At 43.7% G+C, this 243,793-nt stretch overlaps 3 protein-coding genes and 1 long non-coding RNA gene across 4 annotated transcripts; 2 read left to right on the top strand and 2 right to left on the bottom strand.

Annotated features, from left to right (window-relative positions):
- Nucleotides 1–24,330: 24,330 nt before the first annotated feature.
- On the bottom strand, nucleotides 24,331–37,775 carry LOC115074056. Its single transcript, XR_003852177.1, has 2 exons — nucleotides 37,679–37,775; nucleotides 24,331–24,849 (listed from the first exon to the last, which is right to left on the bottom strand). It is a non-coding gene; the product is annotated as an uncharacterized LOC115074056 (long non-coding RNA).
- On the top strand, nucleotides 37,159–97,059 carry JAM3 (junctional adhesion molecule 3). The gene is made up of 9 exons (XM_029573152.1): nucleotides 37,159–37,213; nucleotides 73,239–73,304; nucleotides 74,312–74,425; nucleotides 81,650–81,802; nucleotides 83,984–84,186; nucleotides 84,633–84,732; nucleotides 85,022–85,151; nucleotides 91,086–91,140; nucleotides 91,553–97,059. The coding sequence occupies exons 1-9, from the start codon at nucleotides 37,174–37,176 to the stop codon at nucleotides 91,586–91,588; spliced, it is 897 nt and encodes a 298-aa protein (XP_029429012.1). The 5' UTR covers nucleotides 37,159–37,173; the 3' UTR covers nucleotides 91,589–97,059.
- A 7,579-nt stretch (nucleotides 97,060–104,638) lies between these two features.
- Nucleotides 104,639–216,676, bottom strand: NCAPD3 (non-SMC condensin II complex subunit D3). The gene is made up of 35 exons (XM_029573252.1): nucleotides 216,373–216,676; nucleotides 212,895–213,049; nucleotides 211,792–211,954; nucleotides 208,635–208,819; nucleotides 203,083–203,250; nucleotides 201,832–201,890; nucleotides 201,556–201,643; nucleotides 197,175–197,302; nucleotides 191,479–191,551; nucleotides 188,066–188,191; nucleotides 187,599–187,851; nucleotides 187,149–187,205; nucleotides 180,029–180,115; nucleotides 174,862–174,935; nucleotides 170,574–170,708; nucleotides 164,587–164,804; nucleotides 157,638–157,829; nucleotides 151,438–151,535; nucleotides 151,228–151,343; nucleotides 140,773–140,880; nucleotides 140,327–140,441; nucleotides 140,119–140,226; nucleotides 139,717–139,955; nucleotides 132,265–132,344; nucleotides 126,731–126,868; nucleotides 126,413–126,546; nucleotides 120,339–120,538; nucleotides 114,338–114,448; nucleotides 113,983–114,165; nucleotides 108,812–108,996; nucleotides 108,512–108,648; nucleotides 108,332–108,412; nucleotides 106,640–106,714; nucleotides 106,500–106,554; nucleotides 104,639–104,851 (listed from the first exon to the last, which is right to left on the bottom strand). Exons 1-35 carry the CDS (start codon nucleotides 216,455–216,457, stop codon nucleotides 104,743–104,745), a joined length of 4,518 nt encoding a protein of 1,505 aa, XP_029429112.1. The 5' UTR covers nucleotides 216,458–216,676; the 3' UTR covers nucleotides 104,639–104,742.
- Nucleotides 216,677–226,263: 9,587 nt separating this feature from the next.
- Nucleotides 226,264–240,829, top strand: VPS26B (VPS26, retromer complex component B). Its single transcript, XM_029573253.1, has 6 exons — nucleotides 226,264–226,678; nucleotides 228,066–228,222; nucleotides 235,527–235,691; nucleotides 235,916–236,091; nucleotides 236,931–237,073; nucleotides 239,244–240,829. Exons 1-6 carry the CDS (start codon nucleotides 226,456–226,458, stop codon nucleotides 239,385–239,387), a joined length of 1,008 nt encoding a protein of 335 aa, XP_029429113.1. The 5' UTR covers nucleotides 226,264–226,455; the 3' UTR covers nucleotides 239,388–240,829.
- Nucleotides 240,830–243,793: the final 2,964 nt, after the last annotated feature.

The raw sequence follows: 243,793 nt of genomic DNA, 5'->3' as shown, positions 1-243,793 counted from the left end.
GAGGTTTATGAGAAATTGCAAGTCTGTGAGACTAGGCATCCAAATGGCAGATGGCATTTAATGTGAACAAGTGCAAAATGATGCACATAGGGAATAGCAACCCAAATTATAGCTACAGGATGCAAGGTTCCACATTTGAAGTCACCACCCAGGAAAAGGATCTAGGCATCATCGTGGATAATATGTTGACATCCTCTGCTCAGTGTGGGGCAGCGACTGAGAAAGCAAACAGAATGCTAGGAATTATTAGGAAAGGAAATGGAGAATAAAAGAATATCATAATGCTACTGTACATAGAAGGGACATTAAAATGATAAAGGAGATGGAACAATTCTCCTATTAGGAAAGGCTTTTCAGCTTGGAGAAGAGACAGCTGAGGGGAGATTTGATAGAGATCTATAAAATAATGAGTAGAGTAGAACAGGTAAATGCAAATCAGTCGTTTACTTTTTTAAAAAGTACAAAACCTAGGACAAATGCAATAAAGTTACTAGGTAAATACATTTAAAACAAATAGGAGAGAATATTTTTTTACTCACCACATAATTAAACTCTGGGATTCATTGCCAGAGGATGGGGTAAAAGCTGTTAGTGTAGCTAGGGTTTAAAAAAGGTTTAGACAAGTTCCTGGAAGAAGTCCATAAACCACTATAAAGGTGGACTTGGGAAAATTCACTGCTTATCCCTAGGATAAGCAGCATGGAATCTATCTTTTGGGATCCTGCCAGGTTGGAAACAGGCGACTGGGCTTGATGAACCTTTAGTCTGTCACAGTATGTTCTTATGTTCTAATATGAATTACCAACTCAAACAATTGTTCACTATCTGTCTGTGCAGAGAATGGTTCTCCAGTCTTTTGAGTATGCTCTTGTTGACTCATATGCAGTTAGTCCAATCAATGCCTCAGATATTCAAGAGAAGGGTTAATTTATATAATCTGGGAAATTATTAATACTCTTAACAGATCAGTTAGTAGGCAAATCCACCTAGGTAGATGCAGGAGTGGTTAGGATCAATGGGTAATAGTGGAACGTTGTTAACAGTAAACAAAGAAATATGTGGAATACGCATTGGATTGAGGATGAAGTTGTTAAAGTTTCCAGCAAGATACTTAATCTTTGAGTTCATGGGAATGTTTGTTTTTTTTAATTCATCTAGTCCCAGCACAGCAGGCTCAGCAAATTTCCTTTGTAATACCTAACTCATATTAACCTACTGAAGCAGGACTGGATTTAAGGTAAAAGGCACCCTAGGCAAAAATTGATGATGGCTCCCCCTCCTCACCCCAACTGAAACACAGCATTATCACATGGGAACTTCAAAATGATAGTATATTGCAGATCTCTCTCTCTCTCTCTCACACACACACACACAGGTTCTCTAGCTCTCTCACACACACACACACACTCTCTAGCTCTCATGCGCACACACACACACACACACACACTCTCTAGCTCTCATGCGCACACACACACACACACACTCTAGCTCTCATGCACACACACATCAAACAGAATTAAGAGATCATAAAGTATAAATAGAAATGTATAGACAAAAACTGAACCGAACACAAGTCAAATTCTGTATGCAGTGCAACAACAGAAAAACAGAAACATCACCATTCCTCTTAAAACAAACAACAAAATGAAGAAATATAAAACCCACTGTACTAATAAAAAGAATAAACATTTCAAAATATCTGAATGAATAGAATATCCAATAATGAATAACTCATAGTACAATTTAAAAAAATGTACCAAATACCAATAAACTATTTCAAAACAGCAGACACATCAAACAACATCCAATAATTAAAAGTAATAGGGATAAAATAAATCTTCCGCTTTCCAGTCATCTTGAGATTTTCCTGGATTAGTGATGGAAGGGGAGGGAAAGGTGCATAAACTTTATCCTCTCTCTCTCACACACACACATGCGCACTTCCTCTCATACACGTGTCTCTCTCTCTCTGTCTAGCACACACACACACACACACACACACACACACATAGTAGCTCTCACACTCATTGCCTCTCTCGCTCTTTCTCGTATACACACACACATACACAAGCTCTCACACAGTCAGACAAGCCAGGCTCCCTCTCTCACTCACACACACACACACACACACACATGCAGGCAGGAAGCTCCCTCTCATACTAACACACTAGAAGGGCCTCTCTTCTTTTTTCAGCCACCAACAGCATGGGATTCATTTGCAGCTTGACTGGATTTCTTCTCTTTCTTTCTTCAGCTGCTGACTACATTGGATCTGCCATTGGCTCCACCGGGTCTCCATTCTTGGTGCTTCCACATTGGGGGAGGAGGACAAGAGCCTCTTCTATTCCAGCTCCACGAGAGTATTCAAAACTTACAGACATGGCACTTTCTGAATGCTGATCTCATTCATTGCAAGATTGGCACAAATGACCAGCCAACTCCGCAAATTTTGAATACACTCGCAGGCCGCAAATTAGGTGGTATGGCTCCTATTTCTGCAGGTTATATGATCTGGGGCTGGGTGGTGTGGAAGCTGAGGTGCAGTGTGCACGCCGCTGCTGGGCTTCTCCTCAGGCTGTGGCAGGCTGGGCTTTGCTGTGGCCCTGCCTTCTGGCCTCTCCTCCATCACCATAGGCTAGTGATGTTGAGGGCTCCCCTCAGCTCATGGCATCCTGGGTGACTGCTCAACTCTCTCACCCCAAAAACCAGCTCTGTACTTAAGGGATTATACCTCTCAAAGACAAGACACAAATGTATTACATTAGTTCAGTAAACAGGTATCACCTACAACTTGTTAATCTTTATCTCTAAGTACCCAACTGAAAGGAAAACACTCCCATTCTCCTTGGAAAATGAATCTATGAATTGTTGCTCTGCTTGGATATAGGATTGCTTCCTCTGATGGTAGTGGTCTCATAGGTTTCAGACCAAACTCTCACAGTGGTAGCAATATAGCTTGTGGGCTCTAGTATGGGGATATTTAGAGTCCTTGGTGATTTCCTCCAACTCTTCTGACTTAGCTATCTCCTAAGAGGAGGGAGGAGTTATTTTCATGCAACAGAATGGCCCATCTTCAGCTCTGCTCCTTTTCTGCTGCCAGGCTATTAATGGGAACACACATACATGAACCCATCGTCCCAGTTTTAAAAATGTTACATTGGATCCCAATTTCATTTCAGATACAATATAAGCAGAACCAAAGTTTCTCCGGAAAGCTCTTAAACCCCTTTTATTTCAAAAGGCATTTTCCATCTGAGCACTTTAAATTCATCTATATTGACAACAGTTGGAGCTATCAGCACTGTCAATGTCTGTGATTGTTTAATTTTTGTCATTGTTGATTGATTCTTGTGGTAATTGTATGTAATTTTATGTGTGTTTTCTTGTATCTCGCCCTAATAAATAAATGACCAGAGGGACTTTCTTTTTTTGTGCACCAGCACTGACCGAACATGCCCAGATAGTAGCAGGGATCAGAATTCAAGAACTGAGAAGCATAGGCGAATATATATCCTGGCTACAGCTCTGCATGTGATCTTCCTGAATGCTTAGCATGCAGTGGGCATTAACAACAAAATCCTGGCAAAACTTCCTTCTTCTCTTTGCATGGCTAAATAGTATAACCTAAAGTCTATTGCTGTGAGCAGAAGCCAACCAGAAAGAGTAACAATCCCTGCTTCCTCCTAGAGTTCCGGCAGGTGCTCAAGAAAGAACACTTTTTGGACCAGCTCCAGTCTGGAGGGTTTCAGTGCCAAAGCCAAACTACAAGGGTTGTCCTTGTCCATGGTGCTGAAGAATTGGCTGTCCACACCAGGACTAGGCCTAACTAGGGGCCTATATTTTAGATTTGTCTTTTCTGTTTGTAGAGTGGTGCCCAATAAACAACAAGAGCTGACCAGCAGTGATTGAGCAGGGCTTCTGATTTTAGGTTTTAATCAACAAACACCGATAAAACACCCCTGATGCAAAAAAAAAAAAAGTGTTTATTGGATAAGCACCACTTCCCCTACTACTCTCTCACCCCTTGATCCTCCACTGTTTTTGTGCCTTTTGCATGATGACTCATCAGATGCACAAAGGTGTGTATTTAAATCAGCCAGAAAATGTACCCAACAATAGTATCTGTGCCATGAAAACACCGCTAAACACTGGTTGTTTTTTTTTGTACTCTCAAAGAACCCCTAATTAGCTGAAACCCCCTCCCCCCCCTAAGAATTGGAGCCCTAATTATGAGGGTCAGCTAATAAAAAGTTATCAGGCATGAATGAAAAACATTCCTACAAATATTATGCAAACCCATCAGTTTTCTTGGGAAGACAAATATTTTAATGTTAGTTCTGTTATAAGTTACCAGGAGGCTCACATCCCATTCATCCATCCTAGAGTCTGTGTACCTATTATGTATGCTACTGTAAGTCTGACTTGCTGGCAGCCTTTCAGATAGCTATAGAAATAAATATGAGCATGAAGGAAAACAAGAAATAGAGACCAAAAGTAGAAATTCACCCAGTTTGTAGTGGCTATCATAATGCAATAGTCTGAGATGGTTCTGAGCCTTGTGTAAACCAATCAAATTCTGCTGCATTTTCCCTGCACATTTCTTCTCTGGAACAGAAGCTAGTCCTGGATGGAGCTTCTCCAGTCTTAAATGGCAGAGGCTAGAATGCAGACAGTAAGACCAGGGCAAGACTAATCAATTTTCCTTCACATTGCGAAGGTCAGAGCACGTTCTGTCTGTGGGAGATCTGGCAGGGCTGTGACTGCAGGGAACGCAGGTGTCCAGAAAGAAGAAAAGAAAGGGAGGGAGGAAGAGATGGCTGGGGGGGGGGGGGATATGATAGAGTTCTTTACAATCATGAGAGTCTAGAATGGGTAAATGTGAATCAGTTATTTACTCTTTTGGATAATAGAAGAACTAGGGAGCACTCCATGAAGTTAGCATGTAGCACATTTAAAACTAAGTGGAGAAAATTCTTTTTCACTCAATGCACAATTAAACTCTGGAATTTGTTGACAGGGGATGTGGTTAGTGCAGTTAGTGTAACTGGGTTTAAAAAAGGTTTGAACAAGTTCTTGGAGGAGAAGTCCCATTAACTACTATTAATCAAGTTGACTTAGAAAATATCCACTGCTATTACTGTCATCAGTAGCGTGGGATATACTTAGTTTTTGGGTACTTGCCAGGTACTTGTAGCCTGGATTGAACACCTTTGGAAACAGGTTGCTGGGCTTGATGGACCCTTGGTCTGACCCAGTATGGAAATTTCTTTCTTATGTTCTTAAGATGCAAGGCTCATGGGCGCACAGAACGTCTGGTTCTGCTTGAATGGACTTGTCATCTACAGAGCAAGTGAAACCAAAAGGAACTGAATGGATGACACCTCATTGCCTAACTTTCAAGCGTATCCACAGTACAGCATTTATGCACATAAGTGGATGCGCAGAGATTTATCCTAGTGTTTATAAAATACTATGTAGTTCTATTCCAAAAGTACTTGGGTATATTTCTAATGCAAGAAAGTGCATACTTTCTCTACCTATTTTATAAACATATGTGTGTATATTCTAGGTGTGTAAAAAAAATCTAAAATGTACACATAACCCCAATTTATTTGTGGAGGCAGGTAATTTACAAAGTATGCGCATATATCATTTTAAAAATACTTGAGTGCATACTTGAAATCACCAGTTCACCAATACCTCCATCTAGAACTTCACCCGGATCTTCCATCAGTTCATCCAGACCTCCCTCCCAAACACTGCAGCCAACAGACAAGTCTGATTTCACTTGCGCCAGCCAATGAGCAGTGCATGAGTCCCATCGGTAAAGTATATATCTCTTACAGAATAGCACTTACCATGCACACTTCTGACCCATGCACTGGAATGCCCCTAGCCAGCCCCTTTTCTTTCCGCTAGTAAAATGTACATGTATTTTCAATGTTTATAAAATAGCATGTCTGCGCTATATGCTACTTACATGCAGGTATGCTGTTTTTACACAGGAAATCCCTTAGAAAATTTACTCCTCAGATTTTATTCAACAGACAAGTGATTAATTTAAAATACATTTTAGGAAGTCATAAATTTCATACCCAAATCTAGAAGGAGACTTGAGTTTGGGGGTAAAGATAATTAAATGACCTGGTTCTATTTTTATACGTTGAGGTTTTTAATTTCTAGGTACCTCCTCCCTGTCCTCTGCTCCACACCCCATGCCTGATACAGCTCAAAGATTGCAGGAACAGTCTTCAGTTCAGACGGCACAGATCCACCTGGAACCATGTACACATGCACCCTACTGTAGGTGCTGCCATTTAGTGATAGTTAGGACTTGCACCCCTGAAGTGCTCTGGTCACTGACTACATAGTGCTCCGAGATAGCGTTGCCACTTCACTGAGGTCGGCCCAGTCCTGGTTCTGCCCTATGGCAAGCAAGGTGTTCTAGTTTTGATTTCTTTAAGAAGAGAAGCATTACATCTCCATGCACACTATGGGGCAGCAAACTGGAATGAGTCCAACATCTTTGGGTTGACCTGAGTGTGGTGATACCCCTACTCTGAGATTCTGCTGATCTTAAGGGCAGAAGCAGTGATATTTTTCTTTAAAACAACAAAATAAAGGTCGCGACCCTAGTGGCCTTCACTTTTCATTCCAGCTACAATGGGGAACTGGAAGCAAGTTAAAAACAATTCCAGTAGCAACAAAAGGTTCCAGGTCAACAGCCTGGCAGACAGCCACCACTGGATGGGAGCCAGGTCCCGTCTAACCCTAAAAGACCCCAGTTCTGAATGCATTTTTCGACATCAATTGCTTTAGTCTTCTTATTTTGGAATGTTTGGAAAGTTTTAAAATATACTCCAAGGTCAACTGAAGCCCTTTCAGCTAAATTAGAAATGCTGAGGGAAGAACCTGGTTTATTTTGTTGTAAAACACAAATTCATGTTACTGCACATTTTCTCCATTATTATCTCCAACTTCCCTCTCTCTTTTGGGGCTTCCTCCCATATATGTACCAGTGCAAAGGCTGAGAGTAGAATGCTGACCTCATTGTCCTTTATTTAAGTCAAGACACCTCAACTCTCGGTGAGAATCAAACCCTTTATCGGAGCTCCAGGACTGAGGAATATTCTGCCATCAGATCATTACAAAATGTATTTATTGGTCCCAAAATTAGGCCATTTCCACTGCATTCACCATTGCGAACCCCTGGTAGTTCGACTTCTTCTAGTCAATCCAAATTTAACTTTGGAGCTTCTGCCAGCACAGTGCAGTTTCCGCAGGAATGAGGAAAGTTCCAGCCTGGTCCCCAGACATTTGCCAGGCCTGTGTCACATGAGGTGAGAAGGAAGGAAGGGCAGAAGAAGCCTTCTGATCTCATCATCTGCTCCTCCCCTTCCTCTCTGTGCTCTCTCTTTTTTATGAGGTCTGTGATACCTTCTGCTGCCCATTGTCCTTTCATTCTTCCAAAGTGCACAATATGCTGCAGAAGATGAAAGTATTATAGATAATAGCAATTTAACAATGAAAGGATGGCTGGGATAGGTAGAGATTGCAGTGGTAAGAACAGGAATGAGAGGGATCTTCTTTGTTCATCTGCCCAGAACAGTAGACAACCAAAGAAGGAAGACAATAAAAGTCACTTGGATATCCCGCAGGTGGTCAAGCTTTATATGATTGTCAGCCGGGATACATACTTAGCTTGAGCTGGGTGGCAGGGAATAGCAGATCAAACCGAATGAGCCAACTAGTCTGTCATTATCTGTTATTTTATTGTGTAAATTAATAGCTAACACCAGCTGTAAAAAAATGTAATGGAGAAGTGAATCCTCTGTCCCAAAGACTATCATTTTGTTTCTAAGTGTATCTCTTACCCCATTGTGTCTATAGAAGTTTTTGTCTCTCTATTTCTCTCCATGGACGTTTTACCTATTTCTTCATGTCTTCTTTTTCACTGTCTTTATACTTGGAATGAAAGTTCCCATGGTGCTTGTGTAATTTGGGACAATTCCTGTGTTGTAAGTCTCAAATCAAAGAATTGTGGGTATTGTGGTCCTTCTATTTATTATTTTTATTTTATTTTGCATTTTTATATACCGACATTCTTGTATCAGATACAAATCATACCGGTTTACATTAAAAATAGAGTATGCAGGAAAATAGGTTTCCTAAGTCAACTACATTGAACATATTTAATAAACAAAGGATTACTAAACACTATGAAAAAGGTTAATTAACAAAGGAAAACTTAAGGGAATTAAAATAAGCGTAGCACAAAGGATTGCACGAAGGGGTGCACAAAGGGGAGTGCCCCTTTGGTGCACCCCTTTGGCGTGCGACGCCTGGTGGAATGTGGCCATTTACCGGCTCGCTGCTGAGCGTGATGACAGGAAATGTAGGCCTACACATGTCTTGCTGCTCTGAAACAGAAACCAAGCATAAAGGAGCGGGCTAGAGTCATACAGGTGAGTTAGTGGGGAATTGGCAGGTTAGCTTTTGAGTCGAGGTATTGGGGGCTATTGTTGCTTGAATGAACTGAGACAACAGTGTAACTCTGTCCCTGGTGAACAGTTTCAGTCCTCTCAATCCTTTTGATCCTTAGCCTTTACAAGTAAGGACCATGGTTGTGAAATGGTAAAAGTTACTTACATGATCCGAATGCCAAGAACTTCAATGGAGGCATGAAGCCAGGCAGGGAGGCAGGAAAAGAGATTGCAGGCACCAAGCCGAGACCTGAGAATCAAGATTAGAGCTGATCAATGGCAGGGAAAGGGATGCAGGCATCAAACCTTTCACGGCGGCCCGAGATCAAGGGTGCACAGTGGCAGGGAGCCGGATGAAGAGACTGTTTGTGTTCATGCTCTGACAGTGCAAACTGATTTTGAGTCATTCAATCAATGTGTTCCCATCCAGTCCCCCTTGGTTAAGGCAGGGAACATGTCAGTTCGAACGTTGCTGGAAGTTAATCCTGGGAAGATTCGGAGTCAGCACTATTCAGAATGCTGGAGACTATAATTGTCTCTTGATTAATACCGAGGCTGGGGGTTGGATGGTGGTGGTGGTGGGGTGTGTGTGTGTGTGTGGGGGGGGGGGATTGTTGAAACGAGTCCTCCTGCTCTTTAGAGAAGGTCATAGGAGGGGTTAGGGATGAATAAGACTAAATAATGAATCTGAAGGGCATGATAGTTATTGGCTCAAAGCAAAGAAAAATTAAAGTGGAAAGTATTAATTCTAAGGAAATAAACGGAGAGAGAGAGAAAACACTCCCTCTTCCTTTTCATATGGAACAATTGTTAAAAGCCTGCATGGTAGAAAACACAGTGAATGCCATATAATACCAGGTATGAAACTGAAGAGGTACTTCATCCTGCCAAAACTGACATCCGTCATGGAGCTGGAGGTGGATCCAAGGGACAGGAGGGTAGTTTATTGAGTCTTCAAAAGGTGGCAATTTGAGAGACAGGCAGAATACGAGGGAAATGAATAGAGCGAAAACACCAAGAGGTGAGTCTTTCTGTAGATACGGTGTATTGGCAAATGCAGGCAGTGTGCTGGAAGCAGGTTATATCTGTCAGGACTTTTAGAGTGGGACTTCTCCAGCTGCAAAATGTCAGCAGCTCAAGATCACGTTGACAGGCAAGTAATCTAGGCTCACCCCAGCCATTAGCCAGGCAGTCAAACTCTAAGCACTGAGGCTTCTGGGTAATTAAAGTGGTCCCTGTCCTCAATTAAACTCTACCTATTAACCCATCTTGAGACTGTAAATTTTATCCCTTGTTCTCCTCATACTCTTATTTGTCTTGTCTGTCAGGTTTTGAGTAGACCATAAGCTCCAAATTGCAGACGATCTCTCTCTCTCTACATCAGCTGCATATGCCTGGTGTCACTACACAGATAGGGCCTGATTTTAAAAAGCATTTATATGCTCAAAATTGGGTTTACACGTGTAAATGCATTTTACCCGTGTAAGCGGGCTTTTGAAAATTGTTACGATAAGTATGTTACATTTATGCGCATAACTCCTTTGAAAATTACTTCTCCTATTAATAACACTAAACTAGTTTTTTTTTTCCCCTTTGCCACAGAAGCAAAAGGGCAGTAGTAGTACTGGATATTGATCTGAGCAGTGCACATCAGCTCCTGACACTCCCTTGCCTTAGACTGATATGTATTTACATTCAGCCACACCTTTTCGTTGGTAGCTCAAGCTGAGTTACATTCGGGTACAGCAGTAACACTTGGGCCTCTAGTCTGTGAAATGTGGAGTCAGGAGAAAAATTTGGCACAGGAGTAAAAAGACTCTGAAGGACAGTGCCACAGATCCCATCTGCCTGCTCAAGCTGGGTTTTCTTTACTTTGTTTAAACTTTCATTTGTAATGGAAAAGTAGACAGTGGCAAAAATGCATATACAATTAAACAAAGACACACTGAATACTAATCAGTATTGCCCATAGCGTGAGAAAAGGGACACAAGTCACAATGATGCAGGAAAGAAAAGAAGACAAACCAAAATTAGTACATAATAATCTTACTTAAAGAGGAGTGATGTATAATCTAAGTCTGAGCATAACATCCCTGCCCCCTCCCTAACAATTATGGAGATTCAAGCATGCCTCCATAGAGAAAAAACCTATCAGATAACAGAGTCTAAACATTGTCTGATTCATTTTAGTCTGAGAAAAAAAGGTTACAGGTTGAATATCTCTTAAATATTCATCTACTATACAGTGCAGGAATTTTGGTGCCATAGAGATTCTCATACCTGTAGGCAACCAAGTACATTCAACGTCTGTTCATCATCTGTTCATGTTGACAGGCAAGTATCATCATCTGTTCATGCTGCTTAGAATGCAGAATGCTAGGCCTCAAGTGCCCACAAACAGATTTGCTTTAGAGAAAGCCCCATGACTCAGACAGTGGGACTGCAGGGGTCAGGTATCACATGGAGGTGACATGCTGAAGCCCTGCTACCAAGGGAAAGTGCCTAGGTCAGGCGTGGCAAACTCCGGTCCTCAAGAGCCACAAACCGGCCTGGTTTTCATGGTATCCACAAAAAATGTGCATGAGACAATTTTGCATGCACTGCTTCCAGTTTATCTCATGCATATTCACTGTGGATATCTTGCAAACCTGGCCTATTTTTGGCTCTTGAGAACCAGAGATGGCCATCCCTGGCTTAGTGCCTACTGCAACTCATCCAAAGAACAATATGCACAGTTAGTGTAAGGGTAGGAAGGATGTGTTCATCACCCATCCTTGCAATCTGAAGAGAAGAAAGTGGGGTAGGGGAATCAAACCAGCTCTGCTTTCCTAGATATGCCCATAAGTATTTAAGGGATTTGCTTGCAGGGCTAGACCACTTTGGTCCTAGAGTGCCAACTCTGGTCCTCAAGAGCCACTAACGGGTCTGGTTTTCAGTTTATCCATCATGAATATGTATAAGATATATCTGCATGTACTGACTCCATTGTATGCAAGTATAACTCACGCATATTCATTGTGGGTAACCTCAGAACCAGATCTGTTTGTAGCACTCCAGGAGCAGAGTTTCCTATCCATGCTCTAGCATTTTGTTACAGTCAGAGGCGTGGACCCTTGGTCCGGCGATGTCCGTTAGGCCACCGTCGGTAGGCGAGGCCAATTCTCGGAGTTGCTGGTAGGGTTGAGGGAGATCTGGATGCAGGCGCCTCCTGCCGGTCGTGTTCTCCAGATAGCTGGCGCCTCCAGCAGGTCAAGAAAGCAGTTGCTGATGCCTTCAGCAGGTCGAAGAGCCAGAACCAAGGATTCCTCAGTAGCTCAGCCAGGAACCAAGAGCCAGAGAGTACTGCAGACAGTCCAGGAATCAAGAATCAGAGAGTTCCGCAGCCAGTCCAAGGTTCGAGAGCCAGAGAGTTCCGCAGCCAGTCCAGGGGTCGAGAGCCAGAGAATTCCGCAGCCAGTCCAGAGGGTCAGGAGTCAGAGAGTACCGCAGCCAGTCCAGGGGTCGAGATCCAGAAGAAACAGCAGCCAGTCCAGGAATCAAGCACGGAGGAGACAAACAGGAACCACGAACAGGAACAAACTCAGGAGACAAGAAGCCAAGGCAAGGTCTGAAGGCTCAGACCTTGCCTTAAATAGTCCCCAGGACTGTTCCCAGCAGGAAGGAACCAACCTACTTCCTGTAGGTGTTCCTTTAAAACCCAGGCCATAGCCGCCCGCACGGCCCTAGAAGACATCAGGGGGCGGAGCTTAGCTGCGCGGGGAAAGACGCCGTGGCCATCTTGGAGCAGCAGCAGCTGCTGCTGCTGAGGGAACCCCCGACGCTGGCCTCAGCGTCGGCGGTCAGTCCGGGTGCTGGGGTAAGTGACCGGTCCCGGTCGTGGCTTGCCGCGGCCGGTAGTCATAACACATTTACTTAATTTTCATTTTTTTTGTTCTCCTCGAATCCAGCATTCACCTTCAGAGGTTCATATTAATAAGTAGCGGAGAGAGATTAAAAATGTTTAATCACCATAGATAACTCATCTAAAAGCCCAGAGTTGACTTCAGTTATAATAACCTACTGTGCCTAACACTTTCCATATTCAAAGGATCTCAGGATGATTTATACTCTCACAGTGATTTATAATCTTAAAAGGGGCAGCCATTCCTGGCTCAGAACAATCCAGAATTAGCTTTGGGAGGTGGTGCTTTTCTTTCTTTTTATATTAGGCACAGGCACATATTGGACTCTATGCAAGGCATTAAGTATTAAATAACCACCCCCTCCTGCCCCCACACACACATACACTACCCCTACCCCACCCCATCCCACTCCCACCTGCATCTCTTCCAAGAGGTTGCAGGAGGTGATATTCTCAAAGAGCAGCCAGAAACGCGATATATTGGTAATTAGCATCTGCTGTGCTCTGTAGGGTTGCCAACTGGTTCCAGATTTTCAGGACAGGTTGATCCAGTCCTAGTTTTACTCACCTGCACACAGCTACTTAATGGTCTTGTTTTTCTTAGACAAAAACGTGGAGCCAGTTGGGAACCCTACTGCTCTGCCATACTTATGTAGTAAGAACACAGAGTCTCTGTCGTTGCAATAGAAATACATTTTTTTGTCCGCAGTATGAGGTCAGATGTTACTATTGGCATGCTTACAGCAGTTGGGAGAGTATACAGATTATTTCAAAACATTTGATCCTGGGCAGAAGTAAGGGGGAGTGGGTGTCAGAAAATCCTGGTTTGGATTGAATTTATTCAAATCATATGCAATATTTATTATATATATATATATATATATATATATATATATATACACACACACATACATATATACAGTACAAGTAAAGCAGTCAGATTTGAAATTTGCAGCACTGCAGTTTCTTCTATGGTGCCGATGCTGCATTTGATGAGAGTTTGCCCTCTGGTGGCATATGCCAGTACCTCATCCCTTAATAGAGGTGGGCCCGTGTGCATTCTGAAAAATCAAGTGAGCACCACTACTTTTATTTGAAGGAGAAGATCTTCTTTGTACCCAAATCAGGAATTTTTTAAAAATAGTTTCTGGAAGCCAGGGAAAGAAAATCTGTTTGGAGCAGTTTTGTTTTTGGTTGGTGTTTATCTGAGTTTTGGCAGTAGAAAAGCTTCCAGACTGTTCCTGACTGAAGACCTCCCTACACTCATTTCATCCGGGAGCAGCCATGGTGGAAAGTGTCTTAAACAGGAGAACACAGATTTTCTTCCACATAGTGCATGTGTAGGAAAACAACTCCGATGGGATGAGAACAAGCCACCTCTGATCTACCAGTCACTTAGAAGAAGGCTCTCCTGTTGGTTTCCTTGAGCTGCAGGGGTGGCACTGCCATACAGGCAGTAGATGACTGCCTGGCGTGGCAAAATGTTACCATGCTCTTTCTTCTGTGTGCCTTTGCCAGTGCAGGCTGAAGAATATGAAGGTGAGGTTGAGGGGTGGAGAAAGAGGGGTGGTGTGGAAGCCATAGTTTCTACAGTGGCAAACACCTAGCGGTAGCCCCAGTCAACTATATTTCTTGTCCTCCCACCAACGGAAGATATGATGTCATTTGGTGCATCATTGTTCGTGGCAAGCAATCAGATCCATTTCAAATGATGCAAGTTGGAGCTCGCCATAAGATGGGTAATTCCAGGAGTAAAGTGACCTTCCTGGAAAGCGTCAATAAATAATAACTTACAAGTAAAGAAAATCAATTCAGGTTCTGTGCAGGTTGAGTATCACATGCATATTTATGAAATGCACACGGTGGGAAGCATTTTAAGACTTGAGTTTGGCTTTCATCGCCTTGAGGATGAGGAGGAGTAACACATTGAGTGTGCAAAGCATTTAACCTCCCACTATCTTTCTGTGACATGGAGCTACTGCCAGAGACTGAGAAGCAAGCAACAGGAGCCTGCTTCTGAAGTGTGAGTGGACACAGTGAGAAAGCAAATGTTTGTCTTTCTTTTTAGGCAAAGAGAGAGAAATGTAAGTAGTTCAAGTTACGTAATGATTCCTCGTGAGCTCTGACTAAAACCTCTTTCCAATTATAGTCATTAATAAACATCATTGCCTCTCAGGGTGCAAACGCCCACATCAAGTGTGGAGTCTTTATTAATGATCACAGTTTAGAAGGTGCTTACTCATTGCAGCTCACTAAATATTCATGTGGCTCTGTTCCATGGCATTTTCCTCTTCACTTGACTCTGAAATAACTTTAGATTAGAGCCCTGCATCTCTGTTCTCCCTGCTCCTGAAATCCTCCACTTTGATTTAGCTTATACTTTTGTGTCACACATTGACAGTTGTGTTCTCTGTGGTCAATCTGAGGATCTGCAGCAAAATCGCACCTACCTATTTTGTCTGGCATGTCTGGGTCCTGGAAGCCCAGGGAAATAACAGTGGCTTTTCGAAGGCCACATGGGGAGTCTGAGGTAGAAATGAGTCTTGAACTCAGGACCTTTGGCTCCTGGGACATACACAGGCAGGTGTGAAAAGGTGCTACTGCCATTAGGCCCTGCAGCTGATTCCCGATGAAGACCGGCCCGGGGATTCGCCACCCAGGCCGGCCCAGGAGATACCACATGGTCTGCCGAGCAGCCACATGACTTGGCAGACCACATGACTAGCGTGACCGGCGCACCGGGGGATGCCCGATCCCCCGATAGGCCAATCCGCCCCTGGTGATCACATGCCGCACAGACCTAAAGAACACCCTGTGATATCGGCTGCTGTGGGAGAAAGAGCTAGACTGGGTGTGTGGGCCTCACCTCTTCTCTTCACCAGCTCTCCCCCAAAAATAGGGAAGCTGCTGGAGCCATTTGTGGGTCCTGCTGCCAGAAAATTGCAGCGGCAGCAGGTTAACAGTAAGCACAGCTCTTATGTAAAGCCCTGAATGTCATTACTGCAACAAGACCTCGCTCCAGGCATTAGATGACCCTGAACAGGCCACTTCTCTATCCTAAATACTTAGAGGTCCATATTCAAAAGCCATTTAGACTGATAACTCAAAAATTATCCTTTTATATGCAAAATAGACATATTCAGCCACTTATCTGCCCAACTTATAGCCGGATAAATAGTTATCTGGCTAAATTATAAACAGGTAACTATTAATCCAGCTATAATTTAGAAGGATAAGTAGTTACCTTGCAATAATTTATCTGGATAAAAAAGGGGCATTCCGGAGGCATTCCAGGGAGGGGTTGAGTTATTCAGCTAGCATAACTACATTAATGGTGGGGGTGAAAGGGAAATAGAACCTAAGGTTACTAAGAGCCAAGAGAAACAGATAAGTATAAGAGAGGGGAGGTGTGAGGCTTGCTGGGCAGACTGGATGGGCCGATTGGTCTTCTTCTGCCGTCATTTTCTATGTTTCTATATTTCTATAGCCAAATATCACCAATTATCCGGCTAAGTTAGCTGAATAACTACAGTTAGGCAGTCTTTCCATATTAGATGCTACAACCCAAGAAAGAGATCTAGGTGTCATAGTGGATAACACATTGAAATCGTCGGCTCAGTGTGCTGCGGCAGTCAAAAAAGCAAACAGAATGTTGGGAATTATTAGAAAGGGAATGGTGAATAAAACGGAAAATGTCATAATGCCTCTGTATCGCTCCATGGTGAGACCGCACCTTGAATACTGTGTACAATTCTGGTCGCCGCATCTCAAAAAAGATATAATTGCGATGGAGAAGGTACAGAGAAGAGCCACCAAAATGATAAGGGGAATGGAACAGCTCCCCTATGAGGAAAGACTAAAGAGGTTAGGACTTTTCAGCTTGGAGAAGAGACGACTGAGGGGGGATATGATAAAGGTGTTTAAAATCATGAGAGGTCTAGAACGGGTAGATGTGAATCGGTTATTTACTCTTTCGGATAGTAGAAAGACTAGGGGGCACTCCATGAAGTTAGCATGGGGCACATTTAAAACTAATCGGAGAAAGTTCTTTTTTACTCAACGCACAATTAAACTCTAGAATTTGTTGCCAGAGGATGTGGTTAGTGCAGTTAGTATAGCTGTGTTTAAAAAAGGATTGGATAAGTTCTTGGAGGAGAAGTCCATTACCTGCTATTAAGTTCACTTAGAGAATAGCCACTGCCATTACCAATGGTAATATGGAATAGACTTAGTTTTTGGGTAATTGCCAGGTTCTTATGGCCTGGATTGGCCACTGTTGGAAACAGGATGCTGGGCTTGATGGACCCTTGGTCTGACCCAGTATGGCATTTTCTAATGTTCTTATGTTCTTATGTGGCTAGATAACTTGGTACTTATCCAGATATCTTCAAAAGATATCTGGATAAGTTGCAGTGCTATTAACAGCCCAAAAAAGCTAAGATATTAAAGGTCCTGTGACCTGATCTTCAATATTCATAATAAAATATCTTCTGGTCCCACTGGGCTGCTACTGTACCATCCCCACCCTTCCCAGAATATTAAAAAAAAAGGGGTCAGGCTCCCAAATCCTGCTCCCCCCCCTTTCTCCCTATTCATTCATAAAATAGCTATTTGCATCCCCAACACTCACTCACAGGTTGCTTATACAAAACTGCCAGCTCCCCCACACCCCCTACAGGGTGGAGATTGAAAGCAAACATAGGTATAGCTGGGGTGCAGCTGACAGATGGAAAGGTCCTACTGGCGGCCTCGTGGGCCTCTTCCTTTTCCATCCCACCAGTGGCCTCGTGGGCTGCCTCTTCTTCTGCTCTCTCCCCCCCCCCCCCCCCCGGGTGTGCCACCCTGTACAATTGCATGGTGTACATACCCTGTAGCGCCGAGCCTAGCAAGCCCCAAAGGCAGCACCGAAATTGCCCATCCCATTTTTAAAGCAACAAATGGTCTAAAAATGAACAAGACGTTGGAAAGTGCTTGCTACAAGCATTGCACAAAGTACATCCTGAGCCCAAGAGAAAGTCAGCAGTGGGGACTGACAGTAAAGGTTTTCAGGCAATTGGAATTATGCACTGATTCAAACCAAAATTGCAATTTCCCTTCTGATCCTTTGTGCCAAATTTCAGCAACGTTCATTCGCGGTTTCAAACTATCGTATGCATATAAACAGACAGTTGAGCACATCCTCAACAATAGGCACTCATTCTCCAGTGAAATGCATCTAAAAAAAGGGACTTTTTGTTGCATATTTCAGCAACCATTGCAAAAAGGTCTCTGTGCAGGTGCAGGCTCCTCCATCACATGGCCAGCACTGGTCCAAGAATCCCCTTCCTGCATCCTGGGAGGAGAAAGATAGTGAGTGCTGACCTGGGAATCCCCTCCTCAGGCTCCAAGAAAAGAGAGACAGGGAGCATGGGCTCAGGAAGATACAGGAGCCAAGGATTTCTCTCCTTGGGTCACAGGAAGAAGAGAGACAGTGAACATTAACTTGGGAGATTCCCTCCACAGGTCCTGGAAGCAGAGATTGAGCACAGGTGAAATTATACAAAAAAAAAAAAAAAATCACTTCATGATGTGAGGGAGTGTGTAGCATGCTCCTTCAGAACTCCTTAAAGGTCCAGCCGCAGCTATATGGCCCAGTCTTCCTTAAGAACCAGCCCTGCAAGGGATTCTGGGTGAAGAGAGAAAAGAAAATCTAGGGCCCAGAAGCAGCTGGAGAGAAAGTATTGTCAGACACTAGGGGAGAGTTTGAGAGCCCTAACCCTTGGACAGGGCAACTCGAAACAGAGTACAGGGTTAACTGCTGGGAAAGCAGACTGCTTTGGGGGCAAGTTAGAGGGAGAGCAGACGTGTTCTGCTGGCAGCTCTAATCCTGAGGACAGGGCTATGCTAAGCTGCTAAGGTGAGCAGACTGTGTCTCTTTTGTGGCTGTGCTGCTGAAGGAAGCACACTGCATGAACTTTCTGTTACTACCTACAATAAAGCACTCTGGTTGAGAAGGGTTTTCTGTCCAGCTGCTTCTGTTCCCTGCTTGTGTCAGAGCCAGGCTGTTGGCTCTGTCACACATGAGTTTATTCAGATTTCAGCTTATTAAAAGTTGTTTATTAAAGTGTATGAGAACGAGGTAGGATAACACAGGGCTTTTTTTTTTTATTGCCTGCATCCTGGACAGAGCTTCTCTGCTCAGTTTACTTTTAGGTTGAGTGCTATAATTAATAGAAACACAGAAGCAAGGAATATGATGGCAGATAAAGACCATATGATGCATCCAGTCTGCCCATTCACATCTTCTCCTCAGCTTTATAGCCCTTTCCTCTCCCTCTGTGCATGTCCCAAGCTTTCTCAAATGCTGATATTGTCCTTGTCTCCATCACCTTCACCAGGAGGCTTTTCAATGTGTACAGAAATATTTCCTTAGATTACACCTGAGTCTACCCCCTTTCATCCTCATTTCATGACTCCTCATTCTAGAGCCTCTTTCCCATTGACAGAGGCCTGCTGCCTGTGCATTTATTCCTTGGAGGTATTAAAATGTCTTTTCATATCACCCCTTTCCCTCTAAGGGGGTCATTTTCTATGCGGATCGCATGCGAAAAGTCCCTTATTGCGTGTGATACCAAGATCTGGGCGGAGTTGGGGGCGGCGTCAGCCCCAGAAGAGGAGGAGTCAGGGCTGCACCGGGGCTGCCTACACGAAGACTTTGCCGACAGCGAAAGGTACGCTTCTTTATCGTTACCAGTTTCGTACCGAATAACTACACCTTTTATGGTGTAGTTATTTGGTGCGACGCCGGCAGCGATCACACCGCGGAGGTGCAATTGCTGCCGGCTATCGCAGGACCGCCCTCCGCTTCGCCCCCCCCCCTCCCACTCCCCATTACAGCGGGATTCACGACGACGCGGTGTTTTTGTAAATCTAGGCTTAAATGGCTATACATGTTTTAGATCTCTCCAGATAATATCTCTCCAGATATATCTCTCCAGATAATTGCAAAAAACATAATCCGAGGACTTAAAAACATAACACTCTGAAATGTAAAACATATAACAATAATACATAAAACATAAAACATAAAAACCTGCCATCTGACTCAAAACAAAGCCCAGCCTATTCAAAAAAATGTGTTTAAAAAGATAAGATTTCAGTTTCTTCTTCTGTAAAACCATGCTGCCTGGGATTCTGTAATCTACTGGATTCCAGAAACTGCATTTATTTATTTATTTATTTATTTAAATGTCACTTTTATCCCTCGCCCTCCACGATCCAGAGCGGGTTACATAGATTATACACATAATAGATAAAATGTACATATCAACATTAAAACAAACAAGGTATGCTGACAATATCATAGGGACTGGCTATCAATCAAACAAGCTAAACTTGAGCCATATGTGTGAAACGCCTGACTGAATAAATATGTTTTTACTGCTCTTTTAAATTAAGCTCTTTCATGAGTGATAGAGAGCCTAGTGAATTTAGCAGCCTTTATATCAAGAAGAAATTTATTTACAGAATAGAGATCTATGTTCTATTAGTAATTAATTTATTCACCACTGAGGTCTGTAGTTTTCAGATTCCTCCTTACTTCCATTTGTGAAGAGGAACCACCTCTGCCTGTTACCAGTCCTTTAACCCTCCTGACTCTAAAGAAACATTGAAAAGGTCAGATAGTAAAGCTGCCAAAATGACTCTAAATTCCCTTAATACCTTTGGATGTATCCCATCTGGCCTCATTGCTTTATCTACTTGCTAGCTTCTCATGAACATGGTCTTCTGAAAATCTTTCCTCAACTTCAGATAAAAGGGAAAGATCTGGCTTTTTCCATCTTAGTCCAGGGTGGATTTAAATTGCATACAGTACAAGTTGGGGCTGAAGTATCTTGTTCTGACTTATTTGAGTATTATTTGTTTTTATTTGTTTTAGAATTTTTATACATTGATTGTATTTTTATTGGATTTTGTTGTGAACTGCTCTGGCCAGATTTGGTATCTGTTGAGCGGTATATAAGAAATGAGAAATAAATAAATAAATACCTCACTTCCATTCCCATTTGTGGCAGTTTTCTGCTGTCTACTCCAAGCTCTTCCTCGGTGAACACTGAGCAGAAATATTTAAGGAATTTTGCTTTCTCCTCCTCAGTTTCTACATATTCCCCATTCATCTTTGAATCTTACAATCCCATTTTTGCACTTTCACCTGTCACTAACATATCTAAAAAAAACGGTTGTCACCCCCTTTTTTTAATTTTTTTACCATATTAGCTATTTTTAATTTCATTTGCACCTTCATTCTCCTGATCACTTTCCCAGATATTGTTGCCCGTCTTCCTCTTTCTGCATCTCTTGTAGTTTATGAACACTAATCTTATCTCCCTTATCTTTTCAGCCACTACTTTAAAAATCTAAAGTGGCCTCTTTTTCCACTTACCTTTATTTATTTGCCTAACAGAAAGATGTGTTGCCCTTACAATACTCCCTTTTAGTTTTGCTGACAGCTCTTCTACTTATCCCGTACGGTTAATGACTCCTTGAGGCACTCCCCAATCTGCTCAAAGTTTGTTTTCCTGAAGTCCAGGACTCTCGCCTTTGAATGGACCACCTCTGCCTGTGTTTTAATGCTGAACCACCCAATCCAGACATCACTGGGTCACAGGTGATCCCCCACTAGAACATCAAAAACGCTTTCCCCATTTGTAAACAGCAGGTCCAGTATTGCCCCCTCATGTGTCACTTCTATCACCAGTTGCCAGAAAGGTTCTTCCCAGACAATCCAGGGTCTCCCTGCTTCTAGAATGACATCACAGCCAGGATGTCCCAATCAACATCCGACAGATTTGAAATCACCTAGTAATGGCACCTCCCCTTTCATAGCAATTCTGTGAATGTCTTCAATTACATTTTTATCCATTTCTTCAGCCTGCGAAGGAGGTCTGTAGATCACACCAATATAAGTGGATGTTCCTTTCCCTCTTTTCAAATTAACCCACAGTGCGGCCTCCTTACCTTGTAAGTCCTGCATTTTTGTTAATATTATTTTTAATATTATATAACACCACTCCTCCACCTCCTTTTCTTCCTACCCTGTCCTTCCTGAATAAGATTATAACCTGGTATAACTAATTCCCAATCCAAGTCATAGTTCTCTATGTACCACATCTCTCTGTGACTGCCACTGTATCCAAGTCAGCCTTTTCCATGACTGCCTCTAGATCTGGGACTTTATTTCCTTACCAGTGTACATACAGTAGCTTTGTTTTTATTTTTTATTTGATTTATATTCCGCTTTTCAGGTACTTCAGAGCAGATTACATTCAGGTACTATAGGTATCTCCTTAACCCCGGAGAGCTTACAATCTAAGGCGCTCATTCACTCCGCCACGATATTTTTCCCCACGGAAAATTCTGCAAGAGTCACAAAACTACAGTAATTGGTCCTGCCGCTTTGTGAATCTGGCAGTATTTTTCTTTGTTGTTAAATACCGCAGGAAAAAATACCATACTTGTAAATGTCCCAAAATAACATGAGATGGTGGCCTTGGAACTGGGGAACCACCATCGCTTAAAGGGGCCAATGGCCCTGAGTAAGCCCCCCCTCCCGAAAGTAGTTAGAAACCTTGTGGGTCTCCATAAATCCCCTGTTCTCCCCACCCTCTGCCACCCCTGGAGGAGGCCCATTGTCAAAAAATTAAAATAATACATTTTATAAAGCAGCGCCAGGCCCAGCCTCCAAACCCCCTACCTCTCCCCTTCAATCAAAAAATCTGGGCCCCAGAAACTGGGAGCCCCACTCCCAAGACACAGTGGGGACCTGGAGCGCCCCCTAGTCTCTGAGCCAGGTGATTGACATTTTTCAAAATGGCGCTTTTTGGACTTTGCCTCATTGCTACTGAGTCTTATTCTGATTTTTGTGTTACATTCCCTAAGAAAAACAAGTTATAAGTGCCTGTGTGCAGGGGAGTAAAACCAGGACTGGATCAACCTGTCCTGAAAATCTTACTGAGAGGGGAGACTGAGCAAGACTACTGGGGGATGGGGGAGTAGGACTGCTAGTGCTTTTGTTTTTCTGAGAATGGAAGAATTTGATTTTCTGTGTCATTTTTGGGAAATGTGGTTCTGAATAATACAATTCTTTTACAAGGCAGGGAAAATTAGGAAATTTTGGAAGAATTTAGAAATCTTACATCACAGTACTTGGATCTCGGTCTCATTCTTTTTCAGAGGCTGTTTTTGTTTGCTTGCAGTACCGCAGAGGGAAGGGGTAAAGGAAACGCTTTTGGCGACCTGCTTTTGCCTCATAGGCAGCTCACAATAAGTTTGTCAGTTCATTTCTCTTCTGGGGTTGGATTAGTGCGACTTTCTGTGACTGCACGCATTTCTACAAGGAGAATGGGGGGTGCAGAGGAGGCAACAGAAATGCATTGTCCCCCAGGCACCAGAAACCCTCGGTACATCTCTGACGGGGGGGGGGGGGGGGTGTCTACGGAGACCTCCAAGATTTTTGACTACTTTTGGGGGGCTTACTCGGGGCGGTTGACCCATTTAAAACAGGGTACCGAGAACATCGGGACTTGCGTTAATGTCCTGATACTCCTGTGGGAAGTCCCAATGCGCCCGGGCCGATTTTTTCGGCAAGCTACATTATTTGATTTGCATGATTTAGGGTATTTATGAGCAGATCAGCATGCATTTGCAGAAGTCAAGTCCCTTGACTTCTGGTTTCAGTTTTGGGATGGTATAAGCGTGGAGGAGTGACGGGAAAATGAGATGAAGGGGGAGGGCATGCTCTCATAGGAAGGAGTGGAATTTCTCTAGAACTGGAATCTAGGTTTGCCAACTCTGAACCGTTAAATTTCCGAACATTTTAATATCTTTAATGAAGGAGTTTATGCACATGCATAGGTCATAATAGCAGATATGGACCCATCCAGTCTGTCCAGTTTCCTTCCTGCTGTGGTGCCACAGACCCCCAGTTGGTCTCTCACTTCTTTGCAGGTAATGATCCTCTGCACTTGTCCCACGTTTTCTTGAACTGTTATTGTTTTTGCCTCTATCACCTCCAAGGGGAGGTGGTTCCATGCATCCACCACTCTTTCTATGAAGGAATATTTTCTGATGTTACTCCTGAGTCTATTCCTTTGGATAAGTTCTTGGAGGAAAAGTCCATTAACGGCTATTAATCAAGTTTACTTAGGGAATATCCACTGCTATTAATTGCATCAGTAGCATGGGATCTTCTTAGTGTTTGGGTAATTGCCAGGTTCTTGTGGCCTGGTTTTGGTCTCTATTGGAAACAGGATGCTGGGCTTGATGGACCCTTGGTCTGACCCAGCATGGCAATTTCTAATGTTCTTATGTTCTTATGAGCCTGATGTCTTGACCACTATTTCTCAAACTTCTTTATCCTGAAAAACATTTACTTTTTACAAGTCCGGAGGCCAAACTACTGATTTGTTAAATTTGTTTAGGTCTCTGATTAAACTGTGGACTGAAGTCTGTACAAGGGATACAGAATAAATACAGCCAATGCATAGTGAATAAAGCGTAGCTACCAAAGCGCGCACTGTATAGTGTAATCGCAGGGGAGGCTCGGATGCTAACCTGCGACTGGAGAGCTAAAATCAGGACGTCTCTCAGCATTTTAGCCCTCCCTCTTTTTTCAGTACAATACCCCAAAAATCCGTACAGTCCAGAAAAAATCAGGACAGTTGGCAAAACCCTAGTGGAACCTGGAAGAGTAAAATCCAGCTAGAATAGGGAAGCAGAGCCACTGCTCTTATACTCCTGAAAATGGCTGGTGACCTGATATCGTTAAGTATTTCATAGTTAACGTTTATTGGAAAGTCAGATACAGAGATATGATTGTACATTTATTGTGGTGTTGCTGAAAACATTTCAGAGTTACTAATCTGCCAGAGGGTGGAGCTGTAATGCTAGAAAATCCTGCTGAAGGAGTCAGATTCAAAGAACTTTATTGGCATGTCAATTTTACATTTGTAGCCAAAGTAATGTACAGAATGGTTTACGTAGGGCAGGAAACGAAAGGAAAAAATAAAAATGGTAAAGGTACAGATTACGGAAAGTACAGCATCAAAGACATGTCTCGGATTTTGGTGTTGGTTCGTACTGTTGTCTGGTCAGGTTTCAGAAGCAGGCACAGTGCTATCTGGACCCCAGTGTTCATATGGCAAAGGGAAAGCATCCAGGACAAATACTGCAGCACGACATTCCCCTCTTCCTTATCAAGTCCCACTCCGCCTGTCAAAATATTATCTTTACCAAATTGTCTTAAACATGGTTTAGGTAGAAGCTGGGGAACGTTCTGTCTCTATCTTCCATGCCAGCTGCCATGAGGAGAAGGATGCAATTTCTAGCAGGTTCCATGCCAGTGACTTGACGTGACCTGGCAGAAAATCACCCCCCACCAGGTAGGTGGTAATGATCCGTTGTCCTTTAATCCCCATTTTTTCCCCCCTGTGGATACCAAGCAGAGACAGGCAGAGATGGGATTAGTTGATGATGCATGCGGTTTATGGACTCTCCAGTGAATATGAGGCAGATATGGTTTTCAGAATGTGAACATCGTAAGGAATTTAAGAGACTGTACAGGCTGACAATTCGCTTTAGCCTGTGAGAGTCAGAGAGATCTTTACCAGGCAGAGATGATGCTCTTTTGCTTTAATCAGCATATTGGCATCAAACCAAGCATCTGTAATTCTGCCACATTCCTGAAAATGACTAGTATCCCACAATGCTGTGCAAGGGAAGGGAGAAAACCCTAAATTCCTTTCTACATATAGATCCTACAGGGTCAGCGTTGGTGCTGTGCTGATCTGGCTGTGTCGTAACTGTGCAGTGTTGTACTGCGTTCTTTTCTAGCTGTTCGATGTCTGAGTCTAGAATTCTGGTTGTGCACTGGCCGTGTTCTGCATTGGGACCTGTGATTGCAATGCGCAAATTTTTGCAACATGATTAGCCTGGGGTTAGGGGGACTACTTGGCTCCATGTCCCAGGTTTTTCAGGTCCTCTTGTAAAGCATTTGGAGAGGGAGGGTTTGGTTTTTTTTTTTTCAGTACAAAGACCTTTCAAACAGCCTAGATCAGCTGGGCTCTTCTGGCAGGAGATTTAGGATTCTCTAGGGTGGGGAAGAAGTTGCATAGCAGAAGCACATGGGAAAGACCAGGCCAGGCACTATTGTGTGTGCTGGAAAATTACTAAGGGAAAGCAGATAGAAAGAGAGGAGGCAGCTCAAAATAAGGAATAAAATGTAAATTGTTAAGCTGGTGTTTTTCTCTGCAAATATGGGTTATACATGAATGTTTTCTTTTGGGGTGGGTGCAGCAGAGCAAGAGACAGCCACTCCATAGTAAATATTTATCTCTGCATCTAGGGTCAGGTTTATTTGGCAGCTTTTCCAATGGAAAATTCTTTGCTGTCCTTACTATCCAACCTTTTGATAACATCAATACCCTTTTCCTGTTATTGCTGTTCGGACTGCTATGATCCGATCTCACGTCTCCTCCCAAGAGTAGACAATGTAAATATTATGTTCATATTTTGTCAGCTTGTTTTCTTCATCCAGTTTACCTTTCCCACTGTTTTAATCTATCTTACCTAGAGAGCTGCCCCTGCTGTGTGTGCCTTCCTTTACTGACTTGCTGGTTGAAGGCTGAATCCTTCAACATCACTCCTGTAGTGATGTTGGTAACCCTGCTTTGTTTTCTCTGCTCTGGGAAAGTGAAGTGATTCACAAATGAAAACCTCTACAAATGCAGAACTCCAATTAGCTACTCCACAATTATTTTTTTTAGTTGGTGATGCATAAGGACATCACCTTCGATTGGTTGAGTGCTCTATGTTAATTATTGACACTCATTTAGAATGAGGAGCTTTTTCTGCTAGGCTGTCTGCTCAAGTCGGATGGGATCCTGTGCATGAGTGACCTAACCTTGGGATAGCCCAGTTAGGATTTCCATGACTCCCAAGTCAACCAGCTGATCCAGTCTGAATTTACCCCTCTACATGAATGGAGAAGTGGTTCTAAGTTCCCTACGAAAAGCAAGGACTACAGCACAATGCGCACAATAGGGCAAAATCTGACCTGTCTCAGGTTTTTTTGGGTTGACCGGGAGTGAGGAGGCAACGCTAAGTCTAGCTAACAAAGGATGGATAAAGATCTTGGTGAATCCATACTCCAGACCGATCAATCCCAGTAAGAGTGCTACTTATGAGTGATGGAGCCCACTTCAAACCTGGCTCAGAAATCACAAAATGCACGATTCTTGCTCACAAGAGATAAGCTCAAGCTTGAGTCATTCCCACTGATGTCATAACTTCAACACCTGCACTGATACTTCACTGTGTTAGAACCGTATTTTGTCACCATGAGAAGGGAGGAGGTTGGGGGAGAGGGAGGAGGCGAGAAACAGCACAAGATTTCTCTTCTCTGACACTGAGTAGTAAAGTAGGGTGATAAGCTTGCAACTTTCAGGCAATCTGGTTTGGAAAGCAATCCTTCACAAGTTTTTTTTTTTCCCCTCTGTGTTCCGACAGTATCTCAGGTACAGGACTGAGAACAGCGGGGGTTATAATATTTAGAATCACAGTTTTTCAAGCAGAGTGTGAATCTAGTCACTTCCATCTATAGTGAATCTCTACATAGCTTTTGCTAACAACGAGACAAAAAAAAAAGATGTTTTTAAAGGGGAGTCTCTCAAACTAAAAAAAAAAAATGATGAAAATTACTCTCGGCTCTTGACCTCTTTAGCACTGATATTTTTCTAAAGCTTTTTTAGACAAAAGTATTTCATGTGGCAGGGAATGACATGACCATCTCGGCTTTCAGACCCCCGTGATTCATTGAAAGTTGTGATGCTGCTCTGCACAAACCTGGAAGAGCCATAAAGAATCAATCTAGTTACTGAGAAATCCAGAGTAATATAAATTGCTTTTGTTTCCAACTGGGTTTCTAGCCTAGGAAGACAATGTCATTCTCGGTGATTTAATCACTTGGTGGTGGCAAAAGGGTTGAAAATTCAGTTGGGGTGGGGGCAGGAGCTGGTGTGGTTTTAGGCAATGGGAATTGGTGTGCTTATCCACCCAAGTGGCAGAAAACAAGAGAAAGAGAGAGAGAGACAGTCTTGAGAAAACTGGATACGCCAGGTCTTTATCTCATTTATTGCATTGACCACTTTCCTTGCAGCTCTTCTAATAACACTGAGTCATCAACTATTTTTCCCTCAGCAATTAGTAGAGAAAGGAGTGAAGTCTCAGAAATGTATGATTGTGGCTGCCTGCTGAGAAAGAGAACAGTTTGGAAAACTGAGAAAGTACTGTGATATTATAAAAGGCTCCTCTATGCTGATGCCCATGACAGAAATGCTCTGGAACAGTACTCCTGAGCATAATGACCTCATCAGAGGGATTAAATTAGGAAAAATAAAAAGCAAAAGTGCTCCTGAAATGGAAACAATAACGATTTAGGAGATTATAAAAAACTGACCAAAATTAAGTAATAAATTGATGGAAATGTCAGAAAGAATAGAACTCTGTCCTAACTGGCCAATACCATGGGATTTTACACTTGATGTAGCACAGGGATTTTTTTGACTCAGATATGTAATATGGATTTCAGTGTCAATAAACCCCATGTTATGAAACACATGGTATGCTTAGCACGGATGTATTCATATCCCATGTAAAAGAAGGCATTAGCTATTCCCCAGCAATGCAGGGAGTTGCATTAAAGGGCAGGCACCTTAAAGCACATTTTCTTTACGCTAGAAATTTAACTTAAGGGTTAGAGAAGGAATAAAACTTAACTTGCATTTCTGGTGGGCATGTTATACTAGTGCTGCGCCCAGAGTGGCAGTGTCTAGCTGCTTCAATCAGACTGGATTTTGTCCATTACATAAGTGAGTTTACTCCACTTCAGACTCAGGAGTTTAATTTCCAGTAAGCTCTTGGGTAAGGCACTTTCAGCTGAACTGTACACCAATGCAGTGTATCCCAACTTTGACATACTGATTGTACCCAAGTTGGGTTGTTCATCCCAAGGAGCTTTCACTTTGTAACTACTCACTCCAGAGAGCAAATTCTTGTACCCAAGGCAATTTTGGCAAGGAATGGCATGAAAATCAAAGCATAAGTTCTCTGGGGTGGCCACCATCGGCTAGAGGAGGGACACCTGCAGCTGAACAGGATGCCAAAGTTGGATGCACAGTGCCAAAGCGCATATTTTTCATCTGAAGGTGCCCACCCAAGTGAGCTTATGCTTTGACTTTACTTGCATTCATTGCCAAAATGGCATTATATATGAGTTTGGTACTGGGTCAGATCAAAGGTCCATCAAGCCCAGTATTCTGTTTCCAGCAGTGGCTAATTCTGGCAGGATCCCAAAGGGTAGATAGATTCCATGCTTCTTATCCCAGGGATAAGCTGTGGATTTCTGCAATGCCACCTTAATCATGGTTTATAGACTTTTCCTCTAGAAACTTGTCCAAACCTTTTTTATACTAACAGCTTTCACCACATCCCCTGCAAAGAATTCCAGAGATTTTTGTACATTGAGTAAAACAATATTTTCTCTTATTAGCTTTAAATATATCAGCTAGTAACTTCATTGTGTGTCCCCTAGTCTTTGTACTTATTGAAAGAGTAAACAACTGATTTACATTTACTCATTCCATTCCACTCATTATTTTATAGAACTCTATCATATCTCCCCTCAGCCGTCTCTTCTCTAAGCTGAAGAGTTCTAACCTCTTTAGCCTTTCCTCACAGGGGAATTGTTCCATCCCTTTTATCATTTTGGTCAACTTTCTCTGTACCTTTTCTAATTCTGCTATATCTTTTTTGAGATGTGATGATCAGAACTGTACACAATACTCAAGTTGAGGTCGCACCATAGAGCGATACAGGAGCATTATGATATTCTCTGTTTTATTCTCCAGTCCTTTCCTGATAATCCCTAGCATTCTATTTGCTTTCTTGGCGTCTGCTGCACACTGAGCAGAAGATTTCTATGCATTATCAACGATGATACCTAGATTATTTTCCTGAATGGTGACTCCTAATGTGAAACCTTGCATTATGTAGCTATAATTTGGGTTATTCTTCCCTAAGTTCATCACTTTGCACTTGTCCAAATTAAATTTCATTTGCTATCTGTATGCCCAGTCTCCCAGTTTTGCAGGTTTCTCTTTGCAATTTCTCACAGTCCTCTTGTGATTTAATAAAGAATAATTTTGTGTCATCGGCAAATTTAATCACCTCACTTGTCCCCATTTCCAGGTTGTTTATAAATACTAAAAAGCAGTGGTCCCAGTCCATTATTTACCTTTCTCCATTGAGAAAATTTACCATTCAGCCCTATTCTCTGTTTTATTTTATCTTTTAAGCAGTTGCCAACCCACAATAGGACACTGCCCCCTATCCCATGACTTTTAATTTCCTAAGAAGTCTCTCATGAGGGATTTTGTCAAATGCTTTCAGGAAATCCAGATACACTATATCAACTGGCTCACCTTTATCCACATATTTATTTATGACCTCACAAAAATTGGTGAAGCAAGACTTCCCTTGGCTAAATCCATGTTGGCTTTGCGCCATTAAATTATGCCTATCTTCATGTTCAGCAATTTTGTTCTTCGTGATTGTTTCTACAATGTTGCCTGGCACAGATGTTAGACTCGCTAGTCTATAATTTCCTGGATCACCCCTGGATCCCTTTTTAAAAACTGGCCTTACATTGGCAACCCTCCAGTCTTCAGGTCCCACAGACAAGTTGAATGATAATATACAAATTACCAATAGCATTTCTGCAATTTCATTGTTTCAGTTCTTTCAGCACTCTGGGATGTATGCGATCTGGTCCAGGGGATTTGCACTATTTCATCTTCCAGGGTCACTGAGCTTTGTTTCAGTTCCTCTGACTCATCACCTTTGAATATCATTTTTGGCACGGGTATCTCTATTACATCTTCCTCAGTGATGAGCAAAGCAAAGAATTAATTTAGTCTCTCTGTTATGCCTTCGTCACCTCTAAGTGCCCCTTTTATCCCCTTGATCATCTGACTCCCTTGCAGGCTTTTTACCTCAAATGTACCAAAAAAGTTTTTATTATAAGTTTTTTCTTCCTCGGCAAGCTTCTTTTCAAATTCTCTCTTTGCCTTCCTTATCAGTGCTTTGCATCTAACTTGCTAGTGTTTATGCTGCTTCCTGTTTTCTTTATTCAGATCCCTTTTCCATTTCTTAAAAGATGTTCCTTTAGCTATTATAGCCTTGCTCACCTCACTTTTTAACCAGGTCAGTAATAGTTTAGCCTTTCTTTCACCTTTTCTAAAGTGTGGAATTCATCTCGTCTGCGTTATCATGATGGTATCTTTAACAAGGTCCATACCTGGAAACAACCTTTGCAGCTGCTCCTTTCAGTTTTTTCCTAATCATTTTCCTCATTTTACCATAGTCAGTTAAATGCTGTTGCAGTAGGTTTCTTTAGTGTCCTTCCTCCAATTATTAAGTCAAATTTGAGCATGTTTTCACTATTGTCAAGTGTCTCCAACATGGTTATGTCTCACACCAAATCCTGTGTTCCACTAATGACTAGGGCTAAAATAGTTTCCACTCGTGTTGGTTCTTGCTGCTCCATGAAGCAATAATTTTTCATCTAGGAAATTTACTCAGTAGCGTGCCCTAATATGACATTCACCCAATATTACTAGGGTAATTGAAATCACCCATCATTACTGTGCTGCTGCTTTGTTAGCTTCCATAACTTCTTTCAGCATTTCATTGTCTGTTTGTTCATTCTGGCCAGGCGGACGTAATACACCCCCACTACTATTTTATTCCCTTTTTCACTGGAATTTCAATCTATAAAGATTCAACATTGCATTTTGTTTCCTGCAGAACTTTTATCCTGTTTGACTCAATGCTCTCTCTAATATAAAGTGCCATTCCCTCCATCAGTTTGATCCATGTTATCTCATTCTCTCATTCAAGTCCATTTTGACAAGGAATGATAAGTAAAATAAAATAATAAGCTCTCTGGTGAAGCCACCTACAGTAGAAGAACAAAGCATAGGTTGTCTGGGTAGGTACCAATAGCTGAACAGTACACATTTTAGCACTGTTCAGGATAGCAAAGAAAACCTGTGACCAGTGCCTACTTCAGAATGCTTGCATTGGATATTTAATTCCTGAGACTGAGGTGGAGCAAACTCATATTTCTGGTGACCAATGTTGTCTATAGTTGTGTCCAGTGAGGTACTCCACTTTAGACCCAGGAAGAACATAGATTTCTAACATTAAGTTTTCTGGAGCTGGAAGGTACTGCTGAACAATGCCTAAGTTCTCTGGGGAGGATGTACATCCCCAAAGTGCATACTATTCAGCTGAAAGTGCATTCCCCAGAGACCTTATGTTTTGTTCAGCTGTAGGTGCAAGCTCCATAGAGCTTATGCTGGAAATGTAACTCCTTTTTGGTATGAGGTAGAGTAAATTCACATTTCTGGTGGCCAAAGTTATTCTATTGCTGTGCCCAGTGTGATATAAACAACTAAACACTACCACACGGGCACAGCAAGAAACGGGGCTTAATTTGTAGAAGGAAAGGAAGTGGAACTGTGGAGTGGAGAAGAGGTAATGAGTGAGGCCAAGGCTGGGGGAGGACTCTCTCCCTCTCTCACAACCACACATTATACAAATATATTCTTCATTCTCTTTTTTTCTCTTTATCGCAGTGATCCTTCATTCCTAATCCCCAGCAGTGCACAATGCCCAGCCATCTTTCACCCATCAATCTCACCCCTTCCCTCTCTTCTTCCCTGCAGGCTGCTTTGAGGAGATGAGCTGGAGCAGAACATCCTTGCTGCTCTGCCTCTTAATTCTGAAAAGAAGTGGTGGAACTCCGTTCCCGGCCATTCCCCCTCAAATTAAGCCCTGGCAATAGAATATCATAGCCACCAGAAATGTGAGTTAACTTTTATTCCACCTCTGGGTGAAGAGTTAACAAGACACAGGAGACAGGAGGTGAGTGCTTGAAGTTGGAAGGGTGGTGACCAAAATGGCCAAGTATGTAAGACTGACATTGGGCATCCCAACTTGGGCACAATCTTGCATGTAAGGCATTTGGGCAAGACATGCCAAATGAAATCTAAGGGTAAGCTCTCTGGAATGGGCAACAACAGTCATCAGGGATGCATAGCAACAAGGTGCATACTCTAATGCTGAAGGTGCCTGGCCTAGAGAGCTTACCCTTTTGATTTCACTTGGCATGCCTTGCCCTGCTCAAATGCCTTGCATGTGAGATTGTACCCAAGTTGGGATGCCCAGTGCCAATCTTGCATGCACGGTCATTTTGGTCACACTCCCAACTTCAAACTCTACCTCCTTATTCCTGTTTCAAAGCAATTTTCTGTATTAGTGCGGATTTTTCAGGTTCACTCACATTTTAGCATGCTTTTTTTCACTCTTGCTCCATTTGCATCCCTTTAGCTTACTGCATCCCACAGAGACCCCTGTTTTTAACGCATTTGTTAAGTAAAACCTGGACTAAAATTTCACTCCAGTTTTAGCATGGGTTTTATTACATTGACTCCTCTGTGTCTAACAAACAGGAGGAGCTGGAGGTGGAGTGGGGAGGGAGAGATGGGATTAAAGATTGGATATGGATATGCTCATCTCAGCTGCAGTCTGTCACTCATTAATCATTAGAGATAGTAGTTGTCTGTTTCCTGGCCAGCGTCTCAATCTGTCCTGATTACAGTGAATTAATAGATCCAAAATGATCAGATGCTACATCATTGATTAAAATCAGGCTTTGGGCAGAAGTGTTGGAGGAACAGGGCAGGGGGGAAACATTTTGTGTCTGCTCCTTGCATGGAATTCTAAACCCTATTCCCAACTTAATTTGGAGACTTTTTAATTAAAATCTAATGATGAGGACCCTGCACAGTAACTTAACCATGCCATCTGCTCGTGCTGCTGCTGTGAGCTTGACTGCATTTCTTCATACTGGTGCGTTTCAGGCAGAGATGGAGAGTGGGGCACAAAGGAGTGAAAGAGAAGTGCAGTCTCCAGATCACTCATTCCTTCTCATTTCAGTTGATCACTGATAGTTCAAGCAATAGAAGATCTACCTGTCTGTGAAGCCAAAGCTGGTTTATCCTCTCCTTCCCCATGGAAAATACTTCTAGCCCTCCTAAGATCTAAGGGCAATTAGTGGGGGAAATAGGGGAATATGGTTCCCCACTTCGCCTACAGATTCTATGCCACTGGTATTCTTGTTTCTTTTATCTGAAAATATTGTTTCCTATGATATAGAAACTGGCTAACAAGGGGGTCTTCCTGCTAACATTAGTGGACTGGACGGCATATGAATGGAGTGGCCAGGGTACTGAAGTGACTTGTGTACTCTGGGATCCTCTGCTGGGGAACAACGGATGCAAAGTGGGTGGAGGAAAGAAAGTGTTGAAACAAGTTGATATGCTCCGTCTGTTTGTGCTTGACAAAGAGAGAGAGAAAGAAAGATACATGGAAAGGATGTTGGCATGGTCACTAAAGGAATTGTAATGACCAGCTGCATCTCGAAATCTACAGCTGTGCAAATTCTTGAAAGAAATACTTAGCTATAAATAAAACTATACGGGCTCTGAACCAAACATGCCAACTGCTCCTGGGCCCTTGGTCATTATAGGTAAACAGTATCTTTTGGCTAAATCGGATGAAGGCTTTAAACCCCAGACTGCAGCTCCTCTTCCTTGTTTCAGCTGTGGATAATTACAGACCAGATTTTGGCATCTGCTCGCAGAATCTCTGAAGTCATGCACAGGAACATAAGTGCTGGGCTTAGTAGCACAGGCTCGGAGGAGAAAATTCATTCTAATTTTTGGGTTGGATTCAAAGTAAGATCCAAGCTCTGCCTACAAAATCTGAATAACTCTCAGCTGCAGGAGCCATTAGAAAACACTAACTTAATGACCTAATGAAGGGAAAGGAACTCTGGAATTTTAGTCACAAATGTATTAAGTTAGTCCAGTAAGAGGTATCATTTGCACAGGGTCAGTGCAAGGGTATTAAGCACCTTAGGCAAACCTTACAGCCTACCCCCCCCCCCCACCCCAAACCGACTGACCTCCCCACACAAAATTTAAACATTAGGCATGTATACTAAAAGATTCTACATGAAAAGGACATTTTGGGGTAAAAATAACACTTGCAACAGCATTTACATGCAGTACTGTGATGCCAACCAGAAAACCCTGCAAAAATGGCTTCTTGTAACCCATATGGTATTAGATCTATTATGAATCACCACAAAATAAAGGAAAGGACTCAATAAATAAATTTAAAAAATTAATAAAAAAAGAGTCCCACAGACTTAATATACAATTCAGAAAAGAAAAAGAAGGAAAAAGACCTTAGAATGGAGGCCAAACTGCTTCAGCTTGAATAAAGCTCAACAATTCAACCAAAGGTTTAGAACATATTGAATCTGTGGGATTCTTTCGTATGTATTTATTTTTATTAGATCTATTATAACACATGTTGAGTGTGGGTTTGGCTCTCAGAAAGCCATGAGTAAACTGAATAACAAATACAGTATGGTAACAATCCTCCCTATGAAAAGACAACACTGAAAATGTTACACCAGGCCTCAAAACACCAATACACCTCCTATTAGGATCACAAAATAAGCCAGGCTGATATAGATCCCTACACAGAATCTACACACTAACAGAATACCTCATCTCAGTCACACATGCAGAACACAGAATTAACCTCCCAAATACATGTAGCAGGGATTAGAACCCGCACAAGGGGGTTCATTTTTGGGACTTTTGAGGAATGATGCTAATTTACTTCTGCTTTCTGAACCAGTTCCTGACTGAGAACTCTCCTGGAAGGAAGGGCTGGATCCCTGTTTTTGAACCTTGCACTCAGTCAACAGCAGGGTGGAAGACAGATTTAATTTTTTGGAGAGTTTTGAGAAGTGTTTTGACGTATCCGGGGATTTTTCTACCACCCCTCTGGTGTAACATTTGGCAGTCCACGGTGGCACCCGCAGCTGGCCTCACTCACCCCTGGGTCCTGCAGTCAGAAACGTGGCTGGATGCCGCCATCTTTGAACTGCCCTCTCCTTCCCTAGGCATGCACATGCTCGCCCTGTCATCAAATATAAGCCCTGCGGCGAGAACCTGGCAGCAGCACAGGTCGATGATGTCGGCAAGCCTTGGATATTTAAACCCTGTGCTCCCAAATGCCGGTGCCTCAACAACAGTTTGTCCTACTTCGCCAGGATTGGTTGTTAGTTCTTCACCTTGCCTTGCCTTGCCTGTTACAGTCATTGTCTCTGCCTTGTCCTTGTCCTTGTCCCTTTCTTGCTCTTGTTCCCTCGGACTGATCTCTCATTGGCCTGACCTCTTCTTGAATTCCAATTCTGTCTGATTACGGCCTACTCTGACCACAGCTTTGATTTCATCTCCACCTGATTAGTACCTGCCCTGACCTCTGCCTGTTACTGCTGCCGCCTGTCCACTCATCTGCTGCGCAGCTTGGTGGATGTTCCTGACCTTCAGGTGGGGCTCAGCTCCTGCTCTTCTTTTCAGCCATGCAGGTCCAGTGGGTGGTCCTGATTTTCTTCGATTGTGCAACCTGGTAGGTGCTCCTGCAATTCTTCTTTGGCCCTTGCTCTGCTCATTTGCTGGGAGATCCTGCTGAGTGCCAACACTGCTCCTGCTCCTCTAAGCCAAGTGAGCTCAGCTTATCCATCATATCCAAGGTCCAGGCAGTGGTCAGAGGTCAATCGTATTCATTGTCCAAACAGGGATCAAAGCCAGGTATCTGTCTGAGGGGAGAGACAAGGGGATAGGCAGGGCAGGGAGACAAGGACAAGCATAGGTGGATAACGAAACTGAGGACAAGCTTGACGAAGACCGAAGACAAGCTGGAACAAGACAGGAATGCTGGGAAGCAACATGCACTACAGTAGTGTAGCTGGACTTGAGGCTGAGGCAAGTTGTGTTTGAAACATTGCCTCGGTATAGGTCCTGGTTGCTGACATCATCAGGGGCCGCAGGGGATTTCCCTCCAAGGTCCCTATAAATAACGACAAGAGACATGGCACTCAGAGGCTGGTAGCGTCCAGCCACATGTGCTGATGTTGACTCTGGGGATGTGATGGCTAGTCTGGCTGGTGGCACTCCGTCACGACAACGATCTGTCTTTGTTGCATACAGGTTGAGAACTCACTTTTTCACTTAGCTAAAGTGTCTGGCTATGGCTCTGTCTGCTCCTATTGTATACCTATCCACCATGGATATCCTTTAAACTTAATTGTCTGGATGGTCCTTGAGAACCAGAGTGAAAACCACTGTATACCATCATAAAAACCTATCATCCTTGACCTCATGCATTTTACATCCATAGAAACTCAGAAATCCTGGAATGCATTCATGCCATGCACTATAAACCAACATCCCTGAACCCTGGCCCCGGGGTTCAGGATAAACCAGCTTGCCTTTTATCCGTGCAATGCATTCTTTTGTCCTCACGCATCACGGCCTTGGTACCAGTATCTCCGGTACCCGGGCAGCGCATCAGTTAGAGACTGGCATCCTTAGCTCCCCGTGTATTGCGTGCCCTGGATGTATCCATGGAAACCGTACCCCGGCCTCCAGCCCAGCAAGCCGGAGCGTCGCCACGGTAACCGGGAGAGGCGCGCGCGCGGGTGGGCGAGGAGGGGAAGAAGGTTGTATAGTGCGCAGGCGCGCTCGTCATTCACTGCCCAGATCTATCATGGCGGAGACGCGCATCCTCCTCCTGCTGCTGCTGTGCGGTGAGTCCGAGGGCAGGGAAGGACCGAGGCGGGCGGGTAACGGTCCTATGGAGTACAGGCTCTCCCGTCCCACGGTGGGGGTAACCTGGAGCCTTCTGCTCGAGGGTGGCACTCTGTCACTCCTCTTACCCCCTTTCCTCACGCTTCTCCCCTTCTCTTTTAACTCCTATCCTCGCTTTTGCTCAGCGCTCCTGCCACCTTCCCTCTGCCGCCTCATCTCCTTTTTCTCACTTTCCCCGTGTTCTTCTCTGCGCTCTCGCCCTCCCCTTATCTCTGTTTTACTGTGTTCTCGGGTCCCAGCTACTCTCTAGTATGCTTTTCGGAGCACTTTTTCTACAGGGGGGTGGGGGGTCTTAGCACATGGAAGTGATTTCAGGGTCGTGGCATTGCAGCTGATTCCCCTGCAGAGTCAAGGGCTGAGAGAGCGCCCCGAGCCCCTGTACTGCTAACTGATGCGCTACTTACCAGAGACTTCGTGAGGACACTTTAGTTAGGCTCCTCTGTTAGGTGCGGAGGGAGTCGGCTTTGGAGCTTACGAGCTCCCAGTTCTCTTTCCTGAACTTCCTTCTTCTCAAGGCCCAGATCAAAAGGAAACACATTGAAACTCTTGAACTATATTTTACACTCATTACAGTACACAATAGATTGAGCAGCTTTTGCTTGCCTTTTCACAATGAGCATGATCCCAGAGGTAGACATCCAAAAATAAAACTACCCTTTCCTTTATTTGTCCTAAAAATTATTGTTCCATCTATTCTGTGTACCATAAGACAAGACTGTGGGCTGCTGATAGAATTTAATCAGTTTTGAAAATAGACTATTTTAATACTAATAATTTTTTCATTTGATAAGGGTACAAGGAATTTCAGATCTCTGAATGTCTGAACACTGTGCTCTATTCATTTATTGGGACAAATGTTTATTGTGTTCCTCAGCAGGACTTGTTGGTGCTTTATTTACCAAATCATTTTATTAATTCAGATGATCCATAAGTTTAATTTCAGTTAGGTACTATTATAGAAGGTCTTAGAAATAATAACTGGCTAGATCATTATAACACCAGGGGTTTTGACATGAACAACTTGCTCCCTAAGGGGTTAATTTTCAAAAGGAGTTATGCATGTAACTGTAACTACTATTGTAGCAATTTTCAAAAGCCATTTACTCCAGTAAGTGCTTTTTTAAAATCAGGCCCTACAGTTAAAATTGTTTAATTATCCTTGTGTGCTAGATGATGACATGACTAAAGAAGATGATGGATGTGAAAATATCAAACTAAAATACATACAGTACATACAATCTGTGACCTTATCAACAATGTGACAAACTGGGGATTTGATGATGCAGTTGTACTTTTATGTCCAGGATGGAAATGTGGTTTCACAGCTAGCAAAAATATACATTTTGTAATACTATAGGTACTTAGCAGAGAAAAATAATTTGGTACATAGTCACGTATTAATGAGACATTTGTTCAGTGTAAATGAAGAAGGATCCTGTATGGTCTTACAAGTTCATGTATAATAATAACATTGGATAATTCTTAACTTGGTCCAATAGCAGGTATTGCAGCCTACAAAGAATTCATTTTTTCAGGACTTTGCACTATAATATCAATAAACAAGCTTGTTTATCATTCTTAAGTAGTGAAGTTATTCAGTCTTCACAATGTTGTGTGTTATAACTCGCAATTCTCATCTTAATAGCGAACAGAAGTGCTTTTGATTGTCTTAATGCAAAATTGTAAACCTAATTCTGGTTGAGTAATGCTTCGTATTGGACAGGTATGTCTGACATCAGCTTGACAGTGAGCACAATATATTCGGATTGTTTGAAAAGTGGTTTGGACACTTGGGAGCATAACTTTCTTAAAAATGTTTAGTTTAAAAAATTTGTGTGCATTACTTGGTCTAAAAATATATTTGCTCTGGCAGAGCTAGTAGGAGTTTTCTTTATAGCAGGGTCATAAATCAAATAGAATCATCTCACCATCAGGCCGATTCAGAACAGTGCACTCGGCCAAGCGCACCGTTTACCATGCGACTGGTTGCACGTTTCCGATTGTACTGTAAGGGGTAATAGTCAAAAACGCGTGGCCAAGCTCCAGAAATCTAGTTCTTGCAACCCCCGACTGTTTATTCCCCCTCTCTTTCCACCTTAATTGGCTCTCACTTTGTTTCCCACCCACCTTTCCAAAACTTTCCACCGATACATATTTACGAGAAGTTAATTGATACGATAGGATATGTTCTGCTTACTATATATTAAGTTAAAATTCTTTTCATATTTTGATGCCTTCTTTGTTATGTTGCTCTTTGTTATTTGTTATTTGTTATATGTTATTTGTTATATGTAACGCTCCTAAGCGAATTTTGTTGTTATCATGTCAACCAGTGTGATCTGTATTCGTACAGGAACTTCGGTATAGAAAAATTAAAAATAAATAAATAAAAATAAATGTTGATGAGCCTATTAGTTAGTTGCCTGGGATACTGAAAGTAAAATGTTGGCCAAGCTGCACATTTTACTCTCAGAAATTAATGCCTACCCAATGGCATTACATTCTAAATAACCAGGAAAAGTGTACAGAAAAGCAGAAAATACTGCTTTTCTGTACACCTTCTGACTTAATATCCTAGTGATATTGTCAGAGGAACCAAAAATAAAAAATAAATAAATCTGTCCGCCGGTCAGCAGGTTAGAAAAACAGATGCTCAATTTTACTAGTGTCCATTTTCCTAACCCGTTGCTGTCAGTGGGTTCGGAAACCGGTACCAATAAAATAGAGCATTGGTTGTTGGGACCCACTGACAGCTATCTTCTCACTAATAAGGAGGCATTAGGGATGAGCTGTTGTCCCTAGCACCTCCTTATTAGCGTGACCCCTCATTGAAATAGAGAATCACTCGCCCAGGAAAGGTGCCTGAGCGCATGTCGGGAGAGCGGGTGCTCAACACGGAGCGCCGGCTCTCCTGCATTTTTTTACAGTATCGGCCTGCATATCTGTCTAATTGTCTGCAATATCTGCTTTTGTTGCTTGAATGTTTTAGTATTCTTAAATTAAACTCTGTGCCTCTTGTGTATTTTACTTACTTACCACTATTGCTAAATATTAAATGTTTTTGTTAAAAATCTCCTTCATAACTTTCTTTCTCCTACTTCCTGATTTCTTTAGGGATGCCCCAATCCAGAGTTTATGCTAATTTGAGTAATAAAATAGATGGAAACTGATCCAAAATGAACAACATTTATTTTTGAATTTTAGTGACATGGACTAATTTTGCACATCTTCATGAAATCAGACTCAGGTTCATCAAATCTGTCATACAGTGGATGAACTGCAAAGGGCTTAAAAGTACATTATTAGAATAATACTCAGCTAGACCTGTCTGGAGCATTAGATTCCTGTCTCCTGTCCCTTTTTGAGTTGTTTTAGTGACCTTCAGAAGCAGCAAGCAAATGTTTTAGCTTTCCAGAACTTCAAGATGGAAATTTTAGTTTTGTTGCTGATGATTTCCAACTTTACTTCTTCATTCCATATAACTTGAATATCCAAAATAACTCTCTCCCCCCCCCCCCCCCCCACCACCACCCAAAGACTGCACACAGTGGCGAGAGAGACCGTTGATATCATCTGAGACTATTTGGATGGAGCCAAAATACAACCCATCTGTTTCACATCCTGTTGTGAGAGACGGAAGAATAAAGTCTGAATAATGGCTCAACTTCTGAGTGATAGGTGAACAAAATCCTGATCTCAAAACAGGGGATAAAAAAAGTTTAGGACATTATATTTTCACTCTGTTAAATGGCTCAGTTTCCATTTTTCTCGAAACTTATTCATTTAGTAATTGAAAGGATCTTGGACCTTTAACTGGTACTGGTAAAGTTTCAAACATACAACAAAACAACAATTTTTCTGTGTGCAATAAAAAGATCACTGCTTTAAAATTCTGTCCAGAAAATATTCTGCTCTTCATTTACTTTATTACTGAGATTCATAATTTTACTTGTTGGCTGCTTTTAATGTGAAACAGTCACATATTTTTGTTATGAAGCAAATCAACTTCCAGACTGTTGTTACACACACCTGTCCCAGAAGCAGGCAGTAGCTGGAAGACAGCTGTTCCCAAAACCGCCTGTCCTCAATGGCTACTATCTTCAGCACTGCCTGAACAAGGAGGCGTGCTCGTTAAGCTGACAAGGATTCTGTGGGTGTCAGCAATTAGTGTGAGCAGGGCAGGAAATGGAAAAAGAATTGTAGGAACTATGCCAAATCAAGAGAGAGACAACTATTTGGTTTTGTGGGTTTGAGTTTCCCTTGCAGTCTGAAATGATCTATCACTGCCATGAACAGTGAAACAGAAGCAGCTTTGAGAGTTAGACGGAACCAGGTTAACAGCTGTTGCATTAATGTGATACCGGCACATTCCCTTTAGCAAGTGCTGCAGTTATGGTTCTTAAATTCAGAAGGCGGGTAGGGTGAGGGCCTGGAATGAAAGTGAAGTGGGAGAGAAAAAAAAGGTAATTGGTTGTTTCTCTCCCAGTGCTCTCGCAAAAGGATGCTATGGCTGGATGTTCCTACCACATATTCAAATAAGACCCTTCACATTCACATCCTCGCCAACATAACCTTGAAGAGCCCAGAGAAAATGTAACATAAAACAGAGGGTTTCTATAAGTGCAATGGAAAAGCCAAACCATCAGTTCAACCCTCCTAGTGTAAATGAAATTTTGTATGCATCCCCCTCAAATCTTTTTCCTATCATCTTCCCACAGATTCAGATATAGATTTGATTTCCAGCCATCAATACAGGCCTGCGATCTTGGCAAAGCTACCAAATATAATATTCAAATATGGAACACAAATTTTTTTTATATTCTGGGTGAAGGGCTTACCCTAACGCTGAAGCTGTGTCTTCTTAGCAGATGGGTTAGGAATTGTTTGTTTAGGTACTTCCAAGAGGATTATGGCGAATCATCTGATTTCCTAGCATCTAGACAGATGGATTCAGGACTAGTGGGTTAATCACCTCTACCAGCAGATGGAGACGGAGCAAACTGTCGTTACAGTATTTATACCCCTGCAGTGACAGCCTGCCAGTATTCTCCATCTCCAGCAGATGATGGACGTGCATCTCCCTACTGGGCATTGCTTCAAGTTTTATAGGAGGAAGAAACAAGGAAGTTTAATTCGCCCCGCTCTCCTGCAGTGATTTTGAATGGTCCCTCCCCCATTTGAGAATTCCTGAGGTGATTTCCGTGGTCCCTCAGATGAGTGCCTTGGTCTGTAGCTGGCCTTTGAGCTGGAATGGACTTAGCTGTTTAAAAAAAAAACCAAAAAAAATCCCAACTGAATGGCAAGTGGGTGCAGGAAGGCGAGCACGACGGTGATGGTATTTACTCTCTCCTCCTGCAGCTGGAGACCGTTCTTGTACTCAGCCAGGTCTGGCTGAGCTCATGTAAAGTTTTTAAAATAGGTTTAAGAAGAGAAGGGGAGTTGATTATTTATTTGTTTGTTTGTTTATTTTTAATTTTTATATACCGACATTCTTGTATAATATACAAATCATACCGGTTTACATTAAAACAGGAGATGCAGGAAAAAAGTTACCTTTGTCAAATACATTTAACATTAATAACAATGAAAATTGTTAACAAGGGATAACAACTATGAAAAAAGAGAAAGGTAAACAAAAGTGGAAGAAATATAGAAGTTAAAAAGAAAAAAAACGAAAAAAGGTAGCACCAAGGGTTGCACAAAGGGTTCCTGCCTTCCCCCTTCCAGTCTCTGTGCTCGGCGAGCGATCCGATGACCGTTTCTGCCTCCGATGGGGATCAGGTGGGTTGAGCAGCCTTTGCGGCTAGGCCCCACTCCGATGCTCGGTTGGTTCAACGTGTCATAGGCCACGGTGGTGCCTTCGTGTGCTTTTTCTTCGCTGTATATTGCCCCCTTCAGTTCTATCGGATTGTGACGTGCGCCCTTCTATGCGGCTTAATGCGTTGGCTTGTGCGCCTAGTTGAGCACCTAGCTGGGCATCTAATTCTGCGCCTAGTTAATGGCATAGGAGCGCCTACAGGGTGCCCAGATTGTGCACACACTCATGCGTCCTTTTTATGCTCATATGCACAAATGCGCTTGTTTTTATGTGTATTACCTGAGTGTCCTGTCCAAGGTTATGGTGGTAGTGGTGGTAGATTTGAGAAAGGATGGAATCCTAGTACACCTATATTTGGATGGGTGTACTAGGGCCAAGTCTCTGGAAGAGAGCCGCCTGGTGACCCGCAAGGTGATCTCCCTGTTGCAGGATCTTGGTTGGATGATAAACCTAGCCAAGAGCAGTCTTCAGCCTTCTCAGTCATTGGAGTACGTGGGTGTTCAGTTCGACATGAGGCAGGACAAAGTTTTCCTACCAGAAGCTCGTATTCAGAAGTTGATGATACAGGTGTGGTCTTTTGGTGAACATTATACGCCCAACAATGTGGTCCTAGCTACAGGTACTCGGTTTGATGGCTGTAACCCTGGAAATGGTGCTGTGGGCAAGGGCGCATATGCATCTTCTTCAGCACTCATTGCATTCTCGTTGGTACCCACAGTCTCAGGACTTTTTGATTTGGCTCCACCTACCAATGGAAGTCTGCTTTCACCTGCAGTAGTGGTTGCAGGTGGATCATCTAAGAAAGGGAGCTTCCCTGACATTGCCGGACTGGTTGGTACTCATGACAAATGCAAGCCTCCAGGGTTAGGGAGCTCACTGTCAGGAACTAATGGTGCAAGGGCGCTGGACTACAGAAGAGTCTCTCTGGAATGTCAGTCGACTGGAAGCCTGGGCAGGGATCTGTCCTTCACGAAGATCTGACTTGGTTTTGTCTTATGGTCTGACTCTTGAGAAGGCTCGCTTGTTGAAGCATGGATATTCTCCTGCGGTGATTGCTACCTTGCTACAAGCACAAAAGTTCTCCACTTCCTTAGCCTATGTGCGGGTTTGGCAAGTGCTTGAGGCTTGGGGTGAAGATCAAGGAGTGCTTCCTCATTCAATGAGGATCCTGCTCATTTTGGAATTAAGAACTTAAGAACATAAGAAAATGCCATACTGGGTCAGACCAAGGGTCCATCAAGCCCAGCATCCTGTTTCCAACAGTGGCCAATCCAAGCCATAAGAACCTGGCAAGTACCCAAAAACTAAGTGTATTCCGTGTTACCATTGCTAATGGCAGTGGCTATTCTCTAAGTGAACTTAATAGCAGGTAATGGACTTCTCGTCCAATAACTTATCCAATCCCTTTTTAAACACAGCTATACTAACTGCACTAACCACATCCTCTTGCAACAAATTCGAGTTTAATTGTGCGTTGAGTAAAAAAGAACTTTCTCCGATTAGTTTTAAATGTGCCACATGCTAACTTCATGGCGTGCCCCCTAGTCTTTCTATTTTCCGAAAGAGTAAATAACCGATTCACATCTACCCGTTCTAGACCTCTCATGATTTTAAACATCTCTATCATATCCCCCCTCAGCCGTCTCTTCTCCAAGCTGAAAAGTCCTAACCTCTTTAGTCTTTCCTCATAGGGGAGCTGTTCCATTCCCCTTATCATTTTGGTAACCCTTCTTTGTACCTTCTCCATCGCAATTATATCTTTTTTGAGATGCGGCGACCAGAATTGTACACAGTATTCAAGGTGCAGTCTCACCATGGAGCGATACAGAGGCATTATGACATTTTCCGTTTTATTCACCATTCCCTTTCTAATAATTCCCAACATTCTGTTTGCTTTTTTGACTGCCGCAGCACACTGAACCAACGATTTCAATGTGTTATCCACTATGACGCCTAGATCTCTTTCTTGGGTGGTAGTACCTAATAAGGGAACCTAACATTGTGTAACTATAGCATGGGTTATTTTTCCCTATATGCATCACCTTGCACTTATCCACATTAAATTTCATCTACCATTTGGATGCCCAACTTTCCAGTCTCACAAGGTCTTCCTGCAATTTATCACAATCTGCTTGTGATTTGACTACTCTGAACAATTTTGTGTCATCTGCAAATTTGATTATCTCACTCGTCGTATTTCTTTCCAGATCATTTATAAATATATTGAAAAGTAAGGGTCCCAATACAGATCCCTGAGGCACTCCACTGCCCACTCCCTTCCACTGAGAAAATTGTCCATTTAATCCTACTCTCTGTTTCCTGTCTTTTAGCCAGGAAACAGGATGGGTTGAGTAAAGGCTTGGCCCTTAATTTCTTGAAGGTACAGGTAGTGGTTGTTGCTTATTTCATGGGCCAGGTGAATGGTGAATCCTTATCTCATCCTGATGTGGCCCATTTCATGAGGGGAGAGAAACATCTTAGTCCTCCCTTGCAGTTACCGGTTCCTTTGTGGAGTCTTAGTCTGGTGTTGGATTTCTTGGTGGGCCCTACCTTTCGACCACTGTGGTTACTGACCTTGAAAACAGTGTTTCTGGTGGCGATCTGTTCTGCGCGTCGAATTTCCAAGCCTCAGGCATTGTCTTGCCGGGAGCTGTTCCTTTGGGTGATTCCAGGGGTGATAAAGCTGTGTACTGTTCCTTTCTTGCCTAAAGTAGTCTCAGATTTTCACTTGAATCAGTTCATTGCCTTGCCATTTCTGGATAAGGAAAGAGATGCAGAGGAATATCGCCTGTTGGGTCCCTTGGATGTCAAGAGACATGTTATGAGGTATCTGGAAGTTTCTAAACCTTTCCGAAAGACAGATCGCCTGTTTGTCCTTCATGGTGGAGGTAAACAGGGCGAGCTGGCTTCGCGGGCTACCATAGCTCGTTGGATTAAGGAGGTAGTCACAGCTGCATGTGTGGCTGTTGAAAAACTGTTGGCTACTCAGGTTAGGGCTTAAGGCTCAGATAGTATCATGGGCGGAGGTTAGATTGTTGTCCCCCGTTGACATTTGCAGAGCTGCGACGTATTCCTCCTTACACACCTTTTCCAGGTATTATCGTTTGGATGTACAGGCCCAGCAGGAAACAGCCTTTGCATGTGCGGTTTTGACTGGGCTGCGGGCAGCCTCCCACCCTATTCAGTAGTAGCTGGGGTACATCCCACTGGTCCTGAATCTAACTGTCTAGATGCTAGGAAATGAGAACAGACTACTTACCTGATAATTTCCTTTTCCTTAATATAGACAGATGGATTCAGCTTCTCTCCCTTGGCTGCCAAATTATTGTGTTATGGTCTTCCTGTGTGGCTACATGTTTCAGGGGTTACTGGTAAGTGTTTATCCAGTCCCTATATTAGTATTCTTTGCCTGAGTTCAGTGTTTCCTGTTGGCTGAGTACTGAGATGGTTGTCTCTTATTAATCAAGTTTTTGCTAGTCTGTCCACAGTTGGCTTTTGAAGAGAATACTGGCAGGCTGATGTCACTGCAGGGGTGTATATACTGTGATGTTAGTTTGCTCTGTCTCCATCTGCTGGTAGAGGTGCTTAACCCACTGGTCCTGAATCCATCTGTCTAAATTAAGGAAAAGGAAATTATCAGGTAAGTAGTAATTTCTCATGTATGCTTATAGATTTGTGATTGCTACCATGTTGAAGTTGGCTGCATCTATGGAATTCTGTTATAAGCAAATCCATGAAATATTCTTAATTGAAAAGCTGACTTGTTTGCTGAAGCATAACATAATCCCTATTTGACAAGATATGGAGCAGATTTGGGGGCTACTGGGGGAAGACAATGGTTTAATTTTGTCAATTATGTGTGTTTTTGCTGAAGATACTTGTTAATATGATCTGTACTTCAGCTGCTCATTTTGTATATGGCTGAGGGAGAAGAATATGTACCGTAATATTCTATCTGTGATGTTTATTGGTTGGCCACTTTGTTCAAGTGAATATTGTACCTGTACCTTTTCTTTAAAACAAACAGTTTTAAAAGATCTTAATTTTATACAGGATTTACAGTATATTCCACAGATCTGGGGAATAAGCCAATTCACTGCAGAGTTTTGGAAGCTAACAAAGCAAAATGTTTTCCCTGGTTAGAAACCAGGTTAATTTAACCAGAAATGACTGAAATCAAGTCCAGACTAGTTTTAATTGAAGTGCTATGCTAGTTTGCTACTTGCCCTTAAAACACCAGCCTTAGTCTGGGGCTGCCAAGATTACTTTGCTTTCTAAAATCTTTTTCTCTTATTTTAAGTTCAAATAGTTATGTTTGTGTTCTGAGTTGGAACTGTGAGGCTGAATTATCCAAGTTGTTATTGCAGTAATGTTTCACAGCTGGCTGCCTGGTGCTAGGAGAACGGTTTGTGAATTTTTAGGGAGTGGTACTTCTTGGAAAGTCAGCAATAGACCAGCAGGTACTAGTAGAGGATGCTTGAGTACACTCTTTCTCTTTCTGCATTTCATGAAAGATTATAACATTTTGGTATAGAAAAAATGACCCCATTTTTCCTAAAGGGCTACTAGTGTTCCAGGTCTGCTTCTAAGACATTTCAGCATATTGTGTAAGCCAAGGAATTCAAAACAAAAATAAATTAACTTATTTGGGTAGTGTAAATAGTTCTCTCTCTAGAAAGTGACAATTTTGTTTTTGTTACTGGTACAATTTTGGCTCACTTAAAAGCTGAAAAATGTTGTTTTGAGTAAACATGAACATGTTTTCTGTTTATTTAACATTCATACAGTTTTGAAATCATATAATTTTTAAGAATGGTTATCAAACCGCAGTACCAAACCATCTTCTCAAATCCTGGAACTAGCTTGTAGAAACTGATGAGAATAAAAGAACTGCACCATCAAACCCCAGTTTTCCCACAATTGACAAAATACTGCAGAGCTAGTGACAAAATAACAGGGTTTGAATGCATGAACAAGACTTGACAATCATGGTCAGCTTTCCTAACAAACTTAAATCAGCCTCATGTGGCAGTGTTCATGAGCTCTGAATCTTTACTGAGTCCCTCTTCTTCTTCCCATTAGATCCCTCATTATCTCTTCTTTCTTATGTACATGTGGTTGCCAGTCTTTTTGCCCCTTTTAAATTGGTCTCACTTTAGTCACTGACCAATTGTAAACCCTGTCTGCAAAGAATAATTTTGATTTTCTGATTAAAATTTTGAATATTTCATGCATCCCTCTTCCCCAGCAAAGCTCTACATAACGGCTGCCTTCCTCTCTTACAGTACTACTTTTTACTCCCATACTTTCTTCTTTCTTTTCTCCCTCTCTCCCAGTGCTTATTTGGTCTCTTCTTGTGATCCATATTACAAAGGTGTAAATACAAACTGGGGACTGAAAAAAACAAACAACAACTATATATCTATCAAATTTCTGACGATTCTTGGAGGAGAGAAATCTTGCAAATTGTGGTTTTCTCTCTAGTTTTCTGCCAATTTTCTATATATTCCTTTTAAATATTGTGCCCACAAATTAGGCTCAGAGAGAAACCAACTGATAATTGCTTTCTTGTCTGAAAATCCTGTGGAAAAACTGTTTAGTTGTTGACCTGTTCTTGAGGTACTGGAAAATAGCGGGTTAAACCATGTAGTCAGCTTCCGTTTGGGAGGAGTGACCAGTTTTGTTTCCAGTCAGGATGTGCAAAACCCCGGCCATTAGTGCATTCAGATTTCAGGAAGCTGTCATTAGACTTTATCTTTGTTTCAGGTGGAAAGTCAAGGTCAGGTGGACATCCTTCAGAACTCAATTTAAGAGGAAGGGAATAAGAGTTAAGATGTTTCCTGAGTGTAGTTTTAAGAAGAAGCATGGTCATAGTCTTTTTTTCTTTGACAATTTTGAATTGATTTCTTTGTTGAAAACCAGCTGGTGTTTCATTGCGTAAGGCAGTGGTGTGGTGGTTGTGCTCTGCCAAAGATTCACTGTCTAAGACATTTAGTATTAATACTCCGAGACAGCTGTGTTGGTCTTCATGCTTCTTAGGGTATCCTTAGTGACTGCACAGAAACAGAACTGAAATCAGACAGAAGCCCTTACTGCCCACACACATTTTGTAAACGTCATTGGCCATTCCTGGGAATGTGGTCAAACTCTAATACATGATGGGGTTTTGTGATAGGTTGTCATGCTTCAGGTGTGTTTTCACTTTGTGACTTCTGCCACCCAAGAAGCAATGATATTCCTTGAATTATAGCTTGTGAGTGCCAGTGGTCCTTAGACAAAAACTGAATTTTTAAAACTAAATAGGAAGTCTGATTTTGTACAGTATAAAATTGCTTGTGGAATCCATCAGAATACAGAATTTGACTTCAGTCTGTTTCTGTAATGCACTTGTGTTTCTCTTGGGAAGGGGTCTGAAAATTTTAAATTGTGGACAATTGTTTTTAACAGACACTCTAGTGATCCACCAGCATCAGATGGGGTTACTGAGTATGCGTAGGAAAAACCCAAGATCTATGCAGTCCCCACAGCTGAACCTCAGGCTGATTGATGAATTCCACTGGATTGAATGAGGTTTATGAATATTTGCCAGAGTAAGAATCCAACATGCACTTGACAGGCAAAAGTAACCTGTCCTACATCATTTAAGTGTCATGTAGTTCTTGTACATTGTATATAGAAGAGATCTCCAGAAAGTCTTGCTCCCCAAAAATGAAGAGTCCTTTGCACCTTATTGGGGAAATGTAATGAGTAGATCCATGTTTTAGTATACCAAGCTTACAAGAAAACACATTTTATTTAATTTGTTTATATACTGGCTTCCAAGACAAACCTGTTCAAGATGGTGTACAAAATGAACACATAAATAAAAATACATTAAAAAAAATAAAAACATAAACAACCCAACCCCCCATATATCTGCCATCCTCCTGTCCCCAGTAACCAGCATCTCAATACCTTCCCTACCAACCTATTTAATCCTTATTCATATCTTCTAGCATCCCCAAGAAAGTTTCAAATACTCTTCCAACCATACAGATGGAAATATCCATATTATCAGGTTGTTGTTTTTTTAAATAATAGATAGTTCACTTCCAGTCTAATGTCTAGTGGAGAGGAATTTCACAATTTCATAAGAAGATAAGAACTTAAGATATGCCATTCTAGGTCAGACCAAGGGTCCATCAAGCTCAGTATCCTGTCTTCAACAGCAGCCAATTCAAGTCACAAATACCTGGCAAATACCCAAACCTTAGCTAGATCCTGTGCTACTAATGCTGGCAACAAACAGTGGCTATTCCCTATTGATTTATAGCAATATATGGACTTCTCCCTCAGGAACTTATCCAAACCTTTTTTAAACCCCGCTACACTAACTGCTTTAACCACATCCTCTGGCATTGAATTCCAGAGCTTAATTGTGTTTATCCCACATTCTTTTGAATTTATTACCATTCTGGTCTTCACTACAGCTTTTGGGAGGGTATCCTTTGCATTCACCATTCTTTTTTGAAGAAATATTTCCTAACATTGTTCCTGAGTCTATCCCTCAGGGTTTCATATCATGACCCCTAGTTCTACCAGTTTTCTTTCCATCAGAAAAGGCTTTATTCTTGTGCATCATTAATGCCTTTCAGGAATTTAAAAGTCTGCTTCGTATCTAGACTATCTCGCCTCTCTTCCAGAGTATACACATTTAGATCCTTCAGTCTTATTTTATATGGCCTTTAATGCAGACCCCTCACCATTTTGGTTGCCTTTCTCTGGACCCTTTCCATCCTGTCTCTATCCCTTTTGAAATATAGTCTCTATCACGTGCACATAGCTTTGATATATATATATATATCCTGGATTCCTGGCCTGGTGTTGTCCCTTGTCAACCAATTGCTAAGCGATGAGGCAACCACACTGCCAATCAGTATCTCGGACAGAGACACACATGTTAATTTAAGGCTGGATTTTCAAAGCTATGTGCATGCGGTTCCCGGCGTGCACACATGGACTCACCGATTTTATAACATGCACACGTCAGCATGCGCATTTTATAAAATATGTTTCCCACACGTACATGCGTGTTGTATATTAATGTCCGCGCACGCATCCTCCTCCACATGCAGGGGGAGGAGGATTTTAAAAGGCAAATGCGTGGCAACGCAAGTAGGGCTTCCCAGTTCCCTATACCCCGACCTAACCTTCCTACCCTTTCCCCTCTCCTCTCCTCCCTGACCCCTAACCCCTTCCTAGCTACTTAATGTTTATTTTGTTTCGTTACTTCCTGCTCCTCCGAACATTATGAATATTACACCAGGTCCTAAAACACCAATATACCTCCAATTAGGAAAATAGAAAAAATTATGTTGCTACTGATCCCTACACAGAAATTGTATATTAGCAGAATCCCTCACCTTGGTTACACATACAGGATACAAACAGACCATCACCAAATACAGAATAAAGAGACCATAAAGTTAAATAGAAACGTACAGACAAAACTGAACTGTAAATCACAACAAACCTCACTCTGTATGTAGTACAGAAACATCATTTCTCATTAAAAAAACAAACAAAATCAAGAAGTATATAACATTAAACATGATAGGAAAAAAACATGATAATAAAAAGAAAACATATTTTAAAACAGTTGATGAACAGAATATCCAATAATTAAAAATTCATTAAAAATGTTTTAAAAAATTCCCAAACACCAATCAAATATTTTAATAGAGCAGACACAAACACCCAACATTTACAACCAATAAAGATAAAAAAAAAAAAATCCCCTGCTCTTAAATCAAATGAAATGAATAAAATACCTGAGAACTTTTGCTTTTGAGTCCAAAAGCCCTGAGATGGTTGGGGGAGGGAGGGATATTGCAGGCTTTCTCATTTCGCTCTCATATACATATATTTAATGCATACATACACTCACATGTTTACTCACACACATTGTCATACTGTCACACAGTCACCCAGACAGCCAGTCATGCATACACTTTATCACACATGCTCACTGATACATAAATGCTTAGTCACATACACACGTCACACATGCTCACTGATACTCACAGACGCTCATACTGACACATACCTATGCTGAGTCACATGCTCTGTTACTTATAGTCAGTGGTCACACACACATTCTCAGAATCTGGAACATTCACACATTCTCTCCTCCTCCTCCTGCTTCCCCACCCATGCAGAAGGTGCAGCAGCTGCCTGTTAACTTAAAAAAAAAAAAAAAAAAAGTTTCTACTCACATTGATAATTAGGAGGATGCAAACAAAACCCCTGGATACCAGGGTCCTGGCCTTTTGCTGCAGGAGGAGGCAACACTTGCCTTAGGAAAGGGCCGGCTGTTTTGTTTTTTGCCACAGCCCGAGGATGAGGAGGGCCCGTGGCAGAGAAGCAGATGGCATGGAGCCGAAGGAAAGGCAGCAGCACAAGGCCACCCACCCGCCCACCTGCTTCCCAGGGAAAGACAGAATGTGAGCTGGTGAGAAGGGAGGCGGCAGCTGGAAGTGGAGGAAGAAGGTTTGAGAGAGCCGTGGGAGGAGGACCAAGGAGCCACTGCCACCCCTGCACACATGGGGCCACTGTGACCAGCACAAACCATGTGCTTGGTTGGCTGGCCCGGCCCAGTGGGGCATGCCCAGAGCCCCGATAGGCCAATCCATCCCGGCTGTGGAAGATATGCGTGTATCTCGGCAAATCTTCTCAGCGCATGCAAGCACAACTTCTTCTCTCATACAATAATTAATGTGCATATTGGGCTTTTAAAATTCACCTAATAGCTTTTAAGCTTTTCAAATGTATTGAATGAAAGGACTCCAATATCTCCAATTCTTCATCAGCACACTCAATCCAATCCCCAGAGCCCATCATTTATATTAGGGCACACTACCCATAACTATTTGTTTCAACTCTAAAACCCTAATAGCATCCTTAATTTTGTCTTCTTAAAAGGAAGCAAAACTATTACTATTCAGTGACTTTGGAATCATTCTGGTGGGACAGCAATCCCACCAGAATGCATGACCTTAAAAAACGCTCTTATGTTATCTGCACTTTCAATTTGTTTTATAAAAAATGTGTATTTACCTTAAGAGTGTTAAGAATAATAGTGATTTGCTACCGTATGACATACCATTCTAACCTCCCACAAACAAGTCTTACACGAGTTCCTCTCTAAGTTCTGAGCCTGTTGACTTTGACTCTTAAAACTTGATGGGGAAAACCAAGATAGGAAGATTTATTCTGCTTTTTTGTGCATAACTCAGTGCCTCAGGCTCTTAGTTGTAGTTCAGAGTGTGAGTTTTATCGTACTTTTATAATAAAAGGCATATTCTGGATCATGACATCAATAATTAAGACATTTCATATAGAAAGATGAGTAGCAAAGTACAGTTCTCCTTGTGGTTTTTAAGCTATGCAACTTTAGCAAGAATTTTATTTGTATAAAAGCAAGGAAATAACTGTCACTCTGCTACCATCCACGGATCTCTCTAATGCATTATACCTCTTGTTTTACTCTGGATAAAACCCATTATATTGATCAAATAATTTGTCAGCACATTTAACTTGGCTCACCATAACCTATCACAGTCCATCATGCTTTGAAGTCAGTTTAAGGTGGCGCATCATTTATTACCTTATAATGTTGATTTATTATCTTAAAAGACATTTTAACTTCGGTCAAACCTTTGATCCCCATGAAATATAAGGAGATTCAAGAGTGTGATATGAAAGATGCAATGGACTTCCAGCTGGGTTTGGAGTTCTGCTTTATCTTATAAAATAATGATACTTCAGTAAGCCATTTTAACAGTGAGCCAAGTCTCAGCAGGCCAAATGTAAAATTTTAAAACTGAAAATGTAAATGTTATCTTTTTTTTATTTGTCGCGGTTTTAAATGTCTTGGACCTGATTTATAAAGCATGTTCTTCCATGTCTGTGATTCTGAAAACATTTCATGATAGATGCAGCCTTTTGTGATGCAACACTGTTATTTGGAAGATCCAGCAGGAGCACATGAGTCTGAACATCACTGCTAGAAAACAATCTACAGTATTGTCTGATATCCTGCTATCCCAGATGGTTCAGTAAGACAGAAAACATGGAGATAAATCACTTGAGCTTCCATTCCAATCTGGAAAAGATTGACTTCTATGGAGCCTACCAAACTCAGATTTCAAGAACAACATTTTTTTTCTTTGAAAACACATTTATGCTTATCAAGTAAAATTGTTTTGGCATTATGCAGGAACATATATTGCCTGGAATTATGACCTTTTCTTTTACTTGGTATGCATAAGGTTATAGCTGCTATCTTAAAGGTCAATTTTAAAATGAGCGCATGTGTGCAAGCCAGGATACACTACTGTTTTTAATCATGCACGCACTTATGCGTATATATTTTAAAATGCACCAACTGCGCATAAGTACGATCCTAATTTTAAGAGGTTACTGGAGCACAGATAGCACGTGTGTCTTCAGTAGGGCCATGTCATCTTTTACAGGCGTATGTCAACAAATTTTAAAACATGCTTGCGCGAGACACATTCCCAGTTTTCCAATTAGTCCACAAGTTTGTCCACTGGTTCTTCATCCTGCACACTGCCCAGTTGACCTGGACCCCGATTCCTGTCCTATAAACCCTAAAGCTTAAGATCTACCGATTTGCTCCTCATCAGGAGCAGCAGTAAAGTTACATAGATATCTAGCGTATGCGCGCTGCGGGTTTCGTTTTTAAAATTTGGAGTTATGCATGTAAGTTTTTGGCCCTGCCACAGAACATCCATGCCCTGCCCCTTTCCCACCCTCTTATTCCTCATGTGTGCAGGGGTAAATATGCATGTCTTTTGTGGCTTTTTAAAATCTGTATTGCTTGCACGAGGCCCACATATGCACAGCGCTTTTAAAATCCTGTTACTTTCTGCTTTTTATTTGCATCAATCTTTTTTTTTTTTTTTTTAATTTATATTTTATTAAGTTCTTTAAACAATTTTACATTGAAAAAAAACCAGGCAAATATGCTATAAAAACATAATTGACATATAACAATTATTCCTTCATAATACCCAATCAATTAAGCATATTTAGTCAACATTACGGGAGGTTTTATCAAGAAATAAACATAGGTAAACTGTATTCAACTTTACAGATTTAAGGAGAGAAAAAATTTTTTTTTGCAGTTCATTTCTCAACCATTTCTTTATCTACTAAAAATGACTCTAAGTGGGAGGGATCTTGGAAGATAAATTTATTTTTCTGATGTGTCACAGCACTTACACGGATATTTTAAATAAAATGTTGCCCCAAGAGCTAGCACTCTAGACTTTAATGTCAGGAATTGTTTACGTCTCAATTGAGTTGCCCTGGACACATCAGGAAATATCTGAATCTTTTGACCACAAAAGTTATAGTCCTTTTTTTCAAAATATTTTTTTAATACTTGATTCTTATCTCGTTCTCTACAAAATGTCACTAACAAAGTAGACCTCTGTGATATGTCATCTTGAGAAGCTTCTAAGAATGAAGTTAAATTTGGTGAGTGTTGAACAACTTCCATATCCTCTAAACCCACTTGAGTATTCAATCTCGATTTTGGGATATAATATATTTTTGATATACTGGCCTTATCAATTGAATCAATAGACAATACCTCACCTAAATATTTTTTCAGTAATTCCATAGCAGATATTAATCTTGTTTCTAGAAAATTCAATAACCTCAAATTACAAACTCGATTTTGATTCTCAAGATTTTCCAACTGCCTATGGATTACTAATCCATCTTTTATATAGGAACTATTTACTTCTTTAAGCACATCTATTTGTGTAGAAAAATTTTTACTTTGTTCTTCTAATTGTAATAAACGATTACTGTGCATCTCCATAGCATTTTTAAATTCAGCGGTAGTAATTCTATTTTGTTCAATTGAATTAGTCATTATTTTCTGTAGACTATCTAATGCCATCCAAACATCTCGTAAGGTGTAATGTTCTCTGGAACAATGGATCCCCCGGCTGCTTCCATCAAGCCTGGGTCCAATTGATCCAAATTTATGTCCAAATCTGATATTACTTTTATAGGGTGAATATTACTTTTATCTGAACTATTCAAAGTCTGAGATGTACTATCAGACTCTTCAAGATTTGGTTGATTTAACTGCTGTGGTCTTTGGACCTCAGGAGATCCTGATGAAAAAGAAATATCCGAGATATTCCTTCGTATTGCTTGACTTACCCCTCTTTCAACATGTCTGTCCATCGGTCCCCTCAATGAAGCTCCAGGCGATGAAGTCCAAACTTTTACTTTCCTCTTCCTGCCCATATATAAGTAATGAAATTTCAAAGAAAATTCTTCAAGAAGGGGCGCGCGCCGTAACCGCTTGAATTTAAAGGCAAACCAATCCGTCCCCCGACGGTGACATCACGGGGGGGCGGAGCCAGGACCAGGAAGTAAATTTCCCCGATAGTGTTGGTGAAGGGAGACAGAACTCACTCTAGTCCCGACTAAAACCTCTCTCTTGGAGAGGTCTCTCCCAACAAGTTCCTCCGGTGTAACGCCGTAACTGCTTCAATTTAAAGGCAAACCAATCCGTCCCCCGACGGTGACATCACGGGGGGCGGAGCCAGGACCAGGAAGTAAATTTTCCCGATAGTGTTGGTGAAGGGAGACAGAACTCACTCTAGTCCCGACCAAAACCTCTCTCTTGGAGAGGTCTCTCCCAACAAGTTCCTCCGGTGTAACGCCGTAACCGCTTCAATTTAAAGGCAAACCAATCCGTCCCCCGACGGTGACATCACGGGGGGCGGAGCCAGGACCAGGAAGTAAATTTCCCCGATAGTGTTGGTGAAGGGAGACAAAACTCACTCTATTCCCGACCAAAACCTCTCTCTTGGAGAGGTCTCTCCCAGCAAGTTCCTCCCTATTTGCATCAATTTTTTAAGCTGCAGGAGTTCCATATGACAAGTCAGCACTTCCCCATTTCTAACACAGTGACCAACAGGCAGCAAATGATACAAAGGTCCAGCTTCTTATATTTGGCATAGGACAGAGTGCACAGTGGTAAAGACACAATAAAATATATATATATATATATATATATATATATATATATATATATATATATATATATATATTTAAATAATCCTTGCTGCAAACAGTAATGGCATGGTTATAATATTAGCCTCTAAGAATTCACAATTAAGATTAAGAAGGCAGCTTGATGATATAAGGTTCCATAGTGTGTGGCAGATAGGAAAATCAATCTGTGATTTCCTGGCTTGCAGCTCTCTGCTTTGTTACACTCTGTTGCCGGCCAGCTATTTACATGCTGCTTGAACTTTGGAGATGCCAATAACTTTCGTTGCTTTGCAGTAGATATAGGGAGGGAATTTTTGAAACTTTTGCTGTCCGTAAATGGTTGTTTACCCGTAAGAAAACCCCCACTGACAATAGTTCCAGTCCCTCACTTTGGGTAAATATATCCACGCTGTTCACAGTACTTTTATTTGCATTCAAAAAGGAGTGGAGTCAGAGGGAGGTTGTGGGAGACAGGGTCCATGTGAAGCTAATGTATGCAGGGGCTTGAACCTATGGCCACCCGTTCCCTGCTGGCTGGATTTTCAAAGGGAAACTCAACACAGGATTTCCTTCTGCTAAAGAATTTAAAAATTGCATCCATATTTTTAAAGACTTCACTGATTGGAGCTTATAGTCAATCACAATTTTAAATTAATTAAATCTTAAATACAATATATTTGGATATGTTTATAACTTTGTAAAAATAAGTTGCACTGTGTATTTTAGTTTACATGTTATCATGCATTGCTTAAGTAGCCATGCTGTTCATTATTACCTTATTAGTGTCACAAATTGTTGATTGAGAGAGTTAATATTTAAACCTTTACAAAATGAATAATTAAAACTATATTAGAGAAATAAATATATGTTAGAACTCCTGTTGGCCAATCAGAATGCTCCTTCATTATTAAGGAGAAAATATCTGTTTTTTTAAGGGAAATAAATGTTGAAGTGAAACCAAGGACATTAGTTCACAAAGAAAATCATCCTGTTGCAGCATGCTTTTACGTTGCCACTGATGATTGCGTGATTGACAGAGCTTTTGCTTTTATGAGTATAAAGTACAGGAATCTAGCAATGTGATTGGTTATTGTAGTTTTAATTAGACATGTTGCGAATTGAGCAGTGAAGTGGATGCATCCTGGGATGCCTTTGTAAATGATGCTGACTTCTGTATAATTACTGTATTTACAGTAATTACATACACAGTAATGCGATCTGCATTGTAAATAGGACCTGGATCTGTAGCTGTTCATTTTCTGTCTTAAATCACTTTACACAAGTATAGATCCTCTGATAGGCATGACTGAGATAGTGATGTTGGTTTCAGAAAGCTCTTACTACCTGAAATTATATTCATGGAGAAGCTAAGAATGTACAAAATATAGGCTTTTGTAAAACCAGCTATACTGAACATGGTATCCAAGATCAAATTTAGTTCTAGTCTATAGTAGAGTTCCTCTTGAAACAGTAATCTTCATGCTTCAGCACCTCATTACCTCTTATCGACCCCTTCATTGCTTCTGGTGTCTTCCATCCATGGGACAAGCTGCTCTTATCTATGCCTCTTCCCTCCTTACTGCCCTGTATGCCTGGAACAATCTTCTTTGGTTGGTGCATCATGCCCCCTCTTTCTGACTATACTGACTATATTCAAGTCCCACCTAAAAGCTCATCTGTTTGAGTCTGCTTTTAAATCAAACCATAGCAACTCCAAATCATAGCAGTGTTGATTTTAACTATGTTTACTATAATAAATACATTTTCTGAAGCCTTTTGTCTTGCCTATGTCTCTTATTTATTCATTTATTTACTTATTTATGATTTTTATATACTGACGCTCAATGAGATATCACATCGGTTTACAGTAAGGTACAGAAGGTATTTCCCTATCCCCTAAAGGGCTTACAATCTAAGGGCTAGATTTTAAAAGCCCTGTGCGCCGGCACGCGCAAAGCCCCGGGACGCACGTAAGTCCCGAGGCTTCGTAAAAGGGGCGGGAGGGGGCGTATCTGGGGTCCGGGGGCGCGTGACGGTCTGGGGGCGTGGCGACGGTTCAGGGGCAGGCCGGGAGGGCGGTCCCGAGTCCCCCGGCACTGTGGCCTGTGCCGGGGGATGCGAGGCGGCGCGCACAAGTTACGCCTGCTTCAAGCAAAAGTTTTGGGACCTCCGACTTAATATCACCATGATATCCCGGTGCCCGAAGAAATTAGCGCCTACCTTTTGGGTAGGCGCTAATTTCCGAAAGCAAAATGTGCAGCTTGACTGCACATTTTGTTTTCTGAATCGCGCGGGAATACCTAATAGGGCCATCAACATGCATTTGCATGTTGCGAGCGCTATTAGGTTCGGGGTGGTTGGACGCGTGTTTTCGGCCCCTTACTGAATAAGGGGTAACGCTAGCGCATCGAAAAATGCGCGTCCAATAGAGGACGCGCATTTTTAACCCTCTATTGGACGCACGATACAGTACAGTGCGCTCCATCGGAGCGCACTGTACTGTATCGACCTGATAGCCAGTTAGGTTTTTTTTAGTTATCTGGCTTTAGGAAAATATATTCAGTGGAACATTTATTTTTAGCCAGATAAGTTGTCCACTCACTGGCTTACTGAATATTACCCCCTATATATTTAGAGTTGTAGTGGCAGAAACCTAAACAAAACGGTTAAAATAAATAAATAAATAAATAAAATGTAAAAAACAAACAAACCCCTAGAGTTAGTAACAATATTCAAATGTTAAAAACAAACAAACAATTTTTGACTGTACTGGAAGGTTCAACACAATTGCGAAGAGAAAACTCAGTTTGAAGTTCTAAGCTTCAGCTGACAGGAATGTCAGCATCCCTAGGGAGAGCTCTGCTTGTCACTGCTTTATTAATATGGGAATTTGCTTTCTATTGTATCTGATTATTATAGAGAAGATCTGGCATGCAACATTTACCATGTAGGAAGGCCATACAGTCCTAAGACTCAGGACAAAGAGAGAAAACTCAAAATATATAAGGATCCTGTGATCCAAAGTGAAAATACTTTCTAAAAAAAAAAGACCCTACAACATTTTTCAGAACGATAAATGAACAGATGAAAGATTTTCTTGCAAAAGTGAAAAGCAAGTGTTTGGCATAGTGGAAAAAAGTATGTCACTCAACACCCTCACATAGCTCAGGGAGTCATGTGACACTGTGGATGGTAATTATCACATACCAAAAAAAAAACCCCACTTCAGTGTCTCAAGCGATGTTCAGATGCAAAAGCTGTTTACAGTACGACAAACCTAAACCTGTATAAATCAAGTGCCCTCAGTTCAGTTTCTAAAAAAGTTGAACGTCAACCTCTCCAACGTTGATGGACAAAGATGGCTGTGTCTCAGAGAAATTGTTAGGAAGATGCTCATCTAGCTCTCAACAGTTTTATCTCATGAACTGAATTGCTTAAAGGGGCTAAAGTGCTCCAACATGGTCTATGTTTCTCTGAAAGACTTCTTCAAGGAGACTCATCCAAAGAGACTGAAACTTGTCTGAAAGGAAGAGCAGTGATTACCTTCAACCCAAAATATATATAGTCTAAGCAGTCCGCAGCACTTCTCAGCTGCAGCCGCAGGTTCAGACTGAAGCATTTACTGCCATTGTGCTGCAGCTGTAATGGTTAGAGAAGTTGTGGGATTGCTTTAGCATATTCAGACTGGATTAACCCCAAGTCAGGGGCCCTTGTACATCTAGTTTTGGGAGCAGTACCATTAATCATATGGTCCTGTTTTGCTGTGAATAGCTTTCCTTCTCTTGATTTTCGCTCTGGCTTTGAGGTTATGATCATTAGTATAATGACCATTTTTGCTGGGGAAAGAGGGTAATGTCCTGTACTCATTGGACATAAAGGAGGGATAAATAAACCGCTTGGCATCCCGCTTGGGGACCCTGTCTTCTGGTGTTGATACCTGTAAATTACATAGCATGGGATGATGAAGGACATAGGAAACAACAAGCTCCATGTGCGTTTTAGCGGATTATCACAGCCAGCATGGAAGAACTGGTCACTTCAGTGTGAGACACAGATGTTAGCTTATGAATAGAATGCTTATTGGCTAAATAATAGAAGATAAGAGGCAGAAGTTAGTTCTTGCCCAGAAATAATGCACTCTCACACTCTTTCTCTATGTCTGCACATCATCTTTCCAAAAACTTCTTTCCCACTAGAACTGTACAGGGAGTAAACATGAAAATTTGACAGGAAACAGTGGATTATCTTATCTATGGGTAATTGCAGAGGTTCATTGTTATACTGGAGTTAATATGATATGTCATTCATATTTGCTTGGTGCTGTATCGGAATTCTGAATATTTTGGTGAATTATAACTGTTGGGAAGGATTACCCTGACGAGCATTGTCTTGCTCACATTCCAAATCTCTATTAGCCTTAAATAGTATTGCAACCAATTAAGGTTAAATTGCTTACAATTTTTAAACTCTTGCACTTTTTTTTTTCAGTCATGTCTGATTTGGTTATGTTGATTTGTAGCCGTTTTCAAATTATGTAGGTTCCAAATTTGGTAGAAACGGATTTGAAACTAAAGGTGAAAACATACTAACATACGGGCCGATACAGTACATTGCACTCCGGTGGGGAATAGTGCGTAATAGCAGTGGGTAATAGCGCATACAGTAAGGGGTAACAGCGCGTCGAAAACACATGTCCAACCCCCCCCCCCCCCCCCCCCGAAACTAATAGCGCCCGCAACATGCAAATGCATGTTGCGGGTGCTATTAGTTATTCCCGCGAGATACAGAAAGTAAAATGTGCAGCCAAGCTGCACATTTTACTTTCCGACACCGGGAAAGTGTACAGAAAAGCAGAAAAAACTGCTTTTCTGTACACCCTCCGACTTAATATCATAGCGATATTAAGTCAGAGGCCCCAAAATTTAAAAAAAATCAAAAATTTTAAAAATATATTTTAAATCGGCTGGCGGCCTGCGGGTCGGAAGATGGACGCTCAATTTAGCCAGTGTCCGTTTTCCGAACCCGTGGCTGTCAGCGGGCTCAAGAACCAACGCCAGAAAAATTGAGCGTCGGCTGTCAAACCCACTGACAGCCGCCGCTCCTGTCAAAAAGGAGGCGCTAGGGACGTGCTAGTGTCCCTAGCGCCTCCTTTTACCGCGGGCCCTAATTTGCATCTTCTTCCCCCTTGAACGGCGCACCCGCAACTTTTACTGAATCAACCCGATAGTAATGATGGCAGATAAAGACCAAGTGGTCCGTCCAGTCTGCCCAGCAAGTTGCTCTTGGTAGTAACTGCCTCTCCGTGCAGGTTACATCATGCAACCCTTTCTTCTACATCTAGCTTCTAGGGATTCACAGTGTTTATCTCATGCTTTTTGAATCCACTTTCTGTTTTTGTCCTTACCACTAGTTTAAACTGGGTGAAGAGAATTCTGGTGGTTGGTCTACTCCTGGGCTAGCTAGTTCTGAAACTCCCTTCCCAGTCAGAGGGGGCTTCCACAGGAGGGCCTCTTTCCAATTTCTGTGAAATCCTGCCCCCTCCTTCCCATGTACTCCTGATCTTCTCTTCTGTGGTTCGGGTTTCTTCCTTGAAAAAGGACAATTTTTTTACTAAACAGGTTTTATCTCTTTCATTCCCTGATTTGCCTCTGCCCTGCTAATAGAATAAAGTTTTAAAAAAAATGGTTTTAGGAAAGCAGTTGCTTGTGTCTCTCGGGCTGCTTCTTCAGTGCTATTCATGTATAGCAAGTATTGGTTTTTTTTTTCCTTTGTTTTCTTGGCGGGTGTTCAGGCAGAAAGGAGGAGGAAGCATGTCAGTCTTGTCTGAGTGCAGGAAGAGTTTCTCTCTGCACTGTGTGTGGAGCACATTGGGCCTCATTGCCTGGAGCAGATCTATGCTGGCAGTGCAGGAAGGGACGAGAGAGAATGGGAGCATGCTCTGCTGTTGAATTTGGTGCCGACAGAGGAGTCTGCTGCTGCAGGGCCATCTGGTCAGCTGTTCACTGGCGCTGCTGCAGCCACGGTGGGAGTGGCAGCCATTTTGGATCTGCAGGAGGGCCCAGCAGGGAGCGTGTATATCTTTCTTTGTTTTATGCAGGGCTGGATGTTGGATTATTTCTCTCCGGGGGGGGGAGTTTCAGGGCTGCACAGGCAAAGGCTGTAGGGGCTTCTAGCTGCTTTTCTTGATTTTGCTTCTTCTTGGACTGCCCTATTAGCTGATTCTTTTAAAATGCTTGCACCAAGCTTTTGTTTAGGGCAGAGGGCAGCCCCTACTATGTAGGTGCTTCCATCAGGGGAGTTGGCAGTTTCCTTGAATATAGCCAGGAAACCTCCCTTTTCTATATCTATGTAATTTGGAAGACTGTTTTCATTGTTGTCGTGGGTCTCTTTAGGTAAGATACTGTGGGTTTATGCATTAGTTTCTAGCAATCTTATCCTTACTCGTTTATTCTTCTTTGTTTTCCTGGAAGCCCTCTGGTTGAATGTTTTTGGGAAAGTTTAACTCAGTTTTGTTCTAGCTTATTACATAGAATACTGGCAGGCAGGGCCGGTGCTAGCTTTTTTTTGCTGTCCTGTGTGAACAATTTTGTGCTGACCCCCCTCTCTCCACACCATGTATTCAGTCTCTTTCCCAGGCTAACTAAAAAAACAAACCTTAGCTCCCTCCAGCGATCTAAACTTTAAAAACTGACACCCCCCCCACTCTCGGCACTTCCCGGAACCCATGCCTGATGCATGGGTATTAGATGCCCTAGGTGAACCATATAGCTTTGCACGCACATAAATACACACACACCCCCGGTTCTCTCCACACACACAGTTAAGAATTATGTATTTATAATAGATTTTACATGAAAAAGAACAAAGTAAAGTCTTCTGAGGTAAAAATATCACTTTATATTATATTTACATGTTTTGCTCTAATGTGAAATCCCTTTAAAAAAGATACTTGGAACCCATATGGTATTAGGCTTGCCGTTCTATTTTCTCTGTCTCTTGCACACCCACACGCCCTTCCCCTCCAGACCGGCTCCCTTTCTCACACACCTGCAACCCAGGCAGGCAGGAACCATGGGGCCTCTTATTCCTCCTCCACTGCTGCTGCCACCTGGTACCTTATTCGCTGGGGGAGGAGAGCAGGAGTTCTAAAGCTTTAACCTATAGAAGCCATTCTGCGGCTCCTTCTTCCTGCCAGCCCTATGATCTTCAATGCTCGCGTTGCTAACACTTCCTCTATGCTCATAACATGGATCTTGGGATGGGGTCCACTGGTGGCTGCATGGCCACTTGCTTCTTCCGCTGCTGGTGGGATGAGGTCCATCAGCAGCTGCATGGGCCTCTCCCTGCTAGGTGTGCCACCCTGTGCGATTCAACGGTTTGCACACCCAGTAACGCCAGGCCTACTGGCAAGCTGAGTGCAGCATGGAATCCTATAAAGTATGATGTCAGCAAACCAGTTGTTCTCTGACTTCATCTGCTGGCATGGGAATAACCCATGTGCCTGGACTGGTCTGGCTGAATTCATAAGAACATAAGAACATGCCATATTGGGTCAGACCAAGGGTCCATCAAGCCCAGCATCCTGTTTCCAACAGAGGCCAAACCAGGCCACAAGAACCTAGCAAGTACCCAAAAACTAATTCAAGGATGTTATGGTAAAACTTAATTTCACCTTTTTCAATATATGTGTGGACCATGAATTAATAAAAATAGGGTACTTAAACATGAAAAGTCTTTCCATTTCGTTTTTCATTCTCTCTGGGTTGTCTGCATTTATGGTGCTGCTGTTCTCTGTCTCATTTTTTGTCTGGTGGTCCTGTTTTCTGTGTCTTCAGTTTGTTTTCAGCTTTCTTTCTGTAATTCCTTTATTCCATGTTAAATGTTACAATGTAAAATAAGGCAAGTTACCATGTTAATTGTTTCATGTAAAATAAGGCAGACCCTGCCCTATTCACCGAGTTACATGTAAACCGATGTGATATCTCGATCTAATGTTGGTATATAAAAGCAAATAAATAAATAAATAAATAAATTTTTTCTGACATGTTTCCATTCATTCCTTCTTTGTCTCCTAAGTCTTTTTCCTCTTTCTCGCTCTCCTTTTTCTTGTTACACTGCTTGTCCCTGTTTGGCAATTATTTCCATTTCTGAAAAATCTATAGATGCCTGCTACTGTTTTAGACTAGAGAGGGCCTTTGCTCTGACCCAGTTTGGCAGTCCTTTATGTGTCAAAAAACAAAATACCTCTACAGTGTCCTCAACCAGCAATATATGTCAAAACAATAAGGACCAGAAGAATATATTCATTGGTGTATGTATATATATGTGTCCAGCGTAGGTGTAAATCATGAAAGCGACATGGCACTTTCACTCTATTGGCACCACATCGTTTTATTCTTTTTCTTTTTTTAATAAGTAATAACTTTCATTTAAAAAATGAAAGTTATCTCCTGATCTTTTAATCTGTTTCTTGAATCTCTCAATGTCCTTGAAGAGAGTGTATTTTTTTAGTTAATCCTGAATGGGGAGAAATCCTCCTAAATGTTGCTGTAAATACACTCTCTTATTGTGTCACTGAGGCTCTGAATCCATGTTATTGAATTTCTTAATAAGTCTCTCAGTGTATTTGAAACCCCCCCCCCCCCCCCCCCAATTCATTGCACTAATCCAAAGTAGGGAGAAACTCTCTTAAACGTTCTTTGAATATAACCTTGCTCTCTTTTTGCACCCAGTCTCTCAATATACTTAAAGAATATATATTATATTATATTAATATTGTATTAATTTCAACCAGAGAAAAAACTCTCCTGCATACTCATTGTACATAGCCACATTTTCTTGTTGTGCCCCTTTCGGCGGGGCTCCGCCTACTTCAGGTGCTAGAGAAACAATGAAAGGTTAGAAAACCACCAATGTGTTACTTAGAATAAGATCAAAAAGCATATGTAATTAGCTGAGGAGCTGAGTTGCAAGCGAGTTGATATTTTTGAGCATTCTAAATAACTTGCTTTAAATGTTTGAAATGGAACATTGTGATTTGCAGAGCATGGTCTCTTTTCTATTTTTTTTTTTTTTTTGAGACAATATAGTTAGTATTACAAATCCCAAGGCTCAAAGACCTCAGTTCTGCTTTTTTTCCATAACAGCATTTTAAAATAAAATATAAACATGGAGAAAATACTTTAATTCTTAGAGTAAAAAAAACTAGAGCAAAGGCTGAACCCATAATTATATTTTCCCAATGAACAAAGTGGCATACACCATTAATACCGCATACCTCAGGGCTAGGTGAAGTAGCTGGGTTCATTTTTTGAAGGCAGTTTGAACATATATAGAATTTCCTGTGAATTACTGCAGTAGGAACGATAGAAGAAAGAAGACCAAAGGGCTTAAAAAAATAGGACAGCCAGTAATTCATTTTTAGTTTAAACCAATTTTAAGCCCTTCATTTTGCGGATGTGTTAATCTTTAAAGGGCTGGTATTTATTATAGCTTAAGCCAGGGCTTCCCAAACATGTCCTGCAGAACACACAGCCAGTCAGGATTTCCACAATAAATACGCATGAGATAAATTTGTGTACACTGAAGTCCCAGCATATCCAAATATCTCCTGCATATTCATTGTAGATATCCTGAAAACCTGACTGGCTGTGAGCTCCACAGCACAAGTTTGGGAAGCCTTGGTGAAGCTCTTCTGGTCCACCCGTCAAACAATTCCTGTGATCAGAATAAGCCCAGATCGTTCATTTGGCCTGTAAATAGAAAATCAACCCGCCAGTGCTGGGAGGGTACCTGTTACTGTTTGGAGGATTTACCAGTCCCTTTTGTATTTTGCAGCCTTTGTTTCCAGCAGTGGGAGGATGGCTTTTTATAACTCTTATCAAGCTCCCTCACACAACAAGGCATGGAGTCCTGGCTAAAGCTTAATTTGGGACATGAATGCTGAGAGCGTATTTTAGCCCTTGACTGTACATCTTCATTGTTTCACTGTGGAACAGTCAGGCATCCCACCCTACAAATGAGTCTTTGCGTTACTTACTGGGGTGGTATCAAGGGAGTGAATGTTGGCGGAGGTGACATCTTGTTCCTTCATATGGTTTTTAGTCCCTTCTCTGAAAATAACTTTTTTTTTTTTTAAGCGGGACAGTCTTTTAGCTTCAGAATACTTTGAACATGACAGTTCTGTGCAAAAGAGGACTACCCTAAAAACTCATAACAGTACCCTAGCAGTGAATCACTGTAAACAGGTTACAAAGATGGGGGCACCAAAGAAGCTGATCCTACATTAAAAAAAAAATGAGGGACAACTATTTATTTTTACAGAACAAGCCAGTTTTTTACTCTTATTTATTGTATTTATATTCTGCTTTTTGGCCCTTCAAAGCTGATTACATTCAGGTACTGTAGGTATAAAACTAAGACGATAACTTTTAAACAGGTGCGGGCATGCACTTGTGCGTACAGTCATTATCCCACGCCCAGGGACGTGTGGCCATTTTATAACATTCGCACGTATATGCGCGCACGTTCTAAAATAGCCTGACTGCATGCACGTGTGTGCAATTTTAAGTAGATGCACACCCAGCCCGCGTCTACTGTGTAAGTGGGAGGATTTTAATAGGCACTCGCGCTGAAGCCATTACCAGTTTTCCCAGTTTCTTCCCAGTTCGCCCAAGTAAGGGATAGGGCTTCCATACCCCCTAGTTTAATAGCCTTCCTTTTCCCCTGTTAGCCCCGACCCTTTATTTTGTTATTTACACGTCCTCCATAGCAGAAGTAAAGTTCTGCAGCAGGGGACCCCAGCGCGTGTCTGGGTGCGTAAATATTTACTTGCAAATTTCAAGTTGAAATCCATGCCCCGTACAGACCATGCCCCCTTTTTTGGGTAATATTCATTTGTGTGCATGGTGAGAGGTATGCGCGTACTCGGGCGGCTTTTAAAATCCACTCGGTGCGCACCAGCCCAACATATTCGTGTATCTCCCAGTTTTAGCATGCGCCGTGCTTTTAAAATTCACCTTTAAGTTTGTACCTGAAGCAACAGAGGATAAATTGACTTACCCAAGGTGGGACTTGAATCCTGATTTCCCTGGGTCTTAGCTTGCTGTTCTAAGCACTAGATTACTCCTCTGCTCATAGTTAAGTAGTGGGAAAAATACAGTGTAAAGCATTCATATGTGTATTGGACAGACTTCCTCTAGAAGCTGAAAAAACAATCATGCAGTCCATTGTGGGTTTTTAGTGCCATGCCTACTAAGGCCTTAATCTACTCATCCTTTTTTAAACAGTGGATGTGCCTTATAATTTAGTTAGCACTCAGTGCCCATGAGAAACAAGAAGTTGTTAAAGAATGAAAATGAAAAAATCTAGACTTCTCTTCTCTTTTATTTTTTGCTTTTACTATAGCATTTAATGGAAAATCTTTGCAAGTACAATTTAAAACTGACATTTGATGTTTCCGCTGCATTCACAATCCTCCCCTTCACCTCTCTTTTAATTTTTGTTAGCAATAAAAAATTGGAGAAACTAAAATATCCACAGTATTTTTTTTTTCCATGTGAAATTTGTCAGACATGTTTAATGACTGTGCTAATGTTTGCCAAACAATTAAGAAGAGATTTATAAAATGAAAAATCACTTTTTTTGGTACATCCCTGTGGTGACCCATGAGTTCTGCTCACCTCCATAGTAGAGTGGCGCAGATATTTTAAATGTAAACATTTTTTGGCCTGCCAGTCCCTTCCTGCTCCTTTTGGGCTTCCAGTTCATTGGAACTGGCTTTTTGGGACCCAGTGACATGAACCTTCATTCATCACTATCCAACTTTTTTTCCCTCAGTTTGTATCTCCTCTCAGCTCAGCCCTGTCATTGTAGTGACAGTCCTAAGGCAGGGGTCACAAAGCTTGACTCCTTCCAGAACCCTGCTAATTTGGTTCTAAGTCTGGCCAATAGGTCTTGCTGATGCATGATGACTGACCCTCCCTCCCTCCAGGGACTATCTGCATAGCAACCCCAGCCCTGGTCAGCTTGTGTAGCAGAAGACCTGATCTAGGAATGAAAGCCAGTTGCACTGCATGGGCAGTGCACAGCACTTACCACTGAACTACTGGGCATCCCCCAATAACATTTCTATTGGTTTCAAAATTTAAAAAAAATGCATCTTTAAAATGAAATCTGCACAACTAACCAATATAAGATGATTTCAGTGCCATGCTATATAGCAGAACATAGCAAAGTATTTACTGCTCTCGCCATTTTCTTGAAGGGCATACTAGCACTATAAGAGGGCAGTTTTCAAACAGGCCACATAGTGATAAAGTCTCCATGTATGTTGTACACCAAGTATTTTCAAAGGTGCGTAAGTTTGTTTTTAAAATACTCAGGTAATTGGGCAAGCATGTGTACACTTTCATTTGCATAAATTTACACGTTCTCTTCAGAGGGCATAACTTATGTGTGTACATGTGCATACTTTTTAAAATAAAAAAATATACACTTGAGTGCCAGCTCAGCCCCTCTGGAACGCCTCTCCTGAGTGTACTTAAAAGTACACGGAAAACTAGGCAACACACGTACTTTTATGTGCAGTAAGCCTGGGTCAATTTTAGAGCAAACACTAAAGAGCATTTGATGACTTGACTTGACTTTTCGATTCTCCATATCACTAATGCAGTACAATAATGGCTATGTTATGGACCTTCATAACACCTGTGTATAGGTTTTTAACCAAATAGCAACCTTTTAATACTACAGGTCATAAATAATCATTGGTCCATAAGAAAACCATCCAACTATTTTTTTTCATTAAATTTTTCTAGATTTTTCAAATAAAGGAATAGAAATAATACTTTCCTTTTAGTCATCATGTGCCCAAAAGAATGGAAATTAGTATTTTTCTCTTACTCAGCAAACTCCTGACATGATAATATGTTTAGTTCTTCTGCTTCGGCGCTTTTCATGCACTTTCTCCAATTTTCACACTGCAGATTATAACTTGCCAAGGAATATCTAAGAAGCACTAGTGATGTGGAGTAACGAAAAGTAACGTCATGGAATGCTTTTTAGTGTTTGCTTCATGATATCCATTTGATCTAAGAGACTCAAAGGTGAATTTTGAAAGCCGGGTGTGTGTGTAGGTGCCATTGAGCATCTTCGGTGCTGTTGAATGCCGCCAATGCCTTGGACGCACGTCATTCAGTGCCATAGGCGAGGTTGATCACTGCTGCGCATTGACTGTGCCGTCACCACAGTGAGAACGATGGGTGTGGTCAAATGCTGCAGTGCACCATCAGACACCATGGGTTTCCTCCATGCCTTAGGGCACCGGGAGGGGGCAATCATTGACCACCGATGCCACAATTATCAAGCCGGTGATAAACCACTGTGGGCGCCCTGAGGGTGATGCTATTAAGTGCTGCTCAGTGACAAACAGACGCAGTTGGGGCTCAAGTGGCACTGTGCACACTGGTGTCACACTGAGCAAGCGGAATCCATAAAGCGTCATCGAGATAGTGGGGGCACAGCAAGTGTAATTGACACCAGCAGAAGTTGTGTACTCCTCCCAGCGCTATGGCGCTGCCTGCTGATATTATCACTGTTGGTGCCGTGGAGTGCCATGGCAACATGGATGGCATTGTAACCTTCATCACCCAGGGCCCCGTCACGTTCATTTCTGTCATAACTCGTATGTCTTGCGATAGGTGGTGTGTGGCACCCATGAAAGAGGCACCTTCACACGCTTTTTGATGGCTCTTTCACAGGGCGCAGCTGCCAGCCCTAACGTGTGGCCAGTCCAGGCTGGGGCTTGGGGGTATGCTCACGAACGCTGTGATGTTGAGTGCATAGGTGCTTCTGTCAGCAGGATGAAGTACCACTGCCCGAGTGTGAGGCATTGCACTTGCAGAGCGGGAGTTTGGTGAAGGGATACTAATGTTTTAATTGCCCTCTAGTGTGTGTTTCCCTTGGTGGCATAATTTGTCATGCTCTGCAGACACCAGGGCGCTGGCATATTTTGGCTAGAACTGCACTCCTGCTTGTTCCACAATTGGAGTGGATACCAGGGTAATAGTGTCAGAGGTCTTCCCCCTATGTTAGGAGAACCTTAAGGAGAGATCAGTGAAGGATATGGATAATTGATGCATTCATAACACTAGGAAAAAGGTACCCATAATACACATGTGCTCACACCATTAATGGAATGCATGCATCGATGCAGATTATATTCCTTTATTCTCATTTTATTTCAAGTTGATTCATGAGTGCATTATTCATCATTGATGGCTCTGTTGATCCATTGTTAGATTGTTCATTGCCACTGTCCTGGGGATGCTAAAATAGAAGGAATAGAGGAACCAGAGAGAGGAGTCCAGTTTAGTGGCAGTGGTGGCATATTTATGCAAATGAGCGGAGGATCAGGTGGTTAGGTTCCTCCCTTCCCCCAGTCCTCTAGAGTCCAATTCTGGTCTGTGGAGAATCCTGGTGTGTGTGATTGGGGGGGGGGGGGGGGGGGAAGAGAGAAAGGGAGGCTCATGCTCCAAATCTTTAAAGTACCTTTGAGGTACCAGCAGTGCCAGAACTCTAAGGGGTTGATTTTTTTTTTTTTTTTTTTTTTTTTAAATATCCATGCTGAATTCCTAGCAGTGAGTGGAACTGGGAATCAAGAGTCCCAGCAGTTTCAGTGCCATTTCTACTCGGGCAGTGTGGCCAGCCCTTGATGGAATGCTTCCTTGTGGACTCGGCGACGAGGGGCAAGTCGTAGCGGGCATGAAAAGGAGCGTCTGTACTGTAAGGCATTGAAGCTATCCAGTTGTTGATCTATAAATAGCATCTAAAATGAATACAATTCCGATTGGAGACTTTGAATTCCTGTTTAATAAACTCAGCACAACATTCGGGATTCTTGAACTGCTGCTGTGCCTTCTGATCTGAGAATCTGACAGCTGCTTAAAGCTTCTGCGCTATCCTGCAAATTCTCCACCTGTTGCCTTTCTTCCCCCGGCACGTGCAATGCGCACAATGTGCTGTGTGTGACTGAGGATGGCTAGAAGACAGACAACTGATAAAGGGGAGACAGAAACTTTCATTATGAAGAGCTTCAGTCATACCATTTTCAGCACAACGGCTTTGTTATCTAACTTTCGAGATATGTTAGGCCATGGAGGGTCACCTGGAATGGGAAAGTAGAAAACATAGCTGCCACAGCTAATACATAAAAGGAGAGTTTAAATCAAGCAACTGGACCTCAATCAATTGTAACATTAAAACTTCTATCAAAATATTTTTCAGAATCCAACTCCTTGCTTTTGGAAGAATGTGGTGTGAAGATAATCCAAATGCGGCTTCCCAGTAGTGCAACAATGTTTTTAGAAGAAACGATTGTTCAGTCTATTGCAGTTGTGTTTTATTTATGTTTTAGTAGATGTAATGATAAAATATAAAACTGCGAGGGCTGTAGGCAGTCTCGTGTTTTAAAAATAAATATTTCAAGTCAAGATGTATTTTCTGTGGGAAGCTTGAGTGCAGCTGCAGAGGAGATCATTACTTTAGGATATTCTGATTCACAGTAATAACAAGGTTCCTCAACATATGAACTTGTATGTTTCTTAGATCTGTTGCTTCCTCTATGGGACTTATTCCTGGGTATTCTTTACTTCTTCTGCCTTTATATATTGTGGCTGCAAACCTCTGCTTCTAAAAAAAAATCTCCCGCCCTAGATTCCCATTTTGGGTTTTGTATGATGTATTCAAAATATACGCATGAGGCAATGTGATACCCACAGGGAGTTTTGTTGAACGTGGTCAGCACTGCAGCACCCAGAGATGCTTAGATTCTCTGCTCAGGGTGGCTAAACAGGAGGTCATTTTATTGTTAGTGTTAGTCAAGTTTTTTTTTTCTTTTTTCACTTTGAAGAGAATAAAGCAGAGTTGATTCAAACACTAAGAACTTGCATCTATTAATGTATCTGAAGGGGGAGATTTCGCTTTTGAGGTTGGGGACTTTTGCTGATGGGACTTGCCTCCTGGCATATCTTCTTATTAAACTTTTTGTTTTCCCTTTCTAGTTTGTAGGATTCTGGCTGTGGTGGTGGTGTCACGTAATAAAAAGCCCGTCGTACTGGAACATGAAAGTAAGTACTGTCTATTAACTGTATCGCCGGTGAAAGTCCGGTTTTCCTTGCAGGGGATGTGGCTAACTGGTAACTCAAGCTGCATTTTTGAAACTATGTAATAGAAAACTTTACTGACTGCACCAAGCAATATTTTGAAAAGGCATGATGGGTGGGATCATCCACTATAAAACTTTAAAATTCATATGGTTCCTTTTGCAAGTCACATTAGCCACATTGGCTAAAATTTCACAATTGATTGATCTGTAATCAATAAAGGATTTTTTTTTTTTTACGTCTAAGACAGGCACTTTTACTGCAAACGAATCTTGCATAAATTCTTGAAAATTAAGGTGGATTAAAAAGTGCTTTTGGTGCATCTTTTTTCTTCAGGATTTCCTCCAGGTTCAAATGGCAGCCACAATTGAAATGTTTTGGGTTTAGCCCAGTGGCCGAGTGACTGTGCTATGCACTACCCATTTGGATACTGTGAAGACAGCATCCCCAGTCACTGAGGGGAGGGAGGGGTGTGAGTCATTGTGCATTAGTGACATCTAGTGGCTGAATTGAGGCCTAGTCATTGCAATAAAATAGAGCTATGGCTTTGTTAGAATGTTATCCCTGGAGGAGTTCACAGCCCCTAGGAAGCAGGAATACCAGCTATTATGCAAAGTAACACTAACAAATGGGATTCATAATGCATTGGTGCATTCATATATTCCGAGGGGAGTTGTGGTCGATAGACTGTAGCCAAAGACTGTTGCAATGGCTGCCTTATAGTCAGCAAAAGAAGGGTGGAGCATAATCAGGGAACATTTTTGGCTGCTGTGAACAAAGACCCTTGGCACCTCTCCTTTGGACTCTTTCCCCCTTCCCCCAGTCATAAATGGCGGTAAGCAAGAGGTACTTCCAACTGGGCTGGTTGCTTAGGTATAGGAGAAGGTGAACGGGGGGGAGCTGTCCCATATACCTGCTTAAAATTCTGCATTTTGTTCTGCATGATAAGTTTACTTTCTTTCCATGACTAGGTGTGGAGCTGTCCTGCATCATTGAAGACTCCGATACAACTACTCCCAGGATTGAATGGAAAAAAAGCAGAGGCGGAGAAACTTCCTATGTGTTTTTTAACAATAACATAGTAGGTATGAGAGTCTTCTGTCATTCTATTTCCCAAGCATTTTTCCTAACCAGCATCTCACCACTGTTCTTCATTAAGACTGGCATCACTTATTTCAGACCATGGTTTACTTTTTAGAACTTGTTGACATGTCCGTAAACTTCAGCTTCTCCAGAATATGGCAGCTAGGTAGGCCATTCAGGCACATGTCTAAGAACATCCATGAGCTGCCTGTTGTTTATGGGGTGCAGTTTAAACTACTGATCTTAGACTTTTAGGGCACCTGTAAGATTGGTTCAAATTATTTGATTGATACGTTTCAGATTTATAAACCACTGCATGTTTTAAGATCTTTGAAGTGTCTATTGTTTCAGTTCCCCTCTTCGAGGAAAATTAAATTTGCAGGGTGCCCAGAAAAAGATGTTCTATAAAGATCCATTTTTGGCATGCCCTTTGATTAGAATTACATCTGTTAAATGATTTACTGGAATAAGATAAAATGTTGGTTATTTCTGAAAGCATTTCATGAAGTGGAGAGAGTTCATGGCTGATTTATTAATTACACTGAGAGGATAACGTTCAAAGATCTCTGCACTAATTAGCAGATGTAAAAGTATGCAAATAGGTTACCTAATGTATTCACAATAGTCTCTTATAAAATAACTTCAGTGCATCCCTCTTGGACCTGCCCTGGAGCACTCCTAGGCCGTCCTATTTTTTGAACAGGTAAATGTGCATGCAAAACCAAAAATACCTGCATACTTTTAATGTTTATAAAATTGCATGCACACAGAAACAAGCTAGAGCTTGTGCATATATGTTAATTTTATGTGTGTAACACTTTGGAAAATGTACTCAATAAGACTGAATTTTCAAAGAGGTTCCACACATAAAAATAGTACTTAGGCATTTATATATGCTATTTCCCTGTACGTACCCGGATGAGCCCAGACTGCTGGGTTACGCCTCCCTTCCAGCAGATGGAGACAGAGAAAAACTTGAAGGAATTTATATATGCTATTTCATAAACGTCAAGTGTATACTAGTATTTTCGATTTTGCGCATACATTTTATCGAGGAAAATAAGGTGTGGACTAGAGGAGTTCAAAAGTGTGCTCCCTTGGCACAATTACACATGCGCAGAGCCCAGTGGACCCTAAGGTCACAATGTTGCCAGGCCACGCAGAGCCTCCAGGTTTGCATCCAAGTCACCCCATCTCTCCAGGCCTCTTTGTCTTGGTGGCAGTACTCTCCAATCTGGAACGGGAAATCTCTTTCCACAGATGCATCCACCCTGGGCTGGGGAGCTCCGCACCCATAGCCTCTGGTCCGCTCAGGAAAGATGTTGCCAGATCAACTTCCTGGAGCTCTGAGCAATCAGGTATGCGCTATGGGCTTTCAGAGATCGGCTGTCCAACAAAGTTGTCCTGAAGACACAGAGGAGAGAGGCCTGAGAGATCCGAGGGCAGGGCCTATCCTACCCACATGGAAGAGAAGAGAAGCCTGGAATGAGCAAGAGAAAGGAGACTGTTGCATTGGTATACGCATAAGACAGAAGAAATATGTTGTGTATGTAAGAGAGTGGGAGCCTGAATGTATGAGAGAATGAGGGTAGGTTTGTGTGTGTGAGAGAGTGAGGGCATTTGTATGAGTGAGATAGTGAGGGAGCCTATGAGCAAGTGAGGGTGTTTGAGAAAGTGATTGTGCATTGTGAGTGAGTGTGAGAGTCAGAGAGAGGAATCCTGTGTAAGGATAAGAACATAAGAACATAAGAAAATGCCATACTGGGTCAGACCAAGGGTCCATCAAGCCCAGCATCCTGTTTCCAACAGTGGCCAATCCAGGCCATAAGAACCTGGCAAGTACCCAAAAACTAAGTCTATTCCATGTATGTCTAAGTAAGAGAGAGGAAACTTGAGGGTGTATATGTATGTGAGAGAAAGGTACCCTGTATGAGAGAGTGAGGGTGTGTATTTTGCGTGAAAGGTGGAACCTGCATGTGTGAGAGAGAGGAAAGGTAAGTGTGAGAGAGCATGTGTGTGGTTTGTGTGAGAGTGAGAAAGAAAAGGGAGGAGCGTGTGGGTATGAGTAAAAGTATGTTTGAATGAGAGATGGAAGGAGCCTGTGTGAGGGTGAGTGAGAGAAGGAACCTATGTGTAAGAGAAAGAGAGGGAGCATGTGAGACTGACAGCACGTATGTGTAAGAGGCTGTGTGTGGTGTATGAAAGAGAGAAAGTTTGTAGATCCCCACCCCCACCAGCTAATCCTTGACAATCTCAGAGCATTTGGTAATCAGAGTTCCTAGGTATGGAGAGCTGATGAAATTTTATCCTTGTTAGTTTTAAATCAATAGATGTTATTTGATGTGTCTGCTATTCTGCAATATTTTTGTGGTGTTTGGACCATTTTTTAATATGAGTTTTTAATTATTGGATGTTATTCTGTTTCACAGCTATTTTGAAATTTTTATTAGTATGATTTTATTATTATTGATTTATATTTCTTAATGTTATCGTTTGATATTTTATGAGGAATGGAATTGTTTCCGCTTTTTCATTGTCACGCTGCATACAGAGTCTAGCTTGGTGTGTTTTCCAGTTCAGTTTTTGTCTGCAGATTTTTATTTTCACTTTAGGGTCTCTCTGTTCTGGATTTGTTCAGGGTCTGTGTGTTCTGCATGTATGACTGATGTGAGGTAATTTGCAAGCATGTAGTTTCTGTGTAGAGAGCTATAGCAGCCTAGCTTGTTCTGCTTTCCTAATAGGCTCTAAAATACCAATACTACACCTGATGTAATATTTACAGCATTGCCTTCTCATAGGTAGGGTTTTTATTGTTTGTATGCTGGCAATTAGTGCTATTTTGGTATGGAAAGTTTACTGTATTGGAATTGTAATTCAGTTTACTCGTGGCTTTCCGAGTGCCAAGTCCACATTCAATATGTGTTACAGTAGCCCTAATACCATATGGTTCCAAGTGTCTTTTTTGGCTTTTAGCAGTGTTTTCTAGTTGGCATACAACAGTGCATATAAATATAATATACATATTGAAAGAGAGATTTTTAATTTTGAAAACTGTACTTTGATTACTATACTTTGAATATCCTTTATGTAAAATCTATTATAAGCACATAATTTTTAATTGTACATGGGATGGGCCCAGATGGAGAAGATCAGGGCTGGGGATGGCACAAGACTGAAGGGTCATCTAAGGCACCTAATACCCTTGGCAGCTTCCCAGCTTAGCAGCACCCACACTCCCTCTTCTTTTCCACTCCTCTCTGTTCTACAGCACCCATATTTCTCCCCTCCTCTTGGCTCCCAACCAGCAGAAAAACCTCCTGTTCAGTCCAGAATCTTCCTCATTCCTTATCAGCTGCAGATGAAGGCAAGAATCGCTGGGGAAAGGAGGCGGCAGCGGCAGCAGAAGTCAGCAGTGGATCTATACGTGTAGAGCACACATTTCTCTCCCTCCTGCTCTCTATCATTTTCGTGTCCCGTGGGGTGAAGAGAACATCAGCACTATCCAGGCCTGGCAAGGGGAGGAAAAGTTGGTGTCACACCAGGCCCAGAAGCACATGATCTGGGTAGAGGAGGAGGAAACCACCTTCCATTGGGTCAGAAAGAGAAGGAAGAGAGAACAGCCTCCTGTCATGCCTGATGAAGGAGACGTTGGGCAACTCCTGCCCAGGCTGAGGAGGAGAGAGCAGCCTCTGCTGGCCCTGCGACACACTTTCCAGGACCTGGTGACGCACTAGTGTGTTGCAACACACCTGTTGAGAACAACTGTACTGGAGAGTCTAGGTGAACAGGAGAAGGACGAGGTGAACTAGTGATTCTAAGTACTTGCTCAAGTAAGTATATTTTCAATATGGAATACCCACATATACTTTACAAAATACCTGCCTCCGCAGTTATTTATTTACTATTTATTTATAGCTTTTCTATACCGACGTTAGTTTGCACATTACATCTGTTTACAATGAAACAATATCGAAACATGGAATTAGTATAAGATAAGAAATCACATCTCAAAAATTTCAAACATCTCGAATTTCAGGGCAGTTAAGTTACAGGAAGTAGGATGAAGCTTCAAGGAAGGCAGTGAGAGAGAAAAATCTAATGGCAATTTAACATTTATAGAGTAATAATATTAGTGAGAAATGAAAATAAGAAAAAAAAACCTTATACAAGGACTTTTATAAGGATACTGGTGCTTCAGGGCTTGATTGTCAGTGTGGGACGATGTTATGTATTAATTATTATTGTTTATCATGCAGTTGTCAAATATACATGTGTATGTTTACAAAATAGAGAAAGTATGCATTTTCTTGTGTTGTAAACATATGTGCGTTCTGAAACATTTACACATTCTTTCAGATCAGAAATACATGGTATTTTATAAACTGCGGCTCCCACTGCACAGTTTACAAAATGCTAGCTTTAATCTCTGCATGTCCACATATTTGCCCAAATGCAATACCATGGATAGATTTGAAAACTGGGCTCTTACAGGGTGTCCACAGATCGCCATCTAGGCTCTATACAACCTGCTGACAGTTTTCTGGAACACACTGCCCAGAGCCAGCTATTTGCAGTAAGTATTCACGTCACACAAAGCTTTCAGTTCCTGTCCTGAGACACTGGGATTACCTCAGTAAGATATATTGGTAATCAGCTGTAGGTCAGCCCAATTCCCTAGGAGCATATAGAACCTACTTCCCAGCTGTACTTTTGCAGATTCAAAATCCCTAACTGAAAGTTGTAGGCATCTCTGCATCGGGGACTGTGTCTCTCTCTCTCTCTCTCTCATTTCTCCTCTCTGCCTGAAAGGCAGTGCAGTGCTCTCTCTCTCTCTCTCTGACTCCAACAGTATCTTTCTTTAATTAGCCTCTGTTATGTCTCCCAATTATTAGCCCAGCTTTCTGTGACTTTTACTTTTACCTTTATTTAAAACCATTTATATTCCACATTATCTTTAGTTCTAAGCGGATCACAATTAAATATCCATAAAATACACAAAACTAATAATACAAACTTGGCCAACATACATTGACCTCTATTGATGCAACTTAAGCTATTACTCCTTCACCCGGTGTCAATGTCCAGAGTGTTTGCTGGATTTGCTAACTCATAACTTCCCATATACCGTTAATCCAACGCCTTAAAGGCCTATTCAAACAGTATAGTTTATAAATACTTCCAAAAGGAATGAGGCAAGGTTCTTGCCTCAAAGTGACAGGAAGCAGATTCCAGGCCACAAGGCCGGCAACTGTTAGCATCCTTTGACAGGCTTCTATTGAGCAAATCATATAAATCGATGTAACATCCAGAAGATTCTGACCTGAGAAACTCAAAGAACATGATGGCTTATAAATTCTTAATATACTGCTTATATATGATGGGATATCTCCGCTCAAAACTTTGTGAATCACGGTTAGAATTTTAATGAATGGGCTACCCCTATAGTGAGAACAAAACAGATTGTAATATAATCTCTCAGTCCTACCCCTGCCCATGATCTTCAAACTACATTTCCCAGCACCTTTGTGCTTCCTGTTCCTTCTGGCTTTACAATCCTCCAGCCAACTCTTGCTCACTTTTTCTTTTCACCTTAAGAGAGTGTTCCTCCTGGAATTGCCTTTAAAACTTCCCCTAACTGCACTGTTTCTCCAGGCTGCTTCTGCCTGCATGAAACCTTTGTTTCATCACAGAGGGTAATTTTCAAACAGGCCCATATAGACTTTAGCCTGAATTTTCAAAGTGGACTAGTGCACATTCACAGGTGTTCCTACTATGTGCACTGACATACGTACATGAAGTTACATCTGCCCTCAAGCAGGTGTAATTTCATATGCATAGATTTACACACATCCTTTTGAAAATAGAAAATATGCGCAAAATGACTTTCCCTCCTATAGCTTTGCCCCTCAGAACACTTCTTGCTAGTGCAGAAAAAGGACATGCAAAATAGTTATGCAATACTTTTATGCCCACTGGTCCCCAGTTGATTTTCAGAAGATGATTTATTTACATGCCTAAATTGGTTTTTATGCGCAAAAATACTTTTGAACACCACTCCATTAATTTAGTCAGTCCTGATTCAGACAGTTTTAATAAAAGTAGTATGGTTTTATATGATTTATATTTTCGAGTATCATTGTTTTTATGTATCATTTTTATTTCATGTATTTATGAATCTATGTATTTTTGGTTGTAACAAACTCATCTCAGGCTAACATGGATGAGGCATGAACAAAATGTAGATAAATAGCAAAATGATGAGTCGTTAAGAGGCTGGATTTTAAAGTACCTGGAGGGCCGGCACGTCCATTAGGCGAACTAGGCGGTCGCCTATTGCGCCAGCCCTTAGGGGGCGCTGAAGAGCAGCCATGTGGTGCTGCAAGTGGAGCCTAGCCCACTCCCAGCAAAAGGAACAGAGATTCGTCGGGCCACATGCTGCTCACGGCCCTGAGAAGCACACAGTTGGCTGTGCGAACGAGATAGCAGTCAGGGCTGAGACCGGCGGGGGGCACAAAGCAGAAGTCGCCTAGGGCACCTACTACCCTTGCACCAGCCCTGAGTACCTGCAGTATTTGCAGGCCCTCAAGCAATTCTAATGGCGGCTGGTGCCTTTACTTCACATACTTTGTAGGTGCAAAATAAGCAGTGTAAAAAACCTGCAGGGATTTCAAAATGAAATTACCATGTGTAGTTCACTGCATCTGCCCATTTTCTCCTGCAGAAATCCCATTGAAAATGTCCCCCTAAAAGTGAACTGAAAGAAAACATTATTGATATTAAATGCATCCTCTTTCTACCCTCGCTATTCTTCCTAAATGATTTCTTCTGCTGCTTTGTTGTATCTTAATTGGATAGATTTTTTTCCTTTCCTTCGGCTGTGGCTGTTTCCCTTGCTGAACTATGAGAGAGTTGCCATTTCCTGTATTGACATGTCGCAGGAGAGATGCTTTGCGCTTACTCTGCTAGAGTGATTGAATATTTCAGTAGATGTTACTTATCTCTGTCAGTATCTGCAAACTGTGCATCACAGATGGATAGTAAGCTTTTCTCTTGTGGCATTCAGGAAAGATTGAATATTTCAGGGTGTGTTGCATTTCAGTTTTCTTAGTCTTTTCATTTTCTGGGATCTGAACTGAAAGAATCTAAGTTGGCTCTGCTGAAGGCCTTGGCCTTTGGTGCTCGGTCATCTGCTCCCCTGTTCATTCTGGTTATCTCTCTGTCTCCAGGTGATTTGATGGGTCGTGCAGAGCTTCTGAGCAGAAGCTCTCTGATAATTCACAATACAAGCCGGACAGATAATGCTACTTATCGTTGTGAAGTGGCAGCCCTCAATGATGGAAAAAAATTTGACGAGGTCACCATTGAACTAACAGTGCAAGGTAAGATTTGTCATCATGCCATGGGTTCATTTTCTTATCTGCCACCTTCTCTGGCTCAAAAGAACACTGATCTATTCCACAGACTCCCATCTTCCCACTTGAAACCTTTGCAAACACATTTCTAGGAATTCAGTAGGAATTTGTATGCTTACTGATTTATTTATTCAACTTTACTGGACAGTTGTACTTTAATATAATTCTTTGTCCATTTAATATAATTCTTTGTCCATTCATCATCCCCTCACCAATTTCAGGGATCTGGAAAAGAGAAGAAATATAATATACATCACAGGTGTAACTGATGGCTCAGTGGCAGTGCTGTGCACAGCTGGTGATGGGGATACTGCAGAGGCAGCATTCACAGATCCAAGGGGAAGGAAGTCATAGTTATCACTCCAGGATGAGACCTAGTGGCTAGATTCAGGGCCCACAAGAATTGCCATACTGGATTAGACCAAGGCTCCATCAAGCTCAGTATCCTGTTTCCAACCGTAACAAATCCCGTTCACAAATACCTGGCAGGATCTCAAATAAGTAGATGATTGTGGGGGTGCAGAGGGCGCTCTAGTGCATAGCCCCCGGCCAAGCATTGCCTCAGCAATCAGCAGACTAGGTATGTTGAGTACTGCATTAAACTGCTTTTCACTTTTCCAGTCTATTTTTTGGGCCTTACAATTTCCTCATGCTTCTTTGGGCTTCCAGTTTAGTCAGAACCAGGGCTGGGATCAGGCACCATGACCCCTTCATTCACAGCTACCTGCGAATTTTGTCCCCTCTTATATCCCCTCCCTGTTCACATAACCCAGTCATCACACTTCTAGTTCTTGAGTGGGAGCCGTGCACCAGGGCTTTTTCCAAAACTCTGCAATTATGGGCCACTGGGTGTTTCCAATGTAGGAGGACTGTCTCCCTCTCCCCCCAGAGGCTGCGAGCACTGCTTCTGCAGCATCCCTGGCAAGCCCAAGGCATGGAAGGCTTGACCTAGAATTGAACCCATATCTTTCCACGTGACTGCACACAGCACTGCCACTAAGCCAGTGGCCAGCCCCACTTTTCTTATTTTGCTACAACGGACTGACTGCTATTAGTATTTTGCTGTGTTTCATCCATCCAGAAGTGGCTGTAAACTAAGTGTTTAAACTAATTTCAGATCTTGTCTATAGAAAAGTTTCTATATATATCTCTATATAATAAAGAGGAAATTTGCCCCGTTCCTGCATTGCTGGTATGCAAATATAACTCTTCCTCCCTTCCTGCTGCATCAAAGGGCCATCACTTTGATGACCATCATGGCAGAGATTCAGCAGAGCTAGCAGGTGTCAGCATGGCAGATGTTGAGGTTGTTGGGCTATATGGCCGCAACCATCCATGTCACTCCCTTGGCACGATTACACATGTGCAGAACCTCTAGGATCGCATCCAAGTCACCTCGCCCCTCAGGAGATTCTTTGTCCTGGTGGTGGGTACTTTCAAATCTGGAACAGGGGATCTCATTCCAAAGTCCTCCTACCCAAATTGTCCTAACCACTGATGTGTCCACCCTGGGATGGGGGAGTTCATGTAGATAGGCTCAAGACCTTCAGGAACTTGGCCAAACCTTTTTTAAATGCAACTACACTAACAACTTTCACCATATCCTCTGGCAATGAATTGCAGTGCTTTAATTATGCTTGAGTAAAAACATATTTTCTTATTAGTTTTAAATGTACAGCTTAGTAACTTCATTGTGTGTCCTGTAAGTCTACTTTTAAAAGAGTATACAACTGATTCACCCTTACTTGTTCCACACCACTCATTTTATAGACCTCTATTATATCTCCCCTCAGCTGTCTCTTCTCCAAGCTGAAGAGCCCTAATCTCTTTAGCCTTTCCTTATAGGGGAATTGTTCCAGACCCTTTATCATTTTGGTCAACTTTCTCTGTACCTTTTCTAATTCTGTTATATCTTTTTCGAGATGTGGTTACCAGAACTACACACAATACTTAAGGTGAGGTCACACTTCCTACACTTCACAGTATTTCCTCATTTTTGGATGGGCTTTTACTTACTAGTATATAATATTATGGAAACATGAAGAGGTGAGAATAATTTACTCACTGTAGCTGGGAAAGAGTTTGGAGTTGGACTGATTCTTCTTATACTTCCTGTTTGTAACATCTGTCTGTCTCTTCCACTCACAGTAAAGCCAGTGACTCCAAGATGCAGTGTGCCCAAAGCTGTGCCAGCAGGCAAGACAGCAGTCCTTCACTGCAGGGAGAACGAGGGATATCCGAATTCTATGTATCGCTGGTACCGAAACAGCGAGCCCCTCCCTGACAGCTCCAAATCTAACCCCAAATTTGTGAATTCTTCTTTCACCTTGGATCCCAGAACAGGCACCTTGGTAAATAATATGTACCAGCTATTGCTGCATTCTCAAGAAATGCACTGCCTACTCACCCAGCGAGCACACCGGTAACTAACCTATTTTAATGACACTCGGCCCTTATTACTTCTAATCCCAGCTCTTTTAATTTTTTTTTTTTTTTTTTGAGATGACATATTTGGTTTCTTCCCTCATTTCATGTGATGATGTATGGTTAATATTTTTGTAGGGTACCATAAATGAATACATTTAAATTATTTAACACAGTCTAAGGAACCAATAAGCACCTAACCCATTTGCATGTTAAGGAAACCTTTCCCGATCATTCACTTTAGGGCATCACACAACCTGTATGTGATGTCCCCTGGCTGTAGGTTATAATTCAGCTCACTCTTCCTTTGGGGCTTGATATGGTCTGTCCTGAATGTGCACTGACATGAGTTCCTCTCTTTTTCCCTGAACAGGTTTTCAGTGCAGTAAGTAAAGCAGACACAGGACATTACTACTGCATTGCAACCAATGAAGCTGGATCAGCAAAGTGTGAGGAGCAAGAACTGGAAGTCTGTGAGTTAATTTACTTGGTCATTAATAATCAAACAAAGTAGAAATAGAAACGGCAGGTCTGGCAGTTGTAGCTTATGGTTAGAATATAGAGGTTTGGCATTCCAGTGATGTGCCATTCAGCAAGTTCCTTAACCTCCATGGGGCCAAACAGAATTGAAAACCTTGCAAATGGAAAAACCATCTTTTATATTGCACGCTGTTATATGCGTATATAGAAATCAGATGAGGTGAAGCTAAATATCTCTTTCATTTAATTGAAATTTATTTCTGCTCTGTTCCTTCTCCTTAGATGATCTTAACATTGCTGCGATTGTTGGTGGAGTGTTGGTTGTAATCCTGGTGCTGGGGCTCATAACCCTTGCAATCTGCTGGGCATACCGAAAAGGTTACTTTGCAAACCGCAAACCAAAAGGGAAAAGGTAAAAACAGAGTGGCACTATGGAAACTATTGTGATGGCAATTACTAAGTCTATTAAAAGCATGTCTTCTGGATAGTCCCCGGGTATTGATGGTGTTCCGGCAGACCGATCTAGACTAATCAGTGACTTTCTGGATCCTAAATTGTTGGAGAACTAACAGATTTGACACTGGTATTTTACGGGATTCCATAAGAGGTTTGGTCATTTCTGCAATTCACAAAAAGGAGAAGGATCCATTAGCATGGAGAGCACAAGGATGGGTCTAGAGAAAGATAAGAGGTAGTAAAAAGAGCTGCAGAGTGGAGGAATTTCAACTGCATGCAGGAACAGATAGGGAACCAATTCAGTGACTTTAGAAGGGGGGTTATATGGGTATAGTGACTTTGGTGAAAGATAAGTTGTGCAGCTGAATTTAGGACAGAGTGTAGTGGAGAGAGATGGATGACTGGAAGACCTGTGAGAAGCGGGTTGCAATAGTCTAAAGTGGGAGGCACTGAGAGAGTGGATAAGGGTTCTCCTAAAAATTCTAGCCAAGGTGCTAGTGAACCACAACCATTTAGCATGAGTAATCCCTGCCCTGGTTCAACTAATCAGTAGTATTGTGCAGCCCCAATTTTTCATTTGTTGTTTTTTTGTTTCAAGATTTTTTTTTTATTATTATTATTTTTTCAGTTCATGTAATGTAGTTTTGATTTGTTTGGTTGGTTTGCCAAACTGAAAAAACATTAAACATGAAAAAGCCCCCAAAACAAAAAAACCCCTAAAACTATATTTAAAAAAAAAAAAAAAAAGGGGCCTTTGACAGGTTTGGCTGGGCCTTCCGGGGCAAAACCACTGATCTGGCCCGACATGGGGGCCTGCTCAGAAATGGTGCCAGCCACACTGGAGGAAGGTACTGACGTGATATCATTTCAGCGCTGTCCTCCAGGCAGATGGCACCATTTCTAAAGCAATAGGATCTGGGCAGGAGCAAGTATGCATCCAGGAAGGGATTAAGTGGGGGGCCAAGGTAAGAGCTCCCCAGCTCAGACACTTTTAAAGTGGAGTGTGTCCTCGGCTCTCGCTGGGCTGGTTTCCAGCAAGCTGGAGGCCCAGGCTGAGCCAATAGTCCCATTTTCGTTTTTCCCAAAAATATCAGGAATATGAACATTCTATTTAGAATGAATTGATTATGGCCTCATTTGTTGCATTTTTGGCATTTGTTTGAAAGATGGGTTTCATTTCCTGGAAATCTGGTTATTCCAACATTAGAAAACAGTGGAACATTCTTGAGGCTGGTACAATTATCTCTTAGATCATGGATCTCAATCCAGGCCAGGGGGACCACCTGGCTTGTCCAGTTTTCAGGATATCCACAAGGAATATACATGAGATATTTGTAGATTTATCTCATATATATTTTCATTGTGGAAATCCTGAAAACTAGACAGGTGGTCCCCGAGAACCTAGTTGAGGATCACTGTCCTAGGTCATTTGGGATTTTAGCTCTAAATGCTAAAAAAGGCTTTTGACTGTGTTCAACTTCCTGCAAGGCACAATTTCTAAACTTAACATTGGTATTTATTTTATGAGTTAAGCTATTTTATAATATGCCAGAGGTGAAAATGCAGGAATTAGGAAACCAGTCCCTTATTTCCTTTAAAAATTCCTAGCTTCAGAATAAAACTGATCTCCAGGTCCCAATGTCTCAGAGCAAACTCTTAAATTAGAAGTGACATTAACCAAGAAATTCTGCCATGAAACCAGAACTTCCTTTTTTAGGTGGTATATTTATCTCAAGTACAATTCTAATAGAAATCTAAAAATGTTTGCTCCCGGTTCGCTATCATGGATCCCAATGATAGATGTGTGTCCCATTGATAGGGTTTTGACTGGATTGCAGAGAGCATTACCCAGATCCCAGTACCTATGCCAGACTACCTTCCAGTTGGAAGCAGGTTAGATTTTACATACACCGCTGGTCTAGTATAATTTCAGACTCATGGGTTCTCGGCATACTATAGAGGTGGTACAAATTATATCTGTTGGGGGAAATCTCTACATTAGGACATGCTACAGAAGGCGCTCTCAGAGACCAAGGCAGTTGAGCCTGTTCCACCACAAGAAAGAGGGCAGGGATTGTACTCCAGGTACTTTCTGATTCCAAGAAAAAAACCCAGGATAACTCCATCGCATCTTAGACCTAAGGGCCTTGATCAAAAAGAAAAGGTCAATATGGTTTCACTGGGCATCTTGATCATCTTTCTATAAAAAAAGGAATTTGCTAAGCTCTCTCAATCTTAAGGATATTTCCACTCACAAAGAGAGATTTCCAGATAGCAGAAAATCTCAGATTTTTGGTAGTTGGATCATCACCTCCAGTACCGCGTACTATCTTTTAGTCTAGTGTCAGCCCCACGCATCTTTACAAAATGTCTTGCTGTGGTGGCAGAGCATCTGTGAAAGTTACATTCTCCCCTACTTGGATGATTGGCTAGTCAAGAGCACATCTCAGGCAGGTGCCACAGAATCAATGTGCAGAACCATTGTGGTGTTGGAATTACTATGATTTATCATCAACTACCCCAAGTTCCACTGAATCTGTTGTCTCAATTGGAGTTTATAGGAGCTATCCTATACACAATTCAGGTGAAAGTCTTCCTTCCACAGTAGAGGGCTATCACATTGATATTCACAATGGAAAGGATTCACGTGAGGCAGTAAGTTTCGGCATGGGACATGTTGAAGATGTTGGGCCTTGTGGCCTCAACAGTGCACATTACTTCCTTGGCACATTATAAGAAAAGAGCTCTAATGGACTCTCAGATTGCAGTGGACTTAAGTCATGGAGGATCCTTGAGCCAGCATCTGCATCACGCAATCAATCAGGAACTCCCTGTCCTGATGGTGCATCAATTCCAAACTAACCAGAATACCCATTCAATTTTCTCTTGTCCAGATTCTGACCATGGATACATCCAACCTGGGGTGGGGAGTGTCTGCTCAGGAAAAGCTTCTTCAGATAAACTTCTTAGAGCTAATGGCAAATCGGTATACTCTGAGGTCTTTCAGAGATCGATTGGCCAACTAAGTAATTCTAGTCCAGACAATCAAGTAGTGATGTATTACATTAACAAGCAGGATGGCACAGGATTGAACTTCTTGTGGCAGGAGACTGTCTAGATATGGGACTGGGCCATCTCTCAGAGGATGGTCTTGAGAGCTACATATCTAGTGAGGAGAATATCTTTGCAGACAGATTGAGTTGGGTCCTGGAACCCCATGAATGATCTCTAGTCCAGGGAGTAGCAAACCAGATATTGTTAGTGGGCCATACCTGTGGTGGATCTGTTTTAGGTTTTTCCAGAACAGTAAACTTCTGCTATTTGGTTTCAGAAAAGGAAGGAAAGGCAAACTAGCCTCACATGCTTTTGTCCTTGAATGGAGCAAGAGCAAGGGCCTGCTATACGAGTATCCTCCAATTCCACTTATTGTAAAGATTTTATTGAAATTAAGAGAAGACAAGGGGGCCATGATTCTGATAGTCCCCTTTTGGCTGAGACAGATTTGATTTTCACTCCTGCGGGAAATGTCCATCAGGGTTCTGATTAGATTGGGGGATTTCACAACTTTCATCACTCAGAACTGAGGATGGTTGTACCATCCCAGTGTCAATTCCCTGATTCTCACAACCTGGATGTTGAAAGAGTAACTCTGCAACCTCTGGATCTCTCAGAGGATGTTTCTTGTATTCTGTTGGCTTCATCTAAGGAGTCCATGAGGAAGTCCTATGGACTAAAATGAAGGAGGTTTACCCTTTGGTATGAGCAAAAGACCTTAGATCCTTTCTCCTGCTCCACATAAAAACTTCTTGCTTACCTGCTACATTTATCAGAGTCAGATCTCAAGCCCAGCTCATCAAGAGTGCATTTCAGTGCAGTAGGTGCCATCACCAACATGTAAAAGGTAGACCTATCTCTGTACAGCTTTTAGTTGTCCAGTGTAGGCAGAGCCTACTTCATTTGAAACTTCTCATTAGGCCTCTGCTCTCTTCTTCTGTCAGTATGGTACTGACCCAGCTGATGAAAGTTCCTTTGAGCCACTGTGCTCCTGCAACTTTAAGTGCCTGACCTTGAATGTAATATTTTTGGTTGGCGGTGACTTCAGCACAGAGGGTCACAGTGAGTTCCAGGCTCAAGTAGTTTATCTTTCTTATGCTGTTTTATCTTGATAGGATGGTTCTGCATCCCCATCCTAAGTTTCTGCCTAAAGTGGTGTCAGGTTGATGACCCCCGCAGCACACTCACACAGGTATTGTATCTCAATACTTGTTTAATACAGTAACAACATTTCCTGACTTATGCACTGCAGGTAAACCTAACAAGTAATTCACAGATCATTTAGTCAGGGTCATTTCACAGTAGATTCTGTTCTGAGACAGCACACAAACACAATTGGAGATAAGACGTTTCACAATGTAATAGTAATACACCCCAGGAGAAGAGCTCATGGGACTTCCTCCGAGATCTGAAATCTTCCTTTGGCCTGTTAGCCATCTAAATGCTAGGATTTGAATCCCCTAAGAAGCAATCCCGATCCTCAGGGGCAAGGCCATACAGCAGACTGCAGTCTGAAGCTGACTTTCTCCAAGCCAGTCTGTGGTTCCATACACAAGACCCCAGGCAGACCCCAGGTCAAGACCAGCAGTAATACTTTTCCCTAAAAGCAAATTCCATCTTAGACAGTAAACAATCCTTCCAAAACTCTTCCCCAGGCAACTTGTCATCCAAGGTTAAGAAGCACTGCACAATTTGGACTGAAAAAGAACCTTGGCCTTCTACCTGAACAGACTGAAGCCCATAGAAATTGCACCCAATCTTTTGTTTCTTTTGACACTAACAAACTGGGAATTGCCATTGCCAATTGACTAGCAGATTGTATTTCATAGAGTTATACCCAGGCAGGTCTGAATCTAGTGGACTCACACTGCGCACTGTTAGCCCACCTAAAATCATGGAGAAATAGCCCACCTATTACATGGAGAAAATCTGCAAAGCTGTGGAGGTTTCTCAACATGCTCAGTTTACACTATTGTTTGGACAGGGCCAGTCTGTCCTGAGAATCGCTTTCAGGTGAAGAACCCACTCCATCCCTCCTAGGGCCCCAGACTGCTTCATTGCAAGAAATATATAAGAAAAAAGGCCTGTAGCCAACAAAAAACAAACAGTTGTGCCTAATGCCATGGTTTTATTTTCCTTTTGTTGTACAGGATAGTCTGTAGCTGGAGATTCACCACTTGTGAGGACTGCCATTCTTGCATCTCCTTGGAGAAGGCAGAATTGCTCACCTGTAACAGGTGCTGTCCAAAGACAACAGGATACCAGTCCTCACAAAACACACCTACCTTCCCTTGGAGTTGGCTTCTCCCAGTTTAAGCTAAAACCAAAAGTAGACTGAGGGGCCTGGGCGTGGGTAGAGTCAAAGTTCTGGGCCAGACTCTATCAGATGAGGTCACTCCATTTGTGAGGACTGACATCCTGCAGTTGCAGAACAGCTCTTACAAGCAAGCAACTTTGCCTTCCCAAATATTTTCTTCTCACAAAATAGCAGGTATAATTGCATGCAGGTAAAGTTGGTGGACTTATGTGCATAAATTCACTTTGAAAACTGGTGTCATTTTTATGTGTTTTTGCCAACTATTTTTTGATGTAGACTGTTTGACCCTGTGTATTAAGAAGGTCATTTTCAGACTGTTTTGCATGCTACCCTCCAGCTACCTATAGCAGAGATAGTGAAGGGTAGCAAGGACAAAAATTGCTTTTTAAAAAAAAAAAGTTTCCTCTCTCTTTCTCTTTTGTGGGAGACACAAAACAGCACTGCAAGAGGGAGATGCTTTCAGTGTTATAGCTTGTGAAAAATTTCTGAACATGGCATGTTTGTTTCCCTTTGTTTCAGCTACAAGACTCCGGCAAAGCCAGAAGGTGTTAATTACCTTCGGACAGATGATGAGGTAAGCGAGATAGTGGATTATCTAAAGAGAGTAAACAACCTAAGCTAGAAATTCCCAAACCTGTCCAGTTTTCAGGATATCTACAATGAATATACATAAGATAAATTTGCATGCACTGCCTCCATAAACATGCAAATTTTATCTCATGCATATTCAATGTGGATAACCTGAAAACCTGACTGGGGATGGGGGGGTCCCCCGGGACAGGTTTGGGAACCACTGATCTCAGTAAAACTAATCAAAGATGTCATAGTCTAGAAGAAATTCTGATACATTCTTCTGGATCTTGAGCACTTAGCTGCTTCCTCACTTGATGGGCTCTACAAGAGATAGCACACTACTTATTTTCTTACATCACGTCCTTTGAATGATTGCTAGCATTCTTCCTTAACGCAACTGGTCTCCATTGCAGGGCGACTTCAGGCACAAGTCTTCATTTGTCATCTGAAGATGGGAATGAACACAGTAGGAACAAGTGTGGCACTACTTGGAAATAAGGGCAAGAAGACAGCACTAATAAAATGGGCTTGGAACAATTGAGAAACATTCAAAAGCTGGCAGTTTTTTTAAATCTTATTTTTGTCAAAGTTGATAACCACTTCATCCTCATTCATGTACATAAAAGGAGTGTACATGGCCCATACAGGCTAACCTGAGTTTAGAGCGCTCTTCTGTTGGTTCTGAGCTTCACATCTTTTTGAGAAGTACTCCGGCGAGCGTGAGTAAACTCTTTGGAAATGATGTGTTGTGCCAGCAGCACAGATGGACATTGCTGTTGGGTTTTTAAACTGCTGTTCAAATTGCTTTTATCTTGAAGGATTATTTTGTTCATTGCTTTTGAAATGTTTGACTTTGAAATAGAGATAGTTCTTTCTGTACTTCTACTCCTTACCTCCTCTCAAAGGCAACAAAACCAAGGAATGAAACTGCATGCCCAGGAATTACAAAACACATTTTAGACCTAAGATAAGGAATCTCAAAATCAGTTTTTAGCCTTCTAGAAACTGAGAAGTGTTTTAAGCAAAGACCAAAAGTTGCCCTTTGGGAGAGCTCATAGGCCAAAAATGGTACTGGAATTCACTGAAGAATTTGATGTAGAGCCCATTGCATCTTTTCTCCAAGGACAAGTAGGATGTGACGTGATGGGTGATATCATCTGATGGCACCTGTATCTGTGAAGTTTTACTTCATAGTTTTGTTTTTTTATAAGCTTTTGACACATGCTACTGAGAATGTGCGCACCATCCCACTTCATGGATGTTGCATGAGGCTCCCTTCAGCTCAGTTAAATCATCTTTCTAAATTTTTACATGTTTTATCATGGGACCCTTTCACCTCTTAGGTTCATTAGGTAGGTTTCTTGGTCATTAAGTTTTCTTTTTTTTTATGCAGCTGTTGCATGCATTGGTATCAGTGTTGCAGGTGGCACCTGTCAGTTATTTTGTAAAATTGAGTCATTTGATTTTGCAAGTTATTTTTCGTTCAGAGTCCCAGAAAAAAAGAAGAGAACCAGTGGCTTCGACTAGTGCCCCAGCTGTGGTTGCATCATGGATCCCCTTAATAGATGTGTGCTTTGCCTGGGGGATGACCATGTCATCGCAGGGTGCTTCACGTGTAGGAAGATGACTTCTAGAAGATGTCGTTCCTGTTTAGAGCTGATTGAAAAGCTCTTTTGGAAAAGTAAGTCTTGTTAATCAGCATCGGAAGCATTGACATCAGTATTGAAAGGTCTAACACCTGCACTAGATGCTGGTGGTGTATCAGAGTTGAAGCAGCATTATCCCTTTTGACCTCAAACAGCCATAGAGGCCAGGGAGATAGATCATCTAAATCCCCCACCCTGATGAAAGTGAAGGATTCCACTTTATCTGCATTGGCATGGAGAAATAGCAATACTGAACCATTGGGTGAAGGATAAAAAGCATTAGTCCCGGCAGCGTGCAATAAAGAGAGCAGAGAGCTTCTGACTATGACCATAGATCCCTCACCCATTCACTCAGAGAAAACAACCCTTGCATTAGTCTTAGGAATCACAACAGCCAAGGGCTCAGATGCCAGCCCCCTCTCTCTTTCAAGTGGCCCAGAAGATGTGACCAGTCCTATTTCCTATGTGTTATTGGTAGGTTTTGAGGAGGTGCTGGAAAGAAGGATCCAAGCACCATTGGACCACAATTTGTCAGCATTAGTGCAGCGGCATCAACAGTGGCAGTAGCCTTGCAAACTGAGATCTAACCTTTGCTGGAGACTCTGATGGCATCTGGCAGAAGGAACCCACTGCTGGTTCCTGGAGTGGTATCAGCATTGGAAAACCCTGCATCATTGTTAATGTAGTGTGCATCGGAGGAGAAAGCTTCCCCAAAGCGCAGATGGTCTTTGGGATGTGGCCAGGTACCCTTAAAGAGGCTTTTCTTCTAGTCAGAGGCACACTCTGACCACAACACCAACCTATGATTCTGGTTCAGAATGTGAGAATTTCCAAACAGTTCACCTATGCATCGGAGGTGTCAAGAAGTTTTCTCTTGAATCTCTTTCCTCCACAGGAAAGAACGTCTTCTCTTTCCTCCACAGGAAAGAATGTCTTCTCTTTCTTTTGTAAAAAAAAAAATGGAGTATACCATTCCATTTAATTTGAGAAGGAGAAAGAGTCCAGAATAAAAATTCTTGACATCATCCATTTTGTGGAACCCCTCAGGAGACTGTGGCAGTCCTATGAGAATCTGGAAGATCTGCTCTTTGTCACCAGTTAATCAGAAAGTGGGTGCAATATATTGTGTCCAACAGGATCCCGAATTTGAGAAACAATTGCCTTAGGTGGTGGTTATAATTGAATGCACTTTCAAAAAGATCATGAGGTCCAGAACTAAGCTGTCTGTGCCTCCAGCGCGGGATTCTCATACCCTTAATTTATTGGGAGGAAAATGTATCATGGTGCTGTTTAATGTCCACATTAAACAGCACCATCTATGCAAAACATTCTGAAAGAGGTGAAGGGACTGTCAGAGCATTTCCCTCAGGAGATGCATGACAAACTAGAGTCACTAGTGGGCAAGGGTATCAAATGTCAGAAGTACATGGTCAGGTCAGTCGATGATGTTTTTGAAATAGCATTGGGAACCTCTGCAGTAGGCATTGGCACCCACAGCCTTGCATGGTTGTGGGGCTCAGACCGTAGACAAAATGTGTAAGAAAGACTTGCTGACATGCCATAAAATGGAGAAAATCTCTTTGGAGATAAGGTCAAAAAAGTGGTGGCTCAAATTAAAGACTACTGTGCTATGTTTCAGACTTACTTCACTGCCACACCACATTCAAACTCCTCATCTAGAAGGTATTTGAGTAGGGGCGCCAAGACTACTCTTCTATCCTGTAAGGAAGCATTATCCTCCACCCCCTCGTCCCCATTAGCAACATGGACTTCACTCTTATCCCAAATGGCAGAATGTCCAAAAGCCACAGCTAGCAAGTCATTTAAAACCTCAGATAGGGTTTTGATGGCAGCTACGAAGGCATAGGCAGAATCCAGTATCAATGCCAGAGAACCTTCCTTTCAGGGAAAGGCTGATGTTTTACATAAAATGTTGGTCCAGAATCACCTCAGCATAATCAGAAATGGATAGATAGCATAACAGAATCCCCACTAACTTATGCTCCAAGAAGCTCCATGAGGGGAGAGAAGACAGGGTTTTACTCCAAGTTCTTCCTGATTCCAAAGAAAGCAGGGGCAACCATCCCATCCCATCCCAGACCTAATGGCCTTGAGCAAAACCACAGAAGAGAAAAATTCAAGGTGATTTCCCGAGGCACCTCAGTTTTCTTCCTGGAAAAATGGGACTAGTTATGTTCTCTGGTTTTATAGGATGCTTACAGCCACATAAAGATATTTGCAGGTCACAGGATGTATGGGAAGCACCTTCTCCAATATTGTGTACTGCTGTTCAGCTACAGCAGTGCACAAATAGTGCAGCTGTTACAGACTGTCTTGTAATGATTGGCGTGCACCTGGATGATTGGCTGCTCAAGCATACATCTCAAGAAGGTGCCTTAGAATCAAAACTAGCTGGGTGGTAGAGTTGCTACAGTTTATCATAAATTATCCCAAATCCCGTTTTAGCCTATAATTGCAATTGGAATCTATAGGAATGCTATTTGATACATCTCAAGTGAAAACCTCTTTTTCAAAAAAAGAGGATCATCACGCTGATGTCCACAGTAGAAAAAATGAAAAACAGTCAGCAGGTATTGGCATGAGATACATTGAGGTTGTTGGGCCTCGTGGCATCAACAGTACACGCCACTCCCTTGGCATGTCTCCAGGTGACACAAGCCCAGTGGATTCTACAATCTCAATTCCAGCACCTGAAGACTCTGTGCTAATGGCTGCTTAATTCAAATCTCCTTCCAAATTCATCCAGCACAAATGGCCCTAACTACGAATGCATCCAACCTGGGCAGGGGAGCTTATGTAGAAGGGCTCCATCCCAGGGCATTTGAGCTGTTCAGGAAAACTCCCATTGCATATATTCCCTAGAGCCAAGTGTGATAATTTGTTCCAAAGGCTTTCAGAGATCAGTTGGCCAACAAAATTATGATTAGACAATAAAGTAGCAATGTTTTATGTGAATAAGCAGCAATAAGCTTGTACCTCCTATGCCAGGAAGCTTTCCAGATGTAGACCTGGACCAATAATCCTTCAAATGTTTTCACCCAGGCCACATGTCCACAAATGTGAACAAGCCTTCCACAGTTGGATTGCAAAAGAGCCTTACTCTTCTGTCTGGAGCAGACTGAAGCCCTTAGAAAGTTCACCCAGCTTTTTGTTTCTTTTGACCCCCAAAGCAGGTACAGTTGCTGTTGCCAAGTGCACCTTTCCTAAATGGATAGCAGATTGAATCTCTATTATGACTAGGCAGGTCTTACTTTTGTGCATGACAAGGCTCATAGTGTTACAGCCATGGTGGTGTTGGTGGCATACTTGTGATTGGCCTCCATGGAAGAGATTTGTAAAGCAGGGAGATGGAGTTCAGTCCACACAAAATAGTAGTGTTTAGGTAAAAGATTACCAACATGACAAAGTATGGTCAATCTCTTCTGCTTTTTTCTTTAGAGGCAGCCTGTAGCCAGAGCCTTCTCAGTTAAAACTTCACATCCTGCTTGTCCTCAAAGAAAGCAAGCTTTGCTTACCTGCAGCAGATGTTCTCTGAAGACAGTAGGATGTAAATCCTCATAGAACGCACCTACCTCCCCTTGGAATCAGTTCCTATTTGTTAGCTATAAGAACTGAAGGGGGCCTTGCTCGATATCATTGACGTGGGATGGAAGGCACATGCTTAGTGGAGCTTGCCAAAGCTTCCAGAAGCTATAGTGTAAAACACCACCAAGCCTGGCTCCATTGGAGGACCTCAGTCAGTTCTGAGAACTAGTATCCTACTGTCCTTGGAGAACATCTGGTACAGGTAACCAACTTTCACTTTATATTCCCTCCATGCTGTCTGTCTTGTTTATTTTTTTTGGATGTCATCATTCTAAAGTTTTTCTAAGATATATTTTGATTACTTCAAAGAGGGTGAATTTATATTTAAATGTAAATATCTTGATATGCCAACAGTGTTAAATAGTTTAGGTATGTGTAAACTTTATGTAAAGTTTAAGTCATGTATGCCTTGATACTTGCCTCATGAGACTAGATCATTGTTAAAAACGGTTTTAAAAGATGAGAGATTCCACTGGATTATCTTTAAAGAAATAGTTCCAAGTAATCCCAGACTTTTCTTTGAAGAGGGAAGACCTGTCTTATTACTAGAACAAGTGAATTTTACAGTGCAGGTAAAAAAAAAGAAACTCAGGAATCCTTAAGTAACAAAATTTCCATTAATATGAGTCATGTGAAATAAAGGCTACTTACTTATATATATGTGTTAATTCTGAGTCTGAGACTTTCTGCCATTCTGAATCAGAGTTTTCTACCATTTTAAGTTGAGACCAAGACGTATCACAAGCTATATAAAAAGGTGCCTGCCGTCCTTAACAGCCTGCTAAAAAGAGCACATTCTTACTACTAATTATTTCTTATAGCTCCCTGAATTCTAGGATAAGAGATGATCAGATCTCCCCTGCAAAAATGTGATGCTCAAACTAATTCTTGGCCCCCCTCCATCCCAGGCAGTCAACCTGTCAGGATATGCCTAATGAATATGCACATGACATATCTACAGACATTGGAGGCAATGCATGCATGTTCATTAAGCATATCTTGAAAACTTCACTGGCTGGGGAAGGTCAGAGTAATAGTTTGAGAACCACTATGAAACCTTCCATGCTAAAATGATATGCCATATTCTGTAGTAAGCTTCCAATTTATTTAAAAATTTTCTATACCATCGTCCTGGCCTTTTAAGGCCATCAAAGGTGGCGTGTGTCAGAAAAATAACCATGCAAGACAGTGTACTATACAAAAGACAAGCATACACAAATAAAAAACAAGAATCAGTAAAAATAAAATAAAAACATCAGTAAGCATAGTATAACAAAACATTTTGTAGATTTTATTTATTTATTTAAGTTTTATATACCGAATTTCTTGTAACAGGATTACAAATCAAAACGGTTTACATAATAACAATAACAGTGCCTCAAATAGTGCAATTACATAAAACATTACATATTGTCACCATATGACAATATGTAATGTTTATGACAATAAGCTCAAAAACTTACTATATTTTATATATATATTTGGCATTGCTTATATTTATATTTATTGATACGTTAAACAGTTAAACTGTCTTTATAAAATATTATATTGCTTTATTTATTTCCAGTTAAACTATTATTACTTTATTTAGCACTATGTTAAATTGTCAATCAGTTATACTGTTCCATATGTTCCTCGGTTCCATGTAAAGCTCCGCTCTGTTGAGCAGTTCTTCGTTTTATGTAAACCGGATTGATTTGTAGTCCATACAAGAACTTCGGTATATAAAAATTAAAAATAAAATAAATAAAATATGCCTGACCTTGTTAGAAAAATCTTTTCACTAGATTCCTTTCAACACCTAAGCTACTAGGAGGACATATAGAAGGCTTGCATAGAGGATTGGCTTTTGCCTGATACAATACTGATGACATGATTAGGCCTTCTACTATTTCTCACAGTCTTAAGGACCAAGCTCAAGGTTTCCAGTTCAGAATTGGTACAATAAAGCAAAGAATTTTGTTTTGGCTTTTTTCCAGAGGGGGAAAGATGCATGTCAAACTAAACTGTCTTTTCTAAATTGGGGCATCAAACAAGCTTGTGGATCTCTGAAATTTGAGGCTGTTAAGTGTTGGATAAAGGATGAATAATTTTCTTCTGTTTACTTTTAGGTTTAGCTTTACTTGTGGGAGGGATGCTCCCAGATTTAATGAGTTTCTTTACCAGAACTTTTTTTTTTTTGCATGCTCTTGTCCTGCTTGACTTTTTATATACATTCCCGGCACTGTTTAACTGTCTTGCTGAGGACAACCTTCAAACTGTGTACCAAAGTATAAAGGCTGTAGGTACTTTTTATCCACAGACTTAATATCAGTTTGCAAGAAAATCTGTCCCTTTGAAAGCACACACACATACCTAGACCTTATATTGGTGTGGGTAATTTTTCCAACATTGCATGTAGTGTATAACTGTGCATACAAAGTACTAACTCCTCCCTACTTCCCTCCCCCTTTTCTTCACATAAAAGTGCAGGTGTACTGGTCTTATGCCTCACTTTTACACTGTTCAGATAGTCCATTTCTACACATCACACACTGTTTTACCCATGGAAGTGCCTTTGCCCTCGCTAGGATTTATTTATTTAACATTTATGTCCTGCCCCTCTAATCCAGTTGTTCAGTGCGGGATATACATTTGAGCACAAAAACACCTCATTTCCAGACCCTTCATCAAGAATTCAGATTACTTCTAGGAGCACTTGCTTTTAGCTGACCTCATGTGAACTCTTGATCCTTTTAGACCAACAGCTGCAGCCTCTCTCCACCATTCTAAATCTATTCCTCTTCTTAGAGTTGCAGGAAATCCCTGATCTCAGAGAGGGTTTGAGGAAGGTACACCATCTTCCACTAGCAGCCTGCTGCATTCCAGCAGCTCAGAAGACATGGCAGAGAACATATCTTCAGTTTCATTTTGGTGAACTAAACCTTGGCTAATGCCCTTACATGTTATTGACAATAGTTTTCTTGCTTCTTTGGTTTTTCCTGTGTAAGAAAAATCTGAGAAAACTCGGATGAAGGAAGAGTCTGTAATATTTACCTGGAAAATTACTCTCTTGCTCAGTATAGCAAATGTAAATAAATTAATAAAATGAGAGGATACGTAGTCCTTAGAGCTGGAAAGGTAAGTGATGAAAAACTGCAACAAGAAGTGGTAGGTTTAGGTAGAGCAGGGAAGACTACATCTCCCAAGAGCCAGAAGGAAAGCCTGGACCATCGTGAGGACATTATGCAGATCTGGTTTGCTGAGGTACTCGCAGTGTTCAGAAACCCAAAAGTCCTTTAAAACCAGGAGTAGGAACCCATGCACCATCATCCAGCAGACTCTGTTCTTGGCTCTGGAGAAAGAGGAATTCTGAAGGACAGCAAGTGTGAGTGCAGCAGGATTTCAAAACAAAATAAAAATCCTTTTTATCCAGTAGCTGGTGGAACTTCTGGCACCCCTTGCGGGTGGCAACCTAATTCTCAAGAATGATATCTGAAGAATTAAAAGGTGACTTGCACTGGTCACCTGCCCCTTCTGTTTAAGTCCCTATAAGAGCCTTTGCAACAGCACCTTGAGGCTTCCAGTCCTTTCCTACAGGGAGCAGGACACAGATGCTGAGAGGATACATATACTAAACTACAATCATTTTGGTAGGTTAGTGGGTGGATTGCCAAACTCATCATGCAAAGAAGTATAGCCAATATCACACTATATGCTAAGTTAATGATATGTAAAAAGATTGCACAGGATTTTCACTTTCTTAATGCAAAATATACTTGGCAAGCAAAATCTGTATTCCCAGGAAAAAAAAATCTACTTGGTGATTTGACCAAGTCACAAGAACATAACCAGGGATCCACCACCACTGCTGAAAAAGTTTAAAAGCCTAGCTGAATGCAGAAGTAGCAGTACAGGCCGTCAGCTGTATAGGACCACTACCTACGCCTAACCCAGATCTGTGCCATGGATGAGAAGTCAAAATGTATCCTGGGACTTGAACTGGTCAAAGGCCCAGCACAATGGCCAAGGTCTAGAAAACATGGCTCTAATGGTCTGCATGGCCCCCGCTCCTATGGTGTTTGCTTATGTTACCTTGCATTTTCTGGGATTTTTTCTCAATTTCTTTACTCAGTCACTCCTCCTTCCCTTTGCCACTGCTGCTAGTGTCAAGAGCACAAAGGCTCCACATTCAAGAAACACATTGTTCTATTCATCATGCCAACTGCGACCTTATTGCATTGTCATACATCAGCTCCTGTAAAGAGTTGCTAAAGAATAATGTAGCGTGCTCCTCCTCTGAGTCACCTCTGCAGTGCTCGCAGAGCAGCCTACCATCCAACAAGCATCCCCAGCTCTATATTATAGCACTGAACTCTGGGCCCCCATTTCAAATGGCAAAGTATATTGTTCATTGCTACCTGGGAACAACGCACCAAGGACTAGAGGAGGAGGAGGAGAGGGTTGGGAGAAAGGAAGCCTGTGGTTAACTGTTCAACCCTCCGTCCTCCCCCCCCTACGCACGCAAGCTGCTGCCGATTCTTAATAGTCTGTAGTTTTTCTCTGCTGCTTTTGTCCATGCTAACTAGTACCACCAGGATTTGCTGCAATAAAGTAATTATACTAAATACTAAAAGCAGCAGTGTTTTATGCTTCTCCCCAGAATTGGGCTTAGCTCTACAAAATGTCCAAATTTAAGTTGTAGGTTCAGGTTCTTATACAGACACTGTCCTGGTAGATTGGTTAAAATAACCACTGTAATTGTACACCATTGCTCAATATTTCCAATGGAAATTCATTTTGCAGTTTGGTTAATGACGTTTTAAGCAGCATAAGTCATGTTCCTGTCATTTTTTTGTATTTTGTCAACTTTTAATGAATGCAGTACTTTTGCTTAATACTTGAGAAAATATTTGGACTGGCAGTGTTATTTTTAGTACAGTATTATATGGTAATACCTTTGGCTTAGACTTTTTTCTTTGTTCAGTAAACAATTTGAATAAAGAAGCAGTAACTTGTTATTTCTGTCCTCAGTGTAATGCAGCACTCTCATGATAAAAAGGGACTTTGTAAAATGAGGCCTCTTAGCAGCAATGGGAGTTTCTCTGTTACCATTTTCATGTCTGGTGCATCATTCACCTAGAGAAAAAAAAAATCACTTTTCTTCATTACTACACACTATAAACATTGTGAAGTTAGGGCAATTATGGGTAACTGATGTCAATTCTGCAAACACACCCTATGGTTGTCTGCTAAAGCTGGATTTTATTTCAGCTAGCTGAGAAAATACAGACCTGAATGACAGAGGCAGTGTACAGGCAACTTTTTAGAAGTTAATTATTTTCAGATGTAGTTATTTCTCTTAGAAAGCTGATTAGAAAATAAGCCAGGGGAAGTGACGTCATTCACCCAAGATGGTAGCTTAAACCATTTGCTCTGCTACTCCCCACTCAACTAAAGCCTAAAACTCCGGTTTCAGCTCATTTACCAACTCAATTTTACAGCAACCAAGAAAGGAGGCAGGTCGCGAACATGACCACGCGAAAAAAAGCAGTAGAGCTTCAGCAATACTCATATGATGCCGGCGGCTCCCGTTTTGTGGCCCTGAGCAAGGTCTCGGGTGAAGCAGAGCCGGATGGCACAGGAGATAAGACACGCAGGCGCAGATGGAGGCCCATGAAGGGGTTCATCCCTTGACAAAAAAAAAAAAAAAAAAAAGAGTGGTTTACAGCCCTGAAAAACGATATGTGTGCTCCCTCGGAGGAGTTCAGAGGCAATTTCCAATCTAGGCACAGACATCAAAGAGCTTGGTCATCAAGCAGACGAAATGAAGCACAGCTGGAGGACCTTGATGCACAAATAAAGAATTTAACATCCGAGCTTAAGGGACTCCAACAGACACAGGAAGATACGGTCTTGATACTAGAAGATTTAGAAATTAAGTGAAGTTTTCCTTCCCAGTTAAAAACTACAGTCCACCCACTACCAACAATTGCTAATATTCATTCATTTTCCAATTACCATTCAGTTTCAACTTTGCTATTACTTTCACAATTGCAGGAATCTCTCACAGGTAAGTCTCCTGGAATTTCCTAGTCAGATCCTCTCTCAAAGATCAATGATGCCAATACGACCTGGGTAGCAGGAGGGGAGGCCATGACTTCCTGGGATACTAGAGGTGTATTGGTGGCTATCAGACCACTGGAGACTGGTATGACTCTTGGGACCATGTCAAGATGAATTCTCTTCGCCATAGGAATGCTTTGGGGGATTCAAGGCTGTCGCCAGAATGTCCCCGCTCCCTGCATTGTACATCAGAGACCGAGACAGATGCTTCTTGGACTTCACCCAATGCATGTTATCAGAGCTCTTTGGTGCTGGAACTGAAGAAGCTGAACTATTCACTTCCTTTGAAAGAGGACAGATGACTGACCATCCTAGTGCTTGATATCAAGGGGGCCCAATAACCTCCCGATGTTGATGCACTGCCATCAGTTGATGCAGCTCCCAGATCCTTTGAGGTCAATGCCTTTAATGACAACAGTGGGCTAGATTTACAAATTCAAAGTGTTTTTTCTGCGAAGTCAAGCTGGGATTGATGCTCCCTAGGGTTTATAGTCACAGAAAGTAGAAACCCCCTAATGCCATGGTTGACCTTCAGGCAAAGGACATATCTATCATGGATAGACATGAACCTCTAAGAGGGGGCAATTACTGAAGCCACTAGTAGTCTTTGGGAAGGACATCAGGCAAAAAAAAAGTGCAGAAAAATCTAACTATGACAAAACCACAACCAGTGCTGCCTTAATGTACTGCTTCCAGTGTATCACGTGGCTGCTGAAAAATAAACTTAGAAAGCACATCAACAAAACCTGAGAGACTACAGGGAGCAAATTAAAACCATGCGACCCCCATGAAAGAGTAATCCTGTGTTTTCAGGAAGCCAAACGTTCTCTAACAGCAAGAGAAAAAAAAAAACTGCAACCTGCGAGCTCAATGGGAGGGATGAGACTGATGGGCCCTCACATGAATGTATGCAGGATGGCATGCTCAAAGTTTCTAGAAACTTAGAAATCAAGTTTGTGTCGGATTATCCAATGTCATCCCATGTGTGAGTACTTCCATCCTACAAATTGGAGAAAAATAATTTTGTCAGTAAAAAGATCAGGAGCAATAGGACATGTCCCCAGTGATGTGGGCTCAGGCTCCACAAGGCTGCATTACACAGGAGTCAGGACTTATATTCTGGTATGTAAAAAGGAGTGAATTCTGGTTTAGTAAACTCTACTGCGTACAAAACTTGCAATGGAACGTCTCCCCCATTAAAAAACAAAACTTAAGTTGGAAAACCAGTCTTCTCACTTAAACAGCATTAGCCCTATTAATCCTATTTTATGTTTTTATGATTTATGTTGTAGCTAATTTTTATGGCTTATATTTACCAAATTATGAATGAAATATGTAAACTGCTTGGAAATGTTGACAAGCAGTATAACAAATCTGGTAAGCAAATAAATAGAGGCAAATGATTTTGTCTGCTTCATCAATCACAGTTTATATCCCCCAACTATAGGGTGCTTACAGCAGTGTCGGTGCAAGGGTCTGCAACTGCCCTAGACAGTGACGTCACCGTGTGATGTGGTCTCCCTTCACATGCCACACGCTGATATCTATTTCCTGCTCTCCCACTCACTAAACCTCCATTTACGCACCCCTGCCACGCTCCGCCTTTTCGCTGATTTCAGAAATGGCACCCTTGCGTGTGCCTTCGGCGCCCCACCCAGTTCCAGCGTCCTAGACGGTCGCCTAGTCCCGCCTAATGTTCTCGCCAGGCCTGGCTTACAGATTTCAGATGGAGGTGTGCTTTACAATTCTAGAATGCCAAGTGAAAATAGATCACCCTGCTTGCAAGTGGTTTAGTAAGCTGTTACTGTTTCCCTGTTCAAGTCCCAAACAAAGGCACATAAGCAACTGAAGGGTTTGGCTGAGCTGGATACCCCAATATTCTATTATATGTGCAGGAGCTGAAGCTCCAGTGCAAACAGTAACAAATAATAAAAAAAAAAAAAAATAAGCAAAATGGCCAAATCATAAAACAAAGTCAGCTCTACCAATGAATGGCAAGATTTAGCACAAAAAGGATGCAGAATTTTTGATTTGGCGAAATCTTTGTCTGGGTTTTCATTAATTGCTAGTGTGCTTAGGAAGTCTGAAGAGAATGTTTTTTGGGAACCATCACCTTATCCACAAATATTACAAAGTAACTTATTGTACAAACACAGTTTAATGCATTACATGATATGAAGCTACTGTACAAAAGATACAAGAAGAGCTTGCCGCTAGCTAGAGAGACTGCAGTAGTGGCAAAGCTTTTAGTTGGCTGTTTTTAATGGTGTCTTTCTTGAAGACCTTCTGCTCTGTGCTGGGTGACTTTTTCTTCTAACAGGAGATTCCACTTTCCACTGCTGAGGCTGCAAAACACTGAAGGAAACCAAAAGATTGATGACAATTAAGGAATGCTGCTCACCTTTATAAGAGTGCTGTTTTCCCCTACCCCCCCAAAAAAATCACTTTTAAATGTTCCTTCTACACATAGGGAGAGAGATAATAATTGGGAGGTGGGTTAAAGTTTGTATAGAACCCTTCCTCTCCAACAGGAAAAGATGCAAAGCTGGGTTCAGGCCCAGGACTGATTTTGAAATCTTGGCATGTACTTTACACCTGCAAAGTATGTAGGATAAAGAATATTTATGTGACCAGCAGTTGGCAGGATGTTCAAAGTTTCCCATTGCAAAACTGAACTGCAGGCATATCTGCAAGCTCCTCACAATGACTGAAAATTGGCCTCTAAAGGCCAGAAAGGTTGAAAGTGAAACCTTTCTATTGGACTATTTAATACACTTCTAACTTTCAAGAGCTATGCTCCTTTCATTAGGATGGAGCAGTTTAATGATGTGCAAAACTAGTTATGAACAGCTATCCATCTACTTGCAGCACCTTTCAGCATATCGTACTGTAAGAAAGCAACATTTCCTATATGGCAGCATGCTTGCTTTCTTCATGGATACTCGCATTCGCTTTCCTCAATTTTGGCCAGTAGTATTCCTGCTGGGACATCCTAAACTTAACAGCATTCTTTCTTGAAAGTGAAATAGGATGACAGACTTGGGTTTTATAACAAAGACATCAGCTTTCCCTGTTATCAGCAAAGGCTTTCAGATTTTCCTTCTGTCCCTTAAAATACACAAGTCCCATCATTCAGAACTGGGACAGTCCAACACCAAAAATGAGTGTGTGGGAAAATTAAGAGTAACAAACACAAGGAGTTGGATCGGTAAAATAGGACTTTATTGAATCTTGCATCTTGCCATCTAGGATCAGCTACCGGTTTGTTTTCTGGAAAATTAAGAGTATTACTGCACAAGAATGCAAGATTAGGAATACAGTACTCAAATCTGACCATCCCTATACTTTGTAATGGATTCCAGTGACAGTCTAACAGCCATCCATGAAATTATAATGATATCACAGTGCAGTAATATTTAAAAGTTAAGTCCCCACTAATAACTATATTAAAAGCACAAAATGAACATTTTAAAAATAGATGTTGCTTCCAAAGTCATAGCCATACACAGCAATTGCTGTGTTCATTTACACTGATGCTCTTAAACAGAGGATAAAAATCACATGGTAAACAAAATAAGCCATGTACAAACACTATGCCAGGGAATTAAAAAAAAAAAATGCGAGTAGGGTCGAAATTAGCCAGGGATATCCAACCCCCTGCTCAACCAGAGGGATGGTCCATGAAGGTACCTAACCCCTCTGGGAGCTCTGGATTTTCTTTTCCCTACTCTAAACTAACTTTACTTTCCACTACCATCTGCTGGAGACAGAGAAATACTGAGGGACTGCAGATGGTGCTCTCGGTTATGTAGCAGTGCCTCAAAGTTTTGTTCTCTGCCTCCATCTGCTGGTAGAGATGCATAAACCCACTTCTCTGGACTGATCTGGGTATGAACAGGAACGGAAAATGCTGCACGTGGTTTGTGACTTATATGATCCAGATGGGAAGTAGTAAAGAGTAATTGCAATGGCGAATACAAACGAGAGGATGAGAATAACTTACTCCTTATCAGGGGACCTCATATAGAGAACTTCTTGCTGCTGATCTTGGGTTCGCTCTACAAAACACAAAAAGCACAGGAATTTGAGCAGAGTTCAGCTAAGCAGAATCTATGACCCCTCAGATAAATATGTAACATTTACCTTTTGCCGATGAAGGGGTGCGTGCCATGCTGATGTAACTGACCCCAGCCCCAAAGGTCACATTACCAATGGTCTCTGAAAGAAAGAATAGGTTTTGTTATAGCACATGATTTAATGCACAGGGTGTCATACTTACGTGAATGCAAAGAAATGCGTGAAATGAGCCTTGAAACTGCTTTTGGGGCTTACATGATGAGTACTTAAGGATCTCCATACAGTTTTTAGCTTGTGTTACACAAATGTTATTAGCTTAAAATAAGTCATACTAACCAAGCGAGTGGCTACAGAGCAAGCAGTAGTAGTTTGGGAATGACTAGGAGGAGCTCAGAAGTATTTACAGAATGTTTGGCAATGAAAATGCAAGGAAGGAAGACAGCAGCTCACTAATAAGGCGTCTCCTTTCCACACGCTCTCCACCCCCCCGGCCTCTCAATTCAGAGCTATCCCCTAACCGTAGCCGCAAGGTAAGCAGATGGAAGAGGCAGCTTTGTGCAGGCTGTCAGCCCAATGTAGCACAGGTTCACTCAGTTAAATTACAAAAAGCAAAATGGTTTTTTCTCCGAGTGCAGGCAAACACCACGTTAGCTCGTGAAACATATTACAGCTATACGCTGGGCGGGGGGGGGGGGGGGGAGGTCAGACCTGGTCCATTCTTGCCTATTTTGTTTTGTCCTCCAGAGTTCCTGGTGTCTCTTAAACTTGTATACTGCTGATTCCTACAGTGTTACTAGATGTAGGCAGTGCTGTAATGATATACATCAGACATGAAGTTTACAATCTAGTTAAAACTCATATATTACTGTTTCTATAGTGCTACTAGTTAGGCATCACTGTAAAAATGGTTCAAACTGACCAGACGTGAATCAAGTTTGCTGTCAGCACTAATGCTAAACCTGAAAGGAGGGTATGTCTGGGCCCTCCTCCCCCCGAAAAAAAAATGGACAAAACTGCTGCCCATACCTTTATAGAAAGATGCTGTTACCCTAGCACTGACTTAGGGCTTCATTTACTAAGCATTGTTCCCCAGAGACAAGGAATAGGAGAAAAGCATTAGTAAAGCAGGCCATTTGAAGAAAAAGCATCTCCACTAGGAAAATATTTCTTCCTTAATAAACTAGTTTACAGATCTGAACATTTGCATCAATTTCTTGTCCCAGGGAAGAAACTGGGTATGGGATCTCATGCATTCAGCTTAGAACAAGTCAGTCAGAAAAAGTGAACTGCATATACCATGAAATTTGGTTCATTCAGGTTTTTCAGGCCCAAGTCAGGAAAGCAAGAGAGATGAGGTCTATCATCCATGCACAATACTGCATTCCACTCCGTAGATGGGGTTTTTTTTTCAAGTGAGAGGGATAAGCTACTGCATTGCATCTCGCTTTCATTTATAGCTCTCTTATCTCCTGATGGCAGACTAAGTCCTAGAGCCCAGACTAATCAAGTTAGCTGCTGTTCCTCTGCCAGGCTGGCACAGAGCAAACTTATTTGTGGGCTACATTTAAGGGTGTTTACTGTTTGGAAATGGAACTAAAAAGAAAGAACAGAAAATTCAGTGCTTTTAGCTAAAATAGTATCAAGCCCATGAAACAAGCAAGAGCTCAATTATACTTTTCCCAGATTGATAGTGTTACATTGTAAATGCACTGCAGGTACAGTAGTGAGCACTGACATTTTGGCACACTGGTTACTTACGATCAGGGGTACTTATTGCTCGCCCCACCACTGAAACCCTGGATCCTTTCGATTGCTGGAGGTCTATGCTATGGATGGAAACTAGAAAACACAAGACAGCAAAAAAGAGGGTTACTGAGGGGTCAGCTCATGAAGCTGGAGTCTCCTGAATCCTGCCTGCTTAAAGGCCAAAGGTTGTACCTCGTTTGCTGCTGGCTCCAGCTGCTGGAAAGGGGGAGTCAGGTTGTGCTCCAAAGCTTTTACTACGCTGCTTTTTACAGCATTCTATGGCTTTCTTCGCAGACTCCAGGATGGCTAGGGTATTCAGAGACATCTGCCTGTCAAAGAAAGGCAAAACCATGTCATAGCTGAGCTGCTGCAGGGCAAAGAACTCTTTCAGACCACCTCTCCTCATCCCAGACTGCTGATTGTGGCACAACCTGAAAATTGCATGTAGATTTTGGCTTCTCCTATCTCAAGGAGAAGCAAGAGACAACTTACCTAGGTCTGAGCATAGGTGCTTTCAGCATGCCGATCTGAGGTGTAACTAGTGCCATAGGAGTAGGTGTTATCTGGAGTGGAGTAGAGAGCCTGGCTTCTGGGGACATCTCACTTGTAAGACCAGGCTCAGCAGGTTGTTTCATGCCATCAGGGGAAGTTACTGCATTCAAATCATGAGTGGATACCTAGGAAGAGGAGAAATAGAACTTAGCCATGTTTTATTTTGCATGCAGGAGGTGAAGTTTAGACTTGCTTGCTAATTTCCTTTCCTTGAGTCCTGACAAGGTGGTTATACTCACCTACCAGCAGATGGAGGCAGAAAGCAACTGATTTACTGATGCCAACCTATATAGTGTCCCATGCTTATTGCAGACTGCCAGTATGTGCTGTAAAAAAAAGCTTAACTCCTCCTCACACTGCCCCCATTAACTAGGAGGGTTTGCGGGGAGAAAAAACACAATAGTGATCCACTGAAATCTAGCTAATAAGTTTAAAGTTCTTAATAAGGTGGGGAAGCCAACCTTTCATGCACCAAGAAACTAGAATGCACAGTACCAAAGAATCAAACATTTTCAAGAAAATATTGAGGGGGAGTCAGGGAGAGTTGGCCTCAATGAGGATCCCCCTTCAACTTCACCAGCATCTCTCATGCTCCGTTCTCTCACCCTGATCTGACTACTCTCAAATCTTCCAACCCTGTTCCTTCAGTCTTTCAATTCCTTCACTTGTACCAACCAGTCTCTCTCTCAATCCCCTTACCTTGTCCCCCATACTCCAACCTCTACCATTCTCTTGCTCTCAGTTCTCCCACCCTGCCCCTCCTAGTCTCTTCTCAATCCCCCCATCCTGTTCTCATCAGTTTCTCAATCCTCCCACCTAGTCCCACCTGTCTCTTAAATGTCCCTCAGCTTGTCTCAACCAGTCTCTCTCAATACATCGTCTGCACCGGTATAATTTTCCCACTAGCCTATTTCTCAACCCCCACCTGTCTCTCAGCAGCCCCAGCAAATACATGCTACACCCACACAAGAGAAATGATTGAGGCTCAGTGGCTTGAACAGAATCTTTCATCCATTGTTACTTTACCCCCACTTCACCTCCCCATCTTCTGCATACACCAATATCACCCTGTTGCCTGTCTCTCTCTCTCATCCTAACTCAACTCCCTATCTCCTTTCTGTCCTTTCTGTAAATATGTACACCCTGGAGGAAAGGAGGAGCAGAGGTGATATGATACAGACTTTCAGATACTTGAAAGGTGTTAATGATCAAAAGACAACGACAAACCTTTTCCTAAGGAAAAAAATCAGCAGAACCAGGGGTCACGATTTGAAGCTCCAGGGAGGAAGATTCAGAACCAATGTCAGGAAGTATTTCTTCACGGAGAGGGTGGTGGATGCCTGGAATGCCCTTCCGGAGGATGTGGTGAAGACCAGAACTGTGAAGGACTTCAAAGGGGCGTGGGATAAACACTGTGGATCCATAAAGTCAAGAGGCTGCCAATGAAGAGTGGGTGACTCGCCAGAATGATGGCTACTGCCTGGAGTCAATACCCTTATTAAATAAACATACACAGGCTTGACTCAAAAATCGCTCTAAGCTTCAACAGCAAGAGGAAATGTGGAAAAAAGGATTCACACTCACAAAGAGGGGAGTAGCTGGCTTGTTACGGCGGTTACTACCCCAAATCAAATAAGCCTGATACTTCACTTTCAATGCATATACAGCATAGTTCTCTGATTCAACGGCAGGGGAGAAGAAAAGAGGGTTCGCACTCACAAAGCGGGGAGTAGCTGGCTTGTTACGGCGGTTACTACCCCAAACCAAATGGGCCTGATACTTCACTTTCGATGCACATCCAGCATGGCTCTCTGCTTCAACGGCATGGGAGAAGACTTATACGTCACGCATATCCAGCATAGCTCCCTGCTTCAACGGCAGGGGAGAAGAAAAACAACCAATAAGGGCTAATAACATAGTCTGGGTAAAACAAATAAGCATGGGTGCAGCTTGCTTATTGCGGCGGCTACTACCCCAAACTAATCAAGCTAGATATTTCACTTGGATGCAGCTCCATCACTGCTCTCTACATTAAAGGTGGGGATGGAAGGGAAATAGAACCAAGAGCTAAGAGAAACAGATAAGTATGAGAGAAAATATGTGTGAAGCTTGCTGGGCAGACTAGATGGGCCATTTGGTCTTCTTCTGCCGTCATTTCTATGTCCTCCCACTCTTCTCCCCTGCCACGTTAGAGTATAACCAAGCCCCCCCCCCCCCCACCTCTCTTTCTCTCCTTGCCCCAACTTATTCTTCTCTGACATCAATATCCTTTTCTCCTCTCCTCCTGGTACCCACTCCAGTAATGTACCTAAAAATACTGTAAGTACAGATCGAGCAGGCTCCCAGGAAAATTCCGGTCAACCCCCAATGGGGAGGCATCTGGACTGATCCATGGTATTACAGAAACGAAAGTTAGCAGTTAAGAACCAATTTTCCTTTCCCTGTATGTACCCGGATCAGTCCAGACTGATCCGGGTACATACAGGGAAAGCTTCCCTATCTGGGGTGGGACCTTGAGAGTCCCTCTCGAAGGACACCGTACCCAAAATGGCTGACATCTGGAGCGTGGACATCCAACCGGTAGTGCCTGGAAAAGGTATGCAAGGACTTCCAAGCCACTGCTCTGCAAATTTCTTGTGGTGAGACTGACATTCGGCCCAGGAAGCCTGCGACCGGATCAAATGAGCTTTTAGACCATCTGGGACAGGCCCACTGCGAGAAATGTAAGCGGAAGCAATAGCCTCCTTCAACCAATGGGTTATGGTCTCTTTTGATGCCTTATGACCCTTCTTAGCACCACTCCATAACACAAAGAGATGATCCAAAACCCAAAAAGGATTAGTGACCTTTAGATAGTGCAACAGAACCCTCCTGACATCCAGCCGTCTCAATTCTCTGGCGTGAGGCGCATCCCTCTCGACAATAGGGAAGGCCGAAAGCTCCACCGATTGATTTAAGTGGAAAACAGATACAACCTTAGGCAAAAAGGTGGGAACCGTCTGGAGGGAAACACTGGAATCAGAAATGTATAAAAAAAAGGTTCCCTGCACGAGAGGGCTTGAAGTTCCGAAAATTTGAGCTAAGCCTATCGCCACCAAAAACACCATCTTTAGCGTTAAATCCTTCAGGGTGGACTTCCTGATAGATTCAAAAGGAGCTTCACACAAGATTCTGCGAACCTGATTAAGGTCTAAGATGGGCATATCGGGCGAACTGGGGGATTCAAATGCTTCGTCCCCATAGGAAACATACCACATCAGAGAAAGAAACAATTGAAGGAACTAGTCTTCATGCAGGGGAAGCTTCAGGTTCCCCTACTCCTATCTGCTGGAGTCAGAGAGATACTGGGCTCTTACAGAGGGTGCACTGGTTAATATGTCAGCACCATTATCTGACTCCATCTGCTGGACGGGGGACATAACCCACCATCTGGACTGATCCTAGTATGTACAGGGAAGCTTACCTCTCAGGGATTTCAATGCTGCAACCTGCACATGAAGGGAATTAAATGACAACCCTTTGAGACCTTTCTGTAAGAAAGCTAGAATCTGCGCCACAGAGGTACTTGTGGCACCAAGATTCGAATTCCTTCCAGACCCGAACATAAGTCAGAGACGTAGGTTTCTTCCGAGCTCACAGCAGGGTGGTAATAACATCTTCTGGATAGCCCTTCTTTCTTAGGTGCTTCCTTTTAAAAGCCAGGCCACTAGACAGAAGTGATTCGCCTGGTTTGGAAGTTGACTCAGATGTAGAGGTCTTTCCACTGCGAAGTTGACTAGGTCGGTGAACCAGGGTCTCCGGGGCCATGAGGATTTCCTGCCCTGGGTGAACTTTTATCCTCCTTAGAAGTTTGCTGATCAGAGGCCATGGTGGAAACACAAAGCAGAACATCATGCGGCCATGGGATTACTAGGGCATCGACCCCTTCCGCTCCATTTTCTCTTCTGCAACTGAAGAAACAGGGAGCGTTGGCATTTGTTTGAGTCGCCATCAAATCGAGATGAAGGATACCCCATCTGTGCGAGATGAGGGACATCGCCTTTGACAGCACCTACTCCGGTGGTCCAGTCTTTGACGGCTGAGAAAATCTGCTTGCACATTGTTGGTCCCGCTATGTGGGACGCTGCCAGTAATGCTAGATGTTTTTTCGCCCAAGCCATTAGCTGCTTCGCTTCAAGAGCTACCGGACGACTTTTGGTTCCTCCTTGACGACTGATGTAGGCTACTGCCATTGCATTGTCTGACAGGACTCGTACTGCCCGGTTGTGCAAGAGTGGGAGACTGAAATGCCAGCCGCCTTGCCCTGGTCTCCAGGCGATTGATGGACCACTGTGCTTCTTCCATTGACCATTGTCCCTAGGCTGACTAGGACTAGCATATTGCTCCCCTACCTGAGAGGCTGGTGTCCATGGTCACTGTCACCCACTGAGGCACCTCAAGGTCTACCCCACACCTCACGCATTTTTGGACAAGCCATCAACCAAGACTGGACCTGGCGGACTCTGAGCAATAAGGGAATCTGAAACGCCTCCGACCTGCTAGTGATCTACAAATCCTTCCAGATGAAGGATAGAGAAATCACTTGACATGAAAAGCTGATACCACTTTCAGAAGGAAGGCATGCACCATGTGAATATACACTGCATCATCTGAAAATGTCAGTAAAGGTTCCCTGCATGCAACACTTCGAGCTCAAAAATATGCCTTGTGGATAAAAAAAATTGCTACCAGAAATACCAACTTAAGAGTAAGGTTCTTCCCAGATGCCTTCCTAACAAGCTCAAACTGCTGACCCCTGAAGAGCCATAGAACTAATTAAAATCTCAGGAAGGGACTAACTCTCTAACTGGAGGGTGGATATGCTTAACTCCCTGAAGAAGCAGAGATGGTCAGCTAAAGATCTGTCCCTCCAAATGACCTCAGAAACAGGCAATAGCTGCCACTTGAACCCTCAGAAAATTAAGGGCTAAGCCCTTATCAAAACCCTCCTGTAAAAAAAGAACTTGCAACTGGGAAAGGAGGAGAAAGAAGGCATTTGATTTCCAATGGGTTGTACCACAACATTCCCCCCCCCCCCCCTACAATGGCATTCCTATGCTGACTGTGCTTACCTGTGGTGGTCTGAGGACAGCAGGGACCTCAGTATTTGGCTCTCTATCTTCCTGCTCTCCCAGCTCATGTTCCTTTACCAGCTGTTCCTCATATTTCTTCATGTCATAATCTAGCTCCGCTGCTAACTGTTTATCCACAGCAAAGAAGTCCTTAATTTCGTTGCGATAGTCCTGCATCACCTCCTAGGAATCAGAGGAGACGTTATCTGTGACTATTTCACACAAAACATTTAAATATTCCAATCTAGAGTAGCAGTTTCCTAAAGAAGGGATGAGAGAAGCAACTTAGTCTTCCAGAGTCTTGAAATGAGAGGAAGATAATTTAGATCTTGGTTAACGCCCCCTCCTCTCTCACCCGCAGGTAGTTCATTAAGTCTCTTAGAGCTGGAATCTTTTTCTGCTCCAGAAAGCTCTTCAGAGAGGTGATGATAGGAATTATGTTTTCAATGAAATTCTTCTTCTGAACCTGAGTTTTGGGAGTAATAAGAGCAGAGTGTGAAATGCAGGAGAAAAATCACAGTAGGTCTTACCAGAGCAGTTTCTAGCATTAACTGACCAAAGACTTCTGGATTATTGATACCCCTTTGCCAATTTGATTACATGATGAGAGTAATACAGTGCTGCATAACATTATCCTGTTCATACCCAGATCCTAATTAAAAGGCCAGCAGCTGTGATTATAGATGTCCATGAAGCAGAAACATGACAGCAAAAAACCATACAGTCCATTGTGTCTGCCCATTGGGCATGAAAGGCAGCATCTCCCCTCAGAGGTAACTTCTAGAGTTGCAAAATACTTAGGAATTGAATATTACGTAGTTCTAAGCCAGAGATGCATTCTATGGCCCATATTTGCTTGCTACTAAGAAATAACATGAATTTCCTTTAAAAACCACACAATTTTATACCTCCTATAAATCACAATCTCCTCAGTATTCAGACTCCCTGACAGAGTCCGAATCCGACACAGTACCAGGAGGCAATTCGGAGAAAAAGCTGTGCTGCAAGCCTATTTATTTAAAAAAAACCCAAAAACCCAATCCACTCCCCCCCCCCCCCCCCAAAAAAAAAAACACGTTACTGTTTCCCTGTTGTGCTCCAAGAAGAGAGGGGGAAGAGTGTTGTCAGTAGTTCCTGCTGCAGGACCCACCAAGAGAATCAAGTCAACGGGGAATACCTAGTGCTTGATCCATTGGTGCGAGAAAACCTCCAACCAAGTCAGTTCAAAGGATAGGGAGAAGCAGTCCTAACAGGACCAGTGCCAAGAACACCCCAAAGACTTGGACAATGCTCTACCAGGACCATGAGCTTACAGACGTCCCATGAGCAGCCTACTCCAGCTGCAACACCAGTCCACATGGCCACACCATCTGCTGGAGACAGAAATATTGCAGAGCTGAAGGTAGCCCTCGAACCCTACAGGAGACAAAGTCAGCTTTGAGCTTTTTTATTCTCTGTCTTCATCTGCTGGTAGGGGGACATAATCCATTTTCTGGACTGGTCTGTCAAGGATGATAAGGAAGTTTGTACCAGAACAATGTACTGACTTGTGTTTTTAGTTGGAAGAGCCCAAGTGGACTAAGGTGAAATTACTCTTTACTTGATAATTTCCTTTCCTCTAGGTCAGGCAGGCCAGACCACACAAGTGGGTTATGCACGACAACAAGTAGATGGAGACAGAGACCAAATGTCTCACTAATGTCACTCTCATATAACACTGTACTGACTTAAGCCAGCGCACTGTGGACAACTGAACACTAGAAGTTTAACTTCATCTTTAACCATGATTGTTTTACCTCTATTAGAGCAGGAAATGTTATACCAGATATAGCATTCCCCACTCCTGCCCTGGGCTACCTATACTATGTTTTCTCTTGGTCCTTATCAAGAAACAGGGATCAGAGGCCGATGGTAATTTCTGGGTTGCTAAGGGACCTTGTAAATGTGTGCTTTCTTTCCTGTTAAGATTACAGTATTTTTCTGTTCTGAGTCCAGTCTGCGATTGTAAAAGTGATGGACCTTCGCATTCTCACGGCTCGCTATCAGATCCAAAAAGGGCCAACCCCATCGAAGAACAATGAGCTGAAAGGCCTCATTTGCCAGTTTCCATTTCCCTGGGTCTAAGACATGAAGGCAGAGAAAATCCACCTGAACACTGTCTACTCCTGCAATGTGAGAGGCAGACATGCTCAGAGATGCTGTTGTGCTCACGGCAGCAGGACATCCATTTCCAGAGAAACCTGTTGACTCCAGATCTCCCCCCCCCCCCCCCCCACGTTTTACGGAGGCCACTGCCATGGCATTGTCTGACATCACCCTCACAGCTCTCCCGCTCAATCCTTCCGCAAACTTCAGAAATGCTAACCGAATTGCTCGAGCCTCCAACCGATTGATGAAACCACCCACCTCCTTGGGGGGACCACTGCTCCTGCACTACCGGTTCCAGGCAATGAGCTCCCCAGGCTTGGAAACTCACATCTTTACTCGCCCCCCAATGTCTTAAAATCTCCCGCCCTTCAACTTTTATACCCCTTCAAGCATCCTCGTTCCATTTAGTTGCTCATTTGCAAGTTAACCATGTTAGACTAGTTATGTTTATTACATTTCATTGTAAGAAATAAGAACCCCCACTCTTATTTCTGTTCTGTTTTTCTGTAAACCAATGTGACATCACTGATCTAATGTCGGTACATAAATCTTTGGTGACTACTATCCAATCAAGAACCTCCAGAACCACTCCCTTGGAGAGATGATCTCTCCGCATCCACCAGAGTAACTCCTGCTTCACCGAAGGAAGAGCCAGCCATCTTGTGTATTCCTAAGATCCAGGACTCCACTGTGAAAGCAATGTTTTTTGTACTGGCCGCATGTGTGCTCTGGCCCATAGAACTAACTCCAAAGTTGTCGCCATGGAGCTTAGCGTCTGCAAGTAAGCCCACACCAATGGCCGGTTTGCTGATTGTAAGGCTTGAATTTGCCCCAAAGCTTTTGAATGCGCTGCTCTGGGAAAAACACCTTTCCCTGAGCTGTATTGAACTGGGTTCTCAAGTGCTCTAGAGTCTGCAAGTAACTCTTGGCTAGACTGATTATCCATCTGAGCTCTTGCAGCAACTGAACTACCCTGTGCGACAGTCTGACTTTCCACCACCAACCTGAACCTGGTTAATCAGTCGTCCAGATATGGATGGACCAGGATGCCTTCTTTGTGAAGCATGGCTACCATCACCACCATTATCTCGGAGGTGGTCCTGAGAGCTGTAGCCAATCCAAAAAGTAAAGCCTGAAATTGGCAAAAACAGTTGAGCACTGTGAAGTGCAAAAAAACTGGTTTCTCCAATATGGGGAAAAGGAACCCTCCTTTTTGAGAACCATCTGGAACAGGAACTACAGCATTTAAGATGAACAGTTGCTGAAATATGGCACAGAGGTACTTGGAGAAACCATAAAAGTGTTTGTAACCAGTCGGATCAGCTCTAAAACATAACCGTTCCTGACCATGTCCAGAACTCACTGATCAGAACTGATATAGGTACATCTCTGAGAACAGAGACACATCCGCCTATCTCTGGTACCAGAGGATGGACCCCCAAAACTTTATTGGGAAGAACGCGAAGCTCTAGAGCTCCTCTCCTTACCAGACTTCTTTGGTTGAAAGGATTGAGTCCCCAAATAAGTGAGATTTCTGACTTCTGATTCTCTGTGCAGGCAAAACCTTCAGGGTTGTGAAAATGACCCCTAAAGAAGGCTGTGATGACTAATTCCTTCCGGTAACCAAGGAATTTTTTAAAATCTTCCCATCTATTCGCCATCTTTTTCAACTTGTCCCTGAACAAGAGGTGACCCTTGAAGGGCACTTTCGTCAAGTTTGACTTAGAAATGGTGTCCGATGACCAGTTGCACAAACATAGATGTTAAGCCATCACCACCAAGGCCATCCCACGAGCCACTCTGTGTGCAAATCATATAACCGCATCTGCTAAAAATGCTGCGCCGGGGTCTAAGGAAGGCCCACTCTTATCTAGTGCCTCCTGAGCCTCCAGGGTCAAATGCAACCCAGTATGCACCACAATACAACAGCAAGCAGAGAACTGTAAATTTATGACTATAGCCTCATATGCTGCTTCAGGATAGCCTCGATCCTTCGATCCTGAGCATCCTTCGGACATCCCCGCCCTTCTATTGGAATGATGGTCCTTTTAGTCATGGAGCACACCAGTGCATTTCCTTTTGGAAAGCAAAATTGCTCTTTCGCCCGAGGGTCCAGAGAGTAGATCCCTGCTGAAGACTAGTCTGGACTGATCCTGGTACGTACAGGGAAACACAATGCCTTACGCAAGCTGACCATAATAGGGTCCTCCTTCTGAGTTTAATGACCCCATCTTGTCTTGCTCAATCCGAAGCAACTGGGATATCAAGCTAGACAGCTCATCACAATGGAAGAGCCTCAGCATAATTTAGTGGGCCTCTATATTCTCTACACCCACAGAGGAGGTAGTTGACCCATCCAAATAATTCTCCAAACTATCTGGATCCTCATCCACTTCCTCTCGTCCCCACTTCTCCTTCTTCCGCTGCTTGTTCTGCAATGGAGAGGAAAAGGAAGGAACAGAGCATTTCTTGCCTCGAAGAGGGTGGTCCCAGCGGAGGAGTCTCCTTGGACCTCGACATGTCCTACTCCCTACAAAAGGTCTGCAAGCCTTTAAAAAAAATGTCTACCCACAAGAGGCAGATAAGTCCAATCCTGGCAACAGGGACACTGGAAATGCTACCTCAGACCCCTAAGGATTCAGGATGTGCAGGTAATAGAGGACGAAGGCCTAGCTTCTCTCTGCCAAGGGAGGGGTTCATGGCATCTCCCCCACCTTGCAAGGGACTCCCTCTGCTGGCAGCTCAGACTGAGTGACCTCCCCCCCATCACGGCTGGGACAAAATCCGTTTGAGCCATCTCCCCTCGGTCTGATGTGCATTTAAGGCATAGACAAAGTTTGAAGGCTTCACCGCTCTCATATGGCAGGCTGAGCAGAGGGGAACTGTTTCCCACACTGACTGCCCGGTGCCATTTTGTTGCACTCCTGCAGTGCAAAATGCTGGCCTCACTTCCCCCCATCGAACTAGTGGTCTGCCTGGCTGAAACGCCGATTGCTGCTGGGAAAAACTCCCCCTGCTGCTGTCCCTGCTAAGTGTGACTAGCACAACCACATGGCAACGCCAGTGATCTTTTTTTGTTTATATGTTGCTGCACACACGCAAAGGAGTGGAGCACAAGGGACCTTGTATCCCAACCTGTTTGATGCCAATGGAGCACAACCAAGGGAGAAAGGTAAGACCCCAGGGGAAGGAAACAGAGGGAAACCCCAAAGAACAGGACTGAGACCAAATCCCCCTTACCCGCTCTGGAAATTAAGCCGCTCTCAGAAGAGGGAGAGGGCTGCTTGCCTTCACCTCTGCACTTCCCCTGGATTAGGCACTATCACAGGGATCCTCAACTGAGGGAGGGAGACTCTATCACCTCAGGATCTCCCCAGGGCGGCCAGACCTACATCTGGCAGGCCTATGTCCACAGGCAAGTATGCATGTCTACCATCTGCTGTGTTGCGGTTTAGTAAATGCTTGGAGCCAGCAGCTTGAGGAGAAAAGTCCTTTTAATGAATACAAGCCTATAATATAAGATATAGCTTAAGGAGAGAACAAGTTACAATACAGCAGAACAGGATCAGTTCTCTCAGAGGTGAATTACTGATAGCATTCATTATAAAGGGATTGCACCTCTAATTTATAAACCAATGATTACATTTGTTTTCAGAACAATTTCCTAATTGGCTAGCATTAACACAACATTCTCTTAATCGGTTGATGGTATAATTCTCTCTCATGCATATTTTAGTGAAGTTGGGATTCTTGTAAATCATGTGATTTCTTGTAAATTGAGCCCAGAGAAATTAAACTTCAGACTAAACTCGTATCTTTTGACCTCTGCCCTACATGTTAGCATTTCAGCTTGTCAGCAGCCTTCGATAATTCTAGTCTTTATTCAGCCATTCATTCACAGTGCAGTAATACTAGGTTCACTGGGGAAAACCTTTTCAAAGCACCCTAACACCTGGAGACAGAGAATGCTTGCTGGTTGATGTCAGTGCACTGCTATATGAGGAGGATGACAGTGAGTCTATTAATCTCTCCATCTGCTGGTTTGAATGGACTGCTCTGCCTGCATGAAGAGGAATACTGCATTACAGATACCACCTTTTACATAAATTACCATGCAATTAATGTCACAAAACAAGTGTATGCTCAGTACCTCACAAGAAAGACATGGCCTGGACTCAAAGGTCATAGTAAGAGTTGGCTGTGCATACCTGGGAAATGAGTTTCTTCTGTGCAACCTGCATAACGGCATTGGCCATGGCCATTTCATCATCATCAGGCTGTATATCCTCGCCTGGCTTTGACCTCATGGCTGACAGTTTGATCTCCTTGCAACTCAGGACATTGAAGGTGTCTGACAGCAAGTCATTGGCTTCCATATCCAGGGGGAGAATTCCATCCACAAAGCAAGCTGTGAGGAAAATGGAAAAGAGAAGGCCTTCCGCTACTAATGCAGAGTCTTCATCAGCCTTAGAACCACCATCCCCCCTCACTCATCTTTTCAAAAATATGAGTAGAGATACTAGCTCATATTCAGTGTTGCAATATCTTTTATTGGACTTGCATAAACATTTTCCAAAGTTGAGTATGTTTGCAAGCTTTCAGGACCACAGACATACAATGAGGGCAATTTTCAAAAGAAATTTCTGCAGGTAAAATCCTGCAGTCAGTTGTCTGAAAATTATCCATGTACTTTCATACGCACTGCAGTGGGGACATTCTCAGGGTGAAAAGTCGGGGGGGGGGGGGGAAGAACACTACAGTTTTGAAAACCATGCATGTGATTTTGACCAGAAAAAGTATCTGCAGAATAAGTAGATACAAACAGGAAAATTGGTTATTAGCTGCTAATTTTCATTCCTGTAATACCAGTCCAGACTCCTGGGTTTTGCCTCCCTACCAGCAGTTAGAGACAGAGAAAGTTTCACTGAAACATAACCTAGTGTGCCACCTGCAGTCCCCTCAGTATTGACCTGTACCCAAGCCAAGATGATGTCAAATGCACTTGCACTAAGAACCTTGAATTCTAACTCCCATACCGAGCAGGAGGGAGGTGAAGCTGTAAACAAAAATGGAACTCATTCCCATAAACAAAGTAGAATAGCACTGAAATCATCAACAACTCTGCATTACATACAAAATATTGGTACAAGCAGAAGGCTCTTCCCCCCTATGGGTGGGTTCTCTGGACTGATTTGTGGTATTCCAGGAATGAAGTTTAACACGTAAGAATCAATTTTCCTTTCTTGTACATAGTCCAGTCCAGACTCCCCTAAACAGGGTGGGAACCTGAGAGTCCTGCTCATAAAACACTCACCAAATCCCATGGAATCCGGAGCCCAGACATCCAAGTTAATGTCCGATAAAAATGCGCAATGACTTCCAAGTAACTACCCTGCAAATCTCCTGCGGAGACACCTGTTGGGGCCTGGCCCAAGAGATTGCCAGAGAACAAGTCGAGTGAGCCCGTAAACCCTCAGGCAAAGGATGGCCCTTACAAATATAAGCCAAGCCAATAACCTCTTTTAGCCAATGTGCAATTGTAGCTTTTGAAGTTTTACACCCCTTCTTTGGATCACTGCACAGCACAAAGAGGTGATCCGTTCTCCGAAAATCATTAGTAATCTTAAGATACCTCAATAATGCCCGCCTTAAATCTAAATCTGGAAAAGCCGGAAGTTCACAGTCTGAGTAAGATAGAACGCTGAAACAACCTTTGGCAGAAAGGAAGGCACTGTGCGTAATGATACCCCAGACTCTGAAATCTGCAGAAAAGGATTTTGGCACGAAAGAGCCTGAAGCTCTGAGATTCTCCTGAACAAACAGCCACCAAAACTACCTTCAGAGTTAAGTCTTTTATGGTAGCCCGCTTCAGTGGTTCAAACGGAGCCTCACACATTCCCCTAAGCACCAAATTAAGATTCCAAGAGGGACAAATCGTTCTCACCATAGGAAACAAATTCTTCGCTCCCCGAAGAAAACATATTACATCTAGATGCGCAGATAGAGGATATCCTTGCACCTTACCCTGAAGGCAGCCCAAGCCCGCTACTTGCACTCTCAGAGTAAAAGGCCAGACCCTTGACCAAACCCTTCTGCAGAAAAGCTAAAATATGCGACACTGTAGCCTGAATAAGAAGCACTCAATGGTACATCAGGACTCAAAAATCCTGCAAATCCTCACCTAAACTAAGGTTATTTGAAGGTTGCCTGGCCTGCAATAGGATGGTGGTAATTTCTTCAGAATATCCCCTCCAACTTAGCCATCTCCTCTCTAAAGACAGGCCACGAGACAGAAGTGAGCCACCTATTCTGAAAATATTGGACCCTGGCACAGAAGATCTGACAGATGGCTAAACCTCATTGGCCCATCTATGGCCATTTTGACCAGATCTATGAACCATGGACAACATGGCTACTCCTGAGCCACCAGAATCATGTTGCCTGGATGATTCTCTATCAACTGTAGCATTTTGCCCACCAGTGGCCATGGAGGAAAGAAAGAAGAATGCCTCGAGGCAATGGAAGAATAAGAGCATAGATTCCTTCTGCCCCATGTTCTCTTTGGCAGCTGTAAAAATGAGAAGCTTTGGTGTTCTGTTTGGTCACCATCAAATCCACATGGGGATAAAACCATTTGTTGTGAATGAGACACATTGCTGTCTAACAGCTCCCACTCTCCAGGGTCTAGTTTTCTCAGACTTAGAAAATCCGTATGAACATTGTCCATCCCGGCGACATGAGATGCCGCCAGATGCTCCAAATGCCAACTCCTGGGCCTCCTGAACCACCATTAGAGGCTTGGTTCCTCCCTGCCAGTCGATATAGGCCATAGTCATTGCATTGTTCAACAGAACCTGCACTGGATGGCTGTGTAACCATGGTAAAAAGGCAAGCAATGCAAAATGCACCACTCGTCTCTGATTGATAGACCATGATGCCTCCTTCGACAACTGGCCCTGCACCAACTGATCCTGACACAATGCCCCCGAGCCCAAAAGGCTGGCATGGCTGGTGGCCATCACCCAATCCGGAACCTCCAATTCCACACCACGCTTCAGATTATCATGAATAAGCCACCATGAAAGACTGTTTCTGCCTTCCCCCTCGAGGGAAAGGGAAGATGAAACTCCTCCAATAACTGACTCCACTGGGAGAGAAGAGCTTTCTGTAAAGGCCACATATGTGCAAACCCCAAGCCACCAACTCCAATGTCAATGCCTTAGAGCTCAGAACCTGTAAATAGTCCTGGATCCTAGGCATCGAAAGCCCTAACAGGTGATGACTCTGACCCAACTTCAGCATCCTCTCTGTGAGAAACTCTTCCTTCTCATGTGTGGATCCAAGCCCTCAGATTCTCCAGTGTTTGACAGAGAACAAGATGGATCTTTGCCAGATTTACAATCCAGCCCAGAGACCTAAACTGGGCTGGATTGTAAATCCAGCCCAGGCAGAGTAGCAAGGTATGCGGAGAGCGAATCCTATCCGCCAATACCTGGAGGAAAGCCCTTGCTAACTCTATTCGTTAGCGATTTCAGAGACCTTAAATATCCGGTGAGGATGACATCACCTCAGGGGGACGCCCCTGAGGTTCGCGCCACTGCTGGTACCGCGCCGCGCCCTTAGGCTGCTGGGAAACATGGCGCAGTGCAGCGTCTAGCCGGTCCGGGGACGCCGGAGGAGATCGGCAAGATGACGCCGCTGTAGCCAAACTTCCAACAGGCAAAGAGGGAGTCGCCAAAGAGGTAAGGTGGGCGTAGTGGAGACGTCGGGCAGCGACGGTCACAACAGCACCACATTAGGCTCATCTCCCTCGGCCTCAGGAACCTTTTCTGGTCAGTTATTCGGGTCCACCCCATCATGCTCTGACTCTGTTCTCAGGGAATCCTCCGCTGCAGCTTCAGAGCCCTCAATATCCCTCCCGGTATCATCTGTATGAGAGGAAAGACCCAAAATACAACACTCGATCACTTCCTTTCTCTAGAAGGGTCTCTTCACTGGTCATGAACCTAAACCAGATAGACTTGGGCTGTGGGTTTCTATCCCCCTGCTGCCTCCCTAGCTAAACATGCCTTATGCATCAGCAGCATAAAATCAGCAGAAAAAACCTGGGATTCATCAGAATCCTGATCCACAGGGAGATAGCCAGAGCCCCCTTGCCCCTCCTTGGGGCTGGGAACCTTGGCCAACAACTGAGGTGGGGAATCTACTGCCCTTCCCTGCTGACTGACAAAGAATCCAATATGGCTGCTGTTCTTATGTTGACAGGGAAAACTTCAGCAGTAGATCCAGACACCCGCAGGGCTAGTTTACCCTTGGAAGCAGTGCTGGAAAACCCTAAGAGCCTTCCAGATATGCACATGGAGAACAAGCCAGCCCGAGACTTGATGTGACATGATAGGCAATTCTTGTCGCGCGCCATTACCACATGGCCCGGAGCTGCACGCTGCTACCAACATTCTCCCTTCACTAAGCCTCAGAAAGGGTAGTGGGTGAACAGTTCTACTGCGATCGTCTGCTTAACACTGCGAGGCCGGCAAACTTGCACACACTTTTTTTTTTTTAATAAAAACTTTAATGCCGCCTCAGCTCCGATACAAACAATGAAAGAAGATACTTCCCTCCTTCGCCAGGCTGACGAAATGCAGAGTTGTCAGAGGAATTGAACGCTGTCTCACTGATGAATAGGGATCTGGACCACCATATTTACACCCCCACGGAATCCAGGACCGAGCTATGAACAAGGCTCACAACCCCCTGCTCGTCCACCTCAAACCAGGAGGATGGCCCCACCAGGACATAACATACCCCTGGGAGGAACTAGAAAACCTTCATCTTTTTTTTTTAAACTCTAGACTGCAGGTTTTACACCATTATCATCTGCTGGAGACAGAGAAAAACTGAGGGACTGCAAGTGGCACACTAGATTATGTGGCAGTGAAACTTTGTCTCCATCTGTTGGCAGGGAAGCAAAACCCAGGAGTCTGGAATAATCTGGGGTATGAACAGGAACTTCAGATACTTTTCCCTGGGCAATTTTCATAGAAAATCTTTCACCTGAAAATTGATGCAGAACGTGGGTAAGAAGTACCCATAAATTTACAGCAATGCGGGCTGTTAGATAAAATGCTCTATAGGGACAATTTTCAAACTATAATAAAAAGGAAAGTTACTCCACACCTACATAGTTGGCATGCAACCTGAGCTCCTGCCCTCCCCCTCCCTATACTCTTAAGCTCCACCCTTCTCCCTGTATGGGAATTGAACTCCACACATCTTTCCCTGGACTCTTCAGCTTTGCCTTACTCTCCAGTTCTGCCCATGTCACTCAGTATTGTCCAATCTAGTGGTTCTCAATCCAGTCCTCGGGATACACCTAGCCAGTCAGGGTTTCAAGATATTTACAATGGATATGCATAAAATAGATTTGCATGCACTACCCCCACTATATGCAAATTTATTTCATGCATACTCCTTGATGATATCCTGAAAATCTGACTGGCTAGAAGTGTCCCAAGGACTGGGCTGAGAACCCCTGGTCTAATCCACTCTACTACCACATACAGAACTTAAGCTCCGCCCCTCTCCGGCCATACTCTACAGTTCCACCCCTCTCGGAATAGTCAATCCATTCTCTACAACCGCATTGTACACCAGAGCTCAGCGTGCAGTTTCTACTACTACACATCTCAGTTCCACTCTTACTGCACGTCACAGTCTTTCCCCATCCTTGGATGGGCTTTTTTACAAGTTGCATCTATAAATGCTTTCATCTTAGTAAGTTAAATAAGCTATTTCTGCCTGAAATACCAAGTAGACTAGAAAAAATTGCAGAGAGCTTCTATACTTATATGATAAAATAACCAATATATACACTCCTTTAAAAGCAAAATAAATTTACAAAACCAAGACTTCAGACTGGCCTTAGAAGATACCCAGTTCTAGAGTTGGAATAATCCCATGAAGAGGGTGACCCAATGATAAAGAGCTTTAGTAGTATAATAAAAGTTCAGACTACTAGAATGAGCTGAGTGACCAAGACTGACATGTGAGGACCTACCCATAGGTTCAAATTTCATCTTCTTGATCAGATTGCTTAATCTCTGTTTTTCTCACAGCAAACAAATTACCTTGCCTGGGTAAAGGACCATAAGACATTTGCCAGCCTGAATGTTTAACCATCTGTTACTTTCAGACAGATGGTGTCTACCCAACTGGTTTTCTTTTAGCTAATTTTATTTTGCTGTGAGAGTAGATTAGCCCTCCCATAGCCTCCTGTAAATACCTAGCACATTTTGGCTGAGCTTGGTAGTGATGTTAAACCTCTGCTCATCTGTAAAGTGCTCCAGCAAAAACTTGTAGATCTTCATTCGCTTCTCTTTGTTGTCCTTCCCTTTCAAAGAAAAAAGTTTCTTCTCTCTGTTAAGCAGATCAAAACGTTAGGAAAGAGCAGAGATACCAGGACTGAGGCCAGCACACTATGCTGGGATCTTTGGAATGAACCATTACTCAAACACACAAATCCAACACATCTGTAAGCAGCTAGAATACAAAATGTGCCCTACAACACTTTTATAATCATTGCTGATGATTTCGTACTGACCGTTCAGACTGAGGGAACTTATTGTACTTCTCATGTTTCTCATAGCTGTTGAAGTGGAAAATGCACTCAATGAAATGCTGTGAGAACATGACTGGATTTCTCTTCAGTAACAGGTGCACCAGACAGAACTCCCCAAACCTGCAATATAAAAACATGAAGGAGGGATACACAAGAATCTAAGGTGATTTTGGGAGGGGGGGAGGGACCACCAGGGGTAAGAGAAGCAACCAATAGTTACTCAGAGCGCCAGGGTTAGCAGTTTCTTAAAGTGTTAGTTTGTATGATCGCCCCAGCCTCCCTCTAACAATATCACTTTCCCGCTGGTAAAAACACAACAAAAACAATACAATATAACAAGTAATCCATTATAGTGTGAACAGTACAGGCTATGCAGAAAGTGGCAATTCCATGCACAAGAAGAAATTCGTACCTGTTAATTTTCTCCCCTTTATTCCTGCTATACCGGTTCAGACTAGTATGTTCGGTTTCCCTACCAACAGATGGAGACAGAGAACACAGACTTTCCTGTGATGTCATCACTGCCAGACGGGTGGGTGTAAGTCCGGAAAATTCCTAGCATTCTAACAAAGCACTCATTTGACATGGAGAAACAGACCAGACCCTCTGATAACCATCTTTCCCACAAACACAACATAGGAGAGTATCAACATTAATAAGAAATAGAGGAGAATACCCTACTGAACTGAAAGATAGCTGCACGCCAGATTTTCCACCTCAACTCCTCCTGGAAACTAAGGAAAACACTGCATCTGTTCATCAGCTGAACTTCCTGGTAGATCCTGCACTGATGTACAGAACTAAGAAAAGAAAATTAACAGTTAAGAAAATTTCTCCTTTCTCCTTTTTTTTTTTTTAATCTTGCTACACCAGTCCAGACTAGTACCAAAGCTGAACGATCATGAGAGAGGGGAAGAAACAGCCACCTTGAGAAAACAGTGCCGAAGGCTGCATCCTCTTTTGCCCAAACATCAAACTGGCAATGCTTGACAAACAAGTGTAAAGATGACCAGGTAGCTGCCTTACAAATATCCTCTTGTGCTAGAGCCATAGATTAGGCCCAAGAAGTAAACTGCGCTCTAGTAGAATGGACCCAAAAGACTTCTGGAACCCAATGTCCCTTGAGCAAATGCGCTGTTGCTATAGTCTAGCTAGATGGATCAAGGAGAGTAGGCTTGGATGCCATATTGCCCTTGCGGATGCCTTCGAACAAGACAAATATCCTATCTGAACAAGGAATTAGTGACTTCCAGTTACCTCAGGAGAATCTGATGGACATTCAAGAACCGTAAGAACTTGTTGCTCCCCTGACATTCCTCTCTGGAAAAAGATGGAAAAGAAACTAGCTGCTTGAGATAAAACATGGATGAGTACCTTTGGCAAAAAGGAAGGAAATGGACGGATGGAGACAATCCACAGAAAATACAGGAAAAGGATTCCTGCAGACACATTTTAAACTAAGTTCCTTGATGCTAGTATCTTTCAGGGTCTCAAAAGGTGGAAAACTCAGTGCTTTGAGAGCCCTCAGTGTTTAAAAAGGGCTCCAGTAATGATCCAGAAACTATAGACTGGTGAGGGACTTTGGTGTCTTCCAACACCTGAGGGATGAGAGGACAGAGCTCCTCTTTCTTAAACAGCTGGACCACCCAAGGGTCATCCCCCTCAGTCACTGGGCCCTCATCCAGACTGGATCATCCTTATTCACATCAGGATCAAGAATCTGCACGTCCGGATCCACTCCCTGTGGTGACACAGGGTCCTCCGGCATGTCATCCGAGTCCCTGGGGTCTCCCTCCGCCTCAGTGCACGACCCCAGGTGCTTGAGCAGATTTTCAGAACTGCCTGTCGCTGCCAACCTTGGCCTTTTGGACGAGAGTGGAAGCTTTCCCCTGGAACTCTCCTCCCCTGCAACCCTCCTTGCCAGGAAGGCTCTATGTAAAAGCAGGACAAACTCCAGAGAGAATTCCTCCAGATCATTGGCCCCCTGTGCTATTAGACTGTCCTCTGAGTCTGCACTCCCTTCCTGGCTTTCCTCTGCCACTGGTCACGACCCCTTGTGGGCATGAGTGAAACGGAGGCTCCCTCCCCCCGCACCACTGCCATGGTCTCAGAGGATCGGGAGGCCCTCCTGGCCCTTACACCCTCCGCAAAGGCTCCCTGTGCCCCCGAAGCACAACTACTGTAGAAGCCACAGGAATCAAGCCGGGCAGACAAAAGTCTGCAGGCCCTGGACGCCGCCATGCGTGTATTCGCTGACATGAGCCACGCGATAGACAGTGCAACGCAGCCTGAACTTGCCGTCCTACAGTAGGCCACACCATGCGAGCACTCCGCTAGGTCGCACAATCTCAAGCGGTGTGTGGGAAATTGTGGTGGCCCGGGGGACGCACACCAAGACCTTGTCGCACACCACAGGATTTTCCCCGCTGGGGAAATTACTAACAAGGCCCTCTCCAACCCCTGCCAACTCCAACAGCTCCCGCCCCAGACACTAAGCTGCCGACCGATTCTAATCTCCCTGGTTCTTTTCTTTACATTTTTTTTTTATTAAACTTAATTGAAAAGAACAAAAGAGTTCTTCCCTTGAAAGAGACAGTGAGTGGCAGGAGGGGACTTAGAGGACAAATTGGGAGCCAGTCCCCTGACTAACAAGGTCTCCGGAACGCAGTGAGCCACTGCAGGCAGGGCTCTACCCGAGGGATGGCCCACAAAGGAACCCAGCACCTCGAGGAGCTACTCCAACTTATGTCCAAAATTTCAGTCAGAACTGCAGGTTTGCACCTCTAGCATCTGCTGGAGACAGAGAAATACTGAGGGACTGCAGGTGGCACTCTCGGTCATGTAGCAGTGTCTCCAAGTTTTGTTCTCTGCCTCCATCTGCTGATAGGGATTCAAAACCACTTGTTTGGACTGATCTGGGTATGAACAGGAATGCAGATGCCATGTATTCATGGCATCTGAAACAAGGATGTTGATACAGCTTATTAAAAAGCTTAACAACCTTGAGCTCAGACTCTGGAGATTCCCATTCTGCTAACATCTAAGTGCAAGGGGAATGCCTTGGCAGATTTGTGGAGCCCCTTAAGGAAAGGGTCCAATCAGGGGCTTCTTCCATTTTAGGCTCTGAGATTCTAAGGGATGCAACTAATTTAACTATGAGGAACGTCACTTCATCTCTATGGAACGAACTCTGTGTTTGAGGGAACCTCACTTTCCTCTAAAGTCACATTGCTGCCCGCATCCATAAAATCGTCTAGATCCTCAGAAAAACGCTCCCTGTACCCAGAGGGAGAGGCTTCCTCAGACTTAAAATGAACCCTGGCCCTCTTAAGGGACACGGAAGCCTTTTATTGCAGACCTGTGCAACAACTGCAATGCAGAAGCAGCTATTCCTCTCTATTTAGGCTTTTGGATACTATAAAAAGCCTGGTGGAATAGTCTAAAAAAGACTCCAGCATGAAGTCACCTAAGGCAGAAGCACCAGCTCCCACAGGAGCCTCACTGCCAAGAATAGTCACTGATACCAGTACTGGAGGGTCTGACACCTGGCCAAGGAGAGCCATGGAGCCTTTTGGTCCTGTGCTTTGATTCCCCAAAATGGCAGAAGATCCCACTGAAAACGCCAGATTTGCAACCTCCATCCTATTGTTGTGTCTGTCGGTGCCCGACACCCTCTCTCCGCCCTCCTTACCTCTTTGGCGCTTCCCTCTCCGTCCGTGGAAAGACTGGCTGCCGCAGCAGCCATTTGCCGAGGACCCTTGGGCGTTCCCGGACCGGCTCGACGCTGCAAACGCCATGTTTCCTGGAGGCCTAGGGGCGCGCGCAGCCCCCACTGAAATACCGGCATTGGTGCAAACCTCGGGGGCGTCCCCTGTGACGGATATTTAAGGTCTTGGAATTTGCTAACAGATCGAGTTAGCCAGGATTCACAACGGACTCGCCTTGTCTGTCTAAGCTACTCTGCCTCCTCGGACTTACCAGAGGTACCCGCTCCTCGGGGGCCTCGCTCTCTCCTTGTTTTTTTCAGGAGACAGTCTGGAACAGGTACTCACTCCGAGGGCCCTCATCCCAGACTTACTTCGTATATTCTTCTGCCTTGAAGTCTTCACTAACAACTATCTCAACTACATCAGTGAGTTACCATCGTTCTCTCTGAGCTTTCCCTGGAACCAGGTACTCGCTCCTCGAGGACCTATACATTCCAGCTCCTGGGCTTCTATGAGACATTGTGTGAGTGTTACCATCTGGTTCAGTTCATGAACTCTGCTTACCTTGCCTACTCACTATATTTCAGTTTCTCTACAGCTCAGCCTCCAGGGATCACTGTTCCAGTATCTGAGGGACTACAGCCCAGCCGGGCATTCCAGCTCACTACTGCCACCTCTGGTGGTTCAGTATACTGCCTAATAAAGAACTAGTGTGTGTCTGTCTCCTAACTCTGAGCCTGACCAGTGGTCCCTCTCGGGGGTGTGGTCATCTGCCACTGGTCCAAGGATCCACCCTCAACTCTCATATATAACTACTATCTGATTGCTCCTCCCATCAGGCATCAGATTCCTAACAGATTGCTAACTCCGAGCAGCAGATTCCTAACACCTATCATCAGGGTTGGGGGAAGAGAACGCCTGCCCAATGGCAGCGGACGCTCTATCGAACGACCCTGCTGCCCTAGACACTTCTTGTGGTATCACTTTTCAGGCAAGTTGCACATAAAAGCCTTGTGTGGCAGAAGGCCACAGACAGATGGCCCCGCTCCTTATCCATAGCAATGACAATGTGCATGGGAAGCGGGGCCCCTTATGACCAATACAAAAACTATCCCCACCCCAAACAGCACTCTTGCAATGCTGATTGGCCAGATTCCAGCAGCCATACTCACCAGCCTTCCTGCAAACTCCTCCAGAGCTGCAGAGTCCTTTTCTCTTTTTTTTCTGCAAGGCTCCACTGCAGAAAGGAGGGTGGCAGATCAGAGGATGCTTAAACCTCCGTTTCTCCTTTGTCCAATTTTTTTTTTTTTTTTTAATTTTACTGCCAAATTACAAATCCCTCAGACTATCAAGCCCTTTCTTCGGCTGGGAGTCTAGAACTAGGACATGCTAACCTGGGCAAATCAGGTGCCTGGGCCTGAAATTAGAGGGATTCTGCCTATAAAGAAAGGCAAGCAAGGCCAAGATCCAGTATTCATGCTGCACCATGAGTGCGTCCTACCATTTGCTGGAGGCAGAGAATATTGGTAACTTTCTGGCTTGCACTACACATCTAGCAGTGATGACATCAAAGAGAAGTATCTTCCTCTGCTAGAAGAGGGACATAACCCACTAGTCTGAACTGACATAGCAAGATAAGGAAATAAAATTTACTAATGTCCAATTTATTGGTCGTTCTTTAGAATATTCCACACAACTGCTATAGTGCTTAGAATCGGCCCCTTTAATGGAAAAATAAAGTTACAGAAAAGGTCTAATGACATAACAGCGGATGGAGCTGAAATGCATTTTGCTACATACTATCTATACCTGGAGATATCAGGGTCTGGATCCACCACCACACTGATGAATCTGAAGAACAGAGAACCTTTCCACTTCACAAACTCTTCCTGCAGGCAAAACAGACTAAGTCACATCATAAATCATTGCCGATAAGCTAAAACCATGAAAACACCCACAAACACTCATAGCAGAAAAAGTTACAGCCCTAACATCTGCACACTTGAACAAAAGAAATGCTGGAGTTAGAGCTCACTGGACAACCCATTATCGCTGAACATCAGTGGGTGACAGAGCACAAAATCTTTCCTAAACATGATTTTGTATTACATTTAAACATGAGATTTAATTTGTAAATCATTGATTTTGTTAGAAAGGCAGTATATCAAATAAACTGAACTAATATCAGTTATCCGTCCATCTACTGTGGCTGCACATTCAATGACTGCAAAAACCTTTTCTCTATGGACAAACGCTACAAAAACCACACAAGATGGTGACGTCATCCAACAGCCCCGAGTCAGTTTGTTTTTCTCCAAGATCCCAGAAAACTCTAATTCTTTGTCTGCGCACGTAAGGATCTTTCCACACTAGTGTCCCCGTGTGCGAGACTTGTCAGTCTCATTGCGCCATCTTGGCGAATGGCTGGAATGTTCGTTCGCACAGCATCCACGAAAATTTGAAGTGTCAATGGAAAAGGGAAACAGTCCTTTTAAAAAATATATATATAATGGATTTGCAGATGCAGTCTAAAATGCTTCAGACTGGATCATGACTCAAGGGCTGTCATATACCGTGAACTCTGACTCAGTTATGAGCATCCAGGGATATTGAGACAACATAAAACAGTTAAAAAAACAAACAACCCCCCCCCCCCCCAACCTATTCAGGACTGCAAAAGTTGCGAGTTGGCAGGGATAGAAGCAGTGGCTCCATGGGCTCAAAGCCAAAATATGCCCATGCCTGAGAGAGAGAGAGAGAGAGAGAGAGAGAGTGCTGAACCGTTTGGCTTTTAAACGTCAGAGTCCAGACACATCTGTGCTGAAGAGACATAGTGCAGACCCGCTGGTGCCAAAATGCTGCAACCAAGAGGCACTGAAGAAAGTTGGTGCAGAAACATAGGTGGAGAGAAAGTCACCATCAATGCTGAGGCACTGGTGCTGAGAATCACCAGTGCGGGGAAAAAAGTGCAACTGAGCATTTGGAGCCGAAACCTTGGCACAAACAGCTGCTCACCACAAAAAACAACTTCATCAAGTTCTTCCTAGGATCTCATCAAGGTAGTAAAAAAACACAAAAAAAGCACCACAAAAAAAACCAAACCAAAAAAAAAACCCCACCACACCAAAAAGAGAAAACATACAGAAACACTGAATGATATTTAGCTCACCTACACTTGAGCCTCAGGTAGAGAAACATTTTTTCCAGACATCCTACCACAGCAACCAATAAAAGGAGTGTCATACCTTTGTGCAGAAGTTATGGGCTGATGTGTTGTCTCCAGATCTATCATCTGAGTTGACACCAGAACAACCCAGGAGTTTAACACAGACTCCAGATATACAAATTTTCTACAAAACAAATGTCAGAAGCAATACTATTCAGCTTGAAAGAGGATTCAGAGGAAATAAACAAATGACAAGGAATCCTAAGATTCACTCAATCTCCAAAGCAATATGAAGCGCTACCTATGCATTAACCTCTTATGAAGGTACAAACAAAACTCTGGAAAACATCTTTCACTGGACTACCAGTAGCAAAGAACACTGACGTAAAGTACAGGATTCAAAGATGTCCACATTGTGAAAGGATAAAGCTTCCATATGACTATCTCTGTGGAATCTGATGAAAAGAGCAAAGACGACAAAGACCTATTCAAATTCACCTCCAGAAAAAGATCCAAGAACTCAATATGGTTGGGAAAATGGGATTTCAAGGTGATACCTTGCAAGCCAGAATTGCCACCCAATGGATACAGATGAGCCAATACCTTTATAATAACCTTGAGAAATTACAAGAAATATCCAAATATTGCCAGAAGAGTAACAAGCCTACAATGAGATCATAGCAGATACGAAAACATATCACATGCTCAATTTATGACTCCTTTGATACTGCTACAAGGTTAACTACAACAATCATCAAAACGAGAATATCAGCGTGGCTAAGGCTGTCAGGCTTTAGAAGAGGTCCATGAAAAACTGGCAGATATGCCTTGCACTGGTGTTTAGTTGGGAATAAAATAAGAGACAGTTGAAACAATAAAAAGCAAAAACTACACTTCAGTCTCTCACTTCCTGTCATCAGGATACTATGTTTACAGGCAATGTCCAATAATAATCATACAACAGCACCACCAACCACAGCAGCAAACTCAGCAGCCACAATCTGGATGCCAAAAATCACACTAGCTCTCAAAGGCAAGGCAATCAGCCTTCCCAGAGATCTAGGACATCTTTTTAATGCAAATCCAACATACTGCCATTTCCGGACCTGGAAGTAGGGGTGAGGCTTAGATTCTTCAAAAAGTGCTGGAGTCCGATAACAAGAGGCAAATGATAGTCCGACCATCAGAAACGGATAACCAATAAGAGGAAGGACATCAAAAGTTCCACAATGTCTTATTGTATTCAGATAAGCAGGAAGGTTCAAATTGTTAGCATCAAGCCAGAATATTTGTACCAACGAATCAATGGTCCCCCGACATGGGCTGTGTTTTGTAAAGACTGTGACGGGAGGGAGCCTGACAAAACAGTAAAGAATAAAATCAAAGAGAACAGTTAAAAAAAAAAATGGTCATATACATCTGAGAATACATATAAACAGAATACGGCAAACTGTGTATTTTGTATTATTTATATATATATATATATATATATATTGTATATTATAATTCTTCAGCTTACCCATATGTTACAAGGAACTCAGGTCAAATTTAAGGATTATAGTCATATAGAAACAAACAGAAATGACAGCAGAAAAAGACCAAACTGCCTCTCCAGTCTGCCCAACAAGCTCCCATACTTAGCTTCCCAGACCGTCAAGGCCTGAGCACTTGTTGGTTACTGTTTGAGTCCAATTTCCCACCACCCCCTGCTGCTGAAGCTGAGAGCAATGATGGAGTTGCATCAAAAGTGAAGTATCAGTTTTCAAATAGCATTGAATCTGAATTATTACACAAAGCAGTGTAAGTAGCCTAGAATCTGTGTCTATACAACAAAAACAACTACATTCTAAAACCTAAGAAACTTACCCCCAAATAGCCAAGAAGAGTCAAAATATGTAACAATCTTACGGATAACTACTTGGTTCTGAAACGAGGGAAAAAGACATCACAGTCTTTAAGAGGGTACTCGCTAAAGTGTATCAAAACATACAGGGCTTACCAAGATTCAAAATGACAGGGTAGAGTTTGTAAAAGGATCACTTTTTTCTTTAGACCTGGATAGTCTTATTAGATTAGAAATGCATTTCTTGGTAAGAAATGATACTTTTATGCTGCCTTTTCATGACCCATTTTTTCTTAAACTCGCCTCTTTTCTTAACTCCCTTTGATTTGTGCTTCTGTTTCATTCATTTATTTATTTATTTATTTAGCGTTTTTTTATATACCGAGGTATAGCAGAGTTGCCTTCACTCCGGTTTACATTATAACAAACCAGTTACATTTAAATTTGACAGATTACATTAATCAGACTGAGAAACAGACATAAAAATTAGTCTAACAAACAGCAGGATATATTACAAGTAAGGTATACTGAAAAAACAGGGTTCATAGATAATAGGATATTTCTGTAGTTAGAGGGCAGGATAAATTGTCCTATCGGTAGACTGATAGTTATGAGATCAAAAGTCCGAGCTGTCAGTAAGAGATTGGCTTAGTAGCCAAGATTTTAGATTCATTAAATACTGCCACACTTTTACATACACTACACTAAGCTTGTTGTTTGGTCCACCTTCACAGCTTTTTAAACCAGCGATCTTGCGCAAATGACAGTTTATGCCACATGATTTTCAGTTCAGCTGATCCTTTTACAAACTCTATTTTGATCCTTCTTGGCTATTTGGGGGTAAGTTTCTTAAAAGTTTTAGTATTTAGGGTTTTGTTGTATAGATGCAGGCTCTAGGGTACTTACACTACTTTGTATAATATTTCAGATTCAATGCTATTTGATTACAATCCTTAATTTTGACCTGAGTTCCTTATATCTTATGGGTAAGCTGAAGAATTATAATATACAATATATAATACAAAATATACACGGTCATATTGTTTATATGTATCCTCAGATGTGTGCGTCCATTTTATTTTTAAACTGTTCTCTTTGATTTTAATCTTTACTGTTTTGTCAGGCTCCCTTCCGACACAGTCTTTACAAAACACGGCTCACGTCGGGGGACCATTGATTCACTGATACAGATATTCTGGCTTGATACTGACAATTTGAACTTTATGCTTGCCTGAATACAATAAAAACTTTGCTTTGAACTTTACGGATATTGTGGAACTTTTGATGTTCTTACTCCTTTTATTGGTTATGTCAGATAAGAGACAACTGGGTTTCGGAAAAAAAAAAAAAGGATATTTCCTAAATTTCAAAAAAACTTGTCACCTTCAAAACCCCTGATTTACCATCAGCATCTAAAAGATCAACTAGCAATTATACAAGGCGAGCTAAAATCACTGATTCACATAAGAGCAATCCAACCAGTCTCCCCATCTCAATCATAGATAGGGAGCACATCTTAATATCTGTACACCAGGAAAATGGTCAAAAGAAGAATATTTATTATCAATCTTCTGGAACTAAAAGTGATTTCCAAGGCTCTAAACACATTTGAGCCTTGGCTGAAGAACAAAACTATACAAATACAGACGGATAAAGTAGCCATGTTCTATATAAACAAGCAGGGAGGAACAGTATCCTACCTACGCTGCAGAGAGAGACCATGAATATATGCATTTGGGCAACCAGAAGGGAATGCACATTTTGGAATCTACCTATCTGGAAAGAACAAAATAGCCAACAGATTGAGCTCACTTCACCATGGATATCATCTACCCTTAAAATCGACACGCCACTACACACAGCAAGAGCAAACCAAGACCTCCCAGACATTCCATCTTTCAAGGCCCGCCTCGACGAAACTTGATAGCGGTCATTCTCAGTAGCCAGACCCTCCATCTGGAATTCACTCCCTCCTATAATACATGAAATCAAGGACTCCAGGACATTCAAAAAAGCCTATGAGATCAAATGGGTATAACAATATATAGTAAAAGCAGTTGATACCATTGTCTAAGTTTGTAATGATGCCCTTGTTGATGTATGTTTTTATTGATGTGAACTGCCCTGATCATATTTTGGAAAGACGGTATATAAATATTGTAAATAAATAAATCCCCACCTTTTCAAGTTAGCATTTGACTCACAGTCTCCTCAAGCCTAACTACCTCCTCAATTTATGAGCCTCACTTAGGCATGACTGTCTATCCCCATTTAGGGTTTTTGTTTGCTTTTCTGATAGGTATTGTACTATTGTTTTCATTGTGTAATTGCGGTTTTTATTATGAATGTGACATGTATCCCACTCCAACAAAGGGAGGGGCAAGTAATAAATATTTTAAATAAATCATACGAATGGTCATTCAAACTTGTATTACACGACCTGTTCACATCTTGGGGTGCACCAGGCATAGACCTATTTGCTTTCCTATTCATTCAGACACTACAAAGGTATTGTTTCAAAAGGCCATCAAAAGAATCAATAGCAAAAGATGCCTTTCTGATTCTATGGAATGAAGATTAATAGCAATTCTATGGAATTTTCATTAATAGCAAAAAATTCTGAAATTAAAGACAAAAGAAGATTTTGATTACCCCTGCTGGCCTTGTCAAAGTTGGTTCAACAGACTGGCAGCAGGTTCCCCCATAGAGTTAGGAATATTCCCAACCTCTTGATTCAATATGAGACAGTGGTCATCCATCCCAATCACCAGTCTCTAGAATTAATAGCATGGATGTTGAAAGCAACAAACATTTGTATTTACCACAAAGAATAAATTAGATTCTAATGGCATTGAGAAAATCTGCCACAAGAAGATCCTGGTGCACAAATCAAAGAAATGACTCCTTCAAATGTTCAACACCAAAAAGTCTACAGTAGACCCAGGATTAAAGATAATTTCCATCAGATTACATTTGAGAGCACTAGAAGCTTAATCAACACAATTGAAGGAAAACCCATGTCCAGCAACCTTTAGTAGATAAATTCATAGAATCTATACAACTTTAGACCACTGCTCAAAAAACACCTGTACCCCAATGTAACTTAAATACTGTGTTGGCAATATATGAAATCTCCATTCGACCTAATGATTACTGTGCATATGAAGTTCCTAGCATGGAAAACCTTGTTTCTAATAGTGGTCACATCAACTAGAATAATACATGAACTACAGGCATTAGTAACCTACATACAAGAATTCAAAGAAAGTCTGTTTATGCATTACTCCTCAAAACATAACCAAAGTTTGTTCCAAAGCTAATATCCACAATTCCACATAAATCAAGAAATAATAGTACCGACCTTCTTTCCTAAACCACAAGAGTCAGTGGCTGAACAGGCATTACATACCTTAAACTGCAGGAGTCCTCTTGTTTTACTTGAACAGAATGCAGACACTCAGAAAATAAGTATAGTTTTTCATATCAATGATGCAGCCAAGGAAAGGTTTGTTTACACAGCTGACCCTATCAAAACGGCTAACACAATGTCTCTCTCATTGCTATACATCCATGGGAGTGCAAAGTTCCCTGCATCAGGTTTGAGCAATGGCTGCGTCAAATGCAAATCACAACTTGGCTTCAATTCAAGATCTCTGCAAGGCCGCCACATAGTCAGCTATACATACTTTTGCAAAGCACTGTCTGAATAAGGATTCATGCACGGGCAGTTCATTTGGTCAAACAGTACTTAATATTTTAAGCATTCTAAACTATCTTCCTGCAAATCACAAGATGGGTGGCCAACAAATTCACTGAAGTTCAGAATTAGCTCAACGCAACCATCAGGTGGGCGAGTCTCATCTTGTGTGGCTTTTGTTGTGCTTCTCCATGGGGAAAGCAAAGTTGCTTACCTTTAACAGGCGTTCTCTATGGACAGCAAAATAAGCAACAACCCAACCCCTCCCCACCTTCCCGGGAAGTTTACTAAGCTTGAAGAAAGCCTGGAGGAGATTTGTGCACTAATGCGTGAAGACCTGCGTGTGCTCAGGAAATTAGACCTTCGAAAAACAAACCAACTCAGTACCACTGGATTGTGTCACCATCTGGTGTGGCTCTTTGTTTTGCTATCCATGGAAGACACCTGTTACAGGTAAGCAACTTCACTTTACTGCTTGTACAAACTAGTTTTCCTGCAGGGGTGGGCTGCCACTGGAAAACCGTGACAACATCTGGCCGCTTCCTGAACTCTCACCTGCAGGAGGTTGGTCAGCATGATAAGAGTCTGCTTTCGGATGAAAGGATCCTTATCCCGCAGGCACACAGAAACATTGGGGATGTATCTGTCCACCATCGTAGTGTAACGGACACACAGGTCGCACATCACGATGACCACGTTATTGCGGATGGCCACGTCCTCGCACACCTCCAGCTCCCGTGCAAAGGCTGCAATGCACTTCTTTGCCAGGTCTTCATGTTGTAAGCACAGCTTCCCTATTACAAGAACCAACCAAGACTTAAATGGGCAATTTCTTCACAGGTCCTGAATTCCCCAGTATCTCCTTGGTTCTTCTCTGCAGCTTAAGTCACATTCTGGCCTAGGAGAGTGCAGAGAGGTAAAATACGACAGAAATATCTGTTCGCTAACAGTTCTTACCCAGTGTAATAAAGGCATGTGCTCGGACAAGGGGAGACATAGTGGATCCTCTGAATTGAGACAATGGTTGAGAAACTAAAAAGTCGCCATCTTCTGGAGAGCTGATGGCTGCAGAGAAGAGAAAGAATTACATCTCAGAATATACAGCAATATCAAACACAATGCCTGACTTTGTTGTGTGTTTTAAAAAAGGCTGAATGGCACTCACACTGCTCTGTGTTGACTGAAGAGGCCAAGATGGACTGGACCAGAAGGAAGACTTTCTTCTCCACTTTGGCTGGGCACAGCTGGGCAGCCTCCCCAAGAGTAAAGAGATGCCGCACCTAAAAAGCAAAGAAGGTAATAGCATTGCTCTCTGAATGTGCTCCCAGAGAAAGACAAATGAATCTACACCATTATACATAGAATGCATACATGTGGACAGGGTGGAGCAGAGAAAGGAGGCCATGAGCCATCAAGTCTTTGTAACAGATAGGGACCGTTAAGTAGCTCAGCTGTTTCTTTAGTTCAGTGGACATGAGCTTGGTTTGGAGTCCAGATGTTCCCAAGTTCAAAGCTTTAGCTCTCTAGATTAAAAAATATAAAATGCAAGACAAGACTGGAATCCTCACAAGGCATATTTACAAAGCAAGTGTTAGAAGAAGCAGGACTCACCAGCAGCACCTCATCCAGATGACCAGCTCCATTTTCTGTCAGGATAATGTGGGAGATGTGCTTCTCACAGGCAGATATGAGATCCCCACACACCTGGTTCAGCAGCACCTGGGCGTAAGTGTAAAGAAGTCACTTGCAGTCCCCTACCTCACACTCCTCCTCATAAATACAGTGAAAGACACCAAAATAACACCTAATTATTATAAACAATCACTGCCAAAGTCCACCAATGTTTGCTGAAAGGACCAATAAAGAATTGCAAAAAGTTCCTGTAAAAAATATATGTTCAAAATTTTAATACAATTGATATGGAACTGAGAACACAGACTTCATGTTATGAGCCCAGAATCATAACGGATATCAGGATTCTTCCAAATGTATTTTCATCAGTCTTTATTTTTAATGCACAATAAGAAAAAATGAATGCTTAACTCAGTCCTTGTTTCTTGTGCACAGTAAAAAATTTAGAGACATTGGTTCTTACCTGATAATTTACTTTCCTTGAGTCCAGGCAGACCAAAGGCCTGGATTAGGTCCACCAACCAGCAGATGGAGACAGATTAACAGGTTTGCTGTTGTAACTTTACATAGGTTCCCGTGCTGCTCTCAGCCTGCCAGTATCCTGTAACAAGCTAAAAATAACATACTATAAAATTCCCGGGTGATTTCCATGAGAACACAATGAACATACCAATAAAATAACACAATTAGGTTAAACCAAATAGTTTAATATCACCTTACTTATCCACTGAAGATTTAATTTAAAATATATCTCTACACTTTCTGAAAAGAAATAACCATAAAACAGTGGTTCTCAATCCAGTCCTCGAGGCACTTTAGGATATAGCAAATGTTGCTTACCTGATGTAACAGGTGTTCTCACAGGACAGCAGGATGTTAGTCCTCACAAATGGGTGACATCGAGGATGGAGCCCACCACGGAAAACTTCTGTCAAAGTTTAAACAGAACTTTGACTGGCCCCTACTGGGCATGCCCAGCAAGGCACTGACCCTGCAGCCAGCAGGGGTCTCCCTTCAGTCTGATGTTCAAAGCTACAGGCAGTGCCTAGAAAGTAAAAACAAAACAAACCCAACACCGCGGGGTGGCGGGCGGGTTTCGTGAGGACTAACATCCTGCTGTCCTGTGAGAACACCTGTTACATCAGGTAAGCAACATTTGCTTTCTCACAGGACAAGCAGGATGGTTGTCCTCACAAATGGGTGAGTACCGAGCTGAGGATGTCCTGACTTGCACCAAATGCACCCAACGACGTGCAACAGGCACTACAACTGGGGTGGAATTTGGTAAAGGGCATCCGCACCCTACCGGGAAGGTGGAAGGGTGTTGGTACATCACGTTGGAAAAAGGTTACGCAAGACAGATTGGCCGAAGATGGAGTCCTGTCTTCCAGCTTTGTCCAAACAATAGTGCGCTGCAAAGGTATGGAGAGAACTCCAGGTTGCAGCCTTGCAGATGTCAGGAAGCGGCACCGATCGAAGGTGTGCCACTGACGTAGCCATGGCCCTTACAGAGTGTGCTTTAACACGGTCTTGAAGAGGGATGCCCGCTTGCTCATAGCAGAAAGCAATGCAATCCGCCAACCAGGAGGAAAGAGCCTGCTTACCCACAGGTTGTCCTAACTTGTTAGGATGGAAAGAGACGAATAATTGAGTGCTCTTCCTGTGAGAAACTGTACGGTCTAGGTAAAAGGCTAGAGCCCGTTTACAGTCTAGGGTATGCAGGGTCTGTTCTCCAGAGTTGGAGTGGGGCCTGGGAAAAAAGATAGGTAGTATGATGGATTGATTAATATGAAACTCAGAAACTACCTTAGGTAAAAATTTAGGGTGAGTGCGGAGTACCGCCCGGTCCTGCAGGAGCTTAGTGTAAGGCGGATAGGTAACTAGGGCCTGTAATTCACTAACCCTGCGAGCTGAAGTGATAGCCAAAAGGAATAACACTTTCCATGTGAGATACTTTAACTCACAGGAGTGCAGAGGTTCGAAAGGAGGTTTCATTAGACGACCAAGAACCAGATTAAGGTCCCAGGATGGGGCCGGAGGCCGTAAGGGTGGCTTCAGATGGAGCAAGCCTTTAAGAAAACGTGTTACTAGGGGTTGTACTGAAATAGGGACACCCTGTACACCTTTATGGAAGGCGGCTACCGCACTGACATGCATCCTAATGGAAGAGGTTTTAAGACCTGATTCAGAGAGATGCCATAAATAGTCCAAGAATTTGGAGATTGGACAGGAAAGGGGATCAAGGGACTGAGAAGTGCACCATGATGTGTACCTTTTCCATTTGTATGAGTAAGACTTTCTTGTGGAAGGCTTTCGTGAAGCTATCAGGACTCGAGAAACGGAATCTGAAAGGTTGAAAGGCTGAAGGACTAACCTTTCAACATCCATGCCGTCAGGGACAAGGCTTGGAGGTTGGGATGGAGGAGGCATCCGTCGTTTTGAGTGAGCAGATGCGGGTCCTTTCCCAGAGGAATGTGCCTGCGGATGGAGAGATCCTGGAGTATTGGAAACCATACTTGGCGTGGCCAGTAAGGTGCTATCAGGATCATGGTTCCTCCGTCCTGGCGTAGCTTCACGAGAGTCTTTGACACAAGAGGAAGTGGAGGGAATGCGTAGAGCAGACCGGTTGTCCACTTGAGGGAGAATGCATCCCTCGGCCGAGAGTGCTGGCTCCGAATGAGAGAGCAGTAATCGTCCACTTTGTGGTTCTGAGGGGACGCAAAGAGGTCTATGCGGGGAGAACCCCACTTGTGAAACAGAGAGGTCGCTATCAGAGGATCGAGTGACCACTCGTGCGGTCGGAAGACACGGCTCAGCCGGTCTGCCAATACATTGTCTACTCCCGGCAGGTAAGTGGCCCTGAGGTACATGGAGTGGGAGAGGGCTTCCGCCCAGATCTGCGCAGCTTCCTGACACAGAAGGAAGGAGCCTGTGCCTCCCTGCTTGTTTATGTACCACATGGCCACTTGGTTGTCCGTCTGGATTAAGATTATCTGATGAAAGAGATGATCTTTGAAAGTGCGGAGCGCATAGCGGATTGCTCGAAGTTCCAGGAAATTGATCTGGTGTTCGGCTTCCTCGTTGGACCATAACCCTTGGGTTTGAAAGTTGTCCACATGGGCTCCCCAACCGATGTGAGAAGCGTCGGTGGTTAGGATTACTTGCGGATCCGGTGGAAGAAAGGGTAAGCCCTGAAGGAGGTTGACCTGAGTCGTCCACCAGGTTAAGGATAGGCGCAGCGCTTGTGTGACTGTGACTATGGAGGACAGAGGCTGAAAAGCTTGAATCCATTGGTGTCGTAGAGTCCATTGTGTTACTCTCATGGCTAGTCGGGTCATGGGAGTGACTTGAACCGAGGATGCCATGTGTCCTAGGAGAATGAGGAACTGGCGAGCCGTGGCCGTGTCTTGAGACTGGAGCTGGTGAGCTAGGGATATGAGAGTTTGGACCCGTTGAAGCGGAAGGTAGGCCTTTGCCTGTAAGGTGTCCAAGTCTGCCCCAATGAAAGATAAGGTTTGAGATGGGACGAAGCAAGATTTCTCGTAATTGACAAGAAACCCTAAGGAAAGGAGTGTGTTGATTGTCAATTGTAGGGAGGACCGGGCAATCTGAGGGGTGGAGGCCCTGATTAGCCAATCGTCCAGATAGGGGTATACGTGGACACCTTCCTTCCTGAGGAATGCTGCTACAACTACGAGGCATTTGGTGAAAACTCGTGGAGCAGATGCCAGACCGAAAGGTAGTACTCGGTATTGATAATGGTCGCGGCCTACTAGAAACCGCAGATATTTGCGATGGGATTGTGTTATCGCAATATGGGTATAAGCGTCCTTGAGGTCGAGGGAGCACAGCCAATCCCCTTTTTGCAGCAGAGGGAGTAACGTGCCCAGGGTTACCATCTTGAACTTTTCTTTTTGAAGGTACTTGTTGAGGGCCCGAAGGTCCAAAATTGGACGTAGCCCTCCTGACTTTTTTGGAATTAGGAAGTACCTGGAGTAAAATCCCTTGCCTCGTTGAGAGGGAGGGACAGGTTCTATAGCATTTGATTGCAAAAGAAGGGATACTTCCTGTTGTAATTGAGTCAAGTGGCTGGAGAGACTCCATGCTTGAAGAGGCGGGGAGTCTGTCGGAAGAGTTATGAAATTGAGGTGGTAACCCTGTGCGATAATTGCCAGCACCCACTGGTCTGAGGTAATCCGTATCCAATGCTGTAAAAAGTGGCACAGACGACCCCCTACAGGAATGTGGGGGAGTGGGATATGGCATGTGCTCCGTATCGGGAAGTCAAAGGCCTGCCGCAGGCCCGGGAGGTGGGGCTACAGCAGGTCTTTGTTTCCGAGGTTGGCGGAGCTGAGGTCTGGTGGAGGATCGAGCCGGACGAGGCCTAGTCGACGGAGGGTAATAACGACGTGGCCGAAAGAACGACTTGTTAGAGTCCTTCTTAGGTGGTGGTTTGGAGGATACCTCAGATGGAACAGACGAAAGTTGTTTCAACGTCTCGTGGTGATCCTTCAATTCCGCCACAATCTGTTGAATCTGTTCTCCGAACAGATTGTCCCCCAAGCAGGGTAAATCGGCTAGACGATCCTGGACCTCTGGGCGAAGGTTGGATGATTTTAACCAAGCCCAACGTCTGGCTGAGATGGCAGTAGCTGAGACTTTCATGGAAGCATCGAAGATATCGTAGGCCGTTCTGATCTCGTGCTTCCCAGCTTCAAATCCTTTGTGAAGGAGGGCTTGAAGCTGTGGCTGGTATTGGTCCGGTAATGTGTCAGCGTAGTCCTGCATCTGTTTAAGGATAGCTCTGTTGTATTGAGTCATATAAAGTTGGTATGAAGCTATGCGAGATATCAACATAGCCCCATGATACACTTTCCTTCCCACACTATCAAGGAATTTGTTGTCCTTGATAGGGGGAGTGGAAGAGTGTGGTTTTAGGCGCTTGGCCTTCTTTTGCGCAGACTCAACTACAACAGAGCGATGATCCAGTTGAGACTTCTGAAATCCTGGTGCTGACTGAACGAGGTATGTTGAGTCAGCTTTTTTATTAACTGGTGACACAGAGGAAGGTGATTCCCAGTTTTTCTTTAAAAGATCCAGAAATACCTGGTGAATGGGGATGGAAGCGATGATTTTTGGGGCATCCAGAAATTGGAGCAGCTCCATCATTTGGTGCCTGTCATCGGTCTCAGATTGCAGCTGAAAAGGCACAATTTCTGACATCTCCTTTACAAAATTTATAAAGGAGAGATCTTCAGGAGGAGATCGTTTTCTACTCTCTGTAGGAGATGGTGGGGATGGTAAATCTGTATCTGAAGATGTATCATCACCCCAGGTATCATAAGGATCATGTAGGGCTTGCAGTCCTGAAGGACCTGGTAGAGGATCCAAAGGCATCGATGGAATCGGTGCTGCAAGCGGAACTGTGAACGGCATCGAGGGCTTCGGGGGTACCGATGGAATCGGTGCCGATCTTGGAATCGATGGAGCCGAAGGATAAATCGGTGGAAAGGTATGTGAAGGCACCGATGGAACGACACCGGACGGGGGAATCCGGAACGGTGTTTCTCCTGTCGATGAATGTCCTTCCGGAGATGATGGTGTAATCGGTGCTACTGGAATCACCGATGGAAGGGCGCGCATGAGTGCCTCCATACGAGTTAGTATCGGTGCCAACGCTTCCACTAGAGGCTCGGTGGTCGGTTCCCTCCTCGGTGGCAGAGTCGGTGCCGGGGTCGATGCCGGTGGCGGTGCCGGAATCGGTGCCGGAGGCGGTGCCGGTGGAGGCTGGAATCTTCGCATCGCATTCTCGATGGCCTCCTGGACCAGCCGGTCCAGTTCTGCCCGGAGACCAGGGGTAACCATACCCGGCTCGACGGGAGAGGGAGGCTGAGGCAGGGCCGGAAGTACCACCGTAACCGGTGGGATCACGGCCCCCGCACCCCGGGAGGGTGAGGGTTTCCTCGGTGCCTGCGAACGAGACGTGGACGGTGCCAGGTCTGACCGAGGCTTTTTCGTCGGTGGCTCGGCCTGATCAGAGGTCGATGGTTGTGGATCCTCGACGGGCCGAGACTTGTGCCGTCGATGGCGATGCTTATCCTTCCGATCTCCTCGCCCATCCGGGGAGGGGACAGGAGTCGACGGCCGAGAAGTCATCGGTGGAGGACGGTCACCGGAGGGTTGACGATGGTGGTGCAACTTCGACGGTGCCGGTTCCGATGACGTCGATGCTATCGATGGCGTTGGGGTGGGTGCATGGAAGAGGAGCCCCATCTTCTCCATCCTGGCTTTACGACCCTTAGGTGTCATTAGGGCACATTTAGTGCAAGTCAGGACATCATGCTCACTTCCCAAACATAGAACACAGACCCGATGGGGATCTGTGATTGACATAGTCCGGGTGCAATCCGGACAACGACGGAACCCCGTCGCCATGGCCTAGGGCCAAATTTAGCCGCGGGATTGGTAAGTGCCAACAGGCCTCTAGGGCTAAAATCGACGGCAGTCGATGAAAATCGGCAAAAAACTTACCGGCTTTCGCGGAGGTGACAAAAATTTGTCGAAGGGAGACCCCTGAGGGGCAAATTTTCTTCGGAAAGAAAAAAAACCGAATTCCTGTCAGGAACGTGGTAAGAGAGCTCCTTTCACCGCGTGGCAACTGCTGCGCGGAAAAAAGAAGACTGAAGGGAGACCCCTGCTGGCTGCAGGGTCAGTGCCTTGCTGGGCATGCCCAGTAGGGGCCAGTCAAAGTTCTGTTTAAACTTTGACAGAAGTTTTCCGTGGTGGGCTCCATCCTCGATGTCACCCATTTGTGAGGACAACCATCCTGCTTGTCCTGTGAGAACCATAATGAATATGCATGAGATAGACTTGCATACAGTGGAGACAATCTCATGTATATTCATTGTGAATATCCTGAAAACCTGACTGGCTAGGTGTGCCCCAAGAACAGGTTTGAAAACACCTGCTGTAGAATACTACATGTTGGAAGATAAGGGAGGGTCCTCAACTAGTCTGGCTGGATTCAGGGAAAGGAAATAATCAACTAAGAACTAAATTTCTTCTTCCTCTTCATCCAGCTAGACTAATCTAAATGCATGAGATGTACCTAAGCTATACCTAGAGTGGACAGGATACTGCCAACCCCGGTCTCAAGACCTTCACACCAAAGGATGCTTCTTCTCTGTTGGAACATCAAGACGATAAAGTATCGCAAAAGAACGTAAGGAAGACCAGATCACCACTTTGTAACTTTTCAATGGTGTCACCAACAAAAGCTTGACCCAAAAAAAGTTTCTTGTTTGGAAGAGGAGTACGTAGGACAGACGAACGACTTCTTTAAATCAGCATATCAATAAAGCTTTCATAGCTATGTCTCTCATTAATGACTCTGCATGGAGGATAAAGATGATCTGATCCCAAAAACCATTCATGACCTTAATTCCACAATAGAACACTCTGCACATCCAAAGAATGGAGCAGCAAATACATTTCCTTACACAACTCTTTATAGAAGGAAGACAGACACTACCCAACTAAGGTGAAAAAGCAAATCACTTACAGAAGGAAGGCCGAATCTGTACAAACTCCTTCAAAAGACCAAGGTAGACTTCCTGTACAAATGAACTTACAGCTCAGAAAGTCACTTGACTGAATAGATTGCCACTAGCAACTTATCCCAAAATTATCTTTTTTAAAGGGCTCAAAAGAAGTAGCTTCCAGAAAGAATATCACCACATTCAACTTCCAAGACAAGCCTAGTTATTTTACTGGCAAGTCTACATTATTCACTCCTCACAGGGAATGAGAAAAAACAATTAGAGACTAAAGGCACATTCTGAACATAACATCTGTAGGAGAAGTTCTCTTACCTGTTCTTTCATTTAATCATGCTACACCAATCCAGTCCTAACAGGTGGGTTATGTCCCCTTACCTGGCCAGCGATAGAAATATTTTGCCGTGTAACCCAGTTATTGGTTTAGGGGTTGAAAATGTACGAAGTCTAAACCATATATAATGACTTATCAGTAAAATCATAGTTGTGAAACTAATGGTCAGAGCGGAGGAGGGGTTACTAGACAATGTTGGGAGATGCTTTTTGGGAGGGAAGCTGGTTACATCTGATGGGGAATTGTAGTAGCAATATGTATTTTGTAACAGTAGCAGCTAACAGTGTTTGGTTAATGTGTAGTATTGATTCCTGTTTTTCTTTTGTATGTTGGTTATGAACCACTTATTGTCTTGGACTGTTTATGCAGTATATAGACTTTATAAATAAATATATATCAGGGATATATAAAACTTACCTGATAAGGCAAATAGGTTTCCACCATCTCTCAAGAAAATCATTGCTGCCTCTCAAGGGTCAGGCCACAAGACAGAATCAAACGGAATCCCCACAAGACACCAAATCCTGCCTCAGGAAACCTGAGCTCTGAGGTAAAGAGAGGAAACTCTCATCCAATAGTTGGAACAGAACAGCAAACCAAAGCCAACTTGATCAAAATCAGGTGTTACCAGAGCTACCAACCCTTGAAGCCTGGAGATCTTTTGAAGGCTACTGGATGATCCTCTCTCTTCTGCTGTAAAATCCTTTCTACATTTGCATTCGTCTGAGACATCATTAGGTCCAACACGAGCTCCCCTCATCGCACAATTTGATGAAAAGCCCTTTCTGATCGTTCCCACTTCCCAGTGTCCAAAATGATGTGGCTGAGACAATCCACTTGAACCTTCTCTATCCCAGATGAGATGCCAATAGTATTTTGAGGCATTTCTCCTCCCATGTTAAACATGATTATCACCTATGCTGACATATGAGAGCTCTTGGTGTCTCCTTGATAAATCACGTGCCACTACCAATGCACTGTCCGACAAAAAAATAGACTGCTTGATTTAAAAGAACCTGCAGAAACACCACTAATTAGTTTCACACTATATATTAATACAAAAATTCTTTTTATAAACATCACATTATTCTTGCTCACATAACACTTTACCCACTTAAAATGCATGTAAAACACAACTATATAATCTCCACCGCCTCATTCACACCATACACACTACAATTATCATCATAAAAATCCAACAAAAAACAAGATCCTAGTTGTTTCGCCTGAATCAGGCTTCCTCAGGGCATCCTTTTTAAAAACATACAAATATCCATCAATTCCCAAATGATGTTTTCTAACTGCAGAGTCCTTTAATACTAAAGTTGTTAATCTTCATTTACTGATCAAACAATTCTTAATAAAATCTTTCTTCCTCATTAATCTTCAATGTCAATCTGGCTTAAATTTTCTTCAAAAGCATGGTCATTCAAAACTCATTTTAAATTCCCTTTGAACTCCTCCTACTTCCAATAAGACAAACGCTTCAACTGTTTCACAAATGTTCCTTCAAATTCCTCAAATCCCCGCACTACACGAAGAACCTCTTCAACAATATCACCACTGTATCAAAAAACATGTTATTAATTTATTTAGAATCTTTCATATATTTAATCCAAACAACTACTCAAAATTCTACTGCCATTTTTCCACTGATTATCTCCTGTTTTTCTTATAATAAACCCTGACATTCCTGGAAAATTTTTAAAAAACTGAAAATGAATGTCCCTAGGTAAACAGCACAGTTGTGATCCTCTGATGCAGAAGACTTCTCAAAACATGGATACATATCAGGACTGAGTTAAGTACTCTTTTTTTTGTTCTTTACTGTGCATGAAGACAAAACTATTGGAGAAAGGACACAATAAGATCAATGTTTTGTTTTGAAGAAACCAGATATCCATTATCTGATTCTAGGCACACAATATAAAAGTCCATGTCAGCCCTATTAAAAATTGACATATTTAACCGGACTTTGTTTGCAATAATTACTGCAAATATCAGTCTAATTACGGCTTAATTTATTTTCCAAAATATCTTCACTAAAATGTCCATGCATCCCAACGGAATAAAAGACCAATTATTCACTTTTGGTGCAAGCAGATTAATGAAGATAAACAAAAAGCACCTAAGGGAAGAGATATAAATACAAAGCAAGAAATTGGTGCAGTCAGACTGAGAAACTAGAGCAGGACTGACGATCCCAAAAGCCATTTTTAAACTGGGTCATTGTTCAGAGTTTCTCTTAGGATGACGATGACTCATAAAAAGGCATCAAAGCAATGTAGTTCATTTCAGAAATCCACAGAGCCACAAAGTTAAATGCTGAACAGGGTGCACAAATTTGATTTATAACAAAAACACACTGGGCTAGGGGAATAGAATTCAATAAAGTGTGTGTCTGTCTGTAAGGAGAGCTCCAGTCACAGCTTGTGTCATATTGCGACAGCCTAGAACATAGGGCAATAACTGGGGATTCAACGAGATGGCATTAACTCTTCCAAGTCAAACTAATACTTTGGCATATAGTGTTAGAAACATCACCTGGGCATGCTCCGGGGTGTCGGCATGTGCATGGCACAGTTTCTGCAATGACTCCACTGCAGGACTGATCACCTCTGGAGGCGATAAGAACTCCAGCAGCCAGTCCTTTACATCATCTGGAAAGAATCAGGCAATAGTGTAAATTACATAGATAAAGAGAAAAATGACAGGGTGATGATGGGGGGGGGGAAAGAAAAAAAAAGCATTTACCAATCAGTTTCCCTCTGTGGGTCTGGGGCAAGTGCACAGCCACGTGGCCTATTACACACAGGATATGACCAGTGGTGCTGGGACTGCCATTTCTCTGGCTGCAAAATAGCACAAGAGACAAAGTTCTGTTTGTAATCTGAAAACAAGGGCAGGCAAGATTACGTAAAAAAAACCCAAAAAACCCAGCCCTTATGCCCAATTATGGAGAAATTTTCTTTACCTGTTAATTTCTTTTCGATTAGTCCTGCTACACCAGTCTAGCCCTGACAAGTGGGTTATTACTCCTACCAGCAGATGGAGGCAGACAACACCGATTTCTCCTGTGAAATCACAGCCACTGCCTGAAGAGACGATACTAGCAATGAGAATCCAGTATCCTTCTGATGAATCTTTGAATCAGACCCCAATGATCACAATGTAATTCCAAATCTAATTTCAACTAGAAACTGATAAAAAGTTTCCCTGCAACCTACCATAAAGGAAAAGGAGAAAGGAAACGAAAAATGAGGAATAGAACGGCCTGAGGCCCCAAACAGACACAAAATAAGAACATTCATCAAGACTACAGACTTGCTTCCATGATGGGTGCTGGACTGGTGTAGCAGGACCTATGGAAAATAAATTAATAGGTAAGAAAAACTTCTTCCATGGTGCCCTGCTACGCCAGTCTAAATGGGGAGTAGCAAAGCTTCATCTACCCGGGTAGGAGGAAGCGAGAGACGCTTGAACGACCCTCACACCGTAAGCTGTATCCTCCTGTGCCATCACATCCAGTCGATAATGCTTCACAAAAGTATGGTGGGACGACCAAGTGGCTGCCCTACAAATGTTGGCCACTACAAGTGCATGCACCTCTGCCCAAAATGCTGACTGGGCCCCGGTGGAAGGCATGCACACCAATTCTAGAGGCTTCTTACCTTTCGGCAAGTAAGTTGAACCCATCATCTCTTTTATTTAGCAAGCCAGCATGGCCTTAGAGGCCCCCTCTCCTTGATGTTAACCTCTAAATAGGTCAACTAGTCTGACTTACGGAAGGCGTTCTTTTCCAAACATCGGAGAACCTGATACTCGAATCTGCACTCCTCCTTCCTTAGAGGAAGATGGGAGTGAAATTGGCAAATTGATATGAAATGCTGAATTCACCTTCAGAAGACAAGACAGCACTGGTTGAAAAACTTGCTCCACCAAAATCACCAAAAAGGAGTCCTGGAAAAATAAGGACCAAAGCTCGGAGATCCACAACAACCAGGAAAACCATCAGTAACAAATCTTTCAAGGAATTCTGTTTCAAAGGCTCAAAGGGCTTTCAGGTGCAGATTAAGGTTCCACAAAGGAACAATAGGCCGGAAAGTTGGTCGCAACCACTTTACACCCGTCAAGAAAGAGGACACATCAGTATGAGCCATTACAGAGCTACCCACCATGGGCCCTGGGTAATAATAAATAGCTTCCACCTGAACCTTTAAGGAGTACAGGGCCAGCCCTTTATCCAGACCACCTTGAAGAAAGGCCAAGATACAGGAAATGTCTGCCAGGAGATACCGATCTGGACTTTCAGTAGTGCTTGGTCACCAGACCCGAATGTAAACCAGGGAACTGAACCATTTCTTGGACATTAACAGCGAGCGATTACTGTCAAAGAATACTCTCTCTTACAGAGCCAGGCCATAAGACAAAATGGAGCTGGATCCTCCATGACCACAGGTCCCTGAGCCAAGAGACCTCCACATCTTACACAGTAACATAGTAATGAAAGCAGAAAAAAACCCAACGGTTCATCTGACCTGCCCAGCAAGCTTTTTATTGTAGTAACTGCCTCTCTGGGCAGGTTACCCCCATGTTTCTGTTAAGGGTAGTACTATTAAAAATCAAAACCAAGCAACTGTCAAACCCATAACAAAATTACTGCTAGCAACATTTTTACAGGGTGAACAGCCTTCTTGATAATTCATACAATGTTGCTGCTTGAACATACTTTCCTTTTGAACTTGGCTGTAGAAGCAATTCTGCAATTTTCCCTAATGCCTGTGTATCAGTACCCTGGACCATAAAAGTTAGGGCCCAGCGTTGGTTGTCTGAATCCTGTTTCACTTCCTGGCCCCCTAGAAGTGGAGAGTGATGATACAGTTGCAACAAAATCATGTAAACTAATTGATTAAGGGTTGTAATCCCCATATCTTCTGTTAGGGGTAGTAGCTGCTTCTCCATGCTGATTATCTCCCATGCACCCTTTACTTAAATTTCCAACTCTAGCCTTTAGGGAGCCAAGTGTTTATCCCATGCCTTTTTTTTTTTTTAATTCATTTACTGTTTTCTTCTTCACCAACTCTTCTGGAAGGGAATTCCAGGCATCTACCACCCTCTCCGTTAAGAAATATTTCCTGATGTTGGTTCTGAGCTGTCCCCCCTGAAGTTTCATATTGTGACTCCTAGTTCTATTGTTTGCTTTGTTCCGGAAAAGTTTTGAGGAACATGCATCATTAAAAAACAATTCAGGTATCTGAAGGTCTGTATTATATTTCCTCTGCACTTCTTCTCTTCCAGGATATACATAGTCAGATCCTTCAGCCTCTCCTTATAAGTCTTCAGATAGAGACTCCATGCCATTTTGGTCACCCTTCTCTGGACCATCTCAGTCCTGTCTTTATCCTTTTTGAGATATGGTCTTCGGAACTGAACACAGTGCTTTTGGCAAAATTGACCACCCAGCCCAAGCCTTCTAACAGCTGAGTCGCACTGTCCCCCCTTCGCATGGGACAGTGTCTGTATTAACCAATTGTTGAGATATGGGTGGACAGTGATTCCCTTACATTGGAGAGCCACCGCTACGGAGACCATCATCTTGGTAAAGATGTAGGATGCAGCCACGAGACTGAACGTTAACACTTGAAATTGGAAGTGCTCCCGCATCTCGCAAAAACAGATACCTTTGATCCATATCCTGGATGAGAATATGCAAGTAGGCTTCGAATAGGTCTAATGAACAGAGGTACTCCTGGCAAGCACAGACTGCAATGTCTCTATGTGAAAACATTGCACCCCCAAACTGCAGTTCACACCTTGAGATCCAGAATGGGATGAAAGGAACTGCCTTTCTTGGGTACCATGAATTAGATGGAATAAAGACCACGGCCCTACTCCAAAGGAGGCACCAGTACCACTGCACCCAAGAGTTATAGCTTCAGAAATGTTTTGCAGACTGCCTGTCACTGAGTGGAACAGAGATACACCATGAAGACATCTCATATGGGGTAATGCAAGCCCAGAGTGTAACCAGAGCCATAATCACCAAAAGCTACTGGTCAGGTGTTGTGGGTCCACTCCCTGAAGAACTCCCACAGATGTCCACGAACGGAGTCAAGAGGAAGTGAATCATCTGGACTCAGGAGGCGGCCCTTCTGGCCCCCACTGAGGAACCGGTGCCAGCCCTTTGTTTTCTATCGCCACGAAAAGATTGACCCCAGACTCTTGAACCAGTACAGGTAGCAGAAGAGGCACCAAAAAATTACCTACCCAGATGTTACCGCTTTGAGGCCTAAAACTGCCCCTGACCTCTGCTGGCCTTAATGGAATGGCTCTTGACCTCTGGCAAGTACTGGGGCTTAGGATCTCCAAGGGTCTTCAACTGGTCCAGGTCTGAAGAATAGACTGCCCTTCCTTGACCAAGAGGTAGCAGCCCTATTATGCAACCACAGAAGCCAGCACACCGTGACCTTCAGGGCCACCAACTTGGAGGAACACTGCAACAGATCATACGGTGTGTACGCCAAAAAAGCTGCAGCGGACTCCATTCTACCTCCTTGCTCTCTGGAAGCTGCTGGATCTAGCGCAGGAGAGCCTGGATCACCAAGGCCAAAGAGATGGATATCAGAACTACTGTGGCTGATAAAATGAACAATCTGCGCAGAAGAGGTTCCATCTTCCTATCCTGTGGATCCCAGAAAGACATGCTGGCCTCCCACAGGAATAGTGGTAGCCTGGTCACATTTGTGACCAGAGTGTCCACAATCTGAACCTGGAAAAACTTCTGCATTGAAGTGGGAGGAAGCAGATACAGGCGTTGCCAGAGGATAACCCCCCTCGAGACGGGGACTCCCACTCGGCCAACATTTCTTCAATCTCTGGGTAGAGCAAGAAGGCAACGGTAGTTTTCCGCTTCCCCTTAATGATAGAGTTGTACACTGGAGTGTCCTGGGGCTTGGACTCCTCCAGAGACAGGAAACTATCTGGTCAATAAGGTAGCTAGTGAAAGACTGATCACAGAGTCATCCTCAGGATCAGGGGGAATCTCCCCTTCTTCCATGGATGCTGAGCTATCGGCAGGCTCCTCGGCATTCCTGGGGTCTTCCCATGAGGGCCCCTGATGCTTCAAGAGCTGACTGGGGCCTCTTGGCTGGAATCCGGGGCAAGGGGACCCCGGCACCTGGTTCTACCCCTGGCCTGGAAAAGGTACAGAAGTCTTGGTGGAGAAATTGCAAAACCTCTGAGCTAAATTCTTCCTTGGGCCCTGGGGCTAACAGGGAAGCACATTTCATAGGGGGTCTTCCCAGGCTTCCCACTAGGACCAGCACGGGAGGCGAGCCAAACTCCCCCCTACCCACCTCACTGACATCCAGTGGGGGCGAATTCAAGATGACTGCTGACTCTGAAGCTCGCATGATAGACTGCATGTTAGGGCTTTCTAGAGATGACGCAGCAAAAACATTCAGTGGGTGAAGAGGGAGCTAACCCCTTACTGAGCAGGCTCCTGGCGCCTCACTCAGAGTGCAGGCCAAAGAAATTGACCCTTTCTCTGCTGTGGCCCTGAGGATCTCGCAGGCCTTGCAGAATGGGTGGGCATGGGCAGACTTCATCGCAACACGTGGCAGGGGTGCGCTCAAGCAAACCACCCTAGCAGCTATAGCCCCCGGGGAGAATTGCATATGGTCACACCATGCAGCCACGCTAAGTCTCCTGATGGTCTGCACACACACGCACACACACACACACACACACACACACACACACACGATTCTCTGCCAGTTTTCTTTTTTATACAAAACGGCCATGAGCAGAAGAGGGAGGGGGTGGTGGAAGGTTGGTGTCCACACCATCACAAAATAGAGAAGCAAGAACAAACAGCCCCTCGGGAGCAGGAGACCTTCTCCCAGCAATAGAGATACACTTTGCAATTACCTCCACCCTTTTTTTTCTCTCCTTGCTCCCAGGCCAAAATCAACCTAACACCCCAAAAGGGGCTGGGAGCTGATCTTTGGGCTCACACAGCAGGCATATCAGCGGCCTGGCCCTGGGATCTGATCACAGATCAGTTGTCATCTCTGCTGCACCATTCCAGTCCTACCATCTGCTGGAAGCAAAAAATATTCTTAAGTATTGGCTGTGCCATCACAGGAGAAATCAGTGTTGTCTGCCTCCATCTGCTGATAGGGAGATATAGCTCACTTGTCAAGCTGGACTGGTGTAACAGGACAAAATGGAAATCTAATTTGTCAGCACCGAGAGTATAACTATGCACATAATAATGTTCTACATGCAGAAGCTTACTCTATGGTGTAAAAATGACAGAAGTCCACTCTCCCCAACTGTAACATTTAATGTGAAGAAAATTATCATAATTGCAAAACCACAAGAATGACAGCAGAGAAATGAAAAAAAAAAAGTTTCATGTTCTTTTCCCTCCCCCAAAGTCTTTTCTGAATAAAAGCTACTTAAAAACAGCTTAGGGCTTGCAATTCCATTTTTAAATTCTTTCTTCAGTCTCATGGCAGAGGACTTCAGTAGAACTCCCACTCTGGATGAAACCATGGACAACGCAGGAGCTGAAACCTGCACTTTGGAACTTCACTCAAATTAAGACTTTCAAAATAAAGCAAGTCACACAAGTATGCAGAAAGAAAAACTGTATAGCACAGTCCTCACCTATTTGGAGAGATGGGAGTAAAAACCCACAAACTAGTCAACTAGAAGTTAAAAGTTGCTGTTCTGAACAATAAAATCCCTCATAAAACATTTTAATTTTAAAATAAGAGAATAGTGCCAAGACCCTCAGGTGGCTGTTCAGCAAGATACATTCTTGCATGTATCTTATGTAATCTCTTAACCAAGTACAGAACTCCAGTTTTACATCTGAAAACACATTTTTTGAATCTGATGTACTATGAAAATCCCTGAATACAGGAAGGAGCAGGAGGATCTCACACCTTCTAATGCTGTCCCAGGTATCCAGGATCCTGGTGTAGTCCAGTTTAGGTGAAGATCCTGCAACCTTGGCCAAGAGCATCCAAGCTGGTGCACAATGCTCCGTTTCCGTGTGAGAGATCAAATTATTGATGAACGTGGATGAGAATCGGCCTTGCTTGGACCATATGTGAAAAGCCTTGGTTAGGTAACGACTGAAAGGGAGGAAGGGGAAAAAAAATAAAGCTTTAGTAGCCTGATCCATAATCACTAATAGAAAGGGTCAAGAAATGACATGAACTGGCAAACCCAGGGCATAAAATGTGTACAGAGATCAGCAAGAATGTTTTAATGACATTTCTGAATCAACTATATTTACTGGGAATTATAGTGCTGTTTTCTTTAAACAGGAGAATGTGCAGATAGGAGAGACCAAACAATTTATGGAGAACCTGTTATGCTTGGATTATTTCACAACTCTGAGTGTACATGAAATTCTGGTCCATCACCTTTCAAAAGCATGCCCACATCCATGGGAATACTAGGAGACACAATACAATTCATCACTTGTCTTTATAAAGCCAAATGTCTTCAGTCGACCTAGTCTCAATATAAATTTTGATTTATTAATATACAGCTCTTCAAAAAATACCTCAACTAGGTCAGATTTTAAATAACTCGCCCTTTGAAATACACTCACTGTACTATACAAGTTCCACAGGAGGACAATATTAATCTAGAGCAATTTATTAAAAAATGAGTTAATGTTTTAGTGCAGAAGTTTTTAACTGAGGGTATGTGTAGCCTTAGAGGTATTTGAATGGGTTGTAGGAGACCTCTCCAATAAATTTGTCTGCCAAACCATCACTATCAGCCTTTCTTCCTGCAATGGAATGAGAAATTACTACTTACCTGATAATTTCCTTTTCTTTAGGACAGTCAGATGAATCTAGAACAAGGGGTTATGCACTTCTACCAGCAGATGGAGACGGAGCAAACTTGACGTCACAGTATATACAGCCCTGTAGTGACATCAGCCTCCAGTGGAGAGCATCGGTGGCCGTTGGGGAATCAAAGGCCCCTCAGGCACCAGTTGTGTCAGTAGGGCACCAGTATGAAGCGCTTTGAGCACTGCAGACTGCACCATGTGGTCTAACTCCTCCTGAAAGTCCAGAGTGGCCAGGACTGAGGGAGAGGGATGAGGCGTCACCGGCTCTTCCTCAGGTCTCCGAGGCGGCATGGTGCCTAAACACCAATATCGGTGGGGAATGCTCAGGACTACTGGGGCATCGGGGATGGGGCCTCTGATGGCTGGTGTCGCTTCGGTGGCAGACCAGCAGTCACCGGTGCCCCACCGGAACCAGAGCCGTGCGTCAAACGGTGACTGGTGGCAAATGCTTGCGGGATCTCCCTCGGTGCTCAGCCCAGTTTTTCCCCCAGTGCCAAGGAAGCAGAAGATCCTGATGTCCGGGACAGCAGTGAAATCATCGAGGATCTATCACCATTCCCGTGATCCTTGGAGGTATCTGTGAGAGGAACAGCAAGGGGAAGCGTGTCAAGGGGCTCCTCGCGACCTCTCGGCATCGATGGAGCCGACGCAGGAGTAGGAGCGGATTTTGGGGCCCCAAAAAGTTTCTCCATCTGATCGAGGTACGCCCAACAGTCTTTGTGGATCATCTGGTCACAGAGATGGCACCCACAGATGTCATGCGAGGCCCCCAGGCAAAAGATGCAAGGCTCATGCAGATCTATGATGGACATGATTGGAGAAATTACTTACCTGATAATTTTGTTTTCCTTAGTGTAGACAGATGGACTCAGGACCAGTGGGATGTACAAAAGCTACTCCCGGACAGGGAGGGAGGCTGCCCGTGGCCCTTTAGTACTGCCCTTGCAAAGGCTGCATCTTATCGGGTTTGAACATCCAGGCGGTAGAACTTGGAGAAGGTGTGTATGGAGGACCACGTTGCCGCCCGACAGTTCTCGGCGGGCGACAGTAGCTTGGTTTCTGCCCAAGAAACTGCCTGGGACCTCATAGAATGAGCCTTAACCTGTAGTGGTAAGGGCGTCCCTGCCTCTATGTAGGCTGCCTTGATTACTTCCTTGATCCAGTGGGCTATGGTTGCCCATGAGGCTGCTTCTCCTTGTTTCTTCCCGCTGTAGATTCCATTGTCTCACCGGTATTCATTCCGGAGGCATCTGCCTCTCGAGAGGAGCAAGCAAGAACGTGCCACCAGTGCGATTCCAGAGTATCCTTCAATGCAGCCCCTCCCTCAATGGGAATCGTTGTTCGCTTAGAGATGGCACAGACCATGGCGTCCACTTTTGGGAAACGCAGGTGTTCCTTGGTTGCTGTTTCTAGAGGGTATAGGGCTTCCAAGGCCCGACCTCCTTTGAAGCTGTACTGGATCGGGGCCTAGCCCAACCAGGGATGCTCAACCCGATCGGTGCTCCCTTTTTACCTTGCCGGGAAAAGAAGTCAAATCCATACGGCAATCCGAGCTTCTGAGAGTGGAATTTAAAGTTTTCTGCTTACCTGGTCTCTGCGCTTACTGATCGCTGCAGGGGGAGAGGGCTTTACCTTCACCACCGCGCTTGATTGTGCACCCGCTGCCTTTCAGCCACTCTGGGGCTAAGTCCATGCTGGGAACCGGCTACCGGACCAAGGCACACCTCTGAGGGATATCGGAAATCACCTCAGGAATTCTCAACTGGGGAAGGGCCCCTTAGGTTTCACCGCAGGAGAGCAGGGCTCAATCTTCTTTAAGGTAAATTTTCTTTTTCTTTCTTCTTTGGTGTAATTCTTAACACTATTCTAGTGTGTGGGATAGTGTCTGCCTCTGCTAGGAGACAGAGAGATACTGAAGAGCTAAGGTTACTGCAGGGGTATATCTAGAGTGATGTCAGCTTTGAAATCTGACTCCGTCTCCCATCTGCTAGCAGAAGAGCACAATACCCATTGGTCCTGAGTCCATCTGACTACACGCTAGGAAACTACGGGCACCAACAAACTGGTAGACACCATAAAAAAAAAAAAACACCTGGTGTGCGGTTGATGACCGGTGGTCACCGTAAGACGGGTAGTCGGGGAATCAACCGTAACGTTGGAAAAAAGCAAGAAGAACAACCTACCACACCAAGGAGGCACTGACCACGAAGGGGGGACAAGACGAAGAGATCAGGAAGCACCCGAAAGTTAGAGGAAAAAAAAAACCAAAAACAAAACATGAAAATTGAGAGCTCCACAAACCACAAGGCAACTGCACCACGGAAAAGAAAAAGACTGAAGGGGGACCTCGCGTGGATGTGCAGATAGTGGCATGCTCAGTGTGCTAGTCAAAGCTTCTAGAAACTCTGACAAAAATGTTTTCCGTGCCGGGCTCCATCGGATGATGTCACCCACATGTGAGGACTACCATCCTGCTTGTCCTAGGAGAGCCACCAATTTTCCTTTTCTGTTCATACCCCAAATCAGTCCAGACACATGAAATGTACCCAAGCTATCCTCCTATGCTGGGCATGAACCCAAAAGACATGTGCGTAGCGCACTCTCCTCAAAACCTGCCATTTCGGGCACCTAGTTGGTAACGCCTGGTGAAAGTATGCAGAGAAGACCATATAACTGCTCTGCAGATCTCCTGCGGAGAAACCAAGAGACACTCAGCCGAGGATGCCGCTTGCACACTAATGGAATGGGATTTCAGCCCCACCTGAATTGCCCAGGCCTTACAAATACAGGCGGATAAAATGGCCTCCTTCAACCATTGAGCAATAGTCGCCTTAGAAGCCTTGTTCCCTTTAGGTGCCCCTCCGAAGAGCACACAAGTGATAAGATTGTTGGAACAAACAAATGATCAGACCGTCAGAAACTATTGGTAAACTTCAAACACCTCAACAGCGCCCAACACATCCAACAAATGAAGCCCCTGCGCATTTGGCCACGAAGCATCCCAATTCTGGAATGCAGGAAGCTCTACTGATTGACTAAGGTGGAAAATATATACCACCTTTGGTAAAATGACAGTACTGTCTGAAAGTCACCCCCTTCCATAGAAATATGCAGAAAAGAAAAGGGTTCCTACAAGACAATGCCCAAATTTCTGAAATCCTTCTAGCGGAACATATTGCCACCAGAAACACCACCTTCAGTATGAGATCCTTTACAGAATCCTCATACCGGTGGCTGCAGATGCTTCACGCCCTTTAGAAGACTGACTATATCTGGATGCGAAGCCAGAGGCGTTCCTTGAGCCTTTCCTTGGAAACATCCCAGGGCTGCCACTTGAACCTGTGGTGAATTGAAGGCTAGCCCTACTTAAATGCTAGTAAACTAGACACCAAAGCCCAAAGGGAAAGAATGTTGTAATGACCTCCTCCAAATAACCCTTCAACCGCAAGCAGTGCCTTTCAAAAGCCAAGCTGTGAGACAAAGGCGAGTCGCCTGATCCAAAAAGATTGGTCCCTCATGGAACAAATGTGGAAGATATCAGCCTCAGGGGTCTGTCCACCACCAGATTTATCAGATCCGTGAACCATGGCCAGTGCAGCCATTCGGATTACCCACCCTGGGTGAGTTTCAAAATGTTTAAGCATTCTTCCCACAGGGGCCACGGCAGAAACACATAATACAATTCTATGTGGACACAGATTAGCCAGCACATCGAACTCTTCAGACCCAGATTCCTTCCTGCAACTGAAGAATTGGCATACACTGGCATTCTGCTTCAAGACCATAAGTCCAGCTGAGGAAAGCCTCACTTGGACCAAATGAGATCCTTTGCCTCGTCTGCCAGGTCCCATTCTCCCAGATCTAGAACACTGTGGCTGAGAAAATCTACCTGAATGTCATCTACTCCGGCTACAGGAGACACCACCAGAATAGTCAGGTGTTCTTCCACCCAGTAAAATAACTCCTGGGCTTCTAGAGACACCATGTGGCTCATAGTTCCAACTTGACAGTTGACACAAGTCACCACTGTTGTATTTCTGACAGAACCTTCACCGCTTGACTGCATAAAAATTGGAAGAAAGAAGAGACTTTGCTAGATTCACTAACCAGCCAAGAGACTGCAACCGCTGCATCACTCAGTGCACTGAACATTGACAGTGCTCCTTCGATTTCACCTGGAAGAGCCTGATGTCCAGATAGGAATGCACCAAAATGCCTTTCCTCTGCAACACTGCAGCTATCACCTCCACCTGTGACCCCTGGACCTGTTGCACCCAGCGCAAAATAGGCACATACCTTGAAACTGCTGCAAATCATAGCCCAGCGCAGAGACCTTGAAGATCCTCTTCCTATTTCCGGTCATGCGCATCCTTCAGTGCCATTGACCCTGCCAGCAGAGTGGTGGTCTTCTTGGTCATTGCTGAAACCGACGCATCCACCTTTAGAAGTTTATCTGCCCCAAAACCGCCTCCAGTAGCAAATAGAACACAGATCGGCCTTCAAACCTGCCTCTGGGGTATCTCACTCCCTAACAACCAGGTTTTCGACTGACCGATGAAATGGGAGTGCTTTGGCCAGACCTCGAAGGCCCTCCATGACAGGATCTACTCTTTTGTGATCGGTTCTTTCAAAATGTGATGGATTAAAGGAAAGCGTTCCTTCCGCTGGAAGAGCAGAACCACCCTGGAGTCATCACCTTCCACTACAGGAGTCCCTCCAGACCCCACTTGGTCAACTCCTACCAGATCAGCTGGCAGTTTCCCATCCAACTCAACGGAGTCTTCCTGCATGCCAGAGAGACCCAGACTCCGGACTGGGGCACAACTCCGCTGTTTTGAACACTCCCGACTGCTCACTTTCTCTGACAGTCTGCTTCAAGGGCCTGGGAGAGTGGTCTGCTTACCAGCAGCCCCTTTGTGTGCCAAAAAAGCTGTGTGCCATAATAGCACAAACTCAGTTGAAAACATGTCTTGGTAATCCAAGTCTCCCTCTGGGGATCCCTCAACTTCCTGGATCCACCCGGGAGCCCTTCCTGAACAGGCATCGCCAGCAACAATTCAGGGGGAGAAGCTGGACCTTCCCCTGCAGCCTCCTGCGACTGAATCCAAGATAGATCCTGTTCCTGCGCTGCAGTGTCCTTTATCCAATCTTCTTTCCCACAGTTCCTACGGCACTGCCTTCTCCACCCAACTGGCACCTACCGCACAGGCCCACTAAAAACAGACATGAAGATGTCTCCCTACAGCTATTGCAATGCCACCCCTAATGAACAAGTACGCTTCGTTCCCCGCACCTGCAGTGCCATCAGCACTCCATCAGCGGACAGAGGAAAAATCCTGTGGCACTATGGAGCTGATCACTGGCCTTCCCTGCCGGACTCCATACATGCAACACTTTCTTTTGCCTCATCATGTTTCCCCTTTGCCCGGGGCTCTCCCAGAACAGCAGCAGCAGGCACCAGAATCCAAGTTGGTTTGTGCTGTCAAACTTTTTTTTTTTTTTTTTAACTTGATCAGCTATCCAGATCAAAATAAAGATGCCATAAACAGGGAAGGAACCAGGCCAGAGCCCACAATATTGAAGAAGGCTGAAGCAGAGTGAGTTTGGGGGGGGGAAGGGAGAGAAGGAAAAGAAATCAATAGGCTGCAGCTGAGAGGAGAGTTTCAACCCCCAAGATAGTTGGAGTCCCTCACTTCTCAGGAGCCCTGAAGCTAACTGAATATGTCTACTTCCTCACTCCTTGGGTTCACCTGGGACCTCCAAACACTGCATGGATCCACATATGTCTGAACCTGCTGCAGACATACAGTGATGTCACAGGACACATTTTGTTCTCTGTCTCCACCTGCTGGCAGGAAGGCATAACTCATTCATCTAAACTGGGATGGCAGGAAGATACAAAATATATATATTTATTCTCCAGTGTTATCTGCAGGTTTAGGAAAATCACCAAAATACTGACTGTTCCTCCAGCCTTGCCACTTACTGTTCAGGCTGGGCTGTATTTAGATTTTTCCACTTACCTAAGCTCTTGTCTTTCTGAAGTTACTTGAGCAAGCAGGTCCCAGGCCAACTTCTGGCTGTCATCCTGGCTGAGCTTGCTATAACGTTTAACATGCTGCAGAATAAGCTGGTCCAGGCATTCCAGAGCCTTCTCCTGCACAGAGTTCTCTGAATCGATCACCACAGGAACCACACCTGTCAGCCAAGCCTTCTGTATGAGGACGTTGTGGGTCTGAGCCTGCCGAAGCACAAAACATGCAGAGGATATGACCTCCTGCCAAATACTCAATAACAAGTAACTGATGAAATGGACATTAGATTCTGCAATAGCCCAATCTGCTGCTCATTCACAACAGAAAAATATGATGGGTTTTCAGGATCTCTACAAGTGAATGAGAAATTGGTCTCCAATGTATGCAAATGTATTTGATGAATATGGAGAAATTCTGTTTACCTGTTCCTTTCACTGAATCCTGCTATACCAACCCAAACCCATACATTAACATTGTGTACCAGCAGATGGAGACAGAGGACAGGTTTTTCCCATGACATTACCAGTATATAGGATGGTGCAGTGCTGTCAAAGGCCAGTATGCTATGTCAAAGCAATGGAAGTAAAAAATATTACCACCACCACCCCCAAAAAAACCCCCATTATCAAATTTTAGAAACCTTAAACAATATAGGAGAAAATCCTCTAAGGTAAAGCCTCCTCTTTAACCCCAAATAGGAATAGACAGAAATAAGAAATTAAAGGTAGTACTCAGATACTCTCCACAGGAGGTAAGGAAGCACTCTCTAAGACCTATGATTGTTAACCAAAGTGGACAGATTTCTCGGATGGGTCTTGGACTGGTGTAGCAGGAATCAAGGAAACTGAACTAACAGACAGGACTAAAATTATTCCTTCCTCATCATCCTGCTACACCACAGTTCAGACATGGGGGAAGTACCCAAGCCTATTAATGTGGGTGGAAGGAAGCTAAAGTTGCCCTAAAGATACCCATATACTGTTTGGAAAAATTATGTAAAGGCAACCGCCTCACAAATTTCCTCCTTAGTAAGAGACAGATTCAACCCAAGAAGAAACCTGATCCCTCACAGAATGAGCACAAAGGGTCTGTGGAACCTGCTGACTCTTCAGCAAACAGGCCAGGGAAGGCCCAAACAAATCTAGTTTTCAAGGTATCATCAACCATGAACATGCATGAGGTATATTTACATACAACTGAGGCAACACATGCAAAACCAGACATTTGTGGCACTCCAGGACTGGAAGTGCCTACCCCTGTAATAGTTCTTTAATCCAAATGGACAAAGAAGATATGGAGGCTACATCACGTTTTCGAGGCCCCTCCAAAAAGGACAGGCAATATATTAGTTTTCTGAAAGGAACTGGTGACTTTCAAATACCTAAAGAAAATAAGCTGAACATCTAAGCCAAGAGGGAGCTATCCTTACCATGAAGGTCCCCTCAGAAGAAGCTGAAAAAGAAAGAGCTTGATTTAGATGTAAGGCAGAAAATCTTAAGTTAAAAGGAGCTCATACGATTCTCCCCTCCCCTGGCTCACCGGACTGTCTCCTGCAAGCCTTCAGAAATCCTCTTGCTCATTTCCCCTCGACTTCTGTGTTTTGGTTTTTTTGCTAATAAGCTTTACCCACGCAAGGAACAGCCCAAGAGCAGGAGCCTAGAACAGGCAGGGAGAGAAGGGGAGTGGGGGAAGAGGAAAAAAAAAAAAAAGAGAGCCAGCAGCCTTCTTCCTCTCAGAGTGTGTTTGGCTGCCCCCCCTCAAAGTACCACTCCAGGACAGGGAGCAGCTAGACAGGCTTGCACTGCGTCTGATCCTAGATGCATTGCCGAACTGCCGCAACACCCAGTCCACCATTTGCTGTAGGCAGAAAAATACTGGATTCCTGCTGCTTGGGACCACCCCTAAGTAGTGGCTGTGATGTCACAGAGGGAAAATAGTGTTGTCTACCTCCACCTAAAGGAGAAGGGGAGGGGAGAACCAACCGATTCGTTAAAGCCTGGTCTGGTGTAGAAGGACGAGATGGAAATGCCATTGAATTGTCCAGAGGATTTACTCACACAAGTGCACTATACGTGCATAAATGGCTTTTGAAAATTGTTCCAATAGTATGTTACATTTACCTGTGCAACTCATTTAAAAATTCAGTAAGGATCTTAGCAAGACAGAGCTTTAAACTCTTAAATCAGTCTGGCAGAACAAATAGCTACTCTGCTCAAAAAATAGCCTGCACCCTTGTGGAATGAGCCCGTAATTGCACCAAGCGAACTCAGGTGAACCCTAACGGAATAGAGACCAGTCTCTGAAAGGTGTAGAAGGTAGTCAGTCAAGCAGTTTTTGTAGACAGCAGGAGAAAGGATTCAGGGCCTTTTGCTCACACCACACGGAAAAACTCCCCCACTTCGGTGCATAGGACTTTCTAGTGGAAGGCTTTCTGGAAGGTACAAGTACCTGAGACACATCCTCCAAGACATCGAGTGGTCGTAGAATCAACCTCTTAACATCTAGGCTGTGAGCGACAGGACCTGGAGGTTGGGATGCCGCAACCTGCCCCAATCATGAGAGTGATGAGATCCTGGGAATACCCCCAATCTGAATGGTTTCCTGATGGAATCTCCAGAAGGAGTGGAAACCAGACCTACCTTGGCCAATGGCCAAGGGATTATGAGAATCATAGTCCCTGTGTCCTCACAAAGCTTCAACAAATTCTTTGCCTCCAGTGGAGTTGGAGGATACGCGTACAGGAGACCCACGCTCTAATAGTGTGCAAAGGTGTCTGAGGCTGGACTGCCGAGTATCCTGTACAGGAAGCATAACTGAGGAATCTTCTGATGTCAAGATGTAGAGAACAGATCCACCTCCAGGCTTTCCCATAGGAGGAAGATCTGATTTGCCATCCCTTGGTCCAGAGACCATGTGTAAGATGGAGAGGAGCAACTAGATACATCCTCAATCGCATTCTCCTTACCGGCCAGATACAAGGCCCTGACCACCATCCCATGGGAGAAGGCCGATGACCACATCTGGACCGCTTCCTGATATTGGACGTACGATCCTGTACCTCTTTGCTTGTTGACATACCATACCGCCACTTGGCTGTCGGTCTGTATCAGCAAAATTTTGTTGGACAGCCGATCTCTGAAAGCCCATACAGTGTACCTGTCAGCTCGGAGCTCCAGGAAATTGATTTAATACAGTCATTACTGGGCAGACCCTGGGTGCTGAGCCCATTGACATAAGCCCTCCAGCCCAGGGTAGATGCATCCATTGTAGGCACAATTTGGGCCCAAGAACTTTGGAAGGATACCTTTGTTCCAAATTGGAATTTACCTGCCATCAGACAAGGAGTCCCAGCAGGATGGGGGTGACATGGATGCAATCCGATAGATCCTGTGTGGCTTGTCACCATTAGGACCTTAGGGTCTTTCAGGCTCTTTGCATGTGCAAACATGCTAAACGAGTAATGCACTGACGTAGTCATGTGGCCCAACAGTCTCAACATGCGCCATGCTGAAGCCTGCTGGCTCAGATGAAAAACTACCACAATGGCCAACAGATTGATGGCCTGTTACCGGGCAGGAAGGCCTTGGCCAGAGTCATGTCTAACAGGGCTTCAATGAAGTCCAATTTCAGTGACAGGCTGAGATTTGATTTGGGATAGTTATTGATGACCCCTAGTGACGCCAGCACTTGGATGGACGAGCACTTGGACTCCACGGCTCCTGCCTGAGATCTGCTCTTGACCAGCCAAGAGATCCACAGCCCACAGCCATGCAAGTCTACAGGTGCTAATCCCTGTGGCAGAGACCATCAATGCTGTTTTGAAAACATCATAGGTTGACCTGTTTTCCACACTCCAGGCCCTATGCACCAGTAACTGAAAGGTGTCCTGGCAGCTGCTAGGCCACCTCCTGCACATACTGGCCCCATGTAGAACTGGTAGCTGCTATGCAGGTGATAAGCATAGCATCCTGAAACACGTTCCTCTCAAGAGCCCCAATGCCCTCTGAGCCTTCCCTGGGGTCACCACGGAATGGGTCCAAGTGCACATGACCTTCTTAAGAGCAGATTCAACCACCATGTGTCTCGGGTGTGGAAGCTGACGCTTATCGAACCAGAGAACCTTCTGGATGAGATCGCATCCACCTTCAGGTTTAACAGGTGGAACTGAGAGGGTGCGTTTCCACATCTTCAATAACTCCACAAGGATCTCATGTACTGTGACTGCTAGGATCTCCTTGGGAGGCTCCACATACTGGAGGATATCTAGAATCCTATGCCAGTCTGCAAATGAAATGGGATAGTCTCCACCATCACCCTGACAAACCATGCGAAGGAGAGGTCTTCTGGAGATTTCCTTCTGTCAGGAGATGCTTCTGAGGGGAGACCATCTGACGTATCGTCTGAAACATCGGAGGAGTCGTCCCCCCAGGGGTCATCTTAATGCAAAATATCATGTGACACTCCCTCGTCCCTCAGTGGCCTAGGTCTTTTCTTAATCTGAGCTCCTGAAATAGAGGGCCCTGGAAGGATAGACACAGGAGGGGCCACAGGCAGGGAGCCCCTGGAGCTCTGCCTTGTCCTTCCACAAAAGGCTTGTACATCCTTTAAAATCTTATGAGAAATTAATGCTCATGGAAACTACAAAATGTCCAATGCAGAAGGCGGCAAGTCCCCTGGATTAGCAGTGGCAACAGCCTTAGGCCTGGCTGGAAGCTCAGTATTGTGTACAGGGCTGAGGAAAGCCTAGCCTCCATCTCAGTGGCATGCAATCACAAGTCAAAGGCTTCCCCGTGAAACCAGACCACTCTGTTGCAAATTTGCCATTAATCAGCTCCCTTCAGGCCAGAGAACACTTGCGGAAATCATTAAGCAGTCCCAGGCTGTACCTCCTGAATGTGGCAGTCTGTGCACAGCACAGACTCTCTCCTGTGTTTCCCAGCCAGCCCCATCTTGATCCCGCTCGCTGCTATCCAGACACGCGACCACAGTATACAGATTCTTAAAAATTACTGGCAGAGACTAACATTATCCCTCGAGGCCGATTCAAGTGCCTGCACTGCCACAGTGAAATCCTGCTGAGCAGCTACTCTGCCTTGTGTTTTTCTTTTTTTTTTTTAAACATTATTCTAACAGTTAGTCAAAACCTTAAAGGCACAGGTCTCCTTTGAGAAGAAAGCTCATAGGAGAACAATACAGGGGAGAGGAGGTAAAATAAGAACCAAGTCCCCTTGGAAGAGCCCTGGCTCACACCAGCTCAGAGGGAGTGAACAAGAGCCGTCATCTCTTGAGCTCCCAATTACCTTATCCTCTTCTTTCTTTTTTTTTTTTTTTTTTTTTTTTTTTTTTTTTTAAAAGAAAGGTAGTTAAGGAGGGTCTCTCATTCAGTTGAGGGAGGGAGAAAATGTTCTCTTTCATCCCAGGTGCACCAAATAGGTCTTCTGTTCAGCCTGTCAGGCAGAGCCCACAGCATGGGATGCTGGTCAACTATCTGCTAGAGACAGAGAATACCGACAGGCTACCAGCATGGAGGTATACAAGGAGTAAAAAATCCACAAACAACAAGAGGAGAGTTACTGCACGCAGTAAATAAACAATCCAAGGGAATAGTGCAGCAAACCTGTATGACAAATCCACACAAGAGTCAAAAATAGATGGGATAAAGCTTTTTAGTTGGTCCGTCAAGTCCACAATTCAAAGATTACATGGCATCAGCTTCATCACATCTATTTTTGACTCTTGTGTGGATTTATCTTACAGTTTTGCTGCACTATTACCTTGGATTGTTGGTATATAAGGAGTGACATTAGCGAGCATGTTGATTTCTCTCTCCATCTACTGGTTGGCCTGGTCTGACTGGATGAAGAGGATTAAGGGCTTTTTGCTTCCCTTCCTCGGTTTTTTTTTTTTTTTTTTTTAAAGGAAAGTAACAAAGCCACTGGGAAATCAAACACTCCCAACCTCTTTTTCTTCCTTACCTTAAGAAGATCGGTCAGTGACTGCAATGCTTGTTTTCGGACTGAGACTGCAGGGTCACGACAGCGGTCCTGTAAGACAGACAGGTCCTCTGATGTGCACGGTACCAAGCTGTACTTTAAAATATTCAACACCACCTAGAAACAAGCAATTAAGAGGGGAGTTTATTTATAGGGGAAAGGAAAGAGGTTGCTGCTGGGATATCAATGGTAGGAGTTTTGTGTTTCACATCTACAGAAATGATTTGGATCATAGGTCAAATAAGCCTGATGGTCTCATCTTTGTTCCCATTGCAATCATCATTGCCCATACATTCTTATGAAAAGCCCAGGTCTGGTATGAGCAAACATTACAAATCTGAACTAAAGCACATGGATTAGCACAGGGGTGGGCAATTCCGGTCCTCGAGGGCTACAAACCAGTCAGGATTTCAGGTTATCCCTAATGAATATGCATGAGAGATTTGCATGTACTGTTTCAGTTATATGCACATCTCTCATGCATATTCATTAGGGATATCCTGAAAACCCGACTGGTTTGCAGTCCTCAAAGACCGGAATTGCCCACCCCTGGACTAGCATGATCTGGGTTTGACAGGGTCAACCAGGCCATACTGCACCAGTGATGCTTTACACATAGGCACATGTTCTATGTTTGCTTTTATTGGAATTTCGCTGTTGGGATGCCTTAACTCTGTTTCATTAGTATCCATCCTTCAGAGATACCTCTCTCCAAACCATGTGTTACTGAGCAACTGTGAACTTTCCCACTCTTGTTCTAGTTTAAAAGCTGCTCTCTCCCCTTTTTAAGAGGTAAGCACCAACAGCCTGGTTCTACACTGGTTAAGGTGGCGCCTGTCCTTTCGGAAGAGACTCCCCTTCCCCAAAAAGTTGTCCATTTCCTTACAAAACTGATTCCCTCCTCCTTGCGCCATAGTCTCATCCATGCATTGAGACTCCAGAGCTCTGCTGGCCTTTAGGGACCTGCATGTGGAATAGGGAGCATTTCAGACAATGTTACTCTGGATAAGTTCCTGGAGAAGTCAATAAACTGCTATTAATCAAACTGACTTAGGGAACAGAGGAAAATTGGTTTTTACCTGCTAATTTTTGTTCCTGTAATACCACAGATCAGTCCAGACAGTGGGTTAAGCCTCCTGTCCAGCAGATGGAGACAGAGAAAAACTGAAAAGGTATCCTATATCAGGACAGAGCTTACCTTGCATCCCTTCAGTATAAACGTTATCAAAGCAGATAATTAGAAAGATAACTAGCATTGGATCAAGCAAGCCAGATTGACAAACTAAAGAGTAGCAAATCACCTGAACCAGATGGTATGCATCCTAGGGTACTGAAGAAACTCAAAAATGAAATTTCTGATCTATTAGTTAAAATTTGTAACCTATCATTAAAATCATCCATTGTACCTGAAGACTGGAGGGTGGCCAATGTAACCCCAATATTTAAAAAAGGCTCCAGGGGCGATCTGGGTACCTATAGACCAGTGAGCCTAACTTCAGTGCCAGGAAAAATAGTGGAAACTATTCTCAAGATCAAAATCGTAGAGCATATAGAAAGACATGATTTAATGGAACACAGTCAACACGGACTTACCCAAGGGAAGTCTTGCCTAACAAATTTGCTTCATTTTTTTGAAGGGGTTAATAAACATGTGGATAAAGGTGAACCGGTAGATACAGTATACTTGGATTTTCAGAAGGCGTTTGACAAAGTCCCTCATGAGAGGCTTCTACGAAAACTAAAAAGTCATGGGATAGGAGGCGATGTCCTTTCGTGGATTACAAACTGGTTAAAAGACAGGAAACAGAGAGTAGGATTAAATGGTCAATTTTCTCAGTGGAAAAAGGTAAACAGTGGAGTGCCTCAGGGATCTGTACTTGGACCGGTGCTTTTCAATATATATATAAATGATCTGGAAAGGAATACAATGAGTGAGGTTATCAAATTTGTGGATGATACAAAATTATTCAGAGTAGTTAAATCACAAGCAGACTGTGATACATTACAGGAGGACCTTGCAAGACTGGAAGATTGGGCATCCAAATGGCAGATGAAATTTAATGTGGACAAGTGCAAGGAGTTGCATATAGGGAAAAATAACCCTTGCTGTAGTTACACGATGTTAGGTTCTATATTAGGAGCTACCACCCAGGAAAAAGATCTAGGCATCATAGTGGATAATATTTTAAAATCGTTGGCTCAGTGTGCTGCAGCAGTCAAAAAAGCAAACAGAATGTTAGGAATTATTAGGAAGGGAATGGTTAATAAAACGGAAAATGTCATAATGCCTCTATATCGCTCCATGGTGAGACCACACCTTGAATACTGTGTACAATTCTGGTCACCACATCTCAAAAAAGATATAGTTGCGATGGAGAAGGTACAGAGAAGGGCAACCAAAATGATAAAGGGGATGGAACAGCTCCCCTATCTCTTCTCCAAGCTGTTTCAGCTTGGAGAAGAGATGGCTGAGGGGGGATATGATAGAGGTCTTTAACGAGTAGATGTGACTTGGTTATTTACACTTTCGAATAATAGAAGGACTAGGAGGCATTCCATGAGCCTCTCTAAATGTGGAGAGTCGCATCTGTCATGAGTACCAACCAGGCAGGAGAGGACAAGTGAACTCCCTTTTTCAGATGATCCTCCTGCAACCACAACTGGAGGCAGGAGCAGATTTCCATTGGCAAGTATAGACAAGCCGCATAGCCCTGAGACTGCGGGTTCCAACAAAACAGCAGACAGCGCTGAAGAGGATGCATATGTGCCTTTCCCCACGGCACCACTTCCAGGGTAGCTGCCATCAAGCCAAGCACCTGTAGGTAGGACCACACCGTCTGGTGAATGGCATTCAACTGATGCACTTGAGACATCAATTTCTGGATCCGAACTTCCGGTAAGAAAAATCAAGGTGATCTCCTTATTACAGGAGCTCGGTTAGGTGGTGAACCTGACCAAGAGCAATCTTCAGCCATCCCAATTGTTGGAGTATCTGGGGGTCTAGTTCAACATGGAGCAGTACAGATTATCACCAGGTGGCTCTCTTCCTGAGACTTGGCTCAAACCGGTAAGTCATCCAAATACGGGTGCACCAGGCTCCCTTCTTTTCGCAAGGCCACCGCTACTACCACCATAACCTTGGAAAATGATCTGGAAGTGGTAGCTAGATCAAAGGGCAGTGCCCGAAACTGATAATGGCACCTCAACACCGCAAAGCGTAGAACGCATTGGTGTTCCAATCTGATGGAAATATGAAGGTAAGCCTCTGACCGATCCAAGGTGGTCAGAAATTCTCCCGACTGCACCGCCATTATCACAGAATGCAAGGTTTCTATGCGAAAATGAGTCACCTTCAAATGATGGCTGACCCTCTTGAGATCCAGGATGGGACGAAGAGAGTCCTCCTTCTTGGGCAAAACAAAATAAATGTAATATTGCCCCATACTTTGAGACGAGGGCACCGAAACCACAAATATGCATGTCTATCATCTGCTGGAGATGGAGAATACTAGCAAGCTGATATCTGTGCATAACTATGAGAGTGACATCAGCGAGTCGGTGAGTTCCATCTCCATTTGCTGGTTGGAGTGCATAAACCATTAGGGTGGACTGGCCTGCCTAAATGAAGAGGAATCAAAAGATTATCACCTCAGGAACAGCTGAATATACTTCTTCACCTGGCCTCTGTCACAGCATGAGATGCTTCCCTACCATCTTCTGGATATAGAGGATCCTGGCAGGCTGAGTACAGCATGGGACCCTATATAAAGGGTGATGTCAGCAAACCAGTTCTCCATCTGTTTGCCAGAGAGCATAACCCATGCATCTGGACTGGTCTGGCTAGATGAGGAAAAGGCCCTTCTCAAACCAACTAAGTCTCAGTCTCAACTAAAGAGGATTTGAACCCACAGTCCCAAAACCTACAATCTTGCTGCATCAACCAGTCTCCACCATTTATTGTTGACAGACTTTTGTATCTCACAGTGCTGCACTCCTAATACAATATGGTCACTGGAAAAGTTATGTGTTCTCTTTCTATTTGCTGGCAGGATGGCATAAAACCACGGGTGTGGACTGGTGTAGCAGGATAAGGAAACACCCCTTATAACTGGCATAAATATATTTATGCAGACAGACACTTCCTGCTCAGATTATGTACCTCCCCCACACATTACTTTTCAGAAGGAGGCAGCCCAAACTGTGAAGAGACAACAGAGTATTTGAGCCATAAGCAGGTCAGTCACTTTGCCACAGAAATAAGAGATGATACCTGGACTGCAGCTTTCCTCACATTTGTCTTTTCATCACCTGCCCTTAGGTGCAGCATAGCCATAATCTCTTTCCCTGTCCAAAGAAAAGCAGAAAACTGATTTGAAAAAAATCTTGACCCATTAAACTGAACCTGATCTGCCAGTATACCATACACAATAGGAAAAGCAGTTACCATGAATAATAAGGCCTAGCAGATATTTCTACACTGGTTCAGCTGTGCAAACAACTAAGACATTCTAGTCCTGGACTTACTGCAAGCTGTGTGGCCTTAACTTAAACAGCAGAGCAAGCCTAGAAAATATTTGCCTGCGACATTGACATAAAAACAAATTATGACAGATAAGGTCAATAAAGTCCATCTAATCTGCCCAATTTACTTCCTGGTACAATGCCATTGATTCTAGTTGATTTTTAGCTTTTTGTTCATTTCCTTGCAATTAATGATCCACTATATGCTTGTCCCATGCTTTCTTGAATTCCGTTACTGTTTTGGTCTCCAACACTTTTAGAAGTCTAGTCATTAAAGGTTTTCTCCCATTTTGTATATATGGGAAAAATGATCACTAAATAGGGTCCTAATGAAAAACTGAAATTAAACTTACCTGTTAATTTATTTTCCTTTAGTTCTGACAGACCAGTCTAGACAAGTGGTTTATACAGCCCCTGCAGTAGGTAGAGACAGAGGGAAAAAAGCGCAAAGCTGATTTCACTTCTCAAGGGTCTGGTGCTTCCTTCAGCTAGTCAGTATCCTATGTCAAAGTTAAGACAAACAAAGGCAATTGTTTTCCAAATCAACACCACAACCAAAACTTGATGGAGCCAAGAAACTTCACTCCATGGTCATTAACCCAAGAATGAAATCATCCCTACACCAAGGTCATGATTAGACCAAGTACCTTCAGAGTGGCCAACAACGTACTTGCTGCTAATTTTCTGAACATTGTGGCTTCCCTGGGTTGGTTCTGAACTGGTCTGGCAGGACTAAAGGGAAGAAAATTAACAGGTAAGTTTAAATTTCACCTTCCTTATCCTTGCCAGACCAAGTGGGACATACCCAAGCTCTACCTAGACCAGGTAGAAGAAAGCCACAGTAGCTCTCAAGACTTCTGCACCCAAGGTATAACCTTTCTTGGCCTGCACATCCACACTGTGATTAGAGCAGGGATGCAATGGAAACAGAATCCTCCACACCCTCTGGGACCTACAACTCTTGTTGGAGTGGGCTGAAGCATCTCTTCAATTTCTCCTGGAATCACTGCCTTAAATATGTCTGCTTTATAGGACACAAAGAACTATCCAAGAAAAAGAAATTGGTCATCTACAAACATTTCAAAGGTGACCCTATCCCTGTCCTGGCCTACACTGCCCAGCATTCTCACCTTCATAAGTGAGAACGAGAAATTTTTCTTACCTGTTATTTTCCTTTCCTTTAATCCTGAAATACCAGTATAGACTAGCGAGTTGTTCCCCCCTCTACCAGCAGATAAAGGCAGAGAACCGTTTTTCCTGTGACATTACTAGCATTTCTTGTGATTCAGCTCAGGAAAACCCCCAGTATTTTAACAAAGCACCGAATGCATTATAAACATGAAACAGCACCTAGTCAAATTACCAGATATCAGGATGCTTTAATATTAACTCTGTTCAAGAAAAACAGGAGACAGACTGCAAACAGATGCAGATAACAGAAAGAGAAGTATAAAAACATACCTTAAAAAAATTAGAAAACAAAAAAAACCCCAAAAAACTTTGCACACATATAAATGCACTCTCCCTGGAAAGAATATAAACATCTTCACAAGTGGTGTAGGCCTGACTTCCTAGGTGGGACCTGGACTGGTTTAACAGGGCCAAAGGAAAGGAAATTAACAGGTAAGAAAAAGTTCTCCTTCCTTTTCATCCAACTGTATAAGTTCAGACTACTGTGAAGTGCCAAAGCCCAATTAACCAGGGAAAGAGAGTCAGGGCGGCTTTGAGAACACCAGTTCCAAGGGCTGTGTCCTCCACTCGAAAGTCCAACCTGTAATACTTGATAAAGGATTGCAAGGATGGCCAAATGCAACTCTGCAGATATTCTGTAGGGAAATAAATATCACTTTCGCACCAGGAAAATGAACAAACAAAATCTTTAGAACAGTCTTTCCCTAGAGCAAGTATGTAGAAGCAATAGCTTCCTTGATCCACCTTGCTAAAGTCGCTTTGGAGGCAGCCTCACTCTTATGATCCTCTGAACAAAAAATCCTCAGGCAGCCTTTTCCCCTTAGATTCCTCCATCTTCATCAGCTGATCTAAAACCTCCCTGAAGAGAAGCTTCCCTTTGAAAGGGAGATTATACAGCTGAACCTTCAACCACATGTCCACTGACCAATTGTGCAGCCATAAAAGCCTGGGGGCCGCCACCTCAGAGACCCTACTCCTGGCTGACATATGAAACAAAATGATAGAACGCATTGGCTACATAAGCTACCCCAGCCTCTAAACAAGCTGTCTGCAGGGCACCATCTCCTGTCGAAGCCAGATCCTGTGCCTTCTGCATCCCACACAGACAGGCCCTCTGCATCAAGCTGGCACAAACAGTGGCCCAAAGACTCAGCGCAGGGCCCTCAAACATCCACTTTAGGTGAATCTCCAACTTGCAGTCCTGCACATTCTTCAAAATGGCAGCCTCTGTCACCGGGATGGTTGTCTTTTAAGTGACCGCCGACACAGCAGCATCCACATTCGGTACCTCCAGTATCTCCAAAGTCTCCTCCATCAGTGGATATAGCTTCCCAACTTCCTGATCTTCTTAGGTAAGGGAAAGGCACTCGGGAGGGCCCCTCAGCCCATCCAGGAATGGATTCACCCACTCACTATCCGACTCCTCTTGAGTCACTTTAACCCCCAAGACCTAGGGAATAAGACAGCATAGTTCCACCTTCTTAAATAAAATGGACAACTTGAGGATCTTCCCCCTCCGATCTTTCATCCGGATCCAGGTCACCCTTACCTATATCCGAGTCCACACCCGGTGGACCAAAGGGACATCCTGCAGATCATCCATGGAGTCCCCCTCACCATCCCTGGGGTCCACCTCTGACTCCACCTGATGCAGTCCTAGATGATACAGTAGGTCCCCGGACCCACCTGCGGCCTCTTAGGCTTCGTCAGCATGAGTAGGGGAGGCCCGACTCTCGCCTGCTTCCCCTTTGTCCAAATCCAGCACAGCACCATAGGATATTGAGAGGCAGCCCAGGGAAAAGGCTCTTCTGCAAGCCTTTATTATTTTTTTCTTCTAAAGGCTTTTCTACCTCCCTGTTGCTCACAGTACTTCCTGCTGCCAGACCCACCAAGGGAGCAAAGTTAACTGGGACCACCTGATGCTTGACTCAGTGTGAGAATTCAAGACCCAACTAACAGGCCGATGCAATACAGTGCACTCAACCTGCCAAGGGGTTGGACTCGCATTTTAGACATGCTGCAATAACTCCTCAGGCAATAATGGGATTAGTGTGTCCAAAACGCACATCCAAGCCAGCATGTAGCTAATAGCGCTTATCATATGTAAATGCCATGTAGATGAGGTTATTAGCTATTACACCTGATGCAAAAAAAAAAAAATACAACATGCGCCCAACGTGCAGGTTTTAACCTGCAGAACACCACCAGCTCGGAGCCGGTGTTAAGTCTTCATGCACTCCAAGCTGCCAAAAAAAGCCAAAAAACACTGCTTTTCTGTGGTTCCTCCTACTTAGTATCTTGACAGTGGTCAGGTTAGGAAAACGGACACTCAATTAGCGAATGTCCATTTTCCTAACCCACACAGCCACATCTCCTAGGCACCCAATGCCATGGACATGCTAGGGGCGGAAAATTTATTTCTAGCACATCTTTTTTAGCCTGGCAGCTCATTTGCATACTACATCTGGCGTGTCCATGTTGAAAAAACGTGCGACCAGACTGGGCGCCCAGTTTGGATGCGCGTTTTCCGCGCTTGGTATTGCATTGGCCTGAAAGTCAGCATCAGTCCCACCAGCCAGAGCACCCCCAAAATTCAGCCAATGCTCCACCAGGAACCTGAGACTAAAACCTTCTCAGAAGCAGCCTATGCTATACTCTTAGCTGTAGCACCAATCTGCACCATCCGCTGGAGGCAGAGAAATACTGAAGAGCTGAAAATAACACCAGATCCCTATAGGACAAGGGTGGCCAACTCCATTCCTCAAGAGCCACAAACAGGACAAGTTTTCAAAATATCCACAATGAATATGCATGAGACATATTTGCATACAGAAGGGGCAAAGCACACAAATCTCATGCATATCCTGAAAACCATCTCTGTTTGTGGCTCTTGAGGACCAGAGTTGGCCATCCCTGCTATACAGGGAATGAAGTCATCTTTTTCTCTCTGTCTCCATCTGCTGGCAGTAGAGACATAACCCACTTGTCTGGACTGGTCTGGCATGGACGATGAGGAAGAAATATTTCCTAATGTTACTTATGAGTCACTGACGAGGAATATTAGTTGAAATAAAAATGCTGGTGAATGCAGCTCAACTGAATTGAGGCACATATGAAAGTGCAAGGATATACTACATTAAAAAAGCAGAGCTGCAACTAAAAAAAGAACCTTGGTATCATCTGTGGCAGTGGAGGGAGAAGTGAGGAGTAGCAAATATAATAGAGTGAAAGCAATGTTCCTTGTAAACTATATATATATATATATATATATATATATATATATATATATATATATATATATATATATATATATATATATATACACATGGGTCATGAAACAAGTGCGTGCACAGAAAAACATAGCATGCATAAGAAAATAAAAACAGAATGGGGTTTCTAAGAACACTGCACAAATTTGTACACTATATTGCACAGGAGGCTTTTTTCTGTAGTTGGCCCACAAAAAATTAGAGGGAACATTTTTGGACAGCCACTGCACATATTGCCATCTGAATTATCTTGGGTGTAGAATTCAATTCAGATTTACTCAAGTAGACTCAAAATTTGTGTTGGGCTGGTTAAGGAATGCCATGACGACTAAGTCAAGCTAATCAGATAGTTTATTAACCAAGATAAACTACAGTGGCACCTTAATCTTTAGCACCATGTGCCAAGGTGTGAAACTAGATCCCATGCTATATGAGTGAAAATCTTTAAAAACGCACCATCAGATAAGGAGCTGTCACTGGGTTCCGACACGTCCACAGTTCTGAATGTTCCCTGTGACTTCTGTGGCAACCTGGAGGAAGTGGCTACAATATGGACAAGACAAGCAGGCAAAAAGAATACCTTCAGAAATATTAAAATGTCAAATTGTGCACCGTTCAAAAGCAGTATGCATTTCCTAAGAATTAGTCCTAATATTGCGTTTGATACAAGACAGATGTGTCTACCAGGCAGGAAAAACCAGTTTAGGAGATTTGTAGGTTTATGGTCAATAGAATATATTCCAGACAAGTGGAAAATTAAATTTTACAACTGTTCAGCATGTCTTTTGCATGGGCTTTCATCAATTGTGTAACAGGTCCAAAAACACACAAAAACAAATGAAATATGAATATATACATAACAGTAAAAATGTTTTTTTTTTCCACTGGAGAGATACTCAAAGGAAAATTGGTTCTTACCTGCTAATTTTTGTTCCTGTAGTACCACAGATCAGTCCAGATTCCTGGGTTTATGCATCCCTGCCAGCAGATGGAGACAGAGAAAGTTTCACTGACACTGCTTCATAAACTCTAGTGCCACCCGAGGTTCCTCAGTATTGATCTGTACCTAAGCAACTGTTGCAAAACCAAACCAATTCAAATTTTTTTTGAACAAAACCATTCCAGCACGATTATCTTCCATAAGAAAAAGGAACAGCTGAGCGGACGACTGTCCAACTCTCCAAATCGGACGGGTTCTGGACTGAACCGTGATACTACAGGAACAAAAATTAGCAGGTAAGAACCAAAATTTTCCTTTCCCTGTACATACCCAGATCAGTCCAGACTCCTGGGATGTACCAAAGCTCCCTATTCAGGGTGGGACCTGGAGAGTCCAGCTCTCGCAAAAGGAAGGAGAACCTGTATCTCCCACATCTAGACGATAGTGTCTTGCAAAGGTATGCAGCGACTTCCAAGTAACTGCCCAGCAAATCTCCTGAGGAGACACAAGCTGCGCCTCAGCCCAGGAGGCCACTTGCGAACGTGTAGAATGAGCACGCAAGCCCTCCTGAACCGTACGACTGCGAGTAATGTAAGTAGAACCAATCACCTCTTTTAACCAAAGTGCAATAGTAACCTTAGAAGCTTTGTAACCTCTTTTTGCGCCATTCCACAATACAAAGAGGTGGTCGGACCTCCTGAAATCATTCATTACCATGAGACTGTGCAATAAAGCTCGTCTCACATCTAATAGCTTGAGCTCCTTCGCATGTGGAGCGGATGCATTTACAATTGTAAAAGGCTAGAAGCTCCACTGTCAGGTTCACATGAAACGCCAAAACACCTTTAGTAAAAAGGAAGGCACTGTCCTCAACGAAACCCCCAAATTCGAAATCTGAAGGAACGGGTCCCAACAGGACAGAGCTTGCTACTCCGAAATCCTCCTAGCTGAACTTTTGGCATCAAGTCCTTCAGTGTCACTCTCCGTAGAGGCTCAAAAGGAGCCTCACACAAACCTCGGAGGACCAGATTAAGATTCCAGGAAAGACAAACTCTTCTGGATTGGAGGACACAAATTCTGTGTTTCTCTAAGAAACCTAACAATGCCTGGATGAGCTGAAATAGCAGAATCTTCTATCGTGCCACGAAGACAGCTCAGAGCTGCCACCTGTACTTTAAGTAAGCTAAGAGACAAGCTTTTAATGAAACCTTCTTGAGAAAGAGACAAAATGTCAGGGACTGAAGACCTGAGAGCGCGCACGCCAATAGCTGAGCACCAGGACTCAAACACCTTCTATACCCTTAAGTAAGCCATATTAGTGGATTTTCTTTTGGCTTGCAACAACATAGCAATGACTGTCTCTGGTTAACCTCTACGCCTTAAATGCCGCCTCTCAAAAGCCATGCCACTAGACAAAAGTGAGCAGCCTGGTCTGAAAATATGGGACCCTGACGAAGAAGTCCGCCAAATGACAGAATCGAATTGGCCCATCCACAGCCAAGTTAATCAGATCTGAGAACCAGATGCCGCAGCCATTCCGTTCCCACCAAGACCACTTCGCCATGATGTTTTTCTGGGATGCAAAACTTTGTCCACTAGCGGTCTGGGAGGAAACAAAGTAGAACCCCTTGCGGCCAAGGCAGAACTAGAGCATTGACGCCTTTGGCCCCATGCTGCTGCCTCCGACTGAAGAACCAAAACACTTTGGCATTCTGACGAGTCGCCATTAAGTCCATGTGAGGAAATCCCCATCGATCTTTAATGAGTTGCATCGCAGCCTTTGATAATGCCCTCTTGCCCGACTCAAGAAATCCACTTTAACGTTTTCAACTTCAGCTATGTGGGACACAGCTATTCGCTCTAGGTGCCGCTCTGCCAAAATAATTAACTCTTGCGCCTCCTGAGCTACTGTCCCGCTCTTGGTTCCACCCTAGTGATTGATATAAGCCACTCTTGTCGCATTGTCCGAAAGAACTTTCACTGATCGACCTCTCACTAGTGGCAGAAATTCTCATAAGGCTAAAACGGACTGCCCTGGTCTCTAACCAGTTGATAGACCACACAGACACTCTCGTGGACCAGCCACCCTGGACTGAGTGATACTGACAAACAGCTCCCCATCTAGAGAGTCCAGCATCGAGAGTAACTACCACCCAATCCAGGACTTCAAGGTCCACCCCTCAAACAAGATTGGAAGTTTGAAGCCACCATGAAAGGCTCTCCCTTGCAACGCCCTCAAGAGGCAACGACAGTTGAAACTCCTTGGAAACCGGTTTCCAACGAGCCAAAAACACCCTCTGTAACGGCCTCATATAGGAAAAACACCCACAGTACCAACTCCAGGGTTGAAGCCATCAAGCCCAGGACTTGCAAATAATCCCAGACCTTGGGTACGTGTAACTGCAACAACCGCCGAACCTGCCTTTGTAGTTTCAGTACTCTCTCCTCCGAGACATACATTTTGCCGACCAGGATGTCAAACCGAGCGCCCAGGTATTCCAAGGACTGTGTCTGTGTCAAATAACTTCGCCACATTTACCACCCAACTGAGGGACTGGAGAACGTTGAGAACCTTGTGATCCAATTGGTGACACAGGACCTCCGGCTTTGACCTGATAAGCCAGTCGTCCAGATATGGGTGTACCAGAACTACTTTTCGAAGTGTTGCTACCACCACCACCATCTTGGTGAAAGTGCGTGGTGCTGTGGCCAGCCCAAAAGGAAGGGCCTAGAACTGAAAAAGTTGCTCCAGAATCATGAAGCATAGAAAACACTGCGAGTCCAGGTGAATGGGAATATGTAGATAGGCCTCCGTGAGATCCAGAGAAGCAAGGGACTCTCATAGAAACGACAGCAGAAAAAGACTAATCGGCCCATCTTGTCTACCCAGCAAACTTCCACACTTATTTTCCCATACTTATCTGTTTCACCAACCACCAACTTCAGGGCTCTTGTTGGTAACTGTTTGATTCAAAATTTCCTGCCATCCCCTGTCAATGATGCAGAGTAATTTGGAGTTGCATCAAAGGTGAGCATAAGGCTTATGTTTAAGGGTTGTAACCGCCGCATTAAGCAAGTTACCCTGATGCTCATTTACCCAGATTGCACAGATGCCTTTTTAGATGATAGAACGGAAAAATGTCATAATGCCTCTGTATCGCTCCATGGTGAGACCGCACCTTGAATACTGTGTACAATTCTGGTCGCCGCATCTCAAAAAAGATATAGTTGCGATGGAGAAGGTACAGAGAAGGGCAACCAAAATGATAAAGGGGATGGAACAGCTCCCCTATGAGGAAAGGCTGAAGAAGTTAGGGCTGTTCAGCTTGGAGAAGAGACGGCTAAGGGGGGATATGATAGAGGTCTTTAAGATCATGTGAGGTCTTGAACGAGTAGATGTGACTCGGTTATTTACACTTTCGAATAATAGAAGGACTAGGGGGCATTCCATGAAGTTAGCAAGTAACACATTTAAGACTAATCGGAGAAAATTCTTTTTCACTCAATGCACAACAAAGCTCTGGAATTTGTTGCCAGAGGAGGTGGTTAGTGCAGTTAGTGTAGCTGGGTTCAAAAAAGGTTTGGATAAGTTCTTGGAGGAGAAGTCCATTAATGGCTATTAATCAATTATACTTACGGAATAGCCACTGCTATTAATTGCATCAGTAGCATGGGTTCTTCTTAGTGTTTGGGTAATTGCCAGGTTCTTGTGGCCTGGTTTTGGCCTCTGTTGGAAACAGGATGCTGGGCTTGATGGACCCTTGGTCTGACCCAGCATGGCAATTTCTTATGTTCTTATGTTTTCCTCACTTCCCCCCTACCGTTGAAGCAGATAGCAACGCCGTATATGCTTTCAAAGTGATGTATCAGGCTTAATTGGTTTAGGGTAGTAACCGCTGTAATAAGCAAGCTACCCCCACGCTTATTTGTTTACCCAGATTATGAAGTTCAGTCTTTGTTGGTTGTCTGAATGCTAATCCTCTTTTCCACATTACCCCCTGCCATAGAAGCAGAGAGCAATGCTGTGTATGTGAACCGCTGCTATGAATGACCTCTGGGTCTCCATCTGGAAGCATGGAACCTTGAGCACCGCATTCACCTTTTTCAAATCAAGTATCGGCTGGAAAGTCCCCTCCTTCTTTGGGACAACAAAATAAATGGAATAGCTTCCCTTGCAAATTTCTGCACAGGGATCTGGAATTACAGCCCCCAGGTGTTGGAAGCAATCCAGGGTCTCCCAAACCGCTTCTTGCTTGCTCACGGAACCGCATGGGGAAATTAGAATACAGCTCGCGAAGAACACACTGGTCCTGTGTAACTTTGACCACTCAGAGTAAAACAAACAGTCAAGCGACCTCCTATAATAGGAACGATGGAGTAGACCAGCCTCACCTCATTGCACAGACTTACCTCTGGCTATAGATCCCCCAGCGGCTCCTCAGAACGGCTTTCGGGCACCCTGAAAGGACTGGCCCCAGGACTGTCCCCGAGGAGAAAACAGCCTTTGAGAACCGGGCTCCACCCTCAAGGGCCTAGATCTCCTATTGGACCAAAACAGTGAACCCCCCTGAAAAAACCTTTTGGCTTTATGCTTATTCTCTGGTAATCTGAGGACCTTATCTCCAAGCGACCGCATCAACTGCTCGAGGTCCTCCCCAAATAAAACGTGACCTTTGAAAGGTAGCGAGCCTAATTGCACCTTGGAAGAAATGTCCACCACCCAGTTACACAACCAGAGTAACTGTCTAGCCAAAAGAGCAGACACCATAACTCTAGAGGAGGTATGTACCAAATTGTAAAGAGCATCCGCCCCATAAGCCACAGCTGCTTCAATCCACTCAGCCCCGTCTGCCTCGTTTCCCGACTTTGGGAGGTTTTCCTGCATCTGTTGCACTCCGCGGAGACACGCACGCTGCATGAGACTAGTACAAATCGCCACTCGCAAGCCCAGGGCCAAGACCTCAAAAATCCTCTTGAGGTGGATCTCCAACTTGCGATCCTGAACGTCTTTCAAAGCAGCGGAACCTACCACTGGGATAGTCGCTTTTTAGTGACCGCGGAAACAGCAGTCAACCTTAGGGAGAGCAAAATGTTCTAACACCTGCTCTGGCACAGGATAAAGTTTTGTCATGGCCCTCCCCACTTAGATTGGAATCAGGGAGACTCCATTCCATCTCTACCAATTTCTTTACAGATTTGTGATAGAGAAAAGCTGTCGGGGGGGGACTGTGCATCCCATCCAAAACTGGATTGGCCCTCCTCCAACATCTGATTCCTCCTGGGGGATCTTTGCCCCAAGGACCTGATAAGCCAAAAGGCAATAAAGCCTCAAGTTCCTCTTTCCTAAAAAAGTGGACCACCTTTGGGTCATCCCCTTCGGGGACTGAAACGATCAGGTCATCCCCTGGGTCTGTCCCTCCTGGTCGACTCAGTAGATCTGGGGCCCAAACATTCTCATTAAGGGTCTCCCCGGTGTCCATGGGAGCCTCAACTGACTCATCTGACGCCTCTTCTCTGGATAGGGGAGGACCAACCTATCCTTGATCTATGTTGCTTTGGAACCCCCGTGCAGTTTTCCGCAGAGCAGACCGGCAGGGACTGCGAAAACTTAAACCTGCAATCTGCTTTGTCATGGAGACATCATGCAGCAGCAGAACTAAATCAGTGGAGAATATTCTCACAAATTCAGCCCCTCCCTTGCAAGGGGCTGGGAACCCGGCAGCTTGGGGCTCTCTTCCTCATCACCCTTGATCGAGTCCTGAGATGGAACAGGCTGGAGACAAGTGAGGGGGAGCCTCCCTCTCCCCCGCGGTGCGGGAACTGCTGGAGAATTCAAAATGGCCACCAATCCTGCGCTGAATGGGGGAGGATCAGTATGCCGGCCAGAGCTGAGCGACTGATCCGACTGCAGGTGAGCCCCGACGCCGTTTCACCGCAAGGGGCCCTTCCGATGAGCCCTTCCTGCCGTCTGAACACTCAGCACAAAGACCCTGCCGACTCAATTGAGCAAGTGTGGAGTCACAGGCGCAGATACCGACCCGCGGACTATCTAACAAGTGAGAGAGGCTGTCAAAATGAAGAAATGAGCAAGATAAGGACTACCTTTGATCTGAAAGTGAAGAAGCAGCCGCCCGCACAGCAAGCCGTGCAACTGCCTTCAGTTCTCTCGGTTTTTTTTTTGGTTTTTTTTTTAATATAACTATTGTTGAGACAAGTCTAAAAATAAAAAAGGAATAGAATGTCTCATGAAAAAATCCTACCAGAGCAGCCTCGTGAAGGGGAGGGATCTGGACCACCAGATTTACACCCCACGAACAAAAATTGCCCAGACTACGGAACTGCAGGTTTTGCACCATTTACTGGAGACAGAGAAATACTGAGGAACCTCGGGTGGCACTAGGGTTTATGAAGCAGTGTCAGTGAAACTTTCTCGGTCTCCATCTGCTGACAGAGATGCATAAACCCAGGAGTCTGGACTGATCCGGATACGTACAGGGAACATTCCAATAAAATCCAAAGACCGCAGACATTTTTTTAAACTGAATTTGCAACAATACCTTGATGCTTTATTTTGAATATCCTTGGGGTAGGCATGCCCTCTATGCACTTATTTGTAAGAAAACAAAAAATCTTTACCTTCACTACTGGCAAGCGAGCTCTCCGGTGTGATGCCTGTTCCTCCAAAGACTGAAGCTGAAAAATCAAAGAGAACCCAGACCCAAAGTGGGGGGGTCAAACATTTCTCCGAGGCTTTGTACCACAAAGGCAAAAGTAGCGAGGCATCTTACTTTTATCTGTTTATTTAGCCTAATTTCTGCAAGACTTGTAAATATCTCTCACAAATTTTATATGAACCAAAAAAGAAATGAAGTTATTCTTAACTCTGCTTTGGACCAGTCCTGCAGCTTTGGGGCGATAGCATTGGCTTATCCCCATGGTTTTATTCTCAGAATATTTCTCCTTCATCTACCACAATCCAGATAAACTCAAAACAAGGCTGTATTTTAAATGTCATCCTACTTTTGAGGGTGGGGTATGGGGGCATCACATTCTCTCTGTTCTGGAGGACTCCTGACCCATACTTACTGCCTTGTAGAAGAATGGTTATACTCTGTATACCAGACGACATTTGCATTTCCAGGCACTGAGCGAAGCAGGAGAGTGCCTTGCTGCGGACAGTAGGTGCCTTGTCCGAACAGCGGCCCAGTACCATAGCCTGCACTAGGAATTTGTGCTGTAAAAACTTCTGAAGTTCTGGAGGGAGGGCGCTGTCTAATTCTCTCTCAGGTAAATTCAACAGAGCCATGATAACTTCCAGGGCAAACACTCTGTACGAGATCTGAAGAGAGAGCCAAGATGAGCATGAGAAGTGGTACCAGAATAGCAGAGTTTGCATTTGGTTTTTGAACACTCAGAAATTATTTATAGTAAGTCAAGACAAAAGTAGCTAATTTCTTTTTTTTTTATTGCTATAAATGACCAAACCAACACGGCGATCGTCTAATTCAGTAAGCTCACAGATGTGAGAAACAAGGGGTACAAGGGTTTCTCACCTTCGTATTTTTTGAGTACTTGTAAAGCCAGACCATGAATCCAGCAAATTCCGCAGAAGGCAGTTTACTTAAGAGCTTCACCAAGGCCTGAGCCGCATGAGTACGATATTCTGACTTATCAGGGGTCTGAAACAGAAAAACAGAGAAGTCACAGCAGAGGCACACTACAATGCTAACCTTGCATGGCCTAAAAAAGATGTTCCCTGTATGTACCCGGATCAGTCCAGACAGTGGGTTATGTCCCCCTTCCAGCAGATGGAGTCAGAGCAAAAACTGTAAGGACGGCCCCTAATAGGTTGGAGCGCCCTCTGCATCCCTTCAGTATTACTCTGACTCCAGCAGATGAAAAGTGGCACCTGCGGTTCCAAAAAAGATGAGTATACCAAAACACGGAATTCTTGTTAACTTATCAAGAAAGGTGGGGAAAGAAAGAGTACACCCAAGGAAAGGGTCTGGAAGCCCCCTGGCCACCAGTCCTGCTCATCTAAGAGAGGGAGCATGCAGCTTTCATCTCAGGAGCAACCAAAAAAAAAAAATTGGTTTTTTTTTCAAACCTAACTATCCAAAGATGCTGCTCAGCTGAAGGAAAGAGAACTTGTCTTTCACCTCAGGAGCTGCCAAAAAGAATTGTACTTCAGCCTACCAGGCCTCAGTCCACAGCATGAAATACCACCCGTGGCAGGTTGGGGTCAGCACGGAGATATATAAAAAATGACAACAGCGAACCTGTTGATGTGTCTCCAACTGCTGGTTGGTATAAATAACCCCACTGGGTCTGTATTGGTTTGCCTGGATGAAGAGGAATGAAGCTTTCATAGCGATGTTTCCTTTAAATGACTTTGCATGAAGGATAAAAGATGATCCAATTCCCTAAAACTGTTTATGTTAATTCCACACTAGACCATGCTGCACATCCAAGGAATGGATCAGGACATTCACTTCCCCATACAACTCCCTACTAAAGAAAGGAAAAACACACTATACAATTAATGTGAAAAAACAATTTACCTTGGAAGAAACGCCACATTTCTACCATCTCCTTCAAAAAACCAAGACACTCCCTGCACAAACGAGTTTACAGCTCAGAAATTCAGCTGTGTAGATTGCCTATAGCAACTTAGTCAAAAAAACCAAACCAAAACAAAAAAAACCAAAACACTCCACAAATACACCACACTTCTTTGAAGGGCTCAAAAGAAGTACCTGCCAGAAAGGATACCACCATATTCGAACACAAGGTCAGTTCTTTTACTAGTACTCCACGTGTTTCACTCCTCAGAGGGAATAAGAAAAAACTCTGCCTGTCTAGGTGTACCTTGAAGAAACCTCTCAAACACACTATTGCCATTATTTGCACTGTCAAGAAATTGAGAGCTAGACCTTTATTCAACTTCCTTGTGGGAAAAAAAAAAAAAAAAACAAGCCTGCCAAATTTCTCCTTGAGAAAAAACCTGCTTAGCAATGCAACCAAACTCATATATATAGATCTTTCCCATGAGGGCAACAAAGTATCCATTATTTCTCAAGAATATCATTTCTTGTTTAAAACAAGACTTCGGGGGCCATGCCACAAGCCAGAACTGAACCAGCTACCTGCAAAACACCAGACCCTGCCTCAGAAGATCTATATTCTGAGGTAATGAGCGGGAACTCAGAAGAGAACTACAAACCAAGTCTGCTTTGATCAATAGGGCACTAATCACAACTACTGACCCTTGAAGCTCAGAGATTTTCTGCAGGAGACTGTATCAGAGGCCACGAAGGAAATACAAAGTAGTTGCCACTCCGGCTAAGACTGAACTAAGGCATCCAGCCTGAACAACCTTCCTTCTCTCCTTCCAACTTCTGCAAGTATGTCTACACTGTTGGCTGGTCTATTGCCCTCAGGGCCCTTATGAATAGGTGGGATGTCAATAGCAGTCGATTTTTTTGTGGTCCGAATAGGAGGCAGCAGCAAGTGGTGAAACTTAGGTGAGGTGAGAAGAATCGGATAAGTAGGCGGGAAAATGAATTCTTCCAACTCAAGGATGAAAGACACGAAGAAGTATGACAATACCCTGTGATCTGATCCAGAGCCTGTTGAGACCTCTGAGCCGGGGAAGAGCTGGACGGTCTTCCTCCGAGACCAGAATAGGATCTTCAGTGATTGGAGGAGAATTAGATAGGGGCTGCCTAACAGAAGAGCGGGCATCTGGGGATTGCAGCTGAAGTCCCTGGGATAAAAAAATTAAAAAAAGCTGTACCATTGGCAGTGAGATAACGATTGAGGGAGGGGCAGCTCTAGATGCGCTTCCACTAAGGAAGCACCATAAGCAGTATATAGTTTTATTGGCAGCGCCTTTTTAAATATTTCTCAGCATATCACTCTGCCGGATGAACCGCCAGCAGTGGAAGACGATGTTCCTATTCTCCTGGCCTTAAAGAAGAACTAGAGTGTACAGAGGCAGGAAACATGCTGATCATCAGCAACTGAACGCTGCATGGAGATAAGAACAAACATAAGAAGTTGCCCAAGGGTTCATCCTGTTTCCAACAGTGGCCAATCCAGGCTACATGTACCTGGCAGGTACTCAAAAATTAAGTCTATTCCATGCTACTGATGCTATTTTCTAAGTCAAGAACTTATGCAAACCTTTTTTAAACCCAGCTACACTAACTGCATTAATCCATCTGTGATAGCTTTCAGCAATGGATGGGCCAACTAAGGACAGGGTAGACAATTCATGCATAGAGGGTGTGGAGGAAGGGGTGCAGGTGTTTTTTAGATGTGTCGACAACTTGTGCTTCAAAGGGGTCGAAGCAGAATGCGTCAGTTGTGTATGCATCAAGGCATGTGTTGAGGTCTCATGCACCGGGTGCATCGATGCAAGAGTCGCCAGGTGCAGATGGTGCCTACGGCGAGAGGTGAGTCGATGCATTGTGCTTTTTGTTAGTGTCAGGCAGCGTATGTGTCATGCGTTTCAGAGACTGATATAGACATTAAGTGTCCGCAAGGGCAGCCCTTGAATCCACTGGTTAGTTTTCTTGACTTCTCTTTTTAGTACTGAAAAGCACTGTTTGGGACTCACTACAAGCGAGAAGAGAAGGATTAACTGTTTATAACTGAGACAGTAGTGAAGAGACTTTAAGCTCCTATGCAGTAGCACAGACGAAAAACAGACTGAGGAAATTCTAGAAGCAATGACCGCATGGTAACTGCCACATATTCTCAGTAGAGCTCAAAGCTCTACGAGCTTGGAGAGACCGTTTCATCCAGTGCTGCCTTGTGATGTTGTCCACAGATCATATTTCATTTTTTCCTGCTTAATCGACGGAAAAGTTAGAAGACAGTCAGACCGACCTAGGAAAAAAAAAAAAAAAGCCTATTGCAATGGATAGAGAGGATGGAGCTTTAGAATGACAAAATACCGTACCTTGGCACAGATGTGCTGCAGCAAAATGAGGAAGATGGGAAGGGCAGCTTCCTTCAGCTCGTCCACCAGATAGCTGCAGTAAATAAAAAGTGAGGCTGTGAATGAAATGCTGAGTTGTACAACTACACAGAACGATGTCAACAATGATAATGGATTTAAATCTCTAACAGAACCCAATTGCTCTGCATAACAGTGATTTACAAAGGTCTTTACATTTTATAAAAGGGCTCCAAGCACGAACAGAGAGACTGGCATTGCAACCAAAGGAAATGTAATCAAATCAAAGCAGCTGGCTAAACAAACACTGATGGTTTGAAATTCCTATCAGCACTGGAAAGGAAAAGAAAATCGGTTCTTACCTGCTAATTTTCGTTCCTGAAATACTACAGATAAGTCCAGACAAGTGGCCTGTGCCTCCTACCAGCAGATGGAGCCAGAGAAACAAACCTTTGAGGCACTGCTACATAAGAGAATGTTACCTGCAATCCCCTCAGTATTGACCTGTACCCAAGCCAAGATGAACCCCCAAACCCCTTTCTCAGGCTAACAGGGAAAACTATAGGGTTGGAAACCCCCAAAAACTGGAGCCCAAAACACTCCCAAAAACGAAATCTGAAAAACCCAAACCATGATCAACAACTGCCCAAATACCCTGAAAGGCAAACCAACTTGAACCACAAGCTGGCAAAAAACAATCTTTTGGCAGTGACGGGATGGGTCTATGGACTGATCTGTGGTATTACAGGAATGAAAATTAGCAGGTAAGAACCAAGTTTTCCTTTCCTGAACATACCCAGATCAGTTCAGACAAGTGGTGGGATGTACCAAAGCACAACTAGACTGGGCGGGAATCCGAAAAACCCATATGCAGAACACACTCACCAAAGATCGCTTCTTCCTGTGCCCTCACGTCCATGCGGTAATGTCTGGTGAAAGTATGCAATGAGGACCACACCGCAGCCCTACAAATCTCCTGAGGCGACAGCAACTGACAATCTGCCCAGGAAGTGGCTAGCGATCTTGTACAGTGCACCTTCAGTCCTGCTGGAACTTGACAGCCCTTACAAATAAATATAGGCCATGCAAATAGCCGCTTTCAACCAATGGGAAATGGTAGCCTTAGAGGCCTTCTCTCCCTTCTTCCTGCCCCCATACAGGACAAAAAGGTGATCAGAGTGCCAGAACTATTAGACAGCTCCAGATAACGCAACAGAATTCTCCTCACATCCAAAAGATGCAGCTCCCTGCTCCTAGGGGAATCCTTAGACCACTCCAGAAAAGCTAGACGATCTGATTAACATGAAAGGAGGATACCAACTTAGACCAAAAAGAGGGGAACGTCCGCAAGGAAACCCTGTCATAGGAAATCTGCAGAAAGGGATTCTTGCAAGACAGAGCCTGTAACTCTGATACCTATCTGGCCGAACAGGCCACCAGGAACACTGCCTTCAGAGTCAAAGCCTTCAGCGCTGCTCTCCTCAAAGGCTCAAACATAGCCCCAAACAAAACTCGCAAGACCAAACTAAGGTTCTAAACTGGGCATAACATCCGGACCGTAAGTCGCAAATGCTTGACCTCTTAAGAAACGAACCACATCAGGACACGAAGCCAAGAACCACCCTCGCCATTTGCCCCTAAGAGCCCAAAGCTGACACCTGAACACGAATGGAACTATAGGCGAGACCCTTAGATAAGCCCTGTTGCACAAATTGCAAGATGAGAGGAACCTCTTCTAACAGGGGATGCATCTGTCTCTGAAGTCACCAAGACTCAAACGCCCTCCAGACCTGAATATACGCCGAAGTGCCAGGTTGATGAGCCTGCTCAAAAAAAAAAAAAAATCTTCCAGGCACAACCGCCACCTCTCAAAAGACAAGCCGTGAGACAAAAGTGATCCTCTCAATCCGAAAATATGGGCCCCTGACGCAGCAACTTTGGAGATGACTCAGCCAAAGGGATCAGACCACTGCCAGATGCACCAAATCTGCAAACCACGGACACCATGGAACCGGTATGCGCCTCTATACGCCTCAGAATTCGGACCGACCAGAGGTCAAGGAGGAAACACGTACAGCAGGATCCCCGAAGGCCAAGGGCACGCTAGGGCATCCAGGCCCACTGATCAGACCTCTCTTCTGCGACTAAGAAAACTCTGTCTTTACGCTGAACCGTGTCGCCTTGAGGCCCAGCTGTGGAATACCCCACCAGGCACCAATGCGGTTCCAAGCCTCGTGGGACAACTCCCATTCCCCCGGGTCCAGTTGCTTCTTGCTGAGGAAGTCTGCCTGTACGTTTTCCACTGCTGCGACAAGCAAGGCTGCTATGCCCTTGAGATGGCATTCTGCCCACACGAACAAATGCCGTGCCTCCAGAGCTACTGCCCGACTATTCGCCCCGTCTTGGCGGTTGATGTATGCCACCATTGTCGCTTTGTCCGAAAACACGTGAACCTGCATCTGTGGTGACCACCACCCAGGCTGGGGGTTTCAGGTCCATTCCCTTCATCAGATTGGGCTGAGACAGCCACAAATAGAGAGTAGACCTGGATTCTCGCAGCAGGGCAACGGCAGATGATATTGTCCCAACAACGGGTCCCACCTTGACAAGACAGTGTGCTGCAGAGGTCTCATGTGTGCAAACACCCAGGGAATCAAATCTAACATGGATGCCATGGAACTGGGCACTTGAAAATAATCCCAAGTCATTGGCAACGTAAGACGACACAGGCGTGTCACCTGTGCCTGCACCTCCTCTCTAGGTCTTCGACAAGAACACCCTGCCCTTCCTAGAATCGACTAGTACCCCCAGATACCAAGGATTGGAACCAGATGGCTCTTTCACATATTTATGACCCAACTTACTGACTGCAAGGTGTTCATCACTGCTGAAGCTACCTCTCACACTCCTCCGACTTTGCTCAAATGAGCCAATCACCCAGGAACAGATGAACCAGAACTCCTTCCTTGCATAGGGCCGCAGCCACCACCACCACCATCTTGGTGAAGGTTCATGGCACAGTTGCCAGTCCGAAAGGGCGGGCCTGAAACTGAAAATGCTGACCCAGCACCGTGAAAACAAAGAAACCTCTGATGGTCCATCTGAATATGAAGATATGCCTCCACGTCCAAGGATGCCAGGAACTCTTCTTTGCGGACAGCCGCTACACCGTGCGCAGTGTCCCCATACGAAAACGCAGCACTCAAAGGGCCCTGGTTCAGCTTCTGCAGGTCCAAAATGGGATGGAAGATCCTTCCTTCTTGGGAACTACGAAGTAAATAGAGTACCTGCCCTGCCCTTGTACCTCCCACAGCATGGGCACATAGATCCAGTAACCTTTGCAGCATCCACCACAGCCTCACGCTTGCTGCGAGAGGCCACGTGAAACTCAAGAAAGACCTCCCTAACCAGGCACAAAATTCGAGAGCGTAGCCGTCTCTTACGACCTCTAGCACCCAACAGTCCAAGGTAATTCTGTTCTACCCATTCACAAAAAAATACCTATGAAGGAGATTCGAGAGTCACACCGTTTATTAAATTCTGAGGCTAGGTCCCACCAAGCGAGACTACCCCTCACCACAGAAGTGGTGGAGGACTTCCTTTTGCCTTTAAAGGGGTCCCACATCAGAAGCTCTGGGGCTTTGGCTCTTCATATCTAAAACAGGAAAGAACCTGCTCTATCAGAAACCCAATCTCATCTCTGTGAAACAGTCGGATCAGGGTTGTTCTCCAGACCAATCTCATCTGCCTCCAGAGAGGCCGAGCTGTCAGCATCACCAGGATCCTCTGTGCCCCCAGGATCTTCCCATGAAGGTCCAGGTGCATCAGTGGCTGTAGAAGCAGGGGTGACAACACCAGTGGAAGAACCTCAGAAGTCTTACCCCCTATACCATGCGGTGTCCCTCCAAGCCACTTAAAGGCACAAAAGGCCTTATGCAAAAAACAGAAACTCTGGGAAGAAATCCCCATGGGAACCGGACCAATGCCAAAAGCGTTCCCCATCAGGGAACCCAAAGGACCCACAGCTAGCAGTAAAATAGGAGGTGCTACAGCACCTCCACAAGCACCGGCGTTCTCTAACTCCCCGAGGACCATGCGTGTGGGAAAATGGCTGCCGTCTTGGACACACTTATCTCAGACCATGTGTCAGGGCCCCCAGTGCTTGGGGGAACAAGACTGCTGGGAGGTGAAGAGGGAGCTAAACTGGCAACTGTACAAACTCCGGGCTGCTCCCATATCTTGGTATATGTGAGGCACAAAAGCCCCTTCTCAGATGCAGCCTTAAGTACCCCACAGCTCCAGAAAATCACGTGCCGCAAGGAGGCCTGTCCGTTCCCCCCTGCCATGTCTGTCTCCCTCACGCAAAAGGAACAAGCAAGTCCCTTGCAGCACCGGCATACCTACAAACAGCTCAGCTGTTCAACTTTCCCCCTCGGCCATGAGAACGCTGGCTGAAACTCCACACTGGTGTCTTCTGAGAAGCGTACCACAGCTATCCTGTATTTTTTTTTCTTTTGTTTTAAACTTTATGTTCAAGACAGCGAGCAGGGGGAGAAAGAGAGGGGGCCTGGGAAGAGCAGATAAACATCTTCTCAGAAGCACAAGTACCGCCTGTGCTTTTTTTTTTTTTTACCTTTTCTTTGGAGATGCTCGCTCAAATTTCCCTCAAGGACCAGGAGCAGAACAGCAGACTTGTACTGCTGGCCGAAGCCAATTGCCTGGCCTCAGGGTCTGATTGCGGATCCACCGACGAGCTGCTGCACCAAAGAGTCCTACCATCTGCTGGAGGCAGAAAAAACTGGGTTCCTGCTGCTTGGCACAACTCTTAAAACAGTAACTGCGATGTCACAGAGGAAAAGTTTGGTCTGCATTGATCTGCAGGCAGGGGGGAAACAACCAACTTGTTAAGGGCTGGACTGGTATAGCAAGACAAGATGGAACTGGTTTCTCTGTTCTGCCTCCATCTGCTGGTAGGGGAGCATAACCCACCTGTAAGAATTTGACTGGTGTACAAGGATGAAATGACATTTTTTTTCCACAGCTCACATAAATTTGCAGCCTGTGACATGCATAAGTTACACCAATTTTTAAAGTGAAACTTCACTCTACAAAAACTACCTGCACAATTACACCTGCTATTTAGTGCAGCCTGCTTTGCTGTGAAAATCTGCATGCATACTTTATAAAATCAGAAAGTATGTATGTAAATGAAAATCCTGCCCAGAGCTCACCCTTGGAACACTTCTCCCAAATGCCCGCATACAGGTCTCATGCTTGCACTTTTACCAATCTATCGGGCAAGCAATTTCATGAAAGGACATTTCCATGGGTAAAGCACTGCTTTTAGCCATGAAAATATCTTAAAAATTACCCCCTCTACAGGTCAAAGAGCAGTTTCAAACACATACAGTAGTCTAAAGTCTCAAAGGGTACATATTAACATATTTATTTATTTATTTATTTATAGGTTTTTATATACCGATAGCCGTTTGCACATCGTATCGGTTTACAGATAACTAAAACTTTTTGACAGTGTCATTATACAGAACTTTTGGCACTGCCATTACATAGAACAGTAAACTTTTTATTGCCTAAAGTTGTCACTATCCAGTGCATGTTAAGCAGTAATGAGTTGACAGAGAATCTGAACATTCAGATTATGACAAATAGAAAAGATTTTTCATGTTTGGGGATTTCACCTGATAAATCTTATCGCCTGGTTTCTGGCACTGATGACCTGGGGTGAAATAGTAACAAGTGTTTGGCTAGATCCTTCTCTGATCATCAAGATGATATTTAAAATCCGTTGGAAGAGACGACGGATAGTCTGGAAGAAAGTTTGGAAAAAGTAAAATTAGGTTACTTACCTAATAATTTTCTTTCCTCGAGTCCTACCAGACCAGTCCAGATGCATGGATTTTTCTCCCCTACCAAAAGATGGAGACAGACCTAAAAACTCTTGCTGGGACTCAGTCCACATAAGGAACTGTGCCACCTGCAGGCTCTTAGAATGACCCTATAAAGCAAACCCCTCCAACAAGCAGGAGTGAAAATAAAAGACCTAATGGCAAACCTCACACAACTGACCCTACTACTGAAGGGGGTCTGATAAATCAAACCATGTACTCAGAGCTAGATACAGGCCAATCTGGCAGGATTCTGGACTGGTCTGGCAGGACTCAAACAGAGAAAATTAGCAGGAAAGTAACCTAATGTTACCTTCTTTATTGTCACACCAGATCAGTCTAGATGTATGGGATATACCCAAGCCACTCTTAACCTGGGAGGGAATCTGATAAAACCTGCTCTTAGAACATTTGTCACAAGAGGCTGCGAACCCTAGTCTATACATCCAAATAATAACGTTTGGAAAGGGAGAACTATGACTACCAAATAGCTTCCTTACCTGAGGCTAAACCAATCAGTACTATACCCAGGAGGTCACTTGGCCCCTTGCAACATGTGCCCTGGGCCCCTTAGGGACCTCCAAGTCTTTTACCAACATATAAATGACAGCAAAAGCCTTCTTAATCCATCTAGCAACCATAGCCTTAGAGGCTAAAGGAAAATTGGTTGTAACCTGCTAATTTTCGTTCCTGAGGTAGCATGGATCAATCCAGATGAGCAGGTTTATGCATCCCTACCTGCAGATGGAGGCAGAGAACAAAAAAAAAACATTGAGACACTGCCACCTGCAATCCCTCAGTTATTGACCTGTACCCAAGCCAAGGAGATTATGTTAACAAACTTTCCCCTACACTAAGGGCGAACAGAGACAAAAGTTGGAGCTCCTGGAACTAGGCCCTCTTGAGTTAACAAAAACACATATCCAACTATGTACACTTCTCATTACTCTGACTACATCAAACCTCAGCTCAGCAACATCCAGAAGCGAGGAAGTCTTTTGAAAGATGGCGACAGGTCTCTGGACTGATCCGTGGTACTTCAGGAACAAAAATTAGCAGGTAAGAACCAAAATTTTCCTCTCTTGTTCGTACCCCGGATCAGTCCAGACGAGCGGGGTGTACCCAAGCCCCTCTATTCTGGGCAGGAACCCTAAAAACCGGCACACAAAAAACACTCTCCCCAAACGTCGCCTCCTCTGGGGCTCAAACATCCAAGCGATGATGTTTGGTAAAAGGATGAAGAGAAGACCACGTTGCCGCACAGCAGATCTCCTGCGGAGAAAGCCATCTGACTGGATGCTAAGAAACAGGAGTACTCTGAATACAGAGACCCTGAAGAACCACCTTTTTCTAGCTTCACAGTCCAGCACCCAGGGGAAAGGAGTATGCAGGAGAGAGTAGGAAGAAGGGGGAAAATGGAGTCAGCATCACTGGCTTTCAGTCCACCCTCAGTAATCAGGATCAAGCAAGCAAGAGGTCACCAACTCTGCTGCTTATCCCTACTCAACCAGAGAGTTCCAAGTCCAGCTACACCCCCTGAGACTTTCAAATCCACCTATCTTCAGAATATAGGTTTGGCACTCCTACCATCTGCTGGGAGATAGATAAATACAGAGACTCTGTAGTTGGCACAGTTCCTTATGTGGACAGAGTTCCAGCAAGAGCTTTGTTCTTGGTCTCCATCTGCTGGTAGGAAAACCAATGCATCTGGACTGGTCTAATGAGAGGATGAGGAAGGACCTATTTTCTTTCAAAAGCATAGGACTCTACTCAGTGAGATGATTAGATCAATTTGGAAATATTCCACTAGCAAACTTAACTGAGCCTGAAAAACTGAAGTACAGTATATAATAAGAATGGCCAAACTGTGGCAAGTCTTTGATAACAGATTTATACATCATATCTCCTCTAAGTACATGACTAGACATTACAGTATTATAATTACTGATCTAAAGGAAGAAAAGGTTTAATTGCACACCTGAAGTGACCAATTGTCCACAGTTCAAAAAAAGCACTAAACAATAAGAATGGAGCGTACCTGTTATCTTTTTTCCCATTTTAAGGTATCTATAACCTATATTAAAAGTAAGTGCCTTTGTCCTCTATTTTGAGTGTTGTAAAATTTATTACTCACTAAAAATGCGAAAGTTAAACTGAGGAACATAAAACAAAGGAAAATTGATTCTTACCTGCTAATTTTCATTCCTGTAATACCACAGTTCAGTCCAGACAAGTGGGTGGTAAGCAGATGAGTCAGAGAAACAAACCTTTGAGGCACTGCTACATAACAGAGAATGTTATCTGCAATCTCCTCAGTATTGACCTGTACCCAAGCCAAGATGAACCCCCAAACCCCTTTCTTGGGCTAACGGGGAAAACTATAGGGTTGGAAACCCCTAAAAACTGAAGCCCAAAACACTCCCAAAAACGAAATCTGAAAAACCCAACCCATGATCAACTGCCCAAATACCCTGAAAGGCAAACCAACTTGAACTACAAGCTGGCAAAAAAAGTCTTTTGGCAGTGATGGGATGGGTCTACGGACTGATCTGTGGTATTACAGGAATGAAAATTAGCAGTTAAGAACCAATTTTCTTGCAGGTAGCAATGCCCCAAAGTTTTGTTTCTCTGACTCCATCTGCTGGTAGGGAGGCAAAACCCACGTGTCTGGACTGATCTGGGTAAGTTCAGGAAACCTATTTTACAATAATCAAAGTCAGCTAAACATAAATAACAAAAATAAAATGAATCAAAAAGCAGAAAAGCAAAACAGCAAAGCACAGCCATTAAAAACCAGAAAGCAATAAATTGTGTCCAGTTACTTTACAGGCCGATACAATAAGAAGCGTGGGGGAACAGGAGCTCTGTGTTGAGCGCCCGCTCTCCCAACACGGGCGATCCTGTATTTAAATGAGGGATTGTGCATCCCTAGCGCCTCCTTATTAGTGGAAATCCAGGACAGGTGGCTGTCAGTAGGTTCAGGAAACAGACGCTCAATTTTATGAGCATTGGTTTTCCGAACCCGCTGACAGGAAAATAGACACCGATAAAAATTGGAGCATTTGTTTTCCTAACCTGGCTGGCCCATTTTGTTTTTTATTTTTACATTTTTGGTTTTTCTGTACAGTTTTTCAGGCACACTTTTTTTTCCGGTATCCTGGGTGCATAACTAATAGCCTCATCAACATGCAATTGCATGTGATGAGCGCTATTAGTTTTGGGGGGGGGGGGGGGGAGAGAGAGGGTGCTTGGACACGTGTTTGACTCACTAAACTCCTTACAGTATAAGAGGAAATAGATGGGCGTCGAAAAACGCCCATCCAATTGCTTGTTAAACAGTGTGCTCGGCCCAAGTGCATTTTACTGTATCGGCCAGTTAGTGTTTATGTCAATTAAATAATTAAAAGTCAGGACACGAAGGAATTAACAGAGAAATTTAACCTTGGGGGAGAGAATTTTTAGGCCTCTATTTAAGAGGCTTCATTGACTTTCAATCTGAGAGGCCAAAAAAACCCAAATCTCTTCAAACTGAAGCTTAGAAACGAGAAGTCCTAATATCTGACTGATGCTAGCAGTCAGGACAAACAGTAATAATTTCTTCTAGTTTCAAACTTCTCATCAATATACTACAGCAGATACTACCAGGAAAATCAATAGATTATGCTACAATGAGAGCCCATCTTAACAGCATGCAAGTGAGTTCAAAGATAAACAGCATGTATTCTATTTCTCATGTTAATATGGCAATTATCTAAAAAACAAAACAAAAAAAAACCCCAAAAAAAACCCTCTACTACACCTCTAAAGTGTAGTTCTTGTTCTTCTAAAAATAGCTATATTGACATTGGAACATTTGAATACCTGATATCTTGCTATGCAAACAGATGAGCTTTTTACCTAGTTCTGTATAGATGTTGAGCTGAAGTTTGCAATAGCTAACTTTGCAAAAGGAATAGTTTGCGTTATTTGCCCTATTAGTGAGAGTTAATGTATTTGCAAACTTTGGCACTAGTAACATTGGCCTCTAGGAATGATTGTCAAGAAAGATGATTTTTTGGACTTGAAATGGCTCAAAACTTATTTGAAACCAGTACTTACATATATAAAAAGAAAGTTGACACAAGTGCAAAAGGGTTCCTGATGCCAGCAGGTTAAAGGAATCAACATTACCTACCTGATCTCCTTCCCCATGAAGTGGTGAACACAGTAATTTGAGCCCATGATATGCCAGCTCTGGTACATACTTCATTTGTTTTATGTTACTAGATGAAAAACAAGGAGGATAAACACATTTTTAAATGCCCTCTCTTAATTCATGCTTTCCCTTTATTAATTATAAAAAATAATAATGCTCCTCCACAGGCTTAAATTTAGTGAACACAGAACAATTCCCCAGTACCAATGAAAACAGCAGCTTATGCCATGCAAATGATAAAAGAACACAACTCACAAAGACTCCGAAAAATCAAACTCTTGAACAGGTTCAAAACTTGTCAGCTCGATGAAAATCTGTTAAAATGAAAGAGAAAGGAGGACTAAATTTCGTGCTAATAATGTAACAGACAGTTGTGTGAACAAAGGAACAAAAGCTAGGAGTTTGCCAAACCCCAGTAACCCAATTCCTTTAAAAAGCTGTGCGTAGTCCATGCCCATTCCTACATGAGATGTACCATGCTGAATCAGACCAAAAAGTCCTTCCAGCCCACCATCCTCTCTCTGAACCTGGTCACAAATACCTGGCAGATCCCAAAGAGCAAAACCATTCTTTAATGCTCATGCCCAGGTATAGCAGATGTTCGCCCTCACAGATTAAATTGCCCGCCCACTGGTCTAGACTGATCTGGGTATGTTCAGGAACATATTTCACTCAATTATTTAAAATCTGCTACCCTGCTAGTTTCATGGAGTGTCCCCTGGTCCTAGCGCTATTTGAAAGGGTAAATTAATTGTCCTCTACTTACCTGCTTCTTCTCCACTCGTGATTTTATTCAAATCTCCATCACAGTTGTGGCCAGCTCCATACCTTAAGAGCCACAAGCAGGTCTGTTTTTCAGAATATTCACAATGAATATGAAAGATTGATTTGCATGCATCATGGCCACTGAATACCAAATCATCTCATGCATTAATTATTGTGGATATTCTGAAAACCCTTGCTCTATTATTATCCCCAATCAATCGTCTCTTCTCCAAGCTGAACAGCCCTAACCTGTTTAGCCTTTCATAAAGGAGCCGCTCCATCCCCTTTATCAGTTGTGTTGCTCTTCTCTGTACCTTTTCTAATTCAGTTTTATCTTTTTTTGAGATGAGCACGATTGAACCATGGATCAATAGAACATTGATGATATTCTCCATTACTTTTCAAATCATTCCTAACGTTCTAATTTGCATTTTTGACCACCACACACTTAGCTGAGGATTTCAATATGTTGCCCACATGGACTCAGATGTCATTTTCCTGGGTGATGTTGCTTAATATGGAATTCAGCATTATATATCTAAAGTTAGGATTATTTTTCCATATAAATATCTTTACACTTGGTACCACAACAGCTGGCTCCTATCCAGTGCTCTTTAATATACTATTTAAGTGATGTGCGAGATCCACTGCCTCTTACAGTATCCCCCTACATACACACTATTGTTTCTCTTAAAAAGCTGGTAATCCCAACATTTAAGTTCATCCCCCTTCCCCATATACCTGAATACAGTGTTGTACGCTCTGGAATTTTTCTTTCAAGGCGAATTTAGGCAGAAGCCGCAAGAACTTTTTCAGCAGAAAAAAAATGGCATCCCGAATTTCCAAGAGATCCCTGGCTGAAAAATACATATCATCTTGTCCCTCATCTTCTTCAAAAATGTCATCCATCTAGATCAGTTAAGGAGGAGGAAAATAAAACAGTATCATAAGAATTTGCCATGCTGGGTCAGAACGAGGTTCCATCAAACCCAGTATCCTGTTTCTAACAGTGGCCAATCCAGGTCACAAGTACTCATCAAAAGATCCAACACAGTAAACAGATCCCATCCTATCACACAGTGATAAGTAGTGGCTATTTCTGAAGTCTATTTAGTTAATGGAGAAATTATTTACCTGATAATTGTGTTTCTTAGTGTAGACAGATGGATTCAGGACCAATGGGTTAGATGCTCCCCTGCTAGCAAATGGAGATTGAGTCAGATTTTAAAGCTGACGTCACCTTAGATATATCCCCGTAGTGATCTGAGCCATTCAGTATTCTCTTCAAAAGCCACTGTGGACATACTCTTGAAAAACTTGATTAAAATTTGAATACAGCTTAAAAACCCGATTAAAAACCTGGTAAGTGTAACTGTATTCAATCAAATATAAGCGCTGAATCTCAGCAATATTATAGGAGCCCTGATCTAGGGATAGGGCGATGGCTTACCCATAACCTCTTAAGAAATCAAATTCACCTCATGGACAATTCCCTGGCACTGTTCATGGGCAGCCGTGGGTGGGATGCTGAGTCCATCTGTCTATATTAAGGCAAACAAAAGTATCAGTAAGTAATTTCTCCATTTCCTAGTGTGTAGCCAGATGAACTCAGGACCAATGGGATGTACAAAAGCTACTCCTGAATGGGGCGGTCCGGTTAGCACAGCCCTTGCAAAGGCTGCGTCCTCTTGGGCCTGGATGTCCAGGCGATAGTACCTGGAGAAGGTCAGCAGATGTTGACGGAGGCAGTAGCTTAGCTTCCACCCAGGATATTGCCTGGGCCCTAGTAGAATAAGCTTTAACCTGTAGGGGTAAAGGCTTCCCTGCCTCTACGTAAGTTCCCGTGATCACTTCCTTGATCCAGTGAGCTACGGTAACTTGCGAAGCTGCTTCGCCTTCTTTACTTCCACCGTGAAGAACAAGGAAGCTGTCCGTCTTGCGCACCGGTTCTGAATGTACCATATACCGTACTAAAAGCCTGCTGATGTTTAAGTGCCGCAGGAGGTGGTAGTCTTCCCTTCCTTTGCAAGGTAAGGAAATGGACTGGTTCAGGTGAAACTCTTGAGAATACTTTCGGCAAGAAGGAAGGAACGGTGCGAAGCTGTAATGTTCCTGGAATCAATCGGAGAAACGGCTCCAGACATGACAGCGCCTGTAGTTCAGAGATACGATGAGCCGAGCATATCGCCATCAAGAATACAGTCTTCAGCGTTAACAGGCGTAGAGACAGACTGCACAGCGGCCGAAAGGAAGGCCCTGCTAAAAAGTCCAATACTAGATTGAGGTTTCATAGGGTGGGGGGGGGGGACGGACGGACGGGGACCGGGCACTTTAAAGGTGGTCAGAGGTATTTAACCACTTTTAGGCAAAGACAGGCGGGCTCCATTTACCTTGTCCCTGAAACAGGAGAGCGCCACCACCTGGACCTTCAAGGAGTTGAGGGACAGCCCTTTGGTTCAGGCCGTTCTGTAAAAATTTCAGAATCATGGGGTATCTTGGTTGTCAAAGGGGGCACCCCGCATTCCTCGCACCAGTCCTCAAATATTCTCCAGATCCGCATGTACGCCTAGGACGTTGAGAACTTCTGCGTGCGGAGCAAGGTGGCGATTACTGCTGCCGAATAGCCACGCTTCGTCAGGCGAGCCCTCTCAAGGGCCAGACCGTAAGACAAAATAGAGTTGGATTCTTGTGAAGGATCGGGCCTTTTTGGAGCAGGTCCCTGTGTGGATGGAGGCATAGGGGCTCTCCACCAGAAGTCTCCGCATGTCTGAACATCATGGGTGTCTGGGCCAATCTGGGGCCAACAGAAGGACTAATCCACTGTGGCATTCGATCTTGCAAATGACTTTGCCCAGCGGAGGCCACAGGGGGGAGGTGTACAGTAAGTCATCCTCTGGCCAGGACTAGACAAGGGCGTCAATACCTTGGAAGCGCTGATCTCTACTGCGACTGAAGAATCGGGGGACCTTCGCATTGTGAGATGTAGCCAGTAGGTCAATGGATGGGAGGCCCCAGCAGTCTACTAGGAGTTGAAAGGGTCTGGTCCAATCCTCTGGATCCAGACTCTCCCTGCTGAGAAAGTCTGCTCTGACATTGTCTTTTCCCCACAATGAGGGAGGCCAAGAAGTTCCTTTGCCTGTTCGTTTATATTTCTTATTCTCCTCCGAACCAGTTCCTCTTTTTGGTTGTCGGCTCCGAAAGGACTGAGATGCCAAGTTTCTGTAGGGCCGAAAGTGCTAGGAGCACTTGGTGAGACCTCTCATGGGCGAGGGGCGCTGCAACCTTTTTTTGTTAATCTTCCGGTAGCCATGGCACAGGAGAGCGCGAGAGAACACGACTGAGCCACCAGGGCACTCAGGAAGCGATCTGCTGTGTGGTTGAGGTCTCATCAAAAGCTTGTTTAAAGATGGACTCCACCCGTCTACCGGTTGCGAATCCTTCAAGGTCGCTCCTCCCTCTACTGGGATAGTTGTTCGCTTCAAAACAGCACAGAACAGGGCATCCACTTTCGGGAAACACAGGCATTCTCTGGCTGCTGGGTCCAGAGGGTACAAGGCCTCCAATGCCAGACCTCCCTTAAAACTGGCTTCCGGGGCATTCCATTCCAGGTTAATCAACTCTTGGATGGCTTCCAGCATTGGGAAATAGCAAGAGGCTTTCCGTAGACACACCAGAATAGGATTCTTCTTTGGTTCCGACATAGGATCCATTCCGGGAACTCCCAGAGTCTTCAGAGTCTGGGAGACCAGGGCTGGCAATTAATCTGTGGAAAACCTTTGCATGGTCCGGTATGGCTCCAAGCCTGGAGGGATTTCCCCATCCTCCAATGAGTCTGCATCTCCCTTCGCCGACCATGGTGTCTGGATCCCTGTCAGGGATACTCTTCGTGAGGAGAGGCATGCTAATAGGGCTGGAAGGACAAGGCCTTCCCAGCTGGGGCTCAGACAAGGCAGGGTCAGCAGCCAACTGCGCCTGAACAAAGGCTTGAAGGCCATGAAAAAATTCCACCCAAGAAAAAGGTCACCGGGTCCATACCTAGCCCCAGAAGAACTGGGGTAGATGCCGCTGAACTGCCCTCTCCGGAGGATGACGCAGACCCGGGATTGCTATCAGATAAGGTCGTGGCTGACCTGTCCTCTGACTGAGAGGGGCCAGGCTTGGAGAAGTTCTGAGAGTCCATCCCTCCCTGTGCTTCCTCACAGTGCTGACACAGGAAGGATTCTAGGTCAGATTGTGCAGCCTTAATATGGCAGTCAGCACAGTGTCGCTTGTGCTTCTTTGTTGCCAGAGCCATAGTTCACTGTAGCTTGAGCGTTCAGCAGGCTAGCACTTGGACGCAAGTGCGCACAAATCCGCCTCGTATAAGCGTCCGGTTGTGCGCGAATGTATGGGTGTACTTATGCGCACATTAGGCGCCCAGTAGGGCTGGCACATACCGTGCATACCGATGGTCTATGGGGAAAGATGGTGCCGCAAATTGTGCGCAAGATGGTGCTGCCGCGGCCTACCAAATGGCATGCCCACAGAGTCTGAAGCAGGGCTTAGGCCATCAGAGGGCCGCTCAACCCGCTCGGAAACCCCCTTCTCTTGCCCCAGTGGGATCGGGAACATCGTCGGTATGGCGCGCCAAGCAAGAGACCGGAGGAAAGACTTACTGGAGCCCTTCCACATCTCTGAATCGGAGGCGTCCTACTTTTATTTAGCTGGGCTCAGCACAAAGATGGTCTCCGGCTGCAGGGGGAGAGGACCTAGGTTGTTACCGCCATGCTTGGCTTCCTGCACCTGCTACCTTTCAGCTGCTTCAGCAGCAAAGTCCATGCCAGGAACTGGCTACCAGATCAAGGCACACCTCTGAGGGATCTCGGAAATTGTCTCAGAAATTCTCAACTGGGGGAGGGACCATTAGTTAACACCACAGGAGAGCGGGGCTCGATCTTTCTCCAATTTAAAGGTAAATTTTCTTCTGACGGGTACTGCAATCCTATTAAACACCAATGCTGGTGTGGGGATAGCACGTCTACATCTGCTAGGAGACCGAGAAATACTGAATGGCTGAGGTCAGTGCAGGGTGATGTCAGCTTTGAAACCTGACTCAGTCTCCATCTGCTAGCAGGGGAGCACATAACCCATTGGTCCTGGTCCATTTGGCTACAAGCTAGGAAATAACAGTTTATGGACTTCTCCAGGAACTTTTCACACCTTTTTTTTTTTTAAACCCAGTTATGCTAATCTCCTTAGGCACATCCTCAGGCAATTAATTCCAGAGCTTAAAGTGTGTACTGAGTGAAAAAGGATTTTCAACCCTTTCAAATCTGCTACTTGCTAACTTCGTGGAGTATCCTAGTCTTTGTATTTTTTGACGGAGTAAATAACTGATTTACATTAACCTGTTGTATTCCACTCAGGATTTCATATCCCTCCTCAGCAGTCTTCTCCAAACTGAACACCCCTAACCTCTTTAGCCTTTCCATCCCCTTTATCATTTTGGTCGCTCTTGTGTGTACTTTTACCAATATAATATCGTTTTTTGAGATTTGGCTCCCTGAACTGCAACAGTACTCTAGCTATAGCCTCACCATTGAACAATACAGAGGTATTATGGACATTTGCCATTTTATTCTCCATTTCTTTCTTAATTCCCAACATTGTTTGCTTTTTTAAATGTATGCTGTACACTGAACTGAGGATTTCAAAGAATTGTCCTCTATGACGCTCAGGTAACCTAACATGTTAACTACAATGTTAATTCCTTTCCCCTATATGCATCAATTTGCATTTGTCCACATTACATTTCATCTATCTTCCAGTCTCAAAATCCTCTTGCAATTTATCACAACCTGTTTGCGATTTAAACTTCTCAGAATAATTTTTGATCACCTCTCTCAGTTACCATTTCCAGATCATTTATAAATACTAAAAAAAAAAAAAAAAATCCACCAGTCTCAGTACAGATCTCTGAGACACTCCATTTACCTTTCTCCACTGAGAAAAATGACCATTTATTCCTACTCTGTTTCTTATCCTTTAACCAATTTGCAATCCACATTAAGACATGCCTCTTACCCTGTGACTTTTTAATTTTCTCAGAAGTGCCTCATAGAATACTTTGTCAAATGGCAAGTAAAAGCTCTATATGGCCTCTCTGGCATCTAACACCACTAAGAATACAAAAAAAGTCATACATGTTTTTTTCTGGTGATTTATTAACTCAGCAATTTTCTCATTTATTTGAAGACATGTCAGTTCACTTTTGATGACCCTGGCCCGGAAATAGCCAATAAACACTTTTTTACCTCAGGATCTTCTCTCCTAGTTGACCTTGCCTTCTTTCTGCCTCCATGGTGGTCACCCTGAGAGCTTTTAGGTACATCTTTCTTCCTTTTCCGATTTGAGTCTGACTCCTGAGGCCAGCTCTCTCTCAGAACACCGAGGCATTTATCAAACAGCACCGGGTGGAAAACCTGGTTGGCTACACTGCCTGCAAACAAGAAGAGGAGTTTAGAAATAGCTTTTTTTGCTTGCTCTGTAATTATGCTTCCTTAATGTATAGTTCAAGTTAGAAAGTGCAGCCTAAAGGCAAAGCTGGGATCAAGAGGATATTTTAAGCTATCATAATCAGCTTGCAGTATAGAACTAGCTGCAGAGCAGAGGATTCAGAGCTTTCAAACACAGGTGAGTGCGTGGGTCTTTGAGGAAGGATAAGAGCCATTAATGACTGACTGTGTGTGTGTGTGTGTAGAGGGCTCCAAGAAAGCTACACAATTTTTATGTAAAGTCACCTCTCTCCCCTTCAAAACCCCCCCAAATAATCTGACTTAAAACCAGCGCCGCCCCCCGTCTTCCTCTTTCAGCTCCTGCAGTGCATTCCTGCTCAGAGTAGATGCTCCCAATCTGTTATCAGGTTCCTAACACTTACAGGTGGGTCATAAGATGAACCTCATTATGCTAGAAGTTAGGAAATCAAAAGCAAGACTCTAGTGTGAAAACTGATTTTTAAACCTATAGCTATCAACACATCATATAAAACTTGTTCAAACAACCAGGAAGATGTGAGAAACATGAGAAGTGATCTAGCAAAGCTCAAGGAATGATCTATAGTCTGGCAGCTAAGATTTAATGCTAAAAAATGCAGTCATAATTCTAGGGTGCAAAAACTACAAGGGAAAGATACAGTATGGGGTGAAATTCTTCTAAGCATGAAGGAGTAGCATCTGGAAATGATTATATCTGATGATCTTAAGATAGCCAAATGGGAATTCAAGGTGAAAAAAAAAAAACCAACAAAAAAAACCCAAAACAACAACCTTGGCTCACAGGAAGAATGGTCAACAGAAAAAAAAAAAAATGATATTGCTTCTAAGTCCCTTGTGAAACCTCATTTAGAATGTGGTTGGAGTTTGTTCAAAGGGTGACTACCAAAACAGTCAGTGGTCTTTGTTTTAGCTAAAGCAAGAATACCTTAAAGGAAAGATAAGAGGGGGAGGGATAAGAAAAAGAAAACATTTAATACCTCCAAGTTTTCCATGCACAAGAAGCAGACCTCTTTCAACAGATCAAGGGGTCATGAAATGAAGGTGAAAGGGTGTAGACTGGGTAATATGGAGACAGGTGAAAATACTTATCTGATAACTTCCTTTCCTCTAATGAAAGCAGGAAAATCCACACCGGCGGGTTATGCACTCCTACCAGCAGATGAAGACGGAGTGAACTGACTCACTGATGTTACCAACATATAGCTCTGCCCCGACATCAGCTTACCAGTAGAAAACCCAAACTGGGGACAAACTGATTATAGTTGAATCATGACTATTAAAAGCCAACGACTCATTACCTCTAGCCAACTGGGAAGTAATGAGCTCAGTAAAAACATGTAACATAAGAACATAAGAAATTGCCATGCTGGGTTAGACCAAGGGTCCATCAAGCCCAGCATCCTGTTTCCAACAGAGGCCAAAACCAGGCCACAAGAACCTGGCAATTACCCAAACACTAAGAAGATCCCATGCTACTGATGCAATTAATAGCAGTGGCTATTCCCTAAGTCAACTTGATTAATAGCGGTTAATGGACTTCTCCTCAAGAACTTATCCAAACCTTTTTTGAACCCAGCTACACTAACTGCACTAACCACATCCTCTGGCAACAAATTCCAGAGTTTAATTGTGCATTGAGTGAAAAAGAACTTTCTCTGATTAGTTTAAAATGTGCCCCATGCTAACTTCATAGAGTGCCCCCTAGTCTTTCTATTATCTGAAAGAGTAAATAACCGATTCACATCTACCCGTTCTAGACCTCTCAGGAGGTGGTCACCTTCTACTCCCCCCCAGTCGTACTCGCAGTAAATCCCTCACCAACGGGGGAAATTACAATTGGCCGAGCCCATTGATAAGCTGCCCTCAGAGGGCTTGTCTCGCTACCTCGGAGAACCCCCTGTTGATCTAAACAGGGACAGCAGAGTTTCTGCACGAAGCCCCTCTGCAGCTTCCTAGTTCCACAATTGCTGCAGAGCACGGGCTTCTCCCCATGCTCTGCGGAAGCAGCCACCCCAGCCACCCACCATCAGTACAGCCTCAGTAACAGTCCAGCACTGAAGGGAGACTGCCTACCTTAATGCATTCTTGGCAGTCGACTTTGGGTCTGCTCCTCTTCCCCCACCTTATCAGAGCTTAAGAGGCAAACATGCCCTCCTCGCTATATATATTTTTTTTTTTTTTTTTTTTTTTGAGGAGAGTCTCAAAGGGGGAAAGCAAGGTGAAAAAAATGCAGCTTAATTTTAACTCCTAACCAGGAAGCCCCCTGGCACTGTCAACCAAAGGATGGAGACCACATCTCACTATAGGAGCTCTTAGTAAATTGGATCAAATGGACCCAGGACCACACTCAACCGAGGAAGTGAATGGGAGACTCATCTAGATTCCTCTAACCAGGCCTCAGCCCACAGCACAGGATGCTCGCCAACCATATGCTGGAGAAAGACAATACTAGTAGACTGAGGTCAGCACAGATGCCTATAATCAGAGACATCAGCAAACCTATCTCCATCCGATGATCGATGAGCATAACCCACTCATCTGGACTAGTCTGCACAGACAAAGAGGAAAAGGAAATATTTTGTTACGAAGAGAGTGACTGATGCATGCAACAGCCTTCCCATGGAGGTGGGAGAGACAAGGGAAGTATTTGAATTCAAGAAAGCACAGGACAAGGACATGGGATCTCTGAGGGAGTAATAAGAGACTGTAAAGCTGAGCTGTTACGGACTAGATAGACCAAATGGTTGTGTCATCTCATTTCTATGTTTCATATTCCAATGCATACTGTGCAGTAATAATTTCCATCTTATATCTCCTGAAAATGATTATATAAATCCAAATCAATTTTTCAGCTACTATAGTAGACGGTGTGCTAGGATATCCCTAACAGAGAATTATGAAGTGGTGTGGCTCTCACCTGGAATCTCCAGCAGCAGGAAGTAGAGAGCAGCTGCATGCAGGGCATAAAGTCGCTGTACCACACTGGCCTTTTTATTTTCAACCATTTGGATAAATTGATGTAATACTGCCACAAGAGCCTTGTGGGAAATATTACTTTCAGCAAACAGAGTCCAAATGCTCTGGAAGACAATCAAAGAAAAATAAGACAATTCTTTATGTACATCCCATTCTGTTTAAAACAAGCATGAGGCATGTGCTAAGGCATCAATGTTACATATTAGAAGGAAGAAACTGTGTGAGGACGTGCTAGTTACAAACATGAAGAGATCAGATTTTTATATACACTATTTTTTTTTTATTCTAGAATTGCATATCGTCTTAAGAGCATGTTTTCTGGGTGCCACTGGAAGACAGGCCTTGGGCCACAGTCACACAATCCTAGATGGGGGGGGGGGGGGGGGGGGGGGGGTTTGCCTTTGGTTTTCCCTCTGCCTCCCCACCTTTCCCCAAATCCCATGATCTGATCTGATCTCATTCCTGAGACTTTCCGTCAGCCATGCTCCATTTCCCACCTCCTCATCACTCCCCAACTAACCTTCCTTCCCCACAGGCAGAAGGAGAGCAGCAGGGCATCATGTCAAAGTGCCAGTCAAACCCCAGATGGCAGAGGACAACAGTCTGAAGCACTGCCACTCTCCTCCTGATGCCTAGACATGGTTGTGAGAAAGTTATTCAGAGATTGCTCTGGTGGCAGTCTTCCACCCTATTTGTTTTCACTTTATATGCCAGCACTGCTAGTCTCTGCCAGTGACATTACAAACAGATGGACAAAACTTAAGTGCATTTTTATATAAAAAAAAAACCAAAACATAAAAAAAACCATACTAAAACCATTAAGACAACTATCCTGTAAAACAAAAAGGCTGCTGCCAGAACACTGAATGGTATATGAAACGATTCATGAAATAAGTACTTCTATAAACATCAGCTCATGTTTCTATACACGTAGGGCAATAGTAACAATTGCTCTACAAGGAAAAAAAAACCAGAGCAAGACTTTGTCTACAACAGCAAACGGCATAAACAGTACTGGATATTTCAATTCTGTATTCTTTTTACCACAGTGGCCTCGTAGTCCTCAGCAGCAAACGGAGACAGACTCTTGTACAGTTTAATAAAATTCTCCATCCCATGCTCAGTAATCGCATCTTCTGCTTTGGAATCTAAAGGTTCAGTCTCTGTGAAATCGAGCTCCCACACCACATCCACCCATGCTACGAAGAGAAAGAGAGGAAAAAAAAAACCCTACTCAACAAAAATACAAGCAATCAAAAAAAAAAATAAATAAAATGCATTCCCCATGGTCTGCTAACATTGCAGAGGATTTAGAGGTGGGTCACACAATTGAGCAACATGAAGGCAAATTATGGTTTCAACTGTTTATTAAATCACTGACAAAAAAAAAATTCACATTAGCATAAAGCATACATGCATAGAAATGTCCATGGAACTTCTATCCCTTTTTGCACCCTTATCAACAACCTTTTTCTAAGAAAGAGAACAAAGACATCCACTTTGAAGGGAAAAGAACACTAGAAATTGTTACAGTTCATGGCAATAAAGGTGACATTACTTCTTTCCTGATAACTTCCTTTCCTTGAATACAGTCAGACTAGTCTGGACAATCGAGTTATGCACGCCAACCAGCAGATGGAGACAGATCAGATTCGCTGATGTGGCTCGTCACATACGTATACCCATGCTGCCACCAGCCTGCCAGTTTTTCTGTAACAAGCAAACTGTGGACAACTTTAATACAACCTTCCTACCTTCTCCCCCACCAGTGGAGGACACAAAATGGCCACCTCTCCCACTCTGCCTGGATCTGAACCCAGCAACTGCTTCCTTGAGACAGACTTTCTGCCCTCGATAGCAAAGAGAGGTTCCTCCAAATGTCCCTCTCCACCTCCTGTACAGGAAACGGCACAACCCCGAGTTCTGAATCATCCTGCACTAACCACCACACACTGTATACTTCTTCCCATGCTCTGCAGGAGGGGGCTGTAGGAAAAGAAAAATCCAACTACTTATCCTCTCTCCTCCTTGTGGCTAAAATCTAAGTCTGAATAAAACCACACATTGGGGCAACTACTGCTGAAGTCTAAAATCACTCCCTTACTCCAGCAAGAACAGTCACCCTCCTGGTTCATCCTGACTCCACCAGGGAAATAGCCAAACGTTTGGGAGCAATTTGTCCACCAGTTCATTCAACTGCAAGTTCAACACCTCTACTGTCTGCTGGAGACAGAGAAAATTGTGAGACTGCAGGCAGCATACTGTTTTAAGTACTTTGATATACAGTAAAGCTTTTGTTCTGTCTCCATTTGCTGGTAGTAGAGTAAACCCCATCTAGCAGCCTGGTCTGGTGAATAAAGAAAGCAAGCAGAATTTCAAAATATAAAATAAGTTAAAATCTGTCACCTAGTGATGCTATCAAAAGTCTTCAACTCTCTGAGTCTACTTTCAGTTGAGAATAGCTTTTGGGACTGTCTGATCTAACCAAACCTCTCCAAAGACTCTTAGTGATACTACTTAAGAGAAAGAAGGGAGCAACCTGCACAGAGTAAGTTACTACCTTAAGAAGCTTGCTGGGCAGATTGGATGGAACATTTGAGCCGTTTCTGCCATCATTTCTATGTTTTTATAATACGAAGGCTTTCGCTAAGAGGTAGATCTTAAATAAGTACGAACGTGCGTACTTTTGTTCGCGCAACCGGCACGAACAAAAGTATGCCGGATTTTATAAGATATGCATGTAGCCAAGCGTATCTTATAAAATCCAAGGTCGGCGCACGCAAGGCTGGGCAAAATCGGCAGCCTGCGCACGCCGAGCAGCCTGCCTCCGTTCCCTCCCTCGTCCCCCCACCTTCCCCTATCTACCCCACCCCCCAGCCCTACGTAAATCCCCCCCCTACCTTTGTTGTGCAAGTTACACCTGCTTCAAGCAGGCGTAACTTGCGCGCGCCGCCTCGGCATCCCCCGGCACAGGCCACAGTGCTGGGGGACTCGGGACCGCCCTCCCGGCCCGCCCCCAAACCGTCACCATGCCCCCGGACCCACCCCCTCCCGGCCCTTTTACGAAGCCCCGGGACTTACGCGCGTCCTGGGGCTTTGTGCGCGCCGGCAGCCTATGCAAAATAGGCGCGCTGGGCTTTTAAAAACTAGCTCTAAAGGTATTGCCAATTTGTGGCCTCTCTTACAGTAAGGGGTAAAAGCATGTTGAAAACACGCATCCAACCCCCTCGAAACTAATAGCGCCTGAAACATGCAAATGCAGGTTGATGGCCCTATTAGGTATTCCCGCATGATTCAGTAAGTAAAATGTGCAGCCAAGCAGCACATTTTACTTTCAGAAATTAGTGCCTACCCAAAGGTAGGCGTTAATTTCTGCCGGCACCGGGAAAGTGTCCGGAAGTGCTTTTCTGTACACCCTCCAACTTAATATCATGGCGATTTTAAGTCAGAGGTCCCAAAGTAAAAAATAATTTAAAATAAAAACAAATTTAAAATCGACCAGCAGCCCAAAACCCGGACGCTCAATTTTGCCGGCGTCTGGTTTCCGAACCCGTGGCTAACAGCGGGTTTGAGATCCAGATGCCGGCAACTGCTCCTGTCAAAAACAGAAGCACTAGGGACGTGCTAGTGTCCCCTAGCGCCTCTTTTTACCGCAGGCCCACAAATTTTACTGTATCGGCCTGTTAGTGATATGGAGGCTTTTCTTAAAGGGACTGCGGCCATATATTGGGGTACATTCACTGTCAAATATGATAACGCTACCCCAGAATCCATTAACACTTGGAACACAGATTTAAACAAACATTTGCTGTGTACATCTAATAGTGATACAGAATTAATAAATAGTAGTATCTTTTCCCATTATTTAAACCTACCCAAGCTCCTACAGTGATCAGATAACAGGTTAGATAATATATACATGCAAAAAAACATTTTCACTATTGTAACAAACAGTAAAAAAACATTATAACTTGCCTGTTAGACTCTGATAAGCACCCACCAACTTTTACCTTCCACAGCATGTCATTACACAAGAAATAACTTTACAAAAAGGACTTTACAAAAGTCAAAAGACTTAACATAATAAAATATATCTAGTCACTGAACCTTTGTACACATCAAAAACGTAAGTTTTATTTAGAAAACTAAACCAATATGATCTAGATATAAGCAGAGGAAATCAAACATCTCATTTTCACAAAAGTGACCTTTAATATTACAAGGAAGATTATGGGAGAGAAAAACCGGCAATTCCATAACCTTCCATCAGCTTTACAAAAATAGGGGGGGGGGGGGGGGGGAAGGATTTATCAAACTTGTTCAAATTACCAACCTAACCTTTTTTAGGCTTTTGGGCTCGGCTTACTGCTACATCCTCTTTCTTTCTGTCTTGATAAAGTAAAGCCCCCAAACCCCGAGCCAGATCGGAAGAACTCCCCAAGGGCAGCGTTTTAATCGGGACCCTACCACGAATCCGAGAACAGGACTGCAGAAGAGTACAAAAACCCAAGACCACACTTACCGTCACTCAGCCGCCCCCGCAGCGCCCATAGCTCAAGAACTTCGATTAGCTGTGTCGCCACTTCTCCTTCTCCTCCTCTAGCCATTTTCTCCACGGCAGATCGTGAGCGCGGTTAGAATCCACGCGCCCAAAAATACCACGGCCCAAACCCACCAATCCGAGCCCGGCCAGTCTGTACACCGGTTCAGACGTGCCCCTGCGCCGTTAAAACTGACCAATCCGAGCCCGGCGCTGGGGCTGCGCATGTCCGGAAATGTAACGACCCTACCGAGTCGGACTTGGCTTGGTGGTATCGCTCAGTATTGCCAACCTTCATATTTCCCGTGAGTTTGGGCTCCCCCCCCAATTTGTCGGTTGCTTATTATTGGGCGATTTTTTTTATTGTCAATGCGTTTTTTGGGCTTGGTGGGTGGGACTTGGGCCCAGCTGTCCCTGCGATTGGCTGCTGCTGCCCCGATGAGGGCTGTTCACTGTCAGAGGAGCACGTGAGCAGACAGGCACTGACTGCAAGCACCGGCATCTGGTGACCGAGGAAGATTTTATGCAGCATAGCAGGCTTCAACGCTGAAGGGAGTGAAGCACTAAACAGACAACAATCAAAAAGAGGTACCTGGACGAGGAAGGGGAATGGGGGGGCAGACGTGCTTGGATGGGGCTGGTAGGGGGAATGAGTGTGAGGAGGCCAGTCATGTGCTTGGAGGGGAACGAGTGTGAGGGTGGGCAGACGTGCTTGGATGGGGAGGGGGAACGAGTGTGAGAGGGAGCAAATGTGCTTGGATGGGGAGGGGGAACGAGTGTGAGAGGGAACAAATGTGCTTGGATGGGGAGGGGGAACGAGTGTGAGGGGACTGGACATGTGCTGGGGGGAATGAGTGTGAGAGGCTGTTGTGTTTTTTTTATTTTTCACTTTGAAGGAGCTACAGAGTTCAGTGGTGGTGCACCAGTTAACCATACAACTGGCCTGCATGGGAGGGTGGCTAGATAGAAGCTATTATTGAATAATGAATTGTGAGTTTAAAAATGTACTTTTAGTACATACTGTCTGGAACAATCTGTGTAATGTTATGTAATCCACAAAAATGTGATGGACATTTTAGGGGTTAAATACTATTGCAAGCCACTGTATTTCCTCCATTACACTCACAAAAGTATTTGTGTTTTTTGTATATAAATACCTTCTAATAAAAGTAGTTTTAATATCATGTGTGTTTGACTTGTTTTTTTCAGCAAATAGTGCTTGTTCTTTCATGATTTCCTGGGACCCTGAGTGAAGTATTCCTTTTATACAGTTTGTCCTGGGCTGGGTTGCTAAAGTTTGGCAAAGGGCGACTGATATAGCCAGTGGCTTGGCTCCTTTCTGATCTGAAATGCGGCCTGCACTCCTGGAACCTGAACCTCTGCACCAAAGGAGAGTATTTGTTTCTGTGTATCTTTATTTATTCTCAGAGTGAAAAAAACAAGGGACTAAATAGAATCTGTGCAGCAGGGGCGAAGCTACCTCAGCAGCAGGGGGAGCTCAGCGATGGGGTTTTTTGTTTAGCAGGTTCTCTGCCTGCGGAGGCGGCCAGGTGTTGGCTCCGAGGCACTGAAGATCTGTCACAATGCTTGCCGTTGAGGTGCTGGTGGTGCCACAGGTGCAGGGAGGAACAGTGTGTGCATGCAGCAAAAGCATTTGGGAGCTGGCTTCAAGAATGACCACACCAGTAGACAAAGCCTCACTGGTGACGGGGTCTAGCGCTGAAGCTTCCCTATCAGCTCAGAAACAGTGGCCATTTTTGATTCCTTAGTAGCTTTGTTGAGAGGCAGGGGAATCCCCTCCTCAACTATTACCAGTGGTTCCCTTTCCCACGGAGGGACTTTCACTGAGGAGGAGTCTGGTTCTGGTAGAGGACTCCTGCCGGTTTTAACTGGTTTATGCGAAAGTGGGGTAGATTTTAAAAGAAGCACGCGTGGCCTACATATGTGTGCGCTACCCGGCACGCGCACATATACGCCTGATTTTATAACTTGCGTGCGCTGAGCCGCATGGGGTTGGTGCGTGCAAGGGGGTGCACAATTCTGCACCTTGCACGCGCTAAGCCGTGCTGCCTTTCCCCGTTCCCCCCGCCCCCCAGCCCTACTCTAACCCCCCCCCCCCCAAGTTATTTTACCTGTTGCACCTGCCTCTGGGCAGGCACAAGATGCGCGCCGGCAGCTTGCTGGCACACGATCCTCCAACACAGCGGAAATGGCCGCTCTATATGAGGCCTCTGGCCCCGCCCCCGGACCGCCCCTTTAGTAAAGCCCAGGGACTTGCACACGTCCTGGGGCTTTACGTGTGCCGCCGGGCCTTTTTAATATAGGCCCGGCACGCGTAACCCTTTTAAAATCCGGCCCAGTGTGTTTAGCAGGATGCTGGCTCTTGGCCTCAGTCTCCATAAATTCTCTGCCAGTCAAGAGGCCTAAGCTGTTGAGCAGCTCTTCAGGCTGATGATTTTTGATGCCGGATGTTAAATATATCCGTGCCTAAACGCACGGAGGGTGCAGGCAGGCTTTACTAAGCCATGTAGTAGTCCATGGCAGTGGTTCTTTTTCTGTGTGAGTAGGCGTGCACTCGCCACAATGCAGTTACATGCACAGGGACCTGTGTGCATAAGGCCACGGCCTCGATTTAAGTGCATGCATTTGCACAGGTGCTTGAGCGCTTATTTGTATAGGTACCTGTGTGCGTAAGGTCGCAACTTAAGACTGAAGCACGTATTGGCGCAGCTACTCGGGCGCCTAGGACTGCAACCTAAGCTTGAGCACATATTTGCGCAGCTACTTGTGCACATACAAGCGCATATTTGCGCATGTACTTGTGCGCATAACAGGTGACCTAGTCTGGACTGTGTATTTGTGCGCATCCTGGAGGGGTGTGTGTGTACAACTAGGTGGCATTGGTGTGCGCACAGAAGGTCGCCTAGAGTCAAAGTTCAGGAAAGAGCTAGGCGTAGGGGATTAACAGTTCAAAGCGCCTTACTTTCTGTGAATCAATTGGTGGAGCTCCCACCTTTTTCCAAACCTGGACGCATCGGTACATTGTAAGAAAGAATTGAGGTATTTGGATGAGAAGTGTGCCTTGTTACGTTATCTTAACTCACTAATAGCTTTAGGCTGATCATCTTTTTGTGCTATGGAGTGGTGCAAAGAAAGGTCAGATGGCTTTGAAAGCCACCATCGCACAGTAGTTGAGAGATTCGATAGGTTTGGTGTACACGTCAGGGCCGCGCAATTCCTATCGGCTTGAGGTCTCACTCTACTCTGTCGCAAGCGGCATCCTGGGCTGAATGTCAGGGTGGGTGGCTGTGTGGAAATTGTTGCACGCTTTCGCTGTACCTCTTCTCGGATTATGGCGTCGGCAGTTTCCACCAGAAGGTTGCTCTGGCTGCGAAACTGGGCAGTAGACATCTCCTCCAAGGCGCAGTTAGGCTTGCTGCCCTTCAAGGGTTGCCTCTTGTTTGATGAGGACCTTGAGCAGTTGATAGAGTCTCTTAAGGATAAGGTCCTTAAGAGACTCTATCAACTGCTAAGACTGTATCAACTGCTAGGTTGCTGGAGGATAAGCCTAAGGGCAAGAGGTTTTTTCAGGTGTGTTCCCGTTTTGGGGTAGTTATAAGGACTCATCCGGCAAGGGCAGTCCTGAAGTCAATCCTTTTGGGGTGCCCACAGGCCATTCTGAGGCGCCGGGGGGGGGGGAGGGCAACCGGGCTTAAGTCCTCACAATGAGGTGAGGCTGGTCCACTCCGTCATTCCTATTATAGGAGGCTGCCTGTTGTGGTTTTATGAGGAGTGGGCCAGAATTACTCAGAACCAGTGGGTTTTCAGCATGGTAAAGGACGGCCATACTTTAGAATTTGCTATTCCCATCTGCGATTTGTGCGTCTCCTTGGACAAACAAGTAGCGGTTTGAGAGACTCTGGTCTGGCTGCGTCGCCTGGGGTCGGTGATTCCGGTCCTCCGCGAGGAGGCTCACAGGGAAAGGTATTCCATTTATTTTGTGGTCCCAAAGAAGAAAGGGACTTTCTGCCCGATTTTAGATTTGAAGAAAGTAAATACAGCCCTCAAGGTTCTGCATTTCCAGATGGAAACCTTAAGGTCGGTGATTGCGGTGGTTCGCAAAGGAGAGCTTCTAGCTTCTCTGGATCTAACAGAGGCCTACCTGCACATCCCCATACATCAGGATTCGCAGCGTTTTCTGTGATTTATTATCCTGGGGCAACATTTTCAGGCCCTCCTTTTTGGATTGGCCACGGTGCCACGCCCCCTTCACCATGGTGATGGTGGTGGTAACAGTGCTCCAGAAGGAAGGGATTTTGGTGCATCCTTAACTGGACGACTGACTTATCAGAGTGAAGTCGGAGGTTCTTTGTCACCAGTCGGTTCAAAAGTTTCTCGACGTCCTCCAGTCACTAGATTGTGTGGTGAATATGGCGGAGTTGCCCGTTACCGACGCAGTCCTTGGAGCATCTGGGGGCTTGGTTCGACAAGTTAGTCGGCAAGACAGAGGATCGAGCAGCTAAAGCTGCAGGGTCAGATTTGGCGGTTGTTGCAGTTACAGGTTCCCAAGGTATGGGATTATTTACAAGTTCTGGGCTCTATGGCCTCAACCTTGGACTTAAGTGTTGTGGGCTTTTGCTCACATGAGAACGCTGCAGAAGGCACTCTTGGCTCAGTGGAACCCGGTCTCTGAGGAGTTTCAACCTCCGTTACTACTCGAGGGCATCACTCGGGAAAGCCTTTTCCTGGTGGCTTCTCACTTCCAGTCTCGTCCGGGGGGAGGGTTGGTAAATCTTGATGTTCTGGATTGGATGGTATTTACTACTGATGCCAGTCTCTCAAGTTGGGGAGCAGTGTGTCAGTACTAGTCAGCTTAGGGTGGCTGGTCCTTGAAAGAGTCTGCGTGGTCTGTCATTCAGCTAGGGACCAGAGCGGTCTGCTTAGCCTTGCAGGAATTTCTACCATTAGTGAGAGGTTGATCAGTGAGGGTTCTCTCAGACAATACGACGATGGTGGCTTATATCAATTGGCAGGGTGGAACCAAGAGTCAAGCGGTAGCCCAGGAGGCACAAGAGTTAGTTATTTGGGCGGAGCAACACCTGGAGCGAATAGCGGCATCCCACACAGCCAGAGTCGAAAACGGTCAAGCCGATTTCTTGAGTCGGATGGTGCTGGATCCGAGCGAGTGGAAGTTGTCTGAGCACGCGATGCAGCTGATTCACGAGCTGTGGAGCAATCCCCATATGGACTTAATGGCGACTCGTCTGAATGCCAAGGTTTTTCGCTTTTTCAGTTGGTGGCAAGAGCACGGGATGAAGGGTGTAGATGCTCTAGTTCTGTCTTGGCTGCGGGGGGTTCTACTTTGTTTTTTCTCCCTTGACGCTCGTAGGCATCAAGGAGAAGTGATCTTGGTGGCACCGGAATGGCTGTGACGTTCATGGTTCATGGATCTAGTCAACTTGACTGTGGACGGTCCGATTCGCTTCGGTCAACTGGAAGGTCTTCTATGTCAGGGACCCATATTTTCCGACCAGGCTGCTCGCTTTTGACTAGCAGTATGGCTTTTGAGAGGTGGCATTTGAGACATAGGGATTATCCTGGTGCAAGCCAGGAGAAAGTCTAATAATATTTCCTATGTACGGGGATGGAAAGTTTTTTTGAGTCCTGGTGCTCCGCTAAAGGGGTTCGCCCTCTCAGGTCATCAGTCTCCGACATTTTGTCCTTCCTGCAAGAAGGTTTCGCTAAAGGCTCGTCTCTTAGCTCACTGAAGGTTCGAGTAGAAGCTTTAGGTTATCTTCATGGCAGGATAGATGGATCATCAATTTCTGCACATCCGGATGTTATTCAGATGCTTAGGGGGACAAATAACATGTCCTCTGCTTTGGCGGGTTTGTTCACCCTGAATCTTAATTTTGTTCAAGGGTTTAGGGGAGGCTCCTTTTGAACCACTCCGGAGAGCAACGTTGAAGGACTTGAATCAAGGTCCTTCAACTAAATCCTCCAAGCCATGTTTGGCTAAGAGGATTTCGGAGTTGCAGGCTCTGTCATATCAGCACCCATTCCTTCAGATTTTGAATTTGGGGGTCTCGTTGAGGATAGTACCTTCCTTTTTGCAAATAGTGGTTTCTGCGTTCCACGTGAATCAGACAGTGGAGCTCCCACCCTTTCCTTCAGTGGACGAGTCCGCTCCTCATGTGAAGTGGCTGAAGTTGTTGGATGTTGAGGTATCTCAAGGTAATGAATGACTTCAGGAGATCAGATCACCTTTTTGTTCTGTGGAGCAACCCAGAGAGGGGCTTCAGGCTTCAAAGGCTACTATGGCTTGTTGGCTTAAGAAGGGTATCTATTCCTCTTATATTATTCATGGTCGCCCGGTTCCGGAGGGATTGCATGCTCATTCTGTGTGTTGTCAGGCGGCCTCGTGTGCAGAGGCTCAGCTTGTTTCTCCACAGGAGATTTGCAGAGCCGCGACTTAGTGTCTTGCAAAAGTATGTAGCAACTTCCATCGTCTGGATGTGGTAGGTACGGGTTTCCAGTCTTTTGGCGAGAGTGTTCTGTGAGCAGGACTCTCCAGGACCCACCCTGAGTAGGGAGCTTTGGTACACCCCAGGAGTCTGGACTGTCTGGGTACATACAGGGAAAAGAAAATTGGTTCTTACCTGCTAATTTTCGTTCCTGAAGTACCACAGATCAGTCCAAAACCCACCCATTCTATTGAGGGGGAGAGTCGTCCGCTCATTCAGTTTTTTTATATCAGAAAATGTTTTCATATTTTGTAAGTTTTGAAGGTTTGGACATTTTTGTAATTTTGTTGGAATTGGCTTGGGTATAGATTAATACTGAGGAACTGGGGTTAAGTAGCAGTGTCCGTAAAACTTTCTCTGTTTCCATCTGCTGGAAGGGAGGCAAAACTCAGTAGTCTGGGCTGATCTGTGGTACTACAGGAACAAACTTTAAAAAAGGTGGAAGGAAGGCAAAACGATTACCGGCATGGTTAAAAGGGGAGGTGAAAGAAGCTATTTTAGCCAAAAGATCTTCATTCAAAAATTGGAAGAAGGATCCAACAGAAGAAAATAGGATATTGCATAAGCTTTGACAAGTTAAATGTAAGACATTGATAAGACGGGCTAAGAGAGAATTTGAAAAGAAGTTGGCTATACAGGCAAAAACTCACAGTAAAAACTTTTTAAAATATATCCGAAGCAGAAAGCCTGTGAGGGAGTCAGTTGGACTGTTAAATGATCAAGGCGTTAAAGGGGCACTTAGAGAAGATAAGGCCATCGCGGAAACATTACATGATTTCTTTGCTTCGGTGTTTACTGAAGCAAAGAAAGCCAGAAAAAATAGTGGAAAGTGTTCTAAACATCAAAATCACAGAACATACAGAAAGACATGGTTTAATGGAACAAAGTCAGCATGGCTTTACCCAGGGCAAGTCTTGCCTCACAAATCTGCTTCACTTTTTTGAAGGAGTTAATAAACATGTGGATAAAGGTGAACCGGTAGATTTAGTGTACTTGGATTTTCAGAAGGTGTTTGACAAAGTTCCTCATTAGAGGCTTCTAGGAAAAGTAAAAAGTCATGGGATAGGTGGCGATGTCCTTTCGTGGATTAAAAACTGGCTAAAAGACAGGAAACAGAGAGTAGGATTAAATGGACAATTTTCTCAGTGGAAGGGAGTGGGCAGTGGAGTGCCTCAGGGATCTGTATTGGGACCCTTACTTTTCAATATTTATAAATGATCTGGAAAGAAATATGAGTGAGGTAATCAAATTTGCAGATGATACAAAATTGTTCAGAGTAGTTAAATCACAAGCAGATTGTGATAAATTGCAGGAAGATCTTGTGAAACTGGAATATTGGACATTGAAATGACAGATGAAATTTAATGTGGTTAAGAGCAAGGTGATGCAAATAGGGAAAAATAATCCATACTATAGTTACACAATGTTAGGTTCCATATTAGGTGCTACCACCCAAGAAAGAGATCTAGGCATCATAGTGGATAACACATTGAAATCGTTGGTTCAGTGTGCTGGGCAGTCAAAAAAGAAAACAGAATGTTGGGAATTATTAGAAAGGGAATTGTGAATAAAACGGAAAATGTCATAATGCCTCTATATCGCTCCATGGTGAGACCGCACCTTGAATACTGTGTACAATTCTGGTCACCGCATCTCAAAAAAGATATAATTGCGATGGAGAAGGTACAGAGAAGGGCGACCAAAATAAGGGGAATGGAACAGCTCCCCTGTGAGGAAAGATTAAAGAGGTTAGGACTTTTCAACTTGGAGAAGAGACTGCTGAGGGGGGATATGATAGAGGTGTTTAAAATCATGAGAGGTCAAGAACGGGTAGATGTGAATCGGTTATTTACTCTTTCAGATAATAGACTAGGGGGGCACTCCATGAAGTTAGCATGTGGCACGTTTAAAACTAATTGAAGGAAGTTCTTTTTCACTCAATGCACAATTAAACTCTGGAATTTGTTGCCAGAGGATGTGGTTAGTGCAGTTAGTATAGCTGTGTTTAAAAAAGGATTGGATAAGTTCTTGGAGGAGAAGTCCATTACCTGCTATTAATTAAGTTGACTTAGAAAATAGCCACTGCTTTTACTAGCAACAGTAACATGGGATAGACTTTTGGGTACTTGCCAGGTTCTTATGGCCTGGATTGGCCACTGTTGGAAACAGAATGCTGGGCTTGATAGATCCTTGGTCTGACCCAGTATGGTATGTTCTTATTAGCAGGTAAGAACTCATTTTCGTCTACCTTTTCTCTAAGATGAACCTGCTTCAAATCCCTGCCCCTGAGCCTAACAAGTTAAAACTAAATACGAGTTGTTTTGCATAACATTGTTTGAAATCCCATGCACTGTATCTGAATATTCATTGATAAATTCATGTAACTCATTTTAGTCTTTTTTGGCAAGTGTGTTATAAATGATGATATGCAAATAAATATCTGCAGAAGTTACATATTTTGTGTGAATTCTTCACAAGTACCATCTGTATAGACTCCTTCATAGCTCTAGCTTTCTTTGCCTTTAGCATTCTTCATTAGAACACAATGTACACATGCATCTTTAGATCTGTCAGTCTTCTCCAGCCTTTGCAGCATCTTATCCCCTACTTCTGCACTGCTCTCTCCCAGTGAAGTCAGGCATAGTGCCAAGGTTATCAGGTAATCATGAAGGTCAAGCACTATTTGCCAGAAACTCAAGCCCAAAATACATTAGATTAAAATTACTTTTAGTAGAAGGTATTTATACACATAAAACACTTTAAAAATACTTTTGTGAGTGTTATGGAGGAAATAGTGACTTGCAATAGTATTTAACCTCCTAAAATGTCCATCAGATTTTTGTGGATTACATGACATTACACAGATTGTTCCAGACAGTATGCACTAAAAGTACATTTTTAAACTCACAATTCATTATTCAGTAATGCCTTCTATCTAGTCACCCTCCCATGCACCACCACTCCAAAGTGGGCCACTGAACTCTAGCTTCTTCAAAGTGGAAAAGAAAAAAAAAGTCCGTCCCCCCATCTCTGGCCCCCACACAGACATTCCTCCCCCTCTAGGTATGCTTCATTTTAATTGTTGCTAGTTAAGTACTTCACTCCCTTCAGTGTTTAAAACTGCTTTGCTGCATAAAATCTTCCTCTTTCACTAGACGCTGTTGCTTGCCGTCAGTGCCTGTTTGCCCACGTGCTCCTCTGACGGTGAACTAGCCTCTTCGGCAGCAGCAGCCAATCACAGGGACAGCTGGGTTCAAGTCCCACCCACCAAGACAAAAGATCCGTGATTGGCAGAAACAACGCCCAATAATAAGCAACCTGTGAATTGAAAAAAAAAGAAAAAAGCGAATGGCTAGGAAAAAAAGCCCAAACTTGCTAGAAATAAGCGAGGTTGGCAACGCTGGTGGGCGGGCAGCAACGCGCTTGCGCGGGAGGCTGAGCGCGCAGGCGCGCTGCCATCCTCGGAGGGTTGCGGGCAGCAGAGTCTTCGATTCCGAGCAGCCGGCGCAAGAATTGGGCTTTGGGGTCTTCCGCCTCCGCCATGAGCTTCTTCGGGTTCGGGCAGGCAGCGGAACTGGACATCGTGCTGAACGATGCCGAGACGCGCAAGCGGGCGGAGCACAAGACAGAGGACGGCAAGAAGGAGAAGTACTTCCTCTTCTACGACGGCGAGACGGTGGCCGGCAAAGTCAGCGTCACCCTCAAGAACCCCAACAAACGGCTGGAACACCAGGGCATCAAGATTGAGTTCATCGGGCAGATCGGTGAGGGAGCGGGGTAAATTGTTGGATAGAGAAAGGAAAAATGAAATTGGGATGGGAGCAGATTGTTATTGGGGGGGATACGGGTTAGGTTGGTGAGGGGAGGACACCCGGGCATGTCGGGGGGAGGGGGTAATAAGGACAGAGGAAAGGGGCAAGGAATTAGGTGCATGGATGAGCGGAAGGAACAATGGACGAGCACTCGGGCAGTTTAGTGACAGGAAGATTGGTGGTAGTTCCTTAAAGGTGCAGGGGAGATGGGGACTTTATAGAGAGGGGAAACGATGAGATAATTGAAAGTGGAGCCATACTGAGTTTTCTGCAGCAATCTTTTCCAGTGGATTTTGTCTGCACTTGCCTGAACCCTGGAATTAGGATCTTTGTATATAATTCTCATCTAAACCCAGCCCATAGGCATCACTGGCAGTTCTCTGACATGTGCATTCAGCCCCCCCCCCCCCCCCCCCCCCCCCCCCCGTTGGCAGTGTCTACAGATTATTTTTACTTGGAAGGCATGTTTTTAGTGTGTTTCCACTATTCCTAAATTCTCTTTATGTCTGTCTAAATGAGGGGGTCGTTGGGTGGCAGGGCATTGACATCGCAACCTCCTCCTTGCATATTGTGCAGGTTCCCTATCTCGGCCAAAAGGCCAACGAGAGGGGACTATCTTCAACTCAAAGCTCCAAGGGAGCTTCAGGTTAAAATTATCCCTAAATTAGAAAATGTTTTCCATTAACTTGGGTCATACACCATTCTGCCTCTCTCATGTTTTAACAGCAATTCTCTATTATGCAATTATCATTTTTATGCCAGGGCTGGAAAAAATAGTACTAGCTGCACTGACCTAATCTTTCAAAATATTAACTTGGCTGTTTCTGTGGTTCATTGCATTCCTGTTAGATCTTATTCCTAGGTCGTCTTTCTTTTGTTTTCACTGTTTAAGCTTTGGGCAAAAAAAAATCTGTGAAATATTTGCCTGAAAATACCATACATCTGGGCCAGTTGTATAATGTATGGGGGCTGGGGCTTTGTGGTGCAGCCAGGTAATGTTTCCCAACCCGACTGATGTGATCACCTTAATAAGATGTGCTAAGGTTTGTGCTGTGCGGTCCAGAGTATTTCTCTTGTGCTATGAGCACTTTAGTTTCTGTCCTTTTTAAGTTGCTGTTTGACATGTACTCTGGAAGTGATCAGTAGTTGTCCATTGCAAGAGACCTTGTGTCTTCTGTTTTGAGACATTTTCCTATTCTTGCTGGAGAAGATGACCCTAGGAGCTGGAATTTTATAATATGTTTTGGGGGAAGGGAGCCAGGCATGTAGGTGCTTTTCTAGGTAGCACACAGGCCGAGTTCCTCTTATAATGTTGCCGATTCTTCCTTTCTCCCCTCAGAGTTGTACTATGATCGAGGGAACCACCACGAGTTTGTTTCCCTGGTAAAGGACCTAGCGCGGCCTGGGGAGATAACCCAGTCCCAGACATTTGACTTTGAATTCACACATGTGGAAAAACCTTACGAATCATACACGGGACAGAATGTGAAGTTACGGTAAGTCACCTGCCTCTGGCAGATTTTACTCGACCATCAACCTTCTTTTTCTCTGGCTGCTGGCATGCTTGCTTAGGTGCCACAGAATTTTTTAATTTACATTCTGCTTTTTGGCACTTCAAAGTAGATAACCTTGAGGTACTATAGATATGTCCCTGTCCCCAGTGGGCTTACAATCTAAGGGCTTGATTCATCAAGGTATTTTCCCATAGACACAGAAAAACCTTAGAGGCCGATGCAATATAGACAAGCTAAAAGCAACCGACCGTTTTATCCTGTGGCAGCTAATTGACCAGCACAATATACATGGCCTGGAGCAGGTATATTGCGTATGTATTGTGCGCCCAGAAATTTTTTTTTTTATTTCTTTATTTATTTATTTATTTATAACTTTTATATACCGGCATTCGTAAAAAAACATCATGTCGGTTTACAGACAACTGAGAAAGGAAATTACAATGATAGATGGAGGAAGGATAGGAAGTTAAAAGGTGACAACTTTACTGTAGAGCCAACGGGCGCCACAGTTATTAAATGAGATTACATGTGGTTAACCAGGTTGGACATAAATTAATTATATACAAAATTTTTCAGGCAAGCCTTTTAAATTTTGCATGGTGCTACTTAGTATCATCATGATACCTAGTAGGAGGAACCACAGAAATGCAGTATTTTTTTTTGTTGATCCCTTGACATGCAGCAAGACTTTTTTGCCTGCTACAGGACGTAAAATTGAACAGGTTAAATAGTGTTCCTACAGAGATTGTTTACATCTCGGGATAATAGCTAATAGCCTCATCTACAAGGCACTTATGTGTGATGAGCGCTATTCGCTACGCCTTTGTTTGGACGCGTGTTTTGGACATGCTGATCCACTTACTGCATTGGGGGTAAGTCTAGCGCGTCCAACCGCTTGTTAACCTGTGTGCTAGGCTGGGCGCACTTTATTATATCTACCTCTTGGTGAATCAGGCAGTACCAGAGGCAACAGGATAAAGTGACTTGCCCAAGGTCACAAGGAGTGGCAGTGGGACATTATTCCCAGCTCTTGGAGATTTACTTTGTAAAACACTCAAGGCAAAGAACAGCACATGGGAGCTTCAGACAAAGTCATTTACAAACTTCCATTTTGGCAGGGCTTATTTTGTCTGTTTTTAATAAATTGTATGCAGCAAAGACAGAATTTTTCTTTTAAAGAAGTAGAGGGTACTTGCCCTAGAGACAATGTTCCTTCTCAGGTTTTCTGCAAATGTGTGGTCAAGTTCCAGGGGAATAAAAGTTTGTTGATCCTTTGCAATTAGAGAAGTTTCTACAAAACAGGAGTTTTCCATCTTCCAGTCCATAAGAGTGGCCTTACATTGATTATGTCTGTCTGTTAGAAGTTTTTCTTTGTTCTCTCTCCCTCCTATGCGATCTAAAGAATACCAGTTGTGTTTGGTAATTTTCTTGTGTCTCGCTTGCTATCTGTAGCTGGATAACTTGACCACTAAACATCCTACTGATTATGAACCTCTTTGAGTCCAATATTATCCCCCTTCTAAGTGTAGTGTTTCAGTTCTGTCAGAATTAGGCTTTTCTCACCTATGATGGTGAGAAAGTAGAACACTGTTGGTTAGGACAGGGTTGGCCATTCTCAAGTTTTTGTAAGCTTCCTTTGAGATGTTTGTAGGTGACAAATTTTCTTGGCTAGGTCTTTGATGTGGCTTATTAAAGCACCTTGATTAATTAAGGCATTAAATTCAGGAAGACTTGAGATGAGTGCTCCAGCTTCCTCCTGCCTGGTCTGGGTGGAGCTTTGGTACATTCCACTTGTTTGGACTGGTCTGGTATGGACAATAAGGTGAAATTTTAAATTTACATGTTAATTTCCTTTCCTTTAGTCCAGCTATATCAGGCAAGCCAGAACGATAAGGGCTCTCAGTCTGACGAGTTTACAAATTAGCAGCAAGAACATTGTTGCCCATTCTGAAGGTACTTGGCTGAATCATGCCCTTGGCATGGGGATTATCTAATTCCTGGGTTAATTTCCATGGAGTAAAGTTTCTTGACTGCATCAGGTTTTGATTGTGGTAGTGATTTGGAAACCAGTACAAACAATTGCCTTCCATTGTCCTAGCTTTGACATAGACTCCTGAAGCGCTGAAGGCAGCAATAGACCCCTGTAGGGGGAGCAAAATCAGTATTGAGCTTTTTTTTTCTTTCTCTGTCTGCTGGCAGAGGAGAACATAACCCACTTGTTTGAACTGGTCTAGCAAGACTAAAGGAAATGAAATGAACAGGTAGGTGTAAATTTTACCTTTGTCTCCTTTATACCGACCTAAATGTTTGCAGGAAACTGGGAAAAATGTGACTGTAATTGAAGTAAGACTTTCCTCCTGAGTTGGGTAACCAGCCATATCAGGAAAAAGGAGAAATTTTCTTACCTGCTAATTTCCTTTCCATTAGTCCTACTATAACAGTCCAGCCATTACAAGTGGGTTATTTCCCCCTACCAGGCAGACAACATTGTTTTCCTGTGTGATATCACAGTCATGACATAAGAGCTGCTGTTAGCAGGAACCCAGTATTCTTCTGACAAAGCTTCAAGTCAGACCTCTTGTACACACGAAACAACAACCATTGAGAACCAAATCAAGGATGAAACAAAATTTCCCTGTACCTGGAAGAAGGAAACAACAAAAAGTAGCATTCTGTTAATAAATGCCCAAACTCTGCCTTCCGCATCATCCTAACCAGAACAGTCTGAGAAATATGCAACCATGCTTCCCGGGTGGGTCCTGGACTGGTGTAGCAGGACTAATGGCAAGGAAATCAGCAGGTAAGAAAATATCTCCTTCCATCTCATCCTGGTACACCAGAGCAGCCATTACAAGTGGGAAGTGCCAAAGCATTTATTTTATTTGCTTACAAGTTTTGTATATCGTCATTCGGAGAGGGGTACCATCATAACAGTTTACAACAAAACATAACTAGCTAATACAATGTTTGTTCCTAATACATGACCTCGGCATTCAAGGAGTTAAAGTGCATTCTATTGCTGAATACTATCTCATGCTCAGGCAAAAGGGTGAAATCTATTTCCATTTCACCCATCACATTAATTTCTTGGGTGGGAGGAAGCGAGGGCTGCCTCTAAAATCCCTGCTTCATAAGCCATATCAGTAATGTCCTTTATCCAGTGGGTCAAGGTAGCCTCAGAGGCCACCTACTCTTTACATGAACCTCCAAACAGAACAAACAACCTGTCCAGCTTGCAGAAGACATCAGTAACTTCCAAATACAGAACCATTCTACTCATGTCCAACACTGGAGGGGCCCGTGCTCCGAATCACACTTCTCCCAAGAAAAAGCTGGAAAGGGAAATTATTTGATTTATGTGAAAGGCAGAAGTCACCTTAGGGAGAAATGACAGCACTGGATAGAAAGTAACCAAGCTCAAGGAGATCACCAAAAAAGGGCCCCGGCAAGACAAGGTTTGCAATTCCGAAACCCGTCATTCAGAACAAGTTGCCACCAGGAATACAGTCTTCAGAGATAGGTCCTTAAGCGAGGACTGTTTCAGAGACTCAAAAAGAGCCCCTATAAGAGCCTTCAACATCAAATTCAGATCTCATAGAAGGACGAAGGGGGGGGGGCCCCCCCCACAGTCTCTTCATGCCTCGCAAGAAGTGGGACACATCCGCATGAAGCACTAGGCAGACATCCTAAGTGGCCACCTGTATTTTCAATGAATTCAAGGCGAGACCCTTATCAAAACTGCCTTGGAGAAAGGCCAGGGTACCTCTACTTTCCAAGGAGGCACCGACTGGTACCACAAAACCACTCAAAACAGTCGCCAAACATGGATATAAGCCAAAGACGTGGATCACTTGCGGTACTTCTAAAGTGTAGAAATCACCGCAGAGGGAATACCATTTCTGCTCGAGCCAGGCCGTAAGACAGAATGGAGCTGCATCCTCCATTGAACCTAAAGACCCCATGCCCTTGGCAGTCAGAAGGGCCAGTCCATTTGTAACTGTACGAGGTCCGCATACCATGGTCTGCAAGGCCAATCCAGCACCACAGAACAACCTGTTTGCTTTCCATTTCCACTCTTCGGTGCAGCTGACCTATGAGGGCCCATGTAGGGACGGCATACAGAAGCACACTCTCTGCCAGGGCACATTGACCCCTGCTCCCTATACCAGCTGTCAAACTTATCTTCACATTCTGCCGGGTTGCCTTCAAATCCACCTGCGGCCAATCTGGCGAAACGCATCCAGACTCTGCTCCCATTCTCTGGGATCCAGCGGTTCTGGCTGAGAAAGCCAGCCTGAACTTTTTCCAGACCGATGATATGCATTGCCAAGAGCAACTGCAAGTTCTTCTAAGTGCAGGGGAACAGGAGTGAGGTCTCCAATGAAACCTCTTCAACTCTGGGTTGCTCTCTGTTGATTCACATATGTAACTGCCATGGCATTATTGGCGAGGATCCAAAGGGTCTTACCCTGAATCAGAGAAATTGATGAAGGGCCAACCGAATGGCCCTGGACTATAGTCTATTGATAGATCAGGAGGCCTCCGGAGATCACCTGCCCTGAGCCACCTGCTTCTGACAAAGGCCCCCACCCCAAGAGGCTCACGTGTGTGGTCACCAAGATCCAGGATGACGTCGTCAAGCTGACCCCACTTTGGAGATGTGCAAGTTCCATCCAGGTCAGTTACTCTCGTACCCATGGACAAAGTGGAATCCTCACCCTATAGTCCTAAGACTCTGGAGATCATCTGTACAGGAGCAATGTCTGAAGTATAAAATGCCTCTCTCCTTGACAAGCATTTGTAAAGCATTCTGTCTTTCCAACCAAACTCATCTCTCCATCCAGAGCAATGTGAATTCCAGAGAGTTTAAAAACACTATTTAGAATTGCATGCCAAAAAGGTTGAATCTTGGAAAATTTAAAAAAACTTGTGATACATAATACCAGTATCTCTTCCATATCTGTTTGACAATGAAGATTTATCAAGACCATTACAATACTTTTTCAAATTATCTATATAAAATGATGATTTATATGAAACCACATTTCTTTCATTGCTATATCTATGTTGTCCACATGTAACCTCAAAACACGTGTTGCATATCAGTCATGAATATTTCCCTTTCCAAAGCTCCACTCCAGTACCCAGCCAGTTCGTCAACACGTTATGAGAATATTTGGACATGCAATAAATATACCATTGAGAAATGGAATTTCTTCTCCCCCCCCCCCCCCCCCTGCGGTTTTCAAAGTTCTCTTTCAATTTCTCCATCGCGAACTGTAATTTATTTAGCCGGTCTAGTGCTGCCAACAAAGTTTTGGAGATTTGCCGCAGCATATAGTCAGAGAAATCCACCACTAGCTTACTATCATCGCCATTCGCTGCCGCTTTTGGTTTGTCCCGAGCACTTCGCGGAGTTTTTGTGGTCCTATCTCATAATTGCTCTAGCTCCGCAGCTTACAGGTGCCTACCTGACTTTTGCGTCGTCCAGTTCTTTCTATTTTTCAGCTTGTGATTGTTTGCAGCTTTTTTTTTTTTATTTTAAAAATTTTGTGGAATGCTGCGGGAGCGGTAAACCCCTGCATCTAGTCACCTCCCGTTGCATCACCGGAAACCCTAAAGTGAAGTTTTAACACTAAATCCTCTGTGGCCTCTAGGTTGAAGGAGACCTCCAGTGTAGTATGTGTACAGATACAAATCTCATGAAGGAGTCAAAAGTTAAAACATCCACTACTGTAACTGTCCTCTTCCACATTAACATCCCTTTTAGAAGTGTTGATATAGTATAGTTTTGACATCGAGGGAATGCCTTCTCTAGGAATCTTTAGAACATCCCACGTGTGTTTGTTCAAGGCTTCCTGTGGGGAAAGAATGCTGATCTTAGGAAGGTTCAGCAGTCGTAAATTCCTAACTCCACATGTTTCTTCATAGACTCTAACTTGTTATGTAATGCTTCTCTATCTTTAATAAAGGCCAAGTTGGATGTTTTTGCAAGAAATCTGGCCCCCTATACCAGTTATCTTCTCCTGAAGAAATCCCAGCCTGAGATCACAATCTTTTAGATGAAGCGTAGCTTCAACAGTAAATTTCTACAGTTGATGTCTCTATCGACCCGACATAGCTTCACAGGTCTAACCACTAACCTAGCTGGAGGGGAAGAGGGGGCACCGCAGCTGGCAAAGGGACCTCCCCAAATAGTGGAGATACAGAACGTCCCCCTTTGTGTTCAGCCATGGTCCTTCCTTGGGCACAGGTAACACTAGTAGTTGTTTCTTACCAAGTATGTGCAGAACTGTAATCCCTGTTTTGTTGCCTCCCCATCGCCTTTGCCACTTTTCCTGGCACGAGAATCCATTGCAGGAGCTGTTAGGGAAGCAAGCCGATCACCGCTAGAGACAAACAGTAGGAGTGGGTAGGGGTATGGGTCGGAGAGACAGGAGATGTGATGTCACTTGATCTAGCAGCATAACGCAGGGAGGATAACTATTGGCTGCTTTTCACAGGGGTCCAGCATGGCTTCTACCACATGCTGGACCCCTGAAACAATGACGTTGTCAATCAGGCCCCAAGTAGGTGCTAGAGGATCTATCGTGTGAATTGTCTTGCATTTCCTCTTCTCCATTGCAAGGTAGTTCTTTCTAAATTAACCACAAAAATAGGAAAGGAAGATCCAAAATCTCAGAGCTCTCGATTTCGGTCACTTAAATTTTTTTTTTTTTAAGGGTTAGATATCTCCAGGCACATGCCAGTGGTGCAGTGAACTTCAAAGAATGAAATGTCCAGTGTACCAGAAGAGCTTCTCCATAGCTGAGGCACTGAGGTCTGCAGGAGAAATACCATTTTCATTTATTAAAATTTATTAATCGCCTAACACAATTTTTGGCCTAAGCGATTTACAATAAAACATACACAAAATTTAAATAAAAAACCCCAAATATAAAATACAAACATCATCAGAACATAACATGACATTACTGCAATCATCAGATATTCAACACACACTTTAGGCACAATGTGGGAGGAAGCTTTTTAAAGCAGACCAAGAGTTGGGCAGTAAAATTTGCCATTGCATTATGTATCATGCTATAACTTTTCATTTTATTTAAAAAAAAAAAAAAAAGTTGCAGATCCCTTTTCCATCCTCCCCTAGTTGATTTTTCTTCTGTACATGTGCTGATGGTAATTTACATTTTTTGAGATGCCCTATTACCCAGCATCCTATTGTGAATTTGATCACCTTCCTTCCCTATAGAGCTTCTAACTTGCCCTCTTGGGACTTTTCACAGGTATTTCCTCCGCGCCACGATCAGCCGTCGGTTAAATGATGTGACTAAAGAGATGGATATTGTAGTCCACACGCTCAGCACTTATCCAGAGCTGAACTCCTCTATCAAAATGGAGGTTGGCATCGAAGACTGTCTACACATTGAGTTTGAGTACAACAAGTCCAAGTACGTGTCCTGAGGTCTGATCCTCTTCCTGTAGATGAGAGAGTCATGGCACTCCCTGAGCAGGAAGGATGGGGGGAGAAATGACGGATGGCTGGGGTGCTGAGATGTTGGTGGGTGTTAGTATCCAGGTATCATAGCTGATAGGAAAGTGGTAGAGCCTGGCAAGTCAAAGGTCTATAAAATGGATGTCTTTACCCATGCACTTTTCTTCTCTCTAATATTAGGTACCATCTGAAGGATGTGATTGTTGGGAAGATCTACTTCTTGTTGGTTAGAATCAAAATTAAACATATGGAGATAGACATTATCAAGAGGGAGACAACAGGCACTGGGCCCAATGTTTATCACGAAAACGACACAATTGCCAAGTACGAGATCATGGATGGAGCACCTGTCAGAGGTGAATAGTTGATCTGCCAAGATACTGAATTAACCCCTTGAATTGTCTCTCTATCCCTCCTTCCATAACATACTTACTTATTTAAAATATTTCTTACCTGTGCCCTCTAAGGTTTGAAGTTGAGAACAAGATAACATATAATAAAAACAATAGATGTGCACAACATATTTTAAAACAATACATATACAACAGCATAAGGCACTAAAACACATTCCAAAGACTCAAAATCCAAAGATTAAAATTAATTTGGTATTTCAAATTCATCTTCATAGAAATGATGGCAGAAAAGGACTAAATGGGCCATCCAGCCTGCCCAGCAAGCTTATGGTAACACCAGCTGTGCCATACAAGTCTCCCCTGTAACAGCAACAATGTCCAGGTCCGCCTGCAGGTCTGGGATATTATTGCCAAAACTATAGTCATAGCCTTCCAATCCTGTATTGCTAGGGGGTGACATGTCAATTTCATTGGCCATCCAAAGAGCCAGGCCTTTTATGGATGCTCCCTAAGGGATTGTCTCATCTCTAGCAGGCACTGCCTGGGATGGAACAGGGTGGCAGCTTACTTCCAGTATGTCTTTACCAGGGAAGGGGGGGTTTATAATCAAAGTAGGTAAAAGGGAATTGACAAATATCTTCAAAATGTGAAAATACCTTCTTTCCTGGGCTTGTGAATTTTTTTTTTCCTCTTGCCTATGCTCATTCTGCATCATAGCGTGAAACAGACTCCAAGATACCCACGCATTCAGCGGTGTTTAGTTCAGTCTGGCAGTGTCAGTATAATTGTGTACCCTGCTTAAAATATAAGCATACTTTGTACTCCTTCCTCTGTTTTTAAAGGTGAGTCCATCCCCATCCGCCTCTTCCTGGCTGGCTACGAGATAACTCCCACCATGAGGGATATCAACAAAAAGTTCAGTGTGCGCTATTACCTGAATCTGGTGCTGATTGATGAGGAGGAACGGCGTTACTTCAAACAGCAGGTAAGCGGTCATAGCTACCCTGGCGTGGGATCTGAAGACAAAGCTCTTCCTTAGCGTTCGGGTAGGTCAAACTCGACAAGTGGGTTATGCACCTTTTTGCCAGCACAGCTATATAGTTGAGCACCGACATCAGTCCGCCAGTATTCTCAGTCTCCAGCAGATGGTGGACATGCATTTCCCTTTAGGGGATTGCCTGTGAGTTTAAAAAAAAAAAAAAAAAAGGAATCAAAAGGAGATAATAGAAAGACTATACATCTATATAGCACCACTTGCCTCCTGAAGTGATACCGTGTGGTCCCTCCCTCAGTAGAGTGCTCTCATTCCGATAGCTTTTGGCTGTCATGGACCAGAAATTCCAATAGCAGTTGCAAGCAGAGAGTCTCGGAGGTGAAGGATTTAACTCTCTCCCTTCCGTAGCCAGGATCCGTTTCTGTGAGAGGGTCAATAGTGAAGGATTTAGCCCTCTTCCCTCATAGCTGGGACCCTTTTCTGTGCTCAGCCAGGGAAGGCTGATCTCAGGTAAAAGGACTGTGTTTGGGGGTTGTTTTTTTTTTTTGCTTATCCAAAAAAATACAGCAACAAGAGCAAAGCAGGAGACAGGGTCTGTTACCTTGGCGTTCGTCTGTCCCACTCATGTTTCTGGGGAGTGAGGTGAGGTGAGAAGGTAGTGCAGGCACTGCAGGTTGAGCAGCTGCTTGGCTAGGCCACGCTTCTAGGTTTTTTCCTTTGGCGCGCGATAGGCTGCAAGATGATTTCACACCTTTTTTTGCTGCAGTCATTGGCTCGCCCAGTTGTGCGCCCAACTTCAACATCTTTCTTGGGATGAATGGCCATAGCACCGCTTGCCTCCTGAGGGGATACTGTGCAGTTCCTCCTTCAGTAGAATCCTTCAGTCTGGTGGCCTTTGAGGGGCCTGGACTTAAAGTGTGAATAGTGGTTGCAAGCCGAGAGAGGCTCAGTAGTGAGGGTTTAGCTCACCTGTTTCTTGGGGGGAGTTTGGAAGCTTCTGATGATGGATTTGGTGTCCTTCAACTTGCTTCATAATTTTGCACCCAAAATGGTTGAGAGAAATATAGAAGTTTGAACATCTGACAAATTACCATCACTCTGAACAGTGAGCAGCATATCCTAAATATAATTGCCATGCTGCACAGTTAAAACAAAAGGGGAACACTACATGTAATCAGAATTAAATACAATTACTGCACACTCCAGCGATTTATAATGCTCACAAACTGCCCAAATCACATACTAATGGAAATAGACTACCCTCAAACACAGTTGTGCACAGTCCAGCGTCATACAACATAGCCATGGTACATAGTAAAGGAACATAATATGTGCTGAAGCAAACTGGTGCATGTTAAAGGCAAATAGTTCTTCTGTGAGTGAGCCAGAGAGACAGGGTATGCACGAGAGCATGAGTGTGTGGGGGTGAGTGATTCAGACAACAAGGGTGCTGACTAACAGAAAGAGAGGAGTGTGTCTAAGGGACTATGTGCCAGATGGAAAAACTGTGTAAGTCAAAATGTCGCTGTCAGAGGGGAGAGTATGCATGTAAATGTGAGAGACAGAGAAGGAAAGTCTGTGACAGAGAATCTGTGTGTGCATCTATGTTTGTGAGAGAGCATCTGTGACACAGTGGCTGTGATCAAAAGCGTGTGTGTGTGTCTGATAGACAGAGAGTATGTTTGCCAGAGACCAGGTGTGCGTGGTTGAAAGAAAGATGGACTTCGTTCCCTGTCATGTTTGAAGGGCTAGCTGAAAGGGCCCAATCAGAAGTTAATCTTGTCTCTGTATACCCTGATTGTTTAAGGCAGAAGGGTCAAACTACAAATGGATCAGTTTTTCAGAATATCTCTAGTCTAGCTTTATCATATGCAGATTACTCTCATACATATTCATTAAAGATAGATTAAGGGGAACTAGAACACTTTGGTTTGCAGGTACTAACTTGTACCTATCTGCCTCCATCACGTTATGCAAATTCATAGAAAGAGGAAAGTAAATGAGTTACAGTCTCTCACCAGATCTTTTCCAGATGTTTGGAATTTCAAACCACCCCTGAAGAGGATGTGTAGGTACTTTGAAAACCATTGCTAATCCCTTGGTTCAGAATGTGGATTGAATGCTGTATGATCGGTGATGCATGCTCCTTTTCTTCTGCTAGGAGGTGGTGCTGTGGCGGAAAGGCGACATTGTGCGAAAAAGCATGTCCCACCAGGCAGCCATCGCCTCGCAGCGCTTCGAGGGGACATCGCACATGGAAAGCAGGACCCAGCGTCCGGCTGCAGACGACAGTGAACGGGAGTGAAGGAGAGGGTCCCGACTGCTGCGTGTTCAGCCGTATTATGCAGCAGCGATGGCCCTGAATCGTTGGGAAGGACTTGAGATTTGGGATGGAGTTCCTCTCCTTGAAGGGACCACAAGCGGATGGGACGGTCTCATTGGCATAAAGGAGATGGGACCTCCAGACTCCTGCGAATTGTGGTAGTTGTGACTTGACTTTGGTCAACTATGGCTAACCATGTGGGAGCTCTGCAACTGACTGGTCTCCCCTGGGGCAACAGAAATACCCTCCCAGGGTGGGGAATGCCTCAGAAGATTCTTTTTAATTTATGGTGAAACTGAACACCGAAAAGAAATTGTAAGCTAGCCAGTCTTCGTGGGCAGTCCTTGAATTTCTTTTAACATAAATCTGTATTTTAGCCAGAGCATAGGGATTAAGAATTGAGATCTCCCGTATAAGTAAGCCTTTGTGTCTTCTCCGTGCTGTGTATTATATAGCATAACTATTAAGGGCACATCTGGGCACAATGGAGTTCCAGATGTTGGGTCTTACAGTCTGGCAGACACGCAGTGCCTCTGTGGGTTTGTGGATGTTGTGCTCTGTACAAGGCCATTACAGTCCTGGGCTGCGTGCAGACCAGGAGTGGCAAGTCTAGGGGTTCTTTCTGTTCCCCAGCACTAAAACATTTCACAGGTGACTCCAATGTACTGACCTCTGCTGTTAGTATATTTTGTGCAGCATAAGAGGATTCCTGCAAGCACGTTTGTCTGAGAGGTAAAACGGAATATAGATTTCAGCAAGAAGAGGAAGCAAGTGGTTTTCTCAGCTGAAACGTATGTAAGGTAACACTTATACAGGAAGACTGACTAGCACTACCACTTATTAACTTGCTGTAAAGCATGTGAGTTCCAAATGTAAGTGCTTTATTTTTTACCCCCCTTTCGTTTTAGCTGCAGGAAAAATTGTTTCCCCCTCTCCCCTCATGCCCAGTTGCTCCTCTGCTGTGTCGGGGTGAGGGGGTTGTTAGCCATGGGAGTGATCCGACTGGCTGAAGTCGCCCATGGTGTAAGGAGTATCTTCTTTCCAAGGGCCCCCTCAGTAGAAGGGCATGGACACGTTCCTTTCTGCAGGTTCTGTGTAGTGTAACGTAGCAGGCGTTTCTTCCTAGTGGCTGTACCGTGTATCTTCGTGAATGCATTCCCTGCTTTAGGGGGGGGGGTGGGGGTATTGCCATATAATATAGTGGGGTATAATCATTTTGATGCTGTTTAATAAGGTCATGGCCATGCCTCCTCACTCACCTTGGCTAGGCATGAAGTGAACACCCTTCACTAGGAGCAGGAAAAGGTGGTGGTTCTAGCAGTTTTTCCTTCCAAAAGTAAAGGTGAAGCTGCAGTCTCTTCTCGCAACACCTTTTCAGTAGTTTCTTCCCACTGGGCCCTTTGCCACAAAGGGGGTGGGGGGGGGGGTTATAATATAACACAGTAACATAGAACTGACAGCAGAAAAAGACCAAATGGTCCATCCAGTCTGTCCAGCAAGCTGCTTATGGTAGGATCTGCTGCACCGTGCAGGTTACCCCCATGTTCCTCTTAAGGGTAGCAACTGCTGCTCAGTGCAGTTATTCCCAAGCCTTATGATAACTCATAAAAATGTACTGCTAGCAACATTTTTATGGGGTGATGAGCCTTCTTGAAAATTCAGACTGTGCTGCTTGACATGTCTTGCTTATGGACTTGGCCGTAGAAGCAGTCTGTGCTTTTTCCCTTATGTCTACGCATCAGTACACCAGACTGTAGCAAAGTCAGGGCTTGTGTTTGGTTCTCTCTGAATCCAATTCCTGTTTCCCATCACCCTTCCTCCTCCGTTGAAGCAGAGAACGATGTTGCAGTTATTTCAGAAGCATCTAGGCTTAATGGTTTAGTGTAGTAATCCTTCTGTTAAGGGTAGTAACCGCTGTTCCGTTCATGTTACCCCCATGCTTATCTTTTCTTCATTTCCATCTTCTAACACTGTATATCCCTAAAAACTAGAGGATGAAACGAAGAATGGAGTGCATGGGGGTAACTTGCTGGTGTGGCGGTTACTACCTTTAAGCGATAATTGGTTCTTTTTTTTTCACTGTAGCTTTCACATATTGCTTCAGATAACTGCAGCTATCAGGCCCAGATCTTGATAAACTTCCAAGAATTTTGCAGGCAAGAAACTGCGTGTGTCATGAGTAGGAAGAAGAGATGCAGCATTAGAGTTCGGCTTTTTAAACTTGACTCCAGTTGTCTGTGCTGTTTAGTGTAAATGTTTTTTGCTGTAGGGAACAATTCATTTGCTCAGGCACTCTGATGTCTTAGAACCTTGTATAGAAGTCAAGCTGCCTGGGTTCATTCTTCCGTTCTAATTTAAGTGATGCGATTGGTTTTTAAAATCATGGCTGTGCCTATAGGCACTGGCACAAACTGACGATAGGAGAACACTGCAGAAAAGAGCATATGGTGAAGTAAAGGTGGGGGTGCCCTTGGGATTATCTATGCCTTGTTAATAGATTGCAAATCAGCAAAAAAAAAAATTCATTTCAGTTTTTCTTTTGGCAAGTACTGTTTAACACAGTACACGGCTATCACAGCAGCCATTCCAATCCCTCCCCGTGGAGTGGTTCTGTACCTGGGTGTGTGAATGCTGAGTTTTAAAGCTGGACTAAATTTAAGACAGCAGCAGGACACTATGGAGGAGAGTGGGAAAATAGCCTCCCCCTCCCCTCATTAGAGATTCTTTTCCTAAGTAAAACCAAAAGTCTAAGAAAATAATATAGTTGAGGATGGGTAGGGAAATATGATTACAGTTGTCTTTTATAAAGAGAGGCCTGTTCAGTTTGAACCAACCTGTATGGCGTTTTCAGATCAATCAGAATTACTGGGGTTGCATGTTTATGGCATTGGTAGAGGTAAAGGATTCCTTGTTGCTTGGGTCTGGCTTGATTGCAAGGAATAGGTAAAATGAATTCAGCTCCACTGGGTAGGAATAAGAGAAAGCTGATCCCAGTCTTTGTTCAACAATCATGGCAGTTGTTGGTTGACTTCATCCTTGGTAATATTCCTCATTTTGTTACATTTCACTGTGCTGGGCACAGCTGCCAGTTTGCACCATCGATTCACCCACTGCTTATTCCAGTGCCAGTCCTTTTTTTTTTTTTTTTTTTTTTTACTTTGTTTTAAAATCATGAATTGCCAAACTCAGCCTTCTATCTTAATCCCATCTCCTGTGCCTGCTGTTTGGCAGTAACACACTGTGCAGAGGAGATTTCTCTGGCAAAGGTCACAGCAGTCTTCTTGAAAACGAATTCTCTTTCCATTGTTTTGTTTTCATGGTCCCTTGCCATTCAACTGCTGTAGTATTGCATGCCATGAACAAACCTCCAAGAGGGAGAAAGGAGTTGTATTGATCTTCCCTTCTCTCATCTATCCATTTTGTTCCTTATAGTTCCACCAGACCAGTCCAGCTGCATGGGTTTTGTTTTGTCCCCTTATCAGCAGATGGAGGCAGAACACAACTGCTTTGCTAATGTCACCTCTTAGAGGGCATTGTACCACTTGCAGCTCTCTGTATATTTCTCTGTCTCCAGCAGATGGCAGAGGTGCAATCCTACAACTGGAATTCTGGTTGGGCAAATTGCTCCTCAGAAGGTGTCTAGTCCTTGACCATTCTGCCCTGGTAGCATAGGGCTGAAGTTGGTGGCTGTTTTCTAGCCTGGCTCCCTGGTGTGAAGGGAGAGTAAAAGAAAGTGGTTTGGTTTTGTTTTTTCCTCCTCCTCTCCCCCCCCCCCCCCCCACCCCCCAAAACCCCATGGTGCAGCTCCCAGCGCTACTCTTGGGAAGAGTGGTGGCCCAGAGGCTATAGCACTGATAGTTGAAGAGGAGATTGTGCTAAGGGAAGGACTTTTTTTTTTTTTGTTTCTTTGTGGACATTAACAATTAGGAAAAAAGCATTAAGAGAAAGGAAGGAGCTTTGAGAGGAGCTGTAAGAAGAACTTCTTCCTTCGTGGCTGCCTTATGGTACAGCCAGGGAAAGGCAGCAAGTGTGTAATTTTTTAAATTGTGCAGCATGGCCATTTCTTGCAGATTGTGTGGCAGCCAGCACGAGACTTTATCAGTGTTGGGGCTGTGCCGAAGGAGGGGAGTCCCCTCTAAAATGAATTTGGCACAACTGAAGAACTATGGTTCAAGGAGAGAGCCCCGATTTAAAGTCTGCCGCAAGAGATCTGGCCTGACTAGCTGTGGTGGCCATTTTGGATGCCATTGAAGGCAGCAACGTGAAAAGGGAAGTTTTCTGTGAGCCTCCAACTTTATCCCCTCTTGGGGGGGGGGGGGGGGAGGACTCTGGTGATTTGCAGGAGTTAAGGGGTTTGGAGCCTCTGTTTTGGGACATGACACTTTCTT

This window comes from Rhinatrema bivittatum, chromosome 12 (genome assembly GCF_901001135.1).
Source record: "Rhinatrema bivittatum chromosome 12, aRhiBiv1.1, whole genome shotgun sequence".
In the NCBI taxonomy this organism is placed as follows: Eukaryota; Metazoa; Chordata; class Amphibia; order Gymnophiona; family Rhinatrematidae; genus Rhinatrema; species Rhinatrema bivittatum.
Note: the sequence above shows the minus strand (reverse complement) of the source record. Positions and strands in the feature narration are given on the sequence as shown.

Excerpts from the sequence above, each read along its gene's own strand:
- VPS26B (XM_029573253.1), top strand. The coding sequence starts at position 226,456 with ATGAGCTTCTTCGGGTTCGGGCAGGCAGCGGAACTGGACATCGTGCTG. Across the intron at positions 228,223-235,526 it reads GGACAGAATGTGAAGTTACG|GTATTTCCTCCGCGCCACGA; the intron begins GTAAGTCACCTG and ends GACTTTTCACAG. Across the intron at positions 237,074-239,243 it reads GGCGTTACTTCAAACAGCAG|GAGGTGGTGCTGTGGCGGAA; the intron begins GTAAGCGGTCAT and ends TTCTTCTGCTAG.
- JAM3 (XM_029573152.1), top strand. The coding sequence starts at position 37,174 with ATGGCGGAGACGCGCATCCTCCTCCTGCTGCTGCTGTGCG. Across the intron at positions 37,214-73,238 it reads CCTCCTGCTGCTGCTGTGCG|TTTGTAGGATTCTGGCTGTG; the intron begins GTGAGTCCGAGG and ends TTCCCTTTCTAG. Across the intron at positions 73,305-74,311 it reads CGTCGTACTGGAACATGAAA|GTGTGGAGCTGTCCTGCATC; the intron begins GTAAGTACTGTC and ends TTCCATGACTAG.
- NCAPD3 (XM_029573252.1), bottom strand. The coding sequence starts at position 216,457 with ATGGCTAGAGGAGGAGAAGGAGAAGTGGCGACACAGCTAATCGAAGTT. Across the intron at positions 126,869-132,264 it reads CCAGACCCTGATATCTCCAG|GTTTGGGGAGTTCTGTCTGG; the intron begins GTATAGATAGTA and ends TTTATATTGCAG. Across the intron at positions 104,852-106,499 it reads ATGAGGTCCCCTGATAAGGA|TGTTTTGCAGCCTCAGCAGT; the intron begins GTAAGTTATTCT and ends GGTTTCCTTCAG.